General features: G+C 36.5%; 4 protein-coding genes, 1 long non-coding RNA gene, 1 other non-coding gene and 1 pseudogene across 13 annotated transcripts; 3 read left to right on the top strand and 4 right to left on the bottom strand.

The window, feature by feature from the left end:
* The first annotated feature begins 88,655 nt into the window (after positions 1–88,655).
* Positions 88,656–148,356, top strand: FAM169A (family with sequence similarity 169 member A). 6 transcript variants are annotated; one of them, XM_074204251.1, is made up of 14 exons: positions 106,212–106,430; positions 107,597–107,992; positions 120,752–120,883; positions 124,499–124,598; positions 125,517–125,602; positions 131,665–131,836; positions 133,278–133,457; positions 135,507–135,635; positions 136,119–136,225; positions 137,202–137,256; positions 137,838–137,988; positions 142,221–142,386; positions 144,919–145,122; positions 147,706–148,356. In XM_074204251.1, the coding sequence occupies exons 2-14, from the start codon at positions 107,873–107,875 to the stop codon at positions 148,234–148,236; spliced, it is 2,133 nt and encodes a 710-aa protein (XP_074060352.1). In that variant the 5' UTR covers positions 106,212–106,430; positions 107,597–107,872; the 3' UTR covers positions 148,237–148,356. The 6 variants fall into 6 exon arrangements, with proteins under 6 accessions (XP_074060355.1, XP_074060352.1, XP_074060351.1 ...); XM_074204250.1 differs by having other exon boundaries at positions 120,749–120,883; XM_074204254.1 differs by lacking the exons at positions 106,212–106,430; positions 107,597–107,992 and adding an exon at positions 88,656–88,708 and having other exon boundaries at positions 120,749–120,883.
* A 17,700-nt stretch (positions 148,357–166,056) lies between these two features.
* NSA2 (NSA2 ribosome biogenesis factor) lies at positions 166,057–175,705 on the bottom strand. Its single transcript, XM_074204258.1, has 6 exons — positions 175,621–175,705; positions 173,591–173,778; positions 173,334–173,484; positions 170,837–171,016; positions 169,936–170,128; positions 166,057–168,925 (listed from the first exon to the last, which is right to left on the bottom strand). Exons 1-6 carry the CDS (start codon positions 175,621–175,623, stop codon positions 168,858–168,860), a joined length of 783 nt encoding a protein of 260 aa, XP_074060359.1. The 5' UTR covers positions 175,624–175,705; the 3' UTR covers positions 166,057–168,857.
* A 124-nt stretch (positions 175,706–175,829) lies between these two features.
* Positions 175,830–226,342, top strand: GFM2 (GTP dependent ribosome recycling factor mitochondrial 2). 3 transcript variants are annotated; one of them, XM_074204247.1, is made up of 21 exons: positions 175,833–175,989; positions 178,217–178,304; positions 181,178–181,262; positions 184,019–184,067; positions 184,597–184,694; positions 185,823–185,948; positions 186,046–186,134; positions 189,776–189,864; positions 193,508–193,568; positions 193,702–193,887; positions 196,674–196,754; positions 197,927–198,075; positions 201,165–201,305; positions 201,388–201,487; positions 204,796–204,985; positions 206,570–206,646; positions 210,835–210,973; positions 211,454–211,639; positions 211,862–211,977; positions 222,255–222,437; positions 224,638–226,342. In XM_074204247.1, exons 2-21 carry the CDS (start codon positions 178,227–178,229, stop codon positions 224,764–224,766), a joined length of 2,352 nt encoding a protein of 783 aa, XP_074060348.1. In that variant the 5' UTR covers positions 175,833–175,989; positions 178,217–178,226; the 3' UTR covers positions 224,767–226,342. The 3 variants fall into 3 exon arrangements, with proteins under 3 accessions (XP_074060350.1, XP_074060348.1, XP_074060347.1); XM_074204246.1 differs by having other exon boundaries at positions 184,016–184,067; XM_074204249.1 differs by lacking the exons at positions 210,835–210,973; positions 211,862–211,977; positions 222,255–222,437; positions 224,638–226,342 and having other exon boundaries at positions 175,830–175,989; positions 184,016–184,067; positions 211,454–211,574.
* LOC141503394 (phosducin-like protein pseudogene) lies at positions 183,187–183,818 on the bottom strand (annotated as a pseudogene).
* Positions 226,343–226,911: 569 nt separating the features above from the next.
* On the bottom strand, positions 226,912–252,813 carry HEXB (hexosaminidase subunit beta). Its single transcript, XM_074204256.1, has 14 exons — positions 252,554–252,813; positions 249,660–249,805; positions 247,586–247,651; positions 243,356–243,402; positions 241,403–241,513; positions 240,192–240,293; positions 238,096–238,225; positions 235,592–235,772; positions 234,967–235,053; positions 232,738–232,810; positions 231,080–231,254; positions 228,781–228,871; positions 227,745–227,849; positions 226,912–227,075 (listed from the first exon to the last, which is right to left on the bottom strand). The coding sequence occupies exons 1-14, from the start codon at positions 252,781–252,783 to the stop codon at positions 227,027–227,029; spliced, it is 1,593 nt and encodes a 530-aa protein (XP_074060357.1). The 5' UTR covers positions 252,784–252,813; the 3' UTR covers positions 226,912–227,026.
* Positions 252,814–271,443: 18,630 nt separating this feature from the next.
* Positions 271,444–274,298, bottom strand: LOC141498258 (uncharacterized). The gene is made up of 2 exons (XR_012471594.1): positions 273,949–274,298; positions 271,444–272,829 (listed from the first exon to the last, which is right to left on the bottom strand). It is a non-coding gene; the product is annotated as an uncharacterized LOC141498258 (long non-coding RNA).
* Positions 274,299–286,434: 12,136 nt separating this feature from the next.
* Positions 286,435–286,542, top strand: LOC141503615 (U6 spliceosomal RNA). The gene has a single exon (XR_012472961.1). It is a non-coding gene; the product is annotated as a U6 spliceosomal RNA (small nuclear RNA).
* The last annotated feature ends 1,816 nt before the right edge of the window (positions 286,543–288,358 follow it).

Raw genomic sequence — 288,358 nt, 5'->3', positions numbered from 1 at the left:
CAGAAATTATATGATTATATCAATAGATCTGAAAAAGCTTTTGACAAAATACAGCATCCATTCCTACTAAAAACACTAGAGAGTGTAGGAATAAATGGACTGTTCCTTAGAATAATTAGCAGTATCTATCTGAAACCATCAACAAGCATTATATTCAATGGGGAGAGGCCAGAGACATTCCCAATAAGATCAGGGGTGAAATAAGGGTGCCCATTATCACTACTATTCAATATTGTATTAGAAATGTTAGCTTCAGCAATTAGAGAAGAAAAAGAAATTGAAGGAATTAGAGTTAGGAAGGAAGAAACAAAACTCTCACTCTTTGCAGATGCCATGATGGTCTACCTAGAGAATCCCAAGAAATCATTGAAAAAACTACTGGAAACAATTAGCAATTTTAGCAAAGTTGCAGGTTATAAAATAAACCCTCATAAATCCTCAACTTTTCTATATATGTCTAGCAAGACATAGCAGGAAGAGCTAGAAAGAGAAATCCCATTCAAAGTAACCTCAGACAATATAAAATACTCGGGAGTCTATTTGCCAAGACAGACTCAGAATCTTTTTGAAAACAATTATAAAACACTTCTCACAAAAATTAAATCAGATTCAAATAACTGGGCAAATATCAACTGCTCATGGATAGGTAGAGCTAATATAATAAAAATGACAATTCTACCAAAAGTAAACTATCTGTTTAGTGCCCTACCAATCAAAATTCCAAAAAATTACTTTAATGAGTTAGAAAAAATTGTAAGTAAATTCATATGGAAAAATAAAAAGTCAAGAATTTCCAGGTGCTTAATGAAAAAAAGTGCAAAAGAAGGTGCCTTAGCCCTACCTGATCTAAAATTATATTATAAAGCATCAGTCATCAAAACTGTTTGGTATTGACTAAGAAATAGAGTGGTGGAGGGCAGCTAGGTGGCATAGTGGATAAAGCACCAGCCTTGGAGTCAGGAGTACCTGGGTTCAAATCCGGTCTCAGACACTTAATTACTAGCTGTGTGGCCTTGGGCAAGCCACTTAACCCAATGCCTTGCCAAAAACCTAAAAAAAAAGACAGAAAAAAAGAAAAAAAAAAGAAATAGAGTGGTGGACCAGTGGAATAGACTAGGTGTAAAAACAGGAGATGATTATAGTAAGCTGCTGTTTGATAAACCCAAAGAGTCCAGCTATTGGGATAAAAACTCCCTCTTTGATAAAAACTGCTGGGATAACTGGAAGTTAGCATGGAAAAAGTTTATATTAGACCAACACCTAACACCCTTTACCAAGATAAGATCCAAATGGTTACAAGACTTAGACATAAAAAACAATACTATAAGCAAATTGGAAGATCGAGGACTAGTCTATCTGTCAGATCTATGGAAAGGGGAGCAGTTTATGACTAAGGAAGAGTTGGAGAACATCACCAAAAACCAATTAGATGATTTCGATTACATTAAATTAAAAAGCTTTTGCACAGATAAAACCGCTGTAACCAAGATCAAAAGAAATGTAGTAAATTGGGAAACAATCTTTACAACTAATGATTCCTACAAAGGACTCATTTCTAAAATATACCGAGAACTGAGACATATTTTTAAAACAAAAAGCCATTCCCCAATTGACAAATGGTCAAAGGATATGCAAAGACAATTTACAGATGAGGAGATCAAAGCAATCCATAGCCATATGAAAAATTGCTCTAAATCATTAATTATTAGAGAAATGCAAATTAAAGCTTCTCTGAGGTACCACCTCACACCTCTCAGATTGGCCAATATGACCAGAAAGGATAATGATCATTGTTAGAAGGGTTGTGGGAAATCTGGGACACTATTACACTGTTGGTGGAGCTGTGAACTCATCCAACCTTTCTGGAGAGCTATTTGGAACTATACCCAAAGGGCAACAAAAATGTGCATACCCTTTGACCCAGCAATACCACTACTGGTCTATATCCTGAAGAGATGATGAAAAAGGGTAAAAACATCACTTGTACAAAAATATTTATAGCAGCCCTGTTTGTGGTGGCAAAGAATTGGAAATCAAGTAAATGTCCTTCAATTGGGGAATGGCTTAGCAAACTGTGGTATATGTATGTCATGGAACATTATTGTTTTACTAGAAACCAGGAGGGATGGGATTTCAGGAAAGCCTGAAGGGATTTGCATGAGTTGATGCTGAGTAAGATGAGCAGAACCAGAAAAACACTGGACACCCTAACAGCAACATGGGAGTGATGATCAATCTTGAAGGACTTGCTCATTCCATCAGTGCAACAATCAGGAACAATTTTGGGCTGTCTGCAAAGGAGAGTGCCATCTGTATCCAGATAAGGAAATATGGAGTTTGAACAAGGTTCAAGGACTATTCCCTTTAATTTAGAAAAAAACAGATATCTTATTGTCTGATCTTGTTACCTCTTAGACTTCTCTTCTTTAAGGATATGATTTCTCTCTCATCACACCCAATTTGGATCAAGGTTCAACATGGAAACAAAGTAAAGACTGACAGATTGCTTTCCGTGGGGGGGGGGGAGGGAAGTAAGATGGGGGGGGGAATTGTAAAACTCAAATAACATCTTTAATAAAAATAAATTAAAAAAGAAAAATAATAATAATAATAATAATAAGAGCTTATAACATAAAGGAGGTAGAGCAGAAGATTCTGTCTCTGGATTAGAATAGTGTCAAACAGTATAATGAATTAGGAAGAAAATTTCCCTTGTGTAGGCTGACTTTTTACTCTGTTATTGAACACAGACTGATTTGGCTAATAATGCAGAAGGATCAAATTGCTAATTAGGCCATTAAAATTTAGAAAATCCAACAGATTTCCTCCTTTGCCAAAGGCCTGGATAAGATGCAGGCTAGTGGGCAGCTGAGTGTGGTCTTATCACAAAGGCAGGCAGTCCTAAAACCCTCCTGGCTGAATTGATTTCTGCTCTAGATGTCAACCCAGGCTTAAACATCTGAAATAGGATGAGGCAAGAAAGAAGCAAAGCCCAAGAGCAGAGTCAGGTCTGGTACCATTTCCTACCAAAGAAATATTTTACAGCTTAATTAATAATTTGTTGTCATTCCATTGTGTTCAACTCTTTTTGTTTTGTTTTTGCAAGGCAATGGGGTTAAGTAACTTGCCCAAGGTCACACAGCTAGGTAATTATTGAGTGTCTGAGACCAGATTTCAGATTTGAACTCAGATCCTCCTGACTCCAGGGCTGGTGCTCTATCCACTATGCCACCTCTTTCCTTTTTTTCCCTTTTTTTTTTTTTTTGGATACAAAATACCCCATTGGGTATTTTCTTGGCATAGATACTGGAGTGGATTTCCATTTCCTTTTCCAACTCATTTTACAGATGAAGAAACTGAGATAAATAAAGGTTAAGTGATTTATCCAGGGTCACACAGCTAGAACTTGACTGAGGCCAGATTTAAACTCAGGAAAATGAGTCTTTCCAACTTCAGGACTAATATTTTATCCACTGTGTCATTTAGCAAATAATTAGGTAGAGTAGCTCAGTTCACTTTTATGTGAAAGATAGGAATTTAGACCAAAGGTTTTTAAAGGTGAAAGTAAACTTTCCTATCTAGCTTCTGAGCCCTGGACTTTTCCCATCCACTCATTTCATTGGTAAATGGGAACCGACTATTTTTCAAAAGACTTAAGTGACTTACCCAGGGTCATAAAAGTAGTGTCTGAGGCTGGATTTGAACACAGTCTTCATCTCTTCAGCCCAGTTTTGTCCCCTAGCTCAACAAGAAAATGGTTAAAAGAGTTTGGAAGAAACAATATCCTAACTCTTCCCCATGTCATGTACTGATTTTTCCTTAAAAGGTAATTTTTTCTTTAAAAGTTTTGACCATTCTCAATACTAGCCTGGTTCAGCCTAGGTTCATTTTCCCTCTTCCACTTGGCAGATTTTTACAAATAGAAGCAAATTCTTTAGATGAGACCAGGGCCAGGCAGTGAAAAGTTTTGATTTTCTGGGGAGCAACTGCTATTAGGAATTCAGTAGTAGCCTCCTCACCTTGCTAAAGCAAAGAAATTCCTGGAGAAATTGTAAAGTCCCTAAATTTTTCTGTCATTTTAAGGTCAGTAGTAATGGGCAAAAGTCCCCTTTTCCAACAGGGAATAGCAACTAGCTGCCAACTCCCCGGTCATCCCCCAATTACAGCATGAGTCACCCCCATTCCCAAACTTTAATCTACTCCCCAGGTCTGAGATCCCGTTCCCTGCTCCAGTGGCTGTTCTGTGAGGCCTGAAAACCCTATAAAAAGCTACCCCATTTTACCCTTTTTGAACACCCAAAGGACTGCCCTGCATCCATCCACTCCAACTGCTCTTCTACTATGTAAAACTCTCCCCTTAATAAAACTTGCTACCTATCTTGGGCTGTCCTTGGTCTGGCAGTACTCAGCCTCCCAGGTTTTTCCTTAGGAGCTTCAGCTATTGCCCAATACAGACACATCTATCTCCCAAGACTTGACTTAGGAAAAGTAGAATGCAAAGCTGGGTCAGAAACCCTCTGACGCTGCCCAGGGCTCCTGTTCTTCTCCTCAACACCAGAACTGGACTAGAGGGCCCTGTCCCAAACTGTGTGTCCCTCAGGACTATGAGTGACAAATAAGATAGATTGCCACCTTGTATTGTACAGTTCTTTGGGCTCACTCAAAGCTTATCTGACCTGTATTAAGAGAACTGTCTTCTCCTGAGAGTCATCAGGGGAAAAGTAAAGGAGAGTTTACAGATGTGCAATGGATAGAAGAGTTTATTATTTTTTGGTTTCCAAAAAGTGGAAAATCAAAGGATAGGAAAAGAAACTTAGCTACCAAAGTCAGGAGAACAGGCACCAAGACATGAATCAGGTTAAGACAAGAAGTTCTCATTAGCTAACAATGGAGGTAAAAAGACACAGAAGAAACAAGATAGTAGTGAGCAGAAACCGGAAGTAAGTCAGAATTGAGTCTGACCATAAAGAAGATAGGCTATAAGCATCACAATGCCTCATTTTAAGGCTGTGTTAGGGCCCACCTGCCTTATCTACCTTGATAATCTTAAAGGACACTACCCAGGGAGCAGGGTCAGGTGCTTTTTTTTTTCAAAGCCATAATTGCACTGTAAATCAGGAATAAGATTACTTCTGTCATCTTACACTGAACTTTGGTTAATTCATCAACTATGGTCTTATTTGTAGCTTCATTGCAAAGGACAGACATTTGTTAACCTAAGTAAGTCCAGGTCCTTTCCTGAGATTCTCATTCTATGAAAATATTATGGGAGCTAGGAAGCTAGAGTCATTATTTCAAAAAGGCAAGGTGATACAAGTCACTCATACAAATGAAGTAAAACTCAAACACAGCTCTATCAGGAAGTAAAGGGAAACAGTAAATATGAAAATTATGTTGCATTCCAGTCTTTTCATTGGGGATTGAAGAAATATTTATTAAGTACCTACTGTCTATTGTGCTTTCATCACTATGCTAAGAGAAGTATTGGGATAATAGAGTGATTTTAAACTTGTTTCTGGCTTATAGTTTATTTGGAAGAGATGGAACATTTATCTGTCCCACTAGAGAACAAGTTAAATTACCTATTGGTGACTATCATGCCAAAATTACCCTGATAATTTTTCCCCGCTCAGTTTTTCTTTCCACTCATCATTTGGAAATTAAGGGGGAAAAAAGGTCTTTTTGCATAATTTCCTCTGCACCATGCCCTTCACTTTTTTGCTTCCTGAGATGGAAACTCTTCTGTGGAGGATTTAAAAAAATCTAATGAGTTTTATTCTTCTGAGATTATTGAGGGTTAAAATGGGGAAAAGTCAGGGGCAGTCCCCTGAGAGGGGAGGAAGTCCAGAAACATTTCATCAGCACCATTCCTTCTTCAACCTTGACCCAGTTACTTTTCACATCACTGTTTTCTCCCACCTTCTATTGAATTAGTCTAGAGTTTTAACCTTATTACATAGCCAGGCAGAAAGATGTGAGTTGTGAGTAGTGGTTTCAGAGGCTGCCTGGTCCTTCTCTCCTCTGGACTAATATGAATTAAGCATAGCTGAAACTGGAAAGAAAAGATTTGGAGTCAGAGGATTTGACTTTAGCTCTTGTCTCTGTTATTTACAAACTCTGTAACACAATCCTCCATCTCCTGACTCAGGTCATTTTTACTGGCTATTTATCATGTTTGGAATGCCCCCCTCCTCATTTCTGCCTTCTGACTTTCTTCATATCCCAAACCAGATCCCACCTTTTACAAGAAATCTTCCCTGATTCCCCTTAATTCTAGTACTTTCTTTCCTGTGATGGCTATTGCCTTTATTTAGTCATTTCAGTTGTGTCCAAATCTTTATGATCCCATGTGAGGTTTTTTGACAAAGATACTGGAGTGGTTTGCTATTTCCTTCTAAAGTTTATTTGATAGATGAGGAAACTGAGGCAAACAGAAGGTAAATGACTTAAATGTTTATAAGGTCCCAGATGGTTGTAAGCCTGGAATGTGTATTCATTAGCTGTAAAAACCATAATAGTGTGCTCCTTTACATAGTAAAAGTTATGAAATGGGTTTCCTATCAAAAGTCTCTAACAAGGGGTGGCTAGGTGGCATAGTGGATAAAGCACCGGCCTTGGAGTCAGGAGTACCTGAGTTCAAATCTGGTCTCAGACACTTAATAATTACCTAGCTGTGTGGCCTTGGGCAAGCCACTTAACCCCATTTGCCTTGCAAAAACCTAAAAAAATAAAAGTCTCTAACAAAAAAATTCATGATGTAGGTTCCCAACAAAAGTTTCTATAGTGAAACCATAATAATGATGATGATGATGATGAGTCCCTCTTAAAGAATAATATAAACCAAGATTAATGTAAGTCAAAAGAAATCATACTGACCTAAGCATAACTAATCCATAGTCTTGCATGCCTTGGACTCCAATCAAAACAGAACTAATATAGCAGCCAGGTGTTTGGAAACTGAAACCAGCACTGAACTGTGGAAACACAAAAATATCAGCCTATTTGCACTAATGTGCTTTGCAGCTCCTCCTTTCTTTGTCTGTTTTCCATGATTACCACAATAATTTTGGGGTAGTCTTTGTGGGGATCCATGATTGTCAACTAGTAGCTGTTCTGGACTACCCCAGTGTTAATATCCCACATTGATTTTTTTTTTAATTCATTTATTTAAGGCAATGGAATTAAGGGACTTGCCCAAAGTCACACAGCTAGGCTATTATTAAGTATCTGAGGTCAGCTTTGACTCAAGTCCTCCTGACTCCAGGGCCGGTGCTCTATCCACTGTACCACCTGGCTGTCCCCCACATTGATTATTAAACCACTTATATAATCAATCTGAAGTTTCCAGCTCATTTTGCTTTATGGATATTAAACTGAATTATTTATGTAATAACACTTTGAAATCCTTTCACAGGGGATTTCCAGGCACAACAATGTCTGAGATCAAATTTGAATTCAGTTCCTGATCCCAAGCCCAAGGCTCTCTCTCCTCTAAACCATCTAGCTGCCTCCCTGTCTGTATTTTCAATTTACTTTGTGTAAATATATCTATATCTATATATCTATATATATCTATATGTATATAGATATATATAAATTTGCATGTTGGCTTTTCCATGAGACTATAAGTTCCTTAAGAGCAGGTTCTGCTTTTTTTTTGACTTTCTTTGTACCTCCAGTGCTTTGTATAACACCTAGTATATAGTAGAAGATTACTTAATGTTTGTTGATTTGTTGACTTGAGATTTGTGATCTTGAGAGGAAACCTACTATATTTCCCAAATGTATAAGACACACCTTAATTAATTGTGGGGCCCAAATTTGAAAAAAATGTATTACATAAAGTTATTGAACTAAAGTGCAAGTTATTGAACTCATGAAATTCAAGGACTTTCTGCTCAAAGCTTTCAGGTATCCCTGGGCAAGTCTGGTGGGTGGATGCATGTTTAGTCCATTATGTTTCATGAACATGAAGCATCAATTGTGTCCTCCTTTGAAATCAGTCACTTCTTTTTCATCAGCAGTTCTTCTGGCCTCCTGCTGAACCATCTTTGTGGACACAGGAATTCCACTGGTTCATTGCTCTTCAATCCATCTCTTCAATTCCCTCTCTAACTCAGGCCATTTTTCTGACTCACCTCTCATGGCCTTCTTCTGTTGCAGTGTTTTCAGCCAGGTTTCTTCTTCCCATTGCCAGTCTCAGATTGTTTTCTCAGTTGGAGGAGGACCAAACTGATATTTAGCAGCACGATTTCCATTCACTTGTGCAACCTGGATCACTTTGAACTTGAATTCCACAATGAACAAAAAATCTTTTCTGAGCCATTTCTGGATAGAACATGGCAAAACATAACCTAATATATGAATAACAAATGTGAAACAATGATCTCAACGCCAAGTGCAAAAAAGGGAGAAATACAATTTAAAAAAATCTACATCCACTGTATATGATGCTCCCAGTTTTTAGATCCCAAATTTTTCAAAAGAGGGTGAGTCTTATACATGGGGAAATGTAATAATCCCTCTAGGTCTCAGTTTCCTCATCCAAAAAAAAATTTTTTAAAGACTTTATTTATTTTGAGTTTTACAATTTCCCCCCTAATCTTACTTCCTTTCCCCCACTCCCCACAGAAGGCAATTTTCCAGTCTTTACATTGTTTCCATGGTATACATTGATCCAAACTGAATGTGATGAGAGAGAAATCATAACCTTAAGGAAGAAAAATAAAGTAAAAGAGATAACAAGATCAGACAATAAGATGTCAGCTTTTTTTGTTTGTTTTTTAGGTTTTTGCAAGGTAAATGGGGTGCTTTATCCACTGCATCACCTAGCCGCCCCAGTTTTTTTTTTTCTAAATTAAAGGTAATAGTCTTTGGTCTTTGTTCAAACTCCACAGTTCTTTCTCTGGATACAGATGGTATTCTCCATGGCAGATAGCCCCAAATTGTACCTGATTGTTGAACTGGTGGAATGAGTGAGTCCATCAGGTTTGATCATCACCCCCATGTTGCTGTCAGGGTATACAAAGTTTTTCTGGTTCTGTTCATCTCACTCAGCATCATTTCATGCAAATCCCTCCAAGCTTCCCTGAATTGCCATCCCTCCTGGTTTCTAATAGAACAATAGTGTTTCAGGACATACATATACCACAGTTTGCTAAGCCATTCCCCAGTTGAAGGACATTTACTTGATTTCCAATTCTTTGCCACCACAAACAGGGCTGCTATGAATATTTTTGTACAAGTGATGTTTTTACCCTTTTTCATCATCTCTTCAGGATATAGACCCAATAGTGGTATTGCTAGATCAAAGGGTATGTACATTTTTGTTGCCCTATGGGTGTAGTTCCAGACTGCTCTCCAGAAAGGTTGCCTCATCCAAAAATTAATGAGGTCTAATTACATGACTTTAAAGGTTTCTTCTAGTTTTAAATCTAGCATCTTAAATTTAAACATATGTTTATTCAAAGGTGAAGGCAGTTAGGGGCACAATGGATAAAGTGTTGGCCCTGGAGTCAAGAAAACCTGAGTTTAAATTTGGCCTCAGATACTTGGAAAAGTCACTTAACATCTCTTTTTCTTAATCAACTGGAGAAGGAAATGACAAACCATTCCAATATTCTTGCCTAGAATACCCCAAGATCCGTCAAGTCACAAAAAGTTGGACATGACTAAACAACAGAATAACAAAAAGGTATTTAAAATAGTATAAAGACACATCATTTCCTTCTTCATTCCTTTCTTTTTCATACACATATCACAACTACAGTTATGATTAAAATACTCCTAACAGCAATAACAAATATACTAGGACATATAGATCCTACTTACCTCACCATTGAATGTGGGTTATTCAATAATGCTGAAGAATTTCAAAAAAATCAGAAGAAATTGCTAATAGTAGCAGTAATCAGGTTTCATATTTATGCTTTTTCTCATAAAAAAATTTAAAATAAAAATATGAGTTCCCAGTATGCCAACTAATGATCCTTTAAGAGTATTTCAATAGGAATAGGACAAATCAAGGTCTCATTTGGTGGAATTATTTTGCCTCTAATTCAGATCAAGAACTGGTTTGAAAACAAAGAAGTATGAGGAATGATTCAACAGAAAAGGAGTTGCCAAACAAAGGCTGTCTTGAAAAACTTTTTCCTAATTCAAGTGATTTGAGTTCCAGACCTGTATCCATTGGTCTTTTTCCATCATCCTATGACAATGAATGCTAATACTTTAGGTAATTATCATCCTTTCAAATGGTTGCTTAGAAAGTTCACTAAAAATATTTCAAGTACCCTCTATTAAAGGGATTGTATGGGATGAAAAGAGATGTGTAAGACATGGGCCTTACATTTAAACAACTGACATATAATGGAAATTTAACATGTATACAAATAACTAAATAAAAGATCTTAAGTGATAAATGTTATGAAAGTAAGAATATAGGAATTCATAAGAGGAAGAATTTTTTTCTGGAATCCTTCATAACAGGTAGTATTTAATAGAAGAAGGAAGTGCCTTTCAAGCATAAGTAAAGTCTCATAGTTGAGAAACCACAAGATTTGTTTGAGGAAGGGACCACAAAAAAAGTCCAATTTGACTGAAGCATGGGGTATTTGTATTGCAGTGGTAAGTTACAATAAGTTAGAAAAGACAGGTTGAGACCAGATTGTGTAGGACCAAGGAAGAGTCTGGATTTTGTTCTGTTGTTTTGAACAAGGCAGGGTGACATTATTTTAGAAATATTCATCTAGGGCAGAGATGTGTATGTGTGTGTGCGTATATATATATATATATATATATATATATATATATATATATATATATACTTTTTATTTGTTTGTTTAATATCTTTTCTTCTTTTAGTTTCATATAAAAACAATTTTTAATATTTGTTTTTAAAACTTTGAGCACCAAATTCTCTCCTTTTCTCCTGCCTCTTCTCACCCCATTGAGAAAGAAAGCACTTAGATATAGGTTATAAATTTGTAGTCTTATAAAACATTTCCATAATAGTCATGTTGACAAAGAAAGCATAGCACTCCTCCCAAAAAAAAGGAAACCTTAAGAAAAATAAGTTTAAAAAGTATGCTTCAATCTGTTTCCAGACAATATCAGCTCTTTCTCTGGGAATGGATAGCATTCTTCATCCTAAGTCCTTCAGAATTATCTGGATCACTGATTGCTGAGAAAAAGTAAATCATTTATAGCTAATTATCTACAAAATTGCTCTTATTCTGTACTCGGTTCATTTCATTTTGATCAGCTCTTGTAATTATTTCCAGGTTTTTCTGAGAACATCCTCATCATCATCATTTCTTATAGCATTCCATCATAAGCACATACCACAATTTGTTCAGTCACTCTCCAGGGGCTGATGATGAATACCTCTTCATTCCAATTCCTTGCCACCAGAAAAGAGCTACTATAAATATCCATGTGCATATAGGTTCTTTTACTTTTTGTTTTTCATCTATTTTGGAACACAAATCCAGTACTGGAATTGCTAGGGCAAAGAGTTTATGTGGTTTTATAGCCCTTTGGGGCTATAAATTACTCCATAGAATGGTTGAATCACAACTCCATCTACAATGCCTTAATGTCTCATTTTGCCTAGATCCCCTCCTATGTTTGTCACCCTCCCAATTTTCTCTTATTCCTTTTCCCTGTAGGATAAAAATGGATTTCTATATCCTACTGACTATGTATGTATTCCCTCTTTGAGCCAATTCTGAGTAGAGTAAGGTTCACTCATTCCTTTAACCTACCCCTCCTTCCACTCTACTGTAAAAGTTTTTTCTTGCTTATTTTATATGAGATAATTTATCCCATTCTGTTTTCCCCTTTCCCTTCTCCCAGTACATTTGTCTCACCCCTCAATTTTATTTTTTAAGATATCATCCTTTCATATTTGACTCACTCCTGTGCCCTTTGCTATATTTACTCCTTCTAACTTTCCTAATAATGAGAAAGTTCAAAAGAGTTAAAAGTATCTTCCTAGGTAGAAATATAAACAGTTCCTTATGGTTTGCCTTTTCCTGTTCATCTTTTTATTCTTCACTTGAATCTTGTATTTGAAAATCAAATTTCCTGTTCAGATCTGTTCATTTCATCAGGAAAGTTTGAAATTCCCCTATTTCATTGAAAATCCATCTTTTCCCCTGAACGAGTGGGCTCAGTTTTGCTGGGTAGTTGATTCTTAGTTGTAAGCCAAACTCTTTTTGCCTTCTGGAATATCATATTCCAAGCCCTTTGGTCCTTTTAATGTAGAAGCTGCTAAATCCTGTATTATCCTGATTGTGGCTCCTGAATTGTTTTTTTTTTTTATGTTTGCAATATTTTCTCCTTGACCTGGGAGCACTGGAATTTAGTTATGATATTCCTGAGAGTTTTCATTTTTTGGATCTCTTTCAGGAGCTAATCAATTACTATTTACCATCTGATTCTATAATTTCAGAAGTTTTCCTTGATAATTTCTTGAAAGATGATGTCTGGGTTCTTTTTTAAAAGCATAATTTTCAGGTAATCTAATTATTTTTAAATTATTTCTTCTGGATCTATTTTCCAGGTCAGTTGTTTTTCCAGTGAGATTATTTCACATTGTCTTCCTTTTTTTTTTCATTCTTTTGGTTTTGTTTTATTGTTTCTTGATTTCTCATAAAGTCATTAATTCACTCAATTCTAATTTTTAAGGCATTATTTTCTCTAATGAGTTTTTGCATTTCCTTTTCCATTTGGCCAATTTTACTTTTTTTAAAGTAGTTTTTTCATTCCATATTTTTGTGGGTTCTGCTACTCTAGAATGTGTTTATAGTCATTATTTAGAAGTATTTAAAGGAGTTTGGGGGAAAACTCAGATGAGTCCTTGCCTTTACTCCACCATCTTGGCTTCACTCCTAGTGGAGAGATTCTTAACCTTTCTTTGCTCTTGAGTCCCTCTGGTAGCCTGATGAAGTCTATTGACTGCTCTTCTGAATCATGGCTTGATGTCTATATTCATAATTGAATAAAATGCTAAATTTCATTAATAATACTTTATTTTATTTTCCCCCAGTTACATGTAAAAAATAAGTTTTAACAATCATTTTTAAAACTTTGATTTCTGAATTCTCATCCTTCTTCCCACCCTACTCTCCCTCATTGAGAAAGCAAGTTATTTGAAATAGGTTAAAAATGTGTACACATGCAAACATTACCATAATAGTCATGTTATGAAAGTAAACATAGCCCCCTCCTCAAAAAAGAGAAACCTTAAGAAAAATAAAATTTAAAAAAGTATGCTTCAATCTGTATTCAGACACAAACAGTTCTGTCTTTGGGTTTGGATAGTATTCTTCTTATCATAAGTCCTCCAGAGTTGTCTCAGCATTGCTGAGAAGAGATAAGTCAATAAAAAGTTTACTGTTGCTTTGTACATAGTACATTTTTCCATTGCATCTACTTATGTAAGTCTTTACAGGTTTAACTGGGAGCATCCTTTCATCATTTCTTATAGCAGAATACTATTCCATCACAATCACACACCACCATTCAACCATTCCCCAACTGATGGGCATCTCTAGGAAATGCTAATTTTCAATTGGAGGTTAATGAAAATAAAGATATCACTTCTCCATTCAAGTTCATGGAACCCCTGAAATCTATCCATGGATACTCTATGGACCCCAGGTAAAGATTTTCTATTATAACAGAAATGTGCCACTAGCTAGAACAAATTAAAGATGGGTTGATCAGTTAGAAAAAAAATTGAGATTTAGAGTTGAAAAGGGCTTTGGATATCATTCAACTACTGCCTTTTACAAATAAAGAAATTGAGAATCAACATATGTAATAAATATCAGAGAAAGAATTTGAACCATCAGACTACAAATTCAGTGCTCTTTATAATAGATCAAAATTCTGTTAATCAGACTATTGCAGTGTTGCAGGTACACGTGAGAGACATTGCAGAAGAAAAATTGAAAAGTCTTGATTAATTATAAATGTAAAATGTGAGATAGAGATTGAAGTTGAGATGAGAGAATGAAAATACCATTGAAAACAGAGGAAAGTTTGGATGAGTTGGTGGGATTTTTGGAGGGGAGAAAAAAATGACCAATTTTAAGATTGGAAAGAACTTAACAATTACCTAACTCAGTTCTCTCATTTTACAAAAGAAAAAAAATTGAGGTGCATAGAGGTGAAGCAATTTTCCCAAGATCATAGAGTTAATAAATATCAAAGCTTAAATTCCACACATTTTTTTGACATTTTCTAATCTCATTCTTCTTAAGGGGCAATTGGGTGGCACTTGGTATTAGAAAGACTCATTTTTCTTAGTTGTGTGATCCTGAGCAAGATACTTAACCTCTGATTGCCTCCATTTCCTCATCATGAGCTGGAGAAAGAAAATGGCAAACTGTTCCAGTATTTTTGCCAAGAAAACCCCAAATGGGGTTATGAAGAGTCAGACATGACTCAACAGCAACAACCTCATTCTTCTTACCCCTTTACAATGCTGACTTTCCTGGCTTTGGGCATGTTGAATCCGAGAAAAAAAAAACATAGAAATTAAGAGACTAGATACTGTGTGTAAGAAAGTATATGATCCTCAATTTTATTGTTCAAAAAGTAAACATAAGATTCCTTGCATCAATTTGCATGAGGCTAAAGACTGAACTTGGCTAATTTATAGAATATTATTTGTCACTCTATTATGAAGGAATAATAAATCCTTACTTATAATAAGGGCAGCTAGGTGGTGCACTAGGTAGCATGCCAGACCTGGAGTCAGGAAAACCTGAATTGAAATCTAGCCTCAGATACATACTAGTTGTGTAACTCTGGGCAATACACTTCACCCTTTTTTGCCTCAATTTCCTCATCTGTAAAATGAACTGGAGAAGGAAATGGCAAACCACTCCAGTATCTTTGCCAAGAAAAACCCAAATGGGAATGGAAAGAATCAGACAATGATTAAACATCAATGGCAGATTTGTGGTTCAACCATCATAACTAATAGAACATACTTAGGCTAGGGGCTGAAACTGAGATAACAGGAGTGGAACTGAATAATGAAACCTAAAAATCTCTCCCAGTTGAACAGAGTCCCTAATCAAGAAGAAATAAGGAGCAGACTGCCAACAACAGAAAAGAAAGTCACTGAATATAAACTGGAGAACCCTGAGGGGGTTACAGATTGGAGCTGAGCAAGTGGTTAGGACCTGATGCTCAAAATAAAGCCAGAAATCTAAGCGGAATTGGAACTGGCATTGGCTTAAAGTCAGATTTTAAATAGTCAGGATAGCAGAAATACAACAATAAAATTCAAGTTAAGCCTGCTCTAACTAGAGTATGCCCTGCTATACCAGAACCCAAAGACTAGTCTTTTTTAAAATTTTTATTTATTTAAGGCAACGGGGATAAGTGACTTGCCCAAGGTCACACAGCTAGGCAATTATTAAGTGTCTGAGGCTGGCTTTGAACTCAGGTCCTCCTGACTCTAGGGCGGTGCTCTATCCACTGGGCCACCTGGCCGCCCCCAAAAACTAGTCTTACAGACTGTGACTGTAAGCTCTGAGAGAACAGCATGCTCTCCTCAAGGTCACTTCCCTTTGGGAGGTAATAGGCACTAATAAAATATGTGCCCATCACTCTATATTCCAGGACCAGGAGAACCAAAACTGAGGAAATTAACCCAAGTGACATCTATCATGAGATAATAGATTTAGAACTTGAAGCAAGAATTTTCTTGTAATCTTTCTGGTAGAGTGGAAGTTATCTGACACTGGCATCAGAAAGTCTGGTCTACAGTCTGCTCTGCTTCCTACCAGTTGTGTAAACAAGGAAAAGTCCCTTATACCCTTTGTCCTTCTGCTTCCTCATCTGTAAAATGCAAACAGTAAGAGTTCCCTTTGGGAAGTATCACATTCCCAATACCTGAGTCAATTTGCCGATACCTAAATGGCCCTGACGTACTATAAGAGAGATTGAGGTAGGCTGAATATTAAAGTATCCAAGTCCTCTTCTGAAATGGTGCTGAAAGATCCAGGAGAGAAGTACTGTCCTGAGCTGGTCACTTGGGCACAGACATTGGCTCCTGCCTTTCTGCTCTTGTCCCCAAGGGACACAGAAGGGAAAAGAAGCAATGGATGAACTCCCAAGGGATAGGTGCCCAGAGGCAAACATAGCTCCCTGTTCACAAGGTGCAGGGAATATTAGATACTGTATCACATGAAGTGTGATTTTTGGCCAAATGAAGTGCTAGCTGGGAGCAAAATTACAAAGTAGGCAACTTTCTGTGTGCGCCTTTTCCTGTTTGTCTATACCAGGGAAAGAATGCCAAAGCTCTTAGACTGCCAACAACTCAGATTGGGGGAAAGTGGCTAATAAATTCATTCAGCCTAAGGTGTTCAGGACTTAATGTGTTCTTTCTCTTAGAGGGACTTGCATTTTTAGTGGGCAGAGAGAACTCTGATTAACACAAAAGAATGAATTACTAATAATGGAATCCCAACTGTGGAAATGATTTTGACAAGGAAGAGGGATGTTTTTGACTGAATGGCTTTGGGAATAGTCCTGATTGGCTTTTCCTAGTAGTAAAAGATAAATTGTTCCTTTAAACTTATGAGCCAACCTCTCTCTCTGTTTCTGTCTCTTTCCTTCCTTCTCCCTTCCTCCTCTCTTCCTTTCCTTCTCCTTCTCTCTCCTTCTTCCTCTTCTCTCTTTCTCTCTCCCTTCCCTTATCTTCTCTTCCTTCTCTGTCTCCCTCTCCTCTCTTCCTTCTCTCCCCCTCCTCTTCCTTCTCTCCTTTTTCCCCTTCCCTCATTTTCCTTCCCCTCTCCTTCTCTTCCTTTCCTTTTCTTCCTCTGCCCCTTTCTCTTCCTCTTTCCTTCTCTCCTCTTTTTCTTTCTCTCCCTCTTCCCCATTTCTTTCTGCCCCCTTCTTCTCTTCCTTTTCTTTCTTTCTCTCTTTGCTTCTATCTGTCCATTTGTATCTCAACACCCCTTCTCTTGTTTTATCTTTGACACAGGGAAAGAATTGGGGGAAGATACCTTAAATTAGAAAACCTGATCAATGGGAAAATAACCACAGAACTTTCCTTCCCTAAGAAGAAACTGCTGCATGCTTAACTCTGGCTACCAGGGTTAAACTCCTTCCTTCCCCTGACCTCTTTCTACAAACTCTAGATGCCTTCCTCTTGTGGCTCTTAGATTGTTATTGTTATAAGGTAAAAACTTTCAGGCCTCCATCAAAGGAGTAACCTTCTATTTAAGGCATTAAATCAAAGGTTATCTGATCAAAGAAGTTACTATAATTAACTAAGAAACACAAGTGTAGGTATAGTAATGGTTCTGGATCTATTCCTAACTCAAACTTAGTCTGGCAGAGCCTCTTGCTCAGGGTTCTAGGCCTCACTCCAACCAACTGAGTTTCTGGTGTCATCCAAAGCTCCTATAGGTGTGCTTCCCATCAGTAATTAGCCAGACTTTGTTAGTTTTTAGACAAGATTGTTTACTACTAACAACTGTAGAAAACAGTTATACCAAAAAATAGGCCTAAGGTACATTCTCTTCAAAGTGCACACAACGTCCAACGGAAGAGTAAGCTTAAATTTAGCATATTCTAGGGTAAAAATAACACACACACACATAGACAGATCACATGTGGCCAAAGAACAGCCTCACAACCACTAGTTACTGAATGTGCCAGGATCTATTTTCATTGTTTGAGTTGGTCCCTGCTATATTTTTTCTGCTGTCATTTAGATGCTTTGACCCTACTTGTTCCTTTTCTCCAGTAACCAGACCACGCCTTTGCTGGACTTGTTTCAGGTATAAAGCTTCCAGAGATGTGGTTAGCTTGTTTGACTTGTTTTTGGTGCCTCCTTCTAGATGCAATCAAAAGGTTTCCATAGTTTGTAAAGGGACATAAACTATCCTGTTTCCTCCAGTAAGGAATCTGGGCCTATTGTGTTTACTCTTATAATTGGGAGTAAAGAACTGGAGATAGGTTGGGCCCTTTATATCTAATGGATTTTGGTGGGGGGGGGAGGAATTCACTCTATCTTGGGAGTCTCTAAACAACTGACTATATTTCCTAGCAATAAATCAAGCTTGCAATAGTTTTTTTTTCCTTCTCTTGGTATCTTCTCTCTAAGTCCCAGAGGTCAGAACACATTCTGACAGGCTTTCCCTCCTTTTAGCATCCCTCTAATCATATCAGCCAGAAAATGTTTAATCTCTCTATAGATAAGTCTGACCTTGACACCCTAACATCAACTTTAAGAATGCAGTTATTGGGGCAGCTAGGTGGTACAGTGGAGAAAGCACCAGCCCTGGAGTCAGGAGTACCTGGGTTCAAATCCGGTCTCAGACACTTAACAATTACCTAGCTGTGTGGCCTTGGGCAAGCCACTTAACCCCATTTGCCTTGCCAAAAAAAAAAACCTAAAAAAAAAAAGAATGCAGTTATTTCCCCCACATTGAAGATTCATGCAAGCTTACCTTCCTCCCCAGGCATCATTATTATTGTTATTATTATTATTATTATTGTGCCCAACCTGTGGTAGAGCATTCTGAGTTCATACTGGTCTGATCAGCCACAGGCTGACATACTGTAATTTGTCAGAAACATTGTGATATCATTTTGGACTTCTTCTATAATGAAGGACAAGAACCAACTATTATTGTTGTTGCTGTTGTTGTTATCAATAATTATTTATTGAAATATTTATAAATTGGAAGTGATTAATTGGAATATTTCTAAAAGAAATGAAAAAATTTTCATTTTCCCCTTATAAGTGATTCCCCTACTCATATGTTTCTTAGTGTTTTAGTGTTTTTCTTCTGTACAAGTCCAATGTAAGTCAGGCTACTCCTCAGGACATGTACTATCCTTCAATTTTTACTTATCCTTCTTTGGACTATACCAACCTCCATTAATCATTCCATGCTCCAAAAATATCATCCACCCTCCCATAGACACACACCTAATAAAGGTTTCTATAACCATGGGCTAAGGGAAAGAACATTGTATTGAGAGCCAAGAGATTTGGGTTCAAATCTCTACCATTATCCATAGGATCTTAGACAAGTCAGTTAACTTATCAGGACCCATAAGCCTTCCCTTTTCCCCTAACTTAAATTTTGTTTGGTCCAGACATACAATTTCATCAATCTTGGGATCTCCTAGTGTGGAGACTCCCTCCACCAATGCACATTTGCAATTGTCCATCATTGGACAGGAGAACTAAGTGGTTAAAAGACTGGTCTTTCATTACATAGGTATCAGGAATCCAGGTATCCCCTCATCAGACACATTCTTTGAACTCCTAGGACAAGACCTATTCTTAGCATGATGAGAATGCTTTACAAAAAACCCTATCTGATACAAAAACTGTGTGGGTGAAATATTGTGGGAAATACTTTGATCCCTACATAATCTCTTCACTCCAACACAATTGAGTTTTTGACTGCAGAAGACAGAAGCCTGGTTATATAAAAGGCCACTGAAGGTGAATTGGAGTATGCCATAAAGCAGAGCTGGCATGGAAAGTGCCCATACAGCACCCTGGCTTGTGAGGATCTCCAAGAGCTCTGAATGTTCTCAAGTCTCATGATGCCTCTATTACATAAAGTATTATTTCAAAGGTCAAATGACTTGCTCTGTTATAGCTCAGCAATTCAGGAGCAATACCAGAAATAGAATCTTCTGAATTATAGCCTGGACACACACAGACCCAGGACTGAACTAGAAACACAGCAAATCACAGAAACTGGAGGTATGAAATGTTGATTGGGTGCTTACCTCTAAACAACCCTCTCACCTCACTTTCCCTACCTTTTTACTCCCATTCACTTTGCCCAAGATACCAGGAACTGGTCTAGAACCTTAGTACTTCATAGCTACTGTTCCTTTTAAGTTCTTCCTCATATGAAACTTATAAGATCATAAGATTTTAAAGTGGACCAGCGCAGTATCAAAACTGATAAGTTGTTAATGCAGCTTAATTTGATTTCCTCCTTTGGTTTTGTCATAGAAGTCATCACCAGAGAATGAGCCAAAGCTGCCTGATGTCAGAGGTACAGACTGAGTTCCCTAAGCTTTACCTTTAAGCTGTAGATAAGAGAGTGATGGATATTTGCTGCATTCAGTCTTCCTTCCTCCACCAATTCCCCTTTCCCCCCAAGATTTCTGGAGCATTAGTAGACTTGAACTCTGAGAAAGCCCTCCCAATAACTGGACAAAGTATTCTGGTTCTGACCATCACAAGAATTAAAGATTTAAAAGAGCCCCAGGGAGAGAAAGGGAATAATAACTCTATCATCTTTTTTTAACACATCCCTGACTCTCTATTTATATTATATCTCATTTTGAGAACTTGAAATAGTCACTATCCCTTCTCAATCACCAACTCACACTATCTCATAGCCCATCTACATTGGCAAAGGGAAGTTTGTTATTAAACCAGACTCTAGAGAACATGGTGGGATTTTTCTTTAACCAAATCCAATGAATTACTTGCTGGAATTCCAGGCCAAACCATCAAGGTAAAATTTAGCAGGGATGATAAATATCAGACTCAAAAAGTCAATTGTGCAAAATCAGGATGATAGATGCCTAATGTCCTGGGTCTATTTGCCTATCAGCAAAATGTCTGATTCATCTTCTTCCAAAGGAGATGGTTCTTATCTAAACTGGTCATTCAAAAAGGCACTAACAGGCTAAGCAAAAAAAAAAAAAAAGTTCATAATAATTAAGACAATAAAGAATCACCCCTTTCAAGGATATTTGTAGTTTAACTAAAGACACTGCCTTAACATGAATGAATGAATGAAAAAGCATATTCAGTTCTTATCCAGCATTATTCAAAGCCTGGGAAGACAACTCCAGAAACAGTCCTTGCCCCTAAGAAGTTTATGTATTCTAAGAGAGGTAGGGAACACACAAAGAGGAATGATGGTCAGGAAAGAGCCAAAACATAGTTTCCATGTGTAATGTAAGGTCAAACTCATCCCTTCAGCAAGAACTAATAAAAAGTCAGATCTCCTTTATTCCTATTAATAGGAAGGTTTGTGGGAATGAGGATGGGAGATAGGGAGGGGGAGGAGGGGATATGAACACCTCTGATTTCACTGATGTGGGGCTATGGATTAACAACTGTAAGTAATTTTGGAATTGATGATCTTAGAACTAACCTAGGGACATTAAGAAGTTAAATAATTTGCTTACAGCTATATAGGTCATATGTGTTTCAGGCAAACCTTGAAACCAGGTCTTTCTGACTCTAGACCCAGTCCACTTTACGTTTTGCTAATGTTGCTTCTCCATGGTGTGGATAAGGGTATTAATAATTCCAAGAAGTGCATAATTCACCAACCATTCCTATTACATTTTGCAGTTGGTCTACTTTCCTAGCTCCACAGGTTAGCCTTTCTTGAGCTAGGTAGCAAAGGAAGATGGTAGAAAAACCCATATCACAAAGCTTTCAACTGCCCAGCTTCATAGAAAGATGACTATGTAGCCAGCAGTTGATTGATGTTTAGTTAATGCTATAGTGAGTGTTTGACATCCGGAGGATACCATTGTGCTAATGCAATGCTGTTTTCTTGAAAACATAAGCTTCATTGTTTAAATATCCATTAGGAAGTAATGAAGAATTTAATCAATGAATATAAGCTTTCATCTAAGAATATAACTTGAATCCTATGACCTAGCATTTCCAAAGTTCATACAACCATCCAACCAATCAATCAATTCATCAACAAACATTTGCTCCTGGGACAGATAGATAGGTGGTTCAGTGATTAGAGCAATAATCCTGGAGTCAGGAGAACCTGAGTTCGAATGTGTTTTTTCTTTCTCTTGGACACTTAATAGCTGTGTGAACCTGTATAAAATCACTTAACGTCAATTATCTCAAAAACAAACAACAAACAAAAAAGCTAGCATTTTGCCAGACATTGAAAGGGTATGATGCTGATGCTGAGTGGAGTAGAAACAGATCATTATACACATTAACAGCAACATTGTGAGATTATCAGCTATGATGGACTCAGTTCCTCTCAGCAGTTCAGTGATCAGGGACAATTCTTAAAGACTTGTGATATCATCCGTATCCAGAGAAAAAATTATGGAGTCTGAATGCAGAGCAAAGCATACTATGTTCACTTTTTAAAACTTCTTTTATGTTTCTTCTTTCTCTCCCATGTTTTCTCCTTCTTTGTTTTAATTCTTCTTTCACAATAGACTAATATGGAAATATGCTAAACACAATTGTACATGTTATAACCTACATCACATTGTTCACTGCCAGGGGTAGGGGAGAGGGAAGAGAGAGTGATTGAAAAAGGTTAAATTCAAAAGTTTGCTAAAAGATGAATGCTGAAAAATATCTTTGCATGTAATTGAAAAAAATTAATAATAAAAAAAAAAGAAAGGGTATGATGCCTTTTCAAAAAATACCACCTGCAACTACAAAAGAAGAAAGGCATTCTAACCAGAATTGACTTTAATAAACAAATTTTTGTCTTAACCTACTGAAAGTATGTTCAATTTGGGAGATTTCTTGCTCCAGTAGAGAATGGAAAGCATTAGCAGAAATCATTTGCAGCAAATAGATAGGACATAGAATTGAAGTCAGGAAGACCTGAGTTCAAATCCAAGTTTAGACACTTATTAATTGTGGGTCCGTGGGCAAAACTTTTTGTCTTAGTTTCCTCATCTGTAAAGTGGGGATAATATTACCTATTTCCAAGGTTGTTATGAATATAAAATTAGGTAATATTTGCAAAACTTATATATTTGCTTATAACTCTTTGACGATGATGATGATGATGATTGTGTGTGTGTGTGTGTGTGTGTGTGTGTGTGTGTGATGGGGAACTGAACAATAATGGCCCAGACCTTCCAGCATGTACAATTGGCTTTGCCTGGCATCTACCAATATGGAGCTTTGGGGAGTCTGCTTCTCTCCTTGTCTAGCAAGGAGGAAGAAACTGTAAAGGTCCCAGTGGTGCTGCTGCAGCTACCTTATATTCCCACCCAGGCAGTTGTGTCCATTCTTTCCAGATCTTGAGTGCATGACTGTTAGAGACAGATCTCATTAACTTTGCTATGCACATCTTCTCAGCACCCCCTGCTCCTGGCACCCTTCTAATTAGGTCCATCATAAAGTTCTTCCCCAAATCTCTATTTAAGGAGGGTGTCAAGCTAGCCATCTCTTCATTTCCCACCTATCTTCATTCCTTTGGAATTCTGCATCAAACCCCCATACCAAGTGTTTTACCTTCCCCTTCTCCCTCTTCCTTCTGTGTGTTGCCTATAATATTAGATCATAAACTTCTTGAAGGTATAGATTGTATTTCTTTTTTCAAATTTGCATCACCAGTGCTAGGCACAGTGTCTGGCTCTTACTAATGTCTATTAATTGCCTGACAGAACCAAGTTATGACCTGTTGAGCTTTGAAAAAGTCAGAAAATCTATTGGAGGTTCAGCGAATGGAGTTGAAAGCAAGGTTCTGCCAGTAGCCACTATAGCTGAGCCTGTGTGAGGAATCAACCTAAAAGCTATGACACTAAGTCTTTCAAGCAAGGGTGTATTCGTTTTTATGCAGCCCACAAAAGTGAGCTTGTTTGGAGCAGTTAGGTGGATAGAGCAGAGGTCCTGAGTTCAAATCCAACCTCTCAGATACTCATTAGCTGTGTGACCCTAAGCAAGTCACTTAACCCCAATTACATTAAAAGAGAAAATGTGAACTTGTTTTTGGTAGTCCTCACTTTATATTTGTATCCTTTTTTTCTGAAAGACCAAAGCCATAGAAGAAAACAGGCTCCTGGTTAGATTCTTACTATATCTTTTTTTTTTTCTGCAAGGCAAATGGGGTTAAGTGGCTTGCCCAAGGCCACACAGCTAGGTAATTATTAAGTGTCTGAGACCGGATTTGAACCCAGGTACTCCTGACTCCAAGGCCGGTGCTTTATCCACTGTGCCACCTAGCCGCCCCTTACTATATCTTCTTAATAAAATTTCTTTGTCAAAGCTAACTATCATTCATTGATATTAATTGGTCAAAAAGATTGGAGCAACAATAACTGGATAGATGATATTGAGGAAGAACTAACAATGATATTACTTTACCCACTGGATGGGAGTTTGTGAGAAAGTCTCAATCCCTCAGATTACTCTTAGAATAGGGAGGGGAAAGTAGTAGCTGTGGCCTGGGGAATGGGGAGGGGGCAACCTAGTCTGAGGGCAAGTTGGGCAAAGTCTAAATGCCAATTCTTTTAAAAAAAAGTTTCCACAAGCAAATGATTTATTTGAATTCTTTAAAGCATCAAATCAAAAGTAATTGAATTGTTTTCCTAAATTTTATTTTGCTGGATGATGTTTGTCCATGGGTGCTTTTAATCAGAAAGACATTCTTTTAAAAATTTTATTAGGGGCAGCTAGATGGCCTCGATCATTTAATAATTATCTAGCTGTGTGACCTTGTCATTTAACCCATTGCCTTGCAAAAAACGAACAAAAAAATTTGATTAGAATTTGAATAAATGTTCACCCTCCACCCCTGGCAGTGTTAACCTAAACTAATCAGTCCTCTAGAGTCAGTAGTTTGAAAAGGCTTTATTGTAAGTGCCCTAAAATTGTGATTGTCCTAAAGACAGGAAGGACTGCTATGAATTGGGTCAAATTCTCCTTCTTGACTTAAAGCTTTGGGACCCTCAGCAAGTTCTTCAACATTTCCATTCTTGTGTTCCTTCATTTGTATAATCCAGTTAATGACACCTCCAGCAGCTACCTTGAAGAGTTGCTCTTGGGGCCAAATGAGAGAATATATGTAAAGTGCTGAGTGAACTTTAAAATACTAAATCTGTTATTGTTTTTAGGGCATTATTTGAAAAGCAGCTTGGCTTGGTCAATAGAGAGTCAAGAAGACAAAGGTTCAAGTCCCATCTCTGATAGTGATGGTGTGATCCTGGGCAAATTACTTTACCCCTCAGGGTCCAATCTGAGATTGGAAATTGCAGAACAGGGGCTGATTTGTTTTGTTGTAGGACAAATAAAGGTCCTTATCTTCACTACCCAAAACAGTGACGTTACCTTCAATCATCACCATCATCTTGTCCTCATCCTCATTATTCCTGCTGGTGCTATTGTTGTAGCTCTTGCGAGAAGTGCCTGTTGTTTTGGATTTTCTTTTCATATAGCATTTAATCTATTCTCATTTTTTCTGCCTGACTCAAATTAGACAAACAATTCTCTAATGAAAGCCAGGGGAAGTATCATTTCTGAAAGATACATTAGGCATCTAGTAATTGAATATTACTGATTCCATTTAAGACAGATCTGTCTCAGGACATATGCTGTCCTCTAGTGGTCAGTTAGGCTGAAATGTCTGGTCTATAAGGAATTCTTTTCTCCCTCAATTGCTGCAAAATAATATTGTTTGAGTTGATTTACCAAAAGAAAGCATTACAAAATACCTACTCTTCAATGGCCACTCTCAGTTTAAGATGGAAAAAGTAGATGGATTATTAAAAGGCATGGCTTTTATCAACTATCACAGACTCCCCAGAATTCTTCTAACCTAGAAGTTTTCAGCCAATTGTAAAAGCAAGATAGATGAAAATTACCAAGTGAAGGGGAATCTCTATCACTAAGGTTGCTTTCTAGAAATGGTGTTCCCTTCGATGGAATCTCTGTTACTGGAAAGAGATAAAGAAGTTTCAAGACTACAGTTCTTAGGAATTCTACATTGAAAAGCATCATGTTAGGGATGATAATAGTCTCCTGGGAAGGAAAACTTGGAATAGAATACATCAGATTGTTTTTTTTGTTTCTGTGGATAATGATGATGATGATAATAATAATAATAATAATAATAATAATAATATCTAACATGGATGAATACATAAAAATACATATATATGTATATATATATATATATATATATATATATCCCCATGTACCAACCTCTTTGCTAAGCCCTTTTACAAGGATGAGAAAGATATTACTATTTTACATATGAGCACACTGATGCAAACAGGTTAAACGACTTGCCTAGTTATACAGCTAGTAAGTATCTGAGGTCAACTTTGAACTCACACAGCCCAGTGCTTTATCCATTGCATGGGTGACACCATAATTCTGACCCTGTTCTCATCCAAAAGGCTTCTCTGATATGATTTCTCCATACCAAGAAGTGTGTTGGCTTGGTAGCATCCATAATCTAGGTATCCTTCCATAAAGACCCCTGAAAGTTTGCGGTGGTAGAGGGAAAAGAGGGCTTCAGTACAGAAGCCCTTCAAAACTAGCTTTATCTAAGGAAAGGCCACTACTCACTGTTTGTTAAAATCTGTCTCTTGGCCATAGGAGAAAAATTAAAGATGGAAAAGAAGGGAATCATTCAATCAATACCATTTAATAAGTTTTTTCTTTCTTCCTTTCTTCCTTACACCATTTCTTAGGATAAAGAATAAAATAATCCCTACTTCCAAGAAACTCACATTCTTACAGGGATGATCCTCCTTTCTTTGTAGAAGTAGAGACCTGTGGGTATAGAGCTTTGCATAGATTTTGAGTTTCTTTGTTTTAGTCAACTACCTTTTTTCAATTTTTTTGTAATCTTTGTTATAAGGAAATAGATCTCTAGAAAGAGAAAGAAGGATGTAAACATGATATAATAATAAAAGATAAATCATAGACATAAATTTAAAAATTAGCAGTAGGTGGCACAACAGATAGAGTACCAAGCCTGGAGTCAGGAAGATCTGAATTCATATACTTACTAGCTGTGTGATCCTGGGCACTGATGAACCTTGTTTGCCTCAGTTTCCCCAATTTAAACATCAGCTTGCAAAGAAAGTGACAAACCATTCCAGTATCTTTGCCCAGAAAACCCCAGGGTCAGAGAGAATCAGACACAACTGAATAACAATAATAACAAATGTAAAGAGAAATAATATTAGATCGTCAATTAATAAATGGTCAAAGGATATGAATAGGCAGTTTTCAGATGAAGAAATCAAAGCTTTTTATAGTCATATAAAGAGGTGCTCTAAATCACTTTTGATAAGAGAAACACAAATTGAAACATTTCTGAGGTACCACCTCACACATCAATCTGGCAAAAAAGGAAGATAATAAATGTTGGAGAAGATGTGGGAAAATTGGAGCATATGCATTGTTGATGGAATTGTGAACTAATCTAATTATTCTGAAAAGTAATTTGGAACTCCACCCAAAAGGCAATCAAACTGTGCATACTCTTTGATCCAGTAATGCCACTACTAGGTCTGTATCCCAAAGAGATCATAAAAAATGTGAAAAGACCCACATGTACAAATAGATTTAGTGAAACCTAAGACTGAAAGTAATTTAAAAGTAAATGACAATCAAAATCATTAGCATAGGTCTAGTTCCTCATTGTAATATTCATTTTCTCTCATCATTTGTTAATCAGAGTTGATTGTCACCCTCTGGCACACCCACTTTTCCAAAGCCTTAAACCAACCCCATGAGGGTCTTTGACACTGGAGAATGCCACTGAACTCTTTTATTAAAATATTAGCATTATTAATAAAATGTCTAATTACCTAGATATTATATCTCTCAAACTTTTAGAAGTCACAGTGCCAAAGCAGAATAGGGGGAAGAGCAACTGAATGAGTGTTAGGAAATCTAAGTTCCAAAGGTGCCATGAAATCACTGTTACTTTAGGGAGGTCACTAAATTTCACTGGTTTTAGTTTTCTCATCTTTAAAACGAGACAACTAGAAGAAATAATCTCACACCTATGTTTTAGCTCTAATATTCCATGAATCTGTGATACTGTGAATGATATAAAGATGGCCTTGTAGTACACAGAGTGCCTGGTCCATCTTCCTGAATTCAAATTTGAGCTCAGATATGTCCTAGCTGTGTGACCTTGGACAAGTCATTTAACCCTATTTGCCTCAGTTTCCTCATCTGTAAAATGAGTCAGAGAAGGAAATGGTGAACCACTTTAGTATCACTGCCCAGAAAACTCAGATGGGGTCACAAAGAATCTGGAAACACAAATGACTGAATAACAATGAAGTAATATGGGGGGGGGGTAGAACTGAGCATTGTCTTCTAGAATATCATTAATATTTAAATTCGTGGAGGGTGAACTGAGCAGCTGAGTTATCCCTTCCCTCCCCTCTCCCTACCCCATCTAGAAAATCTGAGTCAAATGTTTTGACTCTCCCTTTGTACCACAGAAGAAATCTGAATGATTATGCTGTTAAAAGATAAAATATGCTATTACACAATATTTTGCATATCTTTTGTACATTTCTTAGACTCTAAACTTTTTTCTGTGTCATCTGCTGGCCTTTGTGCATTATCTCCCAAAATTCCCATATAATCTCTTATGCTGATCCTCAGTACATTGAAACTTTCATGAGAAAAGTCATGATGTGGAAGGGATAATTGTACACAGTGTACCAAAAATCTTAGTGCATTTTTTTTTTAGGTTTTTGCAAGGCAAATGGGGTTAAGTGGCTTGCCCAAGGCCACACAGCTAGCTAATTATTAAGTGTCTGAGATCGGATTTGAACCCAGGTACTCCTGACTCCAGGACCAGTGCTTTATCCACTGCGCCACCTAGCTGCCCTAATCTTAGTGCATTTTAAAGCTATATAGCACCTTGAACTTTTTTGGGTTCTGGCTAGTTGTCAAGATTGAGAAGCAAAACAAGTAAAAGTCCAAAGAGGAACAGCCACATTTAAGGACATAACAATCAATGGTCTTAGAATCAGAAGACTTGGGTTTGATCCTTGACTATGACACTCAAAACTGAATAAGTCCCAATCTTTGAGCTTTCTCCACCTCAAGTCAAATAGTGATAATATTACTTATATTGACTACCTTATAGGGTTATTGTGTGGAAAGGACCTTGTCTAACTGTATAAAAGTAAGCTAAAATGATTATACATGAAATTAGCTGATAGAAGAAGCCTTGGACAGAGACATGTCTTTACTCAGACCATTCCCTGTCTTAGACAATCTATTCAAAGAAAGTATACCTCACCCAAGACTGAGCAGAACACAATGACAAATCTACTTGGGTGAGGTCTGAACAAGAAAGTCCAATCTCATTATCAACAATGTCCTTCTAGAGAATGAACTTTTTAAAATCAGGACTCTAGATATTCCCAAATCATTATTTATCAATAATCATTATTCTCATTGGGAGACTATGGATGCAGGACATTGGATAAGCTGTCAAACTCAGTTAATATGTATGTTGTACAGCTGGTTGTACAGAACTGCTATCCCCCCCCCTTTCTTTTTAATCATTTTTGAGGGATGGCTCACTAGGGAGGGAAATAGGGAACAATATACAAGGAAATGAAGATGACATCAAAGCAAATTATAGCAATAAAAACTAAAAATTTTAAAAGAAAAATGTAGTATACTGTAAAGGTAAGGCAAAATTATTAAAATCAGAAAAGTATGAAACAAACAATCTAGAGGGTGAAAAAAAAGTGAGAAGTGAAAGGTAAGAATCCATCCCTGACTCTTTAATTGTAGACAAGGAAAGAGCACAACCTTGTCCTTAAAACACAATCATAGGTCAAAGAAATTCAAGCTGAAAGAAATATTAGATAGAATCTATTGCAGTTCCCTGGTTTTACAGGTAAAGAAACTGAGTCTGTGGCAACACCAGGGCTAGACTTCAGGCTTCCGAAGTCCAAGTCTCTTTGAACATATCATTCTCTTGGTTTCATATTCAAGCCTGGAAATGTAGACAAGTCAGAAGCAACTTTGATCAACGTGCAGAGATTCATTAAAATCAAGGGTATGCTGCAGCCAGCTCAGACGAGTTCCCCAGAATTGATTTTTAAATTTTCATTGTGAGCATTTATACTTCAGAAATCAGCAAAAGCTACAAATCAAGGCTTGATTTTCTTTTTTTGATGATTGTCTTTTGTTGATTAAAATGATGAAGAAAATGATAATAATGCAGATTAAACTTACAGATGTGTCATGAGAACATTTACTTTTTGAAATTCTTCCAGTTTTTAGATTCTCAGTGTTAGAAAAGACTTTTGGGGGACAACTACTACAAACTATACTTAGGAGAACTTTGATAGTTATCACAGACAGAACAAACTGTCCTCATGACTCCTCATTTCCCTTTTATTTTTTCTTCTTTTCCAATTACATACAAAGAAAACTTTTACAAATTACAAAAACAAACATTTATTTTATTTTTGTCTTAATAGCATTTTGGTTTTTCAGTTACATGCAGAAATAGTTTTCAACATTCATTTTTGTAAGGTTTTGAGCTCCCCAAGTCAGAAAGCAATCTATTATAGATTATACATGAACAATCAAAGTAAAGACAATTTTTAAGACTTTTAATAAAGTTTTGGATTTCAAATTTTCTGCTTCCTTCTGTTCTGCCCCCCCAAGATAGTAAATAATTTGACATGTATTTGATGCTGTTGTTCATTTCTTTCAATCATGTCCAACTCTTCATGATCCCATTTAGGAAAGATATTGGAGTGGTTTGTCATTTCCTTCCTCATCTTATAGATGGGGAAGTTGAGGTAAAGAGAAGTTAGCAAGAGTTTGAGACTGGATTTGAACACATGCTTTCCTGATTTCAGGCCTGGCACTTTATCCACTGTGCCACAATTTATATATTCATAACTTGTATCATGTGAATGGGTCCACAAGCACCTTTTTTTCTTAGGACTACAATTAAATTGCTGCTTTACAAGGTGAAGCAACTCCAGAAACCTGGAACAAAAAAGTATCTATCTCAGAGATCCAGTGACTGAAGAGATCATCTTCACATCCTTATAAACCTTCCTAACATCAGCACTAAAGCAAATGACAGAAATATTAAGAAATAAACAGGATGAAATTTGTAAGAAAAATTCAAATACAAGGGGCCAAATCCAAAAAAAAACAAACAATCAAGTCAAGGCAACAAGCATTTATTAATCACCTACTATGATCACATTTGATGACATAATGACCATGAGCCATGGAGTCTAGAAAGAACAGAGTTAGTGATACCGATATAAACATAAAACACAAAACTCTTGGGGACTGGGTAGCAGTTAGATGGCTCAGTGAGCTCTAGCCCTGGAGTCACGAGTTCCTGAGTTCAAATCTGGTCTGAAAAACTCAGACACTGGTATTCAAACACCATGTGATCCTGGACAAGTCACAAAACCCCAATTAAAAAAAAATCTTGGGCACAGATCACATATCTATCATGCATGAAAAATGTGTTTTCAACTGGAAAATACTAAAAAAAGTGGCTTAAAATTTAATTCATTTCATAAGATTTGTCTTTTCCTTTCTCACAATCCCCTCCTCTTTTCCATCGTGAACCTAAGTAGAAATCAATTCTGATATTTACAAATTATAACCACTTATAGGAAGGCAGGGCCATTATTGGTAGAGCTGTGAGACTGCCAATAATTAACAACAGCATCAGCCTCTATCTCCCTACAGTTTGCTATCACTGCAAAGCTAGTTTTATAATGGTGATTATGTTGGAGAGAGAGAAACAGAGAAAGAGACAGAGAGAGAGGGTTAGAAAAAACAACACCCAGAGATACAGAAAGAAGGAAGAGAGATACAGTCAGGAGTAATGGGAAAAGAGGGTGAGAAAGTGTAAAAAATGCAGAGCTAAATGAGATGTCCATGTGGCAAAACAGTGCCATTTTGAGGACTCTGATTACCTAGGTTTTCTTTCAATATGTATATGTTTTTATGTTCCTGAGGAGAGTAAGTATTGAAATCTGTTGGCCCACTAAAATAATGATGATGGTGTTTCTCCTTGAAAAAGACTATGATAGGAGCGGCTAGGTGGCGTAGTGGATAAAGCACCGGCCCTGGAGTCAGGAGGACCTGGGTTCAAATCCGGTCTCAGACACTTAATACTTACCTAGCTGTGTGGCCTTGGGCAAGCCACTTAACCCTGTTTGCCTTGCAAAAAAAAAAAAAACCCTAAAAAAAAAGACTATGGTATTAGGGAGGTTATGCCATGACAAGTAAGTGAACTGAATTTGAGGGGAGGAGGTGCTGTGTTAAGTCAGCAGTCTCAGTTACTCCTCTAGAGCCATCTGGGTCCAGATATGAATCAGGACAACTGGAGTTGGCCCTGGATTCAAGGCAATCAGGGTTAAGTGACTTGCCCAAGGTCACAAAGCTAGTTAAGTGTCAAGTGTCCAAGGCCAGATTATGATCTCAGGTCCTCCTGACTCCAGGTATTCTATCCATTGCACCACCTAGCTGACAATCTAAGACACAGCATATTCCAAAAGGCTGGAATAGTGATGTTGCTATGTCATGAATAATACATCTAAATTCTTTCCTGTGAATTCAGATTAACCTAAAACCAAGTCAGAAGTCACATTAATCTGATAAGACTTTAAAACCCAAACAAGGTTGTCTCTTAAAAGGAAAAAAAAAAGCACACAAGTCAGAACTTATATTCCCTTTCTTCCCTAAAGTTTTATGAATATTTATGCAAAGGTCCCCAGCTATTATGGTCCAGAAAAATGACATAACATTCTGTTTATTTATAAATCTTTCCCTTCATTGTTAAGGATGACTGTCAGAGTGGCTGTTTCTTTAAATTAAAGTTGCCTTGTGAAAAGGCATGTCAGTGAATAGAAACAGGTCCTTCTTGGTCTGCCTTTTCTCCTTGTGTCATATAAATGTAAATTATATGATCTTTCTGCACTTCCTCTGTTTCAAATAAAAATGTGGGCACATAAAGAATTCATGATCTCCTCTCTTCGTGTTATGGAAAACCAAAACCCTTGATCATTTTCTAGTGGCCCTGGATCAAAGACTGAGTCATTTGTGAAGAAGGTTGTGATTCCCTATTCAGACCTGGAATTGTGGGAAAGCCAGAATCAGCTTTGAATAACATGAAGAGTTTCATCAAAAACCAAAGTTCAAATGGCTTTCAACCCCCAGAATCACAGAATCTCAATATTAGAAGGAATCTTAAAGAAGATACTACCACCCCCACCCCACCCCCACCCCCTCCTTTCCAGGGGAGGATGGAGGTACACAAGTGATATACCACTTGGTTTTGCTATTTTTTTTCTTCTTCCTCTTTTTCTTTAAAAAATATTATTTGTTATTTGGAATGACTGAGAAAAAGGAGAGAGAGGGACAATGTAAGAAATTCTGGTCATATCAAGTCAATAATACTATAAGTTAGGCATAATACCAAGCATGAGAGACACAAGGAAAGGGAAAAACACAGAGTTTACTTTTTAAAGGGGACACAACATGCAAACAACTATACACAAATGCAATCTGGTTTTGATTCTAATTCTAATTCTAATTCTAATCTGAAACAAAAGGCACTTTAGGTAGAGCTCCAAGCAGGTATCAATTTATTGGGAAGACCAATGATCCCTAAGCAATAGGGTCCAAGATCCTTCTCTCTGTTAATGATCCTTCTGCTTGAGCTCCATTCCTTTTATTTATTTTTGTTTGTTTGCTTGTTTGTTTGTTTGTTTGTTTTGTAAGGCAATGGAGTTAAGTCCATTCCATTTATAGATATTAATATATCACTAAAAACAGAATGAAGTGGAATAATTCATGAATGGTCACTTCCAGAAGTGGTGCAGGAATCTTATGATTAGCTAAGGAGATATTCATCAAATATCAGTGTTTAGCCATTGTTTAATCACCAGGATTCTGGAGCTGGCCACAAGCAATTGCTGTCTGCCAAGCACCAGAGCCAAAGGACCTGAGTTTGTGTCTCTGCTCATTTAACTGTGTATTCCTGTTATTCACTTCAACTCTCTGTGATTTGGTCTCCTCATTGTTTAAAAAAAAAAACTCACTCTAAAAAAACCTCAATCTCTACAGAGTGCTTTAAGGGGGGTGTTTTACAAATCTTAAAAGTACTTTGAAAATGTGAACTACTAGGGCAACTAAGTGGCAGAGAAAATAGAGCACCTGCCCTGGAGTCAGGAGGATCTGAATTCAAATTTGACCTCAGACAATTATTAGATGTGTGACACTGGACAAGTCACTTAAGTCTCATTGCTTCTAAAAAAAAGAAAATGTCAACTACTAACATTATGTGATTTAACCTTATCCTTTTATATTTTTTTAGCTCTAAAATGAGAATAGATTAGAAGACCTCCAAAATAATTTCCATCTATGATCCCGAGTTCAAATTATGCTTCAGACAATTATTACCTATATGACTTTGGACAAATCACTTAATCTCTTTTTGCTTCAGATTCCTCAATTGTAAAATAGGAATGACAATAACATCTAATTACCAGGTTTGTCGTGAGGATCAAATGAGATAATATTTGTAAAGAGCTTAGCATGGAAAGTGTTTTAATAAATGTTCTTGTTGTTCAGTCATGTCTGACTCTTTGTGACCCTATTTGAGTTTTCCTTGGCAAAGATACTGGAAGTGGTTACCATTTACTTCTTCAGCTCATTTTACAGATGGAGAAACTGAGGTAAATAGGATTAAGTGACTTACCAAGATCACACAGAGTAAGTATCTGAGGCTAGATTTCAACCCAGGAAAATGAGTTTTCCTGGCACATATCCATTGCCCTTCAAAACAATTTCCTACTTCCTGCTATCTTCTAGTTGATCATCACTAGCCCCAGAAAGCTTTTTGGCTTCTGGGCAGATCCCTCCACTTCTTTTTATACAATATCCTCCCTCCTTAGAACCAGTTCAGTAATTCTAAATCCCTGATAAAGTTGAGATGATAGAAATACAGATTGATGATTCTTGAGGGCCATTCCTATAGAGTTATTTAAAGAGCTTAATGCAATTATCCAACAACTGAAAAACATAATTCAAGGAGTAGTTTCCTGTTCTCTCTTTAATTTTTCCCACTTAATCTGCTGCTTATAGTTCCTTGCAGAGAGATGTACTTTTATACAATCTTCCATATTGATCCATATGCACTAGCATTTGCACAAACATCAAGTCAGTTTTACATTTTTACAATGTCTTCAAAGTGAAACAAGTATTTTTTATTATCTCAGTTCTTTAGAAATAATACTTTGAGTTGTTCAGAAATGACCCTGGATCTAATACTAATTGCACTTTGAGACAAAAGGTCCATGGTCAGTCAACATTTATTGATCTCCCATCATGTACAGAATACTATAGTAAGTTCAGGGAGAAGATAACCAAGAAATAAAGGATTCAGGGTAGCTTAATCTAATGAGAGAGATAGGACTAACAACAAAAGATGAATATAGCTATATAAAATTCAGTAGATAGATATTTAAAGCCAGTAATAAATTAATGCAATGCCTATCAATTTTTGATTATCAGTCAAATGCTAGATTCAGGAATGTAATTGAAAGCCAGATAATTAGTTCTGCTTCCAGGAAATCACAGCTCTGTTCTCCAAACAAGAAAACTTTCTAGAGGGTAGTGAGACTATAGCCTCAAATAACTGAGGAGTAGAGAATGGTTCCTGATGCATACTAGTGATTCTCAAAACTGAATCCTGCCTAAATAATCTAGACTGGTGACGATAGACAAAATCAATTATCCAAAAGCTAGAACAGTGACTGAAACTCAGTGAGACAGGGACAATTTCATAGAAGAAACTCAAACAGGATTTTTTTAAGAGAGGAATGTGAAAAAGGGAAGACACAAGAAAACTCCACATCAAGCACAATCCCATGCACATAAAGAAACAGAGTCAACACAATTATAGACAGTGGTCAAAAATGATTCAGAGTGGGGCAGAGCCAAGATGGCGACAAGAGCAGATTGTGTCTTAGGCGCTCCTCTCAAAAAACTTCTAAACTAAGGACTCTAACTAAATTTTCGAGAGACAGAACCCATAGAGGGACCCAGTGAGGCAGTTCTCCTACTCAGGGTAACTTGGAAAAGAGTAGAAAGGCTCTGCTCCCCAGGGTCAGAGGGGCGGCCCGCCAGAGGCGCGGCCCACCAGAGCCAAAGAACTTCAGCCTCCCAGAGGCAGCCCCAGGGCACTGGAAGCTGTGGTTCACAGCAGCAGGGGAATCTCCTGACCTATGCCCCAGGGAGCACTGGGCCCAAATTGGGGGAACAGGGGGGACCTCTGCCAGAGCCCAGCCCTCAGGGCACACAGTGAGCAGCATGGCCAAGGCAGTCCAGATCCAGGAAACAGAAGCAGATGGAGCCTGTAAGCCGGAGCCCCGAGGGCATGAGCCCATTGAACCTAGGGAGGGGAGTGAAGAGAGAGAGAGACTGCAGCGCTCTGTGCTCTGCCCCCGGAACAGGATTCTGGGGTTCTGACCATGTTCAGATCCTGATTGCAGTCTAGGCCCTCCCCATAGAACAGCAGGGGCCCTCTCCACCTCAGCCCCGTGGCAGAGGGGGGCACAAATGGCCATTCACAGACCAGGAGATAGGACAGAGCCTCACACACAGACTCTGAGATCCTTGTGGAAGTGTCCCAAAAGCTCAGGAAGCACCCCCAAAACAGGCTTAGGCTGGGAAAATGAGCAAGCAGAGAAACAAGAGGAATACCATTGAGAAATATTTCACTTGTGAGCCCAAGAAGGATCAAAACATTAGGTCTGAAGATGAGGAAGCACAAGCTCCTGCATCTAAAGACTCCAAGAAAAACAGAAATTGGGCTCAGGCTATGACAGAGCTCAAAAAAGACTTTGAAAATCAAATGAGGGAGTTAGAAGAAAAACTGGGAAAAGAAACGAGAGAGATGCAGGAAAAACATGAAAATGAAGTCAGCAGCTTAGTAAAGGAAAGCCAAAAAAAAATGCTGAAGAAAATAGTATGCTAAAAACCAGCTTAGATCAAATGGATAAAACAGTTCAAAAAGTTATTGAAGAGAAGAATGCTTTAAAAAGCATAATTGGGCAGATGGAAAAAGAGATAAGAAAGCTCTCTGAGGAAAACAAATCCTTCAGACAAAGAATAGAACTCAGGGAGATTGATGAATTACGAGAAATCAGGACTCAATACTTCAAAACCAAAAGAATGAAAAATTAGAAGAAAATGTGAAACATCTCATTGAAAAAACAACTGATATGGAAAACAGATTTAGGAAAGATAATCTAAAAATTATTGGAATACCTGAAAGTCATGATCAGGAAAAGAGCCTTGACATCATTTTCAAAGAATTACTACAGGAAAATTGCCCAGATATCCTAGAAGCAGAGGGAAAAGTAGAAATGGAGAGAATCCACAGAATCCCCCGAGAAAAAGATCCCAAAAAACCAACCCCCAGGAATATTCTAGCCAAGTTCCAGAACTCCCAAGTCAAAGAGAAAATATTACAAGCAACCAGAAGGACACAATTCAAATACCATGGAGCTACAATCAGGATCTCACAGGACTTAGCAGCAACTACACTGGAAGCTCGTAGGGCTTGGAATACAATATACTGGAAGGCAAAAGAGCTTAGAATACAACCAAGAATCAACTACCCAGCAAAACTGAATATCCTCTTCCAGGGAAAAAGATGGACTTTCAATGAACCAGGGGAATTTCAAATGTTCCTGTTGGAATGGCCAGAGCTGAACAGAAGGTTTGATCTTCAAATACAGGACTCAGGCGAAGCATAGAGAGTAGGGGAGAAGGGGAAAATATGAAGGACTTAATGATGATGAACTGCATGTATTCCTGTATAGAAAAATGACACTGATAATACTCATATGAACCTTCTCAATTAACAGAACAGGTAGAGGGAGCTTTTATAGATGAAGCACAGGAGAAAGCTGAATTTGAAGATAAAATATTGTGTAAAAATGGAGTCAATAGAAAAAAGGGAAATATAATGGGAGAAAGAAAAAGGAGAGGGGGAATAGGCCAAGATATTTCATATAATAAGATTTTTCTTTATTACAATGAGCTATGGCAATGATATGGAAGGGGGAAGGCAAGGGGGAATGAGGGAATCTTCACTCTCATCAGAGGTGGCTAGGAGAGGAAACAGCATATGTACTCAATGGGGTATAAGCATCTGGAATAAGGGGGGGCAGGGGGAAAGGGGGATATGAGTGACAGAGAAGAGGATGGACCATTGTGGGGGGAGAGTGGTCAGATTTAACACACTTTCTTTTTTACTTCTTGCAAGGGGCTGGGATTGGATGGCCTTTCTGGGACCATAGGGCCAGGTGGATGCTGGGCCTAAGGGGTGGTATGAGGCTCTGGGCCTCTTGGCCCCAGGACCAGGGATCTGTCTGATGTGCCACTCAGTGACCCTACAGCAGAGTCAGAGTGAAAGGAGAGAGAAAATACAGTACATGGTAGTGGAGAAATACAAAAGGAGGGAGTTGCGATCAGCAATGGCAATGGTGGAAAAATATGGAAGTAACTTTTGTGATGGACTTATCATAAAGAATGTGATCCAGGGGCGGCTAGGTGGCATAGTGGATAAAGTACCTGCCTTGGAGTCAGGAGTACCTGGGTTCAAATCCAGTCTCAGACACTTAATAATTACCTAGCTGTGTGGCCTTGGGCAAGCCACTTAACCCTGTTTGCCTTGCAAAAACCTAAAAAAAAAAAAAAAAGAATGTGATCCACCCACGACAGAGTTAGTGGTGTTAGAACACAGACTGAAGCACACTTTTTATTATTATTATTATTATTATTATTATTATTATTATTATTATTATTATTATTATTATTTGGGGGGGTGAAGGGCAAATGGGGCTGGGTGGCCTGCCTGGGACCACATAGCAGGGTGATTGTTGGGTGTCTGAAGCTGGATTCAGACCCAGGTGCACCTGGCTCAAGGGCCAGTGCTCTGTCTACCACCCAGTCGCCTCTACTATTATTACCATTTTATTTTATGGCTTTTTTTTTCTTTTTTTTGGTTTATGCAGAGCAATGGGGTTGGGGTGGCTTGCGTGTCATACAGCTGGGTGATTATTGGGTGTATGGGGCCGGATATAGGCTTGGGTGCTCCTGGCTCCAGGGCTGGTGCTCCATCCACTGCGCTACCTGGCCATACCTACAATCATTACTATTTTTTTAATTTTAATTTTAATTTTTTTTCTCTCCCCTTTACTTTATCGCTCAAGTGAGTCTATATTTTTTGGGGGAGGGGGTATTTTGTTTACTCTTAAAACAAGAATATTTTATTAATGTATAAAAAAATTGTACAAAATGAGAATAAATATTAAATTTAAAAAAGTGATTCAGGGGTGGCTAGGTGGCACAGTGGATAAAGCACCGGCCCTTGGAGTCAGGAGTACCTGGGTTCAAATCTGGTCTCAGACACTTAATAATTACCTAGCTGTGTGGCCTTGGGCAAGCCACTTAACCCCATTTGCCTTGCAAAAAACCTAAAAAAAAAAATGATTCAGAGGGTGGATTAACAGTTGTCTGTATTATGTAAAGGCATGCTAAATGTAATGACTAACAATGAATCCTACTAGCTCCCTCCTGAAGGTAAAGCACTCAGAAATGAAGACTTCTGTATGGATGTATGTGTGTTTTGTGCGTGTGTATAGGTCAGTCATTTTTCAGTCATGAACAACACTTCATGACCCCGTTTAGTATTTTATTAGCAAAGATACTGGAGTGGTTTGCCATTTCCTTCTCCAGCTCATTTTGTAGCTGAGGAAACTGAAGCAAACAGGGTTAAGTAACTTGCCCAAACACAACTAGTAAATATCTGAAACTAGATTTGAGCTGAGGAAAATTAGTCTTCCTGACTCTAGGTCCAGAACTCTATCAATTTAGCCTGTGTTTATGTGTGTGTGTTTGCACCTGCACCTACATTTATACATATTCGTGTGTGTGTGTGTGTGTGTATGTGTGTGTGTGTGTGTGTGTGTATGATAACTAATGCAAAAATCTATTTCACTTGACCATATTTAGTTGTTAACAGAGGTTTTTATTTTTCATTCTGGGTAGGGGGAGAGAAAGAAAATGGATTTTTGCTGATTATAAATAAATATTTATTTTAAAAGATAGAGTTCTAGATTTGAGATAAAGAAATAGGGTTTAAAGCTCTGTTCAATTACACACCCAAATCTTAGGTACATTTTATAGAGATGGAAAGTTGAAGAAAAGATACCAGTCTGCATTGGCAGAGGGAGTCTCTTTACCTGAAAATTTCCTATTCTAAATTCATAAGACTGATCTTATCCCATAAAAGGATGAGTATGATGGTATCTCCCAGGATTTGTGGCACTTCTCTTCCTTTCCCTCACACTCCCTCATACTTTCTCACACTTGACCCAACACGGGTCAAGAATAGATGATAAAGAGGCAGCTAGGTGGTGTAGTGGATAAAGCACCAGCCCTGGAATCAGGAGTACCTGGGTTCAAATCCAGTCTCAGACACTTAATAATTGCCTAGCTGTGTGGCCTTGGGCAAGCCACTTAACCCCGTTTGCCTTGCAAAAAAAAAAAGAAAGAAAAAAGAATAGATGATAAAATTAAGATTTGACTGGGATCCTGGCAAGGAAGTCTATGGGGTGAGAGGCAAGGCTCAAGTTGTACTTCCCTAGAAACAGCTTCTTGGTAGCTTCTTCCTGATTTGACTGACTTCCTAGTCACCTAGAGACATAAAGACCCCATCTACATGGGGATCCCTCTGACTTGGAAGACCACTGAGTCACCACATCCTACTCTGCTAATCAGATGGAGTAAAAGGGGGCCTCCCACATCTATAGAAGCTAAATGCACCTGTTTCCTTGCTGTTGGAGCTAAGAAAACCTTTTAACTCTAAAATGACTTACAAGTGCCTTGTTATACACCAAAATGAAACCCAAACTAATAGAGTGTAGGCTTCAGGCCTATCCCTAATAAGAGGTTAAACTAAGTAATAGTCAATGTTTTCATAGTCTATTAGTACATTAATATATAATCATTTTATATATAGAATATAAAAATATTTTATAGATAGCCTTATAATACATTTATATAATTTTATTTTATATATAAATGTTCATAGAAAAATATAAATATATACATATATAGTGTCCATCCATGTGTATACATGTATTCATACATACACACACACACATCTATCTTTGAATTAATTATCAGAAAATCACACAATGTTCAGTATCCTGGAAATTCAGATAGCTGATAACATTTTCCCTCTAGGAAAAATCTTTAGTGTGACTTATTCCATTGTATGAAATGATCTAATTAAAGATAAATGACAAAACATTCAATGATGCAAATTTGCTCTATGCCTTTGATCCTATTTGATCATATGCAATTTCATTCTAATAACCAGAAAGAGATTTTTTTAAAACTTAAGTTTTGAAAGCAATTGTGCTACTTCCCAGGACTGATTTTTGAGACAGTATAGACAAGATTATTTCCTTAGCAGCAAAATATTGAAAAAATGGGTAAAATAATTTTTTAGGGAAAAAATGGTTTTATGTTTTTTCCCCCCACTCATGGTCTTTTCCCTTTTTTGTTCTGATTCTTCTTTCACAAAATAATGACTATGGCAATATGTTCAACATGATTGTACATGCATAATCTATATCAGACTACTCAGGGCAGGGGATAGGAAAGGGAGGAAAATGTAGAACTCATAATCTTAGAGGAAATGAATGTTGAATCTTTACACATATTTGGACAAAAATAAAATAAATAATAAAAAGAAAGGAAAGTGGGTAAAATACATGTTTGGAAAGTCTAATATTCAAGAGGTCAAGAGGTCATCAGATTTTAAATGATAAAGTAAGGTATACACATGAGAGACTACTGGAGGATAATTAAAAATTATTTTCATTCTTGCAGAAAATAGAAAAGCAAATTATTTTGGACATCCACTGTGGCCCTCATAATAACAAATTGAATTTGGGGACAAAAAGGCAGAAGTGTGGATGGAAAAAATGCTACCTTTGTAGTCAGAGGTCCTGGGTTCAAATTCTGATTCTGCTTTTTACTCTTTTGTGGCTTTGGACAAGTCTATCTCTCTGAGTCTTGGCTCTTCATCTGTAATTTTTTTTTAAAAAAAAGAAAGTTTTATTAGGATTAGATGATCTTCAAGGTTCCTTCCAGCTCTAGGTATGATTATGCACATGATTGAAGAATCCAAACTCAAAAGAATATGGGAAAACATGACTGAGTTGAAGGGATGTAGCTTTTATTGTCTATAGAGAAAGGGAAGATACTTTGGAAGAAAATGGTATAAAAATAAATAGGGTAAACATTTGAAGGAAGTTCAGTGGAAAGATTTAGGATTACTGATTCAGAAAGTTGAAATGCCTGGGTACTTTATTAGCTGTGCAGGCTGCTGTCCATGGTAGACTTCTTTCTCTGTTGTTGTTTTTTTTTTATCCCAACATTTCAAAGATGATTCTATGACATTGGACAGCCTGAATAATTTATAGGGCACTGATCAGAGTATCATAGTGTGAATTGGAAGGAAATTTAATGGCCATCAAGTCTAGTTCCCTCATTTTATAGATGAGGAAACTGAGGCAAAGAGAGGTTAAATAATTTGCTCATTCACAAAAGTAATGTGACAGATATGGGATTTGAACCCAGGTCTTCCTGATTCCAAGTCCAATAGATCCACTACATCCTGCATTCTGAAAGTGTATGATAAACCATCTTTGAATGAGATTATGGGAGATGGCAGACAATATGAATAGAGTTGGCCTCAGAATCATCAAGACCTGGGTTTAAGTCTTGTTTCTGGATTTCCTGGATTTATTGATCTTGTGACCCTGGGCTAGTCCTCTCAATGCCCCCAGACAACACTCTGAGACTGAAAGTTACAGAAATGTTCATCATCTGTATTGGTAGATGTGGTTTCTTCCCTGGAGAGCTATCTACACCTGTGAAATCCAGACTCCTTCACTATCTAATATTTTAAGATTATTTTGGTATCTTTTTTGGAGGATGAATGAGAAAGGTGAGAGAATGGAAAGAGAGAAATCAATAAGGAGGAATAATCTTATTAAAACTTTTGAATAGTCCAGCCAAAAAGTAATGAAAACCAGGTGTAGAACAATGGCCCTGAGAGTAACTATTTGTACCTTCCTGTTTAGACTACAATTCAACCCTTAGAATTTCCAATAGGGATTACTAACTGCTGCCTTCAGAGGATTTAGGAGTATTATCAACTATCAGTATCATGCTGTATTCTTCTTCCTCACTTAGTTAAGGGATAAATAATGTTCCCCTCAACATGGCCATAGAGGTCATTTGAGTACATTTCATTTTTCATTCAACAATAATTAAACAACACAATGTGCAATGTACTAGTTGGAGAGAGGAAATTAACTATAAATAAGACACCATACCTCCACTAAGGAATTTGTTCATTTGTGTAATTTGCTATCCTTTATGATCATAGATTATGTATCTTTAACACTATTTGCTCATAGGTTGAAGGAGAACTCTTTTATTTGGTGTACTTTGAGTTCCTTTTTTTCTAAATAATTCCATATGCCTTTTTATTGTACCATCATATTTTTTTTACCTTTCTGCTATGGAAATGTACACACACACACACACACATGAAATCACATCTCTGTTTAAGATGAAATCACATCTCTATATCCTCTGAACTCAGTATTCTAATAGATATCAACCACTGGCAGATTGGGTTCCCAATAATCCCATGAGAGGCTATCCTCCTCATAGAAGCTATGAACCCCCAATATTTATCAGATGAAATCAATTTGATGCAGTGGTTAGAGCAACCCTGGAGTTAGGAGGACCTGAGTTCAAATCCAAGCTCAGTCACTTGATATTTACTAGTTATATGACCTTGGGCAAGTCACTTAACCAATCGCCTTGCAAATAACAGATGAAATCAATTTGCTTTTGTAAAAGTACAAGTATCTGGGGAATGACTGAACAATATTCTGTAAGAAATCATGAGCAAATGGACTTCAGAAAAGCCTGGAAAGACCTACATGAACTGATGTTAAGTAAAATGAGCAGAACCAGAAAAACATTGCACACATTAATGGCAACATTTTGAGGTGATCATCTATGATGGACTCAACTCCTCTTAGCAGTTCAGTGATCAAGGACAATCTTTGTTTTCCATATCCAGAGGGAAAAAATTATGAAGTCTGAATGCAGGGCAAAGTATTCTATGTCCACTTTTTAAAACTTTGTTTATGTTTTTCCTTTCTTTATAATTTTTTTGGCTTTAATTCTAATTCTTCTTTCACAAAATGATTAACATAGAAATATGTACAGCATGATTGTACACCTATATCAGATTATTTGCTGCCATAGGGAAGGGAGGAAAGGGGAGGTGTAGAAAAATGTGGAACTCAAAAACTTACAAAAAGATGAATGTTGAAAATTACCTTTGTATGTTTTGGAAAAAATAAATGAAAAGAAAAATGAAAAAAAAATTCCAGGTATCAAAGGATCAGAGATTACAAAATTTTCTCCCAAACTGGGGAATGCACCCCTTGCAAACATAGGGTCCCTAAGGAAAAGTGGGCTCAATCTGTATATATAATCAAGCAAGTGCATAGAGAACATGTCTAACCAAGGAGTACTCTCCCAATACTTGCCCTGGAAGTCCATTTTGTCTCATTGTAGAGGCCTTATAATCATATTGGGATTCTGTCTTTCCACTTCAGTCTTAAGAGCTTCTATCATGGGCTGTTCTTGGAATGCTACTATTTCAGCAAATTCTGTGACTGACTCCAATTGTTGATGGTCTGTCTGATGCCTGCTATGAATTTTCCATTGCCCGCAAGACCTGTGGTAGACCTGAGGACCTCCTGAATTAACTGATCATCTGATATTTGTTTACTTAAGATCAGGAAATTATACCTACAACAGAAACAGAAGCTACATGGGCTCAAGGATACATGGCAGCCAGGTAAGAGCAAAGTGGCTAAATGTCCTTCCCCCACTTAGCAGCTCAGAGTTTTCCTAATTATCAGAGAAGAGACTATGAGTTCATTAACTTAAATCTCTTATATGTACACATTCAAGCCTGGCCTCTTCTAAGTCATCAGTACTCTGTGATTTGAAACCAATTAGTAGGGTGGTTTTTTTTTAAACCATCATGAATGGAAGTGCCTCCCCAGAGTTTAATGCGGTGAATTGGAAGCAGAAAAGTAATATCTGGGCTAGTTTGCTCTGTATAATCCATTAGGAAGAGCAAATCTGAGCATGCTCTTGGGACTGGATCTTCATTGGTCAATCCCCTTCATATGTATATCCTTTTCTTTCCTTAACCCTGACTAAGACAATGAACTGTGGGTTCTCAACATTTTCCAGACTTGTCCTACTTTTACCAAATGTCCTCACTAAAAGTAATGCTATTTATATTCTTCCCCACCCCCCACCACCCCCCTTAGAGGTTAATCTTCTATAGTACTTTAAGATTTGCAAAATATTTTACTTTCTTACTCTCACTCAGCCCTCATAATGACCCTGAAATAGGTGCCATTATTCTCTTCATTTTACAGACAAGGAACTTTGTGACACTTAAATGAGGTTTTAACAACTTCCTTTTAAGTGACCAATTTCACTTTTTAATAATCTTAATTCAAGGGCGGCTAGGTGGCATAGTGGATAAAGCACCGGCCTTGGAGTCAGGAGTACCTGGGTTCAAATCTGGTCTCAGACACTTAATAATTACCTAGCTGTGTGGCCCTGGGCAAGCCACTTAACTACATTTGCCTTGCCAAAAACCTAAAAAAAATAATAATAATTTTAATTCAATATAAAAGAATTATGACCTATGAAAAGAATGTTAGATCTATATAAGAATAATAAAAAATAATAATAATGACAGATCCAGTGTTTCAATATTTAGAAAGCACTTTATAAACCTTATCTCACTGGAGCTTCACAAGAACTCTGTGAGCAAGGTACTATGTGAAGTATCCTTACGTCATTTTACAGATGAGAATATTGAGTCTCAGAGATCAATTGGTTTGCCTGCGGTAACACAATTAAGTGTAAGAGGCAAAACCAGCACACACTGATTCCAAGGTTAATCAGAAAACTGTAAAGAGGAGGTGAAATTCTTACCAGCAGTAACAGGATTCTGCTCTGTCAAACAAGCATTAAGTATTTGCTATATGTCGGACATGAGGGCAGATAGGTGGGGAAGTGGATAAAGAGCTTGGAGTCAGGAAGTCCTTAATTCAAATTTGACCTCAGACACTAGATGTGTGACCCTGAGTAAGTCTAGATCTTCCTCAATAAGTCAGTCTCATTTATGAATTAATGACCCCATGGGAGGTGCTATGCTAAGCTCTAGGGTGACCCAGAAAGGCCAAGAGTCCCTGTCAGTCTCTAGATTCTCATAATCTTCCTGACTCAATGTTCAGCACAAACTTGGGTTATTTGGTGTGGGAACCAATAAAAACAGATGTATAATAGAAATATGGCACTTGCATCAAAAAATCTGTTTTAAATTTTTAATAAAATGTCTATTTTTCAGCCACAGGATCTCCTTCTGATTCTTAAGTCTGGATGCAATAGATGCAAAGAAAGACAGTACTTACAGCTTCCACAAGATGGCCTTAGAACACAAAATCCAAGGGATGTGGAGACATGCTAAGCGTGACACTGGCTATTGGTCCCTAGTGTAAGAAAGTGAACTTCATTCATTCCCTTCTTAAAGGTTTAGAAGTTTCCCTGCCCTCATTAGAAGCAGCCCTCTAATGTGGCCTTGGGCAAGCAACTTAACCCCATTTGCCTTGCAAAAACCTAAAAAAAAAAAAAAAAGAAGTAGCCCTCTAATATGAAACAAAAATAATAGAGAGCTCTTTAAGAGTTAACTTAAAGTTAACTTAAAGAATTTAACTCTTTAAGAACCAGAGATACTGTGCTGCCATAATTATTAAAGTTAAAGCTTAAATAAACTTTCAGTTCTGACTGCTTCCTATGTTCAATTAAGCTGAGAAGAAAAAAAATCTCCTATAACTCCTTTCCATTTGCCATATTAACTCATCCTTAAATTTTAAAACACAGAGCACTATTGTCTTTAATTAAGGAGATTATGTCAAAAGAATAACTTTTAAGTCTGGAGTTTCCCAGACTTTTATTGTCATTCTATTAATTTAGTGAGGGCTTACTTGTGAAAGGCACAGCATGAAGCTCTTTTGAGGGGTTGAAGCAAGGGAATCTAGAGATGAGGTAGACACAGTTCTAGTCCAATCAGCTTTTGCTATAGAATTGACACTGACATACAGAAAATATCTATCCTTCACATTCATGATCTTATTTGAACTTCATAACAGTTCTGCAATAGTTGCAGTACAGCTGACTTAATACTTCAACACTTTAAGATCTGTGACTTTTGACTCCAGGTCTGGTTCTCTATCCATTGTACTACCTTGATGCCTTCTCACATACAGGAAGCACTATATAAATGTTTATTCCTTTCCCTTTCCCTTGCATGCAGGATATAATGAAAAGGAGAAAATAGTGGCAGCAGACCAAGTAAATTCTTATATAGTTTAGATATAAAGCAACAGGGATCTAAACCACAAGGCTGCTCTAGAGAAGCATGGAATGATTTATGGGATCTGATACTGAGCAAAGGGAATAGAACCAAAAAAACCCCAATGTACACATTAATAACAACATTGTGAGATGAATACACTTGATGAAAGTATCTCCTCTCAGCAGTTCAGAGCTAGGACAATTGTATTAGACCAGCTATTCCCATCCAGAAGAAGAAAAACAAAAACAAAACACACACACACACACACACACACACACACACACACACACACACAAACAACCCTTCAAAATCTGATGAATACTTTATAAAAATTATCTCATATATCCCTTTCCCTTTAACCTCATTCCTCATACCAATAATATATATAAACATGTTTATCAAAAATATATGTGTACAATGCTAGCCTGACTGTTCACCACTGAGGGGAAGGGGGCGGGTGGTGGAAGGAAATTTTATAACTTAAAAATATACACGTGCATATGGATGAAAATAAATGAATGAATGAATGAGTGAGTGAATAAATAAATAAATAAATAAACAGACAGACAGATAGATAGATAGATGGATAGATAGATAGATACATGAATAAGCTGAAAAAAAAACACAAGGCTGGTGTCTTGCCTGAAAATTCCACTGTAGTGAGAATATTCAAGATTCTCCAAAACAAAGGTTCCAACATGATACTGAAGAAAGAGACCCGGAGCTGTCTGGAGCAGCTGCCAAACGATAACATATTGATGTTCACCATGACGACTCCCTAAACACCCCACATAATTATAAAAATCAGAAAAGAGGAGGAGTAGTGATAGGGTATGTTAATACAGATTGTCTGATAATTTAGGATTAACTCTGCTCAGCACTAGACTTGGGTCCCAGCCATATTAATGATATTTGGACTGGAGTTCTGGGCATGCCAGGTTTTATACTGGTCATTGAAGTCATGCCTCAGGCAGTGTGTTTTCCTTTGGTTTACATTAATCTCAGTTTACATTATTCATGACTTTCATTTATAAAGATTTATTATTATTATTATTTTTACTTTCACCAATAAAACTTTTACTAGGCAATTCACAGTATTCATTACTTTTATTGCTTAAGGAGTCCACATTATAGTTTTCACCAATAGGGACTGCACAGATGGTTACAATGGAAACATTCACAAAATCTCAAAGAGGGTGAGAATTTAGGGGACATCCTGACCAACCGTTAATTGCAATCTGAATCCCCCTCTAACATTCCTGACAAGTAGTGATGTAGCCAGTGGTGGGGGAACCCACTCCCTTTCCAGGAAGGGAGATATTTGGACAGATCTTATTTGAGCATTTCTCATATAAAATTATCCTTCTTTTGAGCTAAATTCTGCCTTTGCATTCCATATCCATTACTTCTATGTATGCTTTCTTGGCTTAAGGAAAACAAGGCTAATTCCTTTTCTAGATTAGAGCCTTTCAAATTTTTGAAGACATGTAAATCATGTCACTCCTAAGTATTATCTCTTCCAGCTTAAAAATCTCTAGTCTTGTCACTACTACCCTTTTCTTAATTGGGCTTCAGATTGTTCAGGTACATCCTAAAATGTATAAATTGAAACTGAGCATAATAATCCAAATATGAGCAATGAATTAGGAAAGGTCACTGGTCTTGTTCTGGATACTAGCATTCTTTAAATGCAGCCTTAGTTTTTCTCACCAATTTTGGGGGGTTATAAATGGAATACTGTGACCACAGGAGTCATGATGGCCAAGCAAAGTAGAAAGCTCCCAGAGTTTTTCTCAAAACAAGTTAAAATGAAGACTCTAAATAGACTCTGAAGTGACAGAAGTCACAAAAAATATAGAGTGAAACAAGTTCTCAACTCAGTATATCATAGAACTTCAGTAAAAATCTATCTCACATAAATGAAAGAAAAGTAGATAGCCCAGCAAAGGCATGAGAACTAGGCATGTACAGCTTGGGTCCAGGTTTAGTAAACCAGAGTGCAGTTGGTCAATAGTGAGGGTCCCAACACCAGTTAAAAGATGTGAGCCCCACTAATGCAACAAGTTAGACTAGATTGGGCTACCCAAATGAGGTACCCCTAATTGGGCTACCCTATAGGCAAATGGTGAGCCAGGGATAAGACACCAGAGCCAGCACAAAAATGTTCAGGATTGTGCCACCTTTGCCCCAGGAGCAAAGCTCAATTATCGAAATGAGCAAAACAAAATGCTAATCATAAAAAGCTACTATTGTGGGGGCAGCTAGGTGGCAATGGATAGAGCACTGGCCCTGGAGTCAGGAGTACCTGAGTTCAAATACAGCCTCAGACACTTAATAATTACCTAGCTGTGTGGCCTTGGGCAAGCCATTTAAACCCCATTTGCCTTGCAAAAACCTAAAAAAAAAAAAAAAAAAGCTACTATTGTGAAAGGGATGGTAAAAACTCCATCTCAGAAGAGGAAAGCAATGATAAATTGCCTATATGTGAAGCCTCAAAGGGTTTTTGAATTGGTCTCAAATTCAAAAGGACCTCTTGGAAGAGCTCAAAAAGGATTTTAAAAACAAAAAAAATGGAGAAAAGAAATGAGTCATGAAGAATTATGAAAAATTGACTGAAGAAAACAGTATCTTCAAACGTAAATTTAATCAATTGGAAAAGTAAACATAAAAGCTAATTGAAGAAAACAAAGCCTTAAAAATTAGAATTGGACAAATGGAAACTAGTACTCTAAGAGACTCCAAGATTCCATCAAACTAAACCAAAAGACTAAAAAAAGAAGAAAATGTAAAGTACCTCTTAGGAAAAATGACCAGCCTGGAAAATAGATCTAAGAGAGATAATTTACAAATTATCTATCTGCCTGAAAGCCATACTCAGAAAAGGAGCCTGGGCAAATGCAATACTGAACTTTCACATTGTCTTCCAATATTTTTGAGATAAAGTGTTATCTGACTATACTTCCCTCATTCTATATTCATTCAATTGTTTTTTTAATAGAAACATAACAATTGACATTTATGTAAAACTTCCTAAATACAGGACAGCTAGGTGGCACAGTGGATAATTGAATGCCTGCCCTGGAATCAGGAAGAACTGAGTTCAAAATCAGCCTCAGATAACCTCATTGCTTTTCAAAAACAAATACAAATAAATTTAAAAAAAAAAACCTTCCTAAATACAAGGCACTAAACTAGATATTAGAACAATATAAAATCTTGGAGCCCTCACCTCCAGTCTACTTCACCACTTTCATGTCTATAGTGTAGGTGGAAGGAGGGAGGAGGGGAAATTACTGCTCCCTCAGATTCAGAGGTATTCCTAAAATAATCAGTAATCAAAACTTTTTAAAAACCAAATTCACAGACCCAAGGTTAATAATCCCTGTGAAATGGTCTAATCTTAAAAGCTTTTACTCTCCTTCTCCCCTTCCTCAGTAGACTCTCCAAATTATCAGTGTACTTCCTTAAATGAGTCCTTACTATTGATTTTGCTTTTTCATGATCAGTCATCAGATGCAATTATCTCAAAACAAAGACATTTATTAGGATGACATAGTAAAACTAATAGCTACATTATATTCTCCCTTCTGCCCATCAGCTGGGAAATGACTGAACAAATTATTGAATATGAATATAATACTACTCTGCTATAAAAAAAAATGATTGAGATAGTTTCAGAGAAACCTGGAAGGTTCACATGAGCTTATAAGGAATGAAGTAAACAGAACCAGGAAAATAATTTACACAATAACAAAATTGTAAAGGCAAGTAACTTTTAAATATTTAAGAACTCTCATCAATATAATGGTCAACTGTGTTTCCAGAAGAATCATGATGAAACATGTTACCTATCTCCTAAGAGAGGTGATGAACATAGACTACAGATTGAGACATATATATATCATGTTGTTATCCTATTGTTTTTCAGTCATGTCCAATTCTTTATGACCCCATTTGGGGTTTTCTTGGCATGGTAGAGAACTGGAGTAGCTCGCCATTTCCTTCTCTAGTTCATTTTATAGGTGAAAAAACAGAGGGGGGAACAGGATAAAATGACTCACCCAAGGTCATTCAACCAATAAGTGTTTGAGGTCAGATCTGAATGGGCATTCTATCCACTGTATCACATAGCTGCCTGTAGTTGTTTATATTTTTATATTGGCCAATGTGGGAGCTTGCTTTGTATGACTATATATATTTTTACCTGGGTTTTGTTTTTCTTTCCTTTTCAATAAGGAGAGAGAGGTTAGAGGGAAAATTTATTTTTATTAAATTTTAAATGATATACTTAGAAAAGTAAAATCAAATAAAATAAATATTCTCCCTCATAAACCCAGAGTCCTTTCTCACAAATATACACAACATCTTTGGGAAAAGTGGGTACAAACTTAGAACATACTGAAATAAGACACATACATAGGTAGTTATATTGAAAATTGGTTATCAAAACTTGTTTAATAACTATGTTCACTGCCACCAGGTTAAAAATCTCTGTCATATGTCATAATCTTTATGCCCTTTACCATGCTTCTCCCTTTCTTTCGTATAATCTCCAAATTATTGCTATATTTCCTTAAATGCAACATCTAGAACTGTACCCAATATTTTAGATGTTGTCTGATCAGGACAAAGTATAGAAATATTTTTCTCCTTAGTCCTTGATCTTACCTAATGTAGCTTACAATTTAATTGTTGGGGAGAGATAAAGAGAGAGGGAGGGTTGCCTATTAGATTTTTTTGACTCAAACTGAGTTTTACAATCACTAAAACCCATTTATCTTTTTTCAGATAAATTTCATTCTAGCCATAACTTCTCCATAATGTCCTTATGAAATTAGTTGTTGAACCAAAATGTAAGACTATATATTCCACTTAGACTTCATACTATTATATATTTAGGTCAATATTCTAGGCTATCAATATTTTTTGAATACTGATTCTGTCATCCAGAGTTTTATCTATCCTTCTTGCCTTTTTTCTATATGCAAATTTGATAAACATGTCATTTATGCCTTTACTCAAGTCACTGAGGTGTGGCTAGAATGAAGTTTATCCACAGATTCCCTTAGAGAACTTCATTGGAAACCTCCTTCCAAGTTATCCCTGAAACATTAATAATCATTCTTAGAGTCCAGTCATCCAAACAATTCCAAATCCAGATAATCATACTGGGCAGCTAGGTGGCACAGTGGACAGAGCACTGGGTTTGGATCAGGAAGACTGTTCTTCCCAAGTACAAATCCAACCTTAGTCACTTACTTTGTGACCCTAGGTGGCACAGGGCAACCAGGAAGCAGAGTGGATAGACTGAGGTTTAAATTCAAGAAAAGTTGCCTTCAAATCTGACCTCAGCCACTTACTAGCTGTGTGACCCTGTGCATGCCATTTAATCCTGTTTGCCTCAGTTTCCTCATTTGGGAAATGAGATGGAGAAGAAAATGACAAACCATCCAGTATCTTTCCCAAGAAAATCTCAAAAAGGGTCTCAAATATTTGTATACATTTGAAAAAATGATTAAACAACAGCTAGTAATTGTACCATCATCTAGTCCACCTCTCTCCAGCTTTTTCACTCTTTGCATCAAATATTCCATTGGGAAGCATTTCCCTTGGAAGTCACTTCTGTGAAGATACAAACTGGCAACTGCTTCTACTGATGCTACAATTCATAGTTACTGAAAATCCAAAAAGAAAAATTTCTTGCTACAAGAATTCTTGGTTTTATCAAATAGTTCAGCATCAGAAACTGATATGGTTTTGTTGTGGAAATAACATTAAATAAGAAGCATTGTCATCTGCTTTGTTTCTGCACTCTGATGATCATGTAACTTTTCCATCAGATTTGAAGCTGATACCTTACACATGTGTTGGAATTAGAATGTGAACTCCCCAAGAACAAGGTCTGTTATGCTTTTTTTTTTTGATATATGTGTATACCCAGGATGTAAGCATAGTGTTTTGCATATAAGAAGACTTTGTTAAATATTTCATTCTTTTATTCTCTAACTAAAATCTAAGTAACTACTACATTCCACTAGGTAACTGATCCTGTCAAAAGAGGAAATAAGGTTAGTCAGTTGTGATCAAGAAACAGCTAGTTGACTCAATAGATAGAATTCTGGACCTAGAGTCAGGAAGATTTGAGCTTTCTTAGACACTTACTGTGTGACCCTGGGCAAGTCATTTAACCTATGCTTGCATTACTCCACTGGAAAAGAAATGGCAAATCATTCCATTTTATCTGCCAAGAAAACTCCATGGACAGTATGGCTCATGGAATCATGAAGAGTTGGATACAACTGAACAACAATTCTTGATCAAGACATACTGAATCTTTGTGATCACCAATTGCTTTTCTAGATATAAAGAGGAGTCAAATGAATGAATGTAGCTTCAAATTTCTCTGAGTGGTTTCTAGTGTCTGCCAGTAGTAGAACATTTCCATTACAATTTCATTTGATTTTTCTTCCCAAGATCCTTGGTGACAAGGAGCATAGGGACAGAAATAGGATTGCTCAGCCAGAGAAAACAAAAGAAGTGATGAGCAAAACATAAAAAAGCTGGAAAAGGGTGGAAATGCCTCATGACCATTTTCATTTGAATTGTAGTGTCTATCCTGGAGCTTATTTGATATAGGTAGCAATCTCTCTTGTACCAATGATGCATCAGAGCCAGTGAGTGATGGGATTCAACCAATTCACACCAATACCTAATTTTTTGTTGAATTTCTTACTCAAATACCACCACTGATCAGAGCATTCTGATAGAGTTTTGTCCTTATCATTCTGACCCAAATTGATCAATAGAATCTAAGAAACCTGTATTTAGAGTGAGAAAAAGGTCTCACAATAAGTCAATAAATCCTGCTTCCACCACCACGAACCTCTTATATGAGTGACAATGAGATTCCTCTCCCATCACAATACGTGTGTGTGTGTGAAACAAATTTTTGCAATCTTTTTTTTAAAAATGTTTCCTTTTTGACTTTCTTAATGCCCTTGCAAATTATAAGCCATTTTGACCTTGACCACATGCTCATCTATGAGCCAGACTAAATTACACAGGCATGGTAAATGTAGCCTTAAGTCAGGTAGAAGTCCCCACTACAGCAACCTTTTCAATACCAGATGCTGACCACTCCCAAAATGCCACCCCTTCTACTGACCTTGAAGAGGCACTTAAGTGGAACCTGGTCCATGGCACTCTCTCTCTCTTTCCTCTTACCTTTCCTATTCAATCTAATCAGCATCGTTTTCTGTATTTTGTGTTTGTGTGTAACTTTTTAATAAATCTGTTTATTTCTTTTTGCACCCACACTTTGGGTTCAAAGGGTCATAATGGATTAATATCAGTAGCAAATAAAACTAGAATCAAAAGAAGTGTCTATCAACTGGGAAGAGAGAGGTTGAATAATATGAAGTAGTTCCATGTTATATCTATATCTATATCTATCTATCTATATATATCTATATATCTATATACTTGTTATCTACAGGCAGCTACATATATACATGTTATATAACATTAGTGCATTATTCTTCCAATTTTAGTTCTCTATTCTTCAAACTTCATGTTTAATCAATCAATAAGACTTTTTGATTCCTCTTCAGCATTGCCCCTCACATGTTACCTGCATTATTAGAGTAGTCTAAGTGAAAACAACATTGCAAAGAACATTGCTTTTGGAGGATTCCTTACTAGCTATGAGATCATTGACTTGTGAATTCATCACTCCTTGTTTCAGTCCCTTCATCTCAGGTAAACAAGGTGGAACTTAGAGTCAAATTTGGAAATCATGTGGCAATGAGCAATTTACTTAGTCCTTCCCATTCTCATTTTCCCTATCTATAAAATGGGAATAATAATAGCACCTACCATACAGGGTGATTGGAGGATCAAATGAGATAGAATACGTGCATTATTTTTGTTATTGTTGTTGAGTCCTAGCTGACTCTACCTGACCCCAGTTGAGATTTGTTCTGCAAAGATCCTGGAGCGGTTTGCCATTTCTTTCTCCAATTCATTTTACATATGAGGAAACTAGGGTAAATAGAATCAAACGATTTGTTCAAGTTGACATCACTAATAAGTATCTGAGGTTAGATTTGAACTCAGATCTTCCTGACTAGAAGTCTGACACTCTATCCATTGCATTACCTAGTTGCCCCCTTTACATATGTAAAATAAATTGCAGTTCTAACATAAATGCTAGCTATTATAAGAAACAATATGGAATTCAGAGAAAGGTAGGAAGACATATGAAATTAAACAAAGGAAAACAAAACTAAGAGAATATTTATGTATACATATAACCAGCTGGTGGAGCTAGAAAGCAAGACAAATGGAACTGTCAATCACTTCTGAGCTAGGGAATTATCTGCATATTATTGGGGCTCATCTTGATCCCTTTTGTGGTAAGCAGGGTTTCCTTAGCAACTCACTCAGCCCATGGTCTTCCTTGCATACTCTGAAGAAACTATACCTTCCTAGAGAAGGTGAAAATAGTTCTCCCTAATTCACTTACTTTTCTCTGCTACTGGGGCTTTACTGGTTCATATAAGTAAGGGGCATCTTTCTGGAAATATCTCCTTCTTGGGGCAGCTAGGTGGCACAGTGGATAAAGCACTGGCCCTGGAGTCGGGAGTACTCTGGGTTCAAATCCGGTCTCAGACACTTAATAATTAACTAGCTGTGTGGTCTTGGGCAAGCCACTTAACCCCATTGCCTTGAAAAACCTAAAAAAAAAAATCTCCTTCTCGCCTTTAAGACACTCATTAAAATGTCCTAATAAACTCTCCTCTTTATTGAATGTGTAGCTCTGAATTATACCCCATCTCATCCCAACCAGTTAGCATTGTCATTTTACAAGTTATTTACAAAACTCAATAAATATATAAAATAATTTTTTTAAACTAATCATTGAGATCTCTATCCTTTCCAAGTTGTGCCAAGCAGAGTAAGATTCACTGTGGCCAGGGCAATTTATGGTGGAAATTTTTTTTAATAAGAACAAAGAAATTTGCATACATAAATAAGAGCTAGAAAAGAGATAAGCAGCTTTCTCTAAGAGTAGTAAAGAATTACCAGATCCCAGGAGAATGACTTTTTCTTAGAGGGAGCAGAGAAAGAAAGGACATCAACCAAATGAACAGTTCTCTCATCACCCTAACTGCTGCACATCTGTGACCCTGCTCTTCCTCCTGGTTCCCAGCTGCAACACAAATTCAGTCCTAATTCCTCAGTCCACAACTTTGGCACCTCCTGTTGCCCACTAAGATTCTGCTTCTTGTTGACTTACATCCAATTATCTTGGTTTTTCATTGGGCAGTCACTCCTATAACTCCTTTTAGGCACCTCTGGTTTATAATGACTTCCTCCTGATTTTTCCCAATGGACTCCAAGGTCAGCTTTGAGTAACCTTGCATACAATGATTCAGTTTTTTTCCCCTTACAATTTCTTTTGAAAAAGGAGTTTGGTAAAAATGATAATCAATTCTGATTAATATGAGAGAATGAATTTTACAATAAGGGTCAGAGAGTGATCTAATCTTACCCTTGGACCTAGAGACTACTTCTAACCATCAATAGCCTAGGGCAATTTACAGAAAATAGTCTTTCTCCATCCAAGCTTGATTGAATAGACAGCTCCTTAGACTAGAGACTCCTTGAGAAACTAGGTGGAGTTCAATAGAGAAAGTTCAACCTTCAGAGACTGAGGTCTTTGAATTAAGGATAGAGAAAAGAAAGAAATTTGAATTTTCTGAGATCTGGTTATTAATAATCATTTCTCTCACTTGTAATTTTTAGTCTTAGAGAGTCATCTAGAGGACTTCATTGACTAGCCCAGGATCACATTTCCTGGCAAATCATCACTCTACTTTAAAAAAAATGGATTATCACCTTTCCAGCTCCCAAAGAAAGTAGTGTGGTATACTCAGATTTGTTCATTCCTGATTTGTTTCTTTAAATGCTATTTTAAAATGTGTCATAGAAAAAGATCTGAATGAAGCCAAGTCTTCCGAAGGACCCTCTACTCTGTGCCTGCCACGTGGCTTCTCATGAATATGCTCAAGGCAGTGGCAGGATTCAAATAAATTAACAACTGGCTCTCCTCCCTAATGACCGTTTTAAATCTACAAAATGATATACTGAAAAGTAGTTTAATATTTCATGCAATTAATACTCAAATAAGAACAATAAAAGAGGCACACAAAACTAAATTATGTTATATTACTCACATTAAGCAAAAGTATCCTTTCAGAGTGAGATCAGTCAATATGACCACAGCAGTCAATATTGGAACATATGCAGAATCAAAACTCATTCTACTTATTCTAACTCTTGTTTTCTTCCACTTTCATGGCTTCCAAAATGAACAATAAGATATCTCTTGAAATCTATATTTCTTTTGATTCATTATGTCCTAACTTCCTATTAGTTTTACCATTCAGGGAACACCAGCCCACTCCTAAGATCTAGAGGGGAATATGGGGCCTAACACAAAGCAAAAACAAATGATACCTTGTCACCCACTTGTTACCCATATATGTTTGTTTACTGGAGTAACAAAAATGAGGGAATTTAAATATAGCATTTCATCAAATAATGAGTTTTAAGAAGAATAAATACCACAAAAATGATTCTGTCAATTTTTTTTCACCTGTGGATGGAATGAATATTACTATGGGCACTTAGAAAATGCTGTTGCACAGATGAATGTTAAAAAAGAGTTAAGGAATGTAAAACTTTGATTTCAACTTTGGGCTGTCCACAGGTGCCCACCTGAGAGAGCGCCCTGATTACAAGGGCCATTTTAACAACTGAGTTGCCAAATTCAACATAAAATTAGGTATTGATTCTGCAGAACCAGTATGAACCAGCTGAATCCCACCACTGATGCCAAACAAGGGGAAATGAGCGGGCTGAGAAAGAGCCAAAAGGAGAATTAAAAGAAGTGGAAGAACAAAAGTGATACTGATTGGCAATTCCCATACTGAAAAGTGGAATTCTGATAGAAGGTACTGTTATAGTGAGCTCAGAAAAAAGGAAGAAAAAGGGGAGGGAAGAGAGTGAGATGACAAGGAGACAGACTGCCTGTTTTTTCTTTTTAAATTTTTTAATATTTATATTTATATCCAAATTCTTTCTCTCCCTACAACCCTTCTCCCACTCATTGAGAAAGTAAGAAATATGATAACCATCATACATATAAAATCATTCAAGTCATTTTCACATTAGTCATGTTATATGGAGGGGGGTAGAGGGGAGAACAAGAAAAATAAAGTGGGAAAATGATGCTTTCATCTGTACTCAAGAGTTTGTCCGTCACTTTTGTCTCTGGAGATGGATAGCATTTTTCATCTTGAATCCTTTGGAATTATAATGGATATATCATATGGATGATCAGATTAGCTAAATCTTTCCACAGTTGATCAGTTACAATGTTGCTGTTACTCTGTACAATATTCTCTGCATTCTGCTCAATTAACTTTGTTTCAGTTCATATAAACCTTCCTGGGTTTTTCCTGAAATAATTTCCATCTTCATTTCTTATAGCACAATGGTGTTCCATCACAATTATATATCATAATTCCTCAGCTGATGGAGGTTGCCTGTTTTTCATATTGATATATTATTAACAGTTGAGATTATGCTGGCAAAGTTCTATGTCTCAAAATGCTTGCATCAAAGTGCCCAATAAATCTGAACTTTTACTGTGATAAGCCAGTTGAATTTAATGAGAGTTTAAGTGCCTACTACTTAGCTAGACTCTGAAAGAAAAAAAGATTAAAAAAAATATAAAAGAGTTCGGAGCAAATAGTCTACAAGAGGAGAATAATGTGCACTGATAAGTAATTTTTTTGGAGGCAATCAGAATTAAGTGACTTGCCCAGGGTCATATTGCTAGTAAGTAGTTAAGGCTTGTTTTAAACTCTTCTTCCTACATGGATATCACCTTCTTATCCCACAAATCCTCTACCTGCTTCTAATTTCATTATGTAGATTTTTTTTTTCATGGCAATTAAAGGCTTTCCTGATAGGAAGTATTCTGGTTCAGTGGTGTCAGAGAATATGGATTCAAACCTCCATCTCCTTCTTACTGCTTATGCCATCTTGGTCAAATGCTTTGGCCCAGAGTGGTTTTGTTACCTCTGTTACTTCAGCCATAAAATGAGGATGTTTGTCAAGTACTTTCCAGCTTCCAAATTTATGAATCTGTAGTAATAATGAGGTAGCTGTGGTTGCTCAATGGTTAGGACACTTGGATATAGCATCAGAAAGACCTGAATTCTACTAACAGTATGAACTTGAGCAAATCACCTGATCTTTGTCTCAGTTTCCTCATCCATAAAATGGGGATAATCATAGCACCTACACTTCAGGGTTCTGTGAGAATAACATGAGATAATATTTGTAAAATACTTAGCAAATATTAAAGCACTACTTATTTTTATTATTATTAGCATTATAGTTCCTCAAAACAAAATATTGGCAGCTAAGTGTTTCAGTGGATAGAACACTGAACATTGTGAGAAATGAGTATTTCTTTCTTGTAGTTAATAACTTCTTTATCAAGACCATGATTTTATCCCTTTTTTGCTTCCTCATACAGAAACCAAACAAGTGAGAAATCTTCCTTAGAGATTTATCCAGGCCAATATCTAATCAGATTATAATAGAAATTCTAAGTTTGAGCTAATGGGTATATTCCTGTTCATTGAGTACAGATGAAAGATAAGTCTGGGAAAATGTTCATTCTCCCTTTTTCAGACATACAGAAATAGCTAAGACTCTTTGATCAAGATTTGGTGACCCAAGTCACTATTCCAAGACCTTCATTTTATTATAGCTCATCTGTCATTGTATTAAACAATCAGAGTTAATTGCTGCCCTCAGGAACCACCTACTCTTCAAAGGGCATATAAACTGTGAACCTTTACAGGGGTGTTTGGTCTAAAAGAGATGACAAAATGATCATCCTTTTATGAATAAACTGCTACCCTTAATAATAAAATGATTAAATGACCCAGAAACTATCTATCTCAGAATTTTTAAATTATCACAGCCTGAAGTCAAAAGACTTAAGTTCAAATTCAGCCTCAGACACTTACTACCTATGTGACCTTAGGCAAATCACTTAACCCTGTTTGTCTCATTTTCCTCATCTGGAAAATAATCTAGAGAAGGAAATGGTAAACCACAACAGGATCTTTGCCAAGGAAACCCCAAATAGATGAAGAGTTAGAGACAACTAAAAACTGATGAATGAAGCTCAGGGGGAGGGGACTTACAGAGATCCTTGGGGTTCATTATTGGTGAACAAATCACAAGGTTCTCTGACCCAGGAGTGTAAGAAAAGTCATAAATTTATATGCAAAAAGTTACAAGTTAATTCACAGAGTTCTTTAAGGGAGCAGCAAGGTAAAGAAAGTGAGTTATAATAGAGGTAATAAAGTGGAGAAAGAAGGGACAGTAACAGCAGCAGCAATAGTAGCTTCAGCTTCCCAGAGTAGCAGAGGCAGGGAGGAACATGAAGAGGAGTACAGCTGCAAAGTTGCAGCTGGGCTGAGAGCATCAGATATCAGCAACATGGCAGAGAAGGGGAAGAGCTTTTAAGGAACCCAGCCCACCTCTGATCTGTGAGGAATCAGGAGAAGGGCCATGGGTGGGCAATACCTGGACTGACGGGTCAGGCATACATCTAGGCAGGGTGTGTAGCACCTTCAAGAAGGCAAAGGGGAAGGTTGAGATTGTTCTCTCATACAGCTCAAAATGGGTTGAGGTGCTGGCTAACAATGAGAAGGAAATCAGGGAACTACAAGATATACCAGGGAGTACAGATGTTTCCCTTCATGGTTTTCCTTCATCAAAATGATTGAATAACAAAATTGAAGTAGATTAGACTGCCTTGACTCAAATCCCCTTGAAACACATATGCACACATCAGGTTAGTTGCATTGCTTCTCTTTCCACTTGCTGCCACTCACAATGTTTTCTTTTGAAACCATTAAAATGATCCCCAAACACTTTTTCCAGTAGAGTGATTGTTTTTAGACATGGAAGTTATCATTGACCTAATAAAATATGATAAAGCATAATGTGACCTTTAATTACTCTAGAAATTGTTTTTCTCAAGATTTGAAACTTGTACATATGTCCCCTAATTTCATTTTTATAACTTCCTTATAAAGTGAAGCATTCATTATCATTATCAGTTTACAAAAGGGAGGGAAGCTGGGGTAGGGTCCAGTTGGTTAAGCATCAACTTGCCAATCTCAGGGGCAGAGAAGAAAACCAATTCTACTGATTCCCAGTCAAACATTCTGGGAAGTCCACAAGGCTTTTCACTTTCTATAGCTTTCCTTTGTGTTTGCAGGATGAGATTGCAGAACTATTCTGAATCAAATAATAATAATGGCTCACATTTTGATAGCATTTTGAATTTTCAGATAACAACCCTTTAGGGTAGATAGCATAAATGTTTATACCACTTTTTACAGATAGAGAAACTAAGGTTCCAAGAGATGGCATGATACTGACTGTACAATAGCTAGAAAGTGATATCACTGGGATCAATAATCAAGATTTCTGATACAGAGCCCAGAGCTCAGTCCCTGACAATATATGATCAGTTCTGTTCTGGTACTGAAAATCTATGTTGAGCTGCCTGCCACTCAACCCTGGATTCATATGAATCACTGGGTTGAATGTGAGGAATTGAATGAATCATTTGTCTCAAGTGCCCATTCCAGCTGTGCTGGGAACTTCTAAGGTAATCTAAATTTAGTTCACAACAGGCTAATAGACAAGAAAACAGTCGTGAATTTTAAAAATAAAACAATCAGAAGTAAAAGGATTCAGAAAATACTTTCAGTACATACAGTCCAAGGATTATAATAAAATGTATAGCCAGCATTTACATAAGATATAGAAGAAACAGGGTATAAATAGTTAGAAAACATGGTAGAAACAGGAATTCATTATGTAAGCATAAGCCTTGGCTTTTTCTACTGCCTTTCAGGAGAGCACAGGGATGGGAGACCATTTTTTTAAAATTAGCAAGAGAAATATATATATATATATATATATATATATATATATATATATATGAATTTTAAGAATATTTGTTAAGTGTGGAAGTAAGCAGGTAGAAACCCCTGCCTTGATTGTCAGTACATCCAAAATTTCTGCCCCAGTTTCTATACTAGTCATCAGTTCAAAAACAGAACTTTATCTCTTGCCTCCACCTCCCCACTTCCCAATGCCTTCCCAACCTGGGGCTGTAATCCATTCAACCCTGGGTTCCTGAGTCAAAATTGACCTGGTTGAGAGAGAGTGATTCAACTATATGCCTTGCCCCACTCTACCCAATCTGGTCTCAGGATTCTACCAACTCTTGCTATGATCATAAAGCATTGGCAATTGCATCCAGGTATTAATAATTGAATTAATATTATCTCCTGTGAAGGGGGAAATAATCTACATTCTTAAGTTCAGTCATAGATAGACATCTTAACCACTACTACTGGATCCCTCATATCAATATATGAGAGCCACATCCTCTTCCATTTTTCCTTCTGGAAACCCTTATTCTATTGTTAGCAAACTATTCTTATATTGGACCTTTGCCACCTACCTGGGGAATCACTTTATATTTATAGATATATAGATATATAGATATATAGATAGATATAGATATAGATATATAGATATTTTATATTATTGTTAGTAAATTAGTAGGTACAGTTAGTTACCAGAACAAAGCCCAAAATCTAAAATAGTATGAGAAAGAAATTTATTTGGTCTCTTGGCAGAAGAGAGACCTCAGATTCCTTGGTGAAGTTCCTTTGAGGTTTGCCTTATATAGAGTTCAGACAAGGGATAAAGATATTTTCATGATTCTTCATAAGGCAGTAGGGAGTCGAGAGAGAGAGAGAGAGAGAGAGAGTCTATCAGCAGGTAAGTCAATCTAATTTGGGAAACCCAAAATGCAAGCTTTGAGTAGACCCAAAATAAGAACTGAGCAGACCCTTGACCCAAAAGAAGCACTGGGTGGGATCTAAGCATTTTTTGCAGCCTTCCAGCTTTCCTGAACCTCTCTGAGATCATCCTGACCTCTATAGTAAACTTTTGGTTAGATGATTTCTAACTATATAAAGTTAGCTTCAAATAATACTTTTTTTTTAGGTTTTTGCAAGGCAAATGGGGTTAAGTGGCTTGCCCAAGGCCACACAGCTAGGTAATTATTAAGTGTCTGAGACCGGATTTGAACCCAGGTACTCCTGACTCCAAGGCCAGTGCTTTATCCACTATGCCACCTAGCCGCCCTCAAATAATATTAATAACATATTTCCCCCCCACAGGTGGTCTAACTTTTCTGCTGAGCTCTTTCTTGAGATTCTATCTGCTTTAATTCATCTTGCTCAGTTTCTTCTTGGCTCCTTATGCCCATTACTGTCTTGGAATGCATACCGATGAAAAATTTTAAATTCCTTAGACCATTCAAGATCCATAACTCCTTTGTCCAAGGTGAGGTAGGTGAAGAGGAGATCAAGACTGAAACCTAGATTGAAGACTTTATTAGTCAGTCAAAAAAATATTTTCTAAGTATGTCCTATGTTACAAGTACTGTGTTCCAAATATGAAATCAAATATGATATAGATATAAAAATACAAATGAAAATATGGGGATACAAATGTGGAAAAGGGAGCTCTTGCCCTCATGGAGCTTACATTTTAATCAGGAGATATAACACAGGCAATGGGAGAAACTATTGGGGGGCAGGTTCCTGCTATAAGGGCATAGTGGAGTTCAGTCCAAAAGGGATTAAGATATTGCAGGCCAGGCTAATGTAAGTTCTGGGAGGAGATATCCAATCAGAAGGAGGGATCACAAAAACAGAAGATACTTCCATGTGTGACTTTCAGGACTGGAGTAAGATTTCTAGAGCATGGTGGAAGAAGTCTAAAGTACAGCCAGGAGAGGAATGAGGAAGAATACTAAAATTTTTGGAATCCTGTAGTACATGTCTTTTTGAAAATCATAATCACTAAGTATGGCCATTACAAAACAACTTGAATCTATTTGAGTCCATCACAAAAAACATTCTGCAGAAACAAACCTTACATTGCCTCTTATTGTAGTATGAAGACTGTTTTCTGAGTTAAACTTATTTTCCATTTAGTTGATTATTCTAATTGGCAAATTTTCAAATGCTTGGCAACATTGGTCAATAGAATTTCTGTGAGAGCTTAGCCAGTGTGTCAAAGTAGAAGAGAAGATAATTAAATCTCTAAAAACAATCCTTTCTTAAGGAGGCAAATATATATATATATATATATATATATATATATATATATATACATATATATATATGTATATATAAACATTGTTAAACTCAATGTGATATATGCAATTGAACTCTAAGTGTATTTATCATTCGATATGGTACTTGTCATTAGTCAGTAGAAAAGTAAGTATTTTACATAGAAATTAGCTATTCATTTTGTCAATTGGTTAGGTGGATAAAAAAATTTCCATCTCTCAGCAAGAGATTTTGTAAAATAATTTACCATTTTCCAGTCCATATTTATGTATTTTAAATTTATTCTTATTTTATTACAAAATATTAAAATAACCTTTATGTAGTCATTTTTATGCTATGTTAAATAAAAAACAAACATCAAATTAGTTTAATGACTGTTATATTATTTTAACCTCCTAAGTTGTAACTTTTTCCACTAAAATATTTGTATTCAACAAAATTTGTAAAGAAGTGTAAAATCAAGTTTTATAGATAGCAATAAGCACATAAAGTCTTGTTAGAGTACTTCTTTTTAATTCTTATAGAATGCTCCACAGAAAATAGTCATATAAATTTATATTTAGAGTTTTCTTAATTATAGTTAAAATAAAAATTGTATTTTAAAATTATATAATTTTATTTTGGGCTTTGAGAGGGGGCAAAATTTACCATTGTAGTCACTGTAAGCACGTAATGAGAAGATGAATATATTAAATTATCCTAGGGAGTTCATAACACATTTTTGTTGTTATTGAAAGAGACGCATTCAACAAAACTTTTGGGAACCACTGCAATATACCATACAAGTATATGGTATAGTCCATTCCTTCATTCTCCTTTGATCAGAATAGAGAGAAGTTTATTTCATTGCTTATTCCAACTAAGCCATTTTCTTATCTAAAATTAACTTAAACTTCTATGCTATTAAAGAACCATGTTTATGTGCTAAACAGTGGTTTCCATGTCTGTATGCAGCCTAGAAAAAGCAATCAGAGCGGGATCCCCTGGAAAGAAAAGAGATTACACTGGTTTGTTTGGGTTTTTTGCCAGCAATCTGCCAGCAGGGGACTCAAAATTCAAACAGAGAAAAGGGGAAAGTTTATTCTAATAATATCTGAGGACAGAGAAGGTAGAGATCATTCACTGGGGTGCTCTGGAATAATGAATTAATTTGCAGCAAGCTATCATGCAGTAGGGTGAGCTAGTGACCATTATCTATCACACACACACACACACACACACACACACACACACACACACACACACACACACACACACCCCCTTTGTAAACTCTTCCTCAGATATTCAGGAACCATTTTTAAAATTATCTATTCTAGAATTTTGCCATTGATTAAGGAAAGTCCATTGGTCTTTAGTTTGTGGAATCTTTTTGTCAAAGTGAACAATAAAAATGCCCTCTTCTGTTTCTTAGGCACAAGTCTATCAGAAATAATTGTTTATTAATTCAACATCATCATTTTAATTGTCATTAGTCATTATTAATTCAACATTAAGCATCTTTGCTTGAGTATGTCTCTACCCCCCCCAGATGATATGTGGAAATAATTATTTTATTTTAGGTTTTTGCAAGGCAAATGGGGTTAAGTGGCTTGCCCAAGGCCTCACAGCTAGGTAATTATTAAGTGTGTGAGACGGGATTTGAACCCAGGTACTCCTGGCTCCAGGGCCGGTGCTTTATCCACTGTGCCACCTAGCTGCTCCTGTGGAAATATTTATAAGACTCTTGAACAAGGAAAAGATTACATAATATATTTAAAAAAACAGGTTGGAGTTAATATTAAAGAGCAGTAGTCATTATTCAATTCTCTCTACCTCTCCTCAAGAATTCTTTGAGTAAACTAAAGAACCTTTTCCCTAAAATCAAAGTAATCTCCTTCTGAATAAAGAAGAAGCTACTGGGCCTATATAGGTCTCTGTTTAATCCAATCACTGGGGAGGGAAGGGAGGAAAATGTGTGACAAAAATCTTAACTGAACCAGAGGTAGTATTTGTTTAAAAAGTATGATTTCATGACTAATATGGAAATATGCTATGTGTGATTGCAAATGTATAACCTACATTGCTTCCTGTCTCAGGGAAGGGAAAGGAGAAGGAGGGATAGAGTTTGGAAGTAAGAATTGAAAAATAAATGGATGTTAAAAATTGTTTTTTACATGTTAAGTGGATATGAAAATAAAATTAGTTTTAAAAAGTTTGGATTCACCCTACATCTGTTTCCACAAAAGAGAGGAAAAGACCCACATGTACTTTATATAGTGTCAAAGAATTGGAAATTTGAGAGAATGTCCACCAATTGAGGAATGGCTGAACAAGTTATGATAGAATACTACTTTTCTGTAATGAACTATATGCAGGGGCAGTTAGGTGGTACAGTGACTAGAGCACCGGCCCTGGAGTCAGGAGTACCTGAGTTCAAATCCTTCCTTAGACACTTAATAATTACCTATCTGTGTGACCTGGGCAAGTCACTTAACCCCCATTGCCTTGCAAAAAAAAAAAAAAATCCTAAAACAAAGATTATGAGGAAGTAGACTTCAGAAAATGTTAAACACCATTGTATGTATGCAACCTATATCAGATTTTTCACTGCCATGAGGAGGGGAGAGGGAAGGGAAGGTGGTAGAAAAATGTGGAACTCAAATGCTTGCAAAAGGATGAGTGTTGAAAACTATCTTGGTATGTAATTGGAAAAAATAAAAATAAATAAATTATACAAAATTGAAGAAAAACAAGGTCACAATGAACTTGCAGATTTCAGAAAACTTGGAAAGACTTTCACAAACTGATATTGAGTAAAGTGAACTGACCTAGGAGAAAGAATAATGTACACCTTACCCAAAATATCATGAGATGATCTGCTATGATAGAATTAACTCTTCTTAGCAATACAACAAAGACAATTCTAGAAGACTTGTAATGGAAAATGCCATTCACAATTAGAGAATGAACTATGGAATCTAAATGAAAATCAAAGCATTCTTATTTTTACCTTTTTAATTTTACTTTTTGCTTTTCCCTTATCCTTATTCCCCCAGTTTTGTTCTGATTTTTCTTTCACAATATGACTAATATAGAAATATGTGTAACACAATTGTACTTCCTATCTTAGGGTGGTGGAGGGAAGAAAATATGGAAGGGAGAAAAACTTTAAAAAATGAGTGTTGAAAATTATCTTTCCATATAATTGGAAAAATAAATAAACAGGGGGCGGCTAGGTGGCACAGTGAATAGAGCACCGGCCTTGGAGTTAGGAGTACCTGGATTCAAATCCGACCTCAGACACTTAATAATTACCTAGCCGTGTGGCCTTGGGCAAGCCACTTAACCCCATTGCCTTGAAAAAAATCTAATAAATAAACAAACAAACAAATAAATAGACAATTTTAAAAAAGAAAGCCACCCTAAGGAGATGAGTTTTTAAAACAGAAACTTTAAAAAATTGTTCATGTTTCTTAAAATTTCATTTAAAAACAAAGTTTATTAAAATTTCTAGAGAAACTGAACTGGAAGTTTTTAAAAATACTACCACATTTCTTAAAAATCAAGTAAATACTTGCTCTTTTCCAATCTTGTGATACTTCTATTCTCTACAATCTTTTATATATCTAAATGAATCCAATAGTGCTTTTCCTAAGTAATAATAATAAGACTTGAAGCGAAAGGCTCTGTTAGAATCTTTTTACCCCTCTCAGTTATCAATTCAGTATCAACTATCTTTGTTCTAACCTTTCCTAATCAAAATTCAGTCTAGTTGGAAAACAAGCAAAATGAAAAGAGCAAGCCATCCATCTCTAGTTAGCATTATCCCATCTACCTTAAGTAATGGTCCCATTCCTTTTTTGATCTTCCTAATTCACCAAGTTTATTTAGCTTTAAGTTCATTTCTTATTTTGTTTTTAGCAGACTCAGTTAATCCTGCTCTTTTTCATTCCTGACACAATTTTTACATTACTCTGCCACTTTCTTATATTAATCTTCTGTTATCAGCACTTGCTTCCATTTTTGTACATGTCCTTTTAAAAAGGTTTTATTTTCGTATTTTTGTGCTTTTTATCTTTACATCATTTCTGGACTTTCCAACCCTAAACAGATTAGATTTCTTTTTTCTTTTTGTTTTTAAAACCTTTATTTTTTTCACCACTTTTGTTTTACAATACAAATATCACCCTGTGAATTCCCCCAAAAACCCAAAGAAAATAATTCCACTGAACATAAAATACAAAATGGATATGTAGACTTCTCCATTTGTAAAAAAAACTAATTTGTTCTGCACATTGGCAAGAATAGGATAGAATACCTGTCCAAATCAGTGTCTGGCTGGAGAGAGACAAAGTTACATGCTGTTTCTGCACAATATATTTTAAAGAAATACAACTCTCTGTCAGTGACATTGTTCCTATTTGGTAAAGGTCAGGAAGTGGTGCATACTGATTTGTGACATTCAAATTTTCAATGGAGTTTCAATGCAACCCCTTCCTAGAAAAAGGGAATGTAATCATGACTGATCTTATGACTAAAGAATCCAGGAGTAGGTCTCTTATTACAAAGAGCACAGTGAAGCAAAAATATCATATACATTTAGCTATATTTGAGAACATACAACTTGCTAAGTCAAGATTAATGCCAAGTTCAAATAGAACAAAATTTGATGTAGAGATTACAAATGATAACACTGGGTCACATTTAATTCAAATTACAATTTAATTAAAGCCATAAATGTGAGGAGATCAAGGGTTTTAACTCTGGCTGTCATCAATCTTCACTTGCCTATTACAACATATAGAGGTAATGTGCCATTTTACCACACTACAGTTGTGCTAATTATTTTTAAGTTCTTAACAAAATGGACAAGAAGAATACTTTACCTAGAAACACTGCCACTACAAAACAGAAAAAAATAAAAAATTGATGTAGCTGCTCAGAATCTATAGTACAGAATATTATAAAACACTGGTAACATAAAAGAAAAAGTCAATGGTACATTAGTTTTTTGTGGTTTACAAACAATAACAAGGAATAGAATTATAATAATGATTGAATGGAGCCTCTTTTAGCTGAATGGATTGAAAATTACAATCACAACACATTTCTCTTAATAGAAGATCTATCTAGATGGAATCTTCAAGTTTATTTTAAAGAAAATGAAAAAGAAGTGGATAGTGAAGAAATTTTTACTTCAGGTTTTCATTGTGTGGAGGAAATAGTTAAAATCCATTTAGTGTTGATGCAGGGAAATGACATAGAGAATTATGAAGGGAGCAGAAACAAAATCTGTAATCTTAAATGCTTTTAAATCTTGTTAAGTGGGTGCAGGTTCCCCACTCTCGAGATGTAAACTGATCCCCTGTTGATTGTATCCTGCCTCCCCTTGACACTGTTGTTTGTATCTTGTCCCTGTCCCCCCCACACACACACTTAACCTTGTCCATAGACTTCGGGTGACAAGAAATGACATGTTGAACTTGGGGGTTGAGCATCTTGGGACAGGAAGGACCAGTATGCAGCTTGTCATTGGAAGATACCCACCCCAAGGTGTAAGACCAATCCCCAGGCGTCATCCTCTGTCCAACCTATCTTAGAAGGTATTTAATAGGAAGTGTTACTCTCATATAGGTTTCTTGCCTCTTTCAGGGTCCCATGCAAAAGGATAGGGCTTTCTCATACTCTTCCTTAACTCATTTGGAGCACCGTGGGCTTCTCACCATGTGGCCAGGTTAAGCCAAATCTCATGGCTGCCTGCCCTTCTCTCTCTCTCTCTCTCATTCTCTCTCTCTCTCTCTCTCTCTCTCTCTCTCACACACACACACACACACACACACACACACACACACACACACACATAGAAAAACCACGTGGTACTTATTGCTCTTCTTACTAATTTTGGCCTGTGTACTTTATAGCAATATTTTGCCATAATATAATCCTGAGCACTTTAACATCCCAGAGAGCTGTGAATTCCTTTGCCTTTTCAGTGACCTTAAATCTTCTATTTTCAATCTCTAAATCTTTAATAATTAGCAACAGTGTGAATTGGGAGGAGAAAAATCAGCTCCCCAGAACCTTCAATGTCAAAGAAAGAGTTGGGGGATTGTGTAAATAGAGGCCAGCAGGCTGGCCAGGATAGGATAAGGCTTCCTGATTTCTCTCATGATAGAAGCTCTATCTTAAATCTTTGCTGCCAGGATATGCTGATAAGAGTCTCCTCAGGAAAAATGCATTATCACACAGGAACAAACCTGATCTTTGCAGCTCCTCAGATCTGAAGGTGAACACTTTCCTCCCACAACCACCTGACATGTCTGTAACTCAATCTCCTAAATAAGGAAAGGGAGTAAGCAGTCTCATCTGAGAGGTTGATTAAACTTTCCCCTTTGCCACAAAATGTCTCTCCCAAGATTACCTAATACTTTATAGACTTGTATCCTCCCTCCTTGCAAGCCATAGGCAACTCATGATCAGCTGATGCTAATTAAACTTTTTATCCTCTAACTTTGCCTCTTAATTTATTGACCTTCAGTGAAACAGGTCAGAAAGGAGGAATTACTTTCCAGGAGTTATTTTAGGATCTTTGAGATTTGATCACTCTAAAAATCTAGTTCAATTTCATAATGTTAAAATTACTAGAGAAGTGGGCAGTGCATTTGAAAACTCAAAATAACCTAAAATTATGTTGCTTTGAAGAAAATAATTAACTAATTTTTAATGTAGATGAAGTAGGCTTATTCTGGGGAAAGGATGCATTTCAGGACTTAAATTTCTATGAAAGAAAAAAAATCAATGTGGATTTAAAGTTTGTAAGCACAAGCCTAAAATTTTTATTGACAGAGATTTTAAATTAAACCAATGCCTGTTTATGGGTTTTGAAATCCTTACATTCTGACAAGCTATAACCATTCGTTTCATCTAGTTCTTTGATAGTCAAATAAGAAATCATGGATTACTAAAGCTGTTTTCAAAGACTAAATTTCAAGTTATTTTAGCCCAACTGTTGAAAAATATTGCACAGCTGAAGCAGCTAGGTGGCAGAATGAGTAAAGTATCAGTACTGTAGTCAGGAGAACCTGAGTTCAAATCCAACCTCAGACTTTCATGAAATATGTGACCCTGGATAAATCACTTAACCCCTATTGTTTTTCCCTCCCATCCTGAAGGAAAAAAAATAAAAATGTTACTAGATCAACAATATCTCATTGAAAGCTATTCTGACTTTAGATGATAGCTTGGGTCATCCAACTAACTACATTTGGTATATTATTTCAGAATGTCAACATTCATATTTGCTGAGATTTGGATAAAACTTTCTCGTACCTATCTTTGTAGTCTTCTACAACATAATCCCTACTGTGTACTCTAGATCCAGTGACACTGGCCCCTTGCTGTTACACAATCAAGATACTCCATCTCTCTGTTCTTGGTCACTTGGCCCCCCAAACTTCTTTCTTTCTTCATGTCTGCTTACTGACTTCCTTGATTTCCTTTACAAAGATCCAAAGAAAATCTTAGTTTTTGTTTTCATTATTTCCGCTTGAGATTCTAGACCTATTTTTCCCAAACGAATTTGTAATTGTCTTATCTAGCTCTATAAAGTCTTTAATAGATAATTTGATTAGGATAACACCAAATCTGTAAATCAATTTAGTTCATGCTTAATGGACCACTTGTTCTAGCAACATTTTTATTACAGCACTGCCCAACTCAAAACATGAACATTTCTCTATATATTTATATTTTCCTTTACTCCTATAAAGACAGTTTTGTAGTTGTATTTATATAAATCTTAATTTCATCTTGCTAAATTAATTATTGGATATTTTGTGCATTTTGTAATTATTTTCAATGCTATTAATTGGGAAGAAACAACAAAATAGAAATTCCATTCAAAATATATATTTTAAAGATAATTTGGTTGACTAGTTATCCACCCATGCATCTACATTATTCTTTTGAGACAAATTCCATTTTCCTCTTCATGAATGAATAGATGAAAGAACATTTATTATTTACTATGTGCCACGGTGCTACAAATGTAAGGTGAAATAGTACCTGCTTTCAAGGAGCTAATCTCATTATTGGGGGAAAGAAGAAGCACAAAGAGTAGGATCCACTATAGGATGGATAGAATGGCCTAGACATCTTAAGGGAGTCTACTGGGGAAGGGGTGAAAAGATCCAGGAATCCTTAGGTGCAATCCAAGACTCTGGAGGCATAACAGCTAGTCAGCCCATAAGGAATCACAGTCTGTGGCAGGACAGAGGCACAGTGGCAGGACAGGTGGCAAGGTTTTGTTTTCCTCCATCTTTGTTCCTGAAGGATTGAAGCTGATCACTTATGATGCATTCTAGGAGCATGCTCATTCCTCAGGGCAGAAGGCCTAGATATTGATTAACTAACTATATGGCATCCCCTATGCTACCTCCAAAGGGAGTGACCTTTACTCCTGGGTCTATGCTTCTAACCCTAAAGCTAATAAAGCCCCCACCAGCAAACTTTACCTTAACCGTCGGCCAGTCACACAAAAAGCTAAAAAACAAAGATGGCAAAATAAGAATAGTGACTTTAAAAATAGCCCCTTAAACTGGGTACTCTTTCCTACAATAGGCACATGGGGAGTATAAGTATAAACTTAGAATACAATGGTAGCAAGGCACATATTAAGGGAATATATTTGATCAAAGCATCTTCTGCCTCCAGTGCTCCAGAGCCTCAATGTAATTTCTCTCCTTGTAAAATACTTGCCCACTGTTTACCTCTCAAATCACTTTTGAATTCATTATCATTTCTCTTCTCTTCTCTTCTGTAAATGGATATGCTCTTTGAAGCTATTTTTTTCCCTTGAATGACAACTTCTCTGTCCATACAAGCATACTTCATTTTATTATGCTTCACTTTATTGTGCCTTGCAGATACTGTGTTGTTTGTTTTTGGTTTTTTTTGTTTTTTTTTTTTTACAAAATGAGGGCTTGTGGCAACCTTGCATCATGCAAGTCTATTGGATCATTTTTCCAATACCATATGCTCACATCATGGCTTTGTCACATTTTGGCAATACTTGTAATATTTTTTAAGGTTTTTTTTTTTGCAAGGCAAATGGGGTTAAGTGGCTCACCTAAGGCCACACAGCTAGGTATCTGAGACCGGATTTGAACCCAAGTACTCCTGACTCCAGGGCCGGTGCTTTATCCACTATGCCACCTAGCCACCCCCAATACTTGTAATATTTCCAGTTTTTTCATATTGTATCTGTTATGGTGATCATGACCAGTGATCTTTAATGTTACTATTAGAATTGTTTTGGGTCACTATAAACCCCACTCATAGTGATATTGTGATAATTAACTTAATAAAAATATGATGTGTGTATATTTTGACTATTCCATTGACAGCTATTCCCTTGTCTCTCTTCCTCTCCTTGACCTACCCATTCCAAGACACAACAGTATTGAAATTAGATCAATCAATATTCCTACTATGGCCTCTAATGGTTCAATTGAAAGAATCAATCAATGTGGCAAATTTCATTGTCTTATTTTAAGAAACTGCCAGTCAGTAACTAATACTTTGATCAGTCATCAGCTTGAGACAAGACCCTCCAGGAGTAAAAAGATTATAATCCACTGAAGGCTCAGATGTTGGTTAGCATTTTTTAGCAATATAATATTTTTAAGGTATGTGCATTGTTTTTTCTAGATATAATGAAAATGATTTTTATATGAACCAGAAAACCAAAAATTTCATTTGGCTCACTTTATTGCAATATTTGCTTTATTGTAATAGTCTTAACTGAATCTGCAACATCTCCAAGGTTTGCCTGTGTATTTATAGAAAGTATATAAACATATCACTCCTTTAAAATATACATTGTAGAGTATAAATTGAAAGGTATGTACTGATATAGCAGAACAACTTGCTGAATTTAAGTTTCTGTAATTTGTTAATTTTATCAAGCTTATGTTTTGCATGAAAATATTTTAATATAAGAAAAGATTAAAAAAAACAAAAAAGAACATATATTTCTATTCTACTGCTGGCTTTTTCTTGAACTTTCCTGACCTGAAGGACAGGGTACCACCTATGACTAGATTCCATGACCAATGAAAGGGTAAGAGAGAGAAAACATTTCCTCAAACCCTTGATACTCTCTGGTATAGGTTCACATGCCACATTTGTCAAAACTGCTTCTAGCCTGGACTCACAGGATCAGTCTTTAAGCTAATGGTATTGTCCCTTTCAGTTCAATCAAGGAAATTTGTTCTCACTTCATAAATGGTTTACTACACAGAATCATACCTTTAAGGTTAATTTAATATACTTAATTATTGAGCACAAACTTTTGGTGAGCAGTTCTTGGATTGGAGGATTGACTGAAGGTCAGGCTCTTCAACAGTAAGTAACCTTTTTGTAGTGATCTTGGTTGGAATCATTGCATGATTTTCTCAGCAATATTTAATTGATTTTGTCCGAGTCTGACTTGAATTGGTCTCCTAGAAGTTCAGAATTAATTCAGGAGGTACTTCTAGATTATTCAGTAGTTAGCAAAAAAGTTATTTACTTATCTGTATCAGAGCATGGATATTGAATAAGGTAGTTGATTCAGGAGAGTGGAATTGAGTTGTGCTTGATGGTCCTCTAGGCCAAGCATTGGAGTGATACTACTACTCCTTGTGGATTTTGTATTCTAAATTATATATATATATTTGTTACATAAGCAGGATGGATACAACAAAATTTTGCAGAGGGCAGAAGGTAAAGCTGTATAAATAAAAAAAAAAAAGATTTATACATTAAAGAACAGAAGTAGAACAAATTGGACAGTAAACACTGAGAATTTAGCTGGAATTTGCAGACTAATCATTAACAACAGAACTACAGCTTGTTATGACATGCTTACCTTAAGTAAGAAAGCACCTGCCTTGGAGCCGGGAGTACCTGGATTCAAATCCAGTCTCAGACACTTAATAATTACCTAGCTGTGTGGCCTTGGGCAAGCCACTTAACCCCATTTGCCTTGCCAAAAAAAAAAAAAACCTAAAAAAAAAAAGACCTTCCTGGTGTCTTGGTATCCCTTCTTCCGACCCTCTAGTGAGCACTTGCTCTGGGTTAGTTCTCTGTAAAATAGTCTTTTTGGTTAGAGTATGTCTGTCATTCCAATAGTCACCGTAGAAATATCCTGTGATTGTCACAGGACAATCTATTCCCTTTACCTTTATATCGATGGATGATGAAGGCATCCCTTGTAGATCTCAGATGGAATAGAATCAGCTCCAGGTGCTTTGCCACTTGAAAGGAGCCTAATGGCATTCAAAAGCTCTTCTTCAGCTGGAATTTCGGCAAGGACTGATTGACTTCAACTTGAGCTAATCAGTCAATGGCTTCTGCATTGATTGATGGCAATCTGTTAAGAACACTATGGAAGTGTTTAGTCCATCTAGGATCATGTCTCTGTCATTAATCAATGTGGCTCCAATCATCACTAAGTAGTTGAGATTCACCATAAGTCTTTGGTCCATAAATAGCCATCAGGTTATCATAAAAACACTTTGGATTGTTAGTCTGCATAAAACTGACTTTCATCTGCCTTTTTATTAAGCCAAGAGTCCTATATCTCTCTAAACTTCACTTGTACTTTAATTTTGATTAAATTAAATGCTGCCTTAGAATTGGATGAACTATCTAACTAATAAATCCTGTAAAGTTCTCAATTTTCATTTAGCAGCTTCTATATTTCTCCATCATTTTCATCAAATCAGTCTTGATGTTTGTGAGACCCAGATGAGGAAATACAATATTCTACACAAAAATCTCTGAAAGCTGCCCACTCTTTTTCTTCTCCACTATTGACAATTGTGTATTGGTTCAGTTTACCTTCCAAATTATCAACAACCTATTCTTACTCAGAGAGACACTCTAATCTCTTGACATTAATTCTTCTAGTAGTCATTGAACCTTGGGGCCCCTGCTTTGATTGAATGTGAATATTTAGCTTAAAGAGAATGAGTCTGTGTTCAGTCCAGCACTCTGCACCACACATTGCTTTTGTCACTCTCACATCCTATCTGTCTCTTATCCTTATGATCACATAGTCTATTAGATGCCAATGCTTGCTACGAGGATGTATTGAGGAAGTTTTATTGCATTTAGGTAAATGATGAGAGTCATGAGATATGAAGTTCTTCAGTAGTAGGTGATCTTTGCTGTTTCTGCTTACAACTCCATTCCTTCCAAGAACTCCCTGCCATGTCTGATAGTCTGAGACTACTCTAGCATTAAAGACACCTATAACTATAAGCTTGGTACATTGATGACAAGGGTCTCCAGGTCTTCATAAAATTTTTCTTTGACTTCACAGGGTTTGTCATAGTGGGAGCAAAGGCACTGATAATGGTGACATGGAGTTTTCCTGCAAGTGGCAATCTCACTGTCATGAGCTTGACTTTCATTCCTTTTGGTAGACATTCAACCTTGTTGACTAGATTAGTTTTGATTGCAAAACCAACCCCAACTTTACAGCAGTCCAGTTCCCTGTGGCCATTCCAGAAGACCATGTGTCCAGCTCTTGATTTCAGCAACCTAGCCTGCATTTGCCAGCCTTGTTTCACTCAGTGCTGCTATTTGGATATGATATCTGTTGAGTTTTGTTGTTTTTTTTTTGTAAGGGAAGCTGTTCATCTTTCAAGTCTATTGGATCTTGTTTTATCTATGTGTGTGTGTGTGTGTGTGTGTGTGTGTTTGCTCATTCCAAGCTCTGATGGTGAGTGGAATCATCTTTGAAGAAATTTTTGTGGATTTTTTTGTTTCTCGACCACAGGTAAGATCTTTGCCAGTTATGACAGTCAAGTCAGGGTTGAGTAAGCAGACAATTTTTTAGGGTACTTTTTCTAGCCCCTTCCTCACACTAGGAGGTGAGCAGCAGGATCCTTAAAAGGACTGCTCAGTCACCCAAGGGGCTGCTGAATTCCACTGAAGCTTTCAGAGGGGAAATGTCCCTATGGCCTGGGCTGCTTGTGTGCAAGGTGTGACTATAACTCCCTGCTGCTTCTTTACTTGCCTGTGACCACAGGATTTTGAGATAGATAATTTACAGAAAGATCTAAAGAACAAAAACATTAGCTTTAAACAACCAAGATATAATGGTAACAAATTTCTCTTTTAGGTAAGTCACTTAAAACTAGAAGGGCAGTCTTTCTGTAGGCTTTCTTTGGGACAATGAAGTAATATTCATTAGCAATATGAAGACATTAGGTCACCTAGGAAGAGCTGAGGATGTAGGGCCAGTCTGGAATCTGAAAAACTCATCTTCCTGAGTTCAAATCTGACTTCAAACCAATACTACCTGTGTGACCCTGGACAAGTCACTTAATACTGTTTCCCCTTAGTTCTCCATCTGTAAAGTTAGCTGGAGAAGGAAACAGCAAGCCGCTCCAGTATCTTTGCCAACAAAACTAGAAATGGGTCACAAAGAATAAAGACTGAACAACAACAATAAAAGGTCCTAGGAAGGGCACCTTTCATTGTCCTGCTGAGAAAAAGAGTTAATTTATATCCACCAATTAAATTCTTCTAGGCTGCTTTCAAGGTAAACTGAGTTCCAAAGAAATTTTCTAATTGCACCTTGCAAAATTGTCAGAGCATATTCACATGAGTCTTACCTTGCTGAATGGTCACATATTGTTTGCTCTGAGATCATCTAGGAGAAGGAAGGTGGCTCATGGTAAGCAGTCACTATGACCAAAGTAATCCATCATCAAAAAAAAAAAAAGCAATGATAGCATTTCTTTCCGTGGTGGCAAAGAATCAGAATTGAGGGGATGATCATCAATCTGGAAATGGCTGAATAAGTCGTAGTATATGTTTATGATAGAGTACTATTGTGCTATAAGAAATGACAAGCAGGGTGAATTCAGAAAATCTTGTGAAGACCTTGTGAATTGTGAAGTGATGCAGAGTGAGGCAAGCAGAACTAGGAGATCATTATATACAGTAACAGTAATATTATTAATGATGAAAAACCTAGCTACTCTAATCAATACAATGATCTAAGAGGATTCCAAAGGAGTCCTGATGAAAAATTCTATCCACTTCCAAAAAGAGAATTGATGAACTCTGAATATGTACTAAAGTATAATTGTAAAACTTTATTTTTCTTGTGTTTTTTGGCAACATGGCTAATATAGAAATATTTTGCATGATTATACATATATAATTGATATCACATAGTTAGTCTGCTCAATGAGTGGGGTAATGAGAGGAAGAAGGAAGAAAACTTGGAACTCAAAGTTTAGAAAACAGAAACATAAAATAAATAAATAAAATTTAAGAATAAAAAATCTGAGGTCCCAATGAATATAAAAGTAAATTATATATGTAACAACAATTGATATCTATGGAACAAAAACTATTCTAAGACCCATCAAGGAGAGCATTCCAAACAGATATTTCAATTGTTCTGGACTGTATCCAATTCAGGTTGGTCCCTGCTAGTTTAGAATTGAAAATAAATTGATAAAAGATCCCAATCTTTTAATCCAAGAAAATGTTTGCAGGCTAAGAAGGGGAGATAGAATATGACTGCTCTGAGTACTGTTTCAATAAAGATATACTATTTTATCAGTTTCTAGGTATTTTCAACAGGAAAATATCTCTATATTTAGAATAGTTTATAGATTTTATTATCTTTTCCTTGAAAAAAATGGTTTCCAGAACATTTTATTTCATAATTTCTATAGCTGACATTGCTAGCAAGTTTACTTTATGTAGCTCTTTAGTTCAATGAAAAGTCGGTCCCTTGTTCTCCTTTCTGAGATATAATATTGTATTGAAATGGTATACTTTAGATCACTTAGTAGTTGACAAAAGGAGATTTACATAGTCATAATATGGGAAGAATGTTCCAACAAGATTCTGCAAGAAAATCAGATAGACCTGAATCAGAAGAATGTACTCTCCTGCTCTTCAGTTGCCCATGGTGGTCTTTCAAACAAGTTTCACAACTCACCTAGAACTTCTTGTGTCGATTTGGACTCAAATGACCAGAAAGTAAAGACAAACCTTGAATCATTAAGTCTCCAGGATGGATGGCTTCAATATTTCTTAAAGAAAAAGTAGTCTAATTTCTATGGGAATGGGTTAAGATATTGAGTTTACAACTTTATGTGCATAAAAGTTAAGAAGGCATGAGACTCAGTGAAGAAAGACTGGGGTTTGGCAAGGCATAAATAGAGATAGGTGAGGTTTATTGTCCTTATCCTTTTCTCCTCTAAATGTAGCTACTTAAATTAAGACAAAGATAGAATATATCTCTCTGATTCAAAAAATTTTCAGTTGCTCAGATTATTTTAGGAGTAAAATACAAAATCTTCAGCCTGGAATTTACAGCCTTCACCATATGATTACCCTTTGATTTTCCAGTTTTTTTTTTCTTATTACCCCCTCCATCCACTTACCATTCCAGTCAAACTGGCTTGCTGGCTTTTCCCTGAATATCACTCTACTTCTGACAGTCTGGTTCTAACCTACCTTTCCTTCCAGCTAGACAATTCTTAATTTCCCCTTCAAGCACTCCACATTACAGCTAAATTTGACTCAGCATTTCATCTTCCTCTTTTGTAACTTTACCCAGAAGGTCCCTTGTCTCCTTCAACACCACCTTGCTGAACCCCTGGCTCCCTTCAAAGCATAGACTACATGAGACCTTCCTTGATCTTCATTTGTTAGCACCCCCTCCTTGTTAGCACTCTTTCCCTCTTGAAATGACTTTAAATGATTTTACATATACTTTGTATTTACTTTTCTCTATACATATTATATTCTTTAATCAGAATCTAAGTTTCTTGAGAGGAAAGATGGTCATTTTTGTTTTTTTGCAAAAGTACTTTGCACATAAACTATTGAAATGACTTAAAGTGAATGAGCTTCATTTATCTTGGAAGGAAACAACACATGTACCAATAGGTCAATAGAAGATGGTTTAGAAAGGAGAGAACAATAACTATAGGAATCAAGAAAGCTTTCCTAATCAAATCTCAAAAGCAGTGTAGGGTTCTGAAAGAACAAATTGAGGAGAAAGTGCATGCCAGGAATTAGTGGTAGCTTATAAGTAATGGAATGCTGAATTTAGGAATTGGTTTGAATAGACTATATAGATTGTGTGAAAAGGAATTACAAAACTAAGTCTGGAAAGGTTGACTTGGAGATACTAAGCAAGAATTTCAAAAGCCAACCTTAAGAGATTTTTTTCTCTTTTTTAAATCAGAAGCAGTTGAGTGTCACTTAATCTGTATGAACAGTAAAGGAACAAATCAGACTTGCATTTTAATATTATTTTGCAGCTGTGTGAAGGATGATGGTAAAGGAGACTTCTTCCCTCCGTCTTAATTCTAATGCCTTCCCCTCTCTTCTCTTCTATAGCCTATATATAGCTTGCTATTTTATTTGGTTGTTTTCTCTTGAGGTTAGGGATTGTCTTTTGCCTCTTTTTTGTAATGTACGTTGATTGACTGATTATTGATTGACATGGACTGGAAAGAAGGAGTCTAGTTAGGAAATTAATGCAATAACAAAGATAAGTGGTGATCAAGGCCCAAACCTGTTGTCATATAAATGGAAAGAAAGAATAGGATGGAAAAAATTGTGAAGATAGCAGTGACAAGACTTGTAATAGATAGGATATAGGGGGTGAAGGTGAGAGGGTGAGGGAAAAATCAAAGATGATTCCCATGTTGCAAATTGCTTGCATTCTTCCATGAAGGGAATGCTCAGTGAGGAATAACAGATCTCATGCTTACAAATATATATATATATATATATATTGTATATATATATATATATATATATATATATATATATCAAGCTACATAAAAGATAAATTTTATATAAAGATTAACTTACATATAATTAACTTAGGGAAGTTAAAAGAAATATAAACTATAATACACTTTTTGAGTTTTACAGAATTATATATTACAATTGGAGGGGACTTTATCAAATTGTCAGAGATATTAGACCAGTAACAAAAAATACATATAGTCTAAAGCTGAGTAAGACAAATGGACAAAATGAGGAAAGGCAAATTCACAGAGCTTTAAATCTTCAGGCAGAGGTGTGACCTTAAAGTTCTAAAAGGATCCTGAAAAAGTATTTAGAGTCCAGGAGAGAGAGAGAGAGAGAGAGAGAGAGAGAGAGAGAGATCTCAGGGAAACTTTATGATGACTACAATAAGGAAGCAAAAGAAAGTAATTTAACCAGAACATAAGATTTCATATGTTCTCCAAGTTTGAAACTAGTCTCCCTACAGATCATGTGTGTGCAAGGGAAAAGTATATCCCCAATTTGGGGCAATGTTTTTGTTAGCAATGTCTTTACTGTATTATACTAGCAAATTCCAATTTCTAAAAGTCAATTAATTCTGATTGGCTATGGTCATTAGGGCACAGTGGATATCTACTTATGAGCCACAGTATTAGAAAAGATTCCCAGCTCCTTTTCTGGAATCAGAGGGACTGACTCCAATTAACCTCAAGTGCTTAATTCGTTTTTGAGAGTCCTTATTAATGGAGAAAAGACTCAAGAAAAAGAAAATTAAAAGGAATTTATTTTTTTTAATTTAAGGTAGGTAATTGGAGATTAGCAAGAGATTTAAGATGGAGCTAGTTTTTATTGATAACTTTTGTAATGAGACAAAGATGTGGAGATATCTGATTAAATGGGTTGAAGATGAGAAATGTGGGAGAGTCCCAGGTCCTTTTGATGAGAAGCAAGATCTGTTTTTTAAATATTAAATTTTTTTAAATACAATAAAACTTTATTTTAAAATGTAAAAACATTCTTAGCATGCAGTCATACAATACTCAAATCAATGAATTTAGCCCAGTTGTAGTTTAGTTGTAGTTTGCCTTAAAGGCTTTTTACAAAGTAAAAATGAGATCCACATCCTGCATGGAGACCCCAAAAGACTCTCAATGCCTATAGAATCCAAAACATCATGCTTTCCTATAGCACATACCCTACAAAAAGTGTGCTCCTCAATTACCCACTGTGGGAGTCTGTTCGAAGATAGTCCAGCATTCCTTCCTTCGATAAAAAGCTTTACATTCCATTTACTTCCATTGTTGTCCTTCTTAGACCATTAAGGGAGATCCCAAAAGGCTCTTTACCTCCACTTCTGCTTTTTAATTGAACATAAGAAGAGTGAAATAAAACCAAATGGAATCACTATAAAGCTTTTCTCTAAAGTGCCTCAAAGTGGAAATTATGATTATTTTACAATTGGAGCTATGGGTGCACAGAGGCAAGGTCATTCAGTCTGGGTCTCAAATATTGATGTCAAATTTTCAGAACTAGTTGATTCATTATACTGTTATTCTCTTTCTTTTAAAAATGATAAATATTAATTTGTGAGATCACAAAATTGCTACTGACTAAAGTTTCTTAGTGGGTAGTGTCTTGAAGAAGCAAATTTTCAGTTTTTAGAGATTTATTCATAAATATAAAAGTTGTATTACAAAATACCAAACTCAGAAAAAGTTGAATTAATAATAAACACTCAACAAATATTGTCAATACTTAACATATTACTTAAGTCACAGAAAAATAGTTAAAGTTAAAATTTTAACCTTTGAAATAAGATCAATATGCACACAAATATGTATAGCAGCTCTTTTTTGTTCAGGCAAAAGTTCTCAAATTAAGGGAATGCGCATTAATTGGGGAATGGCTGAGCAAATTGTGGTACAAATTGTGTTGGAGTACTATTATGCAATTAAAAATGATGAGCAGGAAGATTTCAGAAAAACCTAAGAAGATGTATTTGAACTGAAATAAAAAGAAACAAGAGAACACTGTACACGTTAGCAGCAACATTGTGAGATGATCAACTATGACAGTCTTGCTCTTCTCAGCACTTCAATAATCAAAGACAATTCTAAAGAACTTGTGATGGAGAATACCATCCATATTCAGAGAAGGAATTATGGAGTTTGAATGCAGACCAAAATATACTATTTTCAATTAAAAAAAATTTTTCCCTCTCTTTTTTTTCCTTTTTGTTTGATTCTTCTTTCACAACATGATTAATATGGAAATGTGTTTAACATGGTTGTTCATATTTAACCTATATTAGATTCTCTCTGTCAATGGGAGGGAAGAGGGAAAGGAAGGAGAAAGGAAAATGTCGAACTCAAAATCTAACAAAAAATGATTGCTGAAAACTATCTTTGCATGTATTTGGAAAAATAAATAAATTTACTTAAAAATGTATTTTATTTCAACATTGACTTTATTTATTTATTTTTTAGGTTTTTGCAAGGCAATGGGGTTAAGTGGTTTGCCCAAGGCCACACAATTAGTTAATTATTAAGTATCTGAGGCTAGATTTGAACTCAAGTACTCCTGACTTCAGGGCTGGTGCTCTATCCACTGAACCGCCTAGAAGTCCCTAAACACTGACTTTAAAAAAAAAAAGAAGAAATTATGAGCAGGTGGACTTCAGGAAAACCTAGAAAGTCTTGTGTGAACTGATACTGAGTGAAGTGAGCAGAACCAGGATAATATTGTATATATTAACAATATTGTGAGATGATCAATTATGAGGGACTTAGCTTTCTCAGAAATTTAATAATCAATGACAATTCTAAAAGACTTGTAATGGAAAATGCCATCATGTCCAAGGAAAAAATTGTGAGTCTGACTGAAGAGCAAAGGATATTACGGTCACTTAAATATTCTTTTATGTTTTTTCTTTCTTTTTCATGTTTTTTTCCCTTTATTTCTAATTCTTCTTTCATAACATGACTAATATAGAAATATATTAAATTCAATTGTAAATGTACAACCTATATCAGATTGCTTGCTGTCATGGGGAGGGCGGTTGAAAAATGGAACTCAAAAGCTTATAAAAAGATGAATGTTGAAAGCTATCTTTGCACATAATTAGAAAAAAATAAACAAAATAACATAATAAAAAAAAGAAATATAGTCAGAGTTCTAAATGCTTTTGCGTTCAGGGCAAAGAATGTATTTCCAAACTGAATATATGCCTGTGTCAATAAATTCAAGAGAAAATAGCTAATATAGCAAGATTTAGATCCTTAACAGGAAAGTAAGCTCTAGTTTGGGGTGCCGTATAACAAGTTCTGGGGTATCCAAGGAAGTGATTGGAAACAGGGTTTATATAGAGTATTAAAGCAGGGGGTGTAGCCAACCTGAAGGTAGGAGAGATTGGGCAGAGAGGGAAAGGGACTGCAAGTGCATGGGGATAGAACCTTCTATGGTTTCACTAGGTAAATTGTTTTGTACATACTACATATGAATAATTTTTTAAGTTTTCAACGTTCATCCAATTGCAAGTTTCTGAGTTCCACATTTTTCTATCACTCACTCTTCCCTTTCTCCTTTCCATGGTGCAAATAATCTGGTAAAAGCTGTACATGTACAATTGTGTTTAACATATTTTCATATTAGTCATGTTGTGAAAGAGGAATTAGAACTAAGGGGAGGAAAAAGTTTAGAAAGAATATAAAAGAAAGTTTAAAAAGTGAACATGGTATGCTTTGCTCTGCAAACTCCTCCCTTTTTTATATATCTTTGGGTTATAGATTTAGTGCTGTTGAAATAGCTGGGATAGGGAGATTTAAGAGAGACAACTATAGTTTGGGGTGAAGAAATCACCAGACTCTCTGCCTCAGGAGGGTAAGAAAAGGAAAAGACTTTACCCTCCTGAATTAGAGTCACAGGTTGCTACAAAAAATTCACAGGTTCCTGCAAAAGTTCACAGGTAACTACAAAAAAGCTCACATTATGATTAAAAACTTCAAAGGTTAAATTCTTTAACATGGTAAAAAAAAGGTTGAAATTTTAAAGAAGATAATAAGTTTAAACAAAGAAGCTAAACAAAGTTACAAACTGGGCTGAGGCAAAATAACAAAGATGGTTAAAATTCAGATAAAGGGAACTGGGATCACAGGGGTCCAATAGCATTTAGTTAGAATCACATGGATCCAGCAGCATAGAGAAGAGGGTGGGAGAGTTTGGGGGAATCATGCTCCCCAGAGCAGACTGCCCTCCAAAGGAAAGTAAGCCATCAGGGTATAAGCAGTAAAGAAGGGAATAAGCTATTTTAATAGCTTTACAGGAAGACAATCAAGTGGGGGAATAGGTAGCAGAGAAGAGCAAAGGGGAGGGGATCACACTCCCCCAGAGAGGTTGACTTCACAGGAAAACATGCAACTCAAATGAGGAGTGAGTTGAACTTTTAAACAGGCAGGAAGATGAGACAATTTAGGTGATTGTTGCTTTAGGCATATGATCATGGAATCTTAATGCAGAGAAAGGCATACTCTGTTCACTTTTAAAAATTTATTTTATGTTGTAACATTTTCCCCCCCTCTTAGTTTTAATTTCTCTTTCACATCATGACTAATATGAAAATGTTAAACAGTTAAACACAATAGTACAGGTACAATTTTTATCAGATAACTGGTATCAGAGAGCAGAGGTAGATCAAAGACTTAATCCTTTCAGGTTTAGGCAGGAATCCATTGTTTTGTTAATAAAGGGTTGTCTTTATGCCTGGGGGAAGTGATTTATGGAGTCCTGGTCAGGGTACTTTAGTAAAAGTTCATTGAGTCATCTCATAGCTTGGACAATGGGATAGGATGTGTGACAGTGTTACTATAAGGTATATGGTCAATGCAGAGAGAACAGATTAATAACTATAAAACATACTTCACTGTCCAATATTTCCCCTATTTCACTATTAGTGGTATTGCTGGTTCAATGGATATGCACAGCTTTATTTTGAGCATAGTTCTAAATTTCTCTACAGAAACATTGGATCAATTCACAACTCCACCAACAATGCATTAACGTTCCAGTTTTCCCACATTCTTTCTAACATCCAACATTGATCATTTTACTTTTTTGTCATTTTAACGAATCTGATAGTTGTGAAGAGGTAATTTGCATTTTTTAAATCAGTAATGATTTGGAGCATTATTCATGACTATAGATATTTTTAATTTCTTTATCTGAAAACTGCCTGTTCATATCCTTTGACCATTTATCAATTGGAGAATGTCTTATCTTCTTATATTCATAAGATGAATGACTATAGATGAATAAATTAAAAAATAAAACTTAAGTATGACATTGTACACATGTTGATTTTTCAATAAAGCCTATTACTTGAAGAATCATAGGTACTATATCATCATCAATACTATTATCTAAAGAGCATTTTTAAAATTTCCTTTAATCAATAGTGAATTTTAATGTATTCAAGCAGTGTTTGGGTGAGGTCACATTTAATCAAATTAATTTAGTAAATAAAAAGCATGCTTAAAGAGAAGTCCATTAATTATAAAGAGCCCCTCAGGCTATATTTTTGTCTTCCTTAGCCTCTTCCTTATTTTCTCTCCCTTTCCTAGGTTGGGAGACCACTCATTTTTTTTTCACTCACTTTTTTGATAGGAAAAGTTGGAGGTCAAGGTTCAGTCAAGCCTTCTGAGGGTCAAGATTAATTAAGGAAGAATTTAGGCCTCCATCTTGGGTAGTCTAGCCCTCCAGCTAAACCCTCTCCTCCCCTTATTTGAAGGCCTCCTTCATTCTTGAAATAGCAATAAATGTTCTTGGTTAACCTAATTTTGTTTGCTCTTCATTAAGACCAAAACCTCTGATAACTTTTAACCTTAATTAGTTAACACAAATTTATTTCCAACAGTACAAAAAACAAAGAGGATCTCTCCTCATTTGAGGAGTTCCTTCTTTTACACTCCTTTTCAAAAGTAAATTTTAGAAGACAATGGCCTGTTGACCTAGAAAGAGTTGAAGGGCCTCTTCTAAGGAAAGATCACCTGAATTTGAAAGACTGTTGAGTAAAGGGGTGAGGAGATTTCTTTGACATGAGTGATGGGTTTTTTTAGCCTTCGAAAACACAAATGTAGCCCCAAATTTCTCATCTTCTTTGCATCCAAGATGAAAGTTGAATTTGCTTATCTCCTTTTGTTTAAAGTTGTGTCTTTCCTTCCTAAAGTGTCATCCGTAATCTCACTGATATAGCGTAGAACTCTCCCTTTCTGGAGACTGAGGCTGGGGATAGTGCAGTGGGCAAAGGCTAAGCAGAATTCCTGAGTCGGTCAGCTCCTAGCAGTTAGGATCTGGGAGACCTGGGAAGCATCAGAAGCAGGAAGGGTTGGACATCCTAGATCCTTTGACCTTAAAATGCAAATTATGCATTCTATTCCATGCAATGTGTTCGTATTAGGGATGAACACCCTAGTTATGTAGACATTCAAACGAAGAAAACGAAGACTGCGCAAGTCAGACCTAACATCCAAAGCAATACATTCGTATCTATTTTTGCGCCTCGGTCATTTTTCCTCCTCCGGGCTGCAAACTCAGCGCTGGGAGTGGGGAGGGGGTGGGGAATGGGTGTTGCAGCTCCTGATGTAGCCAGCCATTCCGAGAGGTGAGGGCACTGGAGTGATGAACCCACTGGTGGGCTCATGCGCGGGGGCTGGGAGTGTGCCTGCGCCTGCCCGCCCCTCGTGACCGCGGCCGTGACCGCGGTGGGGGGATTAGGAGATTAAGGCGATGAGAGGCGGGGGTGGGAGTGGGAGTGGGAGGGTGGGGGGAGATGCGACTTTAAAGGCTGGGGGCGTTGCAGAGTGTGCGTCAGCGGCTGGCGCAGGGGGCGATCGGTGGGCAAGGGCTGCCTGACAGACAGGCGAGTGACAGACAGACGGTCAGCCGCCTGCCTGAGTGACAGACAGACAGACAGACCGACCGACCGTGTTGCTGGGGGCGGGCGCGGTAGTGGGCGCAGCCCGGGGAGTAGCACCAGGGCACCCGCGCAGCCGGGGCCGCCTCCCCGCGAAGGAGGAGGGAGGAGGAGGGGGCGGCCGGGGACGCGCCCGCCCGCAGCCCCCCGCCCCGCCGCAGCGCAGCCGCCTCCAGCCTCATTCATTCCCGGAGGCTCCGCCTCCCCCGGCTCCTCTCCCGTGCCTCCGGAGGGCGCGCCCGGCCGAGGTGAGTGGGACTCGGGGTGGCTTCTTTCCCTGGGCCCGCACCCTCCTCCCCACTTCCCTCCGGCCTTGGCCCTCGCCTCGGCCCGCGGGTGTCCGTGAAGGCTCCCCATGCCCGGCCGGCCGGCAGCGGAGGCCGCGCTCGGGGAGACAGCCCCGGCGTGGGAGGTGAGGGGCAGCGCAGCGGCCGGCCCCAGGTGCGCCCAGCTTCGTGGAGGCGCCACCATTTTGTGTGAGGGAATGTTCCTCCCCATCCCACTCCTGCAGCCTCTAGCCGTGGGTCTCCACAGCTCGCCACCCCTCTCCCCCTACCCCCACCCTCCCCAAGCCCACCTAGGCTTGCCTAAGGGTCCACTGGGGACTTAGGACTGACCATGTGGTCCCTTGGGGTGTTACCTCATCAGTCACCTTTAAATACTCTTCACTGGTCACCCCGAGGTTCTTTGGCGTTCGGGAACTTGTTTTTAAATATATATTGACTAGTGGCTCGATATAATTGGCTTCCTTTCTAATCCTATGCATTTTATTTTATGTACATAAAACCAAAATCCTTCTGAGAAGGGATCCATTACTACACCATACTTCGAAAAGGGACCAAGAACCCTGAATTAGTGGAAGGGAACTTGGAATCCAAAGCATTGATCCCCCCCCCCCCAAGTTGTGACTCCTTAACTAGACGTGTGTATATGTGTGTGTGTGTGTGCCCCCGTGTGCCCGTGCCCCCAAGCCGCTAGTACCAGGAGCGGCACTTTGTGAAGGCTTAAGTGTTGTTGACCTGCTGACAGGCCGCCTCTTTACTGTCCTATGGTTCTTCCTGGCCCCCAGGAAAGCAACATATGGATCCTGAGGCTCTAGCCTAGTTGGCCTTATGGGTGAGCTTATGGGTTGGGGTCATAGTTCTTTCTATTTCTGCCAGTGGGGGGAAAAAAAGATTGAGTCGTCGTTCCTCTGAGGACGTCTTTTCTTCTCCTTTCTGATCCCTACTCTCCCCACCCTCCCCCTGACTTCAGTCTTTCATAATAAGTGAATGTCTATTTAGGTCGGTGGGTTTGGATTTGACTTCCTGAAAGTCAAGGAGAGATTAGATTGGTCCCCCACACTTAGGACCAATGCAAGAAAAAAGTTTTGTCTCAGTACATTAACACAGCGAGTGCCATTTACTTAGTTCCAGAAGATTTTGCAGTTTATGTTTAGATGTAGTATTGTTTATTTATTTGCTCATTCCTAATTTGGACTACTACACAGATGACAAATTGTTTATTTGGCCGTCATCTGTATTATATCTGGTAATTTACAATTGGAATTGTGTGCAGAATTTAAATTCTAAAATGTTGATCAGTGACTGTTGCGTAATGCCCTCCATCTTGTGAGGGTAGTTTTATGAAAGTTTCACCAAAATAAGTCTGTTCCAGACACTGTTATTTTTCTATTATTCTACATTATAAAGATTTACAGCTGATCCTTGTAAGTGATATGATATCTTCGATTTTTTTCCTGGAGTATTTGCATGGGGAGAATTTGATAAGGCAGAACCCACTGAGATGTTTTTTGCTTGGTTTTAGTGGTTGGTGGAAATGAGAAGAGCTGGGGAAAATTTCCATTGTGATGACTTCTAAATGCAAAGTTACTATGGTCTACAATTTTCTGATAAAAATTTGTAGCTTTATTATTAGAAGCTGCCATCTTATTAGCAACTCAGGAAATAGTAAATAAACTATGAGTAGCTACATTGACTTTTCCACAGGGATAGTTCTAATAGTTCATGGATAGTGGGGTTTTTATATTGTTCAGGTTCTTAAATATGGTATCCTTTCCCAAATAAAAGCCAAATAATATAAATTTGAGGTAGGAATATAGGAAATCATGCTCAGTATATGTAAAAATAACTGATTACTTTTCTCCCTAAATCTGTCCCTCTTCCAAATTTTATTATTTCCTCCTGGGATCATCATCATTATCCCAGATCATAACCACAGTTAGTCTTCCTTGACTTCATCTTCTTCTTTCTTGTTGATTAGCATTAGCTCTTAAACATCTATCCAAATCTATACTAAATCAGTCCATCCTCTCCCTAGCATGGATTGTTGGAATAGAGCCCTCATTTCTCATCTCTTTCCTTTTTCCCATTTTTCTTACATGAAGATGTTAAATAATTTTTCTAGATTAAAAAAAACTTTCTGTGGCTCCCTATCTAGAATCTTTAACCTAGGCTTAAGCCTACAACAATCCTATTTCAGTTTATCTTTCAGTCCACATTGCTCATTAGTCTCATAATATCTAGTATATTAAAGACTTACTTTGTCCATTTCTTCCCTCAATGCATTTTTCTCTTGCCTCTTTCGACTTCTTCCCTCCCGCCTCCTCTGTTTCTTAGAATTCTTATTTTCCTTTCCTTTTTTTTTTTTTTTTGTTGCCCTCTGTTACTGCCTCCTCGAGTTCTTAACTACTCCTACAGTCTTTTACCTAGTCTAAAATAGTTGGGGTGGGGGGGAGAAGAAGATCCTCAGTTTACACTCACTTTGAACCACTCTGGCTCAAACAATGACCTAAGGAGACTTGGAGAGCAGACCTGTTGTTGGCTAATCCAGGAGAGTTTGAGTGATTTGGGTTTTATTCTTTGCAGAAACCCTGAGGGTCATCCCCTCCCAGTTCTTTTTTTTTTTTTTACTAGATTAAAGAAGACATTCTTTTCCTCATTTCTTAACCCTGCCTTAAAACTGAAGGAGCATTGCCTCAGCTAAACTGAGACCTGTTAAAGACCTTAGCTTAAAAAAAAAAAGACCTTAGCTTCTAGGACTATCTCCAGTCCCGAATCTACTCTTGCCACTGTACTCCAAAGGTTCTGAAGGAGAAAATGAGGTTGGTAACTTTGCAGTCCTCCCTCACCTAAATCCAGTTCACTCACATGCTATGGTATCACCTCCCTGATGTCACATTTGCCCCCTTCAAATATCAAAGGGCACACAACAACAAGTCCTAGAGCAGTTGTTAATATTTTCCTCAAATTACCTTGTAGTTTCCTTATGACATATACCTCCATAGAACATAAAGTTCTGGAGGGCAAAAAAAATCTGACCTTAGGTGTTTTAGAAATATTTGTTGTTTGTTGAAATGAATCTGAACAGTTATAAATTCTATTTGCTGGACATTATGCTAGAAATAAAAACAAAAAAATGAAACAGCCCCTGTCATTTCTTAAAGAAATTAAATTTTTCTGGGAGAAAATACAGCTTGCATATAGATGTGATGAGGTAATTGGGGGGTGTCACTAGTATCTAGTAGATCAGGAATGGCTTCCTGTGAGAGAAGAAACTTGAAATGAGCCTTGAAGGAGCTAAGGACAGCCTGTGCAGAGGCAGGGACAGTTTGGCTAGATCCACTGAATGAGTGTGGGAGTAATGTGGATTCAGTCTAGAAAGATAAATTGGTGCCAGATTATATATAAGGGACTTCAAATGCTAGATGCAAGACTTTGCATTTTTTTCATAAAAGGTTGATAAGAAGATATTGGAACTCCTTGAGTAAGTATAGGTAACATGGTCTGTGCTTTAAGAATATCAATTTACCCTCTGTGTGGAGAATTGATTATAGAGAGAAGAAACTGAAAGCAGTTACAAGGCTACTAAAATAGCTATAATCCAGAGAAGAGGTGACCAGAGGTTCTTAAATAAGATAGTATTGAGAAAAGAATGAATTCTAGAGGTAGCTAGAATAATATTTGACACCTGATTGGATTTGGGGAGCAAAAGAGAGAATTGAAGATGCCTTTAAATCCTCCTTTGGTCGAGAACCTGGAAGGATGTGGGTATTCTTTTTTTAAATTTTTTTTTTTGTCATTCAAAAAAGATTTTATTTATTTTGAGTTTTACAATTTTCCCTCTAATCTTGCTTCCCTCCCCCCACCCCCAGAGAATGCAGTCTGTTAGTCTTTTACATTGTTTCCATGGTATATACTGATCTAAGTTGAATGTGAAAGAGAAATCATATCTTTAAGGAAGAAAAATAAAGTATAAGAGATAGCAAAATTACATAAAAAGATAACATAACATAACATAAAAAAGATAACTAGTTTTTTTCTAAGTTAAAAGTACTAGTCTTTTGTCTTTGTTTAAACACAATTCTTTCTCTGGATACAGATGGTATTCTCCCTTGCAGACAGCCCAGAATTATCCCTGATTGTTGCATTGATGGAATGAGCAAGTCCATCAAGGTTGATCATCACTCCCATGTTGCTGTTAGGGTGTACAATAGTTTTCTGGTTCTGCTCATCTCTCTTAGCATCCGTTCAGTTCATGCAAATCCTTCTAGGCTTCCCTGAATTCCCCTCCCTCCTGGTTTCTAATAGAACATTAGTGTTCCATGACATACATATACCACAGTTTGTTAAGCCATTCCCCAATTGAAGGACATTTACTTAATTTCCAATTCTTTGCGACCACAAATAGTGCTGCTATGAATATTTTGGTACAAGTGATGTTTTTACCCTTTTTCATCTCTTCAGGGTATAGACCCAGTAGTGGTATTGCTGGATCAAAGGGTATGCACATTTTTGCTGCCCTTTGGGCCAATTCTAAACTGCTATCTAGAAAGGCTGGATGAGTTCATAGCTCCACCAGCAAGGTATTCTTGAAAGAAATAGGGAAATGAGAAAGAAAGTTAGGTTTAAGGGAAGATAACTTTTTTGGGGGGGGGGCAGATATTGAAAAATCTATTTCTAGACTTTCAGAAGTCAATTGATGAATTGGGACTAGAGTTTTAGGGAGATGAAAGATATAGATTTAAGAATCATTTTCATAGAGATAGACCACTGTACTTGGAATCAAGAAGACTTGAATTCTAGTCTAGCCTCTGAGAGATATAACTCATGCATACTAACCACGAGATTTTGGGCAAGTCACAACCTCTTGTGCTTCAATTTCCTCAACTATAAAATGGGGATAAGTGCACCTATCTCTCAGGGTTCTTGTGAGGATGAATGAGATATTTGTAAAGTGCTTGACACCAAGTAGGCTCAATAATCAAGAGAAAGTAGTATCACAAAAAGTACAAGGAATATCCAGGAGGAACGAAGGAATATCCAGGAGGAATGAACAATCTGAAGCTTTACACAAGAGCAGAGATCTCAAGAAGGGTGATTACTGGGAAAAGATCATTGCTTTAGAGTAGAACATTGGCATTCAAAGTGAGGAGTCAAGAAGTGTGGATTTGAGAGGAAGTGGAACTCATGAGTGAACGCGGGTTTTTTTTTCCCCTAGTGAAGGTATAGCTGTGGAAGAGAAATAGGAACAGAGATAGGCAGAATACAGTGAGAGAATGTCAATGTCAAGTAAGAGTTTTGTTGTTATTGTTTTTTTTACTAGGGAGGAGATCTGGACATGCTTGTAGATAGCAGAGAAAGTTAGTAGATTATGATTAGTGAGAGGGGATGATCATAAACTCCCAGAGGAGGCAGAAAGGAATGGCACAGGTAGACACATTGGCCTTGGCAAAGAGAAGGACCACTTTGTCAAAAGTTGGAACAAAGGAGCAGGAATTGTGGATGATATTGAAGTGGTTTAAAATGTAGAATTGGGAAGAAGAGGGATCACATTATGGATGACCTTAATTTTCTCTCTATATATAAGAGAAGAAGGAGGAAGAAGGGAGATAGTGATGTGTAGATAGGTGGCTGGAGGAGAGCAGATTTTCAACCTTTGTAAAAAGTGCAATAAGGAATCATTCGGGGAAGAGTTAAGAGAACTGCTTTATAGCAGTGAGAGCTCCATTGAAAAAAAGATGATGTAAACTAGCACAGTTGTATAATTTCCCACAGAGGTGGTTGGCTGCTCATATGTAAGAGAAGGGATATTACCTGGTAGAAATAGTTTAGGATTGGAATGGGGAAAAGGATGAATAGTGATGAATAGGAGAGGGGGATAAGAGATCCAAGAGTAGAAGACAGCATAAAGTTGAGTTGATTATCTGTAACCTTAAGATTTCTTGAAATCAACCCATCATATTCATATCCCATGGAGTAAATCCACATCTGTATGCTCTGTATTTTGGTTGGTTGGTTGTTGTTGTCGTCCCTCATTCTTAGAGGACCCTTATTTCAAGGTTAAGGTACAGTGTATCCAGCTGTGGGATCAGATCAATACAACCTGGGAAGCCTCTTCCACAGATCAGGCACAAGTAGCCTAGGTGGAATATTGGAGTGTTGATATCTCTAGATGTACACATTTTACATTTCTTTTGAGCTATTGCAATTCTACTTTGCTCATGGAGCACAGGAATCTTCTTCAATGCATACATACTATGTTGGGCAGTCTTTAGCTGGTGTCTCCCATGTCTCACCATCATTCCAGAATACTTCAGAAACACCTTGACAGTATCCTTGTATCAATCTTCTGATCTTGTGAGCACTTTGTTACTGTGAGTTCTCTGTAAAATAGTCTTTTAGGCAAATGTAGATTTAGCATTCTTTCAACATGACCAGCCTGCAGTAGAGTTTGAATGCTTGGCACTTAGCTCAAGAAAGGATCTTCTGAATCTTCCTAAGATAATTCAAATGGAAGCAATCCACTTTCCTGGTATGGTGCTGGTATACTGGCATATCTAGGTTTCATAGGTATAAAAACAATGAAGTCAGCACAACAGTTCTGTAGACTTTTAATTTGGTAGAGAATCTCTTACCTTTCCTCTCCCACACTTTTCTTTATGTATATGCTTTCTAAGTGCCCTGATAATGATAAAGTTCTTAGAGTTAGCTACATTTTCTTCACCTATAGGAATATAATTAACAAAATTTTTTTTTAGTTTTTCAACATTCATCCATTTGCTGCTTAAGTTACATATTTTTCTACCACCCTCCCTTCCCTTCTCCCTCCTCCTCCCTCTCTTCCTTCCCCTTGGTGGCGAATAGTCTGGTAAAAGTTGTACATGTATTTCACATATTTATATATTAGTCATTTTGTGTAAGAGGAATTAAGACTAAGGAGAAAGGAAGAAAATCATGAGATAGGAAGGAGAAGTGAACACAGTATACATTCAGATTCCATGGTTTTTTTTCCCCCTTTACATATGGATGGCATTGTCTGTAACAGGTCTTTCAGGGTTCTTCTTGATCTCTGAACTTCTGAGAGGAGCTATATACAGTGAATATAAACAGTTTAAACCATATTGAATCCATTATAATTTCTTTTCCTTGGTTACTTTTTTGTGCCTCTCTTGAGTCTTCAATGTGGAAGTCTTATTTTTTATTTAGCTTTGATTTTTTTCCTCTTTATTAAATATCAAATTTTTCTCTCAAAGGACTGTTTCAGTTTTTCTGGGTAGGTGATTCTTGGTTCTAATCTTAGCTCTTTTGCCCTCTGGAATATCATATTTCAAACCCTTCTGCTGATTAATATGGCAGCTGCAAAATCTTATGTGATCCTGACTGTGACTCCATAATTGAATTGTTTCTTTCTGGCTCCTTGCAAAATCTTTTCCTTGATCTGGGAGATCTGGAATTTGGCTGTAAAGTACCTGAGAGTAATAGGTGAGGCACGAGATAGGACAGAAGGATGACAGGCTATTGTCAAAGTATTTTTAGCATTCTGAATTTTGGAGTTGTAATATTTGGTTGATACTATTAAAAGTATATGACCATCTGACCTTGTGGTTGAGACAGAATGAAGGTGGCAGTCATTGCAATTGAGAAAGTTATTCAACTGGGAAACCACATAATGGGGAGGCATGTGTATCCTTGGGTATTAAGGCAGGAGGTATATTGAGGAAGAAAGACCAAGCCTGATAGTGACATGAAGGAGAATGATCTGAAGGCTATTATTTTAGATAGGGTGATATATATATGTGTGTGTGTGTGTGTGTGTGTGTTTGTATAATGAGGTTGATATATCTAAATAGTGTGGATCTTGGAAGAGGAAAGATTTCCAAATGAAGCAGCAGAGGGAGGGTAGATATGGCAGTAAGAAACCAGAAATTAGTAGGATGCCTACTTTATCTTTACAACAACCCAGGGAGATAACTGTATTATCCCCATTTTACAGATTAGGAAACAGAAGTAGATAATGGTTAAGGTCACACAGCAATCCAGAGTTATTACATGTCTAAGGTTTGTTTTGGACTCAGGACTTCCAGGCTCCAAGTCTGGAGTCCTAGCTTCTCCATTTTGGGGGAATAAGAACCTCATGAATTTTTTCTTTCTATCTCTAATTCTTAACCTAGAGTGAAAAAGCAATGTTTTTTATATTTGTAAAGAGGATTTATTTTATTTTTTAATTTTTGAGGTTTTTTGTTTTGATTGTTTTTACATTTGCATTTCAGTCCGTGCTAGAGAGGCATCCCATATAACTGTGAATATATAAAGAAGAGGAAGAACAGAAAAAACAAAACTACTAGCAAATACCTGACTTTAAACCATAAGAACTTTGATAGTGAGCATTGACGAAATGCTTTAAGGTTTATACAGCATTGGCCATGGTACCTCATATGATTCTTAAACAGAAACAAGGGCAGCCTTAGAATTGCCCTGTCCTCCCAGGTATTCCCTGGATAAAGACTGGCCCCGGGTAAGACCTGCATCTGTAAGCTTTTTGTTCTCACTAAATTCCCTGCTTTGTCAGCCATGCTATTTCATCTTATGCCATGTGATAGAATGGCTAACATAATTAAACCTGTGCTGCTGCATTGTCTGTTGAATCTGGAAATGTTTTTTCTTCAACTGTTTCAGAGACTGAGCATCATTTGTAAATGGCTGGAAAAAGAATAGTAACTCATGTGTCTATCCCTGATAGAATTTTAAAAGATAGGTGAATTTAGTGCTAGAAGAAGGGTCTTGGAGATCATCTGGTCGGTTAACACACCATTTATTATGCTATATCTGTTTTTACAATGCAAAGAAAGGCATGCAATTGATGAGTTTTAGTATCTAGTCTTAGATGTGATTTTATTTTGTGTAATATTCTAATTCCTGCCTGTCTTAATATGGGAAGAAATAGTATGGCTAATAGCAACCCACAAGGCCAGCTCTGGAATATAATCTGAGATGACACTCATTATTTTACTATGTTAGCTCTAGACTGGTTTGGTTTGCTGATTGATTGAATTCTTGGATGATGATTTTGGGGGATAATTTTGGAAAGTTTTGGAAAGATTTGAGAAAAGTCCTGAATTCTGATCTTTTAAGGAAGTTTGGAAAGTATATTCTTTTAAGTCTTTTTTTCAAATTACATGTAAAGATAGTTTTCAACATTAATTTCTGAAAATTTTGAGCTCCAAATTTTTCTTCCTCTCTCTCTCTCTCTCTTCTCTTCCCTCCACTCTCCTCAAGACAACTTCAATCTGATATAGGTCATGCACAATTATGTTAATAAACATATTTCAATATTAGAACTCTGTTAAATCTTAAACTGTTGCCTTCTAAGTATGGGAAGTAGTCCTTATCTCAATTATGAACTGGCTGATCCTATGGGTATATTGTTAGGGGAGTCTGAAAATCTGGAATTAAGTTCTTGCCCCAGGGACTCACTAGATAGGCGAGTTATATACTTCTGGGCAAATCACTTAATTTCTTGCTGCCTTAATGTCCTCATCTATAAAATGGAGTAATAATATTAACTTTCCTTATAGGATCAAATAAAGTGCTTTGCAAACCTGAAAAGTTCTGTATCAATATTGGGTGTTTTTTTTTCTTTTGTTTGGGTTTTTTTTTTCTGTTTTAGTTTAGGGAGAGTGCAGCTAGGTGGCTCAGTGGATAGAGCACCAGCCCTGGATTCAGGAGGATCTGAGTTCAAATATGACTTCAGACTCTTAATAATTACTTAACTGCATGACCTTGGGCAAGTCACTTAACCCTATTGCCTTAAATAAATAAAATTTAAAAATGTATTCCATCTCAAACAGGAGCCATAGACTGTTATATGTTTAATACAGCATTGGTATGTAATTTTTGGTCTCAGGAGTCCTTTGCATTCTTAAAAGTTATTGAGGACTTCCTTTAAAGAATTTTTGTTGATATGAATTACATTCACTGATATTTACTGCATTACAAATGATAAATCTTAGTAACGATGTTCTTGATGTTGTGGATTCCCTGAAGGTTCCTGGACCACACTTTAAGAACTACTTTAGTACGGCATTGGTATATTTGTATTATTGTTTTTCAAAAACTAAACTGATTAAGCTTCTTTGCTCTGATGGAATGAAACATCTGACATCTGGTGAAGTTTATTTTTGGATATTTTAATTATGAATAGTTCTATAGCAGCATTCCTAAAGAAAAATCCCATAGTGCCTTGTTGTACAAATTGTCTTTGCTGTCAAGTTGACAGATTTTGGTCAGGTTTGTTTTGCTTTCCTTGAATGTGTTTGACAGAGTAGCTGTGGCTTCTTAAGAGTGAAAAATTTTGATTTGAAATATGTGTAACCTTAAATTTTCATTTCAATTTTTTGGAAACAGCCTTTTTTCCCCTACCTTTTGAAATTTTATATTATGCAAATTTTGCAAGAATTATGACTTAGATACTGAATTCAAGACAAAAACATTGTATTTTCAAAATAATGGAAAATGCATAATTTGAAGTAACTGATTTTTCTCTTACAACTGAGAACTGAGATTTTATTTGGAGTGATTATTTCTATATTTGGTGTTTCAAGAAGACATTGCTAACTTGGAATGATGGCTTTTTAATATTTGGGTAATAATCAGAGTTGAAAAGAGTTGAAACATTTTCTCTAATACAGAATTAATTCTATTTTATGAGATTGGCTGTCTAGGTAGGAAATACAATGAAATCACCTTAGAAATCACCTGAGCCATTGCTGCTCTACCTCCATTTAAAGCTGTGGTTCCCCTACTCCATTACTAATTCTGAACTCAAGGAAGTAAAATTTATATTAAAATTTTTAAAATTTTATCTGCAGTAATAATGATATGCAAAAATTGACTCACCAAGCAAACTAAATGAGCATGCCTTTTAAGAAACCTCTGATCTATAAATACAAACTCCCTTAAGAGCAGAGACCTTGGCTTACTCATATATCACACAATACTGTGTTCTGTACCTAGTATTCTGGTAATTGTTTAACCAGAAAGTAGTTAAACTCTATGAATCAAACTGTGACCCCCAATTTTTAATTTTTAAAATAGACTTCTGATTATTTTTATAGTGAATAACTTGGTGGATTTAAGAGTTAAAGAGATTTTGGTTTTAACATTGCCTTAAGTCAAGTGGGGTGACCCTGAACCAAGTCATTCAACTCAGTGTATCTTGGCCTTCTGTTTCTTCATGAATGAAATAAGAGAATTGGACTCATTGGACCGAGAACTTTGGTTTTAGTTTAAAGCATTATTGAAATCAAAAACATGTTCCATATTCTGGATGCAATTGCTGGGGTGTTCTCAAAAATGTGCCACTAAACCGATTTCTTCCATTTCTTCTAATATGTGCCAAGGTCACCGATTAGGAAAGGAAACAAGCAGTATGAAGAGGCTAATTAGTTTTGGAAGCAGTCTTAAACAACCACGGTTGTCATTTCCAGGAATGAATAGAAGAGAACCCAGCCCAGTGGGGAAGAGCCATATATGTGCTCTTTGCTGGGTTGGAGACTACCTGCTTTACTCATGAAGATTGGAGGAAGTAGAGAAATTTTAGAATTCAATCAGTTTTTACATTGAGTAAAAACCCTCTAAATGTTTCCTAAATGTCATTGTTCTCATGTCATATAGTATATTATTGCTGGATTGTTACCATAGTCTTGTCCATAGTTCTAGCAATGGCTCCACCCAGAGAGGGTACCCCAAGATAAGTTAGAAAATAGAGAATTCATATCATGGGAGGAGTAGAAACATCACATCTGACTCTTAAAATGTTTTTCCAAGTAAGGTAATTAGTGTTTGGAATTTTTGTTACTACCATTGTAGCTATAATTTTTTTAATCATGTAGTGCAATTTGCCACAAAATCATGAAAATTCATAGGCAAAATAGGGCTTTCATTTCCTTATTTAAAAAATTCCTTTAAATAGGTAGGTGGGTCAGCGGATAGAATATTGGAACTGAAGTCAGTAAGACTTGAATTCAAAACCAGGCATTTCTTAGCTGTATGATTCTGGGCAAGTCACTTAACCCTGTTTGCCTCAGTTTTCTCATTTGTAAAATGAGCTGGAGAAGGAAATGGCAAACCACCTCAGGATCTTTGCCAAGAAAATTCCAAATGGGGTGGTGGAAGTTAGACACGACTGAAACAACACCACAACCACATATAGCAAACTCTTGCATTTAATCTTAGTTTAGACACAAAGTTTTCCATTTGTATAAATATATCTATTATTATCTTATTCTTAATGTTTTGTTTTGTTTTGTTTTCGATTACATGCAAAGTTAGTTTTCAACATTCTTCTGTTTACATGTTTATGAGTTCCACATTTCTCTATTACCCTTCCCTCCCTCCTCATGGCAGCAAATAATCTGGTATGAATTGAAAATGTACAATCATGTTTAACATTTCCATATTATTTGTCTTCTGAAAGAGGAATTAGAACTAAGAGGGATGGGGGCAGCTAGGTGGTGGAGTGAATAGAACACCAGCACCAGCCCTGGAGTCAGGAAGTCCTGAGTTCAAATGCAGCCTTAGACATTTAATAATTGCTAGCCATTGCCTTAAATAAAATTAAAAAAACTAAAGGGGAAAAAAACCATGAGAAAAAAAAAACAAAAGAAATTTTAAGAAGTGAACATAGTATGCTTTGCTGTGCATTCAGACATTTTTTTTTGAGGTCCAGAGAAGTATTTTTTTTTTTTTTAGGTTTTTGCAAGGCAATGGGGTTAAGTGGCTTGCCCAAGGCCAGGCAGCTAGGGAATTATTAAGTGTCTGAGGCTGGATTTAAACTCAGGTACTCCTGATTCCAGGGCCAGTGCTCTGTGCCACCTAGCTGCGCCCCCCCCCCCCCAGAAGACAAATGAGGCAGAAGTAGGATTTGAACCCAAGTTCTTCATTTTGCACATGAAAGCAATTTAGTTCAGAAGGTACAAAAAATACTTGGCTCTAGAGTCAGAGTCCTGAGTTCAAATCCTACATTTCATTTTGGACTAATCCCTTTTTATCTGTAAAATGAGGGTTGGACTAATTAGTCTCAAAAGTAGAGTCCTCCTGGCTCCACGTCTGTCCTTCTAAATTACCGAATCCAAGATTATGTTATAATTGAGTGTTGCATCCTATGGTTCAGACTTCACAATCTGGTTCCAACCTGTCTTTCCAGATTAATTTCACATTATTCCCCTTAGAGCACTCTCCAGCCTGGCCAAATTGGTTTGCTTGGTATTGCTCATACATGACAGTCCTACTTTCTTCCACTTTTTTTTTAATATGCCATAATTCAGGCCACATTGCTTTGACCTTTGTCTTTTAAAAATATTTTAATACATTTGTGTATTTTACATGCATTCTTTTTTATTTTTGGTTTTTGCAAGGCAATGGGGTTAAGTGACTTGCCTAAGGTCACACAGCTAAGTAACAAGTGTCTGAGGCTAAATTTGAACTCAAGTCCTCATGACTCAAGGACTAGTGCTTTATTCACTGTGCCACCCATCTGCTCCTACATGCATTTATAATCTGCCTATTTGACTATAAGAATGCAAGAATCCCCCCCAAAAGCAACTCATGAATAAATGCTGCAACAAATTCCAATGTTGGCCATGCCTGAAAATGTCTCTTCATTTTAAGTCTTTCTACTTTTCTGACATAAGATGAACAACACGTTTGATCTTCATTTTTTCTAGACTCTTGATTTATCTTTGTATTGATCAGAGTTCTAAAGTCCTTAAAATTAATTTTCTCCTACAGTTTTGTCATTTTGGAAATCATTTTTCTGGTTCTGATCACTTTACTCTGCATGAGTTAATTTTACCCTGTACTTTATTTTGTATTTTATTTCATTGAGTACTCCCTAATTCCGTTAAAATTTTTCCTAACATTCATTTATTAAAATTTTGAATTCCAAATTTTCTACCTCCTTCCCCCTCAGCCCCCCACCCAGTAAGAAGGCAAATAATATGTCAATTATAAATGTGAAATTATATGAAATATATTTCCAAATTAGGTATGTTACAGAAAAAAAGAAGAAATAAATTTAAAAAGAAATTTAAATTTAGAATTCATCAGTTCTCTCTCTGGAGGTAGATGGCATTTTTCATTATGGATCCTTGGAATTATTTTGGATCACTGTCTTAATCAGAATAGCTAAATCTTTTGTAGTTCATCATCATACTATTGCTTTGTGCAGTTACTGTGTGCAATGTTCTGGTTCTGCTCACTTCACTTTGCATCAATTCATAATACATTTTCATTTTTAAAATAAATTTTCAATATTGTCTTTTAAAAAGAAATTAGCAAATTTTCCCCCAAAATCCTCTTCCTTGCTTCTCTCAGAGAACCATACAATGTAACATTTTTTTTAAATAAAAAAAAGGAAAAACTCAGCAAAATTGAATAGTATATCAAAAAAAAATAAAAAAATAGGTGCAATATTTTTCCCATGAACCTCCCACCTTTTAAGGAGATGTTGTAGGATGTCTTCAGTTTCTTCTTTGGGGTGTATAGTTATCTTTTTCTTTTTGTTTTTTCAAGGCAAGGGGATTAAGTGACTTGCCCATGGTCACATTACTTAGGTAAGTATTAAGTGTCTGAAGCTACATTTGAACTCAGGTCCTCCTGACTCCAGGGCTGGTGCTCTATTCACTGTACCACCTAACTGCTATGACTGACTCTTCATGACCCCAGTTGGAATTTTCTTGGCAAAGACATTGAAATAGTTAGCCATTTCCTTTTTCCAGCTCATTTGACAGATGAGGAAATAGAGGCAAACAGGGTTAAGTGACTTTTCCAGGATCACACAAGAAGTGTCTGAGGTGAGTCTTCCTGACTGCAGACCCAGCACTTTTATCTGCTGCTCCACTTATTTCTCTGTCTTTATTGTAATTATCCTTTCATATGTATGACACATTAATATATACTAGTACATTTATATATCATACTGTGTTTAGTCTTTTCCAATTGATGGGTATCTACTTTGTTTTCAGTTCTTTTTTTTTTTGTTGTAAAAAGTGCTATGGTACATATGAAAAGTGCTATAGTACATAGTTTAGTGCTTATGGTGGTTTTCCTAAGAATATAAAGTAATGCAGCAAATAGGGATGTTTTGTCACTTGATTTGCATAACTCCTTTTTACTTCCCATCATTTTGATTTTACTGATTTACTGGTCTACCAATAGTGGGTCTGTATGTCTGTTTTCTTATTACCCCTGGCATTGATTTTTGTCATTTTGCCACTTTTTCAGGTTATAAAGTGAAAAAAGAATGATTTTGATTTTTCTGTATCAGATTTTAGAGACCTTCCCATTTTCCATTTCATTAGCTCTTACGGTGTAATACTATTCTATTACATTCAGTTACCACAATTTGATTAGCAATTCCCTATTAGGACAGACCCATAAGTTACAATTTTGGATTATTACAAAAGGAATACATACAGGCCACATTTTAAGGCTTTTCTATGACACTTATAGTTATTTTGTCTATTTCTGAAATTTCCATTAACATATAGCATGTGGGGCGGCTACGTGGAGCAGTGGATAGAGCACCAGCCCTGGAGTCAGGAGTACCTGAGTTCAAATCCGGCCTCAGACACTTAATAATTACCTAGCTGTGTGGCCTTAGGCAAGCCACTTTTGCCTTGCAAAAGTTAAAAAAAAAAAAACAAAAAAACAACATATAGCGTGTGCGTGTGCGTGTGTGTGTGTGTGTGTGTGTATTAGGATTTAGAACTAGAAAGGAATCTAAGAGATTATGGAGACTTGAATTGTTATTTTTTAAAAATATGTATCTTGTTTCTGATATATATTCTCCAAGTAAGACTACAGATTCCATGACAGCAGGTTTCTGTTGTTCATTCTTTAAAAATAATAGATACTTTTGTTTTTGTCACTGATATTTTTGAAATTCTGGGCATTCCCCCCATTTTCATTAAATATTCTTTTTTAAAGTTGACATTACAGAAAAACAAACCATACCATGGCAGCTTCTGACTATGTTATGTGCATGTTGTTCTGCCCTCATAGTCTGCTGCTTCTTTGCTGAGAAAGGAGGGGTTTTTTAAAAATTTGTTTTACACCAATTTACCTCAATTTATTCTTGTTCTTCAGACTCATTATTTTTCAGTTCCTTGGAATTTAGCTTCCTTTTACTCATTGATTTTTCAATTTCATAGTTGGAATCATGTTGTATATTGTGTTTCTGGTTCTGCTTATTTCGCTTTTTATCTTTTATGTTTCTCTGAATTCATTTGTCATTTCTTCCTGCATAGTAATATCACATATACTACATCATATTCAGCCCTAATTGATGGGCACTTTGTTTCCATCATTGCTACTACAGAAAGTGCTACCATGAATGTTTTGTTGTATATTAGAATGTTCTGTCTTTGACCTCCTTGGGTTATATACCTATTAGTGAAGTCATTAGGTCATTATTATAAGTTCATTCTTTGCAATTCTTTTGAGATCTGTTGGTTCATATCCTTTTATGACCATTTATCTGAGGACTGACTTGTAGACTTATATGTTTATTAAATGTTCTATATCTTGGATATCAAATCCTTATCAGAGAAATTTGATGCAAAGATTTTTTTCCTATTTGACCGCTTCACTTTTTATCCTAGAAGCATTACTGTTTGTGTAGAAACTTTTTAGTATCTGGTTCCCCCTTATGCTGTAAACATAGCATCATGTTCTTTTAGTTACTTTACTAAATAAAGAAGTAGGTGTCAGCTAGGGGACACAGTGGAGAGAATTCAAGGCCTGATGTCAGAAAGACTGCCTGAGTTCAAATCTGTACTCACTCCCTAACTGTGTGACCCTGGGCAAGTCACTTAACCTGTTTGTCTCAATTTCTTCATCTGAAAGTTGAACCGCCCCTGTATCTTTGACAATAAAACCCCAAATGGGGTCACAGTGAGTCAGTCACACTGAGAAACGATTGAATAAAAAATTATTCTAATTTTTTTTTAAGGTTGTGCTGGCTCTTCCCACTGTCTCCCTTTCCCTTTATCTTTTCTCAGTTCATATTTAATTCTTCCTCTCCTTTGCTTCAATTAGGCTGGTTTCTTAGTTTTTAAATTTAATTTTTGTGCTTCTTTTCAAAAAGAATTTTTCTCTTTCTTAACCATCCTTTCTATTAGACCTTCATTCTCTGATTCATCATCCCTAAAATGATCTCCATTTTCTTCACCTGATCAAAGCTTCCAAGGTTTTGCTTAAGGCTCTCCCCTCTAGACACTTTCTACCACTGCCTTGTAAGGCATGGTATTCCTTCATTGATTCCTCTTTTCCATTGTGTCTTACTTGCAGAAAAGTGCACATTATTGTAGATGTCATAGAAGACTGCCCTGTGATAGGATACCAGGGCTCCTCCCTACCATGTCCTTTATTACACAATCCACCTATGATCTATATATGTTCTTGTTGACTTTTTCTTTTTACATTTGTCTGGAAATATCCTGATGTCTGTGTTCTCCCACTCCCCCAGCTGCCTGTATTGAGAGGAGTTACAACTTTTCCACTCCCCCTCTTCCCCCAGAACCAGTAATCTTTTCAAGCACCAAATCCCCCAGCCCTCATCTGGTGTAAGGAACTCATCTCTCTTCACCTGTGGGACCATTCATCTATGGAATCTTCTTTTACCTCTAAAGTAAGGCCTATTTCCTTCTTTCCTCCCCCTTTTCAACTTACCCCCCCCCTTTCTCTTTCCCAGACCACAGAGGTCAACTTCCCCACATTACTAACTGGATTTGACCTCCACAAATCATTCTTCCTTCTCCTCCCCTATCCTTTATATACCTTTCCTATGTTGTAATGTAGTCCCACAAAAAGAAGCTTTCACATGTGGACAGTATGTCACTATTTTCTGTCCACAATGTCTCCATTTACTTTTTTACTGGCACCTCTTATCAGATTTCCATTTTTCACTTTTGTCTGATGTAGCAAGAACTCTCTCTCACACTGATTTCTGACACTTTATTACAGCACTGACTGTTGAATTTATTATTGACTCCTGCATTTCTGTTGCATGGAGTATTTGAGAAGCAAATGATCTCTTTGTTTTAGTTTTCTTTCTAGAAATGTTTTGAACTCTTCCTTATTATTGAACATCCATCTTCTGCCCAGTGTGATTAAGGTCACCTTGAGTGAGCTCTATTGCTATTTGGAACATATTAATGAGATAAACCTTCCTTTTTTCTAGTGGGTGCATTATTTGAATGTTCTTTCTTTTGTATTTGAAAGTTGTTTTCTTGATGACTTGTTTCTGAATTAAATTTTTAAGTTTAACCATTCTGTATCTTAGTCTTGGTTTTTTTTTCCTGTAGTAGATCTCTTAATTATTCTAATTAGAATTTCACTTTCTATGTTTAGAAGTCCTGAGCAGTTCCCTTCTATTACTTACTTGATAATGGTATTAAGGTTTTTTTTGGTCCTATGTTATTCTTTTAGGAAACCTATTATCTTTAGGATGTCTCTGCTCATCTTGTCTTTGAGTTCAATATATTTTACTTGCATAATGAGTATGTTTTATTTAAATGTTACTGTTTTGTGTTTCTCTTCTAGGTTATCCTTTATTTCTGTTTTTTGCCTTCTCTATTTCTCTGATTTGTTTCTTTGGTGAAGCTTCTCATTGCAGATTCAAAATTTTCTATTATTTTCATTATTGCTCATAGGATTTAATTCTGCTCTCATAGTTTCCATTTCTTTTAAATCATTCAGGAATACTTGTTATTATTCTCTACCCTCTTCAAATTCCACAGAATCCTCTATCTCATCACTGTCTTCCTGACTCCCTTCCCTTTGTGTTTTCCTCAGGGGCAGAATCTCAAAGCATCTCAACTTCCTTCCTTTTTGGGCAATTATCACCAGCCTGTCTCTGTTCCACTTGATCCCTGTCTGAGTATTGCATGCTTTTTCTCAGTCTGCTGCCCTCTGATCCTCAGTTCTTTTGCCTCTAACCAGTAGCTCAGAGGCTTGCAGCACTGGTGCTTCTTGGTTATTGCCCCTGGCAGCCTTTTGATCCTGAAGGGCGGTGGCCAAACTGGCTATTGAGCCCAAAACAAACTTTCAAGACCTGAAACCAGTGTCTCCATGACAAGGGGACTAGGTTCAAGGGGTAGGTTTTGTTTTGGGTTTACTAGATTAGCTTCATTGCACCTCACTGAGGCACAGATGCTGCTGAATGAGCTCAGGGTCAGTGATCATCAGTTGGTGAGTTTGGGTTTGTTTTTTTAACCCTTTTGGATTATGGATATCCTAGACTTGAGAGACAACTGAAAATGTTAAGAATCAGGGAAAATGACTAATCCTTTAATCTTAATGTGACCTGGTGTGTCAAAGGATACTAATATTTTAGTCTTATTTCAAACCATAATCTCCACAGAGTGTTCCCCTACCCCTTCCTCTTATTTATTAATTTATGGGACATGAGGTGGAACCTCAGTTTTAATATACATTTTTCTTAATAGTGAGTTACAATATTGAAATGTATGCCCTTTTGCAACTTGTTATCCCCTCTATTTTAAAAATGCATCTAGCTTTGCTACTTTGCAAATACTGTTTTTTCATTACTTATGTGCTGATTACTACTGTACTCTGTTTTTGATACATTGAAAAAAATAACCTTGTTTCCTACAAAAACATTTTTCCATTTTAGGCTGAAGGATTTTTTTGTGAGTGTGGTTTTCTAGGCAGGGCAGCTTTTTTGCAGTATTTAGATTTGTAGGTATGGAAATCCAATATTAAAAAAAATATTCCCCTATGCTTTTTTATCATTTGACATCCTAGGCACAGTTGTCCAGTTGATACAGTTCTATTTCCCTCCCAAGGTTTTAGGCTCCTATGAGTGGCACTCAAGATGTTATTTGGAGCATCATTGACTGGAGTTATAGGTGGTCAGACTTTGTTTTATTCCTTAACAACTTTCCTTGGGATCCAGGAGAAACAACCTCTTGGCACAGGAAGTTGAAACAAAGTTGAGATTCAAATATAGGCAAGTTCACATTTTGGTTATGAGTGAGAATTATTGTGAAAGCTGATGGAGAGCTGAAAGTCAGAGCTATGGACAGCTGAAGTTGGAAGAAAGGAAAAATAATTGGTCCTGCAAAAGCCAGCCTCAGATATTTCCTACCTGTGTGATCCTGGGCAAGGCACTTAACCCTATTTGCCTTAGTTTCCTCATCTGTCAGAGAAACTAGAGGAAGAAATGGCAAACCACTCCAGTATTTTTGCTAAGAAAACTATAAATAGTCACAAAGGGTTAGACAACTGAAACTACTTATGATGAACCAGAAGACAGCAGTAGGTAGTCAGATATCTAATTATTCTAGTCCTAGAGTTTAGGTATCTATACTTAAGAGTTGATATGGACTTTGTGCAACCCAGCACAAAATCTTCAGCAGTGAAATTTCTCTTTAGTTTCTTGAGCTAGTCATTCTACAATAAAATAGTTAAACATTGATTTTCTGCATTCCAAGGTAAGGATTTGATTTTTCTTAAAAAAAAAATTCTTGCAATCTTGTGTAGATGTTTTTAAACAATGTTTACTATTTAACATATTTCATTTTTAAAGTGGCCCTAAAATTATCCAAGGCTGCTAAACATGTACCCAACTCTTCCTGACTTTGGAGTAAGAAAGAGAAAGCACTGTAGAATTTGAGACATTGTATATTTCTTAAAAGTCTGGGTATCCTTGGAGCTGGGGGAAAGAGATAACTTTAAATTAATTATATAACACTTAACAGCCCTGGGTAAAAGGAAAGGATGGGGTTGCATGGGGTGTTGGGTTTAGTTGTTTTGATTTGGCTTTTCTGAGCTGTTGTAAGCAGCTTCCAAGCGATTACATAAATAATATGCAGTAATCTAGGTCATGCAGAAGTTGCTGACGTCTTTATGATAAAGGGTGTTATGTTCATTTCCATAATATCACATCTACAAGGGATAAATGCAGGACAGTCCAGATAGAGCATTTTTCTCTTATACATATTATCTATTTCTCTTGTTAATATTATGCACATTCAGCATATCAATTGGGCATTCATTGCAACTCCCATGCCAGTGTGACTACATTAACGTTGGTTTGATTCTGTTATGCTCTACTGGTTGTTTGTGTTCAGTAAGTTAAGCATCTTGGAGCCTTCTCTGGGTATGGCAGCCTCTGGAATTGACATAGTTAAAACCTGATCAATTGGGGAATCTCATACCTTCAAATAAAATCTTTAGATTATACAAACCAAATTCTGCTAGCTTTCTCTTTACCCCAGTAGACCATAAGTTCCTTGTAGGCAGGATTTGTTCTTTATTTTGACTCTTTGTGCCCTCAGTTTACCCAGTAGTGATTTGTCAACATACTGAAATGGACAGTGGTGCCCTTGGGGAGTCAAGAGAAATCCAGGTTGGAATTCCACCTCTGATAGTTTTTTTTTTTTTGCAAGGCAATGGGGTAAGTGGCTTGCCCAAGGCCACACAAGATTTGAACTCAGGTACTCCTGACTCCAGGGCCGGTGCTCTATCCACTACACCACCTAGCCGCCCTGCACCTCTGAAAGTTATTAGTTATGATCTGATCCTCAGTTTTCTCATCTATACATAGGGATAATAATAGCTGTTGCTATTATTAGCGTTGCTGTGAGATCATGTTTGTAAACATCTTTGTAAATTGTAAAGCATATCTATGTAGGTATAATTGTCAGTTTTCAAGATAGATAGAGAAGTGGGCTTGCAGACAAGAAGACCTAAATTCAAATCTGATCTCAGATAGCTGTATAATCCTGGGCAAATCATTTAACCTTTGTCTGGTTCAGTTTTCCTTAATCAATTAAATGGGGATAAGAGTACTCTTAAGTGTTTATGTGCTTTCTCAATAACTTAACACAAACAACCTACCCTACCTCTCAGGGTTATGAGACTCGAGATAAAATTTGTAAAAATGCTTGTCGGTGTCTGGCACATAGTAGGTACTATATAAAGCTTATCACTTCCTTTGCTCCCTTTCTTACCTCTTATCCCCATTTATTTGAAAATTATGTAATAGTGCTGTGATTGGACATACACTGAACTCCCTCTGATTTGTATGAGAAGAGAAACTAGGTGGGAAGGGGATTAGTTTTTTTATTTTGTTTTAGCACCACTATATCCTGTCTCAGCAGTGCTGACTTAGATGTGAACCCTAATCTAGGGGAAAGAACATATTTGATATTGGGGGCCACAGAGCAAAGGTGGTATCTTATTACCCTATAGACTTCACCTTCCCAGGGCTTCTGGAGGAGCCCAAAATCATTTGCTGACTGATTCAGAAATGACTGAGAGTGGCAGAATAGCCATATTGTGTTTCAGTCTCCGGCACTACTTTTTAGGAAATACAAGTTATACTTTGTCTAAAGATTGCAGAGCAGAATGGTGAAAGACTAGAGAATATTTTGGGATAATTGGTTGAAAGAACTGGGGGAGTACAATGTGTGTGGTATTCAGTTTGGAGAAAAGACTTAATTGAGCAAACTGGACAACTGTGTTTTGTAGGGTTGACTAGTATTTTTTTGATGGGGGGGCTTCTGATATCCAGTTATTTCTCCTTTAATGTAAGAGTTTATTGGAGCCATCTTTACAGCTGGTTGTTAAATTTTCATTTTGAGCATTTAAATTTCAAAAATATGCCTTAAGTGTTAGAAATCAGGTCTTGATCCAGTTTTGTTGATTTGTTTAGACTTAAGATAATGAAGAAAAATATTTATGATGCAGATTAAATTTAAAAGTGTGCTATAGGGGAACTTTTTTCCTTCTCAATAGGTCATACTTCCCATATTTAAGTGAAATTTATTTGCAAAATGTCATGAATATATATCAATGACTTGAGTGTTTATGTGCTTTCTCAATAAGTGATGTTTTACTATACTAATAAGATATGAAGGATTAAAAAAACAAATGCAAAACAACTTTATTGTATAGTAAAACCTAGTGGTACAAACATTGGACTTGGTGATAGAAGATTCAGGTTAAAGACCTGACTCAAGTTCTCTTTGTTTAAAAATTTTATTTAAGGTAATGGGGTTAAGTAACTTGCTCAAGGTCACACAGCTAGGCAATTAGGTGTCTGAGGTTGGGTTTGAACTCAGGTTCTCCTGACCCCAGGACCAGTGCTCTATTCACTGCTCCACCTAGCTGCCTCCTCAAGTTATTTTCAGTTGTGCAAGTGACTTCCTTACTTTTTTGCTCATCATTATTATATCAATAACATGAATATCATCAAATACTATTATAATAAAATTATATAAGTATACATACAAAGCACTAATAACAATGCAATATACAAATATTAATAGTACATATTTAATTAAAATGTTATATCATCAATAAACAAATGAAATTAATATAACTATAAAAGAGTTATTCTCTCATAGATTTTTTGTAAAGCAAAGCTATATTGATTGAAAGCTATTATTATCTAAAAGATTTTGGTATGATAGTGGTTCCTTCCTAGAAGGTTGAGCTGAATTTGTTCTTCGAAACCTGCTTCTAATTTTAAATTCCTCTTTGAATAGAAGCTATTTTCTTTAGATTGATGATTTCTTAATTGTCAAATTCAGTTGGTTGAAAAACTCCACAAGCAGAGATTGAAAAGATAGCTAGATATTCCCAAAGCAGGGAGGTGACTCAAAGGGGCTACAGAGCTGAAATTAGGAAGACATGAGTTCAAATCTGACCTCAGAAGACATTAAGCTATGTGATCTTGGGCAACTTACTTAACATTATTTGACTCATTTTTCTCATCTTTAAAAACTTACATTTAAACATGTCTATTTTTTTTTAAACATATGTCTATTAAAGACAGAGGTAGCTAGGTGCCTCAGTGGATGGGAAACACTGGGCCCCCATCTGGAAAACCTGAGTTCAAATAGGCCTCAGACAGTTACTAGCTGCATGATCTAGAGCAAATCCCTTAACCTATTTGCCTTAATTCATTGGAGAAGAAAATGGCAAACCTGTCAAGTATCTTTGCCAACAAAATTCCAAGGACAGTATCAGCAAAAGTATGATCCACAAGGTCATGAAAAGTCAGATACAACATACCATAAGACAATTCCTATGAAAAATATCTCGGGCTTCAGTGAAATGCAAACTCAAGAGTTAATGTGACTAAAAATTCCACTATATTATATTCTGTTGGTCAGGTCATCTTTAGAGTACTACATACAGTTCTAAGCATCAAATTCTAGGAAAGATAAGCTAACAACATCTAAAGGAGGGTGATCAAATGGTGAAAGGACTTGAGAACATTTCATGGTGGAAAATTACTTGAAAGAACTGAGAATAATCACCCTAGGGAATAGAAGACTTTAGTGAGGGTCTGGTAGATGTTTTCAGGAAAATGAACAGTTCAAATGCAAGAGGATAAGATTTATACTGCTTGATCTTTGGCAGAACTAGTAATGATAGATGAGTGGTATGGGGAGATATGGAGGTCTTCAGAAGACCAAGGCAGAAACAAACACCATTTGCAAAGACTGTAACAGGGGACAATCTTACTTTGGTGCAGGTTGAACAAATGATCACCTGAGGTCCTTTCCTACTTAAAGATTCTCATAAGAAAGAAAATGCAAAATCACATAAATGCACTAAAACAAAATCTTTAGATAATAATAACTTTCAATCAATATAGCTTTGCTTTACAAGAGACCTATGAGAGAATAACTCTTTTTATAGTTATATTAATTTGGAGAGAGAGCAAGCATTAGCAGCTGAAGGGATCATGAAAAAGATATGAGGGAGAAGATGGTTCCTGGATTGTGTCTTTTTTTTTAGGTTTTTGCAAGGCAATGGGGTTAAGTGGCTTGCCTCAAGGCCACACAGCTAGGTAATTATTAAGTGTCTGAGACCAGATTTGAACTCAGATACTCCTGACTCCAGGGCCAGTGCTCTATCCACTGTACCACCTAGCTGCCCCCTATCATGATGTTTTGATGTAGAACCCTTCCTACCCCCAAAACTTGGTGTTTTTATATTAAAGTCCTCAATAACTTTGAACGGAGAAATGAGGTAGAACAAACTATGCAAGGACGTGGTGAAACCATTGATGTTATCCACAGTTATGATCACTATTTGTTCTTGGATAAGATACACCTAGTCTCTGTCTAAATAAATGGTTGTCATAACCCTGCAGTTTGTCTAAAAGGATTTCTTCCATAATTATGAGTATTTGGTCTCCTACTCTTGTCTTCTGCCTGTGAACAGAGAATTTTTTTTTCATGAACAAATCTTAGTAGCTTCATGGTAGTATTTACCCAGAAGCTTCCCTTTTTTTCTTTGAATGATTCCTCCTTTGCTTATTCTTCCTCCTTTGAAAGGTATTACTTAACCTATCCTAAGTTGCCATAGAATGCTTCTGATGGGCTGTGTACTCTAAGCAGATCTGAACAATTAGAAAAAACTTCTGTATCCTGTGAAAGAGATACTATACTACAAACGGCAGTCTTCCTTAGCATTCTAATACATTTCTTTGTTTGCAGTTTAGCTTCCTGTCTTTGACCCACCCACCTCTGTTGACAGGTACACCCTTCTAAAGAGATCCCATTCCTAACAGAAGAGACAATTCCCTGATAGTTGCTATAGAAATTTGAAAAGTGAGGTAGGAAAAGGATGTTTTTTAAGTTCCATTTCTAAATTAAAGAATGTATTTTCTTGTTCCAGTTTAATATAAATATTAACTATCAGAAAAAACATAGTTAGAGATTTTAAAAATTATGAATATGATAGCTGTATCCAAGACAAGATTTTTGGTAACACTTAAATTTTGTGACATTTTTAGACAGTCTCATAATTATTGTTAAGCATCAGGCATCCAAACATTTCCCAGGTGAATTTCATGCATAATACAGGGAGTCCCCAAAGTCTTAATGCAGTTGTAAGTTTATTAAGTTTAAGACTTTTGGGATACCTTTTTTTTTTAACTAAATGCTGTTTTAATTAGACTTAAAGTAGTACTTTCATAACAAATCTATTAGCTCTCTCTCAAGTCATATGGTGCTTTCTCTTTAGGTGGGCTGCAGTTGATTCCTTTTGACTATGTAAGTTAAATAGTTAAGGAATGATTATGTGCTTTTTGGGGCTGCCTAAAGAGAAAAAAATGAATTATTAAACAGTAGATGTCTATAAATTTTCAGATAGTACCTTTTTTGTAGACAATTAGATTCACACAATCAGTGTCAAGTGTCTGAGGCTGCATTAGAAATCCGGTTCTCCAGGGCAGCTAGGTGGCGCAGTGGATAGAGCACCGGCCCTGTGGAGTCAGGAGTACCTGGGTTCAAATCCAGTCTCACACACTTAATTACCTAGCTGTGAGGCCTTGGGCAAGTCACTTAATCCCATTGGTTTAAAAAAAAAAGAAAGCTGGTTCTCCTGACTTCGGGGCATCACCTTGCTGCCCCAATTTCCAAGTTTTGCTAAAGGGATTTCAGAATATGGGAAAACATTGCAACTTTTTTTTTAGGTTTTTTTCGAGGCAAATGGGGTTAAGTGGCTTGCCCAAGGCCACACAGCTAGGTAATTATTAAGTGTCTGAGACTGGATTTGAACTCAGGTACTCCTGACTCCAGGGCCAGTGCTCTATCTACTTGCGCCACCTAGCCGCCCCAACGTTGCAACTTTTAAAATCATTCTTACATGGCAAAGGATAGCCTGTGCAGAGAATCATACTTTACTGCTAAGATAGTTTCATGTTTTCAAGTATCTGTGCTCTCTTGCTTTTTAATTTCAAAATTGACTACATGTAGAGTTCATTAGAGAAAACAGTAATAAACTAAATGAAAATAAAATGATACATAAAAGAGGTCTGTCACCTAATGTATAATTTTTATCTTATTTTCTTTGGAAACATCTCCATACTACTTTTCAGCTCATCTCCATAATATGCCTTCCCTTTCTTAGCTGCTAATTCTCCTTTGTCTTCTGTCTTCCTACAAGTAGAATGCAATCTTCTTTAGGGTGAGAACTGTCTGTCCTGCTTTCAAGTAAGTATTTAACAAAGGTTTTATTTATAAGTGTATCCATCTGGCTAGGCTTATTATAATTTGTTGGGTTTTTTCCCTAGGAGAAGGGATTCTTTACATTTATTTGCAATAGTCATTGCCTATATTTATTTGTTTTCTGTAATTTACTCTGCATTGGTTAATGTCTTTTACAGTCTTCTCTGCATTTTTATTCATTGTTGTGCAGCAAATACTCTTAGATTCATTTCTCACTAGTTGCTTAGTCATTTTCCCAGTTAATGAAGCATCTACTTTGTTTGCAGTTTCTATTGCTAAAAATATTTTGTTGTATATGGGACCTTTCTATACTATACATCTCAGGGGGTTTTAATTTCCAGCTCTCTGTGTACCTTCTGTAGTGCATGTACCAAGAAAGGAATTAATTTTTTTCTTACTGTGTTTTCTGGGGTAAAGGCTGATTTGTATATAAAGTTTATATTAAAGCTAATAAGTGTCTTAACACTCTTATGTAAGAGGTCTTGCATTGAATTTTTACCAAATTCAGATTTGTTTTAATGAGTTTTCCACTTGCTGAAAATTTAATTTGGACATTCTTTTACACTTCACTGGCCATTCCTCATAAATACTTTGGACAAGTTAATTTGCTTAAGGCTACAGTGAACTTTTGTCATTCAGTATGAATTTAGCTGGGCCAATTGGTTTATCTCATGAACAGTACAAAAGCAAAACAACAATACATGACAAGCATTTGACCTGACAGATTTGCAGTCATGCAACACAGAAACTTAAATATATGAACAATGAGCTTTATTATGCTAACTTATATTTGCTCTACAGATCACCTCCCTTCCCCTCTCCCTAGTTTTCCCTCATGTGAAGATAGATGTGTTAGGGGTCTGCTAGTTTTGCCATTTTCTTTAAGTGAGACCTTATTACCTTCTCTTTCTGTCAGAACTTTAAGAATAGTTATGGATTGAGGAGGCTGCTTTGTTTTGTTAACAAGGCTAAGTGATTTTGATTCAAAACTATTTTAGAGGGGATAACTATTTCCTTTAAAGGGGATAAATGTATCCCTTTAAAGGAGATAACTGGTCCCTATATCTTAGTTTAGATAATGGGGAGATAGCACATCAATAAGCTCTTAAAAATTATAAAATAATAAAAATGCATGTGACCCAATGATCCTAGGGAATGCTTGGAACTTAAGGAAACTCAAGTTTTTTGATGTTTTCCCTTGAACTTTTGACTTTCCCTTAAAGATGAGCTCTTTCAGGCTTTCTATTACAATAATGATTATAAAGATAATTACAATGATAATGATAAACAACTGGCACTAACTTATCGATCTTGACTGTTTAGCACTTTATGCTTTGCAATGCACTGTACATATAGTATTTCATTTGTTCTTTTCTGTATGTTTTAGAACTGGTAAGCTTTTTGTGGCTTCATGTCAAAATAATTTAGCTGGTCCTATTAACCAAATGAAAAATTAAAGTGCTTTGCAGAGATCTCACTTGATCCTTTAACAGCTCCATGAGGCAAGTGGACTTTGGCCACTAGTTACGTGACTTGCCCAGGGTCATACATCTAGTTAAGCACATAGCTGATTCCAGGTTTGAGTTTTAGATCTTTCTGATTCTTAAGTTTAGCCACTGTTTTAAGCATCACTTTAACACTATTAAAGTAGAGCCCTTGGAAGAAGTGTTTGACAGTTAGAGAAAGAGTTGTGAAGGAAGGATAATTAAAAGTCTTGATTTGGTTATGTTGAGTTTGAGATGATTGGACTACCAGCAGATATACAGTGCATAGTTAGCAGTGTGGAACTGGCATTCAGAAATTATCTTTAGATGCAAGGTTATGTAAAGTTATAAAAATCCTGGGAGATAGTTATTTATCACTGAGGGAGAGAAAAGAATATACAAGTAGTTCAAGAACCTCATGCTTAAGGGACAGAAGATGGATAATACTTTCAAAAAGGAATACAGAGGAATAGTAGTTAGGATAAATGAGATCCAAGAAAAAGAAATAGTAGAAGTAGAAGATAAAGGGAGAAATAGTATCCAAGAAGAAGGGATGATTAGCAGTATCAAGTTACAGACAATTTTAGAAAGATGAAGACTGTGATGGGATCTTTGAATTTAGCAGTTTTAGATTGTTGCACAATTGGGAAAAGCGCTGTCTTTAGAAATAAGGAATTGGATTGGACTAGACTAGATTTGGGGGTGGGATATGTGGGGGAGAGGAGGGGACTTGAAGGGACAGGAAAAGGAAGCAGTGAAAGCTAGAGTGAATGATTCTAGGAATGTTCCAGAACATGAAGAGAGAAGATGACCTTCTACCTTGAGGGGGGATTACCTGGTCAGAAGACATGGGGAAGGACCTATAAGTAGGATGAGTTTGAGGGTGGAGAGGAGTACTTAGGAGAGAATGATTTAAAGTTCCCAAAGGAGATAGGAGGGGACAGAACTGAGAGTTAAGATCAATTGTAGTTTCCATTGCTCTATCACTAGTTTTTTTAGTAAAATAGGCACTGTCTAATGAGAGGCAGACATTGGGGCAGAATAAAAACTACTTGCAGCTGGGAGAACCTAGTTGTGATGAAATAAATTTAATTCCTAGTGTGCGAAAAGCAGTGTTGCATGACTTCAGCAGCAAAACACGTATGAAGAGAGCAAAGAACACATAAGGGTGATAGAGGATTGAGAATTTGTAGGACCAGAGAGAAAAGGAAACACAGGTAGAGGACAGCTGAGTTGAATATTTTTATAATGTCATGACTATGAAGAAGAAAAGGTCAAAGTAGGAATAAAGAAAGGAGGAATTTAGAAACTGGGGGTCATTTTGAGGTCCAAATAGAGATGGAAGGCAGAAGATAATATGATTTTAGAAAGAAATTTTGAAGTTGAGGTGGCACTATTAATTTATAACATTTTAATTAAGCAACTTCTATGTGAGAGACAGGAGCAGCTTGGTGGTAAAATTGATAAGAGTATCAGGCCTGGAGTCAGGAAAACCTGAGTTCAAATGCTGCCTTAGATATTTAGTGACCTGACCCTGGACCAAAAAAAACCCACTTAATTTCTTTTTGCCTCAATTCCTTATCTGTAAAATGGGGATACACTGGAAAAGGAAATCACAATCCTTGCCAAGAAAACTTTATGGATAAGTCCATGAGTTTACTAAGAGACACAACTGAATAACTGAAAACCAACCATGTCAAAGGCCTTTCTTTGTTTCTGGGGATATAAAAACATACCTACTCACACAGAATTTACCTTTAATGGAGGGAAATAACAGATAAATCAATAGAAAATATGTACAAATGAAACACTATTGATTCTTTTTTTTTTTTTAAGATTTTTTTGCAAGGCAAATGGGGTTAAGTGGCTTGCCCAATGCCACACAGCTAGGTAATTATTAACTGTCTGAGGCTGGATTTGAACTCAGGTACTCCTGACTTCAGGGCCAGTGCTCTATCCACTGAGCCACCCAGCCACCCCCACTTCACCACCTAGCTGCCCCAACACTATTGATTCTTTAATGATGATAATAATAACTAGCATTTATATACCATCTTAAGGTTTGCAAAGCACAAATGTAATGTTTATCTTCACAACTCTGGGAAGTAGTGTTGTTGTCATCATCCCCATTTTACTGGTGTGGATACTGAAGTGGTGGATTAAGTGACTTGGCCTCAGGGTGACACAACAATTAAGTGTCTGCAGTTGGGCTTGAATTCCCATCTAATTTGTAGTTCAGCACTGTATCCATTTTGCCACCTTGAGGGAAGCTAGGGATTTTAAAATGTAGAAATAGAGAGTGCATTCCTGGAGGGGGGGATAGATGGAATGTCTTAAGAGGAATTATAGCCAGTAGTAGATCAATTTAGTTGAAAGGAATGAATGGTTGCCAGAGGGGGAAGTATTGTGCCCTTGGTTTGAGAAAAACTGGGAAGGTTTTGTTGTTGTTTTTTAATTTTTTTCCAACTACATATAAAAGATAGTTTCCAACAATCATTTTTTTGTAAGGTTTTGAGTTCTTCTTTCTCCTTCCCTCCCTCCTGTGACAGAGAGCAATCCAATATGGGTTACACATGTTTAACAATGTTTTATTTCCATATTATGTGAAAGAAGAATCAAAACAAAAAGGGAAAAAGAAAAACATGAGATGAGGAAAAAAATCTTAAAACTTTAAACAAATTTTAAAAATTGAAAATAGTAAGCTTTGGTCTATATTCAGACTATAATTCCTTCTCTGGATATGGATAGTAATTCCCATCACAAGTCCTTTAGAATTGTCTTTGATTATTGTACTGCTGATATGAGCAAGTCCATCAAAGTTGATTTACACAGTGTTAATGTATATGATGTTCTTCTGGTTCTGCTCAGTTCATGCAAGTCTAGCTTAGGAAATTGGGAGTCACTGATGTTACTTTTTTCTCTCTGGGACAACTATGAATTCATTCTCTTCATTTCCTTGGAATTCTTGAAATTGCTGCTTTTTCTGAGTGTCCAGCTCCATCTTCTAATGATAATCTAGCTTTAGAGGTTCATTGTTTCCAATCTTCCCATCCTTCTCTGAGTCTTTTCTTGTAGAAATTAAATTTACAAATTAATATCTAAGTAGCTCTCCTGGATCTTAACTCTCTGGCTGGTACTGGTAAGCACTTAACAAATGATTGGTTGATTAAATTGCATGAGGTCCTCAGGCTCAGTAGCCCAAGTTTGCAGCACTCCTCATTGATTTTATGTTTAGAATTGTATCTTATTTTTATTATTCTTTCTGTTTTCACATGTTTCAACATAATTTCTCTCCCCAGTTCCTTAACCAGTGAGATATCCCTTGCTACAAAGAAACTCATTGATTTTCTAAAAGTTACAGCAAAAATGTGCTACCCTGTTTCTTCTTGCTTTTAAAGAAATTCTGTCATTTATAGTTGATAATTTGTTTTTACAGTTTTTTAATCCTTGCTATTTTTCTTTTTAAGAAGATGGCATTTCCTGTGGACATATTGGATACCTGTAGTCATGAAGAATTAGAAAGTTCTGCAGAAGATTACTTGTTAGATCTCAGGGGTGGGGACCCAGAGAACCCAGAACATTTTCGGTTTCTTGATCATCTGGTAAGGTATTCTAGTCATGATTTTTGTTTAGTAATGAATGAATTTAGAAGTGTAACTAATAAGAACCCCCCCCCCCCCAAGGTATTGGATTGTTTAATTTACAATTTTAAAATGCCAACTGTAAATCTTTGATACACTAAACAGAAGTTTTATTTAAGGTTTTAGGTATTTTTTGAGTTTAAAGTTGATGGTTTTTAAAAGAAAATAGACCAAATTTTTGAATTTTGAATTTTAAATTCCACATTTTTTTAAAAAAGAGCTTACCTCATTAGAAAAACAGCACAGAGTGATACTTAGTATGTGGCTATGTATGACAAAGGCTGCAATAGACAAAGTGCAGACCCTGGAATTAGGAAGACTCATCTTCGATGAGCAGAACCAGAAAAACATTCTACACCCTCACAGCAACATGGGGGTGATGATCAATCTTGATGGACTTGCTCATTCCATCAGTGCAACAATCTGGGACAATTTGGGGCTATCTTCGATGGAGAATGCCATCTGTATCCAGAAAAAGAATTGTGGAGTTTGAACAAAGACCAAAGACTTACCTTCAAATTAGAAAAAAAAAAATCTGATATCTTATTGTCTGATCTTGCTATCTCTTATACTTTATTTTTCTTCCTTAAGAATATGATTTCTCTCATCACATTCAATTTGGATCAATGTATACCATAGAAACAATGTAAAAGACTGGCAAATTGCCTTCTGTGGGGTGGGGGGGGGAAGCGAGAGTAGGGGGAAAATTGTAAAACTCAAAATAAATGAAATCTTTAAAAGAAAAAAAAAGACTCATCTTCCTGAGTTCAAATCTATCCACATACTAGCTATGTGACCATGGTCAAGTCACTTAACTTTGTTTTGTCCGTTTTTTCATCTGTCAAATGAACTAGAGAAAGAAACATCAAACTATTCTATTGTCTTGCCAAGAAAATCCCAGATAGGGTCACATCAGACACAAGACTGAAAAAATGACTGAACTGAAAAGTATTAGGCATAACACTGATAAAATGGGGGCAAATATTGATGGAGGGAATAAAAACTAAGAACCAAAAATTGGGAGACTAGTGTTTTAATGTCAAATCTCCTACCATCTGTGTAAATCTGGGCAAATTGTTTAACCTCTCTAGCCTGAGCACCAGACTGGACAATCTCTAAAGCCCCTGATAGCCTGAAGCATACTGGGAAATAAAATAATGCACACATTCATACTTTAAAATTTTTTTTTTAGGTTTTTGCAAGGCAAATGGGGTTAAGTGGCTTGCCCAAGGCCACACAGCTAGGTAATTATTAAGTGTCTGAGACTGGATTTGAACCCAGGTACTCCTGACTCCAGGGCCGGTGCTTTATCCACTGCACCACCTAGCCAACCCTATACTTTTAAATTTGATGTGTTTTATTAACACATATTTCCCCTGTCACTTAAATCTAGACAATCAGCAAAATAATAAATCAAGCCTTTTATTTGTAATTTTCTGATTTCCAAAAATGTAACAGATCTGGGAGCCAGTTAGAGTTGACTCTTGTGATTCTGTGAAAATATGACATGAGGACAGGGCCATCAACAAGCTTGTGCTTCCAGAGCAGAGTTACTGGAAAGGTGCTATAGCCTATGGAGGTGTGGTAAATGCCAAACAAAGATAGTTGAAGAAATGGGGGTATTTCAATCTAGAAGGCAATGATGAATGAGAATGAATGGAAAAAACATTTATTGACCACTATCTGCCAACTGCAATCTTAAGTACTGAATATTCAAATAGAAAAAATTAAATAATATGGACCTTCAAGAAAGTGCTATTCTAAAAGAGGGAAACAGTACATGTTAAAGGAATGGTGGTCAGGGAAGTTAAGATGTATTTTTTGCTGTGTGAGTGAAATGATTATTAGTAACTAATGATTTGGGGAGATTCAAAGGTCCCCCTTTTTCTGTTTTCAAGACTACAGTCTCTCCAGATTGAGTTAACCTCTGTCTAATCCAGCCCAACCTCTAGTCTTAGGTGGATTCCATTCAAGCTTGGTGAAGGCAGGCCTTTTGTCTAAATTGTCAAGGTTGAGGGTAGTCTGGGTATACAGATAATCTCCTAGGGTGACTTGGCTGTCACTTTGAGCCCTCCTCTCTCATTATTTGTTAGCCAGTCAGTGTTGATTCCTACCTGGGAAACACTTTCTCAAAGGATATATAAATTGTGAGTTGGATTCTCCCCCATATCCCCAATCTTTAAGAGACAGCCAAATGACCACCCTTTTTCTTATTAATAAAAATGATTAAATTATACAGAAACTATGTTTTTCTCTTTAACCACCATGTTGTGATGAAGCACTTTATATATCTGAGCTCATTTGATCCTTATTTAGTGTCTTCTGAAGTAGTCAGGATAAGTATTTTGAAATACATTACCCTGGATGTGGCAGAGCTTGGACTTGTACCAGGCCTTTTAACATCTAGTCCTGTGCTCTTTCCATAAATTAAGAGTAGACTCAGTGGGGACATCAGATGTGTCTCCCCCTTCACCCTTAGATAATAAATTGACATTTATTAGCATCCATTGAGAGAAAGAGAAGAGTGTGAGAATTTGTGTGAGGAAGAAAGGAAAGTGAGAGTGTGTGTTTTGGGGGTGGGGAGGGAAGTAATTTGGAGATGTTACTCCCAAAAGGATTCCAGTAGGAAAAACATTGTTGAGCCCTTACTGAAGAGAGACCCTGTGGACCAAGGGCATGTTCTAAAGTCTTCCCATATTTGAAGTGTTGACTCATAGAGAAAGCTTGTTGCTTGACTCTCTAGAGTAAAAAGGGGTATGAGTTTTTGAAGAGATTTTAGTCGTGGTATATAAAAACATCCTGATGAATCAGACTTACCAAAGTTAGGATGTGGAGTTCCTTGTCACAGGAGTAGAGGTTTGATGATTGTCCTTCAGGAATATTCTGGAGGGGAAAGAATCCTTGATGACCTCTAAGGGTGTGCTTTAGTGATTTGAATCCTTTGGTAAAATTTTCTGTGAATGGGAGAATTCATATTTGGATAAAGGAAAGTGATACTGGAAAAAGTTTATTTAACAACATTAGTGTTTTTTTTAATCCTTCCTGACTTCCCTTACTCATTTCTTTGTAGGATATAGTTAGTGACAAACTATGATTGTTTGTGAAATGCTTTGCTTCTTATAAACTTTTCTCTCTAATTTTTCACATTTCCAAAGATCTTGTATGATTGGTATGAATGTGAGAAAAAGTTTATTTTATTAAAATTGGATAGATAGCCTCTTTGTAAATTGCATTTTATATAGTGTTTTAAAGTTTACAAAACACTTAATCAAGGTAAAATGATTTGATCCTACCAGTGAGGCATGTGCTATTATAATTCCCATTTTACAGATAAGGAAATTGAGGCAGATAGTGATCAAATGACTTGCCCATGATGACCCAGTTAGTGTCTGGGGAAGGATTTGAATTCAGACCCCCAAGGTTTTGTTTTTGCTCTATCCACTATGCTATTTAGCTGTCTGATCATAAATAAAAATCTTCACAGATATAGAAAACACAGCTAAAATTGTTATTCTATGCTTGGTTTTGTTGCATTTTCCCCTTATCTCCTCATAATAAAGTTTTTATTACTTTCAGATTCCGATCAGCCTGTCAACTGTTGGTTTCATCCCTCTTTATGGTGGTGATCAGACTCACAAAGTTCTTGCTCTTTTTGCACCAGAAGATGCACTTACAGGTATATTTCTTGGTTTTTTAAAAATTTTTTAAAATAAAGGATTTTTTAGCAACATTTAAAATTAGTTACATATACATTTATAACAGTATTTCTTTCTTTTTTTATTTTATTTTTAGGTTTTTTGCAAGGCATATGGGGTTAAGTGGCTTGCCCAAGGCCACACAGCTAGGTAATTATTATTAAGTGTCTGAGACCGGATTTGAGCTCAGGTACTCCTGACTCCAGGGCCGGTGCTTTATCCACTGCGCCACCTAGCCACCCCTGCAGTATTTATTTCTAAATGAATGATGTTTACCTTAGAATGAACACTTAAAATTAGCAAAACCTCAAATTAGATTTCATTTTGTTTATTTTATTATTGTCTATTATGCAAGTCTTATGGCAATGCATTAAAAACTATATCAGCGGGACGCCTAGCTGTGTGGCCTTGGGCAAGCCTCTTAACCTCATTGCCTAGCAAAAACCTAAAAAAAATAACTGTATCAGCAAGGATTCAGTGAATAGTCACTATATATACATAGTTAATGTTTGTAAACACTAGAAATGTACATTAGATATATGTATCATGTAATTCTAATTATATTTAGAAAACCCTCAATTGCCTCCTATTCCTTTTTTGCTTACTTTCTTATCCATTGTCTTAGGGTATGAAATTGCTTTGCTAACTGTGCAGAACTGGCCAAGATGGCTTCATTTTTATCAAATGTTAGAATGTGCCAGCCAATTTGAAGATATTGACTAAACTTCCAAAGAAAATATTTACAGAACTGTAATTTTTGGTTTGATTTTGGGTTTCTATACCGATCTTATAGATAAAGCATTAAAAGGCCTACTACTAAATAATAACAAAGTACAATAAATAGCAACTTGGATTTAATTATTAAGCATATTCTTCCTTTCTTTTTGCTGTTTCTGAAGCTGTAGCACTATATCTTGCTGATCAATGGTGGGCTGTTGAAGATATTGTGAAAACATCAATTTCTACTAGAGAAGGGCTTCTGCAGGTAACAGGATTTCAAAATTTTCTAGTTATGTTGCTTTATTAGGACCTTTCCCTCTAGTACAGTATTTTGGTGTTTTAATTATATTCAGTTGCATTTATCTGCTATGCCTAGCTCAATCAGAATAGAATCTTGGGAAATCTTGTCATACAAAGAATTAAAGATTGCCTCTTAGAAACTTAAACATTGTGCCTGATTTTGCCTTCTGGATCCAAGCCAAACATTTCCATTGCTTCTTTGTGATTGCCTGACTGATATCTGAAAATAATGATCATATTTTCATCCCATTCACCACTTTCCCTCTTCCCCACCAAAGGCATGATATTGAGGCCTTTCACTCTCTTGGTTTTCCCTTTGGTTGCTCAGTAGTTTATTAAATTTTCATTCTATGTGACATTCCATTTCCTGCCTTCTTTCCTTTATTTTTTAAAAGAACAAATTTATTTGCAATTAACTGTCATTTATTTTCCTTTCTGTTCTCCCTATTATGAAGCAAAAGAAAAGGAAAAAAAATACCTCAATACAAATTTTCCTAGGGAAGCAAAGCAGATCCTTACTGTTAGCTTGTAGTATTGGCAGCTAGGTGATAGAGTACCAGGCCTGGAATCAAGAGGACTCATCTGCCTGATTTCAAATATGGCCTTCTTTGTAGTCAAGTCACTTAACCCTGTTTGCCTCAGTTTCTTCATTTGTGACATAAACTGGAGAAGGAACTAATGAAACACTTCTGTCTCTGTCAGGAAAATCCCAAATGACATCATGAAGAGTGACATAATTGAAAATATCTGAACAATAAAAACTCAAAAACAAGTAGATTCCAACCATAGCTATGTACAAAAAATGTCTATGTCATACTTTTTAAAATTTTTTTGGAGTTACTTGGGGTTAAGTGACTTGTCCAGGGCAATACAATTAATAGTTGTCCAAGGTCAAATTTGAACTTGGGTCCTCCTAATTGCAGGGATCTAAATACTGTACCACCTTGTTACCACAATGTGTATCTCATCCTATATCTTTACTATGTAACCTGTTAGGAAATGGTTAGGATCCTATGTCTTCAGTAATCTCCAATTATGGTTAAATCCTCAAAGTCATTTTTTTTTTTAGGTTTTTGCAAGGCAAACAGGGTTAAGTGGCTTGCCCAAGGCCACACAGCTAGGTAATTATTAAGTGTCTGAGACTGGATTTGAACCCAGGTACTCCTGACTCCAGGGCCAGTGCTTTATCCACTATGCAACCTGTTAGGAAATGGTTAGGATCCTATGTCTTCAGTAATCTCCAATTATGGTTAAATCCTTCAAAGTCATTTTTTTTTTTAGGTTTTTGCAAGGCAAACAGGGTTAAGTGGCTTGCCCAAGGCCACACAGCTAGGTAATTATTAAGTGTCTGAGACTGGATTTGAACCCAGGTACTCCTGACTCCAGGGCCAGTGCTTTATCCACTATACTACCTAGCTGCCCCTTTCAAAGTCATTTTTGAATGATGTTAGTATTGTATACATTTTTCTGCTTCTGTTCACTTCATTTTTGCAAATCTGCTCAGCATCCCCTGCAACCATCTGTTTTGTTGCTTATTAGGGTGCATTAATGTTCTATTACATCATTATATACCACAAGTTGTTTTGCTATTCCCTTGAGCATTCCCTTAGTCCCACTTTACCCCCCAAATCATTATCCCCTCCCCCTCCAATTTTTTTTTTTTGCTACTAAAGAAAGACATTTTTGTCTATATGAGTATTTCTTCTTTGGTCTCTTTGGAGTATAGATCTAGTAATCATATTATTGAGACAAAAGATATATACAATTTAATGACTTTGGGGGCATAGTTTCACATTTTTTTCTAGAAGGGTTAAATCAATTCATAACTCTTACAAGAGTGCATTAATGTACCTGTATTCCCTCACAGCCTCAAGTGGAACCTTAGGGGTTATAATTTGCATTTTTCTAATTATTTTGTGCATTTTTTTCCATGTGGTTTGCTAGCTTGGATTTCTCTATTAGAAAACTTCATATCTTTACTATTGTGCCTTTGTATACATGGTTCTCTCATGTAGAACAAAGCAATCACATTTTATAGCAATTAAGAAACAAAAGTCACTTCATTGAAACTGTAAAGCAAAAGTACAGTTTTCTTTAGACTTTGAGAATGACTAAACAGAGATAGAGCAGGGTTGCTATCTCAACACATCCCTCTGTAGATGTCATGCCAAAATTGATTCATTTAATCTGTATACATATTATATGTATAAACTCCAAATAAGGTAAAAGCTTCTGGAGGGCCAGAACTGTTTTGAATTTTGTCCTTGTATCCCAGTGCCTAGCAGCACAGTGGAGTGCTTAAGCACATCTCTGCTTAATAAATTTTGCATGTTTGATAAGCATGGCATCTTTGTTGATAAAAATGTTAATTAACAAAGTAGGTGGCACAGTGGATAAGCCTGGAGTTGAGAGGACCTGAGTTCAAATGTGACTCAGATAATTATTAGCTGTGTGACCTTTAGTAAATCATTTAACCGTTTGCCTCTGCTTTCTCATCTGTAAAATGAGGATAATAATACTTTCCTCCCAAGATTGCGAGGTTCAAATGAAATAATAACTGTAAAGAGTGCTTACTTAGTACAGTCCCTAGCACATAGTGAGCACTTTATAAGTTCTGGCTATCATCATCATCATCATCATCATCATCATCATCATCATCATCATCATTATTACTACTACTACTACTACTACTACTACTACTACTACTACTACTACTACTACTACTACTACTACCTGTATGTTAAACAAAAATTTGATTGGTATAGGATAGCCTATATTACCTTATGATTCCTCTTTTTCTAAATATTCTTCAACTGTCTCTAATGTGTTATATAGCACATCAAATTGAAGCTTTCTGGCCTCTAGCTATGCACGTTAATTCTTTTTCACTTATTTATTTATTTGTTTGTTTGTTTCTCTGGAACTTATTTTCTTTTTGTATGCTTTTTACTAGGCAATGGAGTTAAATGACTTGCCTAAGGTCACATAGCTAGGTAATTATTAAGTGTCTCTGGTCAAATTTGAACTCAGGTTCTATCCACTGCACCACCTAGCCACCCCTTATGCACATTAATTCTTGACAGCTTTTTAAAAATTAGGATGGCATTTTCCTTTCTCTAGTGCTATGGCATCTTCTATTCTCCAGGATCTGTTAAAAGTTACAGATAGTATTTCAATCAAACACACCTTCCATATCTTTAGTATTCTGGGTATGGTAATTAGATCTGAACAGTGACATGTACTCTAATTGTATTCTTATCTTGGCTTTCAAATTAAGCCTGGTATATTAGAGTTCTGGTCCTAGAATTGAAATCTGAGACCATTAGCATGGGACATTGTCAGAATGTCTCTAGATGAAAAAGGTATTCTCTCTAAATGGTGAGGCTCCGCAGATATGTGTCTATATACATATATGTGTGTACACACACACACACACACACACACACACACACACATGCTATATAACATTGTGTTGATATCATTGTGACACAAGTATGCTAAGTCTTTTTCAGTGATATTCTTGATTACTCAAGAGAACAGCTTAACAGTCCACAGAATAAAAATCAAAATAATAGCAAAAAATGCACCTTGTTCCCAGACTAGTTGATTGAGTTAGGACATTAGCTTCTGTGCCTGGGACAGGCATTACAAATAGACCCAGAATTGAAAAGGAGAAGAGATCAAATTGTTTTGTAGTTGAAAAGTACACACACAACCACCAGTGTTTTTCCAATAATGTCTTTTTTTTTAATCTATGAATCTTATAACAAAGTCCGAGAAGGATCAAATCTGTGGATGTCCCAGAGGTCAGCTGTGTTGGTGTCTAAGTAGGCCCTTTCTACTATTTAGCTCCAATTTCTTTTGACTTTCTTTTTTATCAAGTTATATTTTTTAAACCTCCTATTTCCTGCAGATTCCCTTCTGCTACTTCAGATTCATTTTCTTATTTTAAAAACTCTTTTTCTTTCCATTATCTTTAGAAAATTGTCTTTATCTCTGATAGCATGGAGTCATAGTTGTCCTCAAAGCTACTTTAGCTTCTCTTTGTTTAGTTTTTCTTTTTTTTTAAGCTTATTGCATTGAGACATTTTACAGAGAGGAATTGTCAATTGCCCTTAGATCTGTTAACCTATCCCTGTTTCTTTTATTTCCATAAAAGGTACCTACTCCTCTCCCTTCTCTCTGTTAGCTAATACACACAGTCTCAGGAGGAAGGAAACATTTTAATGAAAGACTGGTCTTGATGGGAAATGGGTTGGAGTCATCTAGTACAGAAGGGAGGCAGTTTAGGGTGGATCAAAGCTTTCTGTAGTTGTAGTAATCCTTAGTTAGGTGACTGAATAATTTAATCTTTCACAGTTTTAAGAGAAACATAGCTCCTGGGTACAGATAGATAGATAGCTACAATCACAGAACCACAACCAGGAATGGTAGGAGTATAGAGTGAAATGGAGACACTGTTTGTCTCTTCTCTGAGTTGGGAAGTCTTGTTAAGGACTTATTATGTACTGTGGATGTAAGTAAAAAGAAGGAAAGAATCCCTAATTATAAAACACTTAAGTTCTGATGGGGAGAGGTATTTTAAGTGTTAATTTGTTAGGAAAGTCTACTTTATTCATTTAACTCTCAGTATTTCTAAAGAAATCTTGTCTTCTGTAGAAACTTGAGCTAAATCATTTGGACATAGCCATTTGTCATGTCTGTAGAAAATGATAGTGATATATGGAGCAAAACTAAGTTTTAGTTTCTACATCATCTCGACATAAATCAGATGTTTGTTACTTGGTATGTGTTGACAAGTAATAGTATAGGTTCTACTTGTTCAAAAAATAGGGGCGCAGCTAGGTGACTTAGGGGATAGAGCACTGTCCTGGGGCCAGGAGGACCTGAGTTCAAATCCAACTTCAGACACTTAATAATTATCTAGCCGTGTGACCTTGGGCAAGTCACTTAACCTCCATTGCCTTGAAAAAAAAAGTATGCTCCTTCACCTACTGAATTTCCTACTTTTGGAACCACTTCTTTGAATTAAATATTAAAAGTTATAGTAAGGGTCTCATAAGGCAACTGTGATGTAGTTCACAGTAGTATTTATGCCAACATGAATTAATTTGTATTGTTATGATTTTGAAAGACATCGGAAATCCATGCCTTCATGGGGTGGCACACAAAATTTTTTTTTTAGATTTTTTTTCAAGGCAATGGGGTTAAGTGGCTTGCCCAAGGCCACACGGCTAGGTAGTTATTAAGTGTCTGAGGTCAGATTTGAACCCAGGTACTCCTGAGTCCAAGGCCGGTGCTCTATTCACTGTGCCACCTAGCCGCCCCTAAAATTTTTCTTTTAATGTGGGACTTAAAATAGTGGTGGAAAAGATTTGTGATCATCAAGGACAGTTAATATAGGCACCTCCAGACAGACAATGAAAGAGCTGAAGATCTTGGCTACTAATGTGGAAGGTGGGCATCCTGCTAACAAGCTATTCTTTTGGGGATTAAGTCTCTAAATATGACTGATACTTATGTCTTTTTAAGTAGGTAGTATTTAGAATGGATAGTTGGATAATGTTTTTGTAATTTAGCAAAATATAATAAGCATTAAAAAAGTTAGTTTTCTTTTGAAATATAGGATAATCATTTTCCAATAAGTCTTCCCAACAACATCCTTTGGAATTTAACTCGTCTTTATAACAAAGAAAGAGTAAACAATTGACATAGTGACCATAACTGATTCTTTTGTCTTATTCATTGTGGGCTCTTACTTAATCTATTAGAATTGATAGAATTTGGGGCCGCTAGGTGGAGCAGTGGATAAAGCACCAGCCTTGGAGTCAGGAGTACCTGGGTTCAAATCTGACCTCAGACACTTAATAACTACCTATCCGTGTGGCCTTGGGCAAGCCACTTAACCCCATTGCCTTGGAAAAAAAAATTGATAGAATTTCCCAGGAGCAAATTTCCCAGGAGCAAGGTGAGTAGCAGTACTCTCAATTTTAACTGTTAGAATTGGTGTTTGATTCTTCCATTTAGGTGAGCACTCTTGGGGAGAGAGTGGTGCTGTATGTTTTGAATCGAATTATTTATAGAAAACGGGAAATGGAAAGAAATGAGGTCCCTTTCCTATGCCATAGCAGTACGGACTATGCTAAAATTTTGTGGAGGAGAGGTGAAGCCATTGGATTTTATTCAGTTAAACCTACAGGTGAGTATGTTAAAGTAATTTGTTATGCCTACCAAAGCACCTTGTTATTAATACACATATTTAATTCTTATTAAATTATTCACTTGGATTTTAAGTGAAGTTTACTTGCTGAGGGTATATTGTTTGGGTTTTTTCCTTTTAACTAATTCACAAAACTAAGAATAAAGAATTTTTATGTCATAGCAAGTTTTTAAAACGTTTGCTATTTTATGCTCATTTATTGTTCATTTTCTGAATTTCAATTAGAAATGATATCAACAGTACTTAGGTAGAATTTAACATCTTATTAACTGGAAACTTTTTCCAACACAGTATTCCCATTAGTAAAACTTGTAAGCCATATATATGTGTGTGTGTGTGTGTGTGTGTGTGTGTGTGTATAATATATGTAAAATATTTGCTTCATTTTGACACAAAAGCAAAATGAGGTAAATGAAGGAATTTATAAAAGATTATTTATGTATGACTGGGAAGGTAAATATTTTCTTTACTTGTGTTTTTGTTCTAACAGTTTTATACCATAGCAGAATATACTTTAAATAATTTATTATTTCAAAATGTCTTGATTTGGGGGGGGTAAATTTAGACAAATACTTTTTGTTATATTGCTGTTGAGCCATTCCCATGGGTTTGGCTACACCAAACTTGAAAAAAAAAGTCCAATGCTCTATATTGGGTTCAGGTTTCTCCCCTTTCTGTTCATTTAATTAGAATAAAAAAGCATGTCTTTCTAGTTAATCATGAGAATTATTTTTTCTTCATAGTTTCTTTTAAAAATTTTTTTATTTATTTAAGGCTGCAGGGTTAAATGACTTGCCCAAGGTCACCCAGCCAAGCAATTAAGTATCTGAGGTCATATTTGAACTCAGGTCTTCCTGGCTCCAGGGCTGGTGCTCTATCCACTGCACTGCCTAGCCCCCCCCCCCCATAATTTCTTTAGTCATTGCCCCTCCCCCAAAAGATTAGTAGTAGAACTCCAGTCTCCATTTTTGCTGTCCATCAGTTTCTGGCTCCTATTGTATCAGAAACCCTTTTATGAGCTTCTCATTGTTACCATTCCTGCCTTTTTTCTTTTTCTATCCTCTTCCCTACATTTTTCCATTATAACTCTTGTTCTATGAGCTTTGGATATTGTCTCCCAATTCACTTTGTATAGAACTATGTCTGTGGTTGAGAATAACTACTTTGTAACCATCCTCCCCTCATGTACCCTAAACAGCTCCTTAATTCTGGCAGAATAATAACTATTTAGTAAAAGTTCCAAATAACATTTGAACAACAATTGATTGCTTTGCTTAGTTTTCTTATTCCTTGGAATTAAATTTAAAAAACCCCTTTGTCTTGATTGTACTCAATAAAGTTATATGAAAATATATTTCTTTTTAACTTTAAACTGGTAAAAAAAATTGTGATAAATTGGTTTCCATTCTCATAATTGCAGGAAGCATGTGTACCTCCTATCTTACTCAGAGTTATCAGCTTCCAGTGCTTGACACTATGTTTTTAAGAAAGAAATTTCATGGAAAAGATTTGGGGCTACTGATGCTGGAAGACTTTGTTGATTCCTTTACAGAAGAAAAACTTGGTTTACGCTTTCCGCTATCTTCTTTTATGCATACAGGTAATTGAATTAAAAAAAATTTTTTTTACTGTGTTCAAGAAGTTTTTAATGCACTAAAAGCATCTCTTAATCTCAGTTTTAACAATTTAGAATTTAAATTTCTCCCCAATAATATATTATGATATACTAGGTTCTTTGAAAAATCAGAGCTTTTTTAAACGTATTTCCCTACATATCATCATATTTTAATAGAGCCTTTTTAGGGTCCACTGGAATTTATAAAGCAAGATCTATAAAAATAAGACCTTGTCTCCTTGTCTACTTTAATATTAGAAATGTACTCTCACTGAAAACATTTTTTATCCTAAGGCAGTCCATCTGTTTGCTATTAGAAAGGACCCAGACATTTCTTGACAGGCAGTAGAGGGATCAGGTGTGGAATGTCCATCCCAAACTCTGTTGACTATTGAGATAGCATCTGTAGCTTGGTGGTGGTGGTGGGGAAGCAATGGGTTCTTTAAACTTGTTCCAATACTGATTCAACTCATCCCTTCACCAGTGTCTGATTGAGAGAGAATTCTGTTCCCCCTCTCACTTTCCATTTGCAAATTGTTGAGTATCACATTTTTCTACCATCCTCCCTTCCCTGCTCCATCCCCATGGCAGCAAACAATCTGGTAAAATATATTTCCATTTTAGTCATATTGTCAAAGGAATTAGAACTAAGGGGGAAAGAAAAACCAAAGAATTTTAAAAAATGAACATAGTATGCTTTTATCTGCATTCAGACTTCCATAGTGGGTTTTTTTTCTGGATGTGTATGTCATTTTCCATAGTAGGTCTCTTAGGGTGGTCTTTGAACACTGAACTATTGAGAGGAGCTTCATCCATCATAGTTAGTTGATCCATTTCACAATATTACCATTAATATTTATGGTGTTTTTCTGGTCTGGCTTATCAAAAAGAAATTAGAACTCAAAATTTTTAAAAGCACAATATCATCCATCTGAATCATAGACCATCATTTGTTCTGCCATTCCCCAATTTAGGGCAGCCCCCCAAAAGGGCTACTATAAACATTTTAGATTAGATTAGATAGATTCATTTTACCAGTTTTTTTTTGGTTGGATCAGTTTACAACTCTACCAACCATGCATTAGTGTCCAATTTTTCCATCTCCTCCCTAACATTTGTCATTTTTCTTTTCTGTCATCTGATAGGTATGAGAGATAGTACCTCAGTTTTTAAAATGTGCATTTCTCTAATCAGTAGTACTTTAGAGTACTTTTCCATATGATTATAGATAGCTCTTCTTTCTCATCTGAAAACTACCTTTTCATATTCTTTGACCATTTATCAATTAGGCAATGTTGACTTGCATTCTTATGAATTTGACTTAGTTCTCTATATCTAAGAAATGAGACCTTTATCAAATAAGTTGCTATAAAGACTTTTTCCCCAGTTTACTGATTTCCTTCTAATTTGACTGTGTATTAGTCATGTTGTCAAATAGAAATTAGAATTGAAAGGAAAGAAAAAAGCCATGGAAAGGAAGGAAGAACATTCATTTTAAAAAGTATACATTGAGACTCCATGATTCTTTCTCTGGATGTGGATGGCATTGCCCAAGTAGGTCTTTTCAGGCTTGTCCTTGATTTAAAGTCCAATTGCTCATGATTTCTTATAGAACAATAATACTCCATAAGATTCAGATAACATAACTTGTTAACATATTCTTTGTCTAAATCTGTACCCATTTTGACCGTATCATTATATAATGGAGATATAAATTGGAACAAAAAATAGAATGGGATAGGTGGGGAAATTATTCAATTAGCTCTAGGATTGAAGACTATGATTGGGAACCTAGCTAAGCACAGAGAACAATATAATTGGTTAGAGGTTGGAAATGAGGGGCTAACAACAACCCATTCCTTCCCTCCTATAACTAAGAAGTGTTCATTATTTGAATTTACCTGCAAGCTTTAAAGATAGTGGACCAGATTTCTTTGGATAGCAAGGACATCCTTGAAGTATAGAGTCATGGTATAAAATATTAGTGTCAGAATTTTTTTTTTAAAAATCCAACAAAAACTATGTGTTTTGTAGCTTGCAAACAATATTTTGAGAAATACCCAGGGGATCATGATCTTCTTTGGGAGGTTGAAGGAACCGGACAGTGGCATCAGAGAATACCCATCACCAGTGCATTACAGAGAGAGGTATTTAGACGTACAGGTAAGAAGTTTTACAAGTTGATCACGATCCCACTGTAGTTTAGAAAGCAAATATCCACTGGTATTGTACAGTGGGTACAACTGCAAATACTATAAAGGTATTCTAAAATTTCACTATTCTTAACTTTAGGCTATTTAATCATCTTTGATTCCTAGGACCTGATCATCTAATCAACTTTCTACTCAATATGCTAATTAGGAATTGATAAAGGAGATAGGTTGTTGAACATAAAACAAGCAATGCAGCAGTGGCTTAGGATTTAAGATCACAGTCTCTGCGGAATTTATAAATTCATCAACACCATACCTACTTAAAAATCCTTGTGGGAATCTTTTAGAGTTTGAAGAGAAAGATTCCTAAGGATTGTGTATTTATTATAACTAATGTTATATGTAACATTATAAAGGTGGTAATGGTAATGTAATAATGAAGTATGTAAAATAGACTTGTTTTTCTGTTTTTAAAAAATTCTTCTAAGCACAGAGGCTTCTCAGAATGAAGTGAGAAAACTTACATATGAGAACTATGACTCTACACCTTCTCCTACTCATAAAATAGGATGTGGAGAAAACCAGCCTAATGAAATGCAGGTAACTCTAGGAGCACACATTTGTTTCTAAAAGTAAGATTTTCTTATTCTAAAAGAAATAGAATGGAATTGATAAATAGAAACATTCTTCTTTGCTTTAAGAAAGGGTGAATATAGGTAAATCTGAATTGACATACCATATGAAATAAGAGGGATTAATTGGCATTTGGAATGGGGGTCTTTGGATTATTTCTACTTCCTTTTCATAAAACGTCTTGAAAGCTAAGACTTAGAAAAATTGTAGGATGCATTTTTGTTTTGATATGAGTTGGGCTTGATGACCTTTGAGAAAGATCCCCTTTAACTAAATGAGATTCTATAAATTTGTTATAGTCTTCTTATTTGCCACTTGTAAGAAATGTTAAATTTTTGGTTTAGATCACTTAGACAATTTTTTTTATCAGTCTGTTCTCTGAAATGCTCTATAACCAAAATTACAGGTTACAGTTTTTTTTAATATTATATGAGCCCATTAGGCACTTATACATACTATGACTTTGACATTAAATTATGTGGCATTTGGCCATATAGTCATAAAACTGAGTCTAAACATCATGTGTTAGTTTGGAAGCTCATCTGGAAACACAGCTTAAATTTTCATACTAAATTTTTGACTTGGCTTTCCTAGTCATATTGTGCTTAATTTGAAAGAAAGAAAATAGTTTCTTGTAGCTTTTTGAAGTCTACTAGCAATCCAACTCAATAATCAACTTCTTGGAAGTAGACTTGTGGGCACACATATGTGAGTATGATATAGGGAGAAAAGGACTTGCAGAACTTGATTAAATGACTTGATAAATTGTATATTAAAAATACAATATTATAACAATTTAAATTATATATGTTTTAGAACAATCCAATTTGATGTGTAATCATACTAAATCATAAGGGTAAGATAATCTTGTAGAGAAGCTCATGTTCCTCAAAGAAGGAAAATCTCAATAAACTTTGAAATTTAATCTGTCACTCTGTTTTAGATTGATCCTTTAAGAGGAAAAGCTATCTCAGATACCAGTGCAAGTACATCTGAAGGTGAGAAACATTACTAGTCAATCAGTTGCCAAATGTTTGAGACCTTCCTGTGTTCTTAGCATTTCTTCATCTCTCTTAGACCCTGAAGTTTTTTCATTTTGTCTCTACCATTGAACTAGCAAATGTGAATTTGAGTCATTCATTTAATGTTCCTAATCCTGTGCTTCCTCTTTTTTTGTAAAATAGATAATACTTAAACTTGTCCTACTCATCCCTTGACTTTGGAGATAACACAAAAGCATTATTGGGTTATCAACTTGTTGGTTAATTTTTCTTTTCTTAAAAAAATTACTGTTTGCTACCATGGGATGACTCTGTGAGGAGGAGAAATGGGTTATAAGAAACAAAAAAACAGCAGTAAAATCTGGGATTTTAAAAACTGGAAATCATGAAGCACTGTCCTTGCAAAGTAGACTATTATTGTTATTAGATAATTGTCTGTTATTTTGAATAACTAAATGAGTAAGGAACATGAGAAATGTGGAGTCTATATATGAATAAGATCTAATTGCTCTATTTGAATACATGATCGAACTGCATAATCCTAAATATCTACTTTACAATAGGCTATTGTCTTTTAGGAATTGATAAAACACCTATTAATACTCAAACAAGAAGCACTTATTTGAAGCGACCAAAGATTGGAAAGAGGTTTCATGATTCAGAAATGAAACCTCTTCAAGATGTGGATGATAACACTCCACAGACTTCATCTGTGACTCCAATAAACAGGTAAAGGACCAACCATACTTTCATTATATATTATAATTTGGAGCAGAATAGGTAGGTGGTCTCATGAAGACCTGAATTCAAGTCCTACCTCTGACATATGCTCACTGAGTAACTTTGAGGATGTCACTTCATCTCTCAAGTGTCCAGAGGTTTCATGATTCAGAAATGAAACCTCTTCAAGATGTGGATGATAACACTCCGCAGACTTCATCTGTGACTCCAATAAACAGGTAAAGGACCAACCATACTTTCATTATATATTATAATTTGGAGCAGAATAGGTAGGTGGTCTCATGAAGACCTGAATTCAAGTCCTACCTCTGACATATGCTCACTGAGTAACTTTGAGGATGTCACTTCATCTCTTAAGTGTCCAGGGCTCTCTAAGACATCAACTTGTAGTGAAGATGCTGATTAGCCTTGATAAGGAGAATTCTTCACTAGAACTCCCTTCAATAAAGTATTTACAGGTTTAAAAATATTCTCTTAAATACTGCTGCTTAGTCAAAAAACATTTTATTAAGATCCTATTATATATTGAGTCACTGTACTAAACACTGAAGGATACAATAAGAGTTAAAAACAGTCTCTGCCCTCAGAAATCTCACCATCTAATGGGGGAATACTAGATGAAATAGTATGTAAGACTCAAACCTACATTGTATCCAAATACAATACAGCTGGTCCTCAAAAGCATTATAAACCATTGGTTTTGATTCACATTTTTCTTAGAAGTAGTCTATTTGGTACACTTAGACTACTACCAAGAGAAATACAAATCAAAGTTAATCTAAAGTTTTACTTAGGGTTAGGGTCATCATAGATGGCAAAAAAGACAAGAATGGTAGATTCACTAAGGAAGAAACTCTAAAATCACAGGTAGAGCTATGTATAGGTCCCATCATCCTAGGAAACACTTCAGAATTAGGTGAAGAAAGTCTCTTAAATGTTCATCCCACAGTTTCCAAATGTGTTTATATGTCCAAAGAAGTCAATAAATGAAAAGAAAGTTTCATATATCAAAATATTTATAGTAGCATTTGTGTGATAATAAAGAATTGAAAACAAAGTGTCTATCAATTGAAAACCTGTTTAAACAAGTTAGAATTCACAAATATAATAGAATATTATGGAGTTTTAAGAAATGAACATGTTGAGTATGGAGAAGCTTAATATGAATTGATATAAAGTGAAGTTAGCAAAACCAGGAAAACTAAAAATTGCTACAACATAAAGAATAAAATCTAAAGCATTTCAATTGAATGCTACAAAATTATAAGGATCAAGATATAGTTTGGTGGCACAGTGGTTCTGAGTACCAGCTCTTAAGTCAGGAGAATTTGAGTTTAAATGTGATCTCAGACACTTAACCAGCTATATGATCCTGGATAAGTCACTTTAACCCTTGATTGCCTCTGAAAGGAAAAAAAAATTACTAAGTTTAATCCAAAGCTTAAGATCTTTACATCCCTCCTCATTCTCTAACCAGAGAGCCATCTATCTTAAGAAAGATGTAAGAAGGAACAGAAAAATAGGATTTCAACAAAATGAACAACATTACCAAATCTACATGTCTGCAGTTAAGTTTTACACACATACACACACACACACACACACACACACACACACACACAGAGAGAGAGAGAGAGAGAGAGAGAGAGAGAGAGAGAGAGAGAGAGAGAGAGTCTGTCCCTTTATAGAACATAAACTAAAATTTTCTCATTTCTTCTTTGGGGACTAACCTTGGTCATTATAAATTCATAGAATTCATTTTGAGTTTGTTTTGTTGTTTCAGTTTATGCTGTTGTTTATAAATTGGTTTCCTAGTTTTCTATTCCAACTTTACATCAGTTCATGTGATATTCTTTCATGCTTCTGAGTGCTTTTTCATTAATTCTAACTGCACAATAATATCCTGTTACATTGATGGACCACAATTTGTTACTCCTTAATCCATGAACTATCTTGCTCTCATTTCTTTGCTACCACAAAAGTGTTTCTGATAACATATATACTTTGACATAAAACTGGCTATTTTAAAAAAACATTCTTCCATTTTATCTTCTAACTCTTGCTTATGGACCTTTTTTTTTAACTTCAGTGAATCACTCTAGTAGAAGTCTTTAAATTCTCAAGATACTTTGATATACTTATGATACCATTCAGATTAAAAAAATTCCTGTACTTTATTAGGATAGCAGTCAGTAATTTTTGTTTGAATAAGAATATTAAGGAAACTTAAGCATTTAAGAATATGTACACATGTGAGCATAGATAGATGAATGTGTGTATCTATGCACATACATATTGTATATATGTGTAATATAAACTAAGTTTTAACACGTGTGTGTGTGTGTGTGTGTGTGTATGTGGATAAAAGTTATATCATTGAACTTTGCAGTGCTGATTCAACAGTGTTGATGCCTATCTAAGAAACCAGGAAAGCCATAGTTCCAGAATACTTTGTCCTGATCTATTCTGTAGTATTTTGACCTTTTGAGCATCATACTTTAGGAATAGTCATTAACATAATAGAACAGGTCAAAAACCAGAAAATCAAACAAGGACTTATTCTCTCAGGCAGACAGTTTAATTGCATTTATCATATATTTTGTGAAGAACCTCAGATTTACAGGTTAAGAACACTATATAACCAACCCACACATATTGCTATGTAGAAAGAGGAGATATGGCAATACTCCATGTTTCTCAGAATGAGTGGGTAGATCAGCAGTGGTCAAAACTATTAACAAAAGGCTATGCATGCTTGCTTGCTATTTATGGCAATTCCCCTTCCCCACCCCATTCAACTAGGTTCTGTTTCTTCCAGGAAAGTTCACAATTGAGGACAGACAGTGCCTGCCAGGCAGCTTATGTATTCCAAGAATTTTTTTTATTAAGTAGTAAAGATTACTGAGCACTAACCAAGGATAGGATGGTTCTTGATTGAATTGTGCTTTGAAATCAAGCCAGCTCAAGGATCAGTTGAGCAAACCTGGAATTTTTGCTTGGAGGGGAAGGAGAACATAATAAAGACATAACATCATCTAATATCTGAGGTATTATTTGTCAGTGGGAAGGTTGGGGTGCTGCTTTAATGATAGATTTTATTTTTATAATAGTAATTTCCTGATGTGTGCACACATCCCCATCTCCCACAACATGTAACTTCCACACACATTGAGCCTTTTGTTTTTTGGGGGGAGTGGGGTACAGAACCTTTTCTTTTAACATAGAAAATCCATTTAAGCACAAAGCCTGGCAGTATTACAACATTCTGCATCCATTTGGGGCAGCTAGGTGGCACAGTGGATAGAGCACTAGCCCTGGAGTCAAGAGTACCTGAGTTCAAATGCAGCCTCAGACACTTAATAATTACCTAGCTGTGTGACCTTGGGCAAGTCACTTAACCCAATGCCTTGCCAAAAACCACCATTCTGAATCCATAATATTCCTTCCTCCTCCCTCTCCTTTGCTTCTTTCAGAACTAAGAAAGTATATTTTGCCATTTCTTTGAAGGATTTAGATATTATTCATTACAGTCCCTTATAATATTCTGTATTGTTTCATTTTTGTTATTTTAGTCATAGGACATAGTACTTTGCTTTTAATTCATTCAGCAACAATTCCATTAGAGTATCCCCACATTTATTGTTTGTTATAGTAAATATTCCAATACACTCATACTATTTTACTCTTAAGTGATCTTTCTAATGACAGACTTCTGCTTGGTTGAAAAGGGTCAAAACTAGAACCAATATGTAGACATTATGGGATTGAAATTTTGTTTGGTTCAGATAAAAGAAAACATGGAATTTTTTAAGATGGAATGAGTTGTTATGGTTGTTTGTAATAAGTCCCCTATTGCTTGAAATTAAAAGGTAGCAATAGGGGCGGCTAGGTGGCGTAGTGGATAAAGCACTGGCCCTGGAGTCAGGAGTACCTGGGTTCAAATCCAGTCTCAGACACTTAATAATCACCTAGTTGTGTGGCCTTGGGCAAGCCACTTAACTCCATTTGCCTTACAAAAACCTAAAAAAAAAAATGTAGCAATAGAATGGTAACTCTTTGTAAGAAATGCTAAACTTCTAGTTTCTCCCCTCCTACAATTGACAGAATAATCTTTCCAACTTTTGTAGAAGGCATTCTATCCATTCATGAGGAGGTGGAACTACTTGAATTTTCAGACCATATCTTAAAGACTCATTATTCTGTAACCCTTTCTTTCCCAGACTAGAATCTACTACATACACATCTGAGAGCTCAGAAGACTTAATTGAAGATGAACCTGAAGAGAGTGTGGTTGATTTTGAGCCGGAAAAAAAAGATAAACAACAACACATCCTAGAAACACAAGGGTTGAACAAATCGGTCCTGGAGAAGAAAGATAATGAAGAGGTATGAGATAACAACAAAAAAGTCAAAATTATTTTGGTCCTCTTAATAAGATATATGTTTGCCATTATTTATTCATATACTAAAATTATATATCCATATGGTGTTATAATATAGATATATAATTCTCATATATCACATAGTAATACTAATAGAACTTAATAAAGGAGTGGAAATAGAAATTCCTTCATTTAGAGCAAAAATAAAAACCCCACAAGACCTTATCCAAAAATTTGCATAAAATCAAAAAATAAATTGGAGAAAGGTTAATTATAAAACTTGTAAGCACATATGTCATAGATTTGACTCATGAGATCTCCAATTGCATTTAAATCTAAATTAGTTTACAAAATAAAATATATTTCAATATATCTCATAAAATTTGAAATATCCATCAGATCAATGTACAAGTATATGTGTGTGCACATATTCATGTCAAATGACAGTGATATTGTAAATGGAAGTCCTTTCTCCAGAGAAGGTGTTGTCATGTTTTAGGCTCAATAATCAAATCAACTCAATTGGCCAATATAGAGGAAAAATAATTTTGAGATCTGACTCAAGTAAATTTTCTCATTCTTATCATTGCTTAAATTAAGGTTTCTTTTGAACCTTTTTTTTCTCTTTTTTTTAGGGTTTTTTTTTTTGGCAAGGCAATGGGGTTAAGTGGCTTACCCAAGGCCACACAGCTAGGTGATTATTAAGTGTCTGAGGCTGGATTTGAACTCAAGTACTCTTGACTCCAGGGCCGGTGCTCTATCCACTGTGCCACCTAGCTGCCCCTCTTTTGAACTTCAGTATCATGTGATCATAAATGTTAGAGTTTTGTGATTTTTCTAGTTAGTTAATTTAGCAGAGAGCCCATTTTTAAGGTGCTTTTAAAAATCATGCATTTTTATGTAAACAACTTTTCTGTGAAATACATATTCTAGTCATGAAATACTTTTAGACTTCATTGATATCCTATTCTTGGTAGAGGGAATAAGACCTAATTAAGGGATAAATTACTAACATGACTGCCCTTCATTACCCTCATCTTTACTTGTCATCCTCTACATTTTCTCATTGTCTCTTCCTTCTTACTTTCCTTATCTAATTTGCCCTTGCATCTGGCAGGCTTAAAAGGAGGGGTCCATCAGTCTTATCACTAACACTTCCACCTGTATTCCTTAGACAATGGGTATGGGGGAATGTTTCAGTCTTTCCCCTGTACCAGTCTCTTTCTTCAACAACTTTCTCTTCCTCTCCACCATATGCTCAAGGTTTCATTATTTTGGGGAAAGCACTTAATGTTGTCTTTTTTTTTTCCTATTATCCAATTTCTCCTTGTGTTCGTTATCAGATTGCTAAAACAAGTAGTCTGTAGTTTCCGTCTTTCACTTTCCCTCATTCTTTTCCTCCTTAAAATCCTTCTTCCACTCTCACTACTTGCTAAACCTTGTGATCTCTAGTCTTTAATTTTCAAGTGTGGACCACTCAATTATTTGACTACCTGGCACAATATACTCTTATGGGTTTTTTCCCTCTCTGTGTACACTTCTGTTTTTTTTTTTTTGTCACCCTTTTTACTATTCTTTAACTATGGATGTTTGCTAAGGTACAAACCCCTTTGGTTTGTAAAAATGCCTTTCTTTTGACCTCATCTCAGCTCTATGTAGATAGATAACTTTCAAATCTCTGTCTCCAGTCCTGATCCATATTCTCATTCCGAACTGTAGGGCAATAGACTTAGAGATGGAAAGACCTTAGAGATCCTCTTGATCAGAAACCCTTCATTTTTCAAATAAGTCAAATGCAGCCTTAGAAGATTAAATGAGTGGAAGTGCTGGGTCCTGAACTTTATTATACCCCATAATTTTGAATTGGCATTACTCCCACTTCACCCTTCACTGCCTCATGGACATTTTATGTCCTGAGTAAAATTTTCATTTCTGCCTAGGAGTCTTCAGATGCCTCATTTCTTAACCTCATTTCCTCCTTTTCATCATTTGCTAAATCTTGGCTTTTACTTTTTTAAATGTCATTTGTTTCTACTCCTAATGCCATTTTGTTTTAGGAACTTCTCACTTGACAATTGTTTTGCTATACTATCCTAACTAGCTTTCTAAACTGAAAACAATTACTCCATCACCATTAAGATAAGGCTAAATTTACCCTGAATTTTTTTTTTTTTTTTTTGCTAGGCAAATGGGGTTAAGTGGCTTGCCCAAGGCCACACAGCTAGGTAATTATTGTCTGAGGCCGGATTTGAACTCAGGTACTACTGACTCCAGGGCTAGTGCTCTGTCCACTGCGCCACCTAGCCTCCCCAACCCTGAATATTTTTGAAGCCTATTCTGGAGCCAAATCCAGATGTTTAGGAGGCCTTAATTAATCTCATTTTGAAAATGGGTAACCTCATAAGAACATTAGTAATATTAGATGTAACAGGAACAGTTCATTTTAAACTGAATTACCTGGATGGTTCTTCATATTTTTAGGAAAGTAGTCTGTAATTGTATATGCTTTCACTTAAAAAAATTAATAATGCCACAGGAATCTGAATTAGAACCCCTGAATGGTGAGGTAATGGAAGATACCATAAAGACCTCACTAAAACCTGAAGAGGACACTGCTCATTATGCTTTGGATGGAAATTCAAAATGGCCATCTGGTTATTCCATTGAAGAATCTGGAATTCTTCTTGTTCCACCTATGGTTGAAACTACAAAGACTCCTGATGATGCTGCACCAGATAAGGTAGGGGAAACACCTAACTTTCCCTTTGTAATGAGGAAATGAGATCATAATTATTATGTGGTTCTGATGCTATTGTTGTTGATTCAAAATTTGTATTAAATTTTAAAGCATCAGTTGGAAGGTTTTTTGACATTTCCAGAACCCACAGAGAATAATGATGATTCTTTTTCAGTTACAGTCCTTATCATTTCTTTTTCCCCAATGTCTCTTATATCTTTTCCCTTCTTCTGGGGATCTGTCATCCTCAGAGTTCAGACCCTATCACCTCTTGCTTGGGCTACTATAGTAGCCTTTAATCAATCTCTCTACTTCTAGTTTCTCCCCTCCATAATTAGTCCTTCCTACAGTTGACAGAATAATCTTTCTAAGAAATGGAGCTGACAATGTCACCATCCTAATCAGAATCCCTCAGAAGCTCTTAATTTATTTTAATTTAGCAAGATATAATCTGACTCCCTCTTGCCCACTTCTCTTCTTTCTTTTTTTGGTGAGTTCTATTAATTGGCTTCAATTCAGTAGGCCCTTAGAAGGCACCTACTATGTGTATAAAGATGAAATGTTCTTTAGGAGCCTACAAATTCTACTGATCCTTGAGTATCCTTTTTGTCTAGTTCGTATAAGAATGAAATAGACAATCAAATTTCAGCCTTGGTTTTGCAAAAAGCTAAAAAATAGACACTTGCCACATTCAGTACAACTCACTTAACTCATATTTGTACCTAATCCTAGTGCATTCCTTTTTTATGGACTTCCTGCATTAGTTCTAAACAAATTCTTGATGGAAGAATTCCTTCACCAGGGACTTTTTTTCTGTCTTTTGGTTTTATCCTGGCTGATATAGTAACAAGCAAATCCAAAGATGATCATTACTGACTGGAACTTTATTTCTTAATAACAACTGAATTCCATACAGTACAGGGTGATCCCAAAGTCTTAGTACTGTTTTGATCTAAGCATAAAATTAAGCTTAAAAAGCTAAATGACACTGAAATAACCCTCTATATCATTTCATTTATCCTCATAACACCATGAATGTTGTATAGAGCTGTTATCCCCATTTTTATGAGAGAAAACTCAAGGGATGAATAAATTTGCCAGAATTTCCAGTATTTTTTTTCCATATACTCACTACCCTTTATAAACTCTTTCTGTCAAGCTTTACCACTTAGCCATTCCCTAAACTTAATGCCCTTTCCCACCTCTTAAGTATCCTCATAATCATTCATGATGTACTCTTTCCTAAACTCCTGTATTCAAGAAACCTTATTCTTTTATAACTCAATTCAGTTATATTCTCCTTTGAGAATTCATCCCCTCCTTTATTAGTATTCTTTCTCTCTTCAGTTTTCCTTATGCTTATTTTTGTGCATGTTGAATCCTTCTAGTAGAATATAAGTTTTTTAAGAGTAGAGAGGGTGTTTTTCTATTTTATTTCCTAGGACTGTAATATCTAGTAGGTTCTTATCAAATAGTGGTTGAATTGATGAAAGACTATACTTATACAAAATATGGCTTAAAGGATATAAATTCAGTGTGTAAAGCATAATGCAATACAATTAGTATGTAGAGACTGGCCAATTCAATTAATAATAATAATAATAATAATAATAATAATAATAATAATAGAAATTTATATAGTGCCTACAATGTTCTAAAATCTGTGCTAAGCAATTATAATAATTTACTCATTCAAGCTTCAAAACAACCCTGAAAAAGTAGGTACTATGATTATTCCCATTACAGGAGTTAGATAACTTAACCTTTAACACACAGATAAGGGTACATCTGAGGCTGTATTTGATTTGAACTATCCCTGTAAATAGTCTTTACAGAAAACCAAATTTTGTTTAACTTAGTAGTATTTTGGTCTGCTTAGGATAAAATATGGCCAGATAATAGGGGAAAGCCTGAAGAGACTAGTTTTTTAAAGATTAGGAAAAAAAAATGTTTTTTCATGTACTTGAAAAATTTTCAGGTACTTGAAAAATTTATTGTCAGTTAATTTTTTCTAAATTTTGTTTTCAACTTAAGAAATAAAACAAACATTTAATAATAGCAAGAAGGAAAAAATATTCCTTTTATCAGTTCTTTCTCTGGATGCAGATATTTTTCCCTGCCATCTGGTTGTAAGTTTATTTTTCTGTAACAGATCCTTTCTTTGTAGATAGGGGAATGATAAACTTGAGCTTGAGCCTGCCTACAGATTCCTACAAGTTCCTTCAAACTGTAATCCACAGTGGTAAAATTTTATCCTATATTAAAGATCAGATTCTTTTTTTGATTTTGTTGCTATGATGACTAGGAAACTTAACATTTTCAATTGGAAATGTACTTTTTATGTCTTCATGGTACTTCCCTTAAATTTTCATGAGTATACTCTGAGCTGTGAACAAGTAGTTTTTTTTAGAAAATTAGGATAGTGGTCAGTCTGAAGCCTCAGACTCTAGAATATTAGGGAAGGGGTGGTATTGGAGGGGAAGTGTTAGAATTTAGGTCTCTTAAGAATCACTGGAGTCTAAGAATCATAGTTCTTAGAACTGAATTTGATTTATTTATTTAGTGATTTGATTACTTTTCTCTAAGGCCACAGATGTGATTGATTCCAAAATGGCAAAGGATAAAATCCCATTGGATGAAAAAGAGAACTCTGAAGAAAAATCTCTCCCAGCTCCACGAAAGAAACCTCCTTTGGAGGGCTTTGATAGTGTTGCCACAAATTTAAAAGAAGAACCATCAGATAATGGTCTTTCAAACTCTGTGCTAGGAGAAGCATCAGAAGAATCTGTTCCTGAAAATGTATCACCCAACACTACTTCCTCATTGGAAGATCAGGGAGAGGAAGTGGTCCCTGATTCCCAGGAAAACCCAACAACAGCAGCCTCAGTAGTGGTTGAACTTGAAGACATCCAAAATGCATTACAAAAGAATCAGTCGGAAGAACAGTCTGAAGCATCTTCAGAGCCTCAGGATCATTTCACTCAGTCAACAGAGAAAGTTGCTGACAGCAGTTCTGAGGAGGTAGAAATTGAAGTACCAGTAATAGACAGGCGGAATTTAAGAAGAAAGGCCAAAGGTTATAAAGGACCCATAAAGAAAAAAGCCAAACTAGCTTAAATGGTGGAAGAAATGGCAGTCTTAAAAATCCTCTTTGTAACAAAGTTGGTGTAGTTTTTTTATAATACAGCAGTTAACAAAACCACATGGGATAGAGGATAAACATTTGTTGTTCTAAAATTTCGAGTTGAAATGATTTGTTATGATGCATTTCTTTCCCTCCTGTAGGAATCAAGATTCACTATTCTTCCTAATTTTTTCTAGATATTTTCTGCACTATATATAAAAACCTTTTTTTAACCCACCACATTACTATTTTAGATCTCTAAATCAGTGTGATTTCATCTTTTAAAAAAAGAAACAAAAGATGACTAGCAGGTGGAGTTAAATGGCCATTTCCCCCTTTTTTTTTAACTATATACTTAGGCTGCTTTGAAAGAAACAGAATTTCCACTGCTTATCAAAGAAATCATCTTTTGTACTACAAGTTATACTTTTATACTGGGACATTTTCATACAAAATAATGTTTCACAATCTTCCTCTTAAATAACAAAATCCATTTCCAAACAGTTTTTAAAAAGATAGGAATGCTTAAGATGGCAACAACTAATCATAAAAAATATCACTAAAATGGAATTTAAAAAGGTAATCATCATCAAATGGCTGACAGCATGACTAGCAATTATATTAAGTCAAAGGTATATGTAAGCAGTGTTACTTTGGCTTCTGATTCTAATTATGGAAGTTTATTCCATTGATTTGTAAATGTGTTTGTGTACACACACACACACACACACACACACACACAAACACAATCCTGAGTCACACACACACATATTCCTGAGTCATTCTTCTATATTGTGATCTGAGACTCTCAGTGATAGGAGCATTAATCCTTTGGTGTTAACAAATTATATTTAAATTATATAAAATTTGTTATTTTGCTACAAATTATTTTTTTGTGGTCCCTAACACTTGAATTTATATCAAATGCAAATAGCCTTAAAGGGAGCTTCAGTTTTCACCCCAATCATATACTATATTAAAATTTCTTAATTGTGTACATCATTTCAAGATACTAGCTTTGGTTTCACTGGAGTTATACCTTTGATTGTATCAGGTAGAGATTTGTCCTGTGTGTCAGGACAAAAACATTAGGGATTAAGAATTACTCTTGAGTCCAGTTACCAGCCCAGTTGGGAGCATACCCTTTCCTTCTCCACCATTAAATCACATGAATTCTAGAGCAATGAAATCCTTTCACTGTCGTGAGGTCCCTTGACTTGATTATGGAACCTTAGTTTTAGAAATTTTTTTCTAACCTTGTCTCCCCATGGTTCTCAACTCATCTTGAGGGATGAGTCCTTCTCTATCAGAACATTTTCCTCCTATTGCCTTCTTCTGGCCTATAGCCCTTGGCAACTGTTTTGGGGTCTTGTTTTTGTCCCTCAATGATTTTTACTCACCTATCTTTATAGAATGGGTTTGATTTTAGTGTGAGCACGGCTGCAGCATATATAGATAAACCTGTAGTTATGAACTGTGCTGGAAGCTTCAGCCCTCACTCTGACCCTACATATTTCCCATTGTCCTGGTTAGTCTTGTAAGACAGATGGTGTGTTTCAACTCATGTAGTCAGTCATTGATGACCTGTTAGTTCCAAATTCAATCTAGGGAGTTAAGAATCTTTTGTACCTCCAAATTGTGACTTAATTATTATAATCTTTTCTATCAGAAATTAAAATAATCAAACCTCACATTAATTACTCTGACATTTTCAATGATATCTTGAATATACACATGTAGTTTAGAAAGCAGTAGATAAATTAGGACAGGAAGCCCATTGTATGGTGAATGTGAAAAACCATTTGACCCATCTGGGTTTAGATTTTGTTTTGATTCTGTATCATTATTTGAGGAACTGAAGTTCCAGTTGGGAAGCTTTTTTTCAATCTATATTTAGATAATATTGATTAAACCCTGATTTTTTTTTTACCTTTTGGGGGCTTATATTTGAGAACAAGAATCTAAAATTGCAGAGATCAGAGGTATTCCAGGCAAGCAAACTATTGAACTATTGAATACTTTTTAGGATTTTGAACACACTCTGCCCTTTCTTGTGTTCACAGTTTATTAATCAAAATGAGCCAAATTTTCATCCATTTATCTGTTTTCTCAATGGTTATTAAATAAAAAATCTCAAATGACTAAGACTAATAATGGTGTATGAATCAAAGATAAGCAGTACCATTCCATAGTTAAGTGGTAATTAAAATGGTTCTAGAGACATTCTGGATAAATGAATCATTTTATAGCCTTCAAAGAGTAAGTGTCCTCAAATTGGGAATCAAGCCTGATTGGTTAATGAGAGAATGAATTGTAGCTGAACTTAATCTAAAATTGCAGAGATCAGAGGTATTCCAGGCAAGCAAACTATTGAATTATTGAATACCTTTTAGGATTTTGAACACACTCTGCCCTTTCTTGTGTTCACAGTTTATTAATCAGAATGAGCCAAATTTTCAGCCATTTATCTGTTTTCTCAATGGTTATTAAATAAAAAATCTCGAATGACTAAGACTAATAATGGTGTATGAATCAAAGATAAGCAGTACCATTCCATAGTTAAGTGGTGATTAAAATGATTCTAGAGACATTCTGGATAAATGAATCATTTTATAGCCTTCAAAGAGTAAGTGTCCTCAAATTGGGAATCAAGCCTGATTGGTTAATGAGAGAATGAATTGTAGCTGAACTTAAAAAGCTATTTAATTCTTGAGTTAACCCTTGGGTTGGGCAATACATTCAAAGAAGTAATGTTCAACCCAAGCCTGGGTGGGATCTGAAGAAATCAATCTCATTAGCAGCAGTGTCCTTCAAGAGACTGAACTTTTCAGTTTAGAACTTTAGAAAAAAAGGGGAAAATTTGTATCTGTCCAAATCATTGGTTATTATTAATCATTTTTTTCATTCCCTCATTTGATCGAGCCTCCTCAATGATTCAAATTGATATGACAAACACTTCACCAAGTTTTTCTAAGTATGGGACTTATGAGGGGGACAATATAACCTGGCCAGGTTAGATTGACTGGCACATTGACAAAATCAGAGGGGGCTGTCTTGATAAATAGACCTTACAGATAAAAGACAACAGTAACAGTCTTGTCCCTCTGATTTTTTTTTTTGGGGGGGGGGACACTTGATAACAGGTCTATGGTTTGGGTATGGTTTTAGAGCAGTGCTTTTCTCTGCCTACAAAACTGGTCTTAACACGATTTACTTTGCCAATAACCAGATCAAATAATGAAAGTCAACTCAAAACATATCTCTATTATTAGAAAAATCAAAATTAAAACCTTTTAGACCAGGAGATTAATTTTGAGTTGACCAACTATCATCTTGAGATGTATATAATAAATGAAAATCAGATACAGAAAATTAGAACCCAGTTTTTATATTTGACATTACTCATTTCCCCCATTAGTAGGATGACATTCTGCTAAGGTTAATAACAATGCTTTTTATAAGAAGATGAATTCTAATGAAAAAATGAATTCATTTAAAGTTGCCAGATTAACTTCAATTGAAACAAAAGGCTTCAGGATGGTATAATTAAACCAGGATGGTAAATTATAATTAAAAAAATCACACTTCGATCAATTTCAAAATAGTGCATCTCAAATAAGTTGCCATAAATTATTCTAACAATTGCACTAAAATTCCTTAAAACTGAAGATATTTCTGATTTAGTCTTTTTTTGTTTGTTTTTGAAAGGCAGTAGGTTAAGTGACTTGCCCAAGGTCATACAGCTAGGTAATTATCAAGTGTCTCAGGCCAGATTTGAACTCAGGTCCTCCTGACTCCAGGGCAAATGCTCTATCCACTTTGCCACCTAGCTACCCTGATCTAGTCTTAATAATAGAATATGGGTTGTTGAATCAAAACCCAATCATCTTTAACATGTTTTGAAATATTTAAAGACCTTATTTTATGCAGAAATATAAATAACTATGCCAGACAGACAGTAAGGAAATTGAGTCAGAAGAATCCTACCTCAATCTATGCTAAGAGTCATTCTTCCAGCCTTTCTTAGAATAACACATGCAGTTCATAGTTATAAAATGTATAGGATTGCTGGCATCATAAATAGTCTTAATAATATTTCTTGGTGGTCAGACTTGGAGTCAGACTCAGAATAATATCACAGTATCATGAAGGACATAAATAACAAGTTCCAGTAATCAGAGCATCTGGGGGATTCAGGTCTCAATCATATATCCTAGGTTACAATTATGGATTATAATCTTACATTGTCAACAGGAAAAGTTTCATTATGAAAAATCACAGCCTATCTTGATATACCTAATACTCATGGTAAGTAGATGTTTTTCACGTGTAAGTTAAATGTTACACAAATGATTTTGCTTTAAATTGATTAATAACAGACTTGTGGTGGAATGTATAAATATAATCTAAATTATACTTAGAAAACATGAAAAGTTGTATGTAGTAAAAAACATTCAGTTATTAACCACATTTAAATAGGCAAAACACAGACTATTGCCCTCAGAATCTCTTTAAACAATGGGGACATCCAACTTAAAGATGACTTAAGTAGTTTGGATGCACTTTAGTATACATGCTCTAATCCCAAATTAAATAAAAAAAACATTTTCCAATAAGGTCACACAAGATAGTTCATAAATTACTACTCTTCACTGTCATAATAAAAGAGATTTAGACTTTAATCTCTCAACTTAATAAATTTATATTTCATTTCACAAGCTTCTTTACTTTGTCTAATTATACTCATTCTGAAAGAATATGATATTTTAGGAACTGAATCATATATATATGACAAGTTCAACCACTACTTTAAGTCTTGTCTAAGCCATAGAATGACAAATTCAAATTAAAACAGATCTTTCCCACTTTCAGCTCGTTACATTAATTCAGATGTTTTAGGATTAATTTAATAACTAATAGATTCACTGTTGCAATAGCAAATTTCTACTATGTCTACCCTGGTAATAGAAATTTGCTAAGAGTTGTAAGCAGGGATATGGTTGTAACAGCATCAAAACTTCTCTAGGCCTATAAATAGCCAACATAATGGAATCAGGTGGACAGTTTTAGAGCTCATATCGTTTCCATTGAATTGCTGACATTTTTAACCATTTAAGGCCAGTCCAAAGACACAACAAATCTGGGAATGAAACTCCAAAAAGAATATTCAGGATCCCAAAAAAACTTTTTCCTTAAGCAATAAAATCTAAGCAATCACAGTAGGTCTGCACACAATAGTTATCAATATCAAATTATTGCAATAAATTTACTTGGAAATAAAATTTATTAGGCCTTCTAAAAATCACACAAGTTCTTTTCAAAAGATTTTTTAACTTAAACATTTATTCCTAAAAGTATTTCCCATTCTTAAAACAGCTTAAATTTATTCTGATGTTAAGATAATTACTAGGAAGTAAATTAGTTGGAAACCTGAAACTGACAAATATAATGATCTTTTTTTTTTGCAAGACAATAGGGTTAAGTGATTTGTCCAAGGCCACACAACTAGGTATTTATTAAATGTCTGAGGCAAGATTTTTAACTCCGGTACTCCTGACTCCAGGACCAGTGCTCTATCCACTGTGCCACCTAGCTGCCCCCTATAATAATCTTTAAAATTAGAATTTATCAGAACTTAGTGTAAATTGTCATTAAGTAACATAAATTTACAAAGTCATAAAATAAATTTCTAATCACAAATTCCTAAGTAGCACCCCCCACCCCAGGAGTTAAAAGAAGTTTACAATGAGGAAGAGATTTGAGTTTTTCTAAGCCCAAAAAAACTCCTCAATTATATTAGCCTTTTCATAATAGCAGAGTTTACCAGACCTTTACAAATTTACCAAATAACCTTATCTTTTGTCTTTTCCTAATGTAATAATACACTAGAAATTAATTCTGGAAGCCCACATAATGAATATGTCATAGTTCACTCTAAAACTTTCCAATTGCTGTAAACCTTCAAATCAATTTACACATATTCATGTTTCCTCTAGTTCTTTAAAGAGCTAGATAAATTATAGTTTGAAATCATACTTATTAACATAAGATTAGCTAAAGGTGTGCTGAATTAAAACATTCTAAGTTGAACTGCTACTTTTGACAATGAAAGCTAAGGAATTTGATTTAAAACTAGCAGTGTGTGACCAGTTTTCCCTGGAAGACTGGTAACTTTTTCTAAGGGAGTTAAGTAAATTGAACAATATCAGGAAATATTTAAGATTTTTAAATAATAATTACAGATCATAACCATTTTTTTAAACCAAAGGTAATAGGTATATAGTATTAGATTTGATAAGGCTTCCTACAGATTTTTCCTGAAAAGTGGGTGGACTTTATTCCCTATGAACACTAATTACAGACTGATTTTTAAAAATCTTTTTCTTTACATCTTCTAGTTCTAAAGTCAAATCCCTATTTTGGAGTTTAAAATACTGATATCCTAACTAACTCAGTTACTAATCTGCTGATTTTTTAAAACATATTTACATTAGTTTTTTTACAATTAAATCTATCACCAAAAGAATTAGAGTTCATATTTCTAGTAATATTTATAATAAATTGTTATGCACAATTTGGGTTAAGTTGACTTACAACAAATTTTCTGACCCAGTATAATAGTGATATTAATGCACATCTAGATTTTTTTTTTTAGTTTTTGCAAGGCAATGGGGTTAAGTGGCTTGTCCAAGGCCACACAGCTAGGTAATTATTAAGTGTCTGAGGTCAGATTTGAACTCTGGTACTCCTGACTCAAAGGCCACTGCTCTATCCACTGCGCCACCTAGCTGTCCCTGGATCTATTTTTCAAACAGTATCAACAGTATTATAATTTCAGTGACTTAGTATTATATTTTACATAAGGGCTATTTAATCCAAGCATTTTATGGGATTCATTTCCAGCTAATCTAATGCCAAAGATTTTAAAGGGACAATATATATAAGAAATTTGAATCATAACAAATTCTATCACACTTAGCATTGCTCATCAGATTTCCCCCAAACCCCTATTAGACCATCTGAAATTGCAGTGTGGAACAAGAGGGGCTTGGAACATGTGACATATATCCTCCATTTTGATTCCCAACTTATTAACAGGCTTGTCTGCCTATTTGACAACAGAAACATTTTTCCAAATTAAAGATTAACTCACCCTCCTTACTGTTCCTTATCTTTTAGAATCTGAAGAGAATTAAGTCTTAATAATTTACAAATCAAGTATGCTGTATTAAATCTTTCACCAAGGTTACTTATAAAAACAATTTTTACAATGTTAATATGAATTTTTTTTTTCAAGTTTTAAACATTGCCCTGATGTCAGATATATTCAGAGGGCAAAGATAGTCTCCTAAATTTAGTTTTAAAATAACCTACAAACATTGGCTTTGGAATCCAATTAAAACTGAATTCATTCAACTTGGGAGTAACAAAAAAAACTGCAACCTTATTTACTTTTCCCTCATCAACTCTTGCTATGGTGAATGAAGATCTTTATTGGTTAATAAATCCAAGAGAGAACAGAGAAATCAATTATCTGTAAAACTCCTGAGTCTTAGCTATTTCAGCCATCCCTACCTCATATTGGCCATATCCTATGAAAAGACAAAACAGACAAAAGCAGACTGAAATCAAAATAGCCTGGGAGAGCTTAAAAAGCCTGCCTTTTCTTTTACTTACCCCTGTGCCTCCTGTTTCTGTTCAGAACAGATTTATTTTCCCCAGAACCACATCCAATACTATAATTCCTTCCTAAAATCTTTCCGATACACCTTTAGCCTGAAAGGCTTTTCTCAAAAGCCTCGGGCAGAATATTCAGTTGTTCTCCAAGACTCATGGTTTTTACAAGACTTGGTACTCTTATGAATTGCCTGTTTCATTGAACCTGCTTAGAGCTCTCAATGAAACTTAATTGCCAGAAAGTGATGCCTGCTTATTAATTTTAAAATTAGGAGGACTGAAATGGCCAGACTTTCAGTCTCAAAGTGGACCCCCTACTTTCTCAGGTGGCTCCTCATATCTATGGCAGATCACCCCTAACACCCACAAAACTCATTTTAAAAACAGGACTTCTTTTCAAAGCTCTCTTCAGCAGAAGCTTTCATCTGTTTTCAAACTTTCCCTCCATAAATCTGTTCAAGAGAACCCCATGCTGTTGAGAGTGAAAAGAGAGCTGTGGTGTTAACAAATATCCACAAAACAGATAAAATTTAATTACTGATAACAGACAGAGCCAGATCACAGCCAGAATCTTAGCAAAAGAACTCTCCTTGTCGAGAACTCTTATGTGGGCCCAGAATTGGGGATGTTTTTTGATTAATAATCTAGGGTGCAAGGCTTTCGATCCCATTGTGGTTGCCATAACTGTTGATTAAAAAGGTTTGAGAGAAACAGTTTCTGGCTAATTTAATTATTTAATTAATAAAGCCAGCACATTTACTACAAGGATGGTCATTTGACTATCTCTCTTAGACCAAAGAGTACAGTTTATATATATCCTTCAAAGAATAGGTATTCCTCAGGTTAGAAATCAACTCTGATGATTAACAATGACAGAAATGAATATTACAATGAGAGGCTGAACCTGAACTTAGATTAAGTTATTTACATCTTAACACCTGTATTAAGCAATCTATTCAAAGAATTTATATTCAACCCAAGCTGAGTAGAACACAACAGCTACAGGGTAGAGTCTGAACAAGAAAGTCCAGTTTCATTATCAGCAATGTCCTTCAAGAGAGTGAATTTTTCAAATCAGCAATTTAGAAAAAAGGGGGAAAGCCTGGATCCCCTCAAAACCTGAGAATTAAAAATCTTTTCTTATATGTTTTATAATAGTCTGATTAGGAACATTTTAAGACTTTCACAAAGGATGCCAGTTATTTAAGATCTGTTAGTAGATTGGTCTAAATTTTGAATCCATGATTTCCTTTTTTTTGTAGTAAATTTTAAAATCTTGTGTTCTTACAGTTCAATGGTGTAAATTTTTAGATATTTTCTTTATTCTTAATTTTCTTAGTGAACCACACAATGTTCTTAGAATACTTAATACTTTGATTTGCTTATAAAGTGTGTGGGTGGTCCTTTGGGAGTCTACCTCCTTTGTTAGTTGTGTTCATTGTGCGCAGTCATTAAGTTTACAAACCTGAAAATTAGAAAGCTGCATTGATTTGAAATGTTTTATCAACCAATAGTTTGTATATGATCACTGGGGCTTAGAAATGTAAACCTATTCATGATTTTTTAAAAAAACTCTTCTATACTTCAAGTGAATTGTAAGCAATTTTTTTTTAGGTTTTTGCAAGGCAAATGGGGTTAAGTGGCTTGCCCAAGGTCACACAGCTAAATAATTATTAAGTGTCTGAGGCCGGATTTGAACTCAGGTACTCCTGACTCCAGGGCCAGTGCTCTATTCACTGTTCTACCTAGCTGCCCCAGATAAAGCAACTCTTAAGTCCAGAGAAGTTTTTGTTTTATTTTTCATAGTGTACATACTACTACCAATTTAAATACTGTTTTCTTTATAAGCAGTATTGTCTTGAAGCTAAAATATGAGGAAGGTTATGTCAACTTCAACCAGTAATTTTTATGTAGAATGACTTAAAATGGGTGAATTTGACAGCTAAAAAACCCTGACAGTTTTACTTTTATTAAAGAATTTTATGGACTTAATTAGATACTTTAAGCTTTCTTATGAGGGAGTATACAAAATTTTGCAGTTATGGAGAATTGAATGTAATGCAAATTGCAATCCAAGTGTCATTTGTTGTGTTTTCTGTTGAATGTCTCTTCATGCCCTAATGATCCTTTGTGCATTTGGGTTTCTTTCCTAAAATATTCTTATATTTTCTTTGAGTTTAGAAGGGGCTTCAGGTCTATATGTATATGTATGTATGTGTATGTGTGTGTGTGTGTGTGTGTGTGTGTGTGTGTTTATATATACACACATTCATACTTTAAAATTATATAAATCCAAATGCTTTTAGTTAAAAACAATACTTCCAGAAAAAACTTTAAAATCATGATGAAAATCCTAGTTATTTCAGAGTATATATGTCAAGAGAGTTTGATATTTATAGCATCTTTGACATCATTAGAGTAGGGAAAGGGACCATTTTGGTTTTTTAAAAAAATTGTAGCTTAATCTAAACATTATAATTTTAACTTCTAAGACACTTGACTTTAACATTTCTAATGTTTCATGCACTGCAAAGAATTATATTGTGGTAAACATCCTGGTGCTCAATGGGGTTATATTCAGCATAGAACTGAGACTATTGGGACACAACTTGAAATGCCTTTTATGTGTTTGAAAGTTGTCTGTTTACACAGATTGGAAATGAATTCTCTTTGTATTTGGAACCATGTTTAGGTATTACATATTTATCTTGTCTTCTTTATGTGTTTTGCTTTACTAACTGGAATGAAGAGATCTTGAGGTTTGTTTATATCAGCAGTCAAATTGGAATAGTACTCAATGTAAATAATTTCATCAGCATGATTTAACTGTGGAATAGTATTTTAGAAATTTAAAAGTATTCAGCATTAAATTTGTCTTCCTTTTTGATTAGGAGCAGAACAGTGTTTAACTAGTGCTTTAGTCTCAGTTATGAATGAGACTACAGTTAAATATTTTGTACTTTGTTCTAATGTGGGGGGGCTTAGAAACATTTGCTGCTGTACTTACTGCCTTCTTCAAGGCTTTCTTTGCACCTTAGAAGATATTAATTAAAGGGGGTAAATATTACATAAATTAATTTGCTTTATTTGATAGCTATGGTTCTCAAGAAGCCAACCTTGAAATATGCTTTCCCTTCAAACACAAGGCTCACAACTGAACACAACTTCTATGCAGCAGCAACATGTGTTTCATATAGTAGTTCAATTAGATCTACACATTACTTATCATGACAAAAGTACCTGTTAAGATCCCCTTGTAAGCAATAAAGATTAGTCCAAGTTTCAGCTTCTGTGCTTTATTCTAAAATAAGTGATTTTTGTTATGTTGACTCTTCATTAACAGAAAATAACTTTTTCATAAGCTTCTTTAGGAGTTTTATAGACTTGTACTTATCTTTATAAATCTTATTGAAGATATGTTACTATTTACAATGATTAAGTCTTGTTTTGGAGTGTTTAAGTTGCTTTACTTTCAAAGTACTAGGTTTTTTGGCTTCTGTTGTTTTTTTTTAGTGTTTGAAACTTAATTAAATCTGTATTTTATAATTGTTTTCTGATTTGTTTTCAGATTCTCTTTATTTGGTGGTTTTCTTGGCTGGGCTTATCATGAAAAAAAATGATTCATTCATTTTTTTTTTCAACTACCTATGATAACATCCTTGTTTAATTGTGCTGCAGATTAAAAAAAATAAAGTGAATGTAAATTTAATTTGCAGCCTATCTCCACATTAATTAAGGTGGTATATAAGGGAAAGCATTTTTAACCTGATTCCTTGGATTACAAAAATAGCAAAAAAAATGTTTTGCCTGAATTATCTGGAAAAATGCGTTGCTTCTATACTATCACAGGTTGGGAATTATGATTTTCATGCATCTTATTTAAATCTAATTTATAGATACAATCTTTGACACTAAGGAACATTTATAATCCACAAATAAAACTTCATTAAAATGAATTTTAACTGGGGGTCAGGATGGAATTTAAATACTCATTTTTACTAGCTCTGAGTGAATGACTATATTTCTTGAAATAATTATCTATAAAATGAAATAATAAATATGATTTCCCCCCTAGGGTTATCATGAATACTAAATGAGATAATATTTGTAGAGTGCTTTGCAAAGCTATTCATTTTATTTTTGACTTTTATAATTTTCCCCCAATCTCACTTCCCTCTCCAACTCCCCCACAGAAGGCAGTCTTTACAGTTTCCATGCTATATACATTAATCAAAATTTAATGTGTTGAGAGAAAAATCATATCCTTAAGGAAAAAAATAAAATGAAAGAGAGCAAAATTACATAATACAGAAGATAACTTTTTAAAAAAATTAAATGTAATAGTCTTTGGTCTTTGTTTATCCAAAGAAAGAATTGTGAAGTTTAAACAAAGATGGTATTCTCCATCGCAGATACCCTAAAATTGTCCCTGATTATTGCATTGATGGAATGAGCAAGTCCATTAAGGTTGATGATCACCCCCATATTGATGTTAGGGTGTACAATGTTCTTCTGGTTCTGCTTGTCTTGCTCAGCATCAGTTTATGCAAATATTTCCAGGCTTCTCTGAATTCCCATCTCTCCTGGTTTCTAATAGAACAATAGTGTTCCATAACATACATATCCCACAATTTGTTCAGCCATTCCCCAGTTGATGGACATTCACTCAATTTCCAATTTTTGCAAAGCTTTTTAAATGTAATCTGATATTATTACTCTAGTAGATTTTTTCATTCATTTACATGTGCTTATTGAAGATCTACAATGTACATATTATATATAATATAAAATGTGTGCCTTTAAGAAGTGCACATTTAAATCAATCAGCATATTCTAATGGTCAGATGAAGTATGAGAACAATTAAATGCTACAGAAGTTTACAAATTTTTTTTGGATTTCCCAAGGCAGTGGTGTTAAGTGACTTGCCCAAGGTCACACAGCTAAGCAAATATTAAATTTCTGAAGTTGGATTTGAACTCAGGTTCTTCTGACTCCAAGGCTGCTCCTAACACTGCACCACCTAGTTGCCCTGGAAGACTAAAATGTTGATGTGCAAGGAGAAGTTTTCATGGTGGCATTAGAGTTTGAGTTGGGCCTTGAAAAGAGGGTAGGCCAAGAATTTAGGTGAGCAGGGAGGTTGGTCCAGGGTTAGGATGAGTAAAGTTGCTGAGAAGTGATTAAACTTTTAAACAAGAATATAGCTTGTTTCAAATGGAAAGCTTTAATGTTGAGTGAATATTGAGAGATGAACCCACTAAAATCCATATAGATAGTATTAGGCTCTAAGTCCAAAACTGAGAAGCTCTGGCTTTTTCTGGGGAAGAGAGCCATAGAAAGATTTTTTTAAAAATGTTTTCAATTAGATTTTAATCTGGTTCAAGGCTACTCTCTGGAGTGTTGCTGGCACTTTCTCCTGTGAGCTGCAAGTTTAACATCTTTACACTGTGTTCTAGCTTCCCTGTTCCGCACTCACTCCTCAATATTTATCTTCTTATCTTTGCCAGTCTCAAAGGTGTGAGATAAAAATCACAAAGTTGCTTAATTTGCATTCCTCTATTATTCATTTAAACTATATGTTTTGGGTTTTTTTGCAAGGCAAATGGGGTTAAGCAGCTGGCCCAAGGCCACACAGCTAGGAAATTATTAAGTGTCTGAGGCTGGATTTGAACCCAGGTACTCCTGACTCCAGGGCCGGTGCTTTATCCACTACACCACCTAGCTGCCATAAGACTATATGGTTTTCATATGATTTGGAAATATGTTAAGCATACTCTTAACATAGAATACAAAGCTAATTTCAATGACTCATTTTTTCTGATCCCTATGGTTTTTCTACCTGCTGGCCTTCATGTATCATCTGCAGCTTCTACAAAACTTCCATTTACAGTAATTTCTAATGTCATCTAGAGATGGAGAAAGTCTCCATGTGGATGGGATAGTTGTAGAACTTCCCTCTAACAAGTCCCACCCCCATATTAAATGAGTTGTTAGGCTTTGTAAGTTTGATAATCATCCTCTCTTGAGACATCTTCCTGTCACTACTAGATCAGACTGTAATTACCTTGCCTTCAGTCACTCTGTTCATCGATTAATTCCACATTGTTGCCAACAATAATAGATTTGCTCAAAAAACCTTCACTAGCTTCACATATTTCTAAACAGGCTTGTAAAGGGAGCTGTAGTGAGTAAAATTCATATACCAAGATACATAGAAATCTTTTCTCTAAATTACGGCATTAAAAAGAATTCTCTGAGCACTGAGAGGATTTTACATTAGTTGTTGCCCAGACCATTCATTTCTTCATTTCCCACAGCTGCAGGCTTTTGGATTCCTCCATTATGCTCCCAGGAGGGCACAAGATTATGCTTGGATTAGAGTCCCTCCTCACCTCTCTTATAATCCTTAGTTTCATTTAAAGCTTCAATTTTTGTATATATGAACACCTGACAACTGAACTAGGGAAACTTTTTTTTTTTAGGTTTTTGCAAGGCAAATGGGGTTAAGTGGCTTGCCCAAGGACACACAGCTAGGTAATTAAGTGTCTGCTGCTGGACTCCAGGGCTAGTGCTCTATCCACTGTGCCACTTAGCCGCCACAAGTGAACTAGGGAAACTTAAGAAAATCCTTGACCCCAGTTAGTAATTGGGGCAACTTACACAGGCAGAAAGAAACCTATGAATCGTTGTATATATATTAATTGTTCCATCTCATTGTACTAAGTACTTCTGAGTATGTTTGGGCTGCAAAATCAGTTTTAAAAATTTAAACATTGATTTTTCTTCATTCTCACTTCCCATCTTCTTCCCCTGCCTTAATATTGGGGAAAAAAGGAAGCAAAATATTTGTTTAAAATATGGGTCTCTGGGGGTGCCTGGGCTCTGGACAGTACAAGTGGTTTCCAGACTTCCCAACCTAGGGATCACCACACACAACTTGGAAGATCATCAGGAAACCTCCTAGAGTGATTGTGGGAGCCCAGGCCAGTGTGGCCCTCATTTCTTGTGTCTGGGAAATGAAAGCAGGCCCCCTGGAACCACTGAGTGGGTAGCTGCCTGGCAGATGCATCTAGAGTGCTCAGCCCATAGAGGGTAAGGAGATGGGGGGTGGGTCTCTCCACCATTCCTGGGTTAGGATTCTGGTGATCTGTCCAGACTCTAGTCCAGTCTGGGGCCCCCTATTGCCACAGCAGAACAAGAACCCTCCTTACAGTTCTAGGGCAGAGGGGAGTGCTTATGGCCATCCATAGATCAGACCACAGACCAGGAGAGCAATCAGCCTCTCGTAAGACCTTGAAGGAATTGAGGTCTTTGCAGGGCTGTCCCAGTAACACTCAAAAGCTTGGGAAATGCCTCTAAACCAGGGTATAGACTGGGGAATGAGTAAACAGAAAAAAAGAACCTGACCACAGATAATTATTTTGGTCCCATGGAGAATCAAAAGCACACTCAGAAGATGATAAAGTTTCTGTATCCAAAGACTTCAAGAAAACTAGGGATTGGTCTCAGGCTATGGATGAGCTCAAAAAAGATTTGGAAAAGTAAGGGAGAGTGAGGAAAAATTGGGAAAAGAAATGCGAGTGATGCAGGAAAATCATGAAATCCAAGTTAGCAGTTTGGTCAAGGAAATAGAAAAATTACCAAAGAAAATATGTTAAAACCAGTTTATGTCAAATAGAAAAAGCAGTCCAAAAGATCAATGAGGGGGGCAGCTAGGTGGCGCAGTGGATAAAGCACTGGCCCTGGAGTCAGGAGTACCTGGGTTCAAATCCGGTCTCAGACACTTAAATTACCTAGCTGTGTGGCCTTGGGCAAGCCACTTAACCCGGTTTGCCTTGCAAAAAAAATAAAAAACCTAAAAAAAAAAGATCAACGAGGAGAATGCCTTAAAAAGCAGAATTGGCCAGATGGAAAAGGAGATAAGAAAGCTCTCTGAAGAAAATAACTACTTTAAAAGCAGAATGGAGGGGCGGACCCAAGATGGCAACATGAAGGGATCAAGTCTTAGGAGCTCTCTGATAAAAACTCATAAACTAAGGACTCTAACTAAACTTTCGAGAGACAGAACCCACAAAGGGACCCAGTGAGGCAGTTCTCCTACTCAAGGTAACCTGGAAAAGAGCAGAAAGGCCCTGCTCCCAGGGGCTGGAGGGGCGGCCCGCCAGAGCCAAAGAACTTCAGCCTCCTGGAGGCAGCCCCAGGGTGCTGGGAGCCTCAGCTCACAGCAGCGGGGGAGTCTCCTGAGCTGCACCCTGGGGAGCACTGGCACAAAGTGGGGGACCTCTGCCAGAGCAAGCACGTGGAGTCCAGCCCTCAGGGTACACAGCCAGCAGCCTAGACCCGGAAACAGAAGCAGGTGGAGCTGGTAAGCAGGAGCACCCAGGGCATGAGCCCATTGAGCTGAGGGAGGGGAGTGAAGAGAGACTGCAGAGCTCTGTCCTCTGCCCCTGGAACAGGACTCTGGGGCTCTGACCACATTCAGATCCTGATCGCAGTCTAGCCCCCCGCCCCCACCTCAGCCCCATGGCAGGTGGGGGGCACTTATGGTCATTCACAGACCAAGAGGGAGGACAGAACCTCACACACTGAGACCCTTGTGGGAGTGTCCCAAAAGCTCAGGAAGCACCCCCAAAAAACAGGCTTAGGCTGGGAAAATGAACAAAGAAACAAGAGGAAGACCATTGAGAAATATTTTGCAACTGAGCCCAAGAAGGATCAACATACTCAGTCTGAAGATGAGGAAGCACAAGCTCCTGCATCTAAAGACTCCAAGAAAAAACAGAAATTGGGCTCAGGCTATGATAAAGAGCTCAAAAAAGACTTTGAAAATCAAATGAGGGAGTTGGAAGAAAAACTGGGAAAAGAGAGAGATGCAGGAAAAACATGAAAATGAAGTCAGCAGCTTAGTCAAGGAAATCCAAAAGAATGCTGAAGAAAATAGCATGCTAAAAACTAGCTTAGGTCAAATGGACAAAACAGTTCAAAAAGTTATTGAGGAGAAGAATGCTTTAAAAAGAATTGGCCAGATGGAAAAAGAGATAAGAAAGCTCTCTGAGGAAAACAAATCCTTCAGACAAAGAACAGAACTCGGGGAGATTGATGAATTTACAATAAATCAGGACTCAATACTTCAAAACCAAAAGAATGAAAAATTAGAAGAAAATGTGAAATATCTCATGGAAAAAACAACTGATATGGGCTTGGGAAAGATAATTTAAAAATTATTGGAATACCTGAAAGTCATGATCATGAAAAGAGCCTTGACATCATTTTCAAAGAATTACTACAGGAAAATTGCCCTGATATTCTAGAAGCAGAGGGCAAAATAGAAATGGAGAAAGAGATCCCAAAAAACCAACCCCTAGGAATATTATAGCCAAGTTCCAGAACTCCCAAGTCAAAGAGAAAATATTACAAGCAGCCAGAAGGACACAGTTCAAATATCGTGGAGCTGCAGTCAGGATCACACAGGACTTAGCAGCAACTACATTGGAAGTTCGTAGGGCTTGGAATACAAAATATACCAGAAGGCAAAAGAGCTTAGAATGCAGCCAAGAATGAACTACCCAGCAAGGCTGAATATCCTCTTCCAGGGAAAAAGATGGACTTTCAATGAACCAGGAGAATTTCACATGTTCCTTTTGGAATGGCCAGAGCTGAACAGGTTTGATCTTCAGATACAGGACTCAGGTGAAGCATGGAGATTGGAGGAGAGGGGGGAAATATGAGGGACTTAATGAGGATGAACTGCATGTATTCCTGCATAGAAAAATGACACTGATAATACTCATATGAACCTTCTCAATTAATAGAGCAGGTAGAGAGAGCTTTTATAGTTGAAGCACAGGAGAAAGCTGAATTCGAAGATAAAATATGGTGTAAAAATGGAGTCAATAGAAAAAAAGGGAAATGGAATGGGAGAAAAAGGAGAGGGGGAGTAGTCCAAGATATTTCACATAATAAGATTTTTTTTTTATTACAATGAGCTATTGCAATGATATGGAAGGGGGGAGGCAAGGGGGGAATGAGGGAACCGATGCTCTCATCAGAGATAGCTAGGAGAGAAAACAGCATATATACTCAATGGGGTATAGACATCTGGAGTAAGGATGGGGGAGCAGGGGGAAGGGGTGGGGATGTGAATAAAGGAGGAGAGGATGGACCATGGGGGGAGAGTGGTCAGATATAAAACATTTTCTTTTTTACTTCTTGCAAGGGTCTGGGATTGTAAGGCCTGCCCAGGACCATGGGGCCAGGTGGATGCTGGGCTTAAGGGGTGGTATGGGGGCTCAGGGCTTCTTGGCCCCAAAACCAGGGATCTGTATGCTGAGCCAGTCAACGACCCTACAGCAGAGTCAGAGTGAAAGGAGAGAGAAAATAGAGTACATGGTAGTAGAGACATAAGAAAGGAGGGAGTTGCAATTAGCAATGGCAATGGTGGAAAAATATGGAACTTTTCTGATGGACTTATCATAAAGAATGAGATCCACCCATGACAGAATTGTTGGTGTTGGAACAAAGACTCAAGCACATTTTTTGTTATTATTATTTGGGGGAGGGTGCAGGGCAAGTGGGGCTGGATGGCCTGCCTGGGGCTACATAGAAGGGTGATCTTTGGGTGTCTGGGGCCACATTTGGACCCAGGTGCTACTGACTCAAGGGCCAATGCTCTGTCTGCCACCCCTACTATTATTACTATTTTATTTTATTTTGGGTCTTTTTTTCTTTTTTCTTTTGTTTTTTGCAGGGCAGTGGGGATTGGGTGGCTTGCATGTCACATGGCTGGGTGATGGTTGGGTTTACGAGGTTGGATATGGGCTCGGGTGCTCGTGGCTCCAGGGCTGTTGATTCATCCATTGTACCACCTGGCCATACCTACAATTATTACTATTATTTCTTTTTATTTTAATTTTTCTCTCTCCCCTTTACTTTTTTCGCCCAAGCAAATCTATCTATATTCATGGGGGAGGAGGGGTATTTTGTTTACTTGTAAACGAGAATATTAATGTAAAAAAAAATTGTACAAAACGAGAATTAAAAAATAAATTAAAAAACGGATTAAAAATAAAATAAAGAACAAGTGAAAAATAAACGTGCTTACCTTTAAGGCAGTTTCTTGGAAGCCTCTGGCCTTATTTCCGAGGTTTCCAGTTTACTTTAAGGCATAAAAAGGCCCACCAACCTGAAGGCCAAGTAAGACCCATCTTGACCACAGTTGATTGTCTTAAACACACCTGGGTCACCACACCCCACCTTGCTGACCAGAAGTTTCATCCACCATTGCTATATACTACATTACTTTTGTTGAATACCCTATTTTATGATTAAGTAAATTTCCTTTGCTTAACTGCTGAATCACCCATAGCTGTTAGTTTTTGTTTGAATAGGAACCTAAACTGGTCCTGAGTAATATTCCAAAGGAGAATATGAAATGCCTGGAATAAATCAAGGCTATAAATATGCTTTCTTTTGCATTAAAAAACCAAAACCAAACTTGAGATTAGCACACGTCCTTGACATATGTATGGGAATGAGCCAAGCCAACTTCCACAAAAGATCATCTTTATCCTCATGAAGTTGGGCAAAAAAACCTCACTGTGCTTAAGTATGTATTGATTTAACTAATTTGGAGGGACTTGTCAAATTACATAATTTCTGTCTCTTCATCTACCACAAACATTGGTATAAAAACTGCTTAGTTTCAGTCTTTTTCAAAGAATTCACTATAGTTTCTGCTCTACAAAATGACAACACCCCCTTAAAATTTTTCTTTTTGCTGTTGGGCAATGAATCCATTACTTTCTAGTTGCAGCTTCCTTTTTGTTGACTGCTTTGTTGAGGATTAATAGGAATTGGGATGTTCATTTAGCACATCAATATGGTCAGTTTCTTAAGTCTTAGACTTTTCCTGACTGTCACTGTCATAGCAGAACCGAGGGGCTTCATTGGGCTGCCTAGAGCAAATTATGTAAAAAGTCACCTTCTGGTGATGAAATGCTGTACACATAGTTTGAATGGACCTCCAATAGGAGATAGTCTTTCCCTAAAGCATCTATACTTTCTATAACAGAAGAACTTGTTGTAGATTGTTCTCAAGGAGCAGCTTTCAACAACTCCCACTTCCACCCCTCTGGAATTTGTAGATAGCTCGTGAATTCACATATTACAAATTTCTCTAAGACATTTAATTATTGATAATCTTCTAAAGCTTCAGTGTTCTGGTTATTTCTGTGGGTAAATGGTCTTCATGTCACTCTAGCAAAGCAATGAATTAATACAATGAAAAGAGTTAGCTGAAGATGCATCCTTTTTTGTAGGGATGAAGGTTTCTCTTAGTATTTTGGATGAATTTGTATACATTCACTAATACTTCCTAAACCAGTTCCTGTCCCTTTCCTTTACTATTAATGACAGTTTGCAAACCACATAAAAACTATTTTGGTTACTTTTAATTTTCATCCTTTCAATATTTTAAGTTGGATTAAGGAGCAAAATGTTAATGTCAACTTAATTTGAACTAAGCTCTTGCTTTCCCTAATCATTAATTTAGATTAGATATGCTAAATGGACATCCCAATTCCTATTAATCTTCACTTTGTTGCCATCAACAAAGCAGTCAACACTTTCTGTAAGTGGTTTTTTTTTAACCCAAGTCTTAATTGATCAGAAAACACTGACAAAAGGTAGATAAATAATATATCATCCTCTCCTGAGAGGATTTCAGTGTATTCAGTAGTCAAAGTCACTTCAAGCTTTTTTATTACCATTCCAAAATGAGAAAGTCTCTTTTCCAAATTATCTTCAAATAAAAATAACTAGAATTGGGTCTTGGGTTTTGTTTTCTTACTATTCAATGTAGTTAACAGATGTTGTTTTCTTGATATATTGTAGAATTTTTTAAATGTCAAAGATTTGGTAGAACTTCATTCAATCAGTCAATCAAACAAGCAAGACAGCATTTATGCATCCATCATTTTCTGGATTGTTGGTAACCTGTGCATATTTTCCTTTAAAAAAAAATGAGGAAGAATTAGTACTAATTACTAACACTAGTTTATGACAAAGCTCTTCAAAACATCTTTTTAAGTCATAATCACTTTCAAATGGTGACATGATCTCTAAATGTAAAATAAGGCATGAACTTAAGTTTCAAAAATTTTGAAAACTATTTAAACATAGCAATCACTTACATATAAGTTAGAGAGACAGCTTTAATGAATGAATTAAAACGCATCAATTCATAGCAACTATGTGGCAGGCACTCAAAAAAAAAAAGTTTCTGGAAGAGGATTTTGAAAAATGATACGCTAATCTGAAACAAAGGCCTCATTTAAAAAACAAAAAAAAAATACCAAAACCTATTCTATTCATTCAATGTTCTGTCTATCAATAATGGAATATCTGATCCTAAAGAATAGTCCTGAGTTACTTCAGAGAGACCTTTCAAGAATAAAAATGGATTTCAGTGTGTTCTAAAATGTCAAACATGCAAAGGCTGTGAGAGAGAAATATGAGAAGAGAAAGTAGGGAGGTCATGTGGCAAGAGAAAGGGATAACCAATGGATAGCCTGTGTGTTAAATTCATACCCAATGAAATCAAGAGATCCAGGAGGACTGCCCACCCTTGAATGCCCTAGAATGATGCAGAGTCTTTATAGCCAGAAGTAGATAGATAAAGAGTACCACAGAATCAACAGTATTTCAATTTTCCATGCTGACTTGGTAGAAAATTTAATTATATATGTAAATAAACAAGATGGTTAATTAGATATACTAATTCTTCCTAAATTTTTTTTTAAAAAAAGCATTTAATCATGAACTTTTCTGAATTAAGGTAAAATGTCTTAATTTTTGGGCAATATTTGTTTACCTTTGGTAAATAAATTCTGATGTTATTATAAAATTAATCTTAAAAAAAGTTATATACTATATGCTTCTTTTAAATCTGTTAGATCCAATGTGCTTATTTTCAAACCACAGATTATTATCAGTTATCAGTTCTGTGAATCCTACTTACCCCAGATAACTTTGCCTCCTTGTGTCACAAGTCCCAGTTCACTCACATTCACTTCAATGACAGTTCCTTTGGTAATAACACCCAAAGTTGTATATAGTGGGGAGGAGGGATTCTTCTTCACACCAAGTATGGGTAAGCAAAAAGTGGCTTTAAGTTCAGGATGAGTTACATGAGCCTTCTTAAAACGCAAACCCTGTTAAAAATTAAAATGTCAATAGTTAATATCCAATTACCTATATTACTTTATCAACATTTGTATAGTCGTAATAAACTCAAAAAAATAAGAGTATGTTCAATTCAGAAACTACCTTTACTGAAACGTTTACTTTTTGTCTTAGACACACTGAATTACCAATAATTTGCTAAAAAGTTGTATCATATGAAAATCTAGGAATTTAGGAAGATTAAAGTAAGATCCATATCATTAGTATTTATAGTTACAATGTACTTTTCTTCTCTTCTACATACAACTGTTCTCTACTGAACACCCAAAGGATTACAATCATTAACTTCCTTAGTAAATATAAAAAAGAATGCAAACTTAAATCCTTTATTTATTTTACTGAATCTTACTATTTTTCAAAAATTATGTGTTGTTTATAAAAGTCTTACTTCTGATATTAAGGTTTTACCTTAAAAATATCTTCTGAAAGTAATTTAAAATTTTTATTGGAACCAATTTCAGGAGAGTAATTTATAGAAAATAAAAGCTCTAATGTCGCAAATTAAATTACAAATAGAGCCCTGAAAATGTTCAATTATCAAATCATTTTAATGAGAGAACTATATGCCTTTAACTTAACAATCTTTTTTGTGCATTGCATTTTTAAAAATTTATTTCACAGAGACCTAGAGGACTGACCTCAACCTCTGAGTCAGCAAATTCTTAGAAATGACATACCATTGGTCTAATAAATCTTTCATATTTTGGTGGTTTTCGAGTAAAGCCATCTCCAACAAAACAGACTTTAGTAACCATTCTCTTCCAAGCCTTCTTCTTTCTCTTTCCTGTTCGAATAACCTTTAACACTTCTGTTTCTCCTTGGGCACGAACTTTTGGCAAGGGCACTTCCCATTTACCCTAAAAATATACACCAAAATCACTGTTAACATTTGGTTTTAGTAGCAAAAAGGTGGAGACTTCTGAGCCAAAGGCTAATAAAAACACCTCAGGTTTAGATTTGGGATTTACAAAGTACTTTTTATAAAGTTACTCATAACTCTCTGATGCAAGAAATATATGTATTATGTCCATATTATAGATGAGGAAAATGAGAGTCTCTAAGGTTAAATTATTTGTGCAAAAGTCACACACACTAGTAAATCATAGAAGCAGAAGGTTCAGTAAAAGAATTGCTTTTTTTGAATCTGTATAACAACTTAGTAAAACCAGGGCATGGAATTCTTAATTAAAAGCCTGATGTTCTTAAGACCCCAGAAATTTTATTACTGGTGGTGGCAGGAAATGACAAACTGAATAGATAAGGCAATTGTTTCCAATAACTCTTAAGTGGTTTCCTATTGTCTACCAAATCAAGCCCAAAAGCCCTCAACATGGTACTAAAGATTATTCAAAATCTGGTACCACCCTAATCTTCATTATTCCTCACTTAAGTCAAAATAAATTACTACTGTTCCTCTAACCCAAACCATATTTTCTCGTTTCTATGGCATTCCCTATGCCCTGAATATCCTGCCTCTATCTATCCACTACCTGAAAACCTCTAGATCTCTCAATTAGAAATGATCTTTCATTGGCACTTATGTAGCCTGTTATCTGTACCTTTTATGCCCTTACTAAATTTTTTTCTTACTTTGTATCCTTAGCTCCTATCCCTACATTTGTTTTTGTATCTTAGCACCTCTGACAGAGTTTAGTATAAAGAAGGTTGTGTTACTTAGTATATCATTCTTTTTTTTTCTTTTCTTTTTTTAGGTTTTTGCAGGGCAAATGGGGTTAAGTGGCTTGCCCAAGGCCACACACCTAGGTAATTATTAAGTGTCTGAGGCCGGATTTGAACCCAGGTCCTCCTGACTCCAAGGCTGGTGCTTTATCCACTATGCCACTTAGCCACCCCAGTATATCATTCTTAATATTGAAAGGATAAGTCTAAGAAAATTGCTCTCTCTCAAAATATGAGACCATCATTAATGGTTTATTGAATGACATCACTGAATTGACAGAGGCATTACTAGATGTATTTTTCCCTCATATGAAATTCTGAAGGATCTGACAACATATACTGATTTTAAAAACATACCAATGTTATTAAAAGTGAAGTAATGTCAAGACTCACTAAAGCTAATACTTTCATTGCAAATTCTGTATGTAGTGAAACAAATTACATATAGACCTCATTTGATATATTCTAAATGCCTCCCCTTATTATTCACTCAGAATTGGGGCAGCTAGGTGGTGAGGTGGACAGAGAACCGGCCCGGGAGTCAGGAGGACCTGGGTTCAAATCCGGCCTCAGACACTTAATAATTGCCTAGCTGTGTGGCCTTGGGCAAGTCATTTAACCCCATTGCCTTAAATAAAAAAAAAGAATTGATTTTTCTTTCTTTCTTTCTTTCTTTCTTTTTAGTTTTTTTGCAAAGCAAACGGGGTTAAGTGGCTTACCCAAGGCCACACAGCTAGGTAATTATTAAGTGTCTGAGACCGGATTTGAACCCAGGTACTCCTGACTCCTAGGCCGGTGCTCTATCCACTGTGCGCCACCTAGCCGCCCCAAGAATTGGTTTTCTTACTAAAATTTATGTACCCTGAAGACAGAGAACTTATTTAATATTTTTATATTCTCATACTCCCTGTATCTTACCCCATGACCAATATATAATTATCCAAAGTTATATTATAATTTCATGGATTCATGGTTTTATCTTAACTCTCTAATAATACTGCAAACTACTTGTGACTTTATGCAGTTTTCCCGCTTCCATTCCACCATGTTTCCCCTTTACACCCCCCCCCCCAAAACCATACAATTCATGTCATCAATTTTCCCTGGCAATTTGTTCGTATCTCCTCAAAAGTACACTTTTTTTTAAACCAAGATGGAAAGGCTTCAACTGCAGTTCTAGATTATCAGCTCTTTTCTGGATTAGACTATCAAAAACTGTAAAACTTCATTACCAAGTTGACTATAAGTTGCTGATTCTTCTGGCCATCCAAATTCTCAAAGAGCATCTATCTGCACTGTTTTAGGAATATTAACAGAACTATGAACCCTTCAAGAAAGGATTGGATACTAACCTATTTGTTTCAAATCAATCTGAAAAAAACTATAAAACATTTCTAAATTAACTTTGATAAAACCAGGAAAGAATATTTTTTCATAAAAGAAGTCATTTAAATATAGCAAAAAAAAGATATCTTGAGAAGTACTATCACTTACAGCTTTCTCTTTTCGTTTCTGTTTAATCATGTTGGAAAGAACTTTGGCTCGAGATTGTCCTTCTCTGTCCAGCAAATATGCAGGTACTGCTCCTTGGGGAGTTTTTTCATCATTCTTTTTCTTGGTATTTCTCTTTTCATGCATCTTGATACTATATAAAAAGTTCAGAAAAAAAAATTGCCCCAAATAATTGTTCTACAAAAGTTAACCTGATACTCAGTAATTACAAATACAGCAAATAAACAGAATATACTTACGTCTTTTTCATCTGAATCTTCTCAGCATGCCGCTGTTTATGGTAGAGTTTGGCCTTTAAACCAATCATTTTCTTTGCTTTCTTTGAACGTTCATGAGCCTCTCGGCTTTCCTTCTTTCTCTTTTTCTCATGGTAATCCAAGCGATAGCCATACCGTTTTCGGTGTAGCTCTATGTATTCGTTCTGTGGCTATATGGCAAAGAAAAAATAAAATATTTTTAAAAGCACCTACTAAAAGAATGACTTCCCAAATAAATACTTTCTTTTTTTTCATAAAGACCATAAAAGCTAAGACAAAAATCCATCCTAGCTGAAAGTGATCACTCATACTTGTAAGCATTGATAGTATTTAAATCCATACATATCTGCTCCAAGACAATGAGTTTTTTTTTCCACATAGGAGAATAGTGGCCAAGTTTATCCCCTTACACATTATTTCTTCACCAAATGTAAGTGGAAAATGACATATTAATTCTGAGAGATTAAAATAAACTCATTTTGGGGTAGGAGAGATGTTCAGTAGCTAAGTTAAGAAAGGACTATGATTCAAATGAGAAACTACAGCCAGCGAAATGCAACCTGATGCTTCCCTTATATATTTTTTCTTAGGTTGTTTTTTTTTTTTGCAAGGCAAATGGGGTTAATTGGCTTGCCCAAGGCCACACAGCTAGGTAATTATTAAGTGTTTGAGACAGGATTTGAACCCAGGTACTCCTGAATCCAGGGCTGGTGCTTTATCCACTGTACCACCTAGCTGCCCCTTCCCTTATATTTTTTACTTTTGATTTAAAGGAAAAAAAATGAAGCTAGAATCTTATTTCTGTACCTTGAGCTTCAAAGAACCATTCTGATGCAGTTAACAAAGGTTTGCTTCAGAAGAATAAGAATGGTAAGTCACTTGGGACTGAATTACCTAGACTGGTGGAGTGTGAATGGAGATCTGAGACCCTTAGCAAGAACATCTCTGGCATCAGTCTCATTTTTTTCAGCACAACCATTGTCACTTTTCCCAAGGGATGACTGTTCTTTATCAGCCTTTCCTGTGAACAATCACTCCTGACACAATTGTTAAATTAATATACCCAAAGCAGAGGTCTATCCATAGTGCTCAAGAAACTCCAGTAGCTTCCTGCTGCCCTTCGGATAAAATATAAAACCCCATTTGGTATTCAAACCCCATAGCAAGCTGGCTCCAGATGATCTTGGTTGACTGATTACACATTTTTTTTGCAAGGCAGTGGGGTTAAGTGGCTTGTCCAAGGCCGCACAGCTAGGTCATTATTAAGTGTCTGAGGTTAGATTAGAACTCAGGTCCTCCTGACTCCAGGACCTGTGCTCTATGCACTACACATTTCTTTTAATCAGCACATTGCATATTCAGTCAAACTGTCCAGACTCTAAGCTTTTACAGTGGACCAGGCTCTCCCTCATCTACACTTCTTGGAACCCTTAGTTCCCCTCAAGGCTCAATCCAAAAGCCGTTTGGAAACCTCAACTAAATAAATCTTTGTTTTCTTCTGTTTTATAAAGGTCGTCTATTCGTGGCTACCTACATCCCTGCTGTGCTCCTATGTACAGCATAAGCTCCTAGAGGGCAGGAATATAGCATACTCTGGTTTCTGCACGACCAGAATTTGATAAACGGCTTTGGGGAGCGGCTAGGTGGCGCTGTGGATAGAGCAGCGGCCCTGGAGTCAAGAGGACCTGAGTTCTAATCTAACCTCAGACACTTAATAATGACCTAGCTGTGCGGCCTTGGGCAAGCCACTTAACCCCATTGCCTTGCAAAACAAATAAACGAATAAATAAGTAATGAATAAACAAACGGCTTTGGATAATCAGGGGGGAGACTGGGTTCGCTCCAAGGTACCAAAAGCACGTGGCGCAGGGCCCTCCTACCCCGCCCCATTTCCGGGTAAACACGGTCTCAGGGCTGCCCCGTAAGACACTCGGGCCCCTCCGCTCCCCGTCGGCCTAGGGTCAGCGCCTCTTCCCGCTCCTTGAACCCTCTGAAGGGCTCGACCCTCTCACCATGTTGGCGACTGGGGGCCCGTCGAAGAGCCGTCGAAAATGCTTCCAAACTTCAGAGTCTCCGCCGGTAGCGACCGACTCCCCCCAGGAGCCGGAAAAGAAAAGAGTTTCCCTTTAAAGCTTCCGGACTCACGCAGAGGTTCCGGCATTTGCGTTCCGCGTGGCCCCGCCCTCCCGGCGCTTGCCGCCTCGTTCGCGAGGGAGGCCGTCCGGAAGTCGCCGGCGGTCGCATGTGGCGGTTGCACTCCCTCGGATACCGACTTCCGCCCGGTGGCCGGCTCGGGCTGTGCCGGCGGCGCGGTCTGGCTGCTGGGCCCCGCTTTTGCCGACCCCGGTTCCCGGCCCCCAGCCGGGGCGGCTGTGCCTCAGGTGGGTCTCTGCGGGCTCCCCCGCCCGCCCAGGGCTCACGGAGGCTGCTTTTCTGACTCCTCCGAGGTTGCAAGGCCCCGGGCGGACCGAACCTGCGGAGCCCCGCGCCCAGCCCCCGGAGCCCCTCGGGGGACTGAAGCCGGTGAACGGGCTTGAGCGGCGGCGCCGCGAGGAGCTCCCACTCCGGTCGGGGGCCGCAGGCGGGCGGGAGGAGCTGCGCCACAGACTCGAACACAGGGCGGCCGGGTGGCGCAGTGGAGAGAGCACCGGCCCCGGAGTCAGGAGCTCCCGGGTTCGGATCCGGCCTCAACACTTCATAATTACCCGGCTGTGTGGCCTTGGGCAAGCCGCTTAACCCCACTGCCTTGCAAAAACCTAAAAAAAAAAATGAAAGAAAATAGGCATTAGATTAGGATGCTGATTTGGAATTCAAATATAAAAATAAACCGTGGGTCTGATCCATAGTAAAGTAAATGATTTGCAGGGTGCCTTCATTTTTTCCATTCTGTGTGGAAAATGTAGACTGTAATGATATAAAACTGTCCTCTAGTGGCCTGAAATTGCAGAGCACATAAGGGGGAAAAATGATTTAACTCCAGCCAGGAGATCATTCATACTACAAATGTCTCTGGGTTTTTTTTGGTTTTTTTTTGTTATTTTTAGATTTTTCAAGGCAATGGGGTTAAGTGGCTTGCCCAAGTGGCTTACACCAATTCTTAATGTATGTTTGATCTTGTCTATTTTTTTGAACCGTTTTTGCAAAGCGGTGGGGTTAAGTGGCTTGCCAAAGGCCACGCAGCTAGGTCATTACTAAGTGTCTGTGGTCGGATTGGAACTCAGGTCCTTCTGACTGCAGGACCGGTGCTCTATTCACTGCGCCACCTAGCCGCCCCCTTGTCTATTTTTTTTCTCCTAAAATTTAAGCTACTCAATTACAGTGTGTTATTTGAAATGTATTACAATATAATTTAATTTAGTTCTATTTTAGAAGTCTAAATGTAAGACACTAAATAAAAAGGAAAAAAAACACCATATTTTCTGCCTTCTGGGAACTTAGCTTTTACTGAGAAATGCAATATAGATCCATACAAAACATATGCAAAATAAATTTGGGGAGGGGAAGAATACTGGAAACCTAGGAGATTGAGAAAAGCTTTATGCAGTTGAGGTGAACTTTAAAAGGAATTAGGCCAAAAGGAATTAGAAATTCCAAGAGGCAGAGGATAGCAAGCAGAGCATTCCAGTCATGGAAGAACACCCATACAGAGGCAAAAACAGTAATAATAAGTGAGGGGAGCAAGTAGTAGGCCAGTTTGAAAAGAACAGTATAGAAAATGAAGTGATTGGACTCTCAGGGAGCAGGACATGGATGATTATTCAACATAAAAAGGAGCCAGATTGGTTGGAGGAGAACCAGGAAAAAGAAATATGACAACAAATCATGGAGGAGAGAGAATCCTGGAGGAGGAGGTGGACAGTAATGTTTAGCACTATGGAAATGTTTGGGGCTTTGAGGAAAGTCACTTGGATTTATACTTTACTCTGCTTATCATAGGAGACACTTGCTTAGGTAGTAGAGGACTTTGCTAATTCTTATTAGGTATCTCATTGCCCCAGAAAAGGAAAAGAACTTTAGCATGTATATGATTAACTTCAGTATTAGATTGAACAACCAGTAGGAATATGGATGAATAATGATCACATAATTTTAGAATACATAATTTTGATTGATTGACAAGTCATTCCCCAAACTGGATTAGCATTAATAAAATCTACATAGAGAAAGAAAATGATTTTAATAGGTAATATATTATTTAAAAAAATTTTTAGATATTCATATAGAATACTTGAGTCCTGTTTTCTATTATGAAATATGACATAGTAAATAAGATTATAGAGGATAGAAAACAATCTGCTCACTTCGCTTGAAAATGAAATTGTTATATAGAATACTGACATTTTCATGAATATCTTTTAATTAGAACACCAGTTTTTACTTTAAAGATTTTGTTTCAAATGAGGCATTTAATTTGGGGAGCAAGGGGAGAATGTTAACCTCAGAAGTAAGTATGTGTTTTCTCATTTTGAGATAAATTTTTATTTTCTAACTAATTTGTTAAATTTTTGTTAAAGTTAAGAAAAATTATTTTCCACACTTATTCAGCAAAGTAATTAAATTCCATAATTTATGTATTAAAATTTAATTTTGTCCTTGTTTTTCTTTCAGTGAATAACTAATGAACAGAACCATGATGTTGACAAAATTAAAGAAATTTATAGTGAATCAACAGAAAGTAACCAGTTTACATATTAATGTAAGTTTTTATTCTAAATATTTGTTTTTAAATGTCTACTTAGCATCATAGATTTAGAGATTATCTAGATGAACTCTTTTATTGATGAAGAAACAGACCCAGAGAAGTGATATGTATATAGAATATTGTACTTGAAATAAAATTGTTCATATAAACTTTATTTTTATATAGAGAGGTAATTTGATCACACACACACACACACACACACACCCCCAGAATGTCAAGTGTACTGACTAGATGATGATTCCCTAAACCACATTTTATGTATTACCCCTGAGTAATTTAAGGACTATCATATTTTTAAAAATATTTTTAAGCAAAGTATGGTGAATTTAAAAAATTTACTAAAAATTTACTAAACCAAAATAGGTACAAAGGTGTGTGTGTGTGTGTGTACATATATATATATATGTGTGTGTATATATGTGTGTGTGTGTGTGTGTGTGTATACATATTATATAAATGTATATATGACAAAAATTGAATTTTTTGTGGAACACAGAAGGTGCCATTATATAACATGTATTAGTGTTGAGCTAGTATGTTTTTTGATTTGCTCCCCTTAATGGGACATAAGGTTTTTATGAAGAGGAAAGTATCGGGGCAGCTAGGTGGTGTAGTGGATAAAGCACCAGCCTTGGAGTCAGGAGTACCTGGGTTCAAATCCGGTCTCAGACACTTAATAATTACATAGCTGTGTGGCCTTGGGCAAGCCACTTAACCCCATTGCCTTGCAAAAACTAAAAAAAAAAAAAAAAAGGAAACTATCATATTTGAGAATAATTAATTGGTGACCTTTGGTTTAATACAGATTGTGATAGCATTTAGTGAATGTTTTAACTCTCTACCAGTTAAACTATTTTTTAAACCCAGAAACTATATGTTCGCTGATTCATCTATTTCAAAATCTTCCCAGTTTTCTATTACCTGTCTTCCATCAAATCATCAGTACATTTTAGAAAAAAAAAGTTTCTCCCCTTCTTGGGGTAAAATTTAGTTAAAAGCCTTAATCAGGGTTTTCTTTTAAAATTAATTATGGAAAAATAGATTTAGAACTAAAAAAATGATCTCCTGGGCCATGAGATTCTCATTTAACAGTGAAGGAAACTTGATCCCCAGAGACATTAAATGATTTATCCAAGAGCACAATTAAGGGAGGGAAGGATTTAGAGCCAGTTGTTCTGACTTTGAATCCAGAATATTCTGCATTAAATGGTTGTGAGTTCAAAATCTGGCTCTGCTACTTCTATCATAATTACTTTGACCAAGTCACTTAACTTAGGCTTTACTCCCTGAGATCTTTTTCTTTTCCATGGTAAGAATTCCTTCTATATGCAAAAGTTCATCCTTGAATTTCTTTTCAGTTTACAAACTATCTTAGAATCATTTACCAACTTTATTACTACAGGAGTTTTTTTTTTTTAAACAAATATCTTTGGTTCTGATACATTGACAAAAAAAAAACCAGATTTTGCAAAATCCCATTAATGACTAGGATGCATTCCAGATACATTTTCTGATCAGATATTTGCTCACACTCACAAGTCCCTTAACCTCTTTAATCTTCAATCTCCTTATCTATTGAAGTGCAGGGTTTGCACTAGATAATCCTTTAGAGTCCTTCTAACTATGATTTAGAAATACTATAGAAGATATAGAGGTATGTTAGAAAAGGGAGGTTATGGTTCAAATATGTCATTAAATATTAGATAAAATTTTATGAATATGTTGACAAGCTTTAAATAGGCATTATGGAACTCTTGGAACAGAAAAAATACAATTAATGCTATAGACAGTGGTGTCAGACTTAAAAACAAAGGACTGCAGCCTCATGTTGACTTTGAAAGTCATAAACTAATATTACCTATGTTGTATTTTTTAAATTTTGTTATACATTTCCCAGGTACATTTTAATCTGCTTCAGAAAGAATTTGACCAGTTTTACACTTCTTGTAGGTGACTGGGATGATCTTGGCCAGGGGTGTCCAAACTTTTAGCTTTTCTGGGTTATATTGTCCTATTGCCCTGCAAAAAACCATCGGGGGCAAGCTTAGGATTCAATACCTCTATTCATGAGTACATTGTAAATCACACCATCAGTGAACACAGCAACCATTTTGACTGTAGCATGAATGTGTAGGTCCTCACAGTAGTTGTGATTATGTCCTAGATTTCTTCATTACCAGTAATATCCAGGAATCTGTTGGCCATGACTGTAGCCAGTCTAACTCTACTTTACCCTCCCAACCACTCCCCCCCCCCAAAATCCAACTCAATTTATCCTTCCCTATTGACCTTTCTAATTTATTTCCTCCTCCTTTCTCCTCCATACTCCTTTAAAGGACAATGTGAAGTTTATCTTCTACTGCAGCCTCACTTGTAACAATTTGAGATTGTCCTTTCCAGAAAGGTTAGGAGTCCATTTTTTGTAGGATTTAACAGAAAAATAAAAGATTGTCCCTAGACAAAGCATATAATGCAAGTCAGGAATGATGTTTGTCCTTGAAGAAGATCATTGAGTGATGCCATGTCAAGCATATGATTTGGATTTGAGTGAGGAAATGTTGTGCTAAGTCACCAGCCTCTATTCTCTGAAGCCAACTGGGTCCAGTGGCCAGATATATCTGATCAGGAAGACTGGAGATGGTCTTGGATGAGAGGCAGTCAGGGTTAAATGACTTGCCCAAGGTCACACAACTAGTGTCTGAACCCGAATTGAAACTTATTTGCCAGTCTCCAAGGTCAGTGTTCTATCTACTACACCACCTAGGAAGGTAATGATATAAGCCAGGGAAATGATGATATCAAGGAAGTTTCCTTTTTTAAGATGCATTTCAGTAAAACTAATTTGTCATTTTTCTTTTTCTTCCCAGCACATTTGTTCCTGTAGAACAAGAGTGATTTTAAAGGAATTAATATCACAAGTTTTCCCAGCAAGAAATTATAGTTCCTTACCAGGTATAGGTTTTGGTTGCATCTCAAATTTTTTTCTGTTTTCTTTTATTTTCCATCTGCCTTGTGAAGTCTTGAGAGCAGGTACTGTATTATCTTAGCCCTTGTTTGTCCTTTACCATCTAACAGAGGCTTCAAATGGCAGGTGTTCCATAAATTTTTGTTGACATTAAAGTTTACATGGGGCGGCTAGATGGCGCAGTGGATAAAGCACCGAGCCTGGAATCAGGAGTACCTGGGTTCAAATCCGGTCTCAGACACTTAATAATTACCTAGCTGTGTGGCCTTGGACAAACCAATTAACCCCATTTGCCTTGCAAAAACCTAAGAAAAGCAAAACAAAAAAGACATTAAAGTTTACAGTTCTGCTCAAATTCAGATTCAGAGTGACTCTGCATACCTCAAACTCTGAAAGACTTCTGAGATAATAAATTTTTGTATATATTACAAAAAAAATGAGTTCTTTGTTCATACAGGAGACATTTTCTTTTGTCCATGCCTTGAGGTTACAAGGATGGTTACAAGGTACAGAAAAGTCTTTAAGAATGGTGGGGGGGTGCAAAGGAAAGCTCAGCTAAGGTGACCCAGTAGGTAGAGCACTGACCCTAGAGTCAGGAGGACCTGACACTAGCTTTGTGACTTTGGGCAAGTTATTTAACCCTGATAGGAGGAGGCAGAGCCTGGAAAAGGAAGCTGTGTTTTTTGCTTGGGAATCTCAGAGAAAGCAGAAGAATTGACTGATTGTAAATCTAACCAAATAAGACCTTGAGCTTATTTGAGGCAGTAGATTTCTGCCTACTGACTGGGTAGGCATGCTGTAAAATATGAATTTCTTTTTCTTCAAACAAGAGCTCTTTATACTATCTTGGTATATTGCTACTTAAACCTAAAGAAGTAAAGGATTTGTAGTAGTTGGAATCTTTGCTAAATTAGTATAGTCTTAAGATTCCTTTAGGATTTTTGGTTAATATTACGTTGTGCTTACAGTCAGTATAAACATCTTTTTAAGTTTGTGTTGTGTTAAAACTTTTAAAAAAATTTTGAACCCAGGTACTCCTGACTCCAAGGCTGGTGCTTTATCCATTATGCCACCTAGCTGCCCCCTAAAACAATTTTTAAAAATTTATTTACAGCAATGGGGCTAAGTGACTTGCCTATGGCCACACTGCTAGGCAATTAAGTGTCTAAGGCTGGGTTTGAACTCAGGTCCTCCTGACTCCAGGGCTGGATAAATTGAGTTGGAATACATTGAGCCACCTAGCTGCCCCCCCCCCCCACCATGTTTTATTAAAACTTTAAAGAAAATCTTTTTTACATGCCTTTATAATGTCTCTCCCATAGAACCCACTCCCAGCCAGTTGATCAACAACCAAAAAAAAAAAAATCACATCAAAAAACCCCACAATGTCCTAAACATACATGATAATTTTCACATTGGCCTTACCCAAAAATGTACTTACCTTATACATTTTATGTTCATCAGCTCTTTAGCAGGAAGTAAATGGACTTTTGATTTGTCTTTTCACTGATCAGAGTTCCAGTTTTTCAGAGTTGTTTTTCCTCTATAATGTCATTATGTAAATTATTCTTCCTCTTTCTATCAAATTACTCTGTAATAATCATAGAGGTCTGCTCTTTTTCCTCTGAAATCCATTTCACCATTTCTTATTGTACAGTATTATTAATTATAAGCATACACATCTATTCACATACACATATATATACACATAGATTTTAGTGATTCAGCATTTTATTGATTTGATTTAAGAAATGTTAAGAGCCTTTAATTTTACAAATAGTAAAGGAGGCTGTCAAAGAATAGGCAAAAATCCAAAGTGCGTAGGAAAGAACAAAAATAAACATATAGACATGTACCTAAGAAGACAAGCTACCAACCTGTACTTATTCACTACACTACTAGTTCCTTTCCCTACCACTTACAATCTATTTCCAGATCACTATCCTCACTGAAACCATCATTTGGGTTATAGATTAGTGTGAGCTGCACCATTTCTTTTTCTGTGAGCAAGCCATTCTTGTGAAAATGCTTCCAGGGCCACAGCAAAGATATCTCCTCCAAGCTGTTAGTGATTTGTAAAAAATTAGCAATTAATTTTCCTCCCTTATAAATCAGCAACATAGGAAGAATGTTACTGCTGAAGTGAGAACTGGCCCTAATAAGGGAACTCTTCATTCTGCAGAATTTTACTGAAAAGTCCTCAACAGCAAGACATATCATGCAGTCATTCATTGCTTCTGCCCCAGGGATGTCATCTTCATAAATTTCTGAGTGTGCTTTTCTTTTCTTTGTCCAAGATGCTTTCCCATATGTAATCTCAAGGATCTGCTTTAACTGGTGGTATCCACTGTGCAGTTGTTGCCTTATCTCATCCATTTATTGCTTTCTATATTGATGTAAAAACTTCATCCTTTCACTCCTCATTTATCATGCCATACTCCTTCAAAATCATCTTCTCACTGATTTTATCTTTGTTTCTATTTGTCATCTTCATCCAAATGAGACCTATAGGTCATAGACAACTTCTTGAGGAGACTTCCCATTTCTCCATACTGCTCTCTCGCTGTTCTGACTCTATTTGCTCACTTGGAACTTTCTGCTCTTCAGCATTAATTTTCACTATAAATAATGGGACTTGATCTAGAATTTATTGGAATGCAGTACAAGTTTTAGTGACTCAGTATTTCAGTTTTTAATTGTAACATATTCTGATTTTGCTTTCTCTTCCTCTTTTTTACAATAGAAAATGATGTCAAATCTCTACGCTCCATCATCAACCCTCCTATGTCTAAGTAAGTAATTTCATAGATTTGAATTGCTTTTACATTCATTTTAATTTGTGAGGCTATGTTTTTCTTTCTGTTTATTCTAATTTAGAGAATACTTCAATTTCTATTAGATACAACTAATGATAGACTTGAATTTGCATCTGAAATTCCAGATTGCCTGCTATTAGTCTCCCAGTACTTTAATTTTTAATGTAGAATCATATCATGTTTTCATGATTTTAATAGTCCTTTTAAATTATCATTTCTGTCTATCATTTCTGTTGTAAAAGTACAGTGAGTTATTTCCTTTTTTAAGCAAAGTATTGCCACATTTTATTTACATAAAATACTGTATCATTTCATGATTAAATATACTTCACTGCTTTAAAAATCTCGAAGCACTGTAGAAATGTGTTATTTCCTTATTTATAATTCTATTAAAGGCATTCAAATCACATATTTTAAATTTATTCTTAAGTTTACTCATTTAAATTAATTGTGTGTTTTCTAAAATATATATAACGTATATATATATGTATATTTTTTTAAACAGAATTCGTAACATTGGAATTATGGCTCACATTGATGCAGGCAAAACCACAACCACAGAGAGAATATTGTATTATGCTGGATACATCAGATCTTTGGGAGGTGAGGTTGGTTTTCCCATCACTATTAATTTAAATGAAATTAGAAGTAGAATTGGAAAGTATTTTGATAAAGAAATGCAATAGATGAACTTTCATAGTAATAGTAAATTTATGGTCATTTTGCTGAAGTATTGATATATTTTTTTATTTATCTAGATATTGTACAGTAATTTTTATTTAAAAGGAAAAAGAAATCCAGGAATGAAAATTCTCATTCTTTCCCCATATTTCCTTGTTTCCATTGCAATTGGTACTTCAAGAGTGTGCTTTATTTAAGTTAACTTTGTGGCTGATACTTTGTCTTTTTCTCCTTTTTGGAAAACAGCCTTTAATCACTTAGCTATTGAGAAATAGCTCTGTCTATAAAGTCATAACAGTTCAAACTATGTCATGAATATTATAGGAAAAGAAAGAAACAAATCACTTACTAAGTGTCTACTATGTTCCAGGCAGGCAACTAAGTAGCACAGTGCTGGCCCTGCAGTTGGGTGAACCTGAGTTCAAATTTTACCTCAGATACTTATTAGCTGTATGACCCTGGACAAAACAATCCCTCATCTGTAAAATGAAGTGGAGAAGGCGTTGAGAAACCAATCTAGTACCTTTGCCAAGAAAAACTGAAATGGGATCACAAAGAGTTCATGAACATGAACATGAACAGATGCTAAGCATATAACAGAGATTACCTTATTTGCTCCTCACAGCAACCTACATGGGAGATAGATGTAAATGTTATCTTCATTTAACAGTTGAGGAAACCGAGGAAGACAAGGTAAATGACAGCTAGTGTCTAAGGTTTGATTTGAACTCAAGATTGTCCTTCCTTCACGAAGCCCACCATTATCCAGTATGTCAAACAAACAGATTTTAATCAGAATATTTGATTTTTCTAATTAATAATTTAAAAGTCTAACTGAATTGATTTTGTTCATGTAAAACATTTTTAATTGTTTGTGATTGAAACTCTTTGTTTTTCTTTAATTAAATTAGGTTCTCCATGGCTTGGAAGTTGTTTCTCTATATATCATTTTATCTTTTATTGCTACTGTTCTCTAAAGTAGCAAACTATTTTATCATGAGAAATAAAAATTAGTGGCTTAAGTTATGTATGTATTTTTTCCCTGAGTAGATGTTGATGATGGGGACACAGTGACGGATTTCATGGCCCAAGAACGAGAAAGAGGCATCACTATTCAATCAGCTGCTGTTACATTTGATTGGAAGGGATATAGGGTTAATCTCATTGATACACCAGGTAAAGTACAGTTGCTGTGCCAGGTACAGTGATTCTAACCAGGTTGTTATTAATTTCTGTTACATTTTAAACATTTTATTTTTAATCTTTTCCTTAGGTCATGTGGACTTCACTTTAGAAGTTGAACGCTGTCTAAGAGTATTGGATGGTGCAGTAGCTGTATTTGATGCTTCAGCAGGTGTGGAGGTAAAAAATATCAAAGTAAAATGGAGACTATTGTAATGCTAATTAAATTAAGAGCTCTGATTTTTAATATTTTCTATTTGTGATTAGCTCATAAGTCAAAGTTTTGTTACGAGTATTGAATAATTTTTTATTTAATCTTAGATGAAAATCATAATTTTTTTTAAAGCATGGTATCATTTTATAGTGAATATAAAGTTTAGCATGATGAGGCCTGCTTGGCTATGTTAGATTATCGTGTTACATTTTTAAAGTATAATTTCTCACATTTAGATTTTTTTTATTTTTAGTTTTTTAGTTTTTGCAAGGCAAATGGGGTTAAAGTGGCTTGCCCAAGGCCACACAGCTAGGTAATTATTAAGTGTCTGAGATCAGATTTGAACCCAGGTACTCCTGACTGCAAGGCTGGTGCTTTATCCACTACGCCACCTAGCCTCCCCAGTACTTCACTTTTTAAAAAAATGTTATTGGTATTTCTTATATCATTTGCATTTCCCTATATATCTCTTCCTCCTGCTAGAGAATCACACTGTAATCTCCTTACTATGTAATTGAACCAGAGATCTAGAAATGAAAAGAGTCTATCTCAGAGGTTATCTCATCCAGTTTCCTAATTTTACAGATAAGGAAACTAAAGCCAAGAAGAGCAAAATAACTTGCCCAGTGTCACAGATAATAACTAATAGAGATAGAATTTGAACCCAGATCTTTTGATTCCAGAGTCAGTGCTCTTTCCACTCTACTTTCAGTTTTCCTGTAAGTTTGCTTTTGTCATTACTCTATATTAGCCAGATATTTTCTCATTAAGAAGTGCATTTTATTGCCTACATGGTCTTTGCTTAGGTTTTGTGGTGTGCTTGAATAACAGATATCCTAATATATGATGCATTAAGTGCTTTATGGCAAGTAGTAAGGGAAGCATTCTTTGCCTGTTTTCTTAATTTGTTTGTAGATATTTTCTGTATGTTTTGGTTCTCTTTCCTAGTATTGCTACAGAAGCAAATTGTACAACTCTCCCTTTTTGATGAACCCTTCTATGCTTTGGGGATAGTTAGGTAACCCAGTAAATTCAGTGCTGGGCCTGGAGTCAGGAAGACTCTTCTTCCTGAGTTCCAATGTTACCTCAGATACTTCCTTAGTTGTGTGATCCTGGGCAAGTCACCTAATCCTGTTTGCCTCAGTTTCCTCATCTGTCCAATGAGCTGAAAAGGAAATGGATGGTAAACCTTTTCTTTGTTAAGAAAACCCTAAATGGGGTCAGCAAAGAGTCAGACAAAACTGAAACCTATTGAATAACCATAACAGCTCTCCTTTTATTACCAAATGAAGTTGCTCATGTATGGCTTCAAGCCTTAATGGACAGTAATGGTTTATGGTATCTGTAAGCATTGAACTTTATGACAACCCCATGCCCAGTAATTTTTAGAGTGAATTTAGTGTTCATCCTAAAAGGGGGAAAAAACTGTTCATCTCATCAGTGCAACAACCAGGGACAATTTTGAGCTATCTGCAATAGAGAATACCATCTGCCTCCAGAGAAAGAATTGTGGAATTTGAACAAAGATCAACGACTATTACCTTGAAATTTTAAAAAACCCTAATATCTTATTATATAATTTTTCTATCTCTTATACTTTATTTTTTTTTTCCTTAAGGATATGATTTCTCTCTCATCACATTCAACTTAGATCTATGTACATCATGGAAACAATATAAAGACTAACAGACTGCATTCTTTGGGGGTGGGGGGAGGGAAGCAAGATTAGGGGAAAAATTGTAAAACTCAAAATAAATAAAATCTTTCTAAGGGAAAAAAACCATAGGTACTGTTATTTGTTATATAGGTGTCTTTATATTGTATTTTCTTTAATAAAAAAACAACCAAAATCAAACCTTTCCAACTATTTTGCTACAAAAATAAGATATTTGTCTGTTCGAACCTATAATTTCCATAGAATATATGGTGCCATCAGTGAAAATCTCCCTCTGAAATGCAGAGCTCCTATTTTTTTATACAGCTTAGAATCTTAGTTGCTAGAGGTACTGAGAAATTAAATAATGTATCAGTTCTGAAAATTGAACCTACTCAGACTGTCTTTTCCCTTTACTGCATTGTTTGTCTTGTGAAAATATAATCTCTAATCCATCTTTCTTTTATTCATTCCATATGACACTCCAGGTCCTACACGATCTTGCTATCAGGCAGTATGAGACGTACATTTTTTTTTTTTTTTTACTATGCCAACCCTGTGCTGGCCACAGAGCAAAAGCTTAATCATATAAATGGATAATGTATGTAACTAGATAGAATAGTCTGGTGTTCAATTAACAGAGGAAGCTTATCTTAAGTCATCATAAATTAGAACATAAATTAATCACCTTAGGAAGATAATGGAACTTTTGGGAAAAGACTCACAATTTTGCAAATGTGCTATTTGAATGTCTTGAAAGAATGGATTCCTTTTCAAATGATTTATTACATTACTCCAGTAGGAGTAATATATTGAGTTTCATTTGAAAATTAAGGTAACTGAGAGATTGGTTCAAGTATGATCATGATCAATTTATTAGGCTAGCAGTAACCAATAATCAAAGGACCCCAAGGTACTAGGGGTAACTAGCCTTCATATAGATTTGGGAGGTACATAATTGGATAGGTGGGGAAGACAGTCCAATTGGTTACAGGGAATATAGCATCATGGGGGTTGGAACATCATAATTGGTTACATCAAGGAAAGAAACTGGCAGCCACATGGGGCTGGTAACCACTCCTTTCCAACAATTAAGGATTGTTTTATTATTTAAGAGACCCATCCATATTTTGTAATCATTGCTAGGGAATCAAAACTGCCACACTTTTGTTTCCTTGGAAGAGATGAAAAACTCCTAATTTCACAAAGACAGGCAAGGATTGATGACACATCTTTTGAGAATAATAACAAGTTAACTTGTTGGTATTAATAAACATTCAAGAAGTATCTCAAGGGATAGAAATATCTTAAGGGATATGAATATGAGAGATAACAATTTTTCTTTTAATCTAACTTTAAGTTGACTTGGAGGAAAAAACTAAATTCCTGAGGTTACCTCAAGAATGTAAAAATGTGACTTTAGTCACTTTAGTCAAGTGTAGACTTAGTATATAGATATAATTATAAAATTAATGCAGCATAAAAGTAGTTATATTGTAGAATACTATAATAATTAATTCAGTAGAAACTTGAGGTAACATTTATTCCCCCCCCCATGGAGCAATGGAGTTAAGTGACTTGCTCGAGGTTACACGGTAGTAAGTATTGAGTGTCTGAGGGCAGATTTGAACTCAAATTCTCCTGACTCCAGGGCCACCTAGCTTCCCCTTTATCTTTTTTATTTAATGTTCTGTTCATGTTTACTGAATTGAATAGTCAGTCATATGTATAATTAGCCAGTCACATGTATAATTAGCAAAATGATTGCGTTTTACTCAGTGAATGTGATAATGTAGGTGACAAAATATAGTGATTCCACTTATGATCATTGTTAGGAAAAAATCTAATTCTGTATTAAAATTAAATGAATTTACAATTTTGATTTAATTTTCCATGGTACTAAATTTTTATTGTTGTCAAATATGTTTGTATTTTTCATTATCCTTTTCTTAGGCACAGACTCTTACAGTCTGGAGACAAGCTGATAAACACCAAGTGCCCCGAATCTGTTTTTTAAATAAGATGGACAAAACTGGAGCCAGGTATTGAATATTTTTATCTTTTGCATGTTAAAAATGAAAAAAATTATTTGGGCCTGGAATGAAATTAAATTTACAATCTGAATGGTGCAACTGTTCTGGAGAATCATCATTTGTGTACCTTCTGATCATATTTTTTATCTTGTTTTATAAGAAGTATTGCAAATAATTCAGGACAAATAATAATTTTTAGTGAGTGGCTTAATAAACTTGCTGGTGTGTGGTAGTGAAGTGGGTCAGACAGACTTAGCTGTGGTTAAGATGGTATTGCCTCAGTAGATAGACTTGCTGACTTCTTTTTAATTCAAATGTATGGTCTCTGGAGAATAATTGAAGATACTTTGGTCATCTTTACTTCTAGAGGCAAAGAGAATGAAATATTATTCCCTTTTCTTCCACTGTGATTATGAGACAAGCTGTTTCCTTCATGACTCTTGTTCTCTTTACTTTCTGACTAGTAGATATAACTTTAGAGGAAATGAGAATATTTTGTGTTAAGAAATGCACAAAGAAAATCAGTTGAATTTAATATTAGGCCTCAGCAATAGATATATAATCTTACCAAAAAAGATCATTGCCATCTTGGGACTATCTAGACTAATCATAAATCTAAAGGGTTGAGAAGATAAATCGACAAAAACCTGAAGTTTTTAGAAGCACTAGGTTCAGGAAAGGAAGATGCATTAGAATAAGAAGAGATGAAGAGTTTAGAGGGTAGAGACCATAATCTGGAAAGCAATAGCAGCTTAGGGCATTTGACCTAAAAGGTGTGGGGAAAAAGGCAGTATTTAAAGGAAATTATATAGGCAGAATTAAGGGAGATTTCTGAATGGGAATTAAAAAGGTAGATGAGGAAACGTAGAACCAAAGCTAGGAGAAATCTGAGGCTTAGATGGAAAGGACTTTAATGACTAAAAAAGAGCCAAAATGAATACCAAATCTACACCTTTCTGGATGTTTGTATGTTAAAGTATGGCCACTAATATTTTTAGAAGATGTACTAGGAGAGAAGAAAGGGCAAGGGTTTTAGAAGGGGAACCCTCATCTCTCCTACATAGTAACATAACATAAACAGCAGCATAATTCTATTACAAACCATCTTTTGCAGGCATACTTCAGGAAAATATTGATTTGCATAATGGGAGGTGTGATAGTTGATTGGAAGTGAGGTGTCTGTTGCACCAGCCCTGGAGTCAGGAGGACCTGAATTCAAATTTGACCTCAGACACTTAATTGCCTAACTTTGTGACCTTGGGAAAGTCAGTTAACCTCATTGCTTTAAATAAACAAAAATTTTTAAAAAAGATTTTTAAAACAGAGGAAGACCTGGTAGGGGCCCTTGTAGTTATTTAGGTTATGGCCAAGCCAAAACTCACTTGTAGTGTACTGTATGTGTTTGTATTTCTGCATGACCTCTACCAGAATTGATACATTTTTGAATGCTTTTTGTCTCTATTCATTAATTTGTATTAATAACACAGGTTGTATGCTAAAATAATGAACTTTCTTTGTTGCATTGACTCCTAATTGCCAAGAAGGTGGAGCAGGAGAGGGGAGAATTGTGGCAGATGATGTGGTAATAAAAATGGACCTGATATCAACATTATCTTTATCCCATAGGTTGCCAGACTCTTTAACTCTGTGAACTTGTGTTAGGCTGAACTTGGTTTATACTAAAAAAGTTTATGAAATTAAGAAACACAGAAGTGACAGATATTACCTTTGTTCTTGAAAGGTGATACTAATTCCTTCCTTTGACAACATTTATTGTGTCTTCTCTTTAAAAATCTCTAGGCCCCCAAATAGAAAACTTATAAAAGAACAGACAATTTTTTTGTACCTTGTCATCATTACAGAGTTGCTTCTTGAAGGACCTAGGATTTCCACAGATAGTTATAGGGAATGAGGACATTCAGTGTATTGGCAATAGCTTGAATTTGTTCAATCCTAAATTTAGGCATGATAGGGAAGTAATGTAGAAGCAACAAAAATATTGTGATTGTATATGGAATAAAGTGAGATAATGCTGTGAAAGGTAGGCTGTACTAGACTGGACAGGGCCTCCAATGTCAGGCTAAGGAGTTTATTTTTATACAGTAAGGAGCCATTGATGTATTTTGAGTGGAGAAGTGTTAGAGTCTTCTGTGAATAGGAAGATTAATTCTTTTAGTGAAGTATGAGTTGGATGGGGGAAGACTGAAAAGAGGATTCTGTAAGAAAATCTTGAAGCTTCATCTTTAGGTGTCAACATTATGGAAAGTGGAAAGTGATGGTTCTAGAGTTAAAAGACCTGCGGTGGGGGATGGGGGGTGTAGCTAAATGACTCAATGGATAGAGCATCAGTCCTGGAGTCAGGAGGACCTGAGTTCAAATCCGATCTCAGCCACTTAATAATTGCCTAGCTGTTGGGCAAGTCACTCAAACCCCATTGCCTTAAATAAATAAAAATAAAAAAAAAAGACTTGGGTCTGACTACTGCTTTTTTGTTTATTTTTTTCCAATTAATATTTTATTTTTCTAGTTATATATTAAGAAAATTTTCCAACATGCATCCACATGCATATGCATAATTTTAAGTTACATAATTTCCTTCCACCCTCCCTTCCCACTCCCCTCAGTGGTGAACAATCTGGTGAATATTGTACATAAACATTTGTGTTTAACATGTTTACAAATTAGTCATTTTCTTTTTTCTTTTTATTAAAGATTAGTCATTTTCTTATGAGGAATTAGGATTAAGGGAAAAGGAAGCCATGAGATAGGATAAAAAAAATAGAAATTTTTAAAAAAAGTTAATCTCCATTGCTTTTAAAATTTTTTATATTTTATCATTTTTTTCACACCTTTATGTCTTTACATCCCCTTCATTTTTTAAAATATCCTTCTTCCTCATCTTTTGAGTGATGATTCAGCTGGTTCTACTTTTCTGTATAGCCTTAGGCAAGGAACCCCAGTTCCTGAGAATTTGAGTATAGGACCTCCTATTTCTGAATCTATGATCCTAAGTGGGGATGTTTAGAGTGTTTGAAGTGATTCAAAGTGTCCTTTAGGGAAACTGATAAAAGGAAGTCAGTCCAGGTATACTGTCATGACACATGTCTATTCCCTTTGCTTCTGGGGCGGTTGAGGCTGGTAGATGGCTGGAACTTTGGAATTTGGAGCTGTAATCAGGTACTAGCTGATCTAGTGTCAGTATTGCATCTGGCACCAGTGTTGTGAGGGGAAGAGGGAGCCTTTGGGCTGCCTAAAAAAAGGCAGACTCTGACCTAAGTCAGAAACAAGGCGTTGTTACTTTTCCAGTCTGGATAAGAAGGGGAGAACCAGATATTTCTTTTTAAATTAGTTTTTTTATTTTTTGCAAAGCAATGGGGTTAAGTGATTTGGTCAAGGTCACACAGCTAGGTAATTATTAAATATCTGAGGTTAGATTTGAACTCAGCTTTTCCTGACTCCAGGACTGGTGCTCTATTTACTGAGCCACCAACTGCCCCCAATATATTTCTTAATGGAGGTTAGGTTACCTGGGAAGTGAGAGGAAAATTATGGATTATTAAAATTGTGTGATTGAAATTTTTAAAAGTCATCTTGGAACTGAGTTTACAAATTATGTAACTTTTTTCTTTAAAACTGTTTTGCCTCCCCACAGTTTTAACTATGCTATTGATAGCATCAGAGAGAAGCTGAAGACAAAACCTTTGCTTCTACAGGTAAATTGATTGACTTAATAGCAGCAGATTACTAAAATAATATTGGGGACACATTTCTATGAAGGGCCTGGACTGTGTACCACTGCATTCCTAGTTGAATGTCGTTTTAATAATGTTAATTTGTTGCTTGCAGTTGCCAATTGGAGAAGCAAAAACTTTCAAAGGGCTAGTTGATGTTGTGACAATGGAAAAAGTTATTTGGAAACCTTTATCTAATTCTGATGATGGAAAACACTTTGTGAGAGAGCCCCTTACAGAACTGAATGATCCTGAATTGCTGAAGGAGGCCAAGGAAGCAAGAAACGCCTTAATCGAACAAGTAAAGTAAATATACTGGGTGCTTAAATTATATGGAATATTCAGGTTTCTTTTAAAGCTTTTATTTCATATTTATGGGAGAAAAGAAATGCATTGTTCTTTGTAGAATTTTAATAGGCAGAATTGCTGGTATTTATAGTATCCCTATCAGTTTATTTATAGTGTCAGTATGCAAAGAACAAAATATTATACAACTCAAGTAAAGAAATCTAATTATGTATCTCCTAAGATTATTTAAGAAATTGCAATTTCAGCTCTTCCAGCAAGGGAATTAGGTCTAAATCTATGCTGAGAATTTACTTTTTCAAGAATTATATTTTAGGCTAACTTTATAGCTTTTGGCAAAATATGTCATTTTCAAAGAATCAAGACTAATGCTTTAGACATTTGAAAAGTAAATTTAAAATTTGTGCTTTTTCTCTAACAAGTAACATCTTTATTGCAATATACAGATAGATTAAAAATTATATACATATTTTTTGTGTTTAATACATGACCCTGGTCTCCAAGAATTATATGGGGGAAGCAGGATGAAACATGAAATAATGATTGAGCCAAGATAGAATAAGATGCTTATTGTATGCTGCAGAAAACAAATACTTGTGAAGGAAGAGATCCAGTTAATATTGACTAAATGTCAACTTGACACTAGCAGTGGTGCAGAAATACTGATTAGTTTCTGTCATAGATATATTAGTGCTGCAAAGCCTTATGTTCTCTCCTCCCTTCAAAAAATTTGAGTCATAAGTCAGAGCTTGGCAACTGGAACTCGGTGGCCACACAATGTAATCCATATCTGAAAATGACCTTTCAATGAATTGTCTAACTCAGCTTGAAGACTCTAAATTTAAGATTATTTTCCTTTCAATGAATCAAAATTAGAGTGAAATAAACAAAACAAGGCTTAAAAATACAAAATGACTACAAGTTTAAATGAAAAGCTTGCTAAAGGAAAGCTACTTGAACAAATCCTCCTTAATTTCTTTTCTAAGGCAAGTACCCCCTATCTTAGCAGCTCTGTCATGAAATCTATATGACATTCTCCCTCTCCCGCAAAATTAGGACTCTGTGCTAGGTGATGGGGGAAAGAAATGCCATAATATGTCTTAAAGTAACTTAATATGCATCGGTGTGATAAGATAGGTTATATCCAAGCTTGATGGAAAGTTTTTATGTTCTGAAACATGATGTTTCAAAAAATTTGACTCACAGTTTTTAAGTTCACCCTTTGACTATCAATGGTTTTATCAGTCAATGGAAGCATTTTCCTTTTACTTCACAAAATAAATTAATTGTGATAAGATTATGAGCTCCGGGGCAGCTAGGTGGCACAGTGGATGGAGCACCAGCCCTGGAGTCAGGAGTACCTAAGTTCAAATCTGGCCTCAGACACTTAATAATTACCTAGCTGTGTGGCCTTGTGTGTGCCTTGCAAAAACCTTAAAAAAAAGAAAGAGATTGTGAGTTTTTAAATTTTCATGTCTCTATTAATTACTATTTGCTACATATGTATATCTTTAAAAATATTTCTTTTAATGCAGAATCTTGGGGAGAATAGATGTTTTTTGTTGTTTTTTAATGCAGTACAAGATACTTAATTGATTACCTTGGGAATTTGGAAGACATTCAGAATATTTTAGACTATAAATAGAAAACAAAGCCTACCATTATAGCATTTCAGAAAAAAAATCCTTAAACAGTTCACCAGGCTGTTAACATTAAAGCTACCATTTGAAGTACCTTTTATTTTTTCAAGGATACTTTGAATGGATATTAGCTACTGGGATTTGGCATAAAAATGACATTAGGAAACCAATAATAATGTACCTCCTAATTTTAATTTCCTTTTCCTGATTTCTTATCTATTTTTAATATGGAGATATATATCCTTCTATAATCATTTGCATGTATTAATAAATTAATAAGTAGTTAATAAACTTTAAAAAACTTGGGAATTATTACAAAAAAAATAATCAGGTACTAGAAACAACTTTTTGTACCTATGAATGTGGGACTAGGGCTCTAAATTTGGAATCAGAAGAGTTTGAGTCATGGATGCATGTTCTTGAGTGGCCAATTAATTGGGCTTGTTTGTTTTGTTTTTTTGTTTTTTTGCAAGGCAAATGGGGTTAAGTGGCTTGCCTAAGGCCACACAGCTAGGTAATTATTAAGTGTCCGAGACCGGATTTGAACCCAGGTACTCCTGACTCCAAGGCCCGTGCTTTATCCACTGCGCCACCTGGCCACCCTGAGTGGCCAATTAATTGAACCATTATTTCTCAATTTATTCACATACAAAATGAAGATGTGAGACAAATTGATTTCTATGGTTGTTATTGTTCAGTTGTGACCAATTCTTTGTGATCCCATTTTCCATGGAGTTTTCTTGGCAAAGATACTGGGATGATTTTGCCATTTCTTTCTCCATTGTGTCCCCATTTTACAGATGAGGAACTGGGGCAAGTAGGAGTAAATAACTTTCACAGGATCACACAGTTACTTGTAGGTATCTGAGATTGCATTTGAACTCAGATCTTCCTAACTTCAGATCTGGTGCTCTATCCACTCCACAATATAGCTGCCACTTTTATCCCAGAGTTAATGATCTATGACAGAGCTAATGCACTAAGTTTATAATCCTATTAAACATTCTTCAGATAGCTGTTTGCTGTTTTACTTTTATTGCATTGGAGCTTCTATTTGTCATGACACAAGATTTTCTCTCATTAATCTCTAGATCTGAGTAGCTATACTTGATTTAAATGTACTGATTCATTTCTGTTGCAGGTTGCAGATCTGGATGATGAGTTTGCTGACCTAGTTTTAGGAGAGTTTATTGAAAATTTTGATTTGTTACCAGCTGAAAAGGTAAAATATATTATTTAATTACTGTGGTTGAATAGACTTAGCTTTATTTATTTGTGTGCTCATTTCTTGTACTTAGCATTTATCAACCAATGTTTAAAAGCCTAACAGATTCAAAATAAAAATGACTATTTGTAAATTTAAGGAGAAAGTGAAAAAAAAAAGGGAGAACATGCACCTGCACAGTGCATTATAATAGTGAATGTAAAATAAATATTTATATCCTATAGTGAGGGAAGGGGGGTACCTACTAGACCTGGAATCAAGAAGCCTGGGTTTTAATTCTAGCCATAATTAGAAATATCTGAGTAAACATGAGCCTCATCTTCATCATTTGTATAATAGGGAGGATGATAATGCTTGTACTACCTACCCTATGGTGAGAAAATCATCCCTGGAGGTCTTTATGAATGCAAGTTATTCATTGTGAGAACAAGTTATTCATTAAGTACTTTATGTATCCTTTGCAAATTTTTTTCCTTTCAGATCACTCCATTTTAAAAGATTCTAGGAAGAAATCTCAGAACATAAATTTATCTCAGCAAATTAATGACTGAGTTTTCAAGCTGATACAAAAATAATTTTCATTTAATAGTAATTCTGAAGATTTTAAAATCTAAATTTGTTACTATTTTATTTGTTTTATTTTTAAATTAGCTGAACAAGAGAACATGTGCTAGTTTTAGTCAACCTTAATAGGAGTAGATTTCATTTACATTTGTCAGGTGCTTTCCATGAGTTTGGCAACCTTAATGTTTCTTGCTCTTAGTTTCAGGAGCTGTACTCAGGAGTACTCAGGAGCTTTGTTTCTTTCTTAGTTTTCTGAAACCAAAAGTTATCAAATGCCATTTTTTAGATGTTAAAATGTAAAATGAGGAATTAAGATGAATCCTCTTTGAACTTCACTCTGGTTGCCTTTGGATCTTTAAAAATGCTTCACTGATGTTCTTTTTTTTTGTCTTGAATTTTTTTTTCTGTCTCAGCACCCTCCAACTCTGTATCTCTGTCTTCCAACTATGGCAAATGAAAACACGCTCTGGTGACAAATCAACCAAAACAAATTTCTATTTGTATGCTGTCTTCTGAAAATAGTTCATTCTGATATGGATGAATAAATCAAAATGAAGGCCTTAATATTTTAAGTACAAATGACTTTTCTTCTATATTCTTTTTAGTTACACCCTGCAATACGTAGAGTAACTATGGCTCAGAGAGCTGTCCCTGTGCTCTGTGGAAGTGCCCTGAAGAATAAAGGGGTCCAGCCATTATTAGATGCTGTTACTATGTACTTGCCTTCTCCTGATGAGCGCAACAATGAATTTCTGTAAGTAAAAATAAAAAGTATGTTTTTAATTGTTTAACTTGGAAGTAATAAATGAAAAATTATAGTTTATTTCTTAACTTTAGTTAATAAAGTTACTTTTTCTAAACTAAAAGAGTCAATGTGGTCATAATGTTTTAGAACTAGAAGGAATCATCTCATCCAGTCCTTACATTTTAAAGAAGAGGAAACTGAGAAAAGAATGTGCTGGAGCAGATTGTAGGCGATGAGACCCAGCAGATGTGTAGAGGAGTGATATTGGCAACAGGAAGGGTCACTTCATCTTCAGAGTTCAGAATGGAGGAAGGAGGAAGAGGAAGCTTTTGGGGAATGGCACAGATTTCTTCTGTATATATTGATGTTTGCAAACCTTCATCTTTTAAATACCATTTCCAAATCAGTTACTGATGTGTTAGTAATACAAATATACTCAACATAATGATAGATCATTATATGAATAGTAACAAATCTATCTTTCCAGTTCCTTCCATAAAAATATAGGTTCATTTGATTTAGTTTAATGTTGCCCCAAACTTTCTGCTGACCTACTTTATCCTGTTTATAGAGCAATAATACATAATAATTTTCTATTCTCTATTCTCTTCCTTTAAACTGGTGTTGACCTTGGCTATCACTGTTTCTCCACTTAGTAATGAGATCAGATATTAATGTTAAGTTATATCAAATGCCACTAAATAGACTTTTCAGATCTTTTGGAGCACAAGATATTCCATATTTTAAACTTCTCAGAATATTCAGTTTGTTGGAGCTCTGTCTTGACATCTTTAAATTTTCTTCTAATTTGGAATTAGCTATGATCTTTGTTCTAACTAACCAATAATATTTCCTCTCACAAATAGTTTACTGAAAAAATAACTTCTATGTCTGTAGGTAATTGTCATTTTTTGGAACATTCAATCTTTAATATATGTAGCATTTTTCCAAGTCCTTTTTTTCCCCCTATGGTTTAAAAAAACAGGTTAGATTAGTAAAAGCATGGAAATATTGAGGAACAGAGCATTAAGCATATTGATCATACCCTCCAACTTCAATACTTCTTTGATGTTGGAATCTGTTTTTTACTGTCTTCATTCTCTCAAGGTACAAGAGGAAGAAATCAAGAATTTCATCTACTTAATATATACTTCCTGTATCCCATCACTCTAGCTGTAAGATAAGGGTTAAATGGAGATACTAGCAGTTACATCTTACACAGCTTAGGGAAGCAGGTGCCTGACTAACTAAGGAGGTGCTCACACTTGCTTCAGGACTAGCAACTTCTGGATTGGGTGCTGGTTTCTTAAATATCAAGGGGAGATGTTAGTGTCAAGTACTTCTATCATTAGTGCAAGTCGTCTTTATCTTTTCCTTGGCCCAAAGAAGAAAAATTACAAGTCCAATCATCCTTTTTTTGTTCACTGTGTCCATATAACAAGGGGAAGTAGAAACAGGTTTCCAGTGCCTCTTCATTAACCTCACGTCAGTACTTTAACACAATGGAAAGCAGAAATTACTCACTTGTTGACCTTACCAACTTTCTCTTTGAAGAAAACTTAGGAGGCTTCTGACTAATCTTATAAATCCTTTAAAAATGTTCTTGATAAGTTTTGTTTTGATAAAACAAGCATTTCTGAACACCCAAGTACAAAGTATGTTCCCTCTAAAGTTACTTTATTAACTAATAAAAAAAAGAAATATATTCTTTGATTTTGGCAAGAAATTACATTGGACATAGTTTTTGACCAGAATTTTATTTTCTCTTAATGTTGACTTTATCTTGTTGCCATTTTGAATACTACTTTTTTTACTTTATTTTTGTCACTCCACACTACTTCATAGGAATCTGATTGTTTTTTGAAATATTTCATATTTATAATTTCATATAGTATAGTATCATGTAACATAATTTATTCAGGGTTTGAAGAATTTTTGTTGAGTTTTTTCACAAGATTTCTTTACTTTATCCTCTATAGCAGATTTTGCTGACCAGGAATCAGTTGTGTCTATATATGCTTACGTTTATCATAAGTGCAATTCAGTGCTGCATCAATAAGTGTCACATGACATGGTCTTTCTCTTAGTTGTAAATTTTTTTTTCTTGTGTTTCATTATAAAATCATGAATGTGGTTCAGTTTCTCCCATTGTGGATCATTTAATTAGTTGTTGATTAAAGATCTCACTTTTGGCATATCAACAATTGATGTTTATATTTAGTGTCCTTTTCCTCCTTTTGGGGGCATTCAGAAGAAATTGACCTAGATATTTATATAGAAAAAGCCAAGTGGATAAGATTATGAAATGCAGTTTGATGAGCAGCATATTGAGTTGGTCGGTATGTTTATGTATGTATGAGTGTGTATTTGTGTGTTTGTGTGTGTATGAGAGAGAGAGAGAGATCTTCTTTCATTAGACTGTGAAGTCTATCAACTCTTAAGGAAGTGCATAGCACATAGTGTTTAACCAGTGCTGTTGACTGACTGATGAAGGCCATATAGTACATCATCACAGCTCAATTGCTTACCAGAAAGGGGACCCCAAGGTCACACAGCTAGGCAATTGTCTGATGCTGGATTTGAACTCAGGTCTTCCTGATTCCAGGGTCGGTCAGTACTCTATCCACTGTACCACCTAGCTGCCTGTAGTTAGTCTTTAGGATGTGTATGATTTGATAAAGAGGCGAGCTGTTAATGGATAGGAATAATGATTGTAGTAGTATCCATGAAATACCTAAATGCTTCTAGTGTGATGCAATGGAAGGAGCACTGACTCCTATTTCTCATGTTACCTTTGACAAGTTGCTTCATCTTTTCCTCATCTATAAAATAAGGGATCAAACTAGATGCCTTTGAGGTCCCATCCCACCCTATTAATCAATGAGAAGCCTTGAGGAATGAGGAATAAGTGGTAAAAAAAAAATCTATGTGCATGTTTGGAGAAATAGCACTGAATAGAGTTCTTTATTACATAAAAAAGGAAATCTTTGATCATTATGATGAATAATATATAGAAGATAATAGTATAGTTTGTAAAGTCTGACTGTAATTAAGTTCCAAGTCATATGGTGGGCCCACTTATTGCTTTTATTTTATAGGCAATGTTATAAAGATGACTTGTGTGCCCTGGCATTTAAAGTTCTCCATGACAAACAGCGTGGGCCTCTAGTTTTCATGCGCATTTATTCTGGTTCAATGAAACCCCAGTCAGCTGTCCATAACATTAATAGAAACTGCACGTAAGTGAAATCTCTGATTGCTTTCTAGAACTATGTTCATTTCCTTAAGAATATAGTAGTAACATAAATTATTTATTCACAGAGAGAGAATAAGTCGCTTACTATTACCTTTTGCCGACCAGCATATAGAAATTCCTTCTCTGAGAGCAGGCAATATTGCCCTAGCTGTTGGACTTAAACAGGTAGGTAAATGACTGGTTTCTCTCAGAGAAAATTGTCTTCCTATAGTGAATGTAATGTTTGGCAAATTATCTGTAGTTAAAATTTATATAAAATATTAAAAGGCTATATAGTGATTTTTAGTTTTAAAATTTGGTTTCTAAAATTAAAGTGCATAAAATCATGCTTTTGAGATTGGAGTGGGGTTTGAAACTAAGTACATAAGGACAAATTCACAATTTTGTCATTAATTTTGATTAGATTAATTACTTCATCTTTACTCTAAATTCTTTAAGATATTTGCAAGTAGAGCTAAATTTTAAAAGATGCAATTATCTTTTTAGTTTGATGAGAAAGAGTGTTCTAGTCAAAAAACTATTTTAACAGACTATAAATGTGTATAATAACATCTATAAATGGCCAGTTTTCAACTATTTCACTAAAATAGTACTCTTCCTCCCCAACCCCCTTAATATTGTTTATTGATTCCAGAAAAAAAAAGTTCATATTAGAAGAAACTTTCATAGTATCCTTGATTAGGGCCCCGTTTTAATGCTGTTGCAAAAAAAAAAAATCTGTATTGGTAACATTTTGTGGCACTAACACTACATGATATTTAGTCTTTAATGAACCTATGAATACTCTGGAAGGACTGTATAAATACATGCAAATGTATTTATATTTCAGCCTTGAAATGTAAAGCAAAAGCTGTTCCAGCTACAACAGTAGATTCTAGACACTGAAAGTAATGAATTCTCTATGTAATAATTACAAGTAAATATTACTAAATTTTTTGTTAACGAAAATGCTAAACATGATCTGACTTAAATCTATTTCCTTCCCAATCTGTTAATGGTACCTTAATTCAATCACCCTTGCTAGCAATTGTAGAGCTTTTCTTTCATATAGCCAAGCGGTTCTGTCTCCTTGTCTATAATCTTTCTTATCCATTTTCTTTTATCAATTTCTTAGTCATTCTTACCTCCCTCTAGTTTATGCCCCTCTATGTATCTTCCCTTTCCCCTCTTCTTTTAGCCATCCTACATACAGAGCCCAGACTAATCTTTCTACTAGACAGATCTCTTCATTTTGCTTAGAATCTGTGTTCCTAAAGCCTATCTTATACAATCCCTTTTTCATATAACTCTTAACTAGATTACAGGCTTTTGGAGAGCATGGACCAGGTGCTAATAAATATTTGTTGAATGATTAGATATTAACCTGTGGAATTGTATTAAAAAATCATTTACTAAATGCTGAAATATATTGTGCCACCTGCTTAGGAGTGTTAAAAAACAAAATAAAATGTTGGCACTTAGGATGTTCTCTGAAGGATTTAACAATCTCACAGAAAAGAACCCCTAATAATTTTCTCGAAAAGGAGAATTTATAGAGTAACAGTCTTACATAGGGCAACTCAGATCAACCTTGAAAAAAAAAATCCTGGGCAGCTAGGTGGCGCAGTGGATAGAGCACTGGTCCTGGAGTCAGGAGTACCTGAGTTCAAATCTGGCCTCAGACACTTAATAATTACCTAGCTTTGTGACCTTGAGCAAGTCACTTAACCCCGTTGCCTTGCAAAAAAATACAACTAAAATTTTTTTTAAAAATCCCTTTAGAGTTCATAAAGATTTCAGTACCAGAGGCTGTTTCTCTCTAACTTTTTATAATTATAAACAAAATATTTAAACGTCACATCTATGGATAGATTTTTCAAAATATATACAAATATCTCAGAGGCTGTTTCTCTCTAACTTTTTATAATTAAAAACAAAATATTTAAACGCCACATCTATGGATAGATTTTTCAAAATATATACAAATATCTTTTATAAATATAAACATACAAACATAAGTCAGTCAGAATTCTGCATAGTAAAAGTTTTTGTATTAACTCTAGTAGTCACAGAATAGCTCACCTCTCTAGGAAACATGTTTCTTAATCATTGGCCTAGCTAAAGACTTTGTACATAGTAGGTACCTAAAATATGTTTGTTGAATTTAATTGAAGAATTTGGGACTTAGGATTTCTTGGTAGAAAAACATTACTTAGAAGAGACATCATGGTAGTAGAATAGAAAGAGACTGGATTATGAGGCTAAAGTCTTGTCCCAACTCTACCATTAACTTGCTTTGTGACCTTAGATAAATTCTTAATCCATTTGGGCTTCAATTTCCCAAACCAGAAATTGAGGAGATTGAACTTGACATTCTCCCCCATCTTTTCAGCCACACTACACTATTATGTTTGATTATCTGGATAGAAAAGAGTACACATTAGCGAGTTTAACTTGTAGATAACTTTTGTGCAACTTCTGTGATATTTTGTCTTTAATATTCATCCTATTAGATTCCAACAAAAACATTTTGGGTAAAATCCCATTCCTTAACACTTACTCTTTGATATTTACTTTTCTTTGTGCATATTTTTCTCCCTGATAAAATATAAGCTCTTCAAGGAAGGAATTTTGTCATTTTTTTGAACAGAATTGGACCAGCTTCACTACACAAAGAATTATATTAATAACTTGTACATCTTTTGTTTCTGATGTTGCAGGATGTCCCAAGGCATTTACTCATTTTGCATGTTTCTTTTTCACATAAGCCACAGCTTTGCTGGTCTTATTAGTCAGGAGCAAGATTTCAAACAAAAGAGATAAAGTTTACACTTAAGTAATGCAACTTTGGGTTTTATTGATGTATACAAAATAATATTAGTGGATGTACTTGATCTTATAAGAAAATATATGACTTCTGGGGCGTCTAGGTGGCCCAGTGGATAAAGCACCCACCCTGGAGTCAGGAGTACTTGGGTTCAAATCCAGTCTCAGACACTTAATAATTACCTAGCTGTGTGGCCTCAGGCAAGCCACTTAACCCCATTTGCCTTGCAAAAACATAAAAAAAAAAAAAGAAAAGAAAAAAAGAAAATATATGACTTCCACTTTGTTGCCACCCACTGAATGTCTATCTTTGCCTACCTCTGAGAAATGAAGCCACACTTTAACTGTTTCCAGGGATAGATTGCCTGACCACGAGATAGCTCACAAATGTTTTGTATAGTTATATAGTGAATTAGACTAAAGAAGCTGAAGCCCTTTGCCAGTGTGTCAATTGAGAATATACTCTAACAAACTAGGGCAAATTAAGCTAAACACAAAGGTTAGTTGAATTTTTTTGAAATCAGATTGTATTCATAGATGAATGTTCATTAAACACTCTGGCTATATGTGCCCACATGTTATTACTCCCTCCTCTGGCTGAAGGAGCCTGATCTAATAGTAACCTATATCACTAAGTCATGATGCATGATATTTTGATTATTTTACAGACTTCTACTGGAGATACTATTGTTTCATCCAAGGCCTCAGCGTTGGCTGCAGCTCGTCGAGCTGGAAGGAATGAAGGAAAGATACATAGAAAAAATATTGAAACAGACAGTCTTTTATTGGCAGGGGTAGAGATTCCAGAACCTGTCTTCTTTTGTACCATAGAGCCCCCTTCAGTAGCCAAACAGCCAGGTATAGATGCAGTTGTTATAATTGACTCTGATGATTAATGTGATACACTAGATATTTTATATGTGGGTTTTGCTGTGGTGTGACTATAAAAGTTTTCATGCATAAAACAAATTTCTGCCTGAAATTTCTGGGAATTAGTCTTTTTTTTAATTTAAACTTGACCAGCTATTTTAATCATTTGATTATTTTGCATTGTGGGTTTAAAATCATTACTTCCATTATTGCTGATGTCTTTATTTTTGATTTTTTTGTGATATTCTCTTGAGGTTATTGGTAGAAGGGCCAAGACTTCTCTCCAAAGATAATGGTCTGGCCATTCACATAGCTCAGTTTATTTCTTTGTCCATTTAACAGTTCAAAGCTCCTGGGAGTCTCATCAGAGATTTGTAGTTGTCTTGTTTGTCCTGCAACAGAATATAATGCAGAATACTTTTTGCAGGGTAACAAGTACACTTTGGTAGGCCATTAGAACAAGATTTTAGTAAATAATGATACTGAAAATATATGGTACTTATATAGAATTTTAATGTTTACAAGGAGTATTTCATATATATATATATATATTATTTGAACTTACTAAGAACTTTGTTAGATACCATAAGAAATTTTAATGTATTAATTTTATGACCTTTAATAATACTATTTACCAGCATTTAGAACTCCATTATGTAACAGATTCTTTATTAATGTTTCTGTTTTTTGTATAATTCTATTAAAATGTAAGTTCTCTGAGGGCAAGAACTATGTTTATTCATCTATACCATCTAGAACGTAGATCATTAGATCTAAAAACAAGTTTGAGAGATCAGCTTGTCCAGTCTGTTTATTTTTTTAAATAGGATGAGAAAACAGCCTCAGAAATGTCAGTAATAATAATAGTACCTCTGTGTGTGTTGTCTTTTAGAATGATCACACTAAGTGGCTGTATGTTTACTCTGATTATACTACCACTACTCAAAATATTTTAGAACTTTTAAGATAAAACTACCTGAAGAACAATGAATGAATATTAGTAATTTATACTCTCACCTTATTCTGTTTTGTTTTCCAGCTAGTTGATATCAAATCTAGGACCAGATTCTGAGTTATACAGTATCTTGCAGATAGATGCTTAAATATTTTAAAATCTTTGACATGGTCATAAGAACTCTTATTTGACATTTATTAGGTACTGAAAACATAATATAGAATTCAGTTTAGCGGCCACTAATACAAAACTGATTTTTAAAGAAGATACACAGAAGCCTTTAATTATTGAGGAACCACTTGAAAGAGTAACTGATGAAGTTATGTTAGCTCATTGATAATTAATTATACAACTTTGTACTTAAATCATGTTCTTTGAAAAAGGATACAGACATTTTCTTTTTAGTGTGGAGGGCATTTCTTTATTCCTTTGAAATAAGACTTGATTGTTGTGGGCAAATTGTACAAATGTGCCCTGGAACTACCATCACTTTCTATTTTAGCTATGTTAACTTTTACCTTCTTTGATTGAATCTTCATCACATTTTTTTTTTGCATATCTGTCTTGAGTTGGTTACTTTTGTAGATATCTCATATGTTAACAATTACATTACATAGAACTGGATCGAGCATTGAACTGCCTTCAGCGTGAAGATCCCAGTTTAAAAGTGCGGTTAGATCCTGACTCTGGACAAGTAAGCATCTTTCTATTTTTAAATGTCTCATATAAATTATGATTTGCAGTGGTGTTTGTTATGAAAATGGTGTATGTAAATATATATATATGGCTCTGTCATGTTGAAAGGTAAAAAGGAGTTTTATTCCTTTGCTTTTTATATTGTAAATGTTTCTTTATTAGATATTAAAATATTTTCTTAAATCTTTACTAGAGAAATTTTTGTGTACATATTATTTCTCCAGTAAAATATAAGTTATTTTTTTTTAGGTTTTTTTGCAAGGCAATGGGGTTAAGTGGCTTGCCCAAGGCCACACAGCTAGGTAATTAAGTGTCTGAGGCAGGATTTGAACTCAGGTACTCCTGACTCCAAGGCCAGTGCTCTGTCTACTGCGCCACCTAGCCACCCCAGAATATAAGCTTCTTGAAGACAAGAACTATTATATTTTTATCTTTTTCTCCACAGTGCCTTACAGAGTACCTGGCACATAGTCAATGCCTAATAATCATTTATTGATTGATTGGAGAGTAAACATCCAGTGACTGTAGCCACTCAAAACACAGAATTATACCCAGAAGTAGTTTTTTTACAATATGCTTATCATTTATTTAGAATTTTTTCTGACTTCTGATTTTTCTTTTGCCAGCCCTTCCTCTACCCATTAAGAATGCAAGAAATGTATTGTCATTTATACAATTGAAATCATGCAAGACATATTTCCATATTAGCCATGTTGTAAAAACAAATTAAGAAAAATAAAATGAAAAAAATATGCTTTAATCTTCATTCAAACTTTGTCAATCTTCTCTCTGGAGATAGATAGCAGTATTTCATCAAAATTCTTCAGAATTGTTTTAGATCCTTGCATTGATTAGAATAAACAAATCACTCACTGTGTTCATTGTACAAAATTGCTAATACTATGTACAACATTCTGGTTTTGCTCATTCTCACCTTACTCTGAATCAACTCATGTAAGATTTCCTAGATTTTTTTCTGAAAGCAACCTGATTGTCATTTCTTATAATATGCCATTACAATCATATACCACAATTTGTTAAACTATTTCCCAGTCAATGGGCATCCCCTCAGTTTCTATTTCTTTGCCACCACAAAGAGAGCTGCTCTAGGTATTTTTATATATGTAGATCCTTTTCCTTTTCCTTTGATTTCTTTGGGATACAGACCTAGTACTGTGGCTACTAGCAATAACCTAGTATTGCTAAATCAAAGAGTAAGTAAGCACTGTTTTATGACCCTTTGCTTGTAGTATCAGATTGTTCTCCAGAATGGTTGGACCAGTTTACAACACAACCAACAGTACATTAGTGTCTCAGTTTTTTCACAGCCCCCTTCAACATTTATCATTTTCTGTTTTTGTCATGTTAGCCAACAAGAAGTAATTTTTTAAAAGACCTGTGCTCGGATCACAAAACTCTCGAGTATAATTTTCTGGTATATGTGCTAATAAGATTAGAAACAGAAAACTAATAATGGGACACAAATCTATTAAGCAAGTACAGTTTTATCAGTGAGAAGTAAAGCCACCAACTGGACAATGAGAGAAGTGGCCAATAAAACTCAAAAACCAAGTCAGAATTCTGATATAAATTTACATACACTGGTATAAGTGAATGTTCATGATAAACTGTTTCAACAAGCATTTTCATCCAGAAAAAGTTGTTATATCTGGTGTCTTTAAAGAAATCAATGACGTGTATTATATTTTAGGAAGAATTTCTTCAGGAATGGTTAATATATTGGTACTTTAAAAGCATGAACTTAAGTTAATTTTTCTAATCAGACCACCCCCAAAAGGGTGTGTGTGTGGGTAGGTGTGGGTGTATGTGGGTGGGTGTATATCAAGGAGATTGTTTCTAATGAGTTTTGAGTACTGAATGTTCATTTCTGAGAACCCCGTTTAGGGAGGACATTGAAACATACAATGAGGCAGCCAAAATGGTAAAGGCCTTTAATTTCATGCCATATGTAACTTGTTTGAATAAGAGCCCCCCAGTTTGAATGAAACAGAGATGTTTAGCCTGGAGTTGAAATTCATACTTGTCTTTAAGGATTTGAAGGGTTCTCTGGCTAAATGTTGCAGAGGGGCAATTTGCAGGTCAGTATAAATCAGTATTGAAAGCTATTCAGAAGTGCCTGGGAAGACAATGTTTATTTTTTAAAGAATAATCACATCTCATATTATAAACATTCATTTAATTCCTTATTAGGTCTTAGAACAAAGGTTTTATAAACACCAGTCATATGTTGTAGAGAGGGGTCTCAGTCAAGCTATATATTAAACTAGATGGCTTCTGAGGTTTCTTTCTTTCAGTTATATGAGCATATATTGAGCATAAGTCAAATATTTAGTATCTGTTAATATTAGGAAGATGCTTGTATGTGTATATATATATGCTATATATATGACAGATCTATGACTGTAAATAAATGATTTTTAAAGCACATCAAAACTTATATTCTCTACCTCCTAATGTTGCTATGAATAAAGGGTTTTTGTACATCTTAAAGTGTTAAAGAAGTTTAGCTATATAAGTAATAAAAATAATGATTATAATAATAGTATTTCCATAACTGTTGAGTTTTAAAATAATCACATTGATTTTAATGATGCTGCCATTGCTTGAAACATTTTAGAAACTGCTTTTATGGAATTGTCTTCAGAATCTGTTTATAAGTTAGGTGAATTCAGTCTTGCTGATCTATAATCATAGATCGTTTTTGTTCTTGTTTACTAAACAAAAATGGTATAACTCAGCTTGATCAATGACCTCATTCAACAGATAGCTGTCTCCAAATTCAAAGACACCCTTCACAATTAAATCATTATTTTGAATAGGATATTCAAAAGAAAGTGCTGCAAACTCGGAAAGTAATTCCAAAAATGTTTTGATCAGTGATAGTATATTGGAATAACATCCAAACATTACTCATTTGAAAGAAGTAGCACTTTCTTAGAGATATCAGTTTACAACTGGATTTTTTGTTTATTTTTTGAACAATAATCACATCTCATATTATAAACATACATTTAATTAATTATAAACATACTTAATTATTTTCATTACCTTTTGATGTACATGTTCCTTTCCTTTTGATTTCATAAGTGTCATAATTGGGAGGGGAATATAGTGAAAAGTGCATTGGTATTTCAAATTATACAGTATGTTTGTGATCCTTATCAAGTTGTATAAATTCTGAGAGCCTGTTTCCTCATCTGTAAAATGAGGATAATCCTCTGCCTATCTTTTGTTGTTATTTTCATATCTGACTCCTCCTGGCCCCATTTGAAGTTTTCTTTGCAAAGATACTGGAGTGGTTTGTTGTTTTCTTGTCTAACTCATTTATAAATGAGGAACCTGAGGCAAATTGTTCAGAATCTTGTCATACAACTAGTAAGTGTTTGAAGCCAGATTTAAACTCATGAAGATGAGTCTTCCTGATTTCAGGCCTGACACTCAATCCTGAGTCACCTAGCTGCCCTTCCAGCAGAGTTGTTGTATGGAAAGCATTTTTTAAACTATAAAGCTCTCCATGTATGAATAGGAGAAGAAATTGATTGTGTCAGCTTATGGGAACTCACTGTTCTACCAACATAGATCTCACTTGAGTACTTAAGTCCAAGGGAGTCATCTTAGGCATACACAGCTTAAGTTGCTTGCCTAGTATCATACCGCTAATAGGTGTCCTTGAAGAAGGAAATTTAAACTAAGCTAAAGCTCCTGTCAAAGGCCTTTTCATCTTTAATTGGAAAAAATTATATTTCATTTTCATTTTCCAAGTTCTTAAAATGTACTTTTGAATTCTGTTTTATTTTCAAAGCCTTTGCTTCCATATTTGGCAAAAGGGAATGCAGTGAATAGAACAGTGTTACATTAGCTCTGCCCTGGGGTTCCTTTTCTAAATATCTCCCTCAGTTTGGATGGTACTTGAAAGAAGTTAAAGCATGACTTAGTCTATTGTGAGGCAACTAGGTGCACAGTGGATAGAACACCAGCCCTGGTGTTAGGAGAGCCTGAGTTCAAATCTGGATTCAGACACTTTAACTTTGTCAAGTTACTTAATCCCATTGCCCTCCCTTCTATATTCCCCCACCTCCAAAGGCACAGAAATAGTCTAGGGTGTGTTTTTTGAGGTCATATCCTGCTTCTTGAATTTAGGGTTTTTTCTTCCTCTTTTCACCAGATGATTCTCTGTGGCATGGGGGAGCTTCACATTGAAATCATTAATGACCGTATCAAGAGGGAATATGGAGTTGAGACCTTTCTTGGTCCTCTACAAATAGCATATAGAGAAACCATCTTAAACTCAGGCCGTGCCACAGGTACCAAAAAAAAAAAAAGGATTCTTGACACATTGGGTTTTTTCTGTGTTTCTAGGAATGATGACCAGATTACTTAACTCAATATTATCAAGTAGGGATGAGGGCCATATATTTCAATCCCTGTTATCAGTCTTATTGGCAAAAAAAAAAAAGCAAAAAACAAAACCAACCCTGTTTCTCTGCTACAAACTACACCTAGGCCAGGCAGCCAGTAGATGCTTACAGGTGGTCAAGTTTCAGAAAACAAGCAACAGTTTTTCGGTGTGACTGACCTAGTACAGCCCTCCACTTGTGGAACAATTCAGAGGTGTGTACACTATTCCTTTGTCCTAACAAATATACTGGTGCAGCATCTTTCTATACAAAAGATAAAAGAAAATTCAATTCAAGGAACATTAAGTGGCTGCCTTTATAAATTGGCACCTTCCCTTAAGATATAAATCTTCATTGTTTAGTAAATATTACTCTCTTTGGTTATAGATACATTGGATAGAACAATAGGAGAGAAAAGACATTTAGTGACTGTGGAACTCGAAGTGAGGCCATGTGCAAGAGAAAAATTTGAAGTAATCCCTGTTGTTGAGTATGCTGAAAATATCAGGAAGGAACTTCTGCAAGAGTTTCAAGAGGCTATTGAAAATGGAATTCATAGTGCATACCTGCAAGGTAGAGTATATAAATTAGAATAGGCATTAGTATTTCTGTCTTGGTATTCTGTCTGTCTGTAATTCGATCTGTCTCTATCTCTCTCTCTCTCTCTCCCTCCCCTCCCTCCCCTCTATGGAACTAAATTCCACTTTGGTATCTATCCCAACTTTTTTTTTTAACTAATTACTTCTCACCTCTAGTGATGTAAAATAGCATAAATATTTGTTTTTCCCCTTTCAGGACCATTGCTTGGATTTCCAATTCAGGATGTTGCAGTTACTTTGTGTTCATTGACACTTCATCCTGGGACCTCTACAACAATGGTTTCTGCCTGTGTGTCTCGTTGTGTGCAAAAGGTATAAACATATTGATCTTGTATTTGAAGGTGACCTTACTTAGTATTCTCATATACTTAGTATTCTCATTCAGACATTATCAGGCCTCATCGACACATCTCTCTTGAGCTTCAAAGTCATTGAAATTTTCTTTTTGCATGAAGTACCTCAGACTTTTACTGGTCGTTTTATTTTTATTTTTTAAATTTATTTTAAACTGAAATACAAAATAAGGAAAGAAAAACATATTGCTTTATATATGTGTGTGTACATATAGAGAGGGAGCAGAACATAAAAGAGGATTAATATGAATCAATAAATTTTTAATTCATGAAAACCTTTATAATAAATTCTACACATTGTGTTTAATATATCCCATCTTTTGTTTACTTGTAGTTTTGTACCTCAGATGTTTAACATCATTGGTGCTATTCTGGGAATTCATTAAATCTTTTTTTTAAAATTTCACTTTTATTTACATTCTAGTGTTAAATTTGCTCCCATTCCATAAGCTTTTGTTTCTTCAGTTTCTTTTGGGATAACTTTTTCTTTTGAGCAACTCATCTTCTGGTTAAGGAACAATTTGTTTCTTTTCAGAAAGTATCATTTCAATATAACAAAGGGAACTCATGTATGACTTGTTTTGAGCATGTACCCTGTAAGTGTATCATCACATTTTGGGAGCCTTGTTCATTAACATAGGCTCAATGACAGGAGAATCAACATCCCAACCCATCAGGTCTACATTGCTCTGTGTATTTTTAAGCATAAACAGCAAGAATTCAGCACTCTTTAGGCCCATAATCCTATGTCCATCCTCCTTGGTTAGACCAGCACACCTGCCACCTCACCATATATTGACATAAGGGAACATGTGGTTTCTTCAACATCTTTCAGACATTTTTCATATACTTGGTAGCTTTACAGATACATATGTTCTTGATAGGTTGGACTGTTTCCTGGGTGTTCTTGAAGTGGATTCAGAGTTTAGGATCTCTTGATTTGCATGAATTTTGGGGGTTCTCTGAATCAAGAGAGTACTTTACCATTTTAAATGATTCCTTAGGATGACTCAGGAAAAGAGGAAGAACTGAAAGGTATAGAATGTTTAAAAAAATTTTTTTTATTTATTTAAGGCATTGGGGTTAAATGACTTGCCCAAGGTCACACAGCTAAGTGTATTATTAAGTATTTGAGGCTAGATTTGAACTCAGATCCTCCTGACTCCAGGGCTGGTGCTCTATTCACTGCATCACCTAGCTGCCCCTGAAAGGTATAGAATCTTGATGGGTGTAGTGACACAGATAGAATATAATATTTTATCCTAAGTGTAGCCAGATTTCAACCTGGCAAAAATATAGGTACAAAGCATCCTCCTAGAGATTTGGGACAGCCTTATTAAGATTGAAAAGTTTCTGATCAGTCATGACTCAAAGCAATCCCTAAATCTAAAAGACCTTTAGAGAGATAAGATTCATCTTAGGGTTGTTTCTGTCTATTTTTCATCTTGTCCTTGAGTCCTAATCTTGAGGTAGATTTACTTTTTTAAGGTTTCCTTCCTTTAAAAGCAGTGGACTTTCCTTTAAAAGTTGTATGATTTGTTTTAAAAACTGAATGATTTGAAAAACCACTTAAAAGTTTACATGTAAAATGAGAATTTTTTTGCCTATGTCATCAATTTCTATTCTTTAAAAATTTTTAAGAAAAACTTACACTGTTTTAACCTTTTCCTCAGGGTTATGTTCTTTACTTGAATAGTGCTTCTGATTCTTGAGTAAGTGTATTTCTATTTTTAGCCAGAAAAATGTTTTTAAAAAATTGCCCTCAGAAGCAAGAACAGAATTTTTTTTTTAGGTTTTTTCAAGGCAAATGGGGTTAAGTGACTTGCCTTGTGTGGCCTTGATACAGCTAGGTAACTATTAAGTGTCTGAAACCAGATTTGAACCCAGGTACTCCTGACTGCAAGACCGGTGCTTTATCCACTCCGCCACCTAGCCGCCCCTCAAGAACAGAATTTTAAAGCTTAGACCAACTAATCTAATTCCTTCATTTTATAGAAGAGAAATGTGAAGTCTACAAAGGGGAAGTATTTGTCTCAGCTTTCAAAGATAATTGTATGGGCAGGTATATCAGATTAAGTATTTAATGATAGTCGTGGATTATGGTTGTGGTTGGAGGTTGTAAATAATGTCTTGGTGGTAGGGGTGTAAATAATGTCTTGGAGGGAGTGGTGGTGCAGGTTAGTGATTGGTGGTGCTTATAAACTATGTCTTACCTACCTCTGGTGACTGAACCTAGCAGAATCATCATAGAATACTGCCTTCTTCCTAATTCCCTTATTACAAGCCAGAGTAAGTCAAAATCCATGTAGTGGTTTTCATTTTCATTATATTTCACTCAGTACTCAGCCCAGTTGAGTGGTTGGATATTATCAGAAGAGGTATCATCATCTAATTTCCAATAGAATTCTGTTTTTGTTGTATTGCTTTTGAGATGGGGTTTTCCTAAATACCCCAGACTGGAAATACATCAGTCATCCACTGACCTTAATTCTGATTAGCATAGAAATTTCACCCTACACTGTTTTTCTTAATGGATAAGACTCACCACTCTGCTCCTGAGGACCACCATATTGGTATCATTACTGTGAATACCATAGGCTTTTATCCTTCTGCATCTCTGAACTCCCAAGCTCGTGGAATCCACCAGCCTCTTCCTCCTCAACAGAAGGGATCAGTGCACTAAACCACCACCCAGAGGACTTTTGTTTTGTTTTGTTTTTTGGGTCCCTTTTGTCTTTCAGAAAAATAATTAGATGACTTGTCTTTGAAAGGGAACCTATAGGAAGGAGAAATTTATTCTTGCCAGTCAGCTTCACCAAGATATCTGTGACTTAGTCCTGCTGTTCAGATCCCAGATTTTCTGCCACCTTCCATACTACTTTTTTCATATTCTTCTCTTTGACTCTTCAGAGCCCTGGCCTTGTTTCAGCAAGCCCTATAGCTTGGTAACCATGGCAGGATTTATTTGTAAATAAGAATAAATTTTCACTTCTTTGAGCCTTCGTTCTATTGTAACTCTTTGTTTTCTTCCATGCCTGAAAGTTGATGCCAGACCTCTGATTATGTATAATACTGCAATGGACCCAGTTATTCCAGAGTCTTCCTAGCAATGCAAAGTCTTTTTTTTTAGCATTTCTTTTTTTTTCTTTTTTTTAAATTTTTAAAAAATTTTTATTAAAGATATTATTTGAGTTTTACAGTTTTCCCCCAATCTTGCTTCCCTCCCCCCACCCCCACCCCACAGATAGCACTCCGTCAGTCTTTACTTTGTTTCCATGTTGTACCTCGATCCAAATTGGGTGTGATGAGAGAGAAATCATATCCTTAAAGAGAACAGAATTCTCAGAGGTAACCAGATTAAACCATAAGACATCTGGGGTTTTTTTTTTTTTCCGAATTAAAGGGAATAGTCATTGTACTTTGTTCAAACTCCACAGCTCCTTATCTGGATACAGATGGTACTCTCCTTTGCAGACAGCCAAAAATTGTTCCCAATTGTTGCGCTGATGGAATGAGCAAGTCCTTCAAGGTTGAACATCACTCCCATGTTGCTGTTAGGGTGTACAGTGTTTTTCTGGTTCTGCTCATCTCACTCAGCATCAGTTCATGCAAATCCCTCCAGGTTTCCCTGAAATCCCATCTCACCTGATTTCTAATAGAACAATAGTATTCCATGACATACATATACCACAGTTTGCTAAACCATTCCCCAATTGAAGGACATTTACTGGATTTCCAATTCTTTGCCACCACAAACAGGGCTGCTATAAATATTTTTGTACAAGTAATGTTTTTACCCTTTTTCCTCATCTCTTCAGGGTATAGACCCAGTAGTGGTATTGCTGGGTCAAAGGGTATGCACATTTTTGTTGCCCTTTGGGCATAGTTCCAAATAGCTCTCCAGAAGGGTTGGATGAGTTCACAGCTCCACCAACAGTGTAATAGTGTCCCAGATTTCCCACATTCCTTCCAACAATGATGATTATCCTTCCTGGTCATACTGGCCAAGCTGAGAGGTGTGAGGTGGTACCTCAACGAAGCTTTAATTTGCATTTCTCTAATAATTAATGATTTAGAGCATTTTTTCATATGGCTATGGATTGCTTTGATCTCCTCATCTGTAAATTGCCTTTGCATATCCTTTGACCATTTGTCAATTGGGGAATGGCTTTTTGTTTTAAAAATATAACTCAGTTCTCTGTATATTTTAGAAATGAGTCCTTTGTCAGAATCATTAGTTGTAAAGATTGTTTCCCAATTTACTACTTTTCTTTTGATTTTGATTACATTGGTTTTACCTGTGCAAAAACTTTTTAATTTAATGTAATCGAAATCATCTAATTGGTTTTTAGTGATGTTCTCCAACTCTTCCTTAGTCATAAACTGTTCCCCTTTCCATAGATCTGACAGGTAGACTAGTCCTTGATCTTCTAATTTGCTTATAGTATTGTTTTTTATGTCTATGTCCTGTAACCATTTGGATCTTATCTTGGTAAAGGGTGTGAGGTGTTGGTCTAATCTAAGTTTCTTCCATACTAACTTCCAATTATCCCAGCAGTTTTTATCAAAGAGGGAGTTTTTATCCCGGTGGCCTGACTCTTTGGGTTTATCAAACAGCAGATTACTATAATCCTCTCCTACTTTTACACCTAGTCTATTCCACTGGTCCACCACTCTATTTCTTAGCCAATACCAAACAGTTTTGATGACTGATACTTTATAATATAATTTTAGATCTGGTAGTGCTAAGCCACCTTCGTTTCCATTTTTTTTCATTAAGCTCCTGGCAATTCTTGACTTTTTATTTCTCCATATGAATTTACTTACAATTTTTTCTAGCTCATTAAAGTAATTTTTTTGGAATTTTGATTGGTAGGGCACTAAACAGATAGTTTAGTTTTGGTAGAATTGTCATTTTTATTATATTAGCTCTACCTATCCATGAGCAATTGATATTTGCCCAGTTATTTAAATCTGATTTAATTTGTGTGAGAAGTGTTTTATAATTGTTTTCAAAAAGATTCTGAGTCTGTCTTGGCAAATAGACTCCCAAGTATTTTACACTGTCTGAGGTTACTTTGAATGGAATTTCTCTTTCTAGCTCTTCCTGCTGTTTCTTGCTAGTCATATATAGGAAAGTTGAGGATTTATGGGGGTTTATTTTATAACCTGCAACTTTGCTAAAATTGCTAATTGTTTCCAGTAGTTTTTTAGATGATTTCTTGGGATTCTCTAGGTAGACCATCATGTCATCTGCAAATAGTGAGTTTTGTCTCTTCCTTCCCAATTCTAATTCCTTTAATTTCTTTTTCTTCTCTAATTGCTGATGCTAACATTTCTAATACAATATTGAATAGTAGTGGTGATAATGGGCATCCTTGTTTAACCCCTGATCTTATTGGGAATGCCTCTAGCCTCTCCCCATTGAGTATAATGCTTGTTGATGGTTTCAGATAGATACTGCTAATTATTTTAAGGAACAGTCCATTCATTCCTACCCTCTCTAGTGTTTTTAATAGGAATGGATGCTGTATTTTGTCAAAAGCTTTTTCAGCATCTATTGATATCATATGGTTTCTGATAGGTTTGTTATTGATATAATTGAGTATACTAACAGTTTTCCTAATATTGAACCAACCCTGCATTCCTGGAATAAATCCTATTTGATCATAATGTATTATCCTAGTGATGACTTGTAGTCGTTTTGATAAGATTTTATTTAGGATTTTTGCATCTATATTCATGAGGGAAATAGGTCTATAATTTTCTTTCTCTGTTTTAATTCTTCCTGGTTTAGGTAGCAGTACCATATTGGTTTCATAGAAAGAGTTAGGCAGAGTTCTATCTTTCCTTATTTTTCCAAAGAGTTTATATAGAATTGGAACCAATTGTTCCTTAAATGTTTGGTAGAATTCACTTGTGAATCCATCAGGCCCTGGAGATTTTTTTTAGGGAGTTCACTAATGGCTTGTTGAATTTCTTTTTCTGAGATAGGGTTGTTCAGGTATTTAATCTCTTCTTCATTTAACCTGGGCAACTTATATTTTTGTAAATATTCATCCATTTCACTTAGATTATCAAATTTATTGGCATGAAGTTGGGCAAAATAATTTAAAATTATTACTTTAATTTCCTCCTCATTGGTGGTGAGTTCACCTTTTTCATTTATAATACTAGCAATTTGGTTTTCTTCTTTCTTTTTTTAAATCAAATTGACCAGAGGTTTATCAAGTTTTTGGTTTTTTCATAATACCAACTTTTGGTTTTATTTATTAATTCAATAGTTTTTTTGCTTTCAATTTTATTAATTTCTCCTTTGATTTTTAAAATTTCTAATTTGGTATTTGGGGATTTTTGATTTGTTCTTTCTCTAAATTTTTTAGTTACATGTTTAGTTCATTGGTTTCCTCTTTCTCCAATTTATTCATGTAAACATTTAAAGCTATAATATATCTCCTGAGAGTCGCTTTGAATGAATCCCATAGGTTTTGGTATGTTGTTTCATTATTATCATTATCTAGGATAAAATAGTTAATTCTTTCTATAATTTGTTTTTTGGTCCACTCATTTTTTAAGATGAGGTTATTCAGTTTCCAATTTGCTCTGGGTCTATATCTCCTTGGCCCAGTATTGCATATGACTTTTATTGCATTGTGATCTGAGAAAGATGTATTCACTATTTCTGCCTTTCTTCAGTTGATCATTAGGTTTTTATGTCCTAGTACATGGTCAATTTTTGTATAAGTTCCATGTACTGCAGAGAAAAAGGTATATTCCTTCCTATCCCCATTCAGTTTCCTCCATAAGTCTACCATATCTAATTTTTCTAACAATCTATTTACCTCCCTAATTTCTTTCTTGTTTGTTTTATGATTTGATTTACCTAGATCTGATAGCGGGAGGTTGAGGTGTCCTACTAGTAGAGTTTTGCTGTCTGTGTCTTCCTGTAATTCTTTCAGCTTCTCCTCTAAGAATTTGGGTGCTGTCCCACTGGGTGCATATATATTCAATATTGAAATGACTTTATTGTCCATGGTACCTTTTAGAAGGATAAAGTTTCCTTCCTATCTATTTTTGCTGCTGCTTTGTCTGAGATAAGGATTGCTACCCCTGCTTCTTTTACTTCAGCTGAAGCAAAATATATTTTGCTCCAACCTTTTACCTTTACTCGATATGTATCTCTCTGCTTCAAATGAGTTTCTTGTAAGCAGCATATTTTAGGATTCTGGTTTTTAATCCACTCTGCTATTTGCTTACGTTTTAAGGGAGAGTTCATCCCATTCACATTTAAGGTTATGATTACTAATTCTTTATTGCCCTCTGTGCTATCTTCCCTCTGTTTGTATTTTCCCCCTTTCCCCCCCTTTATCCATATTCCCCAGTATTTTGTTTTTGAATACAACCCCTTCAGTGTGTTTGCCCTCCTATATCACTCCCTCCCCTTTCTTTCCCCTTTCCCTGTTCCCTTCCCTTCCTTTTGTTATTTCCCCTTATTTCCCCCATTCCCCTTCCCTTTCTCCATCCCCCCTCCCCTTTTCCCCTTTTAATACTTGAAAGGTTAGATGTTTTATAAGTTAACTGAGTATGTGTAGGTTGACTTTAAGCCAAGTCTGATGAGAAGAAGATTCAGGTGTTTCTCTTCTACTCCCTTCTTCCCCTCTATTACCATAGGTTTTTTGTACCTCTTAGTGTAATGAGATTTGTCCCATTCAGTCCCCTCCCTCCTCCCGTCTCTTTCCCGTCCCCCTTTTTAGGGAGGTAGTGTATTTTTTTTTAGATCATTCTATCTAAGTCATAGAAAATTCTGAGTGTCTGACCCTTCTAGTTCAGTATGTTCTGTTGAATAGAGTCCAAATTCCTGAGAGTTATTAGAGTCTTTCTCCCTGGTGGAGTTAAAACCAGTTACATCCCATTAGGTATCAGTCTCATGGATAGGTCATGGATGTCCAGCATTTCTGGCTAGGTATATTCTCTCTGTTAGAGTTACATTTCTCAGGATTCTCAGGATTTATGAGAGTCTCTACCCCCCCCCCCCCCATGCTGGGATATAGCCAGTTTCAACTTGCTGGATTGCATTTTTTTCCTTTTACCGCCCCCCCCCTTTTTTTTTACCTTTTCATGTGTCTCTTGAACCTCCTGTTTGATATCCAAATTTTTGTTTTGGTGTTTTCATCAGAAATTTTTGGAATTCTTCCATTTCGTTAAATGTCCATCTTTTTCCCTGGAAGAGAAGGCTCAGCTTTGCAGGAAAGTATATTCTTTGCTGCATTCCAAGCTTCCGTGCTCTTCAAAATATCTCATTCCAGGCCCTTCGATCCCTTAAAGTTGATGCAGCCAAGTCCTGCGTGATCCTTACTGTGGCTCCTTGATATTTAAATTGTTTCTTTCTGGCTGCTTTTGCAGGATTTTCTCTTTTATCTGATAGTTCTGGAGTTTGGCCACAACATTCCTTGGTGTTTTCCTTTTAGGATCTTTTTCTGGTGGGGATCGATGTACTCTTTCAATAACTACTTTGCCCTCCGATTCCATGATGTCAGGGCAGTTTTCCATCACTAGATCCTGTAATATTAAGTCCAGGCTTTTTTTCTCTTCAATGTTTTCAGGAAGTCCTATAATTTTCAGGTTTCCCCTCCTCGATCTATTCTCGAGGTCAGTGGTTTTGTTGATGAGGTATTTCACATTTGCTTCTATTTTTTCTATTTGTTGATTTTGTTTAACTGACTCTTGCTGTCTCGTGGAGTCATTAGTTTCTGTAGACTCCATTATTTTTGGGGGAGAGGAGTTTTCTTCATTAACCTTTTCCAATTGGTCGATTCTACTTTTGAAAGAGCTTTCCATTTGACCAATTGAGGTTTCGAGGGAATTAATTTCTTTTTGCATTTGCTCATTTGAGGATCTGAGAGAATTATTCTCATTTTGCAAGGTATTAATTGTCTCCCCCAAATTTTCCAGTTGATTTTTAAACTCCTTCCTTATTTCTTCAAGGAAGTCTTTCTGTGCTGGAGACCAGATTGTATTCTTCTCAGAGGTTCCAGGTCTCTCTGAGTTGGGGTCTTTCCCTTCCAGGAATTTTTCTATGGATCCACCTTTCTGCTGACCCTTCTTCATTATGCTAAGACCTTGAGTTGGGGGGTGGGGCTGGTTCACCTGGGCTTGGGATCTCTAAAGGCTTTACTGAGTGCAGTTTCTCTGGCTGGCCAGTAGGAGGAGCTAGTTGCCCTCTCTGGGGTGTCTGTGACCTTGGTTGAGAGGCCTTCTCTCTTAGCTTGAGGGAGGGAATTGGAGCTATTGAATTCTTTTCTTCAATCAGTGGTGGGCTTTACCCTGGCCTCAGGTGATTCCTCAGCTGGGCTGGTTCTTTTGCTCACACACCTGGGCCTGAGGCAGAAGTAATTTGCATTTGTTTGGGAGGAGACCTCAGTGCAATGGAGGGGTGGGCTCAGAGTTTCTCAGACCTGAGGAGCCCAGGGATGGTGTCCGAAGCTGTCCTACACCAGACCTCTCTCTGCAGCCCCTTCCCCAAGCTCCAGGGGGCAGCACCAACACCAGCGCCTCTGCTTCCCCGGGGACCCAAGCCCCCTTCGGCCAGCCCCACCGCTGATCCAGCAGGTCCAGCCCTCAGGCCCTCAGACTCCCGGTTCCAATTCAGCTGTTGGTCTAGCTGATCTTCCCTGGGAGCTCAGACTCACCTGCAGGTACTCAGCCAAGGCTGCTGCGGGAGACAAATCCTGAGGTAGATTTTCCTCTCCTGGCTTTTCTTTCTGCGTTTCCTGGTTCAGATTTCTTTTAAGAGGTTTGTTTCATGTGATAGATGGGGAAGGGATCAGGAGACTTTAGAACTGTGCCTGTCTTCTCTCTGCCATCTTGGCCCCCTCTCAATGCAAAGTCTTAAACTCTTTTACAAATAGGCTCTCTTACAAAGATAAGGCTGGAAAATTTCTGATTTCTCTATGCCTTAGTTTTGCCATTTGTAAAGTAAGAATGCTGTGCCCTTTTTTGTATTGCTGCTATGGGGGTGAAATGCAATAATGTGTCAAAATGCATTTTCATTTTGGAAGAAAGGTGAGGTAAGTATTTTGTGCAAGAATCTAAGACCTGTTAAGATACTCCTGTTTGCAAATCAGATTTTGTTGTTGTTATTGTTTATATAAATTTCTGAAAAAGTCACTATTTTTGTATAAATCATGTTTTAAGGAATTTTATTTCATTGGAAGGCTTTAATACCTTTATTTTTAGGCTCTAAAGAAAACTGACAAGCAAATTCTGGAACCCCTAATGAACCTGGAAGTTACGGTTACTGGAGACTATCTCAGTTCTGTCCTAGCTGATCTTGCACAGAGAAGAGGCAGCATTCAGGAAATCCAGAGTCGTCAGGAAAACAAAGTTGTTATTGGATCAGTTCCCTTAGCTGAAATGATGGTATGCACTATTTTGTTATTGCAAATTTCATGTGTTTTGGGAATCATTTGCCTGAAGGATCTCAGTATGTATGAACAGAACCAGAAAAACTGTACTTAGAGGACTTGGTTTGCAGTGTTGGAGAAATTCACAGATATGACAACCAGGAACAACTGTCTGTCCCTCTGAATATAAGAAAGGTCAAATACTAACCCCTTCTTTGCTACAAGTAGATATCAAAAAGTGAAAGGTGCCAATGCAATGAACTCCAAAGCATTTATAGAATAATGTCCACCAGGGGCCACTCATAGTACCCAAACACTGTGGACAGAGACAGAAGAGAAATGGTTCCTGCCTCAAGGAGCTTCCAGTCTGTGGGGAGGAGGGGAGAGGTGGGTAGACAACAGAATTGGGCAGGGCATCATATGGAAAGTGGTTCTTAAGGTGAACCTTGAAAGAAAGTAGGGATTCTTTAGGGGCAGCTAGGTGGCGCAGTGGATAAAGCACCGGCCCTGGAGTCAGGAGTACCTGGGTTCAAATCTGGTCTCAAACACTTAATAATTACCTAGCTGTGTGGCCTTGGGCAAGCCACTTAACCCCATGTGCCTTGCAAAAAAACCTAAAAAAAAAAAGTAGGGATTCTGAGAGATGAAGATAAGGAAGTAGTAGATTCAGACTTGGAGAGCCTGTACAAAGGCACAGAAATAAGAGAGGGCATGTTGTGTATTGGGAACAAGAACAAGGACAGTTTGACTGGAATGCAGAGGGAAATGATAACATGGTTAGAAAAGGTAGATTGGAGGTCAGGGTGGGAAGAGCTTTAAATGATTCTTGTTCTGTTTGAACCAACTTTATAAACTTGGTTCTACATTCTTCTCTAATGGTGAGTGGGTTTATTATTCATGGTTTTTAAAAAATCAACATTTGGTAAATAGTATTAAAAAATAATTATCCTGGCAAGGCCATGAGAGGTCTTGGGTAAGCATAAAACATATAACCATCAGAATAGGGGGGAACCTGGATCAACAAATACTGACTGGCTAAAATTACTATATAATTTTTATTGAAAGGTAGTAAGAACATAACTAACATGGATCTATGTTTAGTATGATTATACATATATGACCTTTGTTGGAATGCTTTCTGTCAGGGGGAGAGGGGGAGGGAAGAGAGAGGGAGAAAAGTATGGAACTTTAAACCTTGAAAAAAATGATTGCTGAAAACTAGTTGGAAAAATAAATAAAATATTTTAAGGGGTTTTAAATTAAAAAAAAAAAAGACTGCTAGGTAGAATAATGGATAGTACACCAACAACAACCCTGGAGTCAGGAGGACCTGAGTTCAGAATCCAGCCTCAAACACTTAATGATAGCTGTGACCTTGGGCAAGTCACTCTTAACCCCATTGTCTTAAATAAAATTAAAAAAATACCATTTTAATCTGGAATGAGCTACACTAGGCAGCTTTACAAGAGTGATTGTGCATTGCAAAGTCTCCAGTCTGACAGATATGTGCTTTAATTTTAGATCCAGCTCTTGTCATTAACTTCTCCTTATTGGTTTTCTCATTTGGAAAATGAGGTAATTGGATTTCTAAATTATCTCTAGTCCTTTGCCAGCTATATAACATCTTACTTTTTTTTTTTTGGTGAGGCAATGCAGGGTTAAGTAACTTGCCCAGGGTCACAGAACTAGTAAGTGTCAAGTATCTGAGTTCAGATTTGATCTCAGGACCTTCTGATGCAAGGGCTGGTTCTTTAATCACTGCACCACCTGGCTGCCCCTACAGCTCACAGCTTTGACAAACACACTTTTATATAAAGCAAATTTAGTGTGGCAACCATAGCTAAATAAAACCCACAGGTTTTCTTTTTTTTTTCTTTTTTTAGGGTTTTTTTTTTTGCAAGGCAAATGGGGTTAAGTGGCTTGCCCAAGGCCACACAGCTAGGTAATTATTAAGTGCCTGAGACCGGATTTGAACCCAGGTACTCCTGACTCCAAGGCCAGTGCTTTATCCACTACGCCACCTAGCCGCCCCAGATTTTCTTTTTAATAGCTCTTTCAGAATCAAAATTATCTAACCAGTTTGAATGTTAACTTCATATTTTTTCTTTGCTTATTATTATTAGTGAATTGGTCAGAAAGCATGGGGGAAAAACAAATTGAAGGCATGCATATTTTGATCCTGAATAACTATTATTTTCCGTGAAATCACTGTTTAGGGTTATTCAACTGTGCTCCGAACTTTGTCATCTGGCACGGCAACTTTTGCTCTAGAGCTGTCTAATTATCAAGCTATGAACCTTCAAGACCAAAATGCCTTACTTAATCGGAGGAGTGGACTAGCTTGATCACTTTAATCACAAGGAAATGAAAAGACTGAGAGTTACATTATCTCAATTAAGCCTCTTCATTGTATGAAGATCCACATTAATGACTTTTCCTGAGAAAGGAATTAATAATTTTCATTTTTGACATGAAATGTGAATTGTCATGTTATACTTACTATATTAATTCTTTTGGATACATTGTTAGCCACTGGGGCCTTGCTAGTTGTGGTTTATCATTTTGTTTGTTTTAAGTAGCTTGAGCCAAGAGAACTGTTCCTCAAAAGGCAAATGATCAAAGCCTATAAACCGTTTTCGAAGGAAGAATTGCCAACTATTACTATGAAAACAAGTTCCAAGTGTTGATAAAGTTGTGAACTGCTCCAACCATTTTGGAAAAGAGGAAATTGTACAAGAAAAAAGTGACTAAACTATTTGCACCTTTGACCTATTTATCCTACTACTGGTATATAGCAAGGCCATTTGAGGAAACAGAATTTCAACATATACTAAAATACTCTAGGAAGCAGATTTGTTTTCACAAGGAACTGAAAACAAAGTAGGTGCCCAAATGGGAATGGAATAAGGAAGATGCAGCAAGAAATGACATGTGCATAATGTGGAAATAATGTATGGGGTAAGGTAAGCGGCACTGGAAAGGTCACGAAGGAGCCAAAGTCATTGGAAAACAGTTAATGAAACCTCCCACCCTCGTTCCAGCTGAGGCAAGAGACCAGATGGGCAGTGTTTTCATTCAGATTCAGATTGTTTACCACAGCAGTTGATCTTGCTTAGCTTTTTGTTATAAGGGAGGGTTCAGTTTCAGAGATTCAGGTAGGAATGTTATATAGAAATTCTCAATAAAATTTACTTTTTTAAAAACATTTTTTTCAAAGTAGACTGCTTTTTTTAAGAAATTACCTACGTATCAGATGCCCACTATTAGGTAAATGACTTAAATGAGACTTGTAATATGTAAATGTGATGGAAAGTGTTATAAGAAATGATGAATGTGGAGAATTCAGATTATTTGAATAATGTAAAGTGAAATAATTGAGAAAAACAGTATTTGCAGTGACTTTAAGAATGTAACTGGAGAGGAAAAAAAATGAATGCTATGTAAATATAAAGAATTGCCTAAATTGTCCCTGAGGCAGAAATGAGGAAAATATACTTCCCCTCTCTTTTTGAGAAAGTAAGGTACTGTGGATATGAAGTAATGCTATATATATACTCTCAGTCTTGATCATAGTGTTGGGTGGTTTTGCTAAATTATAGGTTCTCCTTCTTTGCCCTCCTTGCCCCTTCTTCCCCCATCCTTTTAGTTACAAGGAATGGCTCTCTGGGGAGGGGTGATATTTGTAAATGTGAATGATATAAAAACAAAAGAACTCAAAAACAATTTTTTCCTTGAAAGATGTTAGTATTTCTGATAAGATGACTATACATATTACAAGGGTTTTGTTTTTCTTTCTTTTTGTTCTCATGATGGAAAGCAGTGTGAAAAGTAGGGAGAGTAAATAGATTTTGTTACCTGGAAAAAATAAAGTTAATATTAACATTTCTGCTAAGAGAGTGTCATTTACTATGTTATAATATTCTAGGTGGGTCATTCAAAAATATATTTAATCCCCTCATACAGTTGATGTATAGTAGATTTTGACATGGGGGCCATGCTATAAAAGGGATTGTTTTTCCTGTACTCATCCTGCCTCCATGCAACTAAGCAAAATTTCATCATTCTTTATATTCCTTTGCCCATCAAAGTACTTCATGTTCCAAAATTATCTTTAGCCTATCAAAACTTCCATTCTCTCAGAGAAATGTCTCAAGCATATATTAAAGTAGACTGGGCAATTTAGACTGATATTTGAATAACTTAGCTCATGAGTTTCTCAGAGATACTTTTGAATGAGAATATTGGACTGAGGAAGGCAGACCAAGTAATTTTGCTTTTCACATCTTTTTTTTCCTTCCTCCATTTCTGATTGTGTATCTTATCCAAGCTTTTCCCCCTGCCCTCAGAATCCTCCAGGAATCATGAAATGCCACCTGTAACCCTTAGGGAATAAGCATTTCAGGTCCTTGTGGTTTATGTGACTTCAAGTCACAGTTAATATGAAAACAAAATGAAGAAGACTTTAATAAAGTATTTTTACAAAGATATATTTTATTTATAAAAATTTAGTTCATATTTTAATTTACATAATTTCAAAATTAAGGTGATCACAATTCAAACCTCAACTAGAATTATTTGTTCTCCATTCCACTCTATTTGGGCACTTCACATTTCACAATATCCAGTATAAAGAGGTTGTGCTGCTACTCCACGTCTATTAAAAAAAAAAAGAAAAACAGGAAACATTTAAAAACCAGTTTTTTAAAATATAAGATTTTCTGCCAGTCAAGGTTATCCTAGAGAATAACATGTCCTGGTTGACTGTAAGAGTTAATATAAATATTTTAGTGTTCACTTTTAAATTCTTGAAGAACTGATCATGAGATTATTATTCCATCTGGAAACCTTAAGTCATCTAGTACCACACTCTCATTTATAGGGAACTGAGGCCCAGAAAGCACATGATGTATTTAGAGATGGAAAGGATGTCAGAAACCTTTCAGTCCAGGCTCCCTATTTTATATTTGAAATTGAGGTGCAGAAAATTAAGTGACTTGACTAGGGTTACACAAAGAATAAGCATTGAAAGTGGAATTTGAATACAGAAGACAGTGCTACTCTAATAATAGCCTCAAAATAAAAACTACTTAAAAATTAAATAGATTTCCTCCCACCTCCTTATGAATAGTGGAATCAAGTACTAGATGTTTTAGCAAAAGAAAAAAATGCTATTTGGACTTCAATGTTCCAGACTTTTAATAATAAATGACATTTCTATCTCTGAATTAAAGTCCAAATTTTCAAAGTATGCTTCATTTCTACTTAAAATCTTTCATCTCTTACACCTAACATCAGTGTCCCTGTTTGATAATACCAGACTTACCTGAGCATGCGGCAGCGATGTTCTGTCAATCTGCTATAAGCATCATCCAGGTTTCGGACATTTTGAGGGCTCCAAAGGCGTTCTCCTACAGTACTTGCTCGAGGCCTACAATGTACATCCCAAACAAATAAGCCACTTAATGCTTCTAAATAACTTGGGTCTAAATCAAATGATCTCTAATACACAGGTAGAGCTATTCCTGCATCAGTTTGCAGTTAAATGAACACCTCTATTATCTCAGGTAACTGATCTTTACTTCTAATTATTTAAGGCAATGGGGTTAAGTGGCTTGCCCAAGGCCACACAGCTAGGTAATTATTAAGTATCCGAGGCCACATTTGAACTCAGGTCCTCCTGACTCCAGGGCCAGTAGTCTATCCGCTGTGCCACCTAGTTGCCCCTTGATCTTTACTTCTAAACTTCACTGAGAGAAATTAAATCATTTGGATTGATACTATTCCAATCAGTATCAAACTAATATGATTCTATAGGGGTAGTAGTTATAAGCTCTGTACATTGTTTCAGAGCTGTGAGCTACACCAGTGCAAGACCACTTGTGTAATCCTAGGAAGCTAGCTAGAAGCCATCCACCTTTGTTTTTACTTGTTTTGGTGATAATGCCCAGGATGGCATAGGTGATTCAACTACATGAAAAGTGCTCCAATTTATTTTTTGTAGCTCTGGATTATTCTCTCATCCAACACAAATGATCATCTTTTGACTACCTAGTCAGTGATATTTTTGCCTTTCCCAGTCCATGCTCCTGCTGCCCTACGGTTTTACCTATTCTAGCCTTTGTGTTATATGTCAACTGATGAAATTATTCTGTATTTAGAATAGATCCATAAAAGTAGGAGAGGTCATCCCAGAATGTGAGGAAAACCTGAAGTCCATTTCATTAGATGGGACCAAGGACTCTTTCATAAAATGCCATTGACTCAGAGCTCTGCTTCAATCTCATTTTTTGGTGTGTGGGACAATTTTACCATAACATTTAGTTTTAACTAAGTCAAATAGCACTGAAATTATCCTGTACCATAATCTTGGAGAAATATTAGTTGCATCCACAAATTCTCCCCACAGGGCAGCTGATCCACCGATTACAAGATCTTTCTGAGTTTTATTCCCTGAAATGATAAGACACAAGTTGCAAGTAAGATATCTGCTGCCTGGGAACAGAAAGCTTGCATTACTATTTAATGGGTCATTGGCTTTGGATTTCTGCTTTGGTGTAGGAGCTGGCACAATTTGTTGGCAAAGCTTTGGAGGATGGAGGGGAGGGATTACATCCATATCATGATATGGCATTGGAACAGGACTTTAGTGGAAATTAGTATCTTTAAAACAATTTCAAGCTAATAATGCCTAACATTTCTATGGTGCTTTAAGTTTGCAAAGCACTTATTTTACACATTCTTTCATTTGTTCCTAATACCTCCGGTGAGTTAGGTGCTAATTTTACAGTTGAGGAAATTGAATCATGGTAAAGTGACTTTGCCTGGGACCAGTCAGCATCTCAGAAAGGACTCAAATCCAGGTCTTCCCTCTCCATGATACTACACAACCTCTTTTAAGTAGGTTATGGCAGTAGTAGTAGGTTGAGGGAATTTTTTTTCCCCTGAGATTAAGTCTCCCCATCATGTCCAGACTAGAACTGTGCTGGCTACTCTGATCCCACTACTGATGAGCTCTGATCTGCTCTGCCTCTGATCTAGGCCCGTCGGATTTTCCTTGGGCAGCCTGGAACCCGGCTCCCCATTTCTGGAAGTTTATTGTGGGTCTGCTAGATTCAGCACCTAGTAGTTCTCTGGACAACTGAGTTCACTATAGTTTGGTACTCAGGAGCCTGAGTGATCGACCAGCCTCAGACTCCCCAGTAGCAGCAGCAGCAGGGACAACAGTGAGGTACCATGGACAGCTCAAGTTCATCTTAAAAGAGCTACAACAGAAGCTGTTTTCTTTGTAAATAATAATAAAGTTCCACTGAGTCAAGGGTATAAAACACTCCAGAGCTGCAATAGTTATTAGCTCATTTAGACCATCCAGAATGCTGAGGGCCATAAAGATGAAGTTGTTAGATGGATAGGTCCTGGAGAGGAACAAGCTATAGAAATGCATTTCCTCAACCCTTTTGAAAAATCACTTTATGCAGTATGCATAGTTTATATTCCTAACTCAGATACATTTATGATTTTGTTTTCAACTAGATCAGAAATATAGCCAATTTAGTGAAAATTCAACAAACATTTACTATGTATAAGGTACTGGGGCTATAAATAGGTAATGATAATGATGATGATTTACAGGGTGCTTATTATGTCCCAGGCACTGTCCTAACTAAGCATTTTTCAATTATTATCTCATTTGATCCTCACAACAACCCTGGGAAGAAGGTACTACTATTATCCCCATTTTACAGATGAGGAAACAGGCAAACGGGTTAAGTGATTCACACAGGATCTCACAGGGTCACACAGCTAGGAAGTCAAATTTGAACTCAGGTTTTCCTGAATTTGGATCTGGCCCTCTATACATTGTGTCCCCTAGCTCAATAATTTCTGGAAAGCGAGGGCATAAACAATTAGGAGTATCAGTTCTAGCTTTATTTAGGAGGTGGCACCTAATGCTACTTGAGAGGACATTCCCAGAAAGCTTATACAACACCATGGAACCAATGTAAACACTAACAGAATGCCTTCTGTGGGGGGCCAGGGGGAGGAGGGAAGCAAAAATGGGGGGAAAATTATAAAACTCAAAATAAATAAAATCTTTCTTTAAAAAAGAAAGTTTATACAAAAGCAGTGATGGGAGATAGCATGTCTTATAGAGGAAGCAGCTAGAAGATTGGTTTCTAACACAGCACTTGAGGGGAGTAATCCAAAATATGACTGGAAAAGCTAGATTGTGGAGGGCTTTAAAAATACTAGGCCAAGCATTTTACATTTTACCCTGAAGGCAAAGGGGAACCCATTGAAGATTTTTGATCTATTCTGATCATGATCTGATCCACATTTTAGTAATATAACTTTGTGTGAGGATATGAGAAGAGAAGAAAAGGAAGGGGATGGTTGGAAGATGTAATGTAGAACTGCTAACCTATTTTCTACTTCTTGTATCTTAAAGAAAACATCTCAAAAATGTTTCTTCAGGGACAGTTAGGTGGTGTGGTGGTCCTGGAGTTAGGAAGACCTGAGTTCAAATCCAACTTCAGACACTTGATACTTAATACCTGTGAACTTGGGCAAGCTGTGACCATTGCCCCACAAAAAACCAAAAACAAAAAAAGGGAATTTTTATAATTTAAAAAAAAAGCAACTTAGTGATATTGGACTTACCAACAAAATCAAGGGGTTCCACAGTATAGTACTTCTTCCAATCTTGTCCATAACTAATATAGTCTAGATACCATGGGGCTGCAAGGACTGCAGTATATCCAGCTTCTGTAACTTTCTGTAGCTCCATAGCATAATTAGACTGTATCCATACTTCAACTATAGTGTCTTGCTTAAGCTGGTAAAGATTACAGTATATATTAATGGAATAAGTAAATACAAATGAATTTTTAAAATCACTGGTAGTAGACACAAATTCAAACTGACTTAAATTTTCATTAAAATTGTGTTCCCAAAATCTTAGTGTATTTAAGTTTTTTTAAAATTTTTTCCCCTAATTACATGTAAATACAATTTTTAACATTCATCTTTCTAAAATTTTTAAATACTAAATTCTCTCTTTTATCCTCTCTCCTTTTCCTGAAACAAAATGATATAGATTATACCTGCACAACTGGGCAAAATATTTCCACATTCTGTGAACCTAACAGTAAGTTTAATAAGCTTAAAATAGCACTAAGACTTTTGGGGAGTTCTGTGTGTGTGTGTGTGTGTGTGTGTGTGTGTCCTTATTAACCACCAAGCATTTATTAAGAACCTGCTATATGCACTGCACTGTATTTAGCTTTAAAGATACAAAGACAAACAAAGCCATTCCTGCTGTCCTCCCCCAAAGTTAGTACCTAGTTTCCTAGTTAACAGGGCTTTCATTCTTCTCCATGCGTATATTCCATGATCTAGATAAAGTAGACTACTAAAGGTTTCCTGACCTCCTATCCTTTCCCATATTTCTTTATTACTCAGGCTGTCCTTTTAACCTGTTATACTGCCTCTTCTTTACCCTTTCCTTTAAGGTCCAGTTTAGAAACCACATGTTTTAGGAAGCATCCTCTGATACACCTCCAATTGAAAATAGTATTTCATACTGTATTTTCTATCAAGCCCCTTCTTTCTTCCTTGCCCTTATCATTTGCTGCCAAAATCATATTAATATATATCCACAGGTCTTCTTGCTATTGGTGAAATGTAAGAATGTATGCTTTGGGTTTTGTATGCCTAAGGATTTGTTTAGTTAGGGATAAAGACAGGGACAAGAATTGTCTTTTTCATTTCACTGCTTTAGGGAACTCCGGGTATACCTTTCAGGACAGGAAACTACTCTCCCAATGCAGATTGGTCCTTTCTTTGCAACTCATCTTAAAGATTTTTCATAGAGTTCTAAAAGAATAAATGATTTTCCAGAGCCACAAAGCTAGGATTTGAACCCAAGTCTTCTTGACTTTGAGGATGACTTTCTATTCACTGAGTCATGCTGCCTCTCTATGTTCATACTTATCGCGACTTCTTTCAATTCATACCAATTGTTGCATTGATTAAAGATAGAGATATGGATTATTTCTTTGGTGTAAGGAGCTCCCTTTGAGGGACTAACTTGCCTATTGCAGGTTGGCACCTTCTCTTTGACTTAAACCTCTCAAGTGACTGTTCAAGATCACATAGCCATACAGTATACACCTAGAGGTGAAAGTTGAACCTCCATCTTCCTCAATTTGATGCCAAGTCCCTATCTACTGTCAGTTTCTTAACTTCATACTCACACCCAAACACCAATAAAAAAAGAACAAAGCAGCCCAATACCCATTTTAATATGTAGATCTTACCTTGACTCCATTATCAAAAACTTCTTGCCAAACCATGTATCCTTTGTTTTCAGATGAAACAATGTCTATAAGCCTAATATTAAAAAAAATAGTTATGAATCACTTTAGGTCATACTGATTAATTTTAAAAACATTAGAAATCTGTCCCTTTTCTATTACAGTTTACCCATAGATATATGGATCTACTGATGAAATATGCCAATGATTTTCAAGGTTCTATCTTTACCCTCCACTTCTCATTACAGCCCTGGGATCATATTTCCAATTGCCTAGTGAAGAGACCCAACCTAATTTGCCACTGGTATCTCAAATACCAAGTGTCTCCCCTTGAATTCATCATCACCTCCACCATTATGCTCCTCCCTTGGCCCCTCCCTTCTCCGGTTGCTTCTTCTCTTACTTCATATAACCAATCAGTTGCCATATTGATTCTACCTCTGCAATATCTCTCAAATTAGATGGCTGAGTTTAAAAGTGATGGGTTCCATGTTTGTTGTTATTAATAGTAAGAGAAAAAAAATAGTAAGAGAAATATCAAAAGATTTTTTCTCCCTTTCAGTGGCTTAACCAGTTCTCACACTAAGCTTCTTTCATGCCCATTTTCTATTCAACTACTTTTTTTTGTCCAATGTTGTCATACTACATATATATATCTTCTATAATGTTTAACAAATGGGTTTGTACTTTAAAAAGATCTTTGGTGGGAAAGAAGATTAAATGCTTACTAGTTAAAGCACTTTTTTTTTTGCCTTTCTGTGATAACTTTTACTTCTCTAAGAATTGGTTGTAGTCAATGTCAAAATAACAACAGTTAGCATTTACACAAAACATTAAGGTTTTGCTTCAGTGCTTTACAAATATTGTCATATTTTATCCTCACAACAATCCTGAGAGGTTAAACTCATTTTACAGATGAGGAAACATAGGTAGAGACTAGTTAAGTATGGAGTTAGAATTGAAATCAGATCTTCTCCATAGCAGGTCAAGTGGTCTGTCCACTGAACCACTTATGAGCCTTAGCTTCACTTTTGTATATACTTTTAGGTTTTCATGTTTTCTGTTTTTGAGTTTTGATAACTTGTTTAAATACATAACGACAAAGATGCTACAATTGCTTTCTTTGTCTTTTTATCTTCTACTGGAGTACTGATCTTGAAACTTATCATAACCAATCAACTAGCTGCCCACAGACAGTTCATCAGAATGGTCTTAAATATTAATAAGCAATCTTTTTCCAATTCAAATATGGTCAATTTCAGGTTTGGATTTTGGAGTTTTTTCTTTTTTTTGACTATCCAGTCCTTGTCATTTCTACAACTTTCAAACTCTCTTTTTAGCATAATAGCTCACATCTAAGTAGTACTTTTAGATCTGCCAAGCACTTCACCCACATTTATTGCTGCTGCTGCTGTTTCCTTGTAATTTTTTACATGTAATTTTTATTTTATTTTTCTCAAATCATATAAATAAAAATTTTCATTATTTTTTTTGAGTTCCAGGGAAGCTAGGTGGTACAATAGATAGAGCATGAGGCCCTGGAGTCAAGAGGACCTGAGTTCAAATCTAACTTCAGACACTTGATAATTTGGAAAGTCACTTAACCCCACTGCCCCTCCCAAAAACAAACAAACAAACAAACAAAAGTTTCTGAGTTTCAAATTCTCTTCCTCTGACCTCCTTGGGAAGGCAAGCAATCCGGTATAAATTATGTATGTACAGTCCCATAGCAGTATTTCAATAAGGCCAAGATTCAGGCATTTCATGAAACCCACAGTATCAAAAATTAAATCATAATTCATAGATAATCTAAGAACCACATGATTCTAGAGTACCTTCTTCCTCTTATGATTTTCTATCACTGTTACTGAAGGAACAGAAAAGAAAGGGGCTGCACGGTATTGGTGATCACGTTTAACTTTATTTTATTGACCTTGAAAATTCTCCTCCTTGTGGACAGCTTTTGGTAATAGCTCTTCTGAAATTAGCTGCTTTGAAAGGAAAATGAAAGATATGGGAATTGATGAGATCTTGGAGAGAGATCTCAATTTCCAAACTTCACTCACCTCAGATTTCCTTGACATCCAGTAATACAGAGGATGGAGAAAGAAGAGGGGAATCACAAGACTAATGCACACAACTGATACTTCCCTGAATACTAAGTACCTCCTGAGAATCTTAAAAGATATATGGCTGAAACTAAGACAGAGATGAGGCTTTCAAGTAACTTACTTCTGAATATAGTAAGATTCGAGTTTCCTATAATCGTGACCAAAGCCTTGTTGCTGCATGAATTCTGCCACATCTGGATTTGATTTCCTTTAAAAAAAAGACAAAACAGTTAATTTAACTTAGCCCTCATATTTAAAAAGAGAAAATCACATAGATATCACCATGAATTTTGTTTTTTTAATGCTTTTTCTTGAAGTTGACCCTCCTTATACCTCTTCAAATCCAAAGTGATTTAAGACCTTTAAAAAATAAAATAGTAACAACAATCCTACAAAACTTTAACTCATTTCATTGAAGCAACTCTATTATTTTTGATTGACTAGTCAACAAGAAAAATAGATTTAACAAAAAATGCACAAGAGAAAAATAAGGGGATGGAGAAATCAGATAATTCTGTTACTGATATGTTAAATTTGATATATTCTCTTTGATTCAGCTTTGCAAGCTGCTACTCAGAGAATCAAAATGCATCTAGTTGAATAGGAGGCATCTTCTGGAAATGGGGTAGAGGAATTCTTTGGAGGATTTAGAATACTCAAAATCTATTTTTCATAATGCTGAGCCTCTCATAACTGAATCAAAGATTGTAGTTTAGAAAACCAAGTTCATTTTAAATTAGTCATACCAGCAAGTGAAGTCTACTTCATCTCCTCCCAGATGGATGTACTTATCTGGAAACACTTGACTAGTTTCTTTGAAAAATTTTGACATGAATTCATAGGTTGTATTTAAAATTGGATTTACAGGTCCAAAATTATCAGTCTTCACTGCTCCTTTATAACAAGGTGTCAAGAGGTCTTTCTGACCTGCAATCAAAGAATTAAGATACTCTTTTAATTAAGCTCTTCATCCAAAGGAAATAGTTTTATTCTTTCCATAAGAATCTAGTGGTTTAAATTTCTGGAGTATTTTGTTCAGTTCCAGGTATCACAGTTTAAGAAAGAAATTGATGAGGTAGAACACATTCAGTGGAATGCAACCAGGGTGATGAAGGAGGAGCTTAGTCCATATCATATTAATAAGTATTAAAAGTACTAGAAAGGAAAGGATAGTAGAAGCTGTCAAGTGGAAAGAGGGATTGAATTTGTTCAGTTTGGCCCCAAAGACAGAAACCCACTTTGCACTGGTAGCCCTGCTTGGTCTCCACTCCACAAACAAGAGGCCTCTCCCAGGACAAGCTGATCATCAGAAATTTCATCAAGCTGTTTAATTCAACTTTGGATATATTCAATACATTTTCAACTAACTCAGTCTTCTCTGCCCTCTGCTTAGAGTTGGGAGCACTCAACTTCACCCAAAGCCTTTTTTTTTATAGAAGGTAGGCTTTTCCAGATCATTCTATTTTTTTAAACCTAGGACAATTAACTCTTTTGTCCCAAGTAGTTTCATTTATGATTTCTTAATTTTAATTTTTTTTTGCAAGGCAATGGGGTTAACTGGCTTGCCCAAGGCCACACAGCTAGGTTATTATTAAGTGTCTGAGGCTGGATTTGAACTCAGGTACTCCTGACTCCAGAGCCAGTGCTCTATCCACTGCACCACCTAGCCGCCCCCTTATTTATGATTTCTTGAAATTGAGTTCTGGAAAACCAGGCTCTCCTTGAGCCCATTGGAATTCAAAAAAAGCTATTTGATCATGCCTTAAACACAAATCATTCTGGCTCACAAATGGTTGCCCAATAGTAGGTCCTAGCCCAAGCTTCATTTGGTTATTATTTGAGTTTTGAAGGCTCAGAGTGAGTGTGAATAGAAAGACCTTAGCTTAAAAAACCCAAAGTCTCCCTCTGCATCCAAGGTTCTGATCCATCTGATCACTGGACCCAGATGACTCCAGAGGAGAAAATGAGGCTGGTAACTTTGAACAGTTCTTGCTCACTTAAATACAATTCACGTGTAAGTCATGACATCACTTTCTGATGTTATGGTTCTCTTCAAGAACGAGGGACAAATAACAACAAACCATCTTGACAAATGAAGTCAAAAGCCTTATTTTTAAAATGTTAAAATATCACTGGTCAAAGGCATATCAAAGGACCAACAACAACAACCTGCTGCCATTTGGTCTGTTTCACAGAATGAGATGCCCCTGATTCCATCACCCTTTGGTTTCTATCCTTTTCTAGCTTCTTGTGTGTTGAAACTCTTGAGGGCTGCTTTTCTTTTTCTTATGTTTCTCCAGTACTCAGTACAGTGCCTAGTAGAAAGTAGGCACTTAATAAATGTTTATTGAGTTGAATTAAAGAACTAGGAAGTGTTAGGAGGTTTTGTGTTGTTGTTTTGTTTAGGAAGTTATAAAGAATCACAAGAGTGGAATGGGTTGCTTCAGGAAGTAGTGGGCTCCCCCTAATTGAAGGTTTTCAAACAGATTGGATGAACACTTTTTGGTCATGGTTTAGTGGAGGTTCTTTTTGGGGGGCAAGTTAAGGAACTGGAGACCATCTAAGGAGTCAACAGGAAGTCTAACCAACCATTCACAATGGGATCAATCAATCCATCCCTCTGAAAACCTAGTTGCTGGTGACACAAATACAGAAAATCAGTGCCTGACTTCAAGGAGCTTGTAATTCAATTAGAGGAATATAAGAACTATAAGATAAATTCCAAGTGATTTTGAGACAAAGTGGATCAGGAAAGATCTCTTAAAGGAAGCTATATTGGAGCTGAGCCTCTCAGTCACAAGCTCTAGCTTCTAGAAGACCCTGAGGCAGAAGATAATGGAATGTAGTATAAAGGGAAAAGCTTATAAGCATTCATTGAGGGAAGAGGGAGGAGAGAAGGAATAATGAATAATCAACTTGAAAAGATAGGTTGGGATCAGATTTCAAAGCTGAAATGTTTTTTTATTAAAAGCTTATGATTTTGAAGGAAGAAAAGTTTGATCATAGCATGTGCCCTAAGTGATGCTTTTGAAATATGATACACTAGAAGGATAAAGGTGATTCCCACAAAGGGGTTGGACAAATCTACATCTTATCAGAAATGAGTGCTGACACAGGGAGAACAAAATTAGAGGGAAATTATAACATTAATTATATAATTTAAATAATTTAAAATTAGGGGATTATAAAATGAATTGAAAGAAGTTCAATTGCAATTTCTCTGAAGTCATAAAAAACAACAATTTTTTACCTGGTCCCCAGGAGTTTGTATGACCTGGAGTATCAAACTCTGGGATAACTCTGATTCCTCGTAAGCGAGCATATTCAAGCACAATTTTGACATCAGTTTGGGTATAAACATGGGCATGAGAATAGGCTCCCTGTAGAAATTAAATTTATTAGTTAAAATCCACAGAGTTGGTTCATATGTCCCAATGTTTTTCAACAATTCAATTTTTACTGTTCTTTTTATTTAATATTTTATTGTTCCCCAATTATATGCCAAAACAATTTTTAATATTTTTAAACTGCTGAGTTTTGAATTCTCCCTCTTCTTCCTTCTTCCTAATTCATTTGAGAAAAGTGACAAAAAATTTTATTTTTTATAGTAACTCTATAGAAATTTGACAACAATTAAATTCTGGCATTTTCCAGCTACTGGATGAACAAGATATTGAAAGCCATTACTATACAGCATACTGCTATATAGGAACTCTTTCATTCACCATTTCTGGCACACTTCCAAAATATACTCAACAAGTCCAGTTTTATTTTTGTCCAAGAGACTAGGAGCCAAAGAGCAGATATATGCACAGGTACATATAAGCAGCTGTCAATAGGCTCTGAAAGTTGAAAATGGCAGATAGAGTGAGACCTCTGCTACCCCCAGCCACATCACCCTTCTGAGGCAACAGGCAGAAGATGATTCTTTTATAGTAACTCAACAGGCTAGATGATCCTCTAACAACACTTGAATTCTTTATTTTAAAATGCATATTATAAAAGGTGACAGAATTAGAAAGTATGCTAATTTCTTCTAAATCATATAATTTCATCATTTTGTTAAAATATCTGCCCATTCCCAACCACTGCCTTCTATTTTCTGTAATATATGCCAGTTGACCCCTACTATATAGCAAGTAAAGTGAAAGAAAGATTTAAATGCCCTGGGTCACAAATACTGACTTTTAAAACCTTATTCTATAAAAATGATCTTATCTTACTGCCAAGTTAATTCACAATAAGTACAAAATTTAGAACCTCTGCTCCAAAGAATTAACTTGTACTCATTGAAAAAAATAAAGCCAGCAAAAATCCATTTCTCCTCCTCTTACTGTACTCCCCCAAATGAGAATGGGACCTTCTCTAGACCTGTTGTACAGATCTCCTGCTGAAATTTGCAATGCTACTCCAGGCTAGATCCCATACTCAATACCTACAGACCTCTCTATCTCTCTAGACCAATCTGGTCTAGACTTTTACTTGAATTTCCCCCATCCGGAGTTCATTTAGTGTGTTTTCTAGATCTGTTTTGAGAAATTTTAGCATCAAGCTTATTGTTTTTCTTCCTGACACTCTATTTTGAGCACTTCTGTTTTTAGCTCTGGTTCTAGCAATCCACTACCTAAGAGACAGAATGGTTGAGTCCTAAGATAATGCATTTCAAAGTATGATTAACTTGTCATTTTTTTTTTTTTAGTTTTTTGCAAGGCAATGGCTTGCCCAAGGCCACACAGCTAGGTAATTATTAAGTGTCTGAGGCCAAATTTGAACTCAGGTACTCCTGACTCCAGGGCCGGTGCTTTATCTACTGTGCCACCTAGCTGCTCCCTAACTTGTCATTTCTTAAAGCAACTGTGATTACATGGTAAAGGATTACCTGCCAATGATAAATTGTTGTATTTATATTTACATGGCTAATTTCTGTTATTCACCAACAATTGTTAATTTAATTAAAAGTTTTATTTGCATTTCTCTAAGAATTTATTCAAAATGAAAGTTAATGTTATAAGTTTTAAGAAATAAATATCTAGGGGTGGCTAGGTGGCATAGTGGATAAAGCACCGGCCCTGGAGTCAGGAGTACCTGGGTTCAAATCCGGTCTCAGACACTTAATAATTACCTAGCTGTGTGGCCTTGGGCAAGACACTTAACCCCATTCGCCTTGCAAAAAGCTAAAAAGAAAGAAAGAGAAATATCTAAAGCTACAATCTCTAAAAACAAATGCAAAGTAGTTGCACTTTACGCTGTGAATTTATACATAAATGGGATCATTCATGATTCTAATTCATAAGTATACTATGCTAACAAGCTTTTGTAGACCAAATAATTGTATAAATTACTCACTTCCTTGCTTAACTCTGGAAAAGTCGCACTCTGATATGGGAAGGACTGGTCATCCACTATATGCCAATGAAGAACATTAAATTTATTAAATGCCATGCCATCCTGTAAGGGAACATGTTCAAGATTATTCTTTATATATATCAGGCAGCATCTAAGAATGCATTGTGGATTTCCCCTTGTGCATATTCTTTTAGGGAAGTCACATTAACTGTATGACCCTGAACAAAACAATTAGTCCTGTTTGCCTCTATTAAAGGGACAGGAGGTAAAAATGGCAAACTACTCCAATATCTTTGCCAAGAAAACACCAAACAGGGTCAAGAAGAGTCAGATACAACTGAAAAACACCTGAATAATCAAAGGGAAAAAAGATGAAGAGGGAAAAAATAATGTTTTTCCCAATATAATTTATCTAAAAACACCACCATCACCCCAACCACCACTACTATATAAAGTTCTTCACTACCTTAAACAGAGATTTCAGTCCTTTGAACATGAGAAAACACTTGTGTAAACTTAAGTTAGACTGGGAAATGGGAGGAGAAAGAGTGTGTGTGCAGTGTGTATGTGTGTGTGTGGGGGGGGGGTGGTGGCAGAAAAGCCAATGAGCATTGTAAAACTGTCCTAGAGGGTTTCAGGAACAGTAATCCTTGAGCTAAAGAAGGTCTTATATGTTCCTTATTTTGCTGAAAGAAGGCTGTGTATCCACAAACAGGTTCCATATTCCAAACTTGACTCTAACCTGTGTGATCTGAACTTCAGTACATCACAATCTTCCTGGCCTCAGTTCTTTCTCTCTGTAATGACTGTGTTGGACTAGAGGGCTCTGTAGTTCCTAGCTCCAAATCGATGACCCACAAACATATTGTTCTAGTTAAACTAAAGTAATGTATGATAAACAAGTGGCTTTAGCGTACGATCTTTCTTGGGGGACAGTGTGGTATAGTGGGTAGAACTCTGGAATTGGAGGTAAGGGGCCTAGGTTTGAATCTGGACTCTTGGCACTAGCTTCATGACCATCAGCAAGTACTTCTCTTTCTCTTCTATTTCTTCTTCTATAAAATAGGGATCCTTATACAATCTAGCTCTCACAGGGTTGCTATTAGGAAAAACACTATAAACTTTAGTGAGCTGTAGAAATTTGAGCTATTTTGAATATGAACTACATTTACCTTGGTTCAGTCTAAAAAGTAGAATGACCAGTAACTTACCAGAGTTGTAAGAATAGTCTTCAGTGGCAGATAGTGTCTAGATGTATCAATTAAAATTCCTCTATAATTAAACCTTGGAAAGTCAGTCACTTCTGTCTCATTGACCACATACTATGAATTAAAAAAAAATTCATAGAATTAAAAAAATTTCCTCAGTGAACTAAAAATTGGTATTCATATATTAAAATATCAATATTACTTGGGATAGCAATACTAAGGGATAACTTAGGGTTCAACACTACCATCTTAAGAAAGTAAACCTTTATTGACATTTCTTTAGATCAATGATTCTCAAAGTCTTATCTGAAGATCCCGGAAGTTCTCCAAGACCTTTTCGGAGTCCTTGAAGGCAAAACTATTTTTTTAAAATAATACTAAGTCATTTTTATTTCTAATATGTAAATATTAATAGATATAATCCATGAAACAAAAGCTCTTTGGGGAGGTCCTCAATAATTAGTAAGAGCATAAAGAAATTCTGAGACCAAAGAGTCTGAGTATCATTAAAAACTGCTGCATTAGAGAAACACTACGAAAAAGCCATTCATATTGGCCAACAAACACAAACATTTCAAGAAGCAAGGAATAAGAGAAGACTATATAAGAAACAATGAACTGTTATATATAATTTGTTTTTAAATAAATACATTATACTATATATAATAAATAATGAATACAATATAATTATATATAATATAACAACATAATAATTATAATATACTATGTATATATGTAACAAAATATATGTGTATGTAGTACTTTCATTACCTTATACATTTTCTGTATGAATAAAAATATAAATATATATGTGTTATGCATCTATACACACATCTTTTGTTGTTTTTTAATTGTTTCAGTCATGCATGACTCTCTGTGACCCCATTTGTAATTTTCTGAGCAAAGATATTGGAGTGTTTTGCCATTTCCAGTTGAGGAGAGTAAACACAGCTAATAAATATGTAAGACCAAATTTAAATTCCAGTCTTAATGATTCCAGATCTGGAATTCTTTCCACTATGCTATATAGCTATGAGACACACAGACACACAAATGTACACACATATACATACACACACACATACACACACACAAATTTAATAATGATAAAAGCATTTTATTTGTGTCCCCTTTCTGCATTTTTGGGTGTTTCTTCTGTGTATTTAAAAATGTTTCACTGATGTACTTTTGGAATATGTTTATCTATTACCACTTTACCACAACCCTCCATAATAGAAATCCAATCTTGTAACAAATATGTATAGTCCAGCAAAACAAATCAACACTTTGGCCATGGCCATTCTGCATCTTTAGAGGTCATTCCCTTAACAGCTGTTAAAGGACAGAATTTAGCCTTCCAGTGAGCCATGCATGTACTCTTCTGTTTCTCTCTTGAATTCCCCCTTTTCCTTTCCTCCTTCCCTCCCTACATAGTAGAGTAGGAAGAGTCCATAGCAGGGGTGTCCTTCCCCCTCCAATGCTTTACTTGTGACTGTCCAGATCCTTTCCACTCCCCCACCTCCCCAACAGACAGATGAAAAGCAGCCAAATTGGAAGAATGGCATGGTTGTTCATACTGCTTAGATGAAAAAGATCTTTTTTGTTAAAATGGTAGGTATTTCAAGACTTATCATCTGAAGTCCACTATGGGTCCTACACCTACCAGATCCCCCCTTCTCCCCCCCCCACTCCTTATGACCACTGGGTCTTCTCATCTTCTCTATTACCATATCCTTAGGATATATGTCTTATAGTTGAAACTTCCTCTATATGTTTTCTATCCCAGTTAGAATGGGAGCCCTTGGAAGTAGAGATGATTGCCTCTTTCCTATAGGTATTTCCAGCACTTGACATTTGTCACATAAGAATTCCTTAATAAGAACTCTCCCATTCATTCATTCATTTATTCACTCACACTCAGCATTATTTCAATTTATGTATTATAGCCATACTCACAGCTCCATAAGCATCTCTATAAACTAACTGGCTGAAAGTCTCCAAACCTAGAAAAGCAAAATGAATAGCTTAATAAGTATATAATTGAAACATCTGACTACTTAGATAGTAAAAGCCACATGGTTCAAGTATTATTCCAAAATTGGTTAACACATACAGAAAAATAAACTCATTAACTATATTTAAGTGTTGCTTATTTCTAAAAGTTCACAGATCAAATTAAGGGAAAAAAAACAAACTAATCTCTATTGTCTTTGGGTTTAAAATAACTTTATATCTACACCTACACTGCCTTGTTTACATGTAAATTCCCTAAGTTCTAATTTTATAAATTTATACATTTTATACATTTTCCCAATAAATCTCAAACACAGAGCTAATCACTATGATATTTAAGTTCAATCCTCTTTTGCAGAGGAGAAAACTGAAGAATAGAAGGGTTACCTAATAGTCATTCAGCTACTAAGTGCCACAGGTGGGATTTGAATCTGGCTCCTTCAAACTCTAAGGGTGACATTTCTCAGTGATGTCATGCTGCTTCCCATTATACTCTGTGCATATCATATACCTAACATTTTCATTGAAAATTCAAAAATATTTTTTTAAAATTGACAAAAATGCCTTATGTTTTTCAGGAATGATTTGGACTTAAGCAAAGAGACTCAATCTCCCTGGGAAGACATGGAGAGCAAACATATTGCTTATGATATGATCACTGCCAGCATTCTCCTGATTATCTTCCCAAGGGCACACTGATCTAAGGTTCAGATTCATTCCGTCATTCTCTCAGGAATCAAGTAGTGCCAGGAGATGAAATTTTTTTCATAAAAACTCCAATGAGTGGTCACCCACTTCTGAATGAAAGTTTCTTGGAAGCTCTTTCAACTTTTGGAGAGCTCTACTAGGAAGTGTTTTTTTTTTTTCCTTAAGCTAAGAAATCTGTCTCTCTGAAAATTCTACATGTTGCTCCTCCTAATTCTACCCTGAGTTCAAAAACAAGTGTAGGATTAGTGCCTACTCTCACAGTACTTCTCCACACCCCTATAGCTCCAAATCTAGGATTTTCTACTCTGTATAGTGTGAAGGCATATTAAAACCTCCATGGGGGGGGGGGGGGGCAGCTAGGTGGCACAGTGGATACAGCACTAGTCCTGGAGTCAGCAGTACCTGAGTTCAAATCTGTGTGAACTTGGGCAAGCCACTTAACCCCATTACCTTGCAAGAAAAAAAAACTAAAAAAATAAAAATAAAAAACCTCCATTTTTGACTCAATTGACTATTAAGAAATAAATATTTCTCTAAAGTCCTTTTCCCTTTAGGAAAGTATATGAAGTAAAAAAAAATGAAAGTTAAGGCTCCTGAAAATGGATTACAGATGTCAATGTAAATGTTTATGCTGGAACAACCAGAGCTGAACAGAAAATCTGATCTTTAAAAACAAGACTCAAGTGAAGCATAAAAAGGTAAACAGGAAAGGCAAATCATAAGGAACTTAATGATATTGAACTGCTTACATTCTTGCTTGGGAAGATCCTACTTGTAACTCATATGAACTTTCTCATTTATTAGGGCAGTCAGAAGAGCATATATAGACAAGGCACAAATGACAGTTGAATTTGAAGGGATACTATATTAAAAATATGGAGTTATTGGGTGAAAGAGGAATGCACTGAGAGAGGAAGGGGGAGATAGAATGAGATAAGTTATTTCACAAGAAGAGGCAAGAAAAAGATTTTGCACTGTGGTGGAAGAGGAGGGAAGAGAGGGGAAGTGAATGAACCTTACATCAAAATTGGCTCAGAGAGAGAATAACACATACACTCAATTGTGTATAGAAATCTATCTTACCCTAGAGGAAAGTAGGAGGGGAAAGGAGTGGAAGAAAGGGTGGGTAAGTGATAGAAGAGAGGGAAGATTCTGGGAGAAAGGAATGGGTGAAAGGAGAGAGAGGATAGAATAAATGGGGTGGGGGAAATAGGATGGAGGGAAATACATTTAGCAATAGCCATTGTGGAGAAAACAATATTGAAACAAATTTCTCTGATCAAGACCTCATTTCTGAAACATAAAGAATTAAGTCAAATTTATAAAAATGAATATGAGCCACTCCCCAATGAATAAATGATCAAAAGCTATGAACAATTTTCAGATGAGGTTATCAATGTGTTCTATTTAAATCATTTTTTTAAAATGTCCTAACTTGCTATTGATAGGAGAAAAGCAGGCTGGAATAATTCTGAGGTTCTGTAACCTTAGACTTACTGGATTGACTAATAGGACAGAAATAGAAAATAACAAATGTTGGAAGTGATAAGAGAAAATGAGATTAATGCATTGTTGGAGGAGTTGTGAAGTAACTCAACAATTCTGTAGAGCAATTTGGAACTATACCCAAAGGGCAATAAAACTATATCTACTTTTTTGTTTTGTTTTTTGTTTTGTTTTTTTCAAGGCAAATGGGGATAAGTGCCTTGCCCAAGGCCACACAGCTAGGTAATTATTAAGTGTCTGAGACTGGATTTGAACCCAGGTACTCCTGACTCCAGGGCTGGTGCTTTATCCACTGCACCACCTAGCCACCCTGAAACTATGTCTACTTTGGACCTAGCAAAGCCATTGGGCTATGTTGCAGAAGAGATTAAAAACTGGAAGGAAAAGAACTATATGTATGAGTATATTTTAGCAGTTCTTTTCTGGATGCAAGGAACTGGACATTGAAGGGATATCCATTGGTTGAGGAATGGTTGAATAAATTGTGGTGTGTGTTTAAGATGAAATGCTGTTCTGTTATAAGAAATGAGAACAGAATGTTCTCAATAAAAATCTTACACAAGTAGATACAATGGGAAATGTACTATATATAAAGTACAGCAATGTTGTAAGATGATCAGCTGTGACTTAACTTTTCTCAGCAATGCTGTGATGCAAGATAACTCTGAATGACTTATGATAAAGCATACTATCCATACCAGAGACAGAGCTAATGATGTCTGAATACAGATTGAAGCATACTTATTTTAATGCATTTTTTCTTGAAGTTTCAAATTTTCTTGGGGGAGAGGAAAGTTATGTTCACTTTTACAATATGACTATTGCTATTCATGACTACACATTTTTTTTTAGGTTTTTGCAAGGCAAATGGGGTTAAGTGGCTTGCCCAAGTGCACACAGCTAGGTAATTATTAAGTGTCTGAGGCTGGATTTGACCTCAGGTACTCTTGACTCCAGGGCCGGTGCTCCATTCACTGCACCACCTAGCCACCCCTACACATTTCTAACCTATATCAAATAACTTGCTTTCTCAATGAGGGGGACTGGGGAAGGAAGAAGAGAGAGGATTTGGAACTCAGGGTTTTAAAAGTAAATGTTAGAACTTGTTTCTGTATGTAATCCAGGAAAAATAAAATAAAAAGCTTGAAAAAATAAAATTAACTGGAGAAGTAAATGGCAAATTGTTCCAATATTTCTAAGAAAATAGCCAATGGAGTCATGAAGAGTCAGACACACTGAAAACTGACTGAACAACAAACTATGACTTATAATAACTACTTAATAACTAGTATAGTAATTATTAAATAAATAGTAACTCCTAAGTAAAGGAGTTACTATTATATCCAACTAATCCTTATACAGTATTTTTTAAGTTCCCTCCCTAGCCTGTGCTTCTTACTCTAGGCAAGTTCCTATTTCTCTGTGGTCTCAAATATGGGACCCAGAATTAAACACATTAAGCACTCTAACCATGACAAAGAACAAAGGGATCATGATATTCCTCTTACACATTATTCTTCTGTTGGAAGATATTCAGATCTGATGAGATCTTTTGGCTGCTATGCTAGACTGTTCACCTGAAACTTGGAGTTCACTAAATCTACCAGGTTGTTTTTTCCCTTAAAGATTCAAGGAATCATAGCTATAGAGTTGAAGGGGGCCTTAGTATTCCTCTAACTCAATCTTTTTACATATGAGGAAACTGAGGTCCAGAGGAGTTAGAACACTTGACCAAAGTCTCACAATTAATAAATGGCACAGCTGGGATTTGAATATGTGTTCTCCAATTTCAAATCCAGTATCTTTTTTCACTGCATCACACTCCCCCTCCCTGAGGTATTTTTCACACAAACTCAATATTATTTGATCTTTCTTGACATCATGGTAACTCCATATTTGTAAAGAATTCCTTAAACACACTCAGTTAAAGAAATGATGAAAATTAACATGTCTACTCACCTCGTAAGGCACCCCAAACCTTTCTAGCTTGTAGTACTGCCACAGGTGTCTTAACAACCAGTTTATCTGCATTTCAGAAAGATATAGTCTATTAATCCTTCAGCAAAAAAAGACAAAATATTATTATGCTATAGTCTATAAATAATATTCAAAAATTCAATTGAAGTAGGAATAGATGGCATTCTTTTTTTTTTTTTGGAAAGGCAATGGGGTTAAGTGACCTGTCTGTGGTCACACAGCTAGGTAATTATTAAGTGTCTGAGGTTGGTCCTCCTGACTCCAGGGTGGGTGCTCTATCCATTGTGCCACTAAGCTGCCCCTAGAGTTCTTGCTAAAGTTTAAGAAACTTATATTCAGAGCCTTATCTAGTGGGTCTTAATTCATTATCAGGAATTTAAGGATTTTTTTTTTTTACCAAAAGTATGTTTATACATTAGACCGTTTGATGGGGAACCCTTCTGCATTTAGCAGGCTGCTCAGAGGAGCCCAGGAGACTCTCTCCCACCCTTCATGTTCAGACTTATCATCTCTTTTGGCCACGTGTTAGGCCCAGTCAAACCTCTGCCTGTCTACATTGTATGTATTTTATATGTACACAGTTGTTTGCATATTGTCTCTCCAATCCAATCTGAGTTCCTTAAAGGCAGGGGCCATGTTTTTACTCATTTTTGTATGTACAGCTCTTAATATAGTACTTTGCGTATAAACACTTGTTGAATATAAAATGAACAGGTGAGATGAAATGATCTCAGCCTTCACCTTTACATTTCTGCTGCTTCAGCTTTCTCTTTCCCAGGTCTAAGGGAACATGGTTGGTTCACATTCCTTGCCTAGGAAAGAGGCAGGTAAAGAGGATGGGTAGATCAAAGAAAATCTCAGGTTTGGGGCATAGATGAGAGTCTATCAATGGCAAAGGACAGAGTCTCATTGATATGGAGTTGGATCTAGGACCTCTGACTTCTGTCCACAGGAGAAAGATGACAATTACATGGCATGGTGACAAGAGAAACTCCTTAAACAATGACAAGTATTATAGACAGCAGAAAACTAATAACACAAAAAAGGAAACAAAGATTGATTTGTGCAAAAGTAATATTAGTACAGAATTGTTGTTTATAAACCAACTTCTCGTTATTGTTATCTGTATGACCTACTTACTATATATATAGATAGCTAATTACCACATAGCATGATGAAATGTATGCCTTTAAATAATGTCAAGTTAACATCACTGCTAGTAGAAGAGGTAATGGTATAAAATTCCTGAGGATGGGAGCAATGCACCCAAGGACTAAGCAGTCACATATGGATATACCAGAGGTCAAAGGGCTAAGTACAACCTGGTTAGAAAGAACTGACAGTCATGGGACAAATGGGACAGTAGTCCCATCATGGGTAAGAGAAAATATTTATGACATCTTTTATCTTTCACAAAGTTCAACCAATATGATTGGAATTTAAAATAGGTAAAGACTAGATTGAAAATTGAAGTGTTTTCATTGGTAGTACAAGCTAGAATCCAGAACTTATTAACCAGTTGTTCTAGACTCATAAATCATACAATTAGAGCTGACCTCTTCAAGTCAAAACCTATCACATTATCTGCATTAAGTTCAAATCTCACCTCAAATAATTACTATGGGTATAACCACAGGTAAGTCAATCTCTCAAAGCCTCAATTATCTCATTTGGAAAATGGAGATAATGATAACAGCTACCTGGGGGAGGGATGCTAAAAGGATTAAATAAGATACTGAAAAACAGAATGGTCTGGTTCCTGACTATATTACTTCTTTCTTTATAACTCTGGACAGGTTACTTAACCTTTATGGACCCAAATACTAGGACAGGCTTATATGATAAAGGTCACTGTTCTTCCTCTTTTTCTTTCCTTAGCTCTCTATTACTTGGATTATAAATCCTCAAGCTGAGAGTTAATATTTCTTCTTCATTCACATGGAAATGGATAGACTTTCTGGCATGGGAGTATATAATAGCTAGCTCCATACATTGTTCTTTCAAAGACAAAACCACTCCCAGAGAGCTCATAAAACATGCATCACAAGATACTCACAAGACTCATCAGAAGTGCTGTTGGGATAATCATTACATTCTGAGTCCGAGGTAATTATGACAAGAAGTTGTTGTAGTTCTGTTCCATGGAAAAGTTTGAAATGATCCTCTGAACTCTTGGAATAGCCAAAAACATATTCATGATAGCTGTGTTGAGAAATCAATTTTTAACAAGCAGATTAAACAGCTTTTCAGGTGTATTTTAAATTTGTGAATACAGAATAATTTGTCAGTTTGTTACTGGAAGACTTTCTATTATTAGTAAACAAATGAAGTAAAAGATAGGGCAGCTAGGTGGCATAGTGGATAGAGCACTGGTCCTGGAGTCAGGAGGTTCTGAGTTCAAATCTGTTCTTAGTCACTTAATAATTACCGAGCTGTGTAACCTTGGACAAGTCACTTAATCCTATTGCCTTTCAATAACCAAAATAAAACCAACCCCAAAACAAAAGAAAGTAAAAAATAAAAGGATAGATAATATAAGCCCCCAAATTGTAAAAGTCAGGCACAGTGGATAGAGGACCTGGTATGGAGTCAGGAAGACTCATCTTCCTGATTTCAAATCTGGTCTCAGACTCTTGCTAGCTGAGTGACTCTGGGTAAGTTACTTAACCCTGTTTGCCTCAGTTTCCTCATCTGTAAAATGAGCTGGTGAGGGAAAAGACAAATCACTCCAGTATTTTTGTTTTGTTTTTGCAAGGCAGTGGGATTTAGTGACCTGCCCAAGGTCACACAGCTAGGTAATTATTAAGTCTCTGAAGACGGATTTAAACTCAGGTCCTCCTGACTCCAGGGTGGGTGCTTTACTGTGCCACCTAGTTGCCCCCACTCCAGAATCTCTGCCAGGAAAACTGCAAAAGGGATCAAAAAGAGTTGGAAAGGACTAAATACCAAACAAAAGTTTGTAAAATAATGTCCTATGCTATAGGCAAAAAATTTTTTAACAGATATTTGCTTGACTTGAATATGCTTTATCCACAAAAAGCAATGTGGGTGCAAATTATTTAATCAGCAGTTAGTCTCTGAATATAGACTGTAAATTAATTAGAAATGCTTCACGGGTGAGATTATGAAACTGTTTAGGCCAGTCCCTAAATATAGCAGAGGAATACTAGTCCCCCCTCCCCTTTTTAAAACTACCACTATAATACCTTACTCGAGTATTTAGCTCTTTGACAGTTATCTAATTTTTAAAATTACAGAATCAAAGATAAGTACTTTGAAGCCTGTTAAATGTTAAGAGAGCTATCCAAACTTCCCCAGAAGTCCTCCAATGATAGAAATTTCATAAGCTTCCTAAGAAGCCTATTTCTTGAAGTGAAGTCAGTTACAGGAGTTTTCCCTGAGCCTTCAAAACCTGATTTTTTTCAGTTCTCACTAGTTGGTACTACTGGTCAGAGTCAAGTAAAAGTGGTTTAATTCTATTTAAATGTGCCAGCTCTTCAAACAGTGGAACTCTCCACCACAACAATTTCATTGTCTGTCATGTATCATTATTTTTATATTTCACCAATTTAATCTCTCTCTTACAAAGTATACGAAAGGCAGTTAGTGGAAAGGGCAATGAATTCAGTTAGAATACAAATTCCTAAGGCCTGGGATATTTGCTGATTCTTCCTACCTCCATGATAACAGACAAGTTAATTAATCTCTAAATTTATTTACAGATTAAGTCTTTCAAGATATTTAAATAGGGAAAGCCCTTTAAATCACTTAGATAAGGTAGTAAATATTGCAACTCTTGGTTTTAAAATAATCGTCCAATACCAAAGGTAGTTGAAATGTAATTCAGTCAAATTCACCTTTTAAAAAATTTTCTACTTTTTTTAAAGCAATGGGGTTAAGTGCCTTGCCCAAGGTCACACACTTAAAGTGGTAATTATTAAATGTCTGAGGCAGGATTTGAACTCAGGTCCTCCTGACTATCCACCCCCAAATTCACAGTTCTTCCTGTTTTATGAGTGAGAAGCTTCCCTCCCTTCAACAGTAAAGCTTGTCTTTCAAAACTCGTAGGTTAATGCTAAATAGGAAGTGTAGTTGTCATCTGATTGTCCCGTGGAAGGAAAAAAAAGATACTGACTTGTCCCAAAGTGCGGAAGCAGGAACACAAACAACCCCGAACAGACCCCTGCACATTTTCTGTATTTATAGGATCAGAGACCTCAGAGGCCGGCACGACCACCTCTTTCTACAGATAAAAATTGTGAACAAGGGCAGGTTGTTTGGCTTGCCGGAGGTCACCCAGGTTTAGGGAGTTAGCAGAGCTGGCCCTTTTGGACTTGGGTCCTCAGCCACTTTTCACAGACCTAAAATGCGGTGGGGCTGAAGCCTTTTTAACATTATCTACTGATAGACCTTCCAAAGCCTTTCTCCCACTTGTCTCTTCAACTGCTTTTCAAGAATCTTTCAAAGATGCTATTCTACTATGTCACACACAGGTCGGGGAGAGGCGATAGCCGGGGTCTGCCCAGGGCCAGGGCAGTCCAGCCGGGCCCACGGAGCCGGCGGCTCCCAGGCTTTGGACTCGTCTTCTCTCAGCCCTCTTCTCTTCTCAGGCTCAGCCTGTGAAGAACCGCAGCACCTCGACCACCCAAGCTTCAAAGTCTGCCTGTTCCCGCAGGCTGCGAGCCCGAACGAGGAAGGGGCTCGGGGGGCCAGCGGCGCCGCGGGCCGGGTCCGAGACGCGAGAAGCAGAACCCGCGCATCCCGCCGGCCCCGGCCCCGGCCCCGGCCCCGGCCCCGGCCCCGGCCCCGCAGGAGCAAGCGGGCCCTGTCCGAAGCAGCCCCCCGTCCGCTCGGCTGCTCCCTGGGCTCCGAGGAGCTGCTGCGGGGCGGGTGGGGGACCCCCGGGCGGGCCCCCCTCCGCCTCCCGGCAGCTGGGGCAGGGGTGCTCACCGGCGGAAAGCTTCCTGCAGGAGAAAGCAGTCGGGGCCCGCGGAAGAGTGGGGGTCGTGGGTGATCTCGAAGCTGCCGGGGGCGAGACTCAGCAGCCTGGAGGCCTGCCGCACGGACACGGGCTGGGGCCACAGCCCCGCGGGCCCGGAGGAGGCCGAGGCCAGCAGCAGCGGCAGCAGCAGCAGCGGCAGCGGCCCCCCGGCGCGGCCCGACAGCACCCGCAGCGCCATGGCCCGGCCCTGCGGCGCCTCCCGGCCTCCGGCTTCTTCTCTCGGGAGCCCGGGGAGGCGGAGGCTCCGGAGCCGAGGCCCGGCCCCCGCCGGCCCGGCCCGGCCCGCCCCGCCCCGCCTTCCTCACCTGAGTCATCTCGGGGCCCGCGGGCTGCCCCGGGGGGACCCGGGAGGGAAGGGCGGCGGAGATGAAGTCGGCTCCGGGTGGCTGAGCCCCTCCTCCCCTGGCACCCAGATGAGACCCCCGCCCCCCGGGACAGGGCCCTCCGTGCCCCGGGGGGAGGAGCGCCGGACTCTAAGCTCGCCAGGATAGGCGGCCCCGCTGGGAGGGGCCCGGGCCCCCGCGGCTTCTCGCTCCCACCCAACACCTTCGGCCTCCGTGTGGCCCCGGGCAATTCCAGGCTCACACATCCCACACCCAAACTGCTTCCAATGTCTCTTGTCTCGGAGACAACATGGAGGTGGCCCTTCCCCAAAAGAGTGTCTTCATTGCCTATCCCTTCCACTCGGAAGGACAATTTACCCTTCGTTCCCACAGACCAGGCTTGCTCACTTGGGTACCACTGAATGCATGTGTGATGTGCAGGCCTGGGGGACAGCCACGAATCCTAGCCCGGTGGTGGACTCCCGGGAGGACCCCGGGCAAACGACTTCGGGCCTGGAGGGCTTGGCTGAGATGATGTCTTCTAGAGCCTCTCTATTTCCGATGACTTCCCAAGTTTTGCAAACTTTGACATGGGGGGTGGTGAGGGGGACATTGTCTTCACTAATTTTTAAGTGTCTAAAGCAATCCTGACACCAAAACATTTGAGAACACCGAATCAGGGACCAACTGTTTTATTAAAGGCCTGTTTGGCACCTTACATTCTGTTAGAAGCTGGGGTTACAAAGACAAAGGCCCAAGAACCTTATAGTCTAATACAGGTAGACATGCACATATACTTACAGACTATACCTGGGGAGAGGTATACAGAGACTGGCAATAGAGTACAGTTATTCCTTCCACATCTCAACTTTTCTTATAGTTTTAATATATCATGAATCAGTATAAAAAATTAAAAGGGGAATTTTGCAGAATCTGCAGATGACAAAGGCCAGAATATGACACCAAATAACTAAGAAACTCAGAAATGTATAAAATGTATGTATAATATTGTATAATGTCAACATATTTTATCTTTTAATATTATAACAATTAGAAGTTCTTGGGGCAGCTAGGTGGTACAGTGGATAGAACACCAGCCCTGGAGTCAGAAGAACCTGAGTTCAAATTCAGCCTCAGACACTTAATAATTACCTAGAAAAAAAAAAGAATTACCTAACTGTGTAGCCTTGGGCAAGTCACTTAATCCATTTGCCTTGCAAAAACCTAAAATAATAATAGTTATTATTATTAGAAGTTCTTCTTTGGTATGAAGGATCAAAAATATTTTTTCACAAACTTCCTAGATTGGGGATAGGGCCAACAGGCCCCTAACTTCCTTGATGTGGAAGGGATAACTATATTGAGTATTGCAAATGAAGTGTGTAGAGGGTGGTAACTAGAAAGGCTGGAAAGGCAGGTTGGGGCCTGCTGATAAGGGCTTACCATACCAGGGCCTATCTTGAACGTCCTCTTTCTGCTATTGTCATTCATTCTCAGCCTCAACTGACTCTCTGGAGCAGCCTATCCCTACTCTGGCAATCTTTTCAAATCTCTAGTATGCTTTGTTTTCTCCTTTTAGAATTGTGTTCCTTGTTTTCTGGCCTTCTATCCTCAAGTATTACTTAGTACTGTCTGACCCATAGTAAGCCCTAATTCACTCTTATCTACAAGGCAATAAGATGCTGTGGACTCCAGTCTAAAGACCTTTGTTCAAACTGTGGATTCATCAAGGCTAACACCCACATCCTTTAGGTCAATTCAACAAGCTTTCATTAAGCTTCCAGAAAAGTAGTAAGGGAGATAAAAGAAAGAAAGAAAAATGTCTTTTGCTCTTTTTTGCCCTCAAGAAGTTATAATGGGAGGATAGGATAGATACAGAAAAGTTAGAATAAGAAAATTGCAGAAGAGAAGTTTAGAAGTATTTAGACCTTAGCTCTAGGCCTCACTTGCAGACCAGGGACATCTTCTCAGGGCTCCAGTTTCTCATGGTAAGTCCATAAATGTGGTTTTGCCCTCTTCCTGAAAGATCAAAAGGTAAAAAAGGAAGATGGTACTATAAGTGGAAGTGAATGCAAAACTGTTTATTGAAGAACTGGGTCTGAGCAGACTCCAGCAATGGGTAGTGGGGAGAACAAGTCTTTTTATAGGGTAGTGGATATAGGCCACAGGGTGGTATGGATCTATAGAGACAGGGAGCCCTTGGGGTCTCCATGGAGGATGTGTTTTATTTGGGGGATTACCAAAGTGAGATTGGCTTTGTTTGGAGTTTCTATGGAGGTTAGGATTCCTGTCCTTAGGAAAGAATAATCAATGGGATTTTACTGGGCAAGAATTAAACTCAGGCCTGGATCCAACATTACAACCTTTTTGTTTTAGTTTACTAAGGAGAATTGGGATCAGAGGTAGGTTCTTCTGGAGCTTCTTCTAGCTGAGTGGGGATGATGATGTCATCAGGTATAGTAAAGGGTAAAGAGTGGAACTGTTGGTATCCTTGGGCCTGAAGTAGCATCATGGATTTGGCCTTCTGAGATGTTGTAGTGTTCACTGTTTTTTTAGCATCCAAAACGAAGGAGAACCTAAGAAGAATGCCAAAAAGACTATGATTAGTGGGGTTAATGTGGGAAGGAGCCAAGGGAGAATGTGGGAAGAATGAAACCAACTGCTGATTTTTCCCTAATACTTGAGGCTCTATCAAGTCAGTTTTTTGGTAGCATCCCAAACCAATCCAGACTGATTAACATAGAAACAGCATTCTTTGTCCAGGAACAGAGACCTCCCTTCTTGGCTATCAGTGGTTTCAGGCCCCATCTGTTTTGTAAGATTACAGCAGCTAGGGAATCCAATTGATTTTGAATTTGTAGGAGACTTTTGGCTATATCATCAAGGATATAGCCTGAGGATCTTGTGATTAACTGCTGAAAGTAATACAGAGAAGTGATGCTTCTCACCCCTGTACCCACTTCAGAAAGGATGCCCATAGCCACTAAGAAAGGAATGAGAGTGGAAGCTCTTCTGTACCTTGCATGTGTTTTGAGGGAGACAGGAAGGGACTGGTTGTTAGGGGCTACCTCAATGTGGAGTGAGAGGTAGACCAAGGAACAAAAATAGGTATGCAATATTCCTACAGAAGAAGATGGAGACTCCTCTCAAGCATACACTAAGGTGGAGAAAGAAGTGTGCAAACTCATTCCTCTCCCTGTGCCAAAGTGAGAGGGAATCCATGAAGGCTAGGCCATGGATCTTGGCCAAGGACATGTTGGGTTGGGAAAGAAGAGGAGATATGAAGACCCCCTTGAGGTGAGGTACAATTACAGATACAGCAGTTTCTATAAGTCGCAAGAGGATGTCAGAGAAAGTAGGAGTACTAATCAGTGGGAATAAAACTGTAGGAGGGGTTTATGTTCTACACGGAGTGAATCATGAAAAGTGAGAAAGATGCCTGATTGCTTTTGGTAAAGGAGAAGGTGGCCATTCCAAGTTAGCCAGGGTCCTTGCCAGATGGCTCCTTTAGAGAGGTGGGCTTGCTTTTTAACCATGGTATATTCTGGATTTAGGGAAGGCAAGGTAATTGAAGGTGTGTATAGGGTTTGCATGCATCTATTTGTCTGCCTGGTCAGCCTTCTCATTCCCAGTTGCCACAGAGGTGGGCATGCCCTGATGGTCCTTATAGTGGATCAGGTCAGCATTAGTTATAGGAAGTATTCATTATAGGAAGAATACTTATAAGAAACCCCTTCCTGCCCAGATAGAGGCATGAGAATGAAAAATATGAAAAGCATATTGAGAGTCTGTGTAGATATCAATATGCTTCCCTTTTGCTAGAATGAGGGTTTGAAATAAAGCAATGAGTTCTGTTCAATGAGAGAGGTAAAGGATACAAAGGCATACCCCACTATCTGCTTCCCATTTACCATTGAAGAACTCCCATTGATGAACCAGTTATCATTAAGTTCTGGGAAGGGGATGTTGGAAATAGGAGGGAAGGGTATGAAAAGATCAGAGAGAACCTTGGGATAGAAGTGTGTGTGTGTGTGTGTGTGTGTGTGTGTGTGTGTGTGTGTGTGTGTGTGTGTGTGTGTGTGTTTGGGGGGGTATCAGAGGGTAGTGGGAGAAGGGTGTCGGGATTAAGAGCTGTGGGATGTTTAGGAGGGGCCATGTGAGTGGAGGGATGAAGAAAGGCTCAGCTTGGTTATTAATAAGGCCAGCTATGAAGTAGGAGGAATACACAGCATTGGGCCAAGAGACTGTTAACTTCTGGACTTCTTTGGCCAAAAGGACAGCAGCTGCCAGGGCACAAAAGCAGGTTGGCCAGCCCTGGGTCCTTGGGTCAAGTTGCTTAGAAAGGTATGCAATCACCTTCAGATCCATCTGGACTTTGACCAAGAAGACCTACTGCTATACCTTGTCTCTCATCAGTATAAAGCAAGAAGGATTTATTAGGATCAGGAAGGGAAAGAACTGGGGTCATAATGAGAGCTACCCTGAGCTTGTAAAAAGGAGTGGAGATGGGAATTTCAGGGGGATAGTAGTTCAGAGAGTCCCTCAAATGTCTCATTGAAGGGTTTGGCTAGGACTCTAAAGTTGAGAATCCAGTTTCGGAAGTATATGGTAAAACCAAGGAAGGACAAGAGTTCTCTTTGGTTAGGGGAATGGGCGTATAAGAGAGAAGTTCTTGTCCCTCCTGAATCATGAATTTCTCAGAACTGGTGAAATTGAAACCTAGCTAAATCACAGATGAGAGAGAACAAGCTGGGCTTTACCCTAAGCAATCAGGAAATCAGCCTGGAAATTAAGGGGATCAGCAGTATTCATTTGGGAGGATTCAAAATCTGGACTACATAAGAATAAATCATCTACATATTGGAGAAGAGTAGAGGGAGGAAATGTTAACTTCCAGAAAGTCTCAGGCCAATGCTTGGTCAAAAATATGGGGGCTGTTTCTAAAACCTTGAAGAAAGACTATCCAAGTTCATTGTTGAGACCTTTGGGTGTCAGGGTCAGTCCAGGTAAAGGCAAAAAGATCTTGGGAATCTGAATGGAGTGGCACAGTAAAGAAGGCATCTTTAAGATCTAAGACTGAGTTCAGTGTGGCAGAAGAGGGAATGAGTTAGATAAACAGGATACACAGAGTTTATAGGGAGATGTGGGAGAGTAGAAATATCCTGAGTGATAGAGTCAGAAAGTAAAAGAAGGAACCCCCCCCCCCCCCGGCCCCATACTCATAGAGTTGCCAAAGGGAGGAAATTAAGATCTGAGCCTTTAAAATGGAAAGGATATCCCTGCCCAATATAGGTATAGGGCAGCTGAGAAACCACCAAAAAGGGTTGAGTTAAAGTGGAAACACCAACAATACAGAGTAAAGGAGGAGTAATTAGAGGATTAGAGTTGAATATCTCAATCCCCATAATTGAAATAAATGAGTTTTTTGTAAGTCTTTTATATTCTGGCAGGGCAGAGAAGATGCCCCTGTGTCTTGTTGAAAAGATGATGCCTTACCTGCCACTTGTAGAGTACCTGAATTTCTGCTTGAGTGATGGGTTCGAGGGCTGAGGCAGATCCTGAGCACTGTCAGTCATCCATAGCCGAACCCAAGAGCAGGAAGGTTGTTAGGAGTCCACTGAAGTTCTCCCTTTTGAGTCAGAGAGGTGTAGTCAAATTTCTAGAATCCTTTTTGTCACCTCCTTAGGCAAGCCTTGGAGGGGGGCGGGTCTTGGTTTTGGGCATTGAGCTGTCCAATATTCAGGTTTGCCATGTTTAAAACATGGGATTATTGCCATTATTAAGTGCTCTTCCAAGGTTTTGGGACTCATTAGTGGCAGAACCCAACATTTGGAGAAATTCATTCTGGGATGTAGTTTTCTCTTCATCTCAATTATTTTTATTTTTTTACACATTTAATTAATTAATTAATTTTCACATTACTACAATAATCTTGTTGTAAAAATAAACATAATCCCCTCTCCCTCCAGAAACCTAGAGAAACCTCAAGAAAAATAAAGTGAGAGAAAAAAAGTGTACTTCAATCTGTGTTCAGATATCATCAGCTCTGTCTCTAGGATGGATCTCATTCTTTATCATAAGTCCATCAGAGAAGTTGCTTCAATATTTTTTCCCCACACTTGCTTATTGCTAACTGTATTTCCCCTCTATTTTATTCCTCCCCGCTCCCATTTATTCTATTCTCTCTCTCCTTTCATCCTGTCTATCAGATTACCCTTTCCCATGATCTTCCCTCTCTTCTATCTTAATTCCACCTCCTCTCCTGATGTTTACCCCCACCCCCATACCTTTTCTCCCATCCCTTTCCCTCTAGAAATAAGATAATTTCTATTATTTTTTTCTTTTTTTTTTGGCTAGGCAATGGGGTTCCAAGGTTGGTGCTCTATCCACTCTACCACCTAGCCTAGATAGATTTCTATACCCTACTGAATATGTATGCTATTTCCTTTCTGAGCCACTTGAGATGAGAATGAAGGCTCACTCATTCCCCCTCACCTTTTCTGACTGTTTCTAATATTTTCTCTTTGACTTGGGAGTTCTGGAATTTGGCTATAATATCCCTGGGAGTTTTTATTTGGGGATCTCTTTCATGAGGTGATTGACGGATTCCCTCAATTTCTATTTTTCCCCTCTGCCTGTAGGATATCAGGGCAATTTTCCTGAAGAATTTCTTGGTCAACTAACCCAATACTTTTTTTTTTTTTAGATTTTGCAAGGCAATGGGGTTAAGTGGCTTGTCCAAGGCAACACACAGCTAGGTAATTATTAAGTGTCTGAGGCCAGATTTGAACTCAGGTACTCCTGACTCCAGGGCTGGTGCTCTATCCACTGTGCCACCTAGCTGCCCAAGCCCAATAATTTTTAAATCATCTCTCCTGGATCTGTTTTCCAGGTCAGTTGTTTTTTTTTAATTTTTAAATTTTATTTTTTTAGGGTTTTTTTTTTGCAAGGCAAATGGGGTTAAGTGGCTTGCCCAAGGCCACACAGCTAGGTAATTATTAAGTGTCTGAAGTTGGATTTGAACTCAGGTACTCCTGACTTCAGGGCTGGTGCTCTATCCACTGCACCACCTAGCTACCCTCTCAGTTGTTTTTTCAATGGGATAATTCATATTTTCTTCTACTTTTTCTTTTTTCGGTTTTGTTTTATTATTTCTTGATTTCTTGCAAAGTCATCAGTTTCCCTTAGTTCCATTCTACATTTGAAGGAGTAATTTTCTTCAGAGAGCTTTTTTATCTCCTTTTCTATCTGGCCAGCTCTACTTTTTAAAGTATCCTTCTCCTCATTGACCTTTTGGATTTATTTTTCCATTTGACCTAATTTTTAACATTATTTTCTTCAATATTTTTTCTATGTCCTTCACTATGCTGCCGATTTGGTTTTCATTATTTTCCTGCCTTCCCAATTTTTCCTCTACCTCCCTTACTTGCTTTTCAAAGTCCTTTTTGAGCTCTTCCCATACCCTGAGACCAACTCCTCTTGAAGACTTTGATACAGAAGCTTTGACTATGCCATCTACTGTGTATGTATTTTGATCCTCCATTAGACCAAAGTAATTTTCTATAGTCAGATTCTGGTTCTTCTATTGTTTGCTCATGTCCCCAACTTGTGATCCAATCTTAACATACTTCCAAAGCTTTTGTGGGTTTTGGAGATATCCCCCCCCAGGGGCCTTAATTCCTTCAAGATCTCATGAGAAACTCTGACTGCTCTCCTGGCTTGTGCTCTGGTCTTTGAATGATCATAAAAACTCTTCTCTGTCCTAGAGCTGTGAGGAGGGTCCTTGCTCTGTTATGACACTATGGGCATAAGTATATCTGGATCTGAGTATGAGCAAAGCAATAGAGTCCTGCCCCAGGGATAGCAGAGAAACCTCTGCAATCTCTCCTGACCACCTTACCATCCATGGGTTGAGCACTATTGGAAGTACCTGGTGGGTGATTCCACAGGTTCCTGGGATGGGGCTGTGCCAAGGCCTGGGCTCTGTGCTTACTCTGGTGTGGCAGAGCTTTCCTGCTGACCTTCCAAGTTGTCCTTGGTGATCCCTGGTCTGAAAATTACTCCTGCTGCTAAGGACTTGTGTCCCCAGGGACCTAGGTGCCCTGCAGGCTGTTTCTGGAAGGCTAGAGCTGGTTTGCTCTGGTGTGGGGAGGCTGGGGACTGGGCTCTGCTGTGACCCCAAAAGACCCATCCCAAGATCTTCCAAGCTGTCTTGGGCCAGAAGTGTTTCACTAGCCAGCCTCCATCTTCCTCAGTTTTCTACAAATGATCAGGGGCTGACTGAGAAATGAAGTGGATATTTTGGAAAATAATCTCAGGAGATTCAGGATTAACATTAGTATATTAGGTAGTAGCTTCTTTAAGTCTATTAAGGAATGCTGTGGGGTTTTCACTGGGGCCCTGCAAAACTTCCTTAACTTTATCAAAGTTGACAGCTGTCCAAGCTGCAGTTTGCAGGCTGGCCATCAAGAAAGCAATCATGTGATCCCTTGCATGTAAATCTTGGGAATGTTGGTAGTCCCATTTGGGGTCTTCCTGAGGGTTGACAATTGCCCCATTTGGACTATCTGTGGGAGTCTGTCTATTTAACATGTCTGCTTGATCCTATGCTGCTTTCCTGACCCTTTCCTTCTCATCAGCAGTCATGTAAGTGGAAAAAATAACAAAGATCTCTCCAGGTCAGATCATAGGATATAATAGGTTAATGAAATTCTTTAGAAAATTAAGAGGGATCAGTAGAATAGGAACCAAAGTGTTTTTCAATCTGATTGAGATTGGAAAAAGAGAAAGGGATATGGACCCTGACAGGTTCACCCTCAGGACTGCCTGAGGGAGTACATGAAGAGGGAGTACAGGACAGGGATGAAGAGGAGTTCAAAGAGGGGGAGAAGTTGTGGTGGTTGAAGAAGATAAATTATCTGAGACAAAAGGAAGAACAGATGTTGTGGTCACACTGTTAAAGACCTGAGGTGGAATTAGATAGAGGAGGGGGAAAGTGGAGTGGGATTGAATGGAGGACATCTTCCAGAGAATCATTTGGAGGAGAGGTGGAAGGGGCTGGGGTCTGATATACCAGTTTTGGGAAGTTTTGGCTGATGGAGAATATTAATTTGGGTAGTGGAGATGGATTTGCATAGGGAGGGGCACTACATTAGCTCAAAAAACATCTGAACATATGGATTCTCACTCCATTTACCCTGACTCTGACACAGGTTTTTAAAGTCAGTGAGAGTGGGATAATCAAAAGTTCCCTCAGGTGGCCATTTCTCCACATTATTCAATTTATATTGAGGCCACTGTATGGTGGAAAGAAAGACAAGCTGTTTAGGCTTGAGTTGGGGATCCATACATTTCAGATTTTTGTAGGCACATCCCGGTGTAGTGTCTGGGATGTTTTTGGAATGTAAGATCCCCGTGAATATCAGAAGAGGTGAAAATCCACAGAGTAGCCCAGTGGCTATAACTAAGACCCATACAGGAGGCCTCCCCAACTGCTGGTCGTTAAGTTTTAGTTTAAACAGAGAAAGTAAGTTGGTGTCCCAGTTCTGTTTCTTTGTTTGGAAAGGAGCACCCTAGGTATCTTGGCAAGGAGGAAGAGAGAGTGCCTGAGAAAAAGACTTGTCTCTCAAATTGGCCTTGTAGTCTGAAGTGGCTGGGGTGAGTAGGAGGAGGACTGGTAGCAGTCGTCCTTGAATACTGAAGGTTCAGTAGGTCCAGGAGAGGGTTGCAAGGGTTCCTTTAGGCACAATCAGGGAGTTATCCCAAGCATACTATCACATCAGGGCTTACCTGATAGCTAATCTTCAGGATTCCCCACCACTCTTCCCCTTGGTAAAAAGGAAGATGGCACTATAAATGGAAGTGGATACAAAGTTGTTTATTGATGGAAGGAACAGTGGGCTGGGTCTGAGCAGACTCAGGTGGGGAGAGCAAGTCTTTTTATAGGGTACTGGATATAGGAGGTAGGGTGGTATGATTTCTATATGGGACTGGGAGCCTTTTGGAGATTATTTGGAATTTCTATGGAGGTTAGGAAAGGATAATCAATGGGGCTCTACTGGGCAAGAATTAAACTCAGGCCTGGATCCAAGACTGCCTTAGACCTTTGATCTTCTGTTTCCTTCTAAAAATGTTCTGTGAAACCTGGTGACTAGGGGTGTGGTACTTATCTTCTGGCTATTTTGGCTTTTAGGGTTCTAAGTTCATAGACTTATAGATTTAGAACTAAAAGCAAAGAGCATTCTAAACCAATGCTTTCACTTTATAGATGAAACGGAGGCTCACTACGGTGGATGACTTGTTCAGTGCAATATAGGTCCTCTGATTTCATATTCAGATTTCTTTCCCACTCTACCACATCTGGAATCCTACTTACCTCCTTCACTTCTTTTGCCACTGTCAGCAAATCTTGGCATCTACTTCCATTAGCTCTTTCCTTCTTTTCCTTCTGCCTCATTTCTTCATACGCCATACAAGAGTGTGTTTCTAATAATTTATTTAAAAAGGAAAATACAAAATAGAAATTCACAAATAATGTACCATGATAGGATAAGGTGATGATACTTTCAAATACAAGAAATCTGCTGAGTCAAGATAAAGCACTTAATTTTTAAACAGCTGCACTAATGCAGAAAAATTCTATTTGGGTACAGGGCCTAGTATCTATTGTAATAGCTCCTTGAAGGCCTTCCTCCCACTGGATCTACCTCACAGCCTCATTCTTTAGTATCCAACAACCTCTCAGTCAGTTAGGAATCCCTGAAGATTGTCTTTTTTTTAAAATATATTTTATCAGTAAATTACTTGCTTTCTAACTTCCCTATCCCTAAAAGAAAACAAGAACATTTATAACAGGTATAGAGAATGTTTAATGAACTTTTAAAAAATCCAAATAAATCAAGCTGACATATAGAATACCCTCAAATTTACCAATAATCTCTTCACAGAATGTAAGCTCCTAATTCCTCCTGGGGTAGCTAGGTGGATAGAGCACTGGCCTTGGAGTTTGGAGGATGGGAATTTAAATCCAACCTCAGACACTTAATAATTACTAGCTCTGTGACCTTGGGCAAGTCACTTAACCCTTATTGCCTCACATCCTGGGCCATGTCCAGTTGTCCTGTTGCATACCTGGCCACTGGACCCAGATGACTCTGGAGGAGAAAGTGAGACTGTGACATAGCACAGCCCCCTCACACAAATCCAAATCATATGCTTATCATGACATCACCTCCCTGATTATCATGGTCTTCTTCCAAAATGAAAGATAAACATCCATTCCTCCTACTACATATTACCAAAGGAAGAAGAGATAAGAGAAGCTAGTGAGCAAAAGATGATAAAATACAACAAACTTTTAGCCTTAGGCTTCTCCAATCTACTCTATTCACAGAGTATTTTCAGTCCTTCTCCATTGAAAATTAGTCTACCTGTGGAATCCCCTTAGGCTTTGATAGACCACCTTTAGTCTTTTTGGTTTAGTTTTAGTATTATAGTATTATATTTTTATATATATTATAAATATAAATATATATATATGTATATATATACATATATATATATATATATATGTATATATATATATATATATACACAGACACATATATATTATATCTTTGTTGGCCAAAGACCTCTACATTACTTTTTGGACTTCTCCAGCCAAGCCAGCCTTCCTACCTTCTTTCCTACATCTTAATATAGTGACTTCTCAGAATAGAATATAAGCTCCTTGAGGTCAGGGACCCTAAGGCCTTAGGATTACCTGGTTTGCTTATATTTATATACCCAGAATTTAGAAAAGTATCTGGTACATGGTAAGTGCTTACTAAGGTGCTCTTCACCCCCTCTCCTTTTTATTCAATGAGAGTTTACATTTCCACAACAAATGTCTGCGTCTCACTGACTCAGCAGACAGCTAATTTATGATAACTATATTTTGTAGGCAAAAAAACATTCTTTGTCTATGTGAGAAGAGGTGTGGATTTAAATATTTTTTAAAATTTGAATGTGTTATTTTAATTGATAATTACTAAATGTGTTGAAGTGTGTAGGTGGGTCTTGCAGTTGAGGAAGATAAAAATGAGTGAGAACTAGAATTGTTTTCAAAAAACTGTTTCACTTACTTAAGAGGTTTGAAGAATTTTTTTATTTGGGGATCAATATAAAAATGGGGAGGGTTGGAGTAGGTATAGATTATAATCCCAAAGTGAAAGAAGTTGGAGAGCCTGCTTCTAAAAAGACATTATGGTATGTATGGCCCTGCTCTGGATTTGAAGCATGTGTAAATATACCATAACTGGTTCTGGTCTGATAAATAGATGCTAAAGCGATGAATTGTAGACTGTCTGGATCTGGAACCCTTTGGGAGGCACTAGCCAGTCTGACAATAGAAAAAGGTGAGTTGCCATGAACCTCTAACTGGAGGATAGGGTTGGACCCTCTCTAACCCAAAGCCAATATGACACTGAGATTACATAACTCTAGTTGCTTCTGTCACTGTTGTAGCTATCTATTCCTACTTTGAAGATGACTACAAACTTGTGAGATTCGAAAGGTCAGGAAAATGAACCCCCAGGATTCTAGCAAATGGAGTTCATGTGAGGTTTTGTGATGAGCCGGTCTAGTATGCTGCTTACAGAATGCCTGAGGAATCTAGTTCATCAGCATCATCAGTAAATGCTATGTGGACATCTTTGAGTCTAAGACTGATCCCAGAACCAAGCTTTTACAGGGGATACTGTTTCCTTAGGTGTTGGGGTTGGAGAGGGGAATATTAACTTAAGGGGTTTGGTGGCCTAGTGAAGTCAAGAAGACCTGAAAAGCCCTTCTCAGACACTAGCTAATGGGTGATCAAGTTACTTAATCTCTATCTCAATTTCCTCAGCCTTAAAATGGAGATAATGATAGCACCTTTTCAGCATTATATTATGAGATTGACTGAGATATTTTCAAAGCACTCAGTACAGTATTTGGAATATAGGTTCTATACAAATACTAATTATTGGAGGCAGCTAAATGGTGCAATGGATAAAGCATCAGCCCTGGACTCAGGAAGACCTGAGTCCAAATCTGACCTCAATCACATGACACAGTAGCTATGTGACCTTAAGCAAGTCACTTAACACTGATTGCCTCACATTCAGGGACATCTCTAGTCATCCTCATTCATGTCTGACCACTTCATAGGAAAAAGTGAGGATGGTAACTTTGCACAGAATCCCCTCACTCAAATCCAGTTCATGGGCATCAGCTTTCTGATGTCATGGTCTTCTTAGAGAATGAAGAACAGAAGGAGTCCAATGACTTTTAAGTGATCTTTTTTTCAGCTGTTAATTTTGATATCACATATCTTATATTTTCAATTTTTTTATTTTTAAAATATTTATTCTAAATTTGGTTATGTCATAATCATTGATTTCTATTTGGGTCTTTCCTAATTTTCAGTGAGACCATTACTTGGGAAAGTTTTGCTACTTTCTCTTCTAAGTCTTTTATATTCTCTAATTCTTTACTCCAGAGCTTTCATTTTTCATTGTTTGCTCAGTTGGTAGTCTTGGTGGAAAGTCCATTTTTTCCCCCTTAGATTCTGTCTAATTATGGAGTAACTCAATCCTTTTAGAGTAGATGTTCTTAACCTTGGATTTAACTTTTTTACATATTAACTTTAAAAAAAATTATTTAAGGCAATGGGGTTTAGTGACTTGCCCAAGGTTATAAAGCTAGGCAATTATTAAGTGAGCTCAAATTTGAATTCAGGTCCTCCTGACTCCAGGGACAGTGCTCTATCCACTGCACCACCTAGCTGCCCCTGTATTAACTTTTTGAGAGAGAGAGAGAGAGACAGACAGACAGACTGTTTGTGTGTGTGTGTGTGTGTGTGTGTGTGTGTGTGTGTGTGTGTGTGTGTGCCAATAGGCTCCTTTCCTGTGGCAAAGCACCTGATGCTGATTCTATTCCAACTGCGATTTACAAGGTAGGAGGTCCATTGTCATACAAAAACTGACTGAAATTTTTCAGGTGATATAACATGAAGAGGTTATCCCTCAGTAATTCAAGGATTCCTCCATTCCCCATCTCTGTAAAGTAAAGGGAATAGATTATTCTGTGACAATCACAGGGGAGTTTTTCTCTCAGTCATTTGATAGCAAGATTCTTGTCTGAGTCCTCCTCAATAGGCTGATTCTTCACCAGGTCACCCACCTGAGAGCCATTTTGACTTCAGAAAGAGTGGAGGAACAGTCAATATGATGTTTTCTGCCCAACAACTCCAGGAAAACTACCAGGAGCAAAACGAAGGTCTGTATACAACATTTGTAGATCTGACCAAGGTCTTTGATACAGTCAGTAGTGAGGGCTTATGGAAAATTATGTCAAAATTTGCTTGCTTGGAGAAGTTCATCATTATTGTATGTTAGTTTCATGACACAGGCTTGTCCCCAATCTGGATAGTGGATGATGCTCTCATGATTTCTGGGTCACCAAGGAAGTAAAAAAAGGCTATGTTCCTACTTCCATGCTTTTTAGCATGATGTTTTCAGCAATGTTTTCAAGCATGATATTTTCAGCCATGCTATCAAACATTGCTTCAGGGTCAGCCACCACAGATGGTAGATTCTTCAACTTGAAAAGGTTTACAAGCCAAGACCAAAGTGGAGGGAGTGCTGGTACATGATCTTCAGTTTGCAGATTGAGTTTGCATTGAGTACACAATGCAGCCTCTGAAGCTGAGATGCAACAAAATATGGATCGATTCTCTGCTAATTGTGCTAATTTTGACCTAACAATACCAAAAAAATAAGACAAACCCACAGGTGCTCCATCAACCAGTACCCCACCCTCCGTAGGTAGAATCATTGGTTACAGCAATTGGAGAAAGTTTGAATACTATGAAGAAGTTCATGTACCTTGGCAGTGTACTTTCCAGGGAGTACACATTAATAATGATGCATTGCCAAAGCTAGCTTAGTATTTGGGAGGCTCTGAAAGAAAAAAAAGAAGAGGTATTAGACTGGCTACCAACCTGAAAGTCTACAGAGCCCATTGCTGTATGCCTGTGAATCCTGGGTAGTCTACCAGCGCCATGCCAGGAAACTGAATTGCTTCCATTTAAATTGTCTTAGGAGGATTCTAAAAATCACCTGGCAAAAGACACCAGACTCTGAGGTTCTTTCTTGAGGTAAACTGCCAAGCATTCAATTGTTACTACAGAGAGAGCAACTCCAATGGGTTGGCCATGTTGTTCAAATGCCAAAGGTACATCTGCCAAAAAAAACCCCTATTTTATAGAGAACTCACAAAGGGTAAGCCTTCAGAGGGAGGGATCAGAAAAAGGCTATATATATTTATCTAATTATCTAATTATGTATTTGAATGTAATTGGTTTTCTTTGTAATTCTACGTATTTTATTTTATATTTAAAACATTATCCTGACAAGAGGTCCATGGGTTTCACCAGACTGCCAAAAGTATCCATGATACAAAAAAATTAAGTCCCCTGTTTTAGGGTTTTTCTAGTTCTTCAATAATTTTAGGTACTAGTTTACGTTTTCATCTTTTACTTATCTCTTTTGTTTTTGATATGAGTCAGGTCCGTGTATTCTTCCTTGTGACTTCCATCTTCTAGAGTTAGTACCTCAGGTCCTTGAAATTTTGAGCACTGGATCTTTTGGGCTATCTCTGGTGTCATTTCACACAGTGCTAGGGACCTTCTTGTTTTTAGGTCTGAGTGCTGAAGTGCCATGCTGGTTGTTACCAAACCCTAATGTTTCTCACTCTGCAGCTTTTTGACCACAACGCTGGATTTTTTTCAGGGGTTTCATTTGGACATGGAAATTACTATAACAAATATTTATGTTTTAACTGCATTCCATAATTCTCATTTTTGTTCTTTCCTCTACCATTTCTCTAACAAGTTGGTGGTTTCCCATACAATCAACTGACTTAAGAATGATTGCCAAATAAGCAATGTGTAATTTCTTTTTTAAAAAGTTTTAGGGGTGGCTAGGTGGTGCAGTGGATAGATAGAGCACTGGCTCTGGAGTCACTAGTACCTGAGCTCAAATCTGGTCTCAGACACTTAATAATTACCTAGCTGTGTGGCCTTGGGCAAGCCACTTAAAGCCATTGCCTTGCAAAAAAAAAAGTTTTAGAATTCTTTTTTCCCCATTAGTAAGCACTAATTCCCCCTCTTTCTCTCCCCGAGTCTCTCATGATCCAAACTGGAAGGAAAAAAAAAGAAAAGGAAAACAAAATCTTTGTAATATGCATAAACAAAACAAATTCCTACATTAGCCATATCTAAAATGTAGGTCTCACTTTACAACTTGGGTCCATTATCAATCTGACACAAGCTATGTGACATGCTTCATCAATATTCTTGAATTATGGTCAGTCAAGCAATAGTTTCCCAACCATGGAAGCAGAGCTGCTCACTGATCACAAAACTAGCAGAGAGACAAAGCAATAGCTTTGACACCCAGAAGACAGCAGCATAGTCATCACCAGAGAGTATTAGCATCAGAAGCTAGACTTGCCTTGACCACATATGCATCCTCCTTGCATGTAACCTTGGTCACATAGATGCCTGATACTTGGTTTTCAGATTAAATGATCTCTACATGTATACATACTCATATTTGAGTTGTGGAAATTCAGGGGTGTATTTCTTATGTATATAGGTGGATTTTCCCATATGTTATGTTATAGTTTTTGATTAAAAGTTTTTATCTTTGAAATAATGCACACTTGACTAGGAAGTAAAAATTTAAAAACATGAATGGCTTCTATGTTTTTGACTGAATGCTGAACCCAAACTATGCCCCTAATTCAATAATATTTGAGATGTTTCTACCCCTATGGAGCAAATGCTTGGTTATAGCCCTTACCTACTCCACTTAAAATAGAATATTAGCCACTCTTTGAATGGAATCAATAAGATTTCAGATTTTGTCACAAGAACCATGTTTATATGTTTAGCATGTCAATACGTTTAAACAATTCACAGTCATGCTATCTTACTTGGACACACCTTACATACGTATTTATTTTGTCTATACTCACAAAGTGTTCCCCTATAGAACAAAAGTTTCTTGAGAGCAGTGACTACATCCTTTCTTTGTATGTTCAGTTTCCAGCACAATGATTTCCACATAGTAGGAGCTTAATAAACACTTTTGGATTTTTGATCAAGTGTGTCTCATCATTGCTCTTCTATGCTGGCAAAAATGCTCTATAGGTGTGGGAGGGGAATGGCAAATGAGAATAGGGTTCAGAACTTAATGCACAGCTGGGGAACATCAGTTCCACATGCACTACAGGAGTTAAGTACTAACTCATTTTCTAGTTCACAATCATTGAGTCTACTAATTTTTTCCTTTCAGACTCCCAATATCAGACTTTGAAATGATACTTATAAAGAACCAGACTTCCAAATGGGGAAGGGGTTTCAATTCAACATCCTAAAGAAACGACTGTCCAAGCAGTGTTTTAAGACTAGAGGAGGCAGCTCATTAACTGAACTGACTATAAACATTAAGTAATGAGGTATGAGATGGGAATACAAAGACAAAAATGAAATAGTTCCTAACCTCAAGAACTTCTATTTTAATGGAGGGAGCAAAAACATGCATATTAATTACATACAAAAAACGGCAAATAATTTCTGGCAAGGGATAGAAGCAACTGGGGGGAATCCATATGGGTTCTCTATTAAGAGTTAGCATTTGAGTTGAGTTTTGAAGTTAGCTTGGGATTGTAAAAAGCGGCTTTAGAAGGGAGTTCCTTCTAGGCATGGGGAGATAACAAATGAGTGTGGTTGCTTGTACAATGAGTCCTTAAAAGTAGTTAACAGCAAGATTATGAAGGGCCTTAAGTGCTGAACAGAACTATGTATTTCAAGAGAGCCACTAGACTTTGTTAAGCAAGAGAGTGAGGGCAGACTTATTGACATTTAAGGAATATCAATTTAGCAGTGTTGTAGATGTACTGGAAAATCAGAGTGGAAGCTGAGAAATCATTAAGAAGCTTCCTGTTAATGCTTCTGATAAGGGCCAGAAAGAAGATGGTATTCTTATGGATGGAGAGAAGGGAAAGGATAAGTGATATATTGTGGACGTAGATGATTTGACAAATATAGTCAAATGAGCAAATACAGACTTCTGAAGCATGTTATATATATATATATATATACTTATTTTTACAGCTCTAATTGTTAGGAGATTTTTCCTTACATCAAACCTATAGTTCTTCTATAACTTCCACCTACTATTTCTGGAACTAAGTAGGAACTATCTTCCACTAGATAGATCTTCAAATACTTGAAGTTGGCTATCATATTTTCTCTAAGATTTCTCTTCTGTAGGCTAAACACCCTCACAGTTCAAGTGATTTTCATATAACATGTTATATGGTACCCAGAAACTGAGCACAGTACTACAAATGTGGTCTGTCCTTTACTGATTCTCATCGCAATCAATGATAGCTTTTATTATTTTTGTTGACCATGGCACAAACTGACATTTTTTTTAAAGAGGTGTTTTATTCTTACACAGAAATACTAAATATTAAACAGTCAAAACACAACACAATTAAGAAGTTTAACAGAATCCAGTAACATAACTATCATTACAATAAGCTTGAAGGTCAGTATTTAAGCATCATCATAACAGTTTTCCAAAACTACAAAGAATGCATTTTAAATTTCATACTGGTACTGCACTTGGGTAACCCTTCTAGACACTCCTTTACTGATAACATGGGCCAATTCTTTTGTCAGTAGTTATACTGTCTTGATACAGCTTTCTCTGTCATCAGTCACTTCTGCTTTAGGGTTCACCATAGCTTTTATACTTGCAGGCCTCAAGAGACCTTTGGACCTTTTGAATTTACAAAGTCAATGCTAGTCTTAGACACATGCACTATGAGATATGTGTTTACCTAAGAACTGGAAACAACAGACACAAGAAATAAAGGACGGCCACATCTTCATGGCCGCATGGGGGCCAGGTGGGATTCAGGACAATTGCCCCTTCTCCCACCCAACTCTGGGGACCCAGCTGGAACCAAGTCGAGATGATTTACAGCTGGGAGGGAAGAAAGCCCTTTTCTTCTGTCATCTACTGAGCTCTTTTGGCTCTGTAGAAATTAGGGGATTTAAAAAAATCAATCAGCAAGTACCTATTAAGTCCTCCCTATGGGTCAGGCACTATGCTAGGTGCTGGAGATACAATGAAACAGCAAAAACAATACCTGTCTCAGATTACATGCATAAATAAGTACACAAAAAGTAAAAATATAGAGTTGATGGAAAGGTCATCAACAATCCAAGTTTTTCCTTATTGAGTCACCTAGAGCCAAAGTTGGCCTCCCAAGATACATATGTGGCATTTTGGAAGCAAATACATCTATATTCTGCATAACTTACACTGCTGATAATTATCAAATACAGAAGCACAAAATCTTAGATGGAAAATGATTCATGGCATCGAGTTCAACAGAATCCCAAATATATGAATTCCAACAAGTGAAAAATCAAGCTTTTGCTCAAAGACCTCCAAAGAGAGGGAACCCATTACCTACTAATAGAAGGCATTTGGGAGCAAAAAGAGCAGGCACCCAACAAAGAGGGAAATGGAAGGGGTCAAAGGAGCTTTGATGGCCCCTCTTTCCTCAAAATAGTATACACACACACACACACACACACACACACACACACACACACCCCTTACTAAAAAGGAATTGGGGATTATGGGAGGCATCACTGGACTAGGGGCTGAGCTGCTTCTCCTTCTGGATTCCTCATCGACAAGGACTGCTCCTTTGTCATCCTTTCAGATCAGAGTTTAGCTTTCTTCCACTTCTCCTTTGCTCTCCAATTTTCCAAGAGTATTTGTCACAGGCAATGGCTGGGAAGAATATCAAATATAGTACAATGAAAAAACCTAACTTGGGAGGTTGAAGACATTCCAATTCTATTTCTGCCAGTCACTCCTAACTGCATATGACCTTAGAAAAGCCACTCGACTATTTTGGGTTTGTTTCCTTATCTGTAAAATGAGGAAATTAAGACTAGATGAACATAAACTCTTCTTACATGTTGTCATCATAGGCAAGGAAAAATGGGAAAATAAAATAACAATACAGCTTCTTGAAGGCAGGGTCTTTTTATGGTTTTCTTTGTGTCTCCAGCACTGGACATATAATAAGCACTTAATACTTGCTGAATTGAATTAAATGGGGGGGGGGGAGATATAGGCAGGATAACACACTCGGGAAACCCTATATATATACTAAGAAAGGTCAAAGGGATACAAGAATCTCCTGATAGTTAGGAGGGGAAGGAAGGAAAGTAGAAACCTAACACTCAACAACCCTTCCGCAGGGTTACTCCATCGGGGCACGGAGTGTGCTTCCCTTTTAGGCTTTAAGTTGGTCCAGGATTTAATAAGGACCCTGTACAGTCTGTACAAAGAAGAGCAGGAAGATGAGACCCGTCTCATCGATGCCAGGGAAGAAAGCTGTCCAGGAGGCCAGGGGGGTTCCGGCAGGATGACTGATGTGATGGAGGGGGAGGGCAGTGCGGGCATCGGGAGGCTGCCTTTGGTGGGCTCCCTACTTAGATTTTGTTCACGTGGAGGTGGCTGGGGGCTGTGATCCGCGAGGGGATGGAGGAAGAGGGAGGAGGCTTTCCTGCCCATCCGTGCCAGGCCTGGCAAGCCCGAACCTGGCGTTGTCATCCGCTGGTCGCAGCCGATCAGATTGGGCGGCTGCCAGCTGGTCCGCCTCCTCGGGGCTTGGCCGGGTCCCTCGGATGCCCCAGGCGCGCCCGGGATCTCATCACACAAAGGAGCTGGCGCGGGCATCACGGGAGCTTCGGGGGCAGAAGCAGTTCCCGGCGTCCCGGGCTCCCTGCAGGGGGCGGGGCCGGGGGCCCCCCGCCCCCCGCCCCCCGCCCCCCGCTGCTGCAGCACCCCCGGGGGCCCTCTCCCAGCCGGACCCGTCCCCGATGGCGCGGGGAGCCTTACGATGCGCAACATGGCGGCGGCGGCCCGGGCGGCTCTGGGCTCTGCACAAGGGCGCGGACTCCTCCTCGAAACCGAAGTGGCAAAAAGAGACGGGGCTGGGGGGGGGAGTCACCCCAAAACTCTCCCCCCCCCCGCCCGGCGCGGCCGTCCGCTGGGGCGCCTCGGGGAGCGGCGGCCTCCGGCACCCGCAGCGGCCACCGCGAAGCGGATGTGCGGCCGGGGGGAGGGGGGGGGGGCCGGAACAGCTAAATAGCCCGGCGACGGCCGTCACGTGACCCCTTAAAGGGGCTTCGGCGAGCCGGGCCCGAGGCGCCTCCGCTGGAAGGCGGTTTCCGGCTGACCCTCGGCAGCCGCCGTCGTCCGGAAGTGCGCAGCCGTCGCCGTGGAGACGGGCTACGGATCTCAGGAGGGCGGGGGCGGAGGAGACCGCGCCACAAAGACAACGGAAATAGGTTTCTCTCCCAGCTAGGAAAAAAAAAATCGAGCCCCACCTTGTCGCGTTATATATTCTTCCAGACTCAAATGCAGAATTTTCTGTTAATAAATCTAAATCTCACCTAATTTGACTTAGCCCTTCTTCCAACCTGCCAGGAAGTTTTCCGTATGGTCCGGCCGCGTCGCAGCGGGTCAGTTTCCCGTGTACTTGACAAGAATGACGTCATGGCCACCCCCGGGCGCTGCTGGAAATACTGACTGGGGATCCGAGGGGAGCTAAACGAGCGCTGACAATGTGGGGGTCTGGCCGTTGGGAAAGTTCCCAAGCCGCCTCTTGCCCAGCCCATAGCTAAACCATCTCCTAAGAAGAGCATGAAAGACTTTGTTAAAGACTTTGCTAAAAGCTGGGTAAATTAAATATTCATCCAACCGTGTTATCCAGTGCAAATGGAAAACGATTTTAATTTGCCATGAATTTTCATTTTATAAAAACCTCTTTATTGCTATTCATTTTTTTTACATCACCTGCAATTCCTTATCTTTCACCACTTCCCATAGAACCATCCTTTACAATGAGTTAGGAGATAAGCAATTCATCAATACCAAACAACACACCAAAAAAGTCTGTCTTTACACAGTTATTACTTCTTTAGAGAAAAGATGTTGGCATGACTTTTTTTTTTTAAGGCAATGGGATTAAGTGACTAGCCCAAGGTTTTTACAAGGCAAATGGGGTTAAACCGATTTGCCAAAGGTGTCAAATAACTTCGTAATTATTAAATGTCCGAGGTCACATTTGAACTCAAGTCCCCCTGACTCCAGGGCCGGTGCTCTATCCACTGTGCCACCTAGCTGCTCCGTGGCATGACTTTTTTTTAAATTTTTTTTTTTTGCAAGGCAAATGGGGTTAAGTGGCTTGCCCAAGGCCACACAGGTAGGTAATTATTAAGTATCTGAGACCGGATTTGAACCCAGGTACTCCTGACTCCAGGGCCAGTGCCTTATCAACTACGCCACCTAGCCGCCCCCACATGACCTTTTTTTTAAGAAAGATTTTGAGTTTTACAAATTCCCTCCCCTTTCTTGCTTCCCACCCCCCACCCTCCACAGAAGGCATTCTGTCAGTGTTCACATTGGTTCTATGTTATACATTGATCTCAGTTGAATGTGATGACAGAGAAGTCATATCCTTAAGGAAGAAAAATAAAGTATGAGGTAATGAAATTACATAATAATATAACAGGTTTTTTTTCCCCTAATTTGACAGTAACAGTCTTTGGTCTTTGTTCAAAGTCCATAATTCTTTCTCTGTATGCAGTTGGTATTCTGCATTGAAGATAGCCCAAAATTGTCCCTGGTTGTTGCACTGAAGGGATGAGCAAATCCATCAAGGTCGATCAACACCCCCATGTTGCCCTTAGAGTGTACAATGTTCTTCTGGTTCTGCTCATCTCACTCAGCATCAGTTCATGCAAATCCTTCCAGGCTTCCCTGAATTCCCATCCCTCCTGATTTCTAATAGAACAAGAGTGTTCCATGGCATGAACTTTTTAAAAACTCATTATCTCTCCTACCCACTTCCTCTATAACATTGATTTAAAACACAATAGCTATCAAAATGTGCACAGTTCAAAACAAACCTCCATATTAGCCACGGCTTAAAATGTGTATTTCATTTTTCATCTTAAGTCTATCACCTCTCTGACAAGAGGTGAGTGGTTTCACATGCTGCATTTAAGACTCACGGTTTATCATTGAATTGTTCATAGTTCTGAACTATTTCAAAGTTTATTTACAATATTTGTCATCATATGAACTGTTCTAGTTCTTACTTCACTTTGATCATTTTATAGAGGTCTTATCAGATTATTTTGAAATTACTAATTTTGTAATTTCTTATGACAATACTATTCCATTACATTTATATACCACAGGCACCTCCTTAGTTTCCACTTTGGAACTACTACAAAAAAGGAACTACTATTCATCATATGTCCTTTCTTCTTTTATTTCTTTGGGATATATAGACCTTATAGAAGCATAGCTAACTCAAAGGCTATACTCAATTTAGAAATTTTTAGAAGTGCAGTCATTTCTGCTACAATTTGATATATAAGTTCTATTTAATAATACCATGTAAAATTGTACAATAAAACTCTTTATGGGAAAATGGAATTAGGGGCACAAAACTAAAAAACTTGCCAATGACATAAAAAAATAGGAACCTGATAAAAACAGTGAACAAAAGTTTTATACATGTTAAATGTTTAAGAAATGTATAAATACCACAGTAAATAGTGACATCATCCCTATTTACTGCTTCACCTAGTTGGAAGATGGGGTAGGGAGGGTGTAATACATAGGAAGCATGACCCATCCTCCATAGCTCACTGTTCTTATTGCACCAGAATATACATATATATATATATATATATATATATATGTAAGGTGCTTTACCTTGATAAAGACCTGAAGTTTGCTTGTAGAAGTGAATATGAGAAGAGTTTTAGTTTGTGAGTAAAGACATAGAAGAAAGATTATCTAAAACTGGACAGAAAATTGTAACTCCAGATGTGAATTTCTGTGGTTTATTGTTGTCTCTTACTGTCTTTAATAGACTAAAAAAAGGGTATAAGAAAAGACAAAATTCATATTATGCTCAAATTATTACATAATATATCAAGTTGGATCAAATTTTTATTTTCAAAACAAGCATTATAGTAGAACTAATTATGGTTCCAAATTTTCTTCCAGAAACAGTCACACCCAACAATGTACTAGTAAATCTGTTTTCCTGCCAGCCTATCAACATTTGTCATTTTTTGCTTTTTGCTTTTGTGACCCAATCTGAGAGATATGAAAGGAGCTCTCAAAGTTGTTCTAATTTACATTTTTCTAATTATAAAAGGTGAAGCATTTCTTATATATTTATTGATAGCTTGGATTTCTTCCTTTGAAAATGGAATATTTCATTTAACTATCTATTGACTATGGTTCCTTTTCTTATAAATTTAAATCAGTTTCCTTCTATATCTTGAATATGAAATACTTACCAAGGAAATTTGTAAATATTTTCTCCATTTACCTGTTTTCCATTTGATTTTAAATTACATTAGATTTGTAAAAACTTTTAAATTTTACATAATCAAAATTATCCATTTAATCTTATGTGATCCTTACTAATGATTGTTTAATCATGAACTCTTTCCTTATCTATTTGTCTGAAAGGTAATTTCTTCCTTGCTCCTCTAATTTGTTTATAATGTGACACTTTAGATGTGGGTCATGTATCCATTTAGAGGTTGTCTTGGTGTATGTGGCTTAATTTCTGCCACATTGCTAATCAGTTTTCCCCATATGTTTTTTTCAAACGAGTCCTTCCTCTAGTAGCTAGAGTATTTGTTTAATGGAATAATATGCTTACTATATTTGTTTACTTCTATATGTTATATATTTAATCTGCTACACTAGATGTCCTCTCTATTTTTTTAACCAGTATCAAACTATTTTGATGATTAATGCTTTGTAGTATTTGTTTGAGTTCTGGTACTGACAGACCTACTTCCTTCACAATTGTTTATTTTTTCATTTTAGATTCTTGACCTTTTGTTCCTCATAAATTTTATTACTATTTTTTCTATCTCTATAAAATATTTATTTGGTAGTTTTGTTAATCGAGTGCTGAATAAATAAATTCAGGTTGAATTGTCATTTTTTTATATTGTCTCAATCTTGAGCAAATGGATGTTTTTCTATTTTGGTCTGTCATCATACAGAGTGCCTTATAATTGGATTCATATTCCTGACTGCATCTTAGTAGAGACATTTCAAGTTATTTTCTATTGTCTATAGTTATTTAAAAATAAATATTACTTTCTACTGCTTCCTCAATTGTGTGTGTGTGCTTGTGTGTGTTAATATAAAGAAATGCTGATATGAAAGAAATGTGAATATTTAAATTCTGTAACTTTGCTGAATTGTTTTCATTAATTTTCTTACCTATTTTTCAGTTTTCTAAATAAATCCTCATATCACTTGCAAAAATTGATAATTTCATTTAATTGATTTTATGAATAACAAGAATTTCAAAAATCATATGATTGTATCAATAGATGCAGAAAAAGATTTTGATAAAATATAACTTATTCCTCATTTAAAAAACCCCATTAGGGCAATGATCAACCTTGATGGACTCATTCATTTCATCAGTGCAACAATCAGGGACAATTTTGGGCTTTCTGAAATGGAAAATATCATCTGTATCCAGATAAAGAACCGTGGAGTTTGAACAAAGGCCAAGGACTATTTCCTTTAATTTAGGAAAAAAACCTGATATATTATTGTCTGATCTTGTTATCTCTTATACTTTATGTTTCTTCCTTAAGGATATGATTTCTCTCTCATCACACACAATTAGGATCAATGTAGACTATAGAAACAATGCCTTCTGTGGGGGTGGGGGAGGGAAGTAAGATTGGGGGGAAATTGTAAAACTCAAAATAAATAAAATCTTTAAAGGAAAAAAAATAAAAAACCCATTAAAGTATGGATATAAAGGTATTTTTCTTTAAAATGTTAAGAAGGATCGGGGCAGCTAGGTGGCGCAGTGGATAAAACACTGGTCCTGGAGTCAGGAATACCTGGGTTCAAATCTGAACTCAGAGACTTAATAATTACCTAGCTGTGTGACCTTGGGCAAGTCACTTAATCCTACTGCCTTGCAAAAAAACAAAAAGATAGGAAGATAGATCAGTGGAATAGCATAGGCATACAATACATAGGAGCAAATAATTAGAGTAACCTTATGTTTGACAATTGTAAAAGTTTAAGCTTTTGGGAATAAGAATTCATTATTTGGTAAAAATTGTTGGGAAAGTTGGAAAGCAGTCTGGCAGAAAATGAGCATAGACCAATCTCTTTGCATCATTTTCCAATAAAAATACATGTATTCATTTTTTTAAAAAATGTTCTATATCATTAATGATTAGAGAAATATAATTAAAGCAACTTTGAGAATTCATCTCATACCTATAAGATTGGCTACAATGATAGAAGGGGAAAATGACAAATGTTGGGAGGGATGTTGGTTCCACAGTTGGTGGAACTATGAACTGATCCAACTATTTTGGAGAGCAATCTGAAATTATGCCCAAAGAATTATAAAACTGTATATACCATTTGACCTAATAATACAACTATTGAGGCGGTTTCCTAAAATGATTAGGAAAAAAAGGAAAATAATCCATGAATTCTAAAATATTTATAGTAACTCTCTTTATGGTCTCAAAGAATTGGAAATTGAGGGAATGCTCATCAATTGAGGAATGGCTAAACAAGTTGTGGTATATGATTGTGGTGGAATACTACTGTGCTATAAGAAATGCTGAGCAGGTTGATTTTAGAAAAACATCAAAATACATGAAATAATGAAGAGAAATGGGTAGAACCAAGTGTATACTGGATATATGAATAGCAATATTGTTCAAAGAATAACTGTGAATAACTAATTCTGATTATTATAGATATTAAAAACAGCTACAAAGGATCTTTGAAGGAAGATGCTCCAGAGGGAGAATTTGCAAATAGAAGTAAGCATATTACTTGTGTGTGTGTGTGTGTGTGTGTGTGTGCTCATGAATGCATATGTATGTGTAAAATGGGAGCTTTTTCTAGTACAGGGTGGGGAGGGAAGGAGGGATACAGTTCAGAATTTAAAATGTAACAATAAAGAATATTCTCTATAATTATAATATCAGCTCCACAATCACCATAAGATTTATTTCAGAAAGGTTTGATAATGGTAACTCAATAAAGGTTGCTAGATACTATTTTGCAATTTAACTTGGTTTCCCACTTTCTGCTAACTATTTTTATTCTGTCCTTTTTGGTCCAAAGATCACCCCCCCCTTGAAAGCAAGAGTTGTGATTCTCTTTATTTTTCCATTTTTTAGCATCAAATCCACCCAAAGTAGCAACCCTGGGGTGGCTAGGTGGCACAATAGGTACAACACCAATCCTGAAGTCAGGAGGACCTGAGTTCAAATCTATCTCAGACCCTTAATTATTACCTTGTTACCTTGGGCAAGTCACTTAACTTCATTGTCTTGCAAAAAAACCCCAAAACAACAGCAAAACCCCCCAAAATTCAAAGTAGCATACCTAGTTCTTCTCTGATCTTCTGCTTATTCCACATAGCTAAAACCAAAACCCAGCATGGCTTTCATCATTAACCTCAGCTCAGTCTGGGCTTTAAACTCCTGGTACCCTTTTTCTAGAATCATACCATTCTTTAAGATTCATCCTTAATTACTTGCCCTTACTTCTATCTTCTATATACATCTTTTAAAAGTCTTGAGTTAGTTGAGTTCCTCCTAGTGCAGCTGCTAAATCTCTCCAGGCAGTTCTTTTTGTTGCTCATTTGAATATTTTGAAATTCACTGTCCCAAAATCTAATGTTCATGTCAGACTGTGTGAGGTTTTCCTTCACTTTCCTTTGACAAACTCTATGCTGCCTTAGTCACTCATTCCAGCTATGCTTGTTTCTGTTTTAGTAGTTAGTTCTTCCTTACTAGTTAAAATCAAGTCTGGAATATTGGTTCCCTTTGTTCTGTTCCTAATAAAATTCTGGCAAGGTCACATTTTGCTTTTCACATGCTGTTTTGTTTCTGTCAGAGCAAAAGTTCCAGCTAATGTCTAGATAGTTGAACTCCCCCTTATTATTATATCATCCCTCCACCCCACCTTTAGGATCTATTCTCCAAACTGCTTATCTAAATCCTTCTTTTGGAAGTTCAGGTGTCTGTTGTATGTCAATAATGCTTTTCTTTCTCTTTCCACTGATTCTTACTCAGATACATTTCATTATATTTTCTTCTCTCTGATTTCTTGATTTTCATATATGAAAATACATTTTTTATTTAAAATTCTACCCCACTGGTCCTTTTCTATTATGTTTCTTCTGAATAAGATATACCTTTCTAGAGTCATATTCCTGAAAGTCATGAGTCTAATTCCAGCAAGTCCAAGTCATACCTACTTTATGTGGTCAAATTTGCCTCCCTCTCTTAGTATCTTGAGCTAAATCTATTTATTATTCATACTTTATTCATTTATAAGTAGCCAAGTGAGACCATGAGTTTTTATTGCTTACTGTCCTCTTGTATATTATCTCCTGTGAATTACTTGTTCTCTTCTTCTCTTTTTCCTGGTGTTGTGCCTGTTGCTCTCTATGGTATCAGCTCTAGCAGAAACATTTTTATTCTCCTTATTTTCATTCAGATCCTTGTTTATTAGTTTGTAAGACTCAAAACAAAATTTCCCCTTAGACATTTATTTAGTTTATCCCATCTTGATCCATGAACCCATTATTCCTCTAACTTAATCCATAATGAAGAAATTCAAATCTGTTCTCAAGCATTGTGATTTTAGTCAGTTTTTATTTCCAATAGTAGCCTTTCTCTTCTAAATCTTTTGTCTTCAACTGGCAACAATTTTGATCCAAAGATCTTTACTTTCTTCTCCAGAACTTCATTAGTGTCAATAATACTTTCTAGGTTCTTTCTCACCCTTCAAACTTTTTAAAAATTATGAACTGACAAATATCAAGAAACACGAAAATTTTCATATACAAAGAAAAATGGATTCCTCAATATCATATGTAGATTTTTTCTTTAAATTTAACAGTGTAGCAACATAATTCTGGTTATCTGTTCCTTTTTCTGAACTTTGTTCAACTCACATATATATATATATATATATATATATATATATATATATATATATATGTAATTATTAAGTGTCTGAGACTGGATTTGAACCCAGGTCCTCCTGGCTCCAGGGCTGGTGCCTTATCCACTACACCACCTAGCTGCCCCTGTTCTATATATTTTAAAATGTTTACTAACACTTTTTTTCTTTACATCTCTATCATCATCTCCATATTTCATCCAATCTCCTTTTTTCTTAACTTAATTTTTTTAAATGAATGAAAATTCACTTCTCTATCCCTGCTCCTCTCCCACTCTTCCTGGAAAAAGAATGACAAACACATTTCCTCACTGACCATGTCAAAAAATTGTCTTAATCTGCTCTCTTTGTTAAGACATAGTTAGCTTGTTTCATCTTGAGTCTGCTGGAATTATGTTCTCTTATGACAAGGTCACATTGATCATATATAAAAATGTATGTATAATTCTCTTCTTATATTATATTACTTCTCCACCAAGAGATATAGGAAGTGGAATTATCATCCATTTTCTGGAGTTATGATTGCATGGATCTGAGTTCTTAAGACATATTCCTTCTCATGGTATAATTTGTCCCAGTTTAACTCACCAGAGCAAGGTTGTGATCATCAGATTTGCCATGTCTCAAGCACATTCAGCCCTTGCACTTATCTAGGACAGGGACCACCTTACACTCACCAGCACTCAATACCTTCTTTATTAACTTCTGATCATTTCCCAATTACTCCATGACCAAAAGCAGCACTGAGACTACTTATGCAGGTCTGACACATAAGTGGCAGTTTCTGTAACTTCAAATGTACATATGTTTTTCCTTTCTGGACCTCTGACAAGCTCACTGTCCTAGGGAAGATCAGATAATTAAAAAAGATTATTAATCAGGAGCAGCTAGGTGGTACAATGGGTAGAGCGCTGACCCCAGAGTCAGGAGGACCTGAGTTCAAATGTGACCTCAAATACTTAATAATTACTTGCCTGTGTGACCTTGGGCAAGTCAATTAACTCAATTACCAAAAAAATGACTAATTTTTAAAATCACCCAGAGTAAGCTTTCATAGGTTTTCCAAACATACCAGTATCAGATTTGGGAATTTACGTTTAACATAAAATAATGAAGCCACATTGGAAAACCTAGGATGAATTGAAAAAAAAAAACTACTCACATTCTAAAATCTTGTTCTCAGACCATCTTTCCTCTTTTCACCCCTCTGAGATGAACATGTCTAGTACTATATTAATGGAAACCCCTACCCCTAACATCATTGTTATTTTCTTTAAATTTGGCATGTTTTTTTGGCACCAATCTCCTCTATTTTGGGGAAAATTATTACATGTTCTTTCAGTCTTCTTTCTTGATTACTAGGGAAGGAAAGAGAGGTAGCATGGTATAAAGGGAAAAGCAGCAGACTTGGAATGAGGAAATATGGGTCCTAGACCTAGAGTTAGCTCTTCTACTAACTAGGAATATGACTTGAGTATTTCACTTAGTCTTGTGAGATCTTGATCATTTCAATGCTTCAGATCATTAATAAAATCCAAGTCCCAGAATTCTATAACTTAAAACAAAGATGGATTAATATTAGCAAAGTACTTAAGCAGAAGAGCTATTATTTATTTAAAAACATATTCAGTGAAGATATATTAGAATAAGCCAACATGGAGATAATAAATTTTACTCTTTCTAGTGCTTCCATACAGAGATAGACATAAGAGACATTTAAATTAGTAGAAGACATCAGTCTGATATGATGTGTCATTAATTATTTCAGTGGTAATAGAGCTATTGTTTGCTCTGAGTTTTACTTTTTTCTGTTCAGTTGTTCAGTCCTGTCCAACTCTTATAATGTTCATGGGGTTTTATTAACAAAAATACTGGAATGGTTTGCAATTTTCTTTACTAGTGGATTAAGACAAACAGAGGTTAATTGTGAGAAAGGTGATTTAATGAGTGAGGACTCCTTAAATTCTAAGTAGTATCAAGCAATCTTGATATATACAGAGAATATGCAGAGGTTATTGTATCCCAGAGCTGTAAAATATAGATGGTAAGATAGCTTGCCCAATCATAGGTGAGCTAGAGATCCTTCACTCTTGTTTTTTCCTTGTCTTGGTGACCAAGCCCTACATAGCAGATGTGACTCAACTACATGGAAAATCCTCCAATTAAAAATAAATAAATAATGCCTCTGGACCAAGCAAGTCATCATCTTCTGTCCTCCTAGTCAGGATGTATAACCTGTGTCATCCCCTCCTGTCTAACCTAAGAAGTAGCCTATTCATCTTATGACTATCTTATAATCACTTAATAGTGGAGATCCCCCGTGCTTTACCCCATCTTTGATTCCCCCCCCCCCCCCGCTAATGTCATTTTTGGCAAGATCTATCAACTAATGAGATTCTGTATTTTACCATGCCACTTTTACATATTTGATATCAAGCCCTATAGATACAAGGTCCCAGAAGAAGGGAGGCATCTCAGATCATGAGGAAGATCTGAGGTTCATTTCATTAGAATAATAAATAATAATAAAGTGTCATTGGTTTAGAGTTCTCCGTCAGACTCCTTTATTGTAGGGGGCACAATTTTGATCCCCACATTTTTGGCACTCTAAGATGGGATAGCTATTTGTGTGGACCTCAACCCCTTTTGGCTGGCCCCTGCAAAGGGGTCAGAAGTGTACATCTTGTCCAATTTTTACTGATGGTTCCCCCCATGGACATTGACCTGTGAAGGTTAGACTCCCCCGCTATCTTTACTCAGATTTTCTGAGCCTGAGGTAAGTTTCTTCAAGACTGGTGAGTCTTCCATGAGTTACCCTAAATTCATTTTCTTTAAGAAGGATCCCTGATTGGGTTAACAGGGATTGTTTGAATTTGGGATTTAAACATAATTTTTTTTTCCCTCTCCATTTTTCTTACTTTCATTTTGTAAAGACCAGAGAGATTCAGCAATGGAATTGCTAGTTCCTCATTTTCAGTCACCTAGCTAAATTTAAACTTTCTTGTTAGCAGGGGTAAATAAATTTTTTTGCTTTTAAATTCTTTTAACAAAGAGAAATTAAATCATTTTTGTAATCAGTAGAGAAATCTCTTAAAATAGTTGAGAGGAAACTTTTGGTGTGCAGACAGTAAGGAACTCATCTAAAAGACTTTATGACCAGTCCCTGAATGGATAGGGTGTTATAGAATGATACCCCATTCTAGTGCTTTGACACAACTCTGAGAGAGCATAATTCAGCCTAGAACTGAGGGCCTCAAGAGAGAGACTCCTTGCCTCAATGGTAAGATGTCAAGATGTGAGACCATCTTGGGAACAATGCTACCGCCACCCTCTTCTGACTGGAGAAGAAGGCTCATTTTGGTTTTACAGAGGTCAGAAAAGGAAAAAGTTATTTTCACTTTTATTTGCATAGGATTAAGTTAGTCATTGACAATCAGAGCTAAATTTTCAGGAAGTTTTAAAGGAAAATATTCACTTATAAATGCCCTTTAGGCTCTAGTTGACTGGTCCTAGCACTCTAGAAGTTAAGCCCAGAAATTAAGAATTGAAAGCCTTGAAAAATTTGCCAGAATGAATCCCTGATTATGATAGTACTAGCTGTAGGAAAGACTCCCTAAAGTCAGATCTCAGGTGGATAGGAAATTAACCCACCTTACTTCACATTCAAAGGAGGTAATCTCCAGTGCCTTTAGTTGGGGAGTTTCTCAGAAGGAATAACCAATAATGAAGGTCCTTAGGAATTTAGTTCAATTTTTTTTTAAGGTAAGTTCCTTTGGAAAAGTGCCATTCCTGGTTGGGGACCCCAGGAGAGATGAGGTCAGGCATAAATATATCTGATAAGATCCCCAGTGGAGGCCTGGGAAAAAGGTGAACTCCTTATACAGGAAAGGAGGGGATGACTAGAGATAGAGCCATTAGGTTGTGTAGAGTTTGGTATGAAAATTTTGGGGGATTATTTTAACCAAAGCATGAAATTTTTGATTACTTAGAAAGTTATGGAATCTTATTGAATAATATCCCCAAATCAGAACAAATGAACTATTGATGTTGCTACATTCTTATTCATTCTCAGTTTTTCTTCCTGTGATTATACTTTGTCCTTCATTTTTTTTTTTTAGGGTTTTTTTTCAAGGCAAATGGGGTTAAGTGACTTGCCCAAGACCACACAGCTAGGTAATTATTAAGTATCTGAGGTTGGATTTGAACTCAGGTACTCCTGACTCCGAGGCTGGTGCTCTATCTACTGCGCCACCTAGCCATTCCCTGTGATTATATTTTGAAAAAAAATCTAGAAGAATGAAACTTGTGCTTGCTTCAGCAGCACATATACTAAAATTGGAATGATACAGAGAAGATTAACATGGCCCCTGCACAAGGATGACATGCAAATTCATGGAGAAGATTGAAACTTTCACCAGTTCTATCTACTAGGGACTTATTCTAAAGGCAAAGTACACTAAATGGGTGAACCCAATTGGCAAATTCGACTAAAGCAATTTGCATTGTTACTAAATTACCTGCTTTACTGATTCTAAAAGTATTCACATAACTAGGAAAAAGAAGAATTATCTTAGACTGACAACAGGATCCCAGCTACAAGAAGATCAAAAGTTCTATACTTAATAGAAGAGACAGGTAAGATCTTGATTTCAAAATTTCCTAGGGGGTAAACTTTAGGAGAAATTCTGGCCCGATTTACTGTTGTTTCTTGTTACATATTTTGTGTGTATCTGTTTTGCAAACGATGGAATTAAGTTTAGGAAGCATGGATTCTTTATTTTAGCTTGAAAGGGAACTAAGAGGAAATCAGAAAAATCTTTTAGAGAATAGGAAATGATTCTGTTGTCTGCACTATGTTATTTGTACTTTATGCTTAACCCATAGTTAACAGGTGTTTTACTATGCCTTGTCTTTTAACCTGATCAACCAAAAGAAACAGGCTATTTAAAAAAAGTAAATTTTTAAATTAAAAAAAATTTTGCGAGATGACAAATCTCTTTTTTTTTCCTGTTCTAAACATTGGCCATGTTGGAAATTGATGAATTGAAAGATAGATTCAGTAATTAATTGAAACTAAGATAGCCCCCCACCCAAAAAAACCCTAGAAGCCAAATTTGTGAAAAAGGAACAATCAAATTTTATTTCTAAATTATAATCTGGATGTCCTTATAAAGTATTTTGATGAACATATAGGGTACTAGCAAACTCTAAGGAGTTTAAAAATAGCAACAACAAAGTTGTTATTCCTTAAAAGGGACCTTTAAAATGGGATTTATTTAAATCTAGGGATTTTTTTAAAACCGAAGATTGAATTCTAAGAACTGTCTAATTAGTTATGACATATATTTAGGAGAGATTTATTGAAACAGGAATTCAGGGAAATAATTTTTTAAAAGGAAAAGAATAGGTAAATTTAGAATGAAACTCTTGATTTTAAATAATTTCACAACTTAGAATTTAAAAAGGAAACACATTTGTTAAGCCTAAAGAAGCCAATCTCTAAATCTGAAATTTTGGAGTATCAGTCTGTGAAACTTATTTTAAGTTTAGTGTATAATAAAGGCATACCTAAAAAAAACACACCATCCTTAAAGTTGGGATAAGTTTATTGCAAGAAGAAACTTTTACTCTCAGAAGACAGAATAAGGAAATCTTAGAACATCTTCAGAATAGAATACAAGTGGGTACAAGTGGAGTTCATTTACCCTTCTGTCATTTACTATTTTTTAACAATTAGTCTGAGGGCACTAAGCAAGTCTTGTTTAGGGGTCCCAAAATGAAAGTGAATCCCAAAGTGCTCCTGGAAAAAGAAGACTTTTTTTGAAATCAGAAAGCAACCAAAGGTAGCTGAAATTTAATACTACTACTATTGCTGCAGTTTAAATCACTTGTTTAGTTAAATTAAAAATATAATAAAACTTGTGTTGAAATCTGTGTTGTCTGTGGAAATATTGCCTCTCATTACCATAGTTGGGTGACTGTCAAAATTGTTTAATTGTTTTCAAATTTAAAAGATTTCCAGAATCTGTGTTTAGGCCAAATAATGCTTGCATTGCTGCACTTAAAGAAATGTCCCCAATTTTCTTATCTTTTTGGACATTGTTTAACTAGGAAATACCTGTCTCTCATGGTTCATGATTAATGAGTGTCACCTTCTATTTTTATTGTGTATGTTATAAGTTATTGTTTAATCAAATAGAACATAAACAATATAAGTTGTAACCAATTT

This window comes from Macrotis lagotis, chromosome X, assembly GCF_037893015.1.
Source record: "Macrotis lagotis isolate mMagLag1 chromosome X, bilby.v1.9.chrom.fasta, whole genome shotgun sequence".
NCBI classification, from domain to species: Eukaryota; Metazoa; Chordata; class Mammalia; order Peramelemorphia; family Peramelidae; genus Macrotis; species Macrotis lagotis.
The sequence above is the reverse complement of the archived record's forward strand: the minus strand, read 5'-3'. Positions and strand labels throughout refer to the sequence as shown.

Excerpts from the sequence above, each read along its gene's own strand:
- GFM2 (XM_074204246.1), top strand. The coding sequence starts at position 178,227 with ATGAACAGAACCATGATGTTGACAAAATTAAAGAAATTTATAGTGAAT. Across the intron at positions 201,306-201,387 it reads AACATTAATAGAAACTGCAC|AGAGAGAATAAGTCGCTTAC; the intron begins GTAAGTGAAATC and ends ATTTATTCACAG. Across the intron at positions 204,986-206,569 it reads TTCAGTAGCCAAACAGCCAG|AACTGGATCGAGCATTGAAC; the intron begins GTATAGATGCAG and ends TACATTACATAG.
- FAM169A (XM_074204250.1), top strand. The coding sequence starts at position 107,873 with ATGACAAGGGGACTAGGTTCAAGGGGTAGGTTTTGTTTTGGGTTTACT. Across the intron at positions 142,387-144,918 it reads AGAAGAAAGATAATGAAGAG|GAATCTGAATTAGAACCCCT; the intron begins GTATGAGATAAC and ends ATAATGCCACAG. Across the intron at positions 145,123-147,705 it reads ATGATGCTGCACCAGATAAG|GCCACAGATGTGATTGATTC; the intron begins GTAGGGGAAACA and ends CTTTTCTCTAAG.
- HEXB (XM_074204256.1), bottom strand. The coding sequence starts at position 252,783 with ATGGCGCTGCGGGTGCTGTCGGGCCGCGCCGGGGGGCCGCTGCCGCTG. Across the intron at positions 249,806-252,553 it reads CTGCAGGAAGCTTTCCGCCG|CTATCATGAATATGTTTTTG; the intron begins GTGAGCACCCCT and ends TTCTCAACACAG. Across the intron at positions 231,255-232,737 it reads TTTTTGATAATGGAGTCAAG|CTTAAGCAAGACACTATAGT; the intron begins GTAAGATCTACA and ends AATCTTTACCAG.
- NSA2 (XM_074204258.1), bottom strand. Across the intron at positions 171,017-173,333 it reads AGAAACGAAAAGAGAAAGCT|GGTAAATGGGAAGTGCCCTT; the intron begins GTAAGTGATAGT and ends GTATATTTTTAG. Across the intron at positions 170,129-170,836 it reads AAAGATTTATTAGACCAATG|GGTTTGCGTTTTAAGAAGGC; the intron begins GTATGTCATTTC and ends AATTTTTAACAG.